Here is a 226,479-nt window from a genome sequence, read left to right as displayed (position 1 = left end):
AACAACAGATGAGTTTTTGAGAGGAGTATTTTAAATTATAAAGGTGAAGTTATTTTTATTTATGTACACTTTTAATAGTACCAGAAAAAGTCCAGGGGCCTGTACTGAGAAACTCAGAAAGGAGACTATTGAGGAAACTGCTTTGTAATTTTTTTTTTTTTTTTCCCAAAAGAGAAGGAGAAACTCTGTGAAGTTTCAGTCTTTCTGGTTGGAGAGTCACTGACTTACAGCAAAGATTGGAAGCAACCCTCACTATGACCGTGTGAAAAGAGTTCACAGATGCCCTTCCGTGAAAGCCAGGAGAATGATAGCAGGTCACAGCCCAGCTTCTACCGGGAGGTCTCACCACGTCAGGCTGAGGTTGTCCGGGAACATCTCTTCCTATTTCAGGGGACAGGCTACCTGCCTGGTGAAGCCTGCAGCAACATTGCAGCTGCGAGGTCTTGGTTGTAAGTGCTACAGCTTTTAGCACTGAAAGTCTCATCCGTGCTGATTTTCTGGCTGTATTCCAGAAGTTCTGAAGCAGTCACACAGCAGCTGTGCTCCTCCCTGATAAACCTGGCTTGCATCTGGCTAGAAAAAAAATGCAGAGGGGAAAATAATGGAAGCAGCTGGAAAAGAACGAAGTAACAGTAAAACAGACCAGATCCAGCTATGATGAAAGTACGTGAGCCTCGCAGGGCACGAGTAGCCCGCTCCAATTTAAAGAAAATACAAGCTGTGACAAAGATGGGGAGATTAGTGTGATGAGTCAGTGGCTGAAGGACCTGTTGTAGGCTGCTTGTGACAATCTTATTCTTCAGCAGACTGTGCTGAGAAAGACAGGAAAACAGAACTTGTTCTTTAACAATGTCAAATGAAGTTATTGTTTTTCAGCAATGGGTATCATCGTTAGGGAAACTTCCCTTTTTTATCTTCTTAATATGTCTATGCAGGAAGATTTTCTACGGGGGAGGGAGTGCTTACAGTGTTAGAATACAACGTTAAGGACTGATAAAATAAGTATGTGTTATCTGTCACAAACAAGGCCTTATAGAAAAGGAGCTGGAACTCACGCGTTTTTCAAAAAGTGTCTACAGTTAAAATGGTCCTTAAAACAGAGGACCTCAACTTAAGGCCTCATAGCCACAGAAAAATAAAAAGATAAAACTAAAGGTGAGTGGCAGCAGAGTAGAATGTGGCCTGCAACAGGCTGGTTACTTACTGCTCATGCTTCAAGAGCAACGAAACTAGTGAAGGGTTTAGAGAACTTGTCCTATGAGGAGCGGCTGAGGGACCTGGGACTGTTTAGTCTGGAGAAGAGGAGACTCAGGGGGGACCTTATCGCTCTCTACAATTGCCTGAAACGAAGTTGTAGGGAGATGGGGGTCGGTCTCTTCTCCCGCGTTATGAATGACAGGACGAGAGGAAATGGCCTCAAGTTGCGCCAGGGGAAATTTAGGTTAAATATCAGGAAGAATTTCTTTACAGAGAGGGTTGTGAAGTATTGGAACAGGCTGCCCAGGGAGGTGGTGGAGTCCCCATCCCTGAAGGTGTTTAACATGTGGATTTGGTGTTGAGGAACATGGTTTAGGGACCCTGACAGTGCAGGGTGAATGGTTGGACTCGATGATCCTGAGGGTCTCTTCCAACCAGATGATTCTATGATTCTATGGTTCAGTGAAAGCTGGGGACAACTGCTTTAAAAGGTTCCTCAAAACTCACGGGCTAAACACGATTTCTGTCTCTAGAGTGTAGAGCAATTCTTCCCAGACGAATGGCTCAGATGGTTTCTTTGTTTGTAAAAACCATCGTATCGCTCTGCTACGTTTATGTAAGATAACATAGTAAAAATTGCCATTTGCTGGAGCATCTCTGGTACAGGAATATTATGGCCTGGCTTTGGCTAAGATTTCCGTACAAACAGGCTGAATGTCCTGAGCTGCGTAAACGGCAGCGCAGACAAGAACTGAGTGTTTCCACGGTGGGAACCATGGATCACCAGCTGACAGGAGAACGGTAGTGCTGGAGGCGGGTAGCACTATCTCATTGAAAGGTTGACCTGGCAACATCCTGGTAGAAGAGCTTTTTGGTTTACTGGAATTTTCTCTGTGTTCTGTAGGTCTCCCTGCAGATTGTTTCAGCAGTCTCTGCCAGTGGGTGAGGAGTTAACATGATTGGCAAGCTAGGAGTGGTAAAAAATCCCAAATAAACATATCACTAAGAGTGGGCTGGCATTTGTATTAGGATTGGCCTTGGTACCAAGGCACCGAAGGAGGATACCTTATGTAGCACGTCAGATGGCTCTTGCACGGACACCCTAATGCTGGTTTTCAAATATGGCTCCAGGACCCCATTTCTAACTCTTGTATCCCAGCACTGGGGGCAAAACCCAAATGTTATTCACCAATTCTCTGCACGTATGAGAGTGCTGGAAGAACTGATCCAATGTCCTGTTGATAGGCTCCTATTCATGGGAAATGCAAATTCAGTCAGTAGTAAGGCGCTTGGGGCTTGCTAGAATGTAGGATTTGGCTGGTGGGAGGTATGTAGTTGTGCCCAGCCTTCATCAGGAGGGAAATAAAGATTTATGGACCCAGGCTGTACGACACCATACTGGGAGTATGGGAAAACCCAGAGGTGTAGAGGTAGAGATAACAGTCTTATGATTAAGAACGTCTTCAACTGGGATGTTGTTGCTCGAATCCTGTTTGCACTGGGGAAAATGGGGACAGAGATGGATGCAGATGCAATGTATCATCTTACGTACATTATGTCTACTACAGCTGCATCTACCCTGTAGCTGGGGTCATCCCGTTGGTGTTACTGCTCCTTGGCAGAGTCCACTGATACAACCTGCCTCTAGGCAAATGCTTTTAAAGAATTGTCGTTCAGGTTCACCAGTCAAGTTTCTGAGTTTTGTTGATAGGAATCTGCATTAGGACGGTGAATTACTGCTTGTGGACTATACCCTGCCCATTATACCGAACTGCCTGAATCTTCAAGTGTTTGGAGATGGTACAGGTCTAAGTGATGTGACAGTGCTGCACGTGGCCACAATGGAGTATGCATTCCCTGCGTGTGCCAGTGTGTTTAATGCCATCTTTCCCTCTTCGCATGGCTGCTCAGATGGAGTGGACGGCACAGGAGAGACCTAGGAACAGGGCTGAGTGGAGTGGAAGGCCTTTCCAGGGCAGCTGATTGAGCAGAAAGGATGAACTGTGCAGGAGAGGATGTACACAAACCCACATCATGCTGTCTCAGGAAAGGACTATTACCGAATTAACAGAAGGGGAGGTGGAGATACCAGCTGCTGAGCGCTAACTTGGGCCGAGGATGCTGAAATCACTGTGTCCATCTCCCTGGCAGGGAACTTCTTTCGTACTAAGGAGTGGTGCTCACTCATGCAAATAGCTACAGCACTAGAAGCCAAGCTACAAGCAAGGACAAGGGGCAATGGCTTTAAACTGAAGAAGGGGAGATTTCGATTAGATATAAGGAATAAATTTTTTACATTGAGGGTGGTGAGGCACTGGAACAGGTTGCCCAGAGAAGTTGTGGATGCCCCATCCCTGGAAGTGTTCAAGGCCAGGTTGGATGAGGCTTTGGGCAACCTGGTGTAGTGGAGGATTTCTCTGCCCATGGTAGGGAGGTTGGAACTAGATGATCTTTAGGGTCCCTTCCAACCCAAACTATTCTATGATTCTAAGTAGCTGCATGGAAGATTCATGCAAAAATGGAGCAGTTTGGTTAAAGAGCATAGCCCTGCTTGACCCGTGGCAGAGCAGTGTGCTTTCCTGTAGCCTCAGGTGGAGCAGTAATGGGCCACAAGGAGAGCTAGGGCTTCAGGGGCTACCTGCACCATTGCCATGCCTGCCAGGCGAGGATCTTGCAGGCTGGTTTGCTCCTCTGCCACGTGTAATGGAGGAAGCCTGCAGGCACAGCCCTGCGTTGGTGACTTCACTGTTGTCAGAATAAACTGTAGCTGTAAAGAACTGACTCATGAATGCTACATTTGTCACTCTGGTACTGTCTACCTTGTAGAGCCTTGTTTATTGTCCAGGTTGACTCATAGATAGCTGGTGTGCTCTGTGCAGAAGAAAAAGTGCAAGTAGTGACCGATGGAAATGGCGCTTTGTGTATACCAGCTGTTACACCAATATCCAGGGAGGATAGCACAAATGGTAATCCCAGTGGGCTGTGGAAAGGAGTGGGAGTGTAGAAGTAATGTCATGGTGGTGACAGCAAATGGCACGGTGCGTACTGCTCAGCAGCTACCCCAAGGCAGTAGTGCCTCAAGTGCCGTTTAAGGTTTCAGCGGCCAAACCCCCTGTTGAGTACAACACGGGAAGAAGCTGTTACATCCAAAGTGACCGAATTTCAACGAGCAGCAGGCAGCCTACATAAAATCTCGTGGCAAGAGCACAGAGCATCATCTCAGGTGCCTCCTCAATCCCAACAGACTGTGGAGGTGGCCATTACCTGAGAAAACTCACCGGTCAGCTGGCAGGGGACATCTCTGGGCGAATATCAATGACTCGTGATGCCTCGTTACACCTGATCACTGTGCTATTGATTGGAATCGGTTGGTTGTTCTGTATTTGGTTGCACCTACGTAGGTGTACCCAGTGAAGATCTCACCACCTGGAATGCTTTGTAGCGCAAGCTGGTCACTGCTAGACCCCAGCAGTGAGAGCAGGGGTGTGACAGCACAGCCTTTCCCGTGTGCCTTGGACTGAGGGACACAGGGCATCTGCAGGACAACTACAGCGCTCTGTCACCTGCAACTCTGGCATGGGTTAAGGAGGAGGCTGCGGCGAAAAACCTACAAAGTTCGAGTTATCTCCTGAATGACTGGGTGGTCCTGAAGCTCTCCCTAGCAAGCTTCTGCTTTGGTGAAACAGTGAACTAGAAAAATGTTTCGTAAGGACCAAGATTATCAGGTCCTGATGGTGACTGGTTAATTGTCTGCACCTTATTAACTTTTACTGTTCCCTTGGTGCTCAGTGGGCGGATACACCCGTGAAAGTTTAAGCTATTTGTAAACGAGTGATGATTGATCCGAGTGGGAGTATCGTGGCCTCGCCTCAGCCGGGAGCTGAGCCCCACGTGAGTTAGCCACGTGCAGTGAGCTGGGGCGAGCAGGGCGGTGCGAACGGGAACGGAGCGCTTCCATTGTGTGGGCCGTGCATCCACGGCTGACGGAACAGAAAGCACGTGAGACGGCTGGAAAGGCGTCCACAGATCTTATTGTGGGCTGATCTGATTAGCGGCTGTGCTGGCATCTGGCTGTGACGAGGGGCAGAGGTCGGTGCGGAGGGAGATGCGGTGACGTGAACGTCTGACGCAGCGTAGGAGCGCGGTGTCCGCGGTGCGGCCGCTGCGCGGGGGAGTTAAGCTCTCCCTGAGACACTGGTGCTCACGCTCAGCTCTGCCGTCTCCCTGGCATGGTAACTGGGGACGGTCGATCCTGTGCGAGAGAAACATTTCCCCTGACATCGCCTGTCCCTCTCGCAGGCCGCTTGACGAACTGAATGTAGCAGTGTCATGTCCTTTCCCCACTGTAACCTCAGTTTCCTAAATTAATTCTCATATCAATCTAAAATGAAAGATGGAAAAATCAGAAAAGAGAATTAATTTGTAACTGCAGTGCTGTACTCAGAATTTTTGCTAAGGAGGATAGTGGGTCAGACAGCTCAGATTTGCCTGCTCTCTGTAACTCTTTTTTCCAGAATTTAAGACCCTCAGGAACCGATGCAAAAAAGACATAAACCACTTCATATTATGTACATTAGTCTTCCACTGTAGTTAATTTGTCTTTCCTCAATATCCTTTTTGGGCAAAAGTTTTCTTTTTGTATTTTCTTTTAATGATTCCTCATCAAGTCACTTTACAATTAGATTTCCTAAACCAAATGCCCTCCGAATTAAGTTTCTATTACAGACACCTAATCCATGACCTCCGAACATGGAAGTGCTGAAATCCTTGGCGTCAATGCAGCTGTACCTTTCATATCCTGGTTGACACCTGTATTCTGAACACTTAAAATAAGGTTCCTCTTTGTGTACCTACACAGAAAAAAAAAAAAAAATCTCCCTTTTGGTAACATAACAGCTTTAAAACACTACACTGGATTCGGCCACTCCAGTTTCTGCTGCGTCTCTCCTTGGCTGTGTGTGCAGCCAGGGAAGAGCAGCAGTGCCCAGCCGCTCCTCTTGCTGCCCTTCCACGTGGCAGCTCTGCTCCTGTGCGCTGGGGTGTGGGAAGAGGCTCCTAAAATGGAGAAACAGTAGCCAGAAGCAATGGAAGGAGGAAAAAGGGCTTGTCTGTGTGGATTAGGACAGAAATCAGCACCTGAGAGTCCTGGTGAAGAGCAGGGGGGCAGTGACATGAGGCTTTGAGTGCAGGTGAGTGAGGAGGGGACTGGGTGGTGAAGGAGAGATGTCTCTGAAGAGTAGATAGGGAGATCCTTAATAAATACACTGGGGCCTGCTTCTGTCCAGCTTCTGTCCTGTGTACACCCTGTTGTACTCTAATCACTGGTTTCATACCGCTGATAGAGTCCAAATTTACTGCAGTACCTCCTAAGTAATCGCTACGCTCATTCTTGTTTCTTGTATAATGAGTAGAAGAGTCCTTAGAACATCATTCTGTGTCTTGTATTCTACATCTGCCACGCTGAAGTGACTCAGGGCGTGTCCAATAGGAGCTCATGGGTTGTGGATATAGGATCGTCAAGTATCGAGTAAGGAACTTACATTTTCAAATAAAGACACTTAAGTCTTTTTACAGTCCATAGTAGGTCTCCAGGAAATATCTGGCAATATTAAAACATGAACTGTCAAACCTCAGGCCACAATGCCTACCATATTTTTTGTGTTACACCCATCAGAAGGTGTTGAGTGCTAGGCCAGTGGAAGGGCCAAAGATCTGTTTACAAAACTCCCTGTTAACTAACATGGAGCCATGAATCTGGAATAACACTTCAAAACTTGACCTTTCACTCTTCATATCTTGACATCTCAAAAAAAACCCCAACCTGCCTTGGTGCTGAAGGTTGTGGTGTGATGGGTCCCAAGCATTGCTTGTACTTCAGACTGCAGAGAAGGTTGTGATGACTTCTTTAAAAATGCGCATTGTAGGCATCTACATCTGAGCTATTCAGGTGGCTTGTGTTTTATACTGAGATGAAATGAACCACATCCCAGAAGTCAGAATCACAGAATAGGTTGGAAGAGACCTTGAAGATCATTGAGTCCAACCATTAACCTAACACTGCCAGGTCCACCGCCACTAAATCATGTCCCTAATCACCACATCTACATGTGTTTTAAATACCTCCAGGGATGATGACTCAATCGCTTCCCTGGGCAGCTTGTTCTAATGCTTGACAACCCTTTTGGTGAAGAAATTTTTCCTAATATCCAATCTAAACCTCCTCTGGCGCAACTTGAGGCAGTTTCGTCTCATCCTGTCACTTGTTACTTGGGAGAAGAGACCAACACTCACCTCGCCACAACCTCCCAACGTCCTTTCAGGTAGTTGTGGAGAGCACAACTCCTCCCTCAGCCTCCTTTTCTCCAGGGTAAACAACCCCAGTTCCTCAGCCACTCCCCATAAGACTTGTGCTCCAGACCCTTCACCAGCTTCATAGCCCTTCTTTGGAGACACTTCGGCACCTCAATGTCTTTCTTGTAGTGAGGAGACCAAAACTGCACACGAGATTCAAGGTGTGGCCTCACCAGTGCCCAGTATAGGGGGGCAATCACTTCCCTAATCCTGCTGGCCACACCGTTTCTGATAGAAGCCAGGGTGCTATTTTTTGTGGAACGAAGCGCCTTATCATTGCAGGTACGGGACCGACCTTTCTCTTGCCTGCTTGTTATTCTTTATGTCCGTTGCAAACTAAATTTTACCTTGTACCTTTCCCCCCTGCTATTCATCTGTAGTACTTTGACTTGTTTTCCTTTTTTTCCCCCCTTTTTAAATAGATAATTCCTAACTTGGCCAAGCTGATTGCTTAATAGGAGTCACATCCTTTGTTTGCACTAGGATAGCTGCAGGCTGTGACATTAGTAGAGTTAGTTGTTCTAAAGAAAACATCAGCTCCCCTTAAGTTTTTTTTTCTTTACGCTTGATTCCCACAGGATCTTACCTAAGACTTCTGAACATAATTTCTTTATCTTGTGTTCTCTCTCCTTTCCTCCCAGAATCATGAACGTTGTCACTTCATGCTTTTCATCTAAACTGCCTTTCACTCAGAATCGCATCTAGTAAAGCTGCCTTTTAGTTGCTTTCTCTACTTCATATACCATATTATTTCAAATATATTCCAAGAACTCACCAAGCAGCCTATCTCCTGATGTATATCTTTCCAGATAGATACTGACTAGTTGAAATTCTTCACTACCACAGACTCAGTTGTTTGGATGACTGTTAGTAGTTAAAAAAAAAAAAAAGACGTGGCATATTTCTTTGCAAGTCTAGCATAAGCCCTACGTTTGACAAACCTTGTCTGTATGCCTGCAACCTCTCGCACTCCCTGGGCATTGCTGAGCACACTACACCCTCTCTCTTAGGTCAGTGAGGGTCACATGAATTCTTTCATTAAATGTCCGTTATACCAATAATATAAACCACATTTAATTGTAGACTTAAGAGTTCCAGCTTCTGTTTACTGATACTTCTTGCCCTGATATTCACACACCTGAGACTGACTCACAATACGCTGCTACGGTGAATAAGTTAAATTGTACTTCAGAGGTGTGTGTTTTTCCCCAGCTGTTCTGAAGTGCAGACACACACATACATTACAAACGTCTGCAGTGTGGTGAGATAGGTCCCATGGTTCCAGTCTGATGAAGGTCTTCTGACATATCTGGATGCCATCTGCCAATATCTTGACTGTGAGAGCAGCTATTCACGTCCACCAGTAAAGCACATTTAATCAACTTCAAGACAGAAATACTAGAAAAGAAGTTATCTGTCATAGTTTGATGTGGAGGGGGGGGTGGTTCTGGTGGCAGGAGAGGGATTTTGCTCCCTGCGACCTCCCCTGGTTTTGGAACCGGGTTAGGCTTAGTTCTGGCCACCAGATCAGACTGCCATCCCCCTCAGGGTTGAGCCAATAGGGCACCTCTGCGAATTGCCCTATTTAAGTCAGGACAAAGGAACCGGAAAAGGTGCTTCGCCCAGGATCGAGCAGAGAAGGGAGGAGGGCACTGCCCCCGCTCCCTGGCTCCCGGCCGGGCAGCTGCCTGCGTCGGGCTGGCGCCGCCCACGGAGAATGGCGGCGGCAGAGCCAGCTGGGGAACTCGGGGGCACCCCACTCCCGGGGTGCCCACTGGGCTGAGTTCACCTGGAGAGGACTGAGATCTGAGAGGAACAGCCGCATCGACAGCAGGTCAGTGAGGATGGAGCGGGAGGAGGTGTGCCAGAGCCGAGTTTGCCCTGCGGCTGATGGTGAGATGGCAGGCGGCCCCCCTGCAACCAGGACGGCCTCGGTGGAGCAGAGACCCACTCGCAGCCCGTGGGGAGAAGATGCCTGAGCCTGAGGACGGTCGTGTTGGGGTGCACGACAAGGCAGAGAGGCATCTGGAGTCTGCGTGACGACCCACGCCGGAGCGAGTGGCTACAGCTCCCTAAGTACCCGAGACTGTGGTAAAGCCCACACCGGAGCAATCTGTGGGGAAGGATTGTTTCCAGTGGGCTGGACTCACGCTGGAGAAGTTTGTGGATTTTTCCTCGTGGGTAGGGGATCCATTGGAGCAGGGGAAAAGGGTGTAAGGACTCCTTCTCCTTTAAGAAAGAAGCAGCAGTAACAGCACGGAATGAACTGACCTGCACTCCCCCAGTCCCTGCCCCTGTGCTGCTGGGGGGAGGAGGTAGAGCCGGGAGGAAAAGGAAAGGGGGGAGGGAAGGTGTCAGTTTTAAGATCTGGTTTTGTTTCTTTCTGTCCTCTCAAGTAATCGGTTTTTGTTTCCCTTTGTCCTTCTAAGTAATCATTAATAAACTGTTTTGCTTTGAGAAAGCCCTGCCTGTTTTGCCCGGGACCATGGTTGGTGGGTGCTCCCTCTGTTCTTGTCTCAACCCTCAGTCCCTTTGTTTTGTTTTTTTTTTTCCCCTCTCCTCTCTACTTTACTGGAGAAGGAGAGACTGTGTGAGTTTTAGTTGCTGGATCAGCCTAAAACCACGACATTATCATAGAATATCTTATTTGGAAGGGACCCAGTAAGGATCACTGAAATCTGAAGAGAGAATCTGATAGGGAAAAAATCCTTACTTGAAGTTCTCTTTTGCTTTCACTATGGAGGAGCAGAGGACTTGGCTCTCTATTAAATGGGATTCATGGCAAAAGACTATTTTTCTTAAAGGTGGGGATGATATATGACTGAAGATTCTTAATAACTGATAAAAATAATTTACCATGAAGTCTTCTGTTGTGTTTTAAAACATTGTCAGAAACTGAAATGGAAATACAATACTTCCCATGAGTGCTAGTACGTTTATCCAGCTTTTCTTTAAAACAAGGTTTGAGCTGTATTTTTCACGTCTTAAGTACTTCCATAACCACCAGTTTGCTCATAAACTCTCCTACTTTTTAAGAGAACTTGCTGAAATAATTACAAGACACCTCCCCCATTTTAAAGAATATTTCTGAAGAAGGAGGCTCACACATTCGATTAGACTTTCACTGTATAAAAATGTACAGTGGCTTTATTGACATGTACATTCCATTATGTTTACAGCTGCAAGATATGAGGCACACTCAGTATTGCACTTCATTAAAATTTCAGGCTCAAACATAACCCAGAAGTTTAAATGAAACTGCTGTTGTAATTTAATATTCTTATACAGGACAAACATTGATACCTTTATATACAGCATGATACTTGTTACATTTATGCCTTCCTAACACTTTTTTTTTTTTTTATAACAGTCTAGGAAATAAACCAGAATATTCCTCTTTCCCATCCCCACTTGTGATGCGTTACAATTGTACAAGATTACAAAAAGTCAGTATACAATAATCAATATTTTTTTCTATCTCCTGAAAGCCAGCATCATTCATAGTCCACAGACACACAGATCCTTTAATAGCAATTATTTATTTGTAAATGTCCAATGTTTCCTAGCCGATGACTGTAATGGCCACATGCAAACACCTCACAAGTTTTGATGTCTCAGTTCAAAAAATGTCAATATCTCACAGCAAGAATTATGTACATGGTATTTGGCATCCTTCTTGCACTGTAAATTGTTCCTTTTACCTGGGTTATGAAATGGTCCCGTCCTCATCCCAGCTGGACTTCATTTTCAGGACACTTAAGGGATGAGGGCACCTGTTTTGCTCTGGTAAAAAAACCCGCTAGTCTAAAAAGTGTGAGCATTTCTGCAAACCCCACAACCCAGAGCAAATTCTTCTCCAGTGGGTGGATGGACAACATGAAGTGGACATTCTGTTCCTTCAAGTTGTTTACCTTTGGGACCTACAGTGAATTTAAAGGTGAGGGGAAAAAAAAAAAAAAAGATTAATGCTTTTAATTTACATTTACTTGATGTAAATAAACATATATTACATTTCCTCAAAAAACATGATAAATGAATGTAATATATATGAATTTATAAGGAATATATGAGCATATAGAATATGAATTTATAAGGAATCAAACCCAAAGTCTTAAGAAACAGCAGACAGAAAGGTGCTCTCACATAAATTCAAGCATGAAGTCTAAAAGCTTAATAGTCCAGAGGAAAAGAGTCAATTAGATCTGACAAAAACATAATCAAAAACTGTTATGTCATTTAAACAGTTATGTCAAACATTGAACTGGTATTTGAAGGAAAAAACCAAATGATCAAACTGCCATGTAATTTAAAATAAATGAAATAAAAAAAGGTAAAAAGCTTATAGGGAGGATCACTAAAATAAGTTTCATTTCGTAATACTATGGAAGAAATTCACACAATCTAAAAGCAAAATCAATAAACATGAACAAGAGTTACACTCTACAGTAAACACTAATTGTAGAGTTATACCAGAAATTGTAATTTTTTTGTTTACTTCTTTTGTGTAAGTATCTTAAACAAAAAGATACCACTTTTTTTGCAACAGCAAGGTAAGTAATTACTGAGATCAAATCAATAGCACATGAAGCCAGAAATTAAGGCATTGGGGCAACAGTTTGCGCATGACAGGTCCCTGAGTACTGATATATTGTTTAATAGCAGGGTGTTAATTCTTTCAATACAATTTTAACACATCATTATACATTCAGAGTCTGAATTGGCACAGGTAAATTGACATGTCTTTCTGTATCCAAGTATCTCATGTTCAAAGGATCAGTGTGATGACATTGCCCGTATTATTGCCAGAAAAGCAAAAAAGTGAAAGTATGCATAAAACAAAGCCATTCTAATATTTTTCCAAGATACTGGATCTAAAATTTAGAGTCATAGAATGGTTAGGGTTGGAAGGGACCTCAAAGATCATCTAGTTCCAACCCCCTGCCATGGGCAGAGAAATCCTCCACTACATCAGGTTGCTCAAAGCCTCATCCAACCTGGCCTTGAACACTTCCAGGGATGGGGCATCTACAGCTTCTCTGGGCAACCTGTCCCACTGCCTCACCACCCTCTGAGTGAAAAATTTTGTCCTTATTTGTATGACTGACCCTGTGGTTTTCCTAAAAATCATCAGCAAGAAAAGAATATCAATTAGAACTGATCACTAATCTCAGAATTCAGTACGGTACATTTGCTTTATAAAAATACTACCTGCAGGACAGTGTGGGAGTTCTTCTTTAGGGATGCTTGTCATTCTTTGGAAATCATCATGGCAAGCGTTGCAAAAATGCGTTGTCCCAAAGCAGAAAAAAACAGCAACTGAACAGCAGTAGCGGCATTTGTACTCCAAGAAATCTGTACCGTGTTTGGGACACATCTAAACAGAAAGAAACCAACGCCGATAAGCAAAAGGAGCCGTGCTGTACCAACCCAAACAACACGTTTCCACATGCTCTACTATATATTAACATTATACAACACATAGAATTACAAATGACTTTGAGTTACTGTACAGCTCAAGAATTTGGAGCTTCAGAATGAAATAAAACCAGGAATACACGTTCTTTGCTTACCTGAGCCCTTGAAACATCAGAGCATGCACCACAAATAAGCTCTCTCGGATCATAGTCATCTCCTTGTCCAGCCTCAGCATCACAACGAGCTTCACCACCAAAATATGCCTGAATTTTATATAGAAACGATTGGACATTAAACCAGAGACAAGTATTATTTTAACAAGATCAATTTTTAAGAGGAAAACGGTGAGTAACAGCCATTACAGTAGTCTCCACTCTGACTCTAGATACAGGTTTTTGAGGCACTAAGACAACATCTCTCAATCTCAGGATAAACAAGACCAAAAATTGTGCAGTATTTGGATGCTCTGTGAACTGTATGTCAGAAAGACAGGACTGAGGCTGAAGGCAGCAGAGAAACATTCTACCAGGAGGAATTTTTACTAGCCAAAAGGAGTTATCAGTTTTTATGCTCAGGTGGGATCCCTTATTACTAGAATTTTGCTGTTTTCTACAAATTCATTCTATTTTCTTATCTTATTCTACCAGGACACACTGGGGACAAAAATGCACCAAGTAAGATGGCCAACTCTGATGAATTTCTTCAGATACTGAAGTGTTTTCACATGGAGTAGAGAGATGAGGCGAAGAGTAACTTCCTCCCTTCCTTTGTTACCATCTTATTAACTACTTGGACAACGCACAAAATTCTTGCTCTCTGCAATTCTCACTGTTTTGCAGTGAATGTAAAAGGGAAAGTGGTCTCAAGGCAACTATGAGGAAGGAAAAATTTAAGCAGCCCACCTTCCCCAAACTCTGCAGACTAAAACAAAAGGGAAAGTCCTAAGGAATGTATGCCAGGGAATTAGGTAGTAGTTTGTGGTGAAAAGGTGCTGGAGGAAGGGAACAAGTTAGAAATTAGATAGCTAGATGTTGCTTTCAGATGTATGGACACAGTACGAAAGGGAATAACGAGATATAATGGAAAGAAAAAGAGGGAAATAAAGACACTGAACTAAATGAGCATTAAGAACTAGTAAGAAAGCACCACGAAAAACAGGGACAGGAATGAAAACTGGAGAAAGATAATAAAAAGCATTTTTGTAAGGGAGGCAAAAAAAGGCACTAGACAAGTTGCTAAAGGATGAGGAATGAAAGTTGATTAATTGTGGGAGACAGGAACAAAAGTGAACTGAGTAACTGTGTAGTAATGAGCTAGAGGGATTAACTACTGTTTTTCTCTAGCATATGGAAGGGAAATCATTCCTTTCTCATCTAATTTCCAATTTGCACACTTAACAAAATATGTGCATTGAACATAAAAATTATTGGAGTTTCCCTTGAAAATTATCATGAAATTGCCTTATTCCATTCACCCCTAAGGGAAAAGGAGAAAGATGTGATCAAGATGGGCTTGAATCTAACTTAGCTTGAGCTAAAACCAGGTTCAGATAAAAGAAGCAATGGGAGGGTGTTCAGGGGTTCAAAATTTCTCTAACCAGAGATAAAGAATGTTTGTCTTTTCTCTGCTGGTGGGAGAATCAGAGGCTATTTGTACATGATTTTTGTCTTCTGGATAAATCTCATATTCTCTACCTGAAGAAAACTGTACATATATGACCACACGTTTCCTCTTTCTTCTTTTTCATTCTTCTAACACATCTCGCCATCATCTCCACAGCTGCTGCACTTCAAAGGCTTTCAAGATGCTAAGATCTGAACTTAGGCATAATTAAGGATGGCAGAGTTTCCTTATCCCATCCTGAACAACTCCACTATTGTGAATCAAAATTAGAGAAGACTCTTCCCACCTTTTGGGACTACCACTGGGGAAAACCACACCAACAGCCTTGCAGTAGTGGTGATTTTTCTGCCCCAAAGACAGTTTATTGCAGTTTCAATCAACTCTAACTTGGGTAAAAGTAATATTTAGGTGGAATCTTAGTGAGGAACTTCCCATTTCCAAGAGTCAGAATGAAACCTATGGTAATACTATTTTAATGTTCACGTAAAGTGTGAGTTGGAAGTGGGACAAAGGGATGGTTGGTGTTCTAACACAGCATCATCTGCACATTCTTCTAAGAAGGCGAGCACCTCAATGTGCTTTTGGTTTCTGACCTGCACTGTATATACTTTTGAGCTTTACAAGATCAGACACTGTACATCTAGTTTGCTCAACACTTGTTTTTTAATTATGATTTACAATTTCTTTTCCTGCTTTCCTACTCCATACAGAATATATTAAATACATGTTCCATTCTTTAAGAAACTACTTTTGAAACAATAGCATACATTTAATTTGAGAAAGTACTAATTGTCATACCTTTTTGCACTTGTAGCAAACATAATAAGCATATCTGTTCATAGCAAAGCCAGCTGGGTCATTATAAAATCTAACACCTGGTGTTGTGATGGCCTCACTCTTGTGCAACCCTTCATACTCCAATCTCATTAGCGCTTTTCTCCTTACATCTTCATAGAGTTCTTTGATTGGATCAAGCAAATCCTTTAATACTGTATGATTGATTTTGTTCTGAAATAAAAAACTGATTAAAATATCTTGTATCTTTATTCCAACAGCTGTGATAATTTGTATTGTGGTCATACACAAATAGCGTAATGGAAGTCATAAAATCCTAAGAGCTCAGATTGAAACATCTTAGGATGTTTCAAAAAATAGCTGATATAGCATATACTTTATTTGCTGCAAAAATAGTAACCAGGGATGCTTTTTATATGGCCTTTTGTTATATGAAATCATCAACCCTTACAACAGACTGTAAACAACCACAGAGGGATGGTAAAGGGTACAAGAAATATTCACCACAGCACAGGAATATTCTGATTGTATCTTTTTCTCTAATTTTGGTCCTTTTTGACTTACTGCTTAGCAATTAAGAATAATGAGTGACAGTCCTCTATGCCAGGTCTTTATCATTTCATAGTCACAAGCTATTGGCACAAATTACCAAAATACAGCATGAAGGAAGAAACACAGCATGCAGAAATGGCTGACCATTCACAAATTTCATATTCCTAAGGTTTTAAGGTGCCCTCCTTCCCAGCAGCCATCATATGCTTTTGTTTACAACAATTCTGATTTTGTAGAGTACAAGAGGAATTATCACTAATTTAAGCTGAACTAAGTGCATCTATTCTTCAGCTCTGTCCTCATACTGAAAAATAAAGTAGCTTTAAAAGGGGTTAGTAAAATAGGGAAGCCAAGTTTCCTGCTTCAGATAATGTGCATTAAGATTACTTCTTCCCTCCCCAAGCTGTCCCCAAATATTGGGAATTTAGAAGCTGATGGTGCTAACAAAAAAACAGCATTAAGGTAATGTCTGCATTATGTTTTCTTTTTATGAGGACCCTTACTTCAGGGAACAGCAGGGGAAGATAAAAAGATGCATCAACGAAATCTTTTCTTTAGTGACACGAGAAATTAAGGGAACAAGTGATGTATACCTAATCTATATTGTAACATATAATTAAAAAAAAGATAAAAAAGAGAAAAACAAAGACAGTATTAGGTAACTTGTTTGACCTAGGCAGTAAACAACATAGCTCATTTACCTTGCAAATAGGACAGGACATAAACCCAAAAGTTATCCTGGGCCCAAGCCATCTGTTTTCTAGTACTCGTTGACAGCATTGCAAATGGAAAACGTGGCTGCAGTCCAGCTTTAGAAAACAACACACGTAAGTGAACACCAAAGTTATATTAACCACTAAAAGAGAAGTAGTTATTTGCTTTTAAGTGACAAGATACATCAATTTGAAAATCAATTTACTTAAAATCCTAGAAGATCCCTGCTTTCTTCTTAAAAAAGAGAAAGAATATAAAACGGTCATTAAAATCATAACCTTTCCACTCCAAAACCACCAGTGGATATATGAAATATATCCATTAATTACCTCAGCTGATTTTCTCCTTTATAAAATACAATATATTTTAAATAAAGTAAACACAGCAAACTAAATTGATACAATCTGCTTTCTTGAAATAGCGGTAATGCCAGACAAAAAGAAAGCATTTTAGGTAACTTATGTACTGTTACGGTGTCCGTTTTGAAATTTTTAAGAGTGTAATTTGAGGGACTTTATATTGTAGCTTCTTCCACACTTAACGTTACAACCATAATACTATTCTCTTCAAAGGGGGTTAAAAAAGATAAACCTGGATAGCTGGTGCTGCTGAAAGTGCTTCAGTAAAGCAGATCATGCACATGTCATCGGCATCTTGTTTAAGACTTGTGGCGTTCTTATCGCAGCCATGCAAGCACGGCAAGCAGTGCTCTTCGTTCTTAACGCCTCCGCATGGATGGCCGCAGGGGTGGGTCTTGCTGCAGGCAATTTTGGCATACTCCTATGAAAAGTGAATCATAGAATCATAGAATGGTTAGGGCTGGAAGGGACCTTCAAAGGTCATCTAGTCCAACCCCCCTGCAAGGAACAGGGATATCTCCAACTAGATCAGGTTGCTCAGGGCCTCGTCCAACCTGGCCTTGAACATCTCCAGGGATGGAGCATCCACCACCTCTCTGGGCAACCTCTCATGGTAAAAATTTTTTTCCTAATATCCAATCTGAATCTACCTCCCTCTATTTTAAAACCATTACCCCTTGTCCTATCACAACTGGCCCTCCTGAATAGCCTCTCCCCATCTTTCCTGTAGGCCCCCTTGAGGTACTGGAAGACCGCTATAAGGTCACCCCGGAGCCTCCTCTTCTCCAGGCTGAACAGCCCCAACTCTTTCAGCCTGTCCTCATAGGAGAGGTGCTCCAGCCCTCTTATCATCTTCGTGGCCCTCCTCTGGACCCTCTCCAACTGGTCCATGTCCTTCTTATGTTGGGGGCTCCAGAACTGGACGCAGTACTCCAGGTGAGGTCTCACGAGGGCAGAGTAGAGGGGGAGAATCACCTCCCTCGACCTGCTGGCCACACTCCTCTTGATGCAGCCCAGGACGCGGTTGGCCTTCTGGGCCGCAAGAGCACATTGCCGGCTCATATTGAGCTTCTCGTCCACCAGTACTCCCAAGTCCTTCTCCTCAGGGCTGCTCTCACTTTTTTTTCCCCCCCTCCACGGAACGGTTTGATACAGTGTCGCTTTTCGAAGGCTGGCTGGTTCGTGCAATAAACTAAGATGAAAGAATCCCGATTCATGTTGTCTACTGCTACAGCAGGTGCTTGGGAAAAACTGCACGAGTGTGCTTGAGGTAAAACTGGTACCTGCGTTGCTTACGTTACTCCTGAGTAGCAATGGCATAACGAAGCCGTAACTTTTAAATTTTAATATTCAATTTTAATATAGAGCCAAATATTCTTTAATCCTCCATGTGTCCTTTGTACGTTAAGTGCCTCCTGCATAAACATTGCTTGCTCTGTATTAACAGCCTTTAAGATATCTGCAGATTTAGGTCCTTCAGGAAAGGTACGAAGTAACTCACTCTTAAGAACACGTGATGAGCTGATCATTAACCAGCATGAAGCACTTCTACGTGGAAATGGTATTTTAACCACCTCTAACTCCTGTCCCTAGTAAGCAGAAAACTTGTAAAAGTTGCCCAGAAGCTAACAATGAATTGAACGGAATTAATATAGCAATAATATAATATATTCAGTAGGCTGAGAGATTATGGGAGAAAAGACCATAAATTTGCCACACAAACAGAAATAGACAGGGCGGGATAAGAAACTGCTTAGGATTTGTCCCTCTGCCAATTATAGTTGTACTATAGGGCACAAAAACACTCAGGACACGGATACAGTTGACAAATCTGGCCAAGTCTTAAATGTTCTGTGCTCACATAGTGAACAGACTGCTAGGCAAACTACTTTTATCAAGCTTTCCAGTACACTAGACTTCATGTTGACAGTGTATGTTTTACCTTGTACTTGGAATGCCATTATCAAAACTTGAGATACTTCTGAAGATAATCATGAAACTACTCAGTATTTTGGTTGACTCTTGGTGTTTGTAGCCTGCAATTAAGCTAAACATTTACAAACTTGGAAGTATTTGAATTACAGTGTAATATTCAATATTCAAACCTTTTCGTGAGATGTCCAATTTAAAACAGACCACAAGGATGAACATGGTTTACTTAAAATAAGGAATCAATTTGACCCTGCAGTCCTTTCTATTTATGTAATTCATGATAATGGACATTTCATTACTACACACCTGGCAATCTGTATCAGAACAAACGCTTCCCACTGCTGATAATTCTGTTCCACTCCTACAGCCACAGAAACGACATGCTTCAGAACTACTGGTGGTCGGTTTGCCTAGGTCCGCAAAAGTAAACAAACCAAAAATTGTTGTAATAAAACATAAGAGATTGATACTCTAACATCACACTTCTAAAAATAATCAAGGAAAATAACCAGAAAAACAGCAATTCTTACACAATCTACTTTAATTAAAAAATTAAAAATATTGCCCTAAAGCAGGTGAAACCCCCTAGGTTGGTGTTGGGTTTTTTTTGTTGTTTTTTGACAAATGCTCATGTAAAAGGTAAAAGTAATCAGGATAAAGAACTATTAATAAACAGCTGTGTTTTACCTGTCTGTTCTCTGAACTCCACCATAGCCTTCATAGTTTTAGAATCTGCTAATGCCATCAGCCAGAAAAGTTTGGTCCTACCACAACCCTCATGCAGATCAACTTTGATAGCTTCCTCCTCTTCTTTGAATACCTGTCAAGTTAACCAAACAGATAATAATAAGCATCTCTACATTATTTTTGCCACTGTCTCTTTGGATTTTCATCAGTTTTTTATAGATTCTTCAGAGTTTATCTACTGCAAGCTATTTTTTTTAACACATTTCATAATTTGTACATATTGAAGATTTTGTGGTTTTAAAAATAAAAACATAGAAGATTAACACTTGAGCTATCATGTCTGGGATGCAATAGTGCAGCAATGCTAAGAAGAGACCTGCAAAACATTTTTTCTTATTTTAAAAATATGGAGCTTGGACTTCATAACTACTATTCCCCCCATCCAGTAGGCCACGGTCAATTAAAAGCACAAGATAACATTGGAAATATCTTCACACAATTACACTAGTAGTTTATCAAAGCAACATTGGTAATTATGGTCTTAAGAATATGTACTACATAATAACAATTATATAAATGTGTAATACTAGTATTTTTGACTTTCAGATAAATAGACATTGGATACTTTTGACTCCAATGAGGAAAATAGAAAATTTTTGCAAAATAAAAAAAAATGCATGGGATCCTTAGTGGACTTTATACAGTCTCTTCTTTTTCTCCTTTCCTAAATTTTGAAGGCAGTTCTGTTTTCATCCATTTCACCTGCAATGCAATAAAAGTTAGAATTTTCCTGGGTATGGATGTATACACTCAATTTAAACTTTTTAATTCTTATTAGAATTGGGGAAAAAACCCTAATTGCTTCACAAAGGATACGCATAAGCAGGTTGTAGTAACTTTCCTTTCTTGGAGGGAGAGAAAATACATTAAAGAGGTATGCAGGACAAAAGTTGGACAAAAAGCAGAAAGCTAACAGAAAACAGGAGACAGGGAACACGACAGAATTTAAAATTTAAATTGAGGGGATTAGCATGACAGATGTAAAGGTGAAGATGCTGAATAAAGAGTAAAAGTTTAAACATGCTTTCAGAAGAAGTAGGAAAATCTGATAGGTAGCTATTTTGGACAGATTAAAGGAGAGATGTGAGGACTTCTATGAGATAAGAACTTACTTTTTATCAACTGTAATCTGAACAGGCTACATAGGAGAAATCAGAGAAATAAATGAGACTAGACTGGGCTGTGACAGAAGAGTAGACACACAAAATTATCATTTTAAGATGACAAAACAGGAAAATTTCAAAGGAGACTGCAAAGATTCTGGCTAAGAAATAGAAGAGAGCAGATCCACGTGGAACGTGCAGGCTGAGTCTTTTCTGCAAATGCTGAGGCATCAAGGAGATCTGCAGAGTGACACTCAGTGCCAGTGATCCAAAGTTCACATCATGTGTGCTGTAGCCCAGCTGATCCCTGGCACTGAATGACCATTAGCAGTGTGTCTCTGCATCTCTTTCTGTTGTTTTCAGTTTCCCTTGAAAGGAATCCAGTTCATGCACCCTAAGGCCACTTTATAACACAAATCAAAGCACGGTAAGGAGACAAGGAGATCTGCTTCAAAAGCTCATTCCTGATCCTAACTAAAAAGTGAATTAGATGCACTCTAGGAGAGGGAGAAGAATGATTTCCTTTGAATTAACCTTATTAATGAAGTATATTATGTTAGCCTTTGTACAAACGTAGGTAGTCAGGGGGAAAATAAAGGACCACAAAAAACCACAAAAGAGAGTGTCAAGAAGAGGAAGTGTTCAGTAGTTTCAGAAGTAAAGGCATCTTCAACATTAATTTCAATAAGAAAAAGAAACATTCCAAGGAGAATGTACTTTCAGGTATAGAGATGAAGATGATAAGAGAAAAACGCAAAAGAACACTAATCAGCAGAGTAAAAAGCAATTTGTAAAAACTCATCTAGGTAAGTCAAAGAAGAAAGATGTTTCAATCCTAAAAACAAACCCAAAAGAAATCAGGAAGTTTTCAAGCTTATGGATATGACAACATATTTCTCTGTGAAAAGACAGTGAGAGCTGGAGGAATACTGAAAAGTAGAAGACCAACATAAGGGAACCAGTAGGAATATTTGCTGTCAAGTGGTCTTCCTGGATATTAAAAAACATATACAGATTAAAAACGGAGGGGTTGACAAGCACTGACTTATATGACAGAAGTAGTAAAGGACGTACAATTTCGCAGGAGTAAAGAACCAATGTACACTTAAAGAAAGTCTATACAGTTCCTAGATTTTCCTAAAAAATGTTCCTAAACAATGTTAGAACAAAAGAGAAGAATGCTGATGTAGCAGAAGAGTTAGAATTACAGACTGCTGCATGATTTTCCAATCTTCTTCAAAAGATAAAGGACAAGAGAATTTAACTAAAAACAACTAAAACCAATTAAATGGAAGCTTATCTATGCCATCTCAAACATAAAAGAAAATACCTTTTCAGATTTGGTTTCTGCTGCTGCCTTTTGCTTACATATTAATTGGGAAATGCACACAACGCATGCAGTGCGTACAACATGATGTCATGTATACTCTACCTGTCTCTGGTGAGTTTTTGTTCGTCGATGGAGGTGAAGGAATCGGTCACAATCCGTACACAAATTCCCACAGACATTACATAAAATGATTGCGGCAGTTTCACCATCATCATGGTTATCACACATTGGCTGAAAAAAATTAAGAAAAAGCATGAAATAATTCTCTCTGTTAAATCCCTCATATCCTTTCAGTTTTTATTCTCTATCATTTATTCTAGTCATCCCCTCCAAATTAATAAGGGGGTATAAAGAGCTTGTTTAGACTATTATTGTATCTTTAGAATAATCAGTATCTAAACAATTACTCACGGGCACAAAAAGCCCCAGTTTACTATATCAGTTCTTCTGATATTCATCTTATATTTTGCGTGATGTAGCGAACAGAATTAACTTAGAAAAGAATCCTTTCAACAGCAGTCCTGGTAGTGGAGGGACGCAGTACACCTCAACATTTGAATATTCTGGTATATAACAGGATTGGGGAACTTCAGGCTGGGTTCAGCAGCTTGTATCCCTGCTAAATTATGTCTTGGCTGTATCTCTGACATTTCCAAAGCTCTATAGAAGTTCCTTGACTTACTTAATCACCTCATAAAACCTTTGTTTCTGCTTCTTTCTCAGCAGAGTTTTAGTCCTCACTGCTGCAGCAGCTCTGTGTCTTCTGTGTTCTCTTTCTACCTACACTAAAGCCTCCTATGCTTTGGAGGCTTCTTTGCTCTAAGCATCCTCAGTTGCTAGCAGGAAGGCACAATATTTCTTGCCTCCTGCAGGGACCCACCTAACCAAGTTATAAAGAGACCAGTTCCATTATTTTTCTCTTTCCAGATTCGTGTTTAAAAAATCATAAGCTTTTTGTGATGATGAAAAATATAGACAGAAACTCAATTAATCCATCATATTTCATACTTAATTTGTAAATCATCTGGGTAAACAGTAGCTTTACTAAATCCAGTTAGAAAGAGTTTCTGTCTCTTTGGGGTAAACACTCTCTACTAAGATGGGGAAGAGAAAGCTAAATTACAGAGAATAAGTTATTGAGGAACACAAAAGAATTGACTTTCTTATGTGACAGAAATCCAGACAGAAAGAAAAAAGCTCTGACAGAGGGTGTCATGTTAACTGAGTCAATCTTCTCTCAAAAATCCATCCTGCAGGAAGGCCTTGCTCCATCCTGAATACCAGTAGAATCGCTACCTTATTGTTTAAGTTGGAATTTTTGTTTGCTGAATAGTGCTTGCCTAGAACACAAATACTTCAAATATGTATGTACAATCTCCACTGGGGACAATAGGGAGGAATAAGGTTAGGCCAAGTCTACCTTTCCATATCATTCTTCTAAATTCATTGACTACCAAATAAATCAAAATAAACACAAAAAGATACACTTTTTAGTCTCACCATCTGTTTCTGTTGTCCGTCCTTTCCCATCCATCTTCCTGAGGACAGTCTATCAACATGATCCTGATCAAGTACACAGAGGGATGCTAAGGCCAGCCATAGCTATTGAAAGGCAAAGTAGAATTAAATGGTTTAGAAATATATATAAAAATAATCCCAAATACTAAAAATATAAACTCTGGCAGACAAGAACGTCACTGTTACCTGCAAACTGTATCATCATTAGCTGAATTCTGCCCAAACAATGCAAGTTTTTTTTATTTTTCAAAAGAAGTCAAGCACACAGTAAAACTTAATGAACTTTTGGGAACTACTTTGTTTATTTCCAGTATGTCACTTTATGGTCATAAATACAGTAGTTAGCACACAAGAGAGAAACAGTGAAGAAAGATCAATCAGAGTATGTTGTAGAAAAATGTGACAAATACAGACTTGCATATCACTCCCAATCATTGCAGGCTTTGGAGGAGAAGAAGAAAGTCAAGGACAAAGACTGATGAAAAAAACCCAAAACAACAAAACTTTAGCTCAGTGAGATTGGTTTCCCTATGTTCTCTCGTCACTGTACAGGGCATTTGAGATCACCTAGAAAAGGGTTCTGAGCTAGCTATTCGTCAAAGAAAACTTTTCTCTCTTCTCCTCTATTGACTACAGTGAAATCCTGAAGAGATAAGCTACAGGAGGATAATTTGTCGGTAGGTCTTCAGCCTAAACTGAAATGCACTTGACAACTGCTGCAATAGTTTTAGTTCAAAAATTTGTTTTGAACAAAATGGCTTTAATTGAAAAACTCTATTGGATTCCTCTCAGAAATGCACACCTCCATGACAGAACTAAGTTCATTCCCAAGGCGAGCTGGGCTGATGTTCAGGGCTCCTCTGAGACGCAATTAAACTAACGCAGTGACAGCAGGAGCTGGTGGTACTCTGAGACCATGTCTTCAAATAGCAGAGAATATAAGAGTAAAGGGATGAAAAGGACAACTGGCACAGCCTTTTTAGATGGAAAGCAACATGTGTGTCAAATGCTTGTAACCATTGCAAACCTCTTCTTTTACGTATAATTATTATACTTGAGAACCCAAAATCTGTATTCTCTAAGATAGTAGAAATGTAATAATTTACAAGTGTGCTTTTCAAGGTATTTTGAGCAACCTGTTAATGTTAAGTTAGCCCCATTTTGTAGAAGAGAGTCAAGGAATAAGTAAAGACAAAGAAAAAAAGCACATCTCAGGTAAATAATAAAGGAATCAGCAAAAGATTTTTCATTTTGAGTCTAAAATGTGGGTGAAGCTTAGTTTAATTGTCCTAGAGAATGTTTGGTACTGAGTATTTTCATAATAACCTTGAGATGTGGCAGCTGATGACCTATCAGTCAAACCACTTACAATAATCATGTAGAGAGCTGGAAAAAAGACAGCTAATACATATTGTGCAATTTTCCACAAAGATGATCTCATAAATTTAGTAAAAGGCAAGTGTCACAAACTTAAAGCAGAATTACCTCAAGGATAAAACCTAAATGTATAAGCATAACACTTATTCTTCATTATTTGGGAGGCACCCAAGATGCATATTTAATCACATTTCAGTTTTTACTGGTCTATTTCTGCCACAAAGAAGAAAACTCAATCTGCTGTGACAGAAAGAGTAAGACTTTTACTGGGACAAACAGTGATTGCCTTAGTTAGGATACTTGTCCTTTATGCACACAGCTAGATTTGGAAAATATAAACTGTATACTGTATGCATTGTTTCCTGCAACAACCTGTATAAGGAAGTTTTTTCTAAAACATAGGAAGGCTTTTGGATGGGCTCCTACTGCACTTGTACAATGAACTAATGTTAAGTTTAGTAAAGTTCTTACTCTGGTTGTTGCAATGCACCTCACTGGTGATCTGTATTCTTCTTCCATTTTGGTCAGAGCTATGATAGTTTCAGCAATAGCATTCTTTGTCACACGGGACCAAGCTTCTGACAGATGACCCTGTTAAAGAGGAAACTCAATTTATTACAGCTTTTATTAAGAACAACTAAAATTGTAATAAAAACTGCTACAAGCAACATCAGTTTAGGATCTCAAGTTAGAGTAGAAAAAAGAGGAAGTAAGGGATGACTGACAAATCAGGTGCTTTCCAGTCAGACAGATCTGGTAAAAATTAGCCCTCAAATACTCAGGTAGTATCTGAGCAACTATTGGAATAACTAACTTGGAATAGGTAGAGAGGATACAATTTGAAGAATGAAAGGGCATATTCCTAAATCTTCTCCTCCAGAGAAAGAAAGATGCAGAGCTGGAGCAAATAAATGATTGTGAATGACACACAGATTACAGTGAGTTCCCAGAGAAATCAGCTTCACTCGCCTAGCTCCGCCTTCCTGAATACTCTCCACAGTTTCTGTATTTGAAAGAAATAAAGAGGAGTACACAGGAGACATCAGAACTATAGCATAGTTCCCACATAGGGATACAAAGGCAAACATAGGGATAGGCAAGCATAGGGCCACAAAGATGATTAAGGGAGTGGAGCATCTCCCTCATGAGGAAAGGCTGAGGGAGCTGGGTCTCTTTAGCTTGGAGAAGAGGAGACTGAGGGGGAGCCTCATGAATGTTTATAAATATGTAAAGGGTGACTGTCATGAGGATGGAGCCAGGCTCTTCTCACTGGCATCCAATAACAGGACAAGGGGCAATGGATATAAGCCGGAACATAGGAGGTTCCGCTTAAACATGAGGAAGAACTTCTTCCCAGTAAGGGTAACAGAACACTGGAACAGGCTGCCCAGAGAGGTTGTGGTTGTGGAACGCCTGGACGCGTTCTTGTGTGATCTAATCTAGGTGGTCCTGCTCCGGCAGGGGGATTGGACTAGATGATCCTTTGAGGTCCCTTCCAATCCCTAACATTCTGTGATTCTGTGATATAGCATACTTTCCAAACCAACTGACTCATACACTGAAGTTCACCATTCAGAGACTACTGAATCCTTAAATTCTTAATGTAATCTCTAAATTTCTAAACCTCATGCTAAAGAAAACAGAAATAGCGGAGACTCATTGGACTCTAAAAAGGAAGCTACAGTGATGAACTGAGATGTAGGTACCTACACACTGCACATGTTGACAAAGTTAAGTGAAAGGAATCATCGGGCAACCTGGTGTAGTGGAGGGTTTCCCTGCCCATGGCAGGAGGGTTGGAACTAGATGATCTTTGAGGTCTCTTCCAACCCAAACCATTCAATGATTCTATGATGTTTGTAACTCTTATAAAGTGGCTAGTAAGACTGATGTCACCCTACTGATAATTAGCAGCTCTAAAAAGCCTCAAAGAAAGGTTTTTGAACTAGGACTCCTCTATTCCTCCGCTTTCTTTTGGGTAACAGGGCTGAACCTCCAAACAAGTTTTGAGCGTGCCTAAGCTACAGAGGTCCCTTACAAAGCCTAATTAAGCAGTGTTACTACTCCCACCCTTGAATGGCCTGTCAAGTCTCCCTCATCTAGAATGAAAAGAAATAAAGTTCAGGTCTCTTTTTCACACAAGAAGAGAGAAGAGTCCTTACTGTTTGGCTACTGAGTACTTTAGAGTAAACTCTGTCCCAAATATTCCTCTAGGAGCTGCTACACTTTAAACAAGCAATTCAGAATCTACTGAAATCACATCTAAGAGGACTACACTTTATCTAACTCACTTGATTGCTTTCTTTTTTGTAATAAGTAGTTACTTATTCATTCCAAATCGAGTGATGAAGGATGAGACGCTTTAATTCTAGCTCCTAACTAAAGATGAATTGTGAGATTCTGAAATCTTGTGGTCAGAATCAGCAGTAGCAATTGCAGTGAATTCCCATCCAGCTTCAGCAACTTTGAGAAAGGATGTCCTTAGTCTAAGAACAGTGAATGTTTATAAAATCGGACTCTTAAGCTGAACATACTGAGACAGCTTTCAAAGGGTAATCACAGAGGAAAATCTAGGTCATTTAGAGCATCTCACTGAAATAGGCACAGAATTAAGGAAAACAAAACCAACCTCCCAAGTAAAGTCCTTTCCATTAAACATATACAAAACCTATTTTTTTTTGCCAATATTGTTTCTGGGAGAAAGCTGAATCACTTTTCATGATTTTTTTCTGCCAAAAAAACTTGCCTGAAGCAGATACAACTATGGAAAATTTCAGATGGTTAAAGTAATAAACAACTATAAACGTAGACGTCAGCAAGACTGAAAGAAGTCAATCTTAACATGCAATCTTAATCAGAAACTCCAAACATAAAATATACATACAGTTCCATGAAAACAACACTATTATCTTACTCCACAGACACTTTTTGCTTTTCAATTGGAGTTTTGAGTTCTCAAGACTTAATCTAGTCTTCTAATAATGTAGAAAATGACACATAATTATTGTTTACTTCTTACATTTCTGGTGAGAGTGACTTATTTAAAAGCTTATTTCAACACTGGATTTCTGTTTAGCAGTTCCTACCGCTCCTAGGCCTAGACTCTACCCAGAATACCGTACGTTTTTCTTCTTGAGACCAACTCACATTTAACAGCTCAACCCAGTATTAACTGCAATAGAAAGTAATGAAAAAATATACTCTTCATTATCAGAAATATTTGAATATTTAAAGGATAGAAACTTACTGCTGCCATGTCTTTAATGAGTTTAATAATGATCTCTGAGATCTGTGTAGGTGTTGAACCCTTCATCCACCAATGGCTTTCACCTCGCCGAATGTAGCTGGAAAGGATGTCATAATACATGAAATTAATCCAAGTAATTAGTTACTATTTGTCAAAATCCACCACAAAGAAATAGTGCACATATTCAGCATATGGTAGCTGGTGGGTTTTTTGGAGTTTTTTGTTTTGTCTTTTTTTTTTTTTTTTTAATCAAACTCACTAATAACATGACTTATACTGTCCAAGTGTTATCCAATTCTTTCTGTTTATAAAATAAAGATTATAAAAGACAACATAATTGACTTCAAAGAAAGTAATTATTTTGTGCCTTTAGCTTGAGAATATATACGTATTTTTAAACAAACCTGGAATTGAAGATCATTGGAAGCGTGACTGTAGTAACTCCTTTGCCTGCAGTAGTGCCAGCTGTCCCTGTTATAGTAGTTCCTTTGGCTTTTAGCTGTACAGTGAGAGCTTTGGCAATGCATCCTAAAAACATGTCTAAGATACCTAGTTTATTCCAATCTCCTTTTTCTGTTGAGTGAATGATATCACTTATATCTGCTGGTGGAAGAGACTTCACTCCTATAATACTTGCCAGGCGACTAGGGGTTACCTCGGGCAATACACGTCTTAGTAACGATGTTACCTGTAGAAAAAATCAGAACACCACAATTCTTACCCAAACAGCTGGAGTTTTCAAGCAAAATCAAAAAAGCCTCTCCTCTTCTTCACAAGTTATTTCAGTAGGAAGTACTGAATTAAGTTTCTGTACTTAAATTACACCTGTAAGAAATTAGGTAAGGTTTCTACCTTGCTTTGAAGTATTTATTAATACATCAGTGAGACAAGGCCTAAGAGTCCAGAACCAATCTCACTCAAACAATACTTGGTCTTCATATAATAATACAAATATGCTTGGTACTGGACTTCGGATACCAGTGATACAGACGTTCACACAACTCTGATTTGCTTTCACATTACAGACGTGTTACCTACTTTGCATATAATCTTTAGATATGCAACTTCAGATATAATATTTAGATGTCAGAAACTTTGTGATAGAACTGTTACAGATACTTTAGACTTCTGAAAGCAAAGTACTTGTCTTAAGGTACTGAGAATCACAATACTCTTTTCCCCCTCCTTTAGTTTTTCTTGTGATACTCTAACTGGCATTTTTTCAAAAGGAAATCTGTGCCAATTGCTCTGCATCTGACAGGAGTTGTCTTGAAATAATATGCTTCAACCTTACCAGCTGGTGGAAATGGGGTTGAAATGGAAATATCATGCAAAACTTGGTCCAAATCAGGACGTATGAAAGCTTAAGGAGTTAAAATTTCGTATACCATTTCTCAAGCCTTCAATGTTCTCATGAAAAATTGTTCACAATTTGAGAATAAACCAGTATTTTGCACAGCTACAATATATCAGAATTACTGAGCAGGGCGTTATCTGCCTCCAGGCAAGTTGAGATGTGACATTGTAAGAGTTCAGAAAATTAAGAAAAGTAGTGAGTAAGACGCAAAAAAACTTCTGAAACAGGAACTAAAAATCCATCTAGAGAAGGCATATCAGCTAGCAACAAGAAGCTAGTGTATTAACTGTACTAAAGCAAGAATTTTATCTGTCTACATATTTATATTATATTATATGCATATAAATACATAGACAACATTCAAGTTCAGAAAGAAACAGATATTAAAGCTCTATCTGAGAATATCACGAGTAGAAAGGAGCTGTCTAGTTCCACACTACTACACTTGTAGCCTGAGTGTAAGACAAAGATCCTAAGGACTCATCCCAGATCAGTAACAGACACTGCTAATTAAAAACCTCTCATCTTACTGATACAGGCTATATGTGCATTTTATACGTATAATATGGGATACTCTGGGAAAACAACACTGCATTTCGGATTTGACAGACATTTCAACCATGCTGTACTTATTCAAAGTCTAATCTCAACCTGTGAAGCCTCTGCTTCCTCTGTTATGATATTTTAGCAAGACAGTCATTAGTTGTCCCATAATTCTAGCTGTCACTGTGCCTCGAGGTCAAACACGATATTAAGAGGGCAAGAATTAACTATGGCCTCCTCAAATCATGCAAATGTTTACCAACATTTGCAGCATATGCTGCACATATAAACGGGGGGTAACTGTGGAGCTCTCTCAGATTCTTTCCCCACAATGAAGTAGTATGAGATCTTACTAGAAAACAAGCAGTCACCTCACTAGTTTCCTTCTACACCTGAAAACGTAACTGTTTTTTAATACAGTATTATTTGCAATAAACAAACAAACCAACCAGTTTTTAAACTTCACACATTGGAGAAATGGGAAATTAACAGCTCTGACATTTAAAAGGAGCATCTCTGGTTCTTGCAAATATACGTAGTAATTCTGGACGATGCTGTCCTTTATAAATAGATAAATGCAATATGTGAACTTTAAGCAGTGTCTTTTTTGGAATGTAATACATAACACTGGTCTAAATTTAAGTACTGCCAGTCACAAGGCAGTGCCAACTTTGGAATCTGAACCTTCATCTTAAAAAAGAGAATTCTTAGTCATTGTGATAGAAAGGAAACACCTGACAAATCGAACATACGTAACAGGACATGGATGACTGTGTTGAAAACATGATCAGTTGGGCTACTGTGGAGTCTGATTCACTGAAGAATCCCTGGCAACATGACTCCAAAATGAAGGCCAGGTGCTTACATAAGACACCCATTAGGACACAGAAAATGACTAATTGCTCTTGTGCATCCTACTTTATTTTGGCAACATCCCCTGCCAAGCAAACTGTACATCCCTTTGATTATGGTTCGAGAAAGCAATTTATCCTGCCCTATTCAAAATCTTCCAGCGGAAGGACAAGAAAGGTGAAGAATGGTATTATTCAAAGGCATTTCAGAATAGCATGCTGATGTAGGTACTTGATGTCATAAGTGTTAATTAAGTAATTTTGAGTTCCTACACCTCAGTTTTACCTCTTGGAGACAAAGTATTACAAAGTTACTCAAAAGGGAGTTTGTCTTAATTTTGTAACTGTAGCCTTCAACACGGTTTGTGCTTCCTACAAGTAGTTTTAAAGATTCAAATTGTCATAGTGCTGGAGTATATATGTATTTATATATCAAACACATAAAATTTTGGAATTTTAACCCCATTTAAGAATTGGGGGAAAAAAAATAATCAAAAACCTGACACTTAAATACCAAAAAGAGATTCTGCAATTTGTTTTTAAATGTTCATTAATTTCTATTTGCCCTCTTCTCACGATTGCAATAAAAAATGAGTTGCTTTATTTACAGTTATTCCCTATGTGGAATATAGGGATGATCTTAGTATGATTGGGAAAACATTTCTGAAGCAAAGCCACAAAATTACATTTCACAAAAAAGTAAGTTCAAATATGTATTATACTATCACACACACAACTATAGGATTCTAATGGCTTTTTTCTAGGAATGTCATGATAGACGAGGAACAGTTGGCACTGACCTGTCTCTGCACCCTGGGAGAAGCAGTGTGTAGTAACGAGAAGAGATCCTGGAGCAGAGTCAGCTGCTGAGCCAGATACTGCCGGCCTACATTGGAACCACTCAGTGCCAGAACCATTGACAGCAGCTCGAAGCAATAAGCGTCAGAAGAAGCATCCTCATCGTTGGGCTGCGAGTTGGCGTTCTCTTTGCTGGAGATGGCATGCTCCCACTCTTCACGCACACGGGTTGCTTCCATTCGTATGGCCTGGACTATATGAGCACATACCTGTCCAAACACAATCCAAATACATAGCAACTCTTAAAAACTTTTAGAAAGTGAAAGAGGTTGTGTTTTATGCACCTTCGCAACAATACTAAAATGGAAAGCCTGTGAAGTTTAGCCTGTGCTTAAATTACCTTTCAACATAAATTCAAATGAAGAATAAAATTTAGATTCAAATTTAAAGTATAGATTAAATTCTTTAAAATTAAGAATTAGATTTAGTACTGAATTTGCTCATATTGATTTTTGAAAATTGAAAAAGTGTAATAAAGATAACATAAAAGAGGCCTTGGTATATTTCAAAAAAATAGGTATTCAAAAGAAAAAACATGCTCTATTGCTTTATGTTAAGAAAAACAAAGATAATTAAGAAACCACAAATGCAAACTTCATTGACTGCAAGAAAGAATAATTTAATAATCTATGTACTGATTACCTTTTGAGGATTAAATTTTATCAAACTTAAATACTTTTTGATGATAGAAATGGTGAGAACATACGTGTAAAACTATGAATCTAAACTCTGTTACTGAACTTCTAGAAATTTCAGAGGGTCTACTGTTATGCTATTATTATCAGCAAGCATGAATACCATTTACAACTCAATTCTAAAGCTTTTCCTTTTAAATTGAGTCTAATAGGATCGAGTTTTTATCCTTTTAAACTTTTTTTTTCAGGGTCAATTTCAGCAGATTTTCCCTATAAAATGCACACACACACTATTTAAAATGTAACCCAAAATTTGATTACAAAGAACAACAGAAGATCTGAAAGTGTAAAGTGAAAGGTATTATGTTCACTGAAAATGAGCATATTTATTACAATACACAAACATTTAATCCTCAAAGCGTTTCAGAATCAACAAACCTGCTTCTGCAAATTCGTCAGTTTGCTCCGGCTGAATATGATCCCTACCATGTGCTCCTTCAGGTCTGCATCTGATGTTGCCTTCATAAAAAACATATTTAATGTTAGACCAAGAGCTTCAAGAACATTTCCTAATTACTGCAGCAATTAACATGGAAGATCAACAAGCTTTGTTCTAAAAGTTTGTAGCTTTTTGTTACAGAAAATAAGATATATAAGCAAGGTCAATTTAACTATGGTCAATACATTTCTCTGAGATGCATTTACTTACCTTCTCTTTATAAGAGGAAATTTGAGCATTAAATAAAATAATCAATAAGCAAAACAAGTGAAGTATAATTATCCGAGATTCAGCTGCTTCACGTAGCTTAATACAATCACTGATTAGGTTTTTGTAAAACAGTGCACAGAATATACTTTTCAGTTTATATATTTCACAATAAAAGAAACAGGGAACACACAATTAAGTTACCACACAGAAGGTGTGAGAAAAATACACTTTTACAAAATGAGTAATTCAAGTCATGGAACTTATTGCCACAAAGTACTGGGTAGAAAAAAAAAACATGCATCATCTGAAAAACAAAATTACTTTAATTGAGGACAGTCTAGTTTTGGCTATTAAACATGACGGTCCAAATCCAGTGACCTTTTCAGGAACACTTCTTAAACTAATCCTCGCTGGAAGACAGGACAGTATACTAGGTAAAAGGATACTAGTGCGGTTTCTTACAATTTTTTCTCTAAACATCAGCAGAGCCCCTCTCAAGGCACAAGATAATAGGCAAGAAGGACTTTCAAGGTTGACCATTACCACAGGTGCTAACTACTTCTGCAATTGTTGAACATAATTTCCACCACCATTGCTATGATGTTTCCATTAAACACCTATGCTCCAACTATAATTTGCTAATTAAAAAACCAATGATAATTTAGAAAAATAAGCAATTGTGACATTTTTCTTCTGTTTTGATCTGAAAATTATGTAGCATAAGACATAGGACAAATACTAGAAATCATCCTCGATTATTTTTTCAGCAAAGTATTATTGACGGAATACAAATAAATACATTGTGTACTTTTTCTTCTCCTTCTGGGGAAGATAACAGTGCTTTTTCTTCTTGTTCTGGGGTTGGCTCAGCATCTCCAGAGATGAGTTTTCCGAATACCTAGAAGACAGACAGAGACAATTAGCTTATCTCAAAGACAAACTTGTGTAGATGTGACATTTTACATTAAAACATAAAACACTGAAAGTCTACAATTTATAGTAACTTTCCCTGTACAACACATCATTAAAAACCCACCTGGGATGTAATAAGTCGGAATACTCGCAGTGTCTCAGATTCACAGTTTCTTTGTTGAGCAACACTTGCAGAAATCTGGCCTGCTATTTTAATGCTTTCACCGTCTTTCCATCCAAGAATTTTCACTTGTCGAACTCTTAGTGTGTTCTCTGGACCCTTCAATTCAATTTTGATGATGTGATTATCACCCCCAGGAAGTTCACTTGTTACCCAGCCAATATGTCTTGAATCCAAGTCTACCTGTTAAACAGGAATATAAAGATGGGAACCGACATTACATCAAACAAAAAGTCACCTAACTCCAAAACAAACCCATCATTTATCACTGGAACCAATACAATATTTTCTATGAAATTTTCATCCTGAGCAGTAAGACTAAGTTTAATTATAGAAGACATTCAAACGCATGAATTCAGATAATAAAAAAAACCTCAAAAAAGAGACATATAGCCATTTATTTTTTGTCTTTAAAGTCTATTAGAAGTAGGAGCCAATCTATTCCTTTTATCCTCTAAGCAACACTTCACATATTCAAAAAACCACTTTGAACTAATATTTGCTCGCTACTTTTAATTAAAAAAAAGGCACCATAATTTAACTAAAAATATAACACACAATTATCAGAAGTTAAGTTATTTCATCCCTATTCACATAAACCCCTGCCAAAGCAATGGTAAGTCTGTGGAAGTCAATGTCTGATATCCTTATCAAGAGATGCAGGACTTAATAATTGTAAAAAATACAGATGAACTGTATTGAATTAAGTTTATTTTAAAATAAATATTAAAAAAAAACCCCAAAACATAAACAATGTTATATGCTTTAAACCAGAAGCCAAAACCCAATGGGGTGCAGTGCCTCACATCATTGCACAGAGCAACCTGAGTGGGTCTAAGTTACGCTTGGCCCAAGCCAAGTGAGCCCTTTCTTACAGACATAGGCTCATTTATAGTCAAGCTAATATTTCTTCTTTCCCATTTCTACATTAATTCTCAGTGTCTGCATTGAACTGTGCTGCAGCAGACAAGATCGACTTTTTTATTTTTTTAAATACCATAAGACGATATGCATGAGTTAGGGTATAGTATGTGGGCGCTTTCGAAGATGAAAAACCTGTTAGAGAAGTGTCAGAGGACCGTTCAGCAAGGAGGAAGCAAAGCCGAATCAAGTCCTGCCTGGCTTCTGGGAGGGAACCATCCCTGGAAAGCTAACAAGCTGTATTAATGATTACGAGTCCAGCGCCTGAGTGCTGCTGTGGCCTTCTTTTATCCAGCGGGACAGCCAGGCATACCAAGTCAGTCTTCTCAAAAAAAAGACTTCTCCAACAGGGCGGTGTGTGGATCCATCTATATTTTGTAACTACATATATAGACTCACAGAGAAACCACACACAAGCTTTATATCTGTCTATGTATGTACACGCACTCACACGTCACTGTTTAGTATGCATCCACTGTACCAAAGTTTTGTTTCTTCAGATTTTTAACATCTTTTGGAGCTGTATCTTTGCCTTAAATGCTCTCTGAGGATAAGAGGTAAAGCAAACCGTCTCTCTGTAATAATAATACAATGCTGCTTCTTGAAGAATTTTACCACTTACTGTCAATAAACCGCATAATAAAGTTCTGAGCCCAATGTGGTAACTGCCTGCTTGAAATCTTAAACATCTTTGATGGGTCACATCAGTGTCAAAACATGAAACATTGTGTAAAAAATGGGCATCTACCATTTGGCTTAGCAACAGAAGTACAAAGACTGAATATGATTCTGGAACTTGAGTCTCTGGAGAGAAGTCTTCAGCTACCTGAAGCTGAGAACTAAAATGGCAGGGTAAAATGTCAGCTATAGAAATGTATTAGACTGTGTAATTAGACAAACTTGTATTGAAGGTAAATGATCTATTTTCTCCTTTCTCATGGCATTCTACTTCTGCTCACTCTTCATCGAAAGAAGAAAAATTTTCTCTAATGAAAAATGATTCCATGAAGCAGACAAAAGGCAATGACAGTGCAACACTAAGATGACAGGCGTCAGGATATCTAACAATATGTAATATTACTTAATGCAATTATTTCAGGTATATTTACATATAAGAATCATAGAATCATAGAATCGTTAGGGCTGGAAGGGACCTTCAAAGGTCATCTAGTCCAACCCCCCTGCAAGGAACAGGGATATCTCCAACTAGATAAGGTTGCTCAGGGCCTCATCCAACCGGGCCTTGAACGTCTCCAGGGATGGAGCATCCACCACCTCTCTGGGCAACCTGTTCCAGTGTTCTACAACTCTCATGGTAAAAAATTTTTTCCTAATATCCAACCTGAATCTACCTCCCTCTATTTTAAAACCATTACCCCTTGTCCTATCACAACTGGCCCTCCTGAACAGCCTCTCCCCATCTTTCTTGTAGGCCCCCTTGAGGTACTGGAAGACCGCTATAAGGTCACCCCGGAGCCTCCTCTTCTCCAGGCTGAACAGCCCCAACTCTTTCAGCCTGTCCTCATAGGAAAGGTGCTCCAGCCCTCTTATCATCTTCGTGGCCCTCCTCTGGACCCTCTCCAACTGGTCCATGTCCTTCTTATGTTGGGGACTCCAGAACTGGACGCAATACTCCAAGTGAGGTCTCACGAGGGCAGAGTAGAGGGGGAGAATCACCTCCCTTGACCTGCTGGCCACGCTCCTCTTGATGCAGCCCAGGACGCGGTTGGCCTTCTGGGCCGCAAGAGCACATTGCCGGCTCATATTGAGCTTCTCGTCCACCAGTACTCCCAAGTCCTTCTCCTCAGGGCTGCTCACGATCCATTCTCCGCCCAGTCTGTATTTGTGCCTGGGATTGCCATGACCCAGATGTAGGACCTTGCACTTGGCCTGGTTAAACTTCATGAGGTTGGTACGGGCCCACCTCTCCAGCCTGTCGAGGTCCCTCTGGATGGCATCCCTCCCTTCCAGCGTGTCAACGGCACCACACAGCTTGGTGTCATCGGCGAACTTGCTGAGGGTGCACTCCATGCCACTGTCCACGTCACCGACAAAGATGTTGAAGAGGGCCGGGCCCAACACGGACCCCTGAGGGACGCCACTCGTGACCGGTCTCCACATGGACATCGAGCCGTTGACCACTACTCTCTGAGTACGGCCATTGAGCCAATTCCTTATCCACCGAGTGGTCCATCCATCAAACCCATGCCTCTCTAGTTTAGAGAGAAGAATGTCGTGCGGGACAGTGTCAAAAGCTTTGCACAAGTCCAGGTAGATGACATCCGTTGGTCGACCCTTGTCCACCGATGTTGTCACCCCATCATAAAAGGCCACCAAGTTGGTCAGGCACGATCTGCCTTTGGTGAAGCCATGTTGGCTGTCATCCACCACCTCCTTGTTCTCCATGTGCCTTAGCATGGTTCCCAGGAGAATCTGCTCCATGACCTTGCCAGGCACAGAGGTGAGGCTGACCGGCCTGTAGTTGCCCGGGTCCTCCTTGTTCCCCTTTTTAAAAATGGGGGTTATGTTCCCTCTCTTCCAGTCATCGGGGACCTCGCCAGACCGCCACGACTTCTCAAATACAATGGCCAGTGGCTTGGCAACTTCATCCGCCAGTTCCTTCAGGACCCGCGGATGGATCTCATCAGGTCCCATGGACTTGTGCACCTTCAAGTTCCTCAGATGTTCCCAAACCTGCTCTTCAAGTACAGTGGGCGGTGGTTCATCCTCACAGTCCCTGCTAGTTCTAAGAACACTAAAGGAAATCAATAAGAACACTAAAGGAAATCAATTGGACCTTATAAAACACAACATAACAGTCTTTTTGGAAACTTTCTACATGATCACTTATCCTTTTAGCTGTGGTAAATAATAAAAAAAACCTAAGCAATATTTTTATATTACCCTGTTCTGTTTCAGTAAAAGACCAATTGATCAATATTCAGTATATATGACTGAATTCTGTCATTAACAATACAGTATTTTCCAAGATGTTCCAAGATGGAGCCAAAAAACATCAACTGTTAAAATGTTTACCTGCTTTATTCTGCAGAGATCTTCTACTGCCTTGCCAGTTAGGAAGGTCATTGAAGTCACTTTGTTCTGCAACAGATAATCAAAATAAGAACAAAAAACTTCAACTGAGGACCATTCTGACTTGTCTGCATTAAGAGAGTACACACATGAATCAGAGACAAGCTGTTTTGTTGCGGAAAAAAAATTAAAAGGTGATCAAAACCAAGGACAAAGAATTCCAAAGCACAGTGTACTCTCAAAAAAAAAAAAAAAGTGTAATTTGCTCCTCATATTAAAAGCTGTAGTTGAAATTAAGATATATTTGTAACATTACTATATTAATGTTTATTGATCTGTATAGTAAGTCTAGAAAATAGTTTGGACTTTATGAAAATTCTTTATTTGAATGCTTCAACAGAAATTGTGAGCAGACAAAGTAACTTAAGAAGTAATTAAATGTTTGAAAATGCATCTGAAATTGAATATGCCACTGAGAATATTGTATATATCCACTGAGAATATGCGGATATTGTAGTGGGAATCTGCTACAGGCCACCCTATCAGGACAGTGAGACTGATGAGCTATTCTTTAAACAACTGGGGGAAGTCTCGCGCTCACTAGCCCTTGTCCTTATGGGTGACTTTAACCTACCTGATGTCTGTTGGAAATATAACATGGCAGTCAGGAAACAGTCTAGGCGGTTCCTGCAGAGTGTGGAGGACAACTTCCTATCACAACTGGTCAGTGAACCGACTAGAGAAGGTGCTCCCCTAGACCTGCTGTTTATGAACAGAGAAGGTCTTGTGGCAGATGTGAAGGTTGGAGGACACCTGGGGCATAGTGACCACGAGATAATAGAATTCTCAATTCTAGGGGAAGTTAGGAGGGAGAACACTAAAATGGCCAAGCTGGACTTTGGGAGAGCTGACTTTGGGCTGTTTAGAAGTCTGGTTAACAAAGTCCAATGGGAGACAGCTCTCAAGGGTAAGGGGGCGCATGAGGGATGGTTACTATTCAAAAAGGAAATTCTGAAGGCACAGGTGCAAGCTGTCCCTGTGTGCCGGAAGTCGAGCTGCCGGGGTAGAAAACCAGCTTGGATGACAAAGGAGATTTGGGAACATCTCAAAAGAAAAAGGGATGTCTACAAGTCTTGGAAGAATGGGCAGGCATCCAGGAATCAATACAGGGAGGAAGTTAGGGCATGTAGGGAGATAATCAGGGGGGCAAAAGCCCAATTGGAACTTAGACTAGCCTGCTCCTTAAGGGACAACAAAAAGTCTTTCTATAAATATATTAATAACAAAAGGAGGGCTAAAGATCACCTCCAGCCCCTACTGGACTCAGGGGATACGTTAGTCACTAGGGATGAGGACAAGGCTGAGGTCCTTAATGCCTTCTTTGCCTCAGTCTTTAATAATAAGGTCAGTAGTTCCCAGGTGAGCTGGCCTTCCGTGTCTGAGTGCAGGGAGGGAGAGCAAATTGAAGCTCCTGTGATCCAAGAGGAACGGGTCAAGGATCTGCTCCTTTGGCTGGATGCCCACAAGTCTATGGGGCCTGATGGTATCCACCCGAGAGTCCTGAGAGAGCTGGCGGATGTCATTGCCAAACCCCTGTCCATTATCTTTGGACAGTCTTGGCTCACTGGGGAAGTTCCGCTGGACTGGAGGCTGGCGGATGTTACCCCCATTTACCAAAAAGGGCGGAAGGAGGATCTGGGGAACTACAGGCCTGTCAGTTTGACCTCAGTGACGGGCAAAGTCATGGAACAGGTTATCTTGAGTGCTATTAATGAGCACATACAGGGTAACCGGGTGATCAGGCCCAGTCAACATGGGTTTATGAAAGGCAGGTCTTGCCAATCAAACCTGATCACCTTCTATGACGGGGTGACCCGCCTGGTTGACAAGGGAAGGGCTGTGGATGTAGTTTTCCTTGACCTCAGTAAAGCCTTTGATACAGTTTCTCATAGTGTTCTGGTTGAGAAACTGGTAACTGCTGGCCTGGATAGGCACACCCTCCTTTGGGTTAAAAACTGGCTGGATGGCCGGGCCCAAAGACTGGTGGTAAATGGGGCTAAATTCGGCTGGAGGCTGGTCACCAGTGGGGTTCCCCAGGGCTCAGTGCTGGGTCCAGTTCTGTATAACATCTTTATCAATGACCTGCATGAGGGGATTGAATGTACCCTCAGTAAATTTGCAGACGACACCAAGCTGGGAGGCTGTGTCGATCTGCTGGAGGGTAGGGAGGCCCTTCAGAGGGATTTGAACAGACGGGATCGTTGGGCTGAGGCCAATGGCATGAGCTTTAATAAGGCCAAGTGCAGAGTCCTTCACTTGGGGTATAAAAACCCCAAGCATCGCTATAGGCTCGGGGAAGAGTGGCTGGAGAGCTGCCTGGCGGAGAAGGACCTGGGGGTCTTGGTTGACTACCGGCTTGATATGAGCCAGCAGTGTGCCCAGGTGGCCAAAAAGGCCAATGGGATACTGGCGTGTATCAAGAATAGTGTGACCAGCAGGAATAGGGAAGTGATCCTGCCCCTGTACTCGGCACTGGTGAGGACGCACCTGGAATATTGTGTCCAGTTTTGGGCCCCTCGCTTTAAGAGAGATATTGAGCTCCTGGAGCGAGTCCAAAGAAGGGCGACTAAACTGGTCAAGGGGCTGGAAAATAAAACTTATGAGGAGCGGCTGAGGGAGTTGGGGCTGTTTAGCCTGGAGAAGAGAAGGCTGAGGGGAGACCTGATTACAGCCTACAAATACTTGAGAAAAGATGGTGGGAAGGTAGGGGAAGGGCTCTTTACATTAGTGTTGGGTGATAGAACAAGAGGAAATGGGTACAAGCTTAGTCAGGGGAGATTCAGGTTGGATGTTAGGAAGTATTTCTTCTCTGAAAGGGTTGTCAGCCACTGGAATAGGCTGCCCAGGGAGGTGGTTGAGTCCCCATCCCTGGATGTGTTTAAGAATAGGGTGGATGATCTACTTGGCGATATGGTTTAATGGGGATTAGGGATGGTTGGACTCGATGATCTCTAAGGTCTTTTCCAACCTAGAAATCTATGAAATGAAATCTATGAGAATTAAGTTTCCCAGCCTTAGGTTCATGCAAACTGGAAATTTAGTTGGATTGGTCTGATCATATCAGGTACTGCTTTCGAAACCACAGTAATTAGAAACTACACTTTGAAATATGAGCTTCTGAATTAGAATTACAAACTGAACTGGATAAAAAAAACAGTGGTCCTTGATTGATAAATATATACAACTTTGACTATGCACCTTCAATGAGAGACATTTAATCATTTTCCTCTTACCCCAAGATCTCTGGAATTGTCTACATGAACACACACATAACGTGCATTGATTCCTTTTACACAGTTAATTGTGATGTTTTTAGTTTTGTTCTTATCTTCGTCTCCTGACTCCCAGAACGTTTCTGTAGACCCATCTGTTAAACTACCGATCATGGCAGGCCGGCTTGATGTTTTAATGTCAACAATGCTGGTTAGGTCTTTTAGACAAACCACTATACACAGTTCCTGTGAAAACAAATGAAAATATTCAAAATATCTGAAAGTAAGCCCAAATACAGGCATTATTGACAATTTTTAAAATCATACAGACATTTCTGTTCTGAGGAATATGTTCTGTGAATTAAAGAAGAAATTTGTCATTTACTGGTTCAAATTATTCAGCCCTTTAAACCAAAGCAAATATTAATCGTTAACAGCTGAATATGTTAGTAAATGTCTAAATGTATTAATAAATGGAAGAAAACACTTCAAAGACATTTATCAGGAGTATTAATTTGTGCTCCTCAGAATAACAGAAGAAAAAGACGATGTTAGCAAGTAAGAACTGGAAGTACACAGCATTAAAGAAATTAACTAACTCAATGAATCAAAGGAATTAACTGCAATAAAAAATGTTTTAATTCAAATAGAAGGATCATAGGAAGCACATGCTGTCCACAATTGATCTCTGCTTCTGAGAGAGAGGTGTAATACTTGCCTGATTCATGACTTCAAAACCAGACTGAATGCTGATACTAAAACTCTCTTCACTATCTCCGTCATCAGATTTAGACAAAATATTGTTGATATGGTGAAAAACATTGCTCTGGTGCAGGAACTGGTGATCAGATTGTTTGAATTTGAGACTCCAGCACCTGAAAATACATTTAGTGGACTTTGAAATTGTGAATATTGTTTAAAAGACATAACCTACTAGTGAAACTAATAATTATATTTTTGCTTCTCAAAATATTTTCTATGAACCTTTAACTTCAATTTTTTTCAGGATCTCGAGTATTTCTTTGCATCATTTCGAGGAAGGCAAGAGTAAACTTTCCTTCGAATTTTAACAGTGAATAGAATCATTATTATTCAATTTGTATCCTTGAGACAGATACACAGGAAAATTTTCAAACAATTTAAGGATACCATTCAGATGACAGATTTCTGAGCAAAAGGTATTATGCTGCCACGCACATACTCACAGATAATATTTTTTTTTTTCAGAGCGGATACAGTACAGAATTTAAGAGCAAACACATACATACATCTTTTACGTATATCTTTCCCATGCATAAGGACAGACATGCTCCTTTTCACACAGACACAGAAAGTTGATTGACGCTTCCCATCAACATTGCAAAATCTTTTCATCTATAATGTTATAATGTTTCCAGCCTTTTAAGAATTTTCTTAATTTGTGCTTACCTTAAGGCCATTTGCTGTAATGCACTACCACTGGGAAGCGACATCATAAGATCAGAGATTGTCTGGAGAAGGCGATGAAAAGTGTGCGGTAACGGGTGAGCTGCTTCGCCAGCAATCACTATATCCGACAGAGGATGCTCACATACTCTTGTGTCTTTTTCCTAAGACGCAAAGCAATTTGTATGTTGTTAACAGACTTTCAGAGGAAAACGGTTAAATAAATAGAAATAGAAACATTTATCATATTTGGTTTAATAATAACTGAAACAATCCTATAATGAACGTGAACTTCAAAGTAGTTCCTGTCAGGGAATTTTTACAATACCAAGTTATACGTGAACACCACACAAGGAATTCGGGAAGTACACTGTATGCTACCACATATTTCTCATGATTCAAAAACGTGAAACATTACATTGCAATAATTTGAAAACAAACAAAACAAACTGCAAAAAATAACATATTCCAGCTGTTAATAACTTTTTTGAGCAGCAAAAATCAACCACAACAAACTTGCTAATTGAGCTAAGGTTATCAGCTGCTTTATTTCATTAGAGCTGTGAAAATAATGATTCTTAGTTAAGATGTGTTCGTATCAGAACGGCTGTGCACTGGGAGCCAAGTTCCACAGGGCAGTGGGTATGAAGGCAGTGGGAGAGGACCAAAGAGGGTGAGAGCCAGCAAGGTATGTTACAGAGAAGAGTAGCAGAGAAAGAATGAGCTTCGGATCATGATATCCTATTTCAGAAGGCAGAGACAGACTTGTCTGTGAAGGATACAAACTGTTTCTTCTACTGCTTTTTTGAAAGAAAATCTGATCCTGCTTGAATCATGAAAACCAGCTGCTTGCCCCCAAGATACTGACACCCAAAGCCAGATGCAAACTTACTCTCTTAAGGCTGTTAAATTGTCTATGTATATTCTTGCGAGTAGATTTCCCATGGATCTCGAGTGCTTGAATGCCCAGAAATGCTATAATATTATTTGAAATGAGTTTTAGGCACATGCTTACCTAGACAAGAATCATCAAACCAGACATTTCTCTGTATTTTCTTGCAGGGCATAATGTGGTAAAGTGCACTCAGTGTATGAAGTAGGAAGCATGAGATTGAACTCTACACTAAATATAATCAATTATTCAGAAAAAGTTCAAAGCCTAGTGTCATGGTTTAAGCTGGCCGGCAACTAAACGCCATGCAGCTGCTTGCTAACCCTCCTCCACCCCCAGGGGATGAGGAAGAGAATTAAAGGAGAAAAGGGAAAGAGACCCATGGGTTGAGATAAGAACAATTTAATACTACTACTACTAATATATGAATTATATACATATGTATAACGATAACAATATACAAACAAATGATGCACAGTACAATTGCTCACCACTCGGTGACCAAGGCTCATCCTGCTCCGGACTAACAATCCCAAAACATATACGTCTCGAGACTGCAATCCCAGATGAGCGAGAGGCCCGAAAAGAGAGTGAGACGGAGAGAGCACTCAGAGTCCGAGAGTGAGAGCTCTGGATGAGCAAAGGCTCTTCTTTCCAGTTGACCCTCATTTTTATGCTGGGCATGACGCTGCATGACATGGAACACTCCACTGGCCAGTTTGGCCCTCAATCCTAAGCCTAAGTACAAATCATAAGGAGAGTCGTAGACCCCCCCCCGTCTCGGCCATGCTCCCCCCTATCCTGTTGTGCTCCTGCACACTGGCAAGAACACGGCGGCTGGAAAGTCCTTGAGACCTTGGTGCCAACTACAAACATCAGCGCGCTGTCAGCGTTCTTCTCGGAGCAAGTCTCAGGCTAAAACCAAAACACGGAGCTCTTCTGGCTGCTGAAAAGAAGAGCTAACTCTTCCCAGATGAAACCAGGACACCTAGGTATTCCTCTTCTCCCCAAGGATCTTTTCTACACAGACAGCATTCTGCTCCCCCTCGTCTCCTCTGCAGCTTAGTAATTCTTGCATTTCATTTTGCTTTAGCAACGACAGTGCTTTAGAACCTACATCTTACATGTTAAACCACTTACAGTTCTAGATTCCCATCCCCTATTTTTACAGAATTCATCACTGGGATTTCTCACCCTCTCCCAGTATATTAAAAGAATATCTAGAAGTATTTCACATACATAAGGAAATGAAACTCAGTTGTGGAAAAGCACCAAACTGCCTTGGATTTGTTACATTGTGTACATATATTTACATGGGTATTTTTATCACATGATCAGACTACTGAAGGAAGATGTTGTGATCTGAATATACATCACCTCAGTGATATTTAACAATTAGCAGAAAACTGTTGCCAATTTCTTGTATGCCATAAAATTATTCATCCTAGCCAAGTGACCAAGGGGAATTTTTTAAGTCCCTCCTTCACTATATCAAAAGAGAAGTAGTATTCCCACCAAAGCAGAAGTGACATATTTAACATTTCTTTCTGATGTCCTTTCTCTGCCAGTCAGTAATTATTGAAATTACTGCTGAGACAATATTTGCTTATTCGTTTATATAGTGAAGGTTCTTATTTTGGAGGCTGACCAGAATAAGGACAAGCAGGAACACATTTCCCTCACTCTAGCAGTGCTTTTGATTTAGCAGTTCAAATTATGACACGGCAGAAAATTGCTGGAGCCAAGCACAGAAACAATATTCAGAATATAATACACACAGCTACTACAAATCAGTTTTAATGTATACATATAAGAATTTAGCACAGTTGAAAATGAGTAGAATTATAAATCTGCATGTTGACACAGTAACATGGAAAAGTTGATATCCCACATAAAATTTAGGACAAGATTAACAGTCACTTTGTAAACAACCGTAGCAATGTACCAGGGCTGCAATGCTGAAGAGACTCATTTCAAAGCTGGATTAGATTTGAAGTGATAAAAAAGTCACCCTGACTACGAAGAGCATTAGCATGATTTCTGTAGCTATTCATCGTGGACATGATAATGTTTTCAATTATAGATTTTTCTTAAATCACTAAATTAATTATGTCTAGTATATATACAATTATATACATAATTGTTTTTTTAGCTATATAGAACTACTTAAATTAACTATAGATTTTCAGAATTAACTACAAACTTTTCTTAAAGCACTGAAAGACACAGCAGACCAAAAAAACAAAGCATGTCTGAAAAAATATTTTCTCTTTTTTCTCTTCTTTTTTTGGGGAAAAGGAAGAATAAAATGCAAACAGTAAATTTTTTTGTTACTGGATTACAACTGTGCTTCTGCCTTTTTTTTTATTTCTTTCCCATGAATATTCAAAAATAATGCATTAAAAGACTGTAATTCATCAGTGCCGCACAAAATTTGGTGATTTTAGAAGAAAAATTAATTTATTTATGACTATCAAAAGAGTTCAACTAAATTTAAGACTAAGAATTATCATTCTCTAATTAAGTTTCTGTTTCACAGATAGAGGATTAAAGGTGTTGGGTTTTGGGTTTTTTTTTTGGTGGTGGGTTGTTTCTGGTTTTGTTTTTTTTTTTTTAAATATTTCTAAATTGACTACAAAATCAACACAGACACTGTATTTACAAAAGGAATGCTGAATTCACTTACTTGTTCTGCATTTTCCTTATTTGATTTATTTTCTTCATCCTCCTCTTCTTCAGGCTCTACAGGTGCAGGAGTCAGGGAAGCCACAAAATGCCATAAAATATCATGAAGAGAAGTTGTTTGAATGACATTACAAAGAAGCCAGTTGAAAGCCTAAAATAAGACACATACAAGGAGTTATCAATTGGTTAAGCAAGCCTGCAGCAAAACCAGTTCTTAAACCGTTTATGTAAGGAGATGCATTGATGCTTTTGGACAGGCAAATAATAATGCAGACGTCTTCAAGTAAGACACATTGCTCTGTAGCTAAACCAGTTTATTAAAATGACAACTATCTTACCGGGGACATAGCAAAGTAATTCACAAACAATACACACAAAAATAAGCTCTTTGAAAAAAGCTTTAAGGATGAAAAAGGAATGTTCTCAGGTATTTTCAGAGAATGAGCTGGCAGCACTTACTGTTCAAATTGGTTAACAATGTAAAGATCCCTTTTACTTTAGAACTCTGTAGACTGAAATTTGGTTTCCTTGTTTGGTCTCTGCTGTTGACCGAATTATTTGAAACAATTCAGCCACTTCCCAAAAAAAATCGACATAATGGGGAAAAAAGTTTCAAAAAACATGTAACCTTCTTACATTCTTCTAAAAGCTGTAATACTTCTGCACATTGATGTTTGGAAATTTGATGGGTGGTGCTTAACAGTAGAGGTGTGTTTTTTACTTTATCTGAGAAAATCCATCTATATTTTCACACATTACAAATACCCATGCTGCATACAAGTTCAGAAGAAACTTCACTAAAGCTTAGCTGAAATAAAAAAATGGCTTTAATGAGGATGCCTCTTACAGCATTTATTGAAGCAATTGATCATTAATGGATCTTTTGGTCACTCACTCACTATCTACGTAACAGGAGTAGCATTCACTCATCTCAGAGGGAAGTTGTGAAATATCTAGAGAGATACATATATAACCAGCATCAAAACAATTCTAAAGATAGAAGAGTCAGTCAAAGATTTGAAAAAGGAATGACAAGTAAGACCAAGAAGATGCTGAGCAAATGAGGAGAAAACAGTATTTGTAAGATTGATTTTTACAGCCTTAATAATGTTATATTATCAGAGATTTTCTGCACAACAGATATACTACTGAAGAATGTTTACAGGCAATACTTCTGTATTTGTAACTTTTAGAGTTAATAATACAAGTAAGTGAACTTTTAGAACAGGCTTACTGCACATCACAAAATAATTTCTTCTTCGTTTTTTTATCTACATAAAAATTCTTTAGAATTTAAAAACGTATTATATTAATCATACAAGATCCATTAGTACATTAATACCTCCATAGCAAAGACTCGGCAAGCAGATTTCCGTAAGGCTTGTTTCATTGCTATTTCAAGTCCTTCCAGATCATGATGCTGGATTACAAATGCCAGTACTGGCCACTGGAAATTTCTCTCTCCTTTGGAAAGAGAGCTGTGGGCGGAGATTAACCGAGAAAGTTCAGGAGATGGATGTCTCAGGAGAGAGGACCCCACTTCTATTCAAAAGCATAAAAATATGCATATATTAGATTCATTGTGCATTTTAATTTTACAGCCAAACTAAAAAACAATAGAACAATTTTAGAATTATTTTTGTTTTTTTTTCTATGAGAAAATTGCGTTAAAAGAAAGCAATATGTAAAAACAATGCTTCAACTGAGAAAGAAAATACCACTAACTTTTAAATCAAGCACAAGAGTTGCACCACAAATTTCAGAACAGCACTAACTCCTGAGCTGTTCTTAGGCTAATCCTGTGCAGATTAAGAAACAGCTAATGTTTATTAATAAATAGGAATAAAAGCCATTACACATATATATAAAACTATATTTGTCTACAGTTTCTGTGAAGAACTAAAAAATCCAATGCCATATCCTCGAATATTTTTTCCCTGCCTCTGATGTTTGTGCTTTTACCTGCATCTCCGCTGTTGACTCGTCTCCTAGGGATTGCCTTCACACGTGCTGGCAAAATTGAGTGCTGTTTGTCATATTCTGATGCAACAACTGAGTATGATCTTTGAAAGACTGTACGCTTCGCAAGATCTGTATCTGTTATTGGACTGGTTTCCAAACTACAAAGAAATCAGTGAAGTTATAGGCTCGTTAAAGAATATATAGCTCATACTGGAATTGTACATTAGTATTAAAGACACATGCATTCCATAATGAAAATGCTACTACTGCATGAAAGGTTTGTCTTATGTACTTAATAACTGTTCAAATACTGGAAAAATAGGAACATGTATTAGAATTTTACATGGTGAAACATCATGCAAGTGCTTTATAAACAAATGTAATGATGTACATGGTAAGTTCCAAGAATTTAAATATTTTTTAGAGAGAATAAAAACATTCACACCATGCCTGAATTGAAGTTTCAGACCAAATTTGCCTTGAGAACAGCATGTGAAAACATCTATGGAGTGAATTTTTAATATGCAAACCAACTCAAATTTAGAATTTTATGTGAAGTAAAAGTTTCTAACATTATTAGCCTTAAAGCCAACTTTCAATTGCCATGGCTACGCCTTTGACATGTTTTACTCCTTACCTTCAGTGGACTTCTTACAGTCTGCAGAAGAACTCCCAGTTTATGCTGTCCCTATAGGCCTCAGGAGACCATGGTGTCCACAGTTTTAATAAAGGAATATACCAATACGATGCACTCTTAAGGAGTTTTGTTAGAAAAGTTCTATTTCTGAAAAGACTACACGGTAGATTGTAGTATTCCAATAAACTGTTTTTGCAGTCAGTATAAAATATAGCAGACTTAAATAAAAACAGATTAAAAGCAAGTTTTCTCTTCATTACACCCTCATTATAATATGAGGAATCACTGTTTGACATCTGAAAACACCGAGCACCTAAGTTGATTCTGGACTATTATTAAGTAAGAGCCTTTTTCCTCCTGGCAAAACAAAAAATTCTGCAATTGCTTGAATTAGATCACACTAAACTTAATGAGGTAAGAAACTGGCTTAACCTGACAGAAAACATCTAGCACTCTTGGCCCTACATAGCATTAAGCTGTCATTTCTTCAGTGACATTGTAATTTCCCACAGAAAGAAGCAGCAACATTTGCTTCGAAAAATGTAAGGTAATGAAATTCCCTCCTGTTCCAATTTCCCTTCAGAATGAATCCTGAAAGGAGGATAACAGCTATTTCCTTTCAAAAAGGCCACCATTAATCTGCACTATAACCAGTTGTGTTAAAGAACAGAAATACAGGGAATAAAAATTGCTATATTTTCAAGGAGTTTGCAACAGCTAGGGTCCTTGGATCATTGCTCTTTAGATCACTTGTTCGGTTCTGCACTTCTGGAGATTCTGGAAAAAAATGTATTTGTCTCTACAGGGAAATAAGCAGGCCTGGAGTAAGGACTATGGATAAATTTCCCTGTGGTATGCTAGGAATCCTTATCAATTTCTGAACAAACTTTTTTTTCATATTTAGGTTATAAACCCAAGATCTTTCTGGAGAGAAGCAATTCGTTTGCATTACAGTTAAAAGTCTCAAATCTGATTTGCAATCTTGCATTGCTAGTGGTTGAAAATATACCTGATATGCTATGATTCACTGAAGATATTTTTCTAACTGCAGCTTCATGTTTTTGGCTTTTTTGCTGCCATTTCAGAGACTGATCTGGGCTGATCTGATACTTTAGCTACTTAATTACAGTAATGTTTTCCTGTTGTTTTTTTTTTTTTCCTTTCTTTTTCTTAAAGCGGTGTTTGGCTAATGCTTTAGTATTTGTATGTAGCATCTGGAATTACAAGGAAGTACCTTGGGGGCATAGATTTCATGTTACTCTCTGGCTCTTCAAAGACATTGGGGCTTGCATCAGGAGTAACTGAGATGTATGGTGCAGGTACTGAAGTTGAGCGCAGGTACCTCATCTCATCCTGGAAGAGGTTGTCATCCTGGTACCCAACAAAATTTTCATGATGATGCCTACATCAAATTAGATTTTTAAATTAGGATTAAGGATTACAAGTTCCTGAAACACACACACAAGTCCTTTACATTTAACAAGTCAACACTATTCATTTACTCCTCATCTAATGCATTTAAGCTGATTGTGACTTACAAGTGTTAGTGGAAAATATAACGGCATTTTCAACCAAAAGGGAGTGGGGATCACCCTTTGCTACCTTTTGGTGTTTTCATTAGGTATTTCCATTATGTATTTTAGGCCCAAATGTCTACCAATCATAAACATGAGGCACTACAGTAAAATCTACTTAGGAATACCCAGTAAGCACCAATCTTCTGGTTTCCTTCCTATTTTTAACTGTGAAGAGAGAAAAGTAGCACGTGTCTGCTACTAACACACTAAGTTAAACTCCTCAGGAAATTCTAAATTCTCTAGACAGAAAGTAAACTGTTGTTAAAAAATATTTAGCATCCAAAAAGCTACTAAGGGTATATTTGACCCTTGGAGCAAATACAACCTAAGAAATCGAAAAGATCATGGAAACAGAAGAGAAAGAAGAACAAAGATCATGAAGAATTAGGAAAAAACGTATTTTTCTATGTAAGTTTTAGTTTAGTTTATACCCATATTTTTATCCAACATTATAAATAGATGAGTATTAAAATCAATATTTATAAGCTTCCTTTAATTACCTTGCTAAAGTCTGTAGATAGAGACATGGCATTTTAATGGGAAAGTCTTCAGAAATGCCTTCTTTGAGACTGGGAAGTTGAGATTGGAATGCTTTTACAGGGTGATAGCAGAGGATACTGGGCTCAGCAGCACTACTCAGTGACAGTAAATACAGTGCATTGGCTTTAATCACTTGATGAGCTTCCATAGTTGGCAAGGCACGAGGAGTCTTAACTTGCATTGGTTTTCTCCTAGATTGTTTAATCTAGAGAAATTTAAAAGAGGTATATTTAAATTATACTTCATCACAGGAAAAGCTGACAATGTCACTTATGCTAAAGTTGCTTGATTCTTGCTGTTATAACACGTTTTCTATTGCAAAATGGCACTTCTGTTATTTCCATAACTTTGTAAAGTTTTAATAAGCAGCTGAAAGTTTTGACGTTTGCCTCAGGATGAATTTTATGTGCAAAAAGTTTCAACAAATTTAGTTTCAAAAATAAAGTTAAGTTAGCATTGTTCTACTTATCTTAAAACCTCAACATATTTGCATACTTTAAGCAAGAATTTGAAATTGGTCATGGAAGACCAATATCAGAACACCACCTTTTGTACTATTCCCATTAAAAATTGCTCTAGTTTGCCAAGTGTTTGGCATCTGTATCCAATAATCTGGATGATTAAGATCATTAAAGAAATTATAAACATATAAAGTAAAACAATACTCATATTTCAGTAAATAAATACAAGAATTCAAAGTTAAATAAACTGTCACATGCTTTTAAAAAATAAGGTACTATATTCAATGCTGCAGTTGTATTTGGATAAAAAATAAAATTACAAATTTGAAAACACTACCTTCTGAAGGGAAAAAATCCGGTCAGAAGTTATCAGCAAAGTTTTTATCTTGTTATTTTACATCTATCAATGACATATGTGGATATTCTAAAACCTTCTAAAATTCCGAATTTCCAAATCTTTTAAAACTGGCCTGACCTTATTTGCAAGTTGTGAGCACAGCACTATTTATCAGTTAGAGAGCTAAACATATGAGAAACAGATGAAAATACCTTCTCTCTTGCTGCTGCTTGCTTCTCACGGAGATATTTTTCTCTGCATCGATCACAAACCAAATACCAAGTGCTTCCTCCAATACCACCATCGCCACAATTACCAGCCCATCCTCCACAAAAGTGCCCAATGCTATTATAACCTTGGCCGCCTGCATAACGGCCACAACCTACATCGCAGAAAAAAAAAAAAGAAAAAAGTTATTTCAGAAGAAAGATTACTATTATATTATTTATTACTGTAAAAGAGGGCTGGAGAGGGGGAAGACTCTGGCCTAATCTCTCCTTTTCTGTACCTCTGAACTGATTAAAAACCAAAGTACACCTACATGTGTTCCATCAGGATCCAAAGAATCCAAACACATTGTAGGTTTCAAGTTTTTATTATGAACTTGTCCAAAGTATCACTAGCTCCCTATTCAGACAGCTAAGTGATGGTAACTATTACATTTATTTTTTTTTTAGATACATTTTAAAATAAAAAAAAAAAGTCACTGATACCCAGTGCTGACACAGCAGATAAAAACAGTTTTCTACTAGTTACAGTAGAATAGTAATAGAAAGCTTTTGGCAATATAGACATTCTAATTAACCAATCTCATTTTTAATTTTATTTCTAGTTTTCTCAGCACAGTAAGTTCTAAAATCTAACAAATGGTCTGTTTCTGAAGAGCTACTGTGAAGTCAGCTCATTATTTTGGCCTTGTTTCAAACAACTTTCTTCAGCATCTTTGAAAGCTTAGATCCATAACTACTTAAAATTACATACACAAAATGTGCAAATAATTTGTAACAGGTGTGTGTAAGTTTTAATTTAGCTTCTATAGTGAACTGTGTTAAAATGTTAGACAAGACAGCCTGACACAATTTCATAACAATAATGAATACCGAAATGTGTGTGGTACAATATGCTTACAAATGGACACGAGAATTAAAAAATATCTAATCTTACCTGGATGAGCTTGTCTCATGTGGTAAGTCACTGGATATGGATGGGATTCTCCACACAACTCGCAGATTGTGTCTTTTTCAGGTCCTCCCACTGCAAGCTGGGCCATCTCACCAAAAAGATTTCCCCTTGGCCTAGTCTCAATCTTTTCTTTTTTCTTTTTCTCTTTTTTAGTTTTCTTATTATCTTTGTCACACTCCTTCTTCTTTAACACTGCACAAGAACCGGGACTTGGAAAAATCATGTTTTGGGAAGCTGCTTTAATAGTTGCTAAAGAAATATCTTCCCAGAAAGCTACCAAATGCTGCAGTGTTAATGGAAGAGGAGATTTGGATTTCATTGTGTGATGACTGGATGTTTCAAAGGAGGTAGTTTCAGTTTTCCCATCCTCACACTTCTCATGCAGAGGTGGTTCTTTTAACATTGAGAGGACTTTATTTTTATTGATGCTACCCATTTTAGATATATCTGGTCCATGAGGTGAGATGTTGAACATGTTAAGAGCAGATGATATTTCCAATGAATGTCTGTTTTTCAACTTGGTTTCTTTTTCCTCTGCAGGCTGTTGAGTAAGACTGCTTCGTATTGGTGCATGCTCTTTGGACAGTTCTGGATTAAACTTCAAAAACGATGAACAAGCCATAGCATCATGAACTATTCCTTCATGCCAAAGAAACGCAGCAAATACAGCTCTAGCACATTCTGCAACGGAAGGTGACATTGCTTGCTTGGCAGGCTCTACAGGCTTGGAGCTATCTCCTTTGAAAAGAAAGCTGGATTTTTCCTTTTTGGGTCTTGTGTGCCTGCCAGCACATTTACGGCTCACTTTTGGAGACGCTCTCATGTCTTGCTCATGTGGTGCTTTTCCTATGCTGAAATGAACTTTATTAGAACCATCGTCCAGACTTCTGAATTCTGTGTTGTCTTCACAGGTGCTATCTGTAATGCTGTCAGTCTTTAAAGTACTTGAAGTACATACTTCAACCACCTCACTGTGGAGATTTTCTTGTACGACATGAGGGGAAGGAGCTCTGTTTTCAGTTTCTGTGACAGGTTTTCCATCTTTCGCAATAATTTTTGGTTTGGGTGAAGTGGACCTCCCCCTCAAGGGTTCTGTTAGTGGTACTTTCTTTTTGCGAAGAGTGTCTGGATCCAATGTGTAAGAATCTGATTTGGAGCGTTCTCGAGGAGGATCAAGCTTGGTTTTCACAGGGGATGAAGCTTTCTGAGGTAGAGTTTTGTCATGGGGTGATGAGGATCGTGGAGAACTAGCACCAGATCTAACAGCTGTAAGTGTCTTTGTCTTTGGAGAAGACGACCGGGTTCCTGGCCCTGGAGATTCAGCTCTCAGACCAGTAGTTGTTCTTCCATCGGTTTTTAGTGTTTGCAAAGTGTTATGATTTGGAGACAAAGACCTGCTGTGAGAGTCTGATCGCAATTTTGCAGCATCTGATTTCAGCATAAGAGACTCACTGGCAGATAAGCCTTCTGTATTCCTAGGTTTCTTCTGCTCAGCAGCAGCTCTGTTCATTCGCACATCAAGCTTGGGTGACCTGCTGTCAGCTCTGTGTTTTGATGACATGTCTGATTTTCCTGCTGGAGAAATTGGTCTAGCAGCTCCTGTGAAATTCATCCGGTCACCTGTTCGGTATATTTTATAAGCAAATTATTATATTTTGACAGTGATACAAAACAAGGATTGAAGACTTGAACACGAGATAAAAATTAAACACACGCTTCTCTTCACATCAAAATGAAAGGAAATATAAAGGGAATTTTTTTCCCCCAGAATATTTTCAATACATTCCTTCTCCCAGAGATACATACAAACCAGTGTTAGGAAATATTTACAGAGAAAACACAACTATGGAGGTATCAAAAGGTACAGTTCACTATTTCCACAAAACACTAGTAAAGGATGCAGAATTTACACCCTTGGGTAAAATGTCAGGAGTTAACTTTAAGTTTACCACAGTTGCAACAGAAACCAGGGATTATTTATTTATTATCTCTATGTGTGTCAGCCTGACTGCAACAAGAGACTTGCAGAAAGATCAAACATATTACCAGATTTATTTTCTTTAATGCTCAAAAGTCAGGAAACGTATGAAGTAAATACAGCTACAAAGCAAATTGGGTGAGAGGTTTACAAACATGCTTGAAATGATTCATATTGATAATGTGAGGTATCCACCTTTAAGACCACCAACTATCAATGTTCTGCTACCAGAACATGGCCTACTAAAAAAAAAAAAACCCCAATATCTTTTTCAACCACTAAGCTAAACCATCAACTCTGATCTAGAACATTGTTATTTTGATCCACTAATTTACTGTTCCTATGCACACTGACTTTGTACATATATTAATCTACATAACAATGAAAACTATGGGTAGCTTAATATAAATACATACAAAACAAGTATATGCAAGTAACTCATTAAAGCAATCTGTTTCTAATAATTCTGTGAAGACACTCAGTCTCTCTTGTAGAACCATTTTGAAAATTAAGACAAGCAATGGTGAAATTACTGGCAAGCAATGCGGCAGTTATGAATTAAATATAACTGTCTCTCCACAAAGCACTACACTGCAAAGTCTTTAACGTATAGTTAAGGCCTTTTGATGTGAACGGTTTTTTATTTGTTAAACATGAAAAAGTTTCTCTAGTAAAGTTTGTATAACTAGGTCACAGTATTTTGGATTATTTCACTTTTCTAGGCACTAAAAGGTTATTTCCACTTGTCTGGGTGTATTTATGAGGAAACAACTATTTGTTAAAAAAGTTAAACTTCAATTAATCAGAGAATATTTGCAAATTTGGACCTTGATTTCTAACGGGAACAGAGAGGACAGGCAGTCATCTTTTGTCCAGTACCTTCAGTACTTTACTTAGAAGGTGGGAAATCTGTATTTCCTTCCTTCTGCATTATGTGATCTGAACCAATTTCTTCCAGTTCTCAATCATGAAACCTTATCCCTCTGCTAGAAAACATATAGAAGCATGGAGTGTTCTCAGGTTTTCTACTGTTACCTCTCACAATACAAAACCAAATGTATTTTTCAGAGCAAAGTCTAGCAACCTAGATGTCTCCACTGGATAAAAAAAACAATTCTTATTATTTTGCTAGCTCCATATTTAAGTAGCTTATAACAAATAGCAACAGGAAAAAGTGAAGGATACCTATGTTGGAATACTTAACAAGCTTGAAGGTTAGGGTACTCTCCTGGCTTCCTAGGACATAGGACATGGTAGGAGTTTGTACTTCTCCAGGCAGAGAAGAAATATTTTGTCTATATTCAGGAACAATATGCCAAAGATAAACAGTAGAATATAATGAGAACATCTCAAACGTCATTCTAATTGATTTTGAGAGTCTAATCTGTCTTTCTTCTTTTTTCTTACAAGTTCTATAATTATTTTTTGGGGGGAGGAGGGAAGGAAGGGGAAGAGAAATAAGAAATACCATGGTACATCATGGTTTTTAAAATGATTGTTCTTGCTAAAAGGAAAAACTAAAAGGTTTCTTAAATATCAGTCCAAGCATTTTGCTCATGCCAGCTCAGTTATTCACTAGTTCTACTGATGAGCTATTTTGAGATGTCTACTTTGTGATATATGAATTCAGAAATGTAAATCATAATTACTTTATACACACTTTTCCCAGAAAGAAATAAATACAAAGATGAATTTAAGGTCTGACAGATCAGAAAATACTCTAGATAGAACCTTTCATGGAATTCCACATAAAGGAAGTGAAAACATGACAATAGTCTTCTCAGAGGACATAAAACACTGCAAGCCATTCAGCAACATATCGAGTTCAAAGTATATGCATGACTGCTGAATATCAAGCACGAAAACCTTCTAGAACAAAACCTTATGAAAGGCACAGCTTCCAGCAGCAAAAAAATATCCTATGTTTTTTTAAAAACAAAGGTTTGGATTTGCACATAGGTAAATAATCCTAATTAGCATTCTAGACTATGAGCAGAAAAAAAAAAATTCCCAAAACGAGAAACTGAGTAATCATGTAGCAAACTGCTTTAGCTGTAAACAAAAAAACCCCACCATCCTCATATATTTTCCCCCCCTTTCTTCTTCCATATTTCATTTACCTATTGTTTGAAAACAGGTTTTACTAGATTAACAGTCACCTTTCTGTTTATAAAGCAGAGAGATAGCTAGATCACATATCATGAAGTTGCTGCAACTCAGGAAGGCAACGCTGAATGGTTATATCAAATGAGCTCCCAACAAATATTGAACTTGAACATTTACTTTCAAAACTTCATTTTATTATGCAAATGAAATGAAAATGAATAGAAGGAGGAAAAAAAAAACATTTTGAATGTAAAAGTCTGAATAACCTTGCTATGTTGGCATGCATACCCACCCTTCAGTTTGTGAGAGAGAGATGAAATAGCAGAGGCAGGCCCAGCTACATCACTAGTTTTGTAAATACGCTCACGAGAAGCAAGGCAGCAGGATGGAGTTTCTACAGTGGAAAACAGTTGCACAGAAGCAGCACAGATTCAATGGAAAAAGCAATAAAGATAGAAACAAGCATTTCAAATGATATGCATCTCCTTTGTTAAGTATTCTGAATTCATTGTTTAGACTCCTACTTTAGTTTTAAATGAGAAACAGTTATTTAAAAATGTTTTCCCTGATCTAAATTTTAAAAGAAAAACATATCTTCTGTGCTTTCAGCATTTTCTTTTGAGAAAATTGGAGAATGTCTAGATGTTTGTGTTGGAAAGCCTCAGTAATCACTGGAAAGAATCAAGAAAAATATATTAAACCCATCAAAACTATCTGTTTTCAAATCTGAATGGACCTCAATCATGTCATGTTTCGAAAACCTTCATGTATGTAATTGTGAACTGTCATTTCTCAATACTATCAAGAGACATAACTAGCAGTGCAAGAGTTTCTATTAAACAGTATAGACATGAAAACAAGTCTGTATCAATCCTTAAAAATAATTTTGCCTTAAGAAAAAAACAAAGTTAAATTCTGATATAATCCAAGATAATTTCAGTAGCAAGTCTACTGACACCAAATCTGTTAGAGATATAGCTCCAAGTGAAACTTGGAGTGAGATAACAGCAGGGACTTTTAGTTTCAAGTCTATCGTTTTACTTTTCTATAACATTGTTTTTAATTCCAATTCTAATTCTTATTCCTATTCCTTCCTTTATTAAAAAAAAAGTAAAATTCTTACTGCATTAATAACTTTAAAGAGAATTTGTATGTTAGAAGACACTCTGCTTTAGAGAGACCCTTTTGTACAAATGGAATACGATAAGTATATTGAAAATAAGTGATTTCAATTCCTGCACTGCTCATGACATCTTTTTGTCTGGTACTACATTTACTAGCTTGTACACATAAATATACTAACCCCCCTATCTTATGCAATGAGCATAGATATATAGAGTTCTGTAGACTCGACTCTAGTTCTATAGACTCTACAATGAGGTGTTTACACATTTGAAATAAGAATTTCATTCTTTAAAACAAGAAAATAATCTCTATTTCTCAACCCAGTATTAGTATAGATTTAAGAACAGTATTACCTACTTTAATGCCTACAAATGATTTGGAGAGATCCAACACTAAGTATATAGCTTCTGGGTAACAGGATGTCACTCCATTTTTTAAAGGCAAAATGCAGAAAAACACATTAGGAGGACAAGGTAGCATTGGAGGCAACCCTAAAAATGTCAATTTGATACACTAGCATTCCACTCTATGAATAATAAAATGAAAATCTTTTCTAAATCCACTGTCATGAATGCATATTTACACTTCATTCTTTCAGTCTATGTCTGAGAACATTTACATTTTATAATGTTGTAATCTAGTTTACGTTGAACAATGTACTACTGCTCAATCATTTCAAGGGGACTGTGGTTCAAAGAGAATGACTTTCCCACATAATCTTCTTGTTGCCTTAGCAAACAACGTATGTCTATCCAGGATAACCGGTCAGCCACAGGGACCAGCTCTTTGGTCAAGATTCCTTCTTTTAGTTTCACCCTCAAAGATCACAAAGTCTTGAAACACAAGGTAGGCAAGGTCTTTTTCACATCACATTCAAATGTGACAGCGTATCCTTAGTCACGCTCTTTCCTTCAACATGGAAATTGCTCCAGCTTGAAAAGCTACACAACACAGAGACATTAGAGGCAATCTAATTCCTATGGCCAGATGCATTCTTCTAACAGTCATGCCTACTTCCTCTGAGGAAACGGTGGTAAATCAATCCAGGAGGCATGGCATACCACCAACTGGTTCATGTTAGTTTTTTTTAAACAAACCCTAAAACAAACTGGTAAAATGCCTCTGGAGAGTGGAGGTAAGTTTCTTCTGAAATTCCATTTCTTTTCCGCACGATGGTGAAGCAAAGCACTGATCTGTTTTTGCTTTTTTGCCTAAGCACTGAATGCCTCTTCTAAAAGAATGCATTCCTCTTTCGCTCACTGTTACTGACATGGAAGCTACAATAAGGCTGTCAGCTGAATTTCCTCAAGCACTGCAATCAATACATCTTTTTTTCATATCCTGAAAATGCCAAATGCCATAGTGACAGTTGGACAAGGACTCTTTTTTTTTTTATGAGTAAAAGACTATAATGAAGCTAACAAATGTTTGAATATTCAAATATTAAACAGGGAGAAAAGTATTAGATACTGTCATAGTAGGGGAACAAGTGAGCGAATGAAAGCAAAAGCTGAAACACAGTATCATTAGAAAAACATTAGCAATGTTCTTTACCCAAAGGTAGAGTTTGGAGCAGCAACACTTGAGACAGTCAAGTTTATTAATTGAAATAAGCATTCCTGTGCTAGAAGGGTAGATACAAATACTTCTATAATTTTATAATTTGTAAGTACAATTTTTGAAGATGTGATAAACTAAACTTATTTTGGTTAAAATAAAACTTGACATAATTTGTCCTCTTCCTCAAAACTTTACCATACCAGTCACTCAGGGATGGTTTTGGATTGACCTGGGCAAATGTATGCTTCGTACAAATCTGTAAAGACTAGAGTGTGAAATCATGTAACTCATTAGCTCAAATTTTCAACAGTGATGTTTCAGCAATATGCAGCATCTGAAAAAACAGTTAAACCAAAACTCTCTGGCTGCTTTGCATGACAATTAAGTCATTTCAGCATGATACATAAGAGATCAGTGTGCTTAGTTGAGAATATCCTCTCCCTTCATCTAACTGAAACACTACCAAGAAGGCTTATGTGCTCCATATGTGTGGTATTTAGTGCCTCCTCTACAGTTTAGGAAATGTGGATAGAAGCACTGCAGGCAAAGCCAGCGGCTCTAAACGTTCTGTAACTAGCGCCTAGAAAAGAAAGGAACAAACCCCAAAAGAAAGTGGTAGCACCATACTGAAGGACTGTATCAAGGAGCTCCTGACACGAATGGTAGGGATTGATCATATATGGTGGGACTAGATGCTGGACTGCAGCTCCGCAGCACGGATTGGCAAGGAAGCAGCCTGACTATAGAATCATAGAATCATAGAATGGTTAGGGCTGGAAGGGACCTTCAAAGGTCATCTAGTCCAAGCCCCCTGCAAGGAACAGGGATATCTCCAACTAGATCAGGTTGCTCAGGGCCTCATCCAACCTGGCCTTGAACGTCTCCAGGGATGGAGCATCCACCACCTCTCTGGGCAACCTGTTCCAGTGTTCTACAACTCTCATGGTAAAAAATTTCTTCCTAATATCCAATCTGAATCTACCTCCCTCTATTTTAAAACCATTACCCCTTGTCCTATCACAACAGGCCCTCCTGAACAGCCTCTCCCCATCTTTCCTGTAGGCCCCCTTTAAGTACTGGAAGGCTGCTATAAGGTCACCCCGGAGCCTCCTCTTCTCCAGGCTGAACAGCCCCAACTCTTTCAGCCTGTCCTCATAGGAAAGGTGCTCCAGCCCTCTTATCATCTTCGTGGCCCTCCTCTGGACCCTCTCCAACTGGTCCATGTCCTTCTTATGTTGGGGACTCCAGAACTGGACGCAATACTCCAAGTGAGGTCTCATGAGGGCAGAGTAGAGGGGGAGAATCACCTCCCTCGACCTGCTGGCCACGCTCCTCTTGATGCAGCCCAGGACGCGGTTGGCCTTCTGGGCTGCAAGAGCACATTGCCGTCTCATTGAACAGCAGCTCAGCACTGCAGCTTCTGCCTGGACTGAGATGGGTCAGGAAGCAATAGCTGTGCTGTGCAGCTGCTCCGTGAGCTGCCTGGGCTGCAGTGGAAGAGAGAGAGAGGATGTGACAGATGAGGCTAATAAGGCAGGTCCCAAAGCCTCTTCAGCCTATAAATCCATTCTTCATTTGCAATAGCAACTCAGATGTGAGGAAACATGGCATAAAGGTCTAATGTTGGTGATTGCAAGGTCTCACACTTTCCTCCCTAAGTTCAGAGTTCCAAAGTCAATTCTGAAATTTTGATAACTGATGCTAGACAACATGGCAAGGTCCTGTCTCCCTGACTTGTCATGTCTAAGGAGTTTTATGACCCAGCACACACTGTTGAAAAGCACGATCTTCCTTGACCCTCTACGATTCCACATTTCACCTATACTCAGAATCCAAGCAGAACTTTCAGACTTCTGTGCTTTTCACAGAATTTAGAGACAAATTAATCAAGCGACCAGTAATAAGCTTGCAACTGTGGGAGGTTGCAGTCCTGAGGAAATCTATTACTGATGATCTTACAGACTTCTCAGAAGGAAGCCTACTCAGGCTGGAGTAATTACAGACTGTTTTGTTGAAATAATCAAGGAAGCAACATACATAAACTCATGCTCTTTCTGGAAAAAAAATCGTTGCTAAGATTCCAAGTCAATACAGCTGTTCCTGAATGCCAGGTAGGTTATGCCATCTCTTCTAGCTTTTCTGGCCTTTTAGCTGCAGACAAGACTGACAAGGAACTAAAATACATGACAAACGCATCTTAATTTTGTCTGTCCCCGTGAAAAAGAAAATCTCTCAGATTTTTCCCTTGTGTCACCATGTGTGAAAATTAGCAAAGGAATTAAGTAGGACAGAACCATCAGCCCTTCACAGAGTTCTAGCAAATAACACAAAACTGAGTAACACAGTTCCCCCTTCTTTTTTGTAACACCCCTTCTGTAACAAATTCTTTGACAAAACACACAGGACTCCTGTTAGTTTACCTATTTATGATGTGAAAAGAATAACAGAGACACTTCTCAATTTTTCAAGCATTATATCTGAGGAAGTGGTTGTCCAAAACTGTAATATTTCCACAAAAAAAATAACCAGACACTGTATTGAAGATAAAAGGTTGTGACAAGCCTCTTCTTAAATGAATTTGGAAACCAAACCAAACTCCCAGCACAGAAACCGTTCCTCAGAGAGAACTGCAAGCTAAAAAATCCTCTTAACAAAAACTACAACCTGTCACTGGCATAGAGTATGTTTTATAATCAGATCAACATTTTTCTTCCTATTATAAAAACCTAGATTAAGGAAATAATTCCAGAGGATGTTCAGCATGATCCTAACTTTTCTCAGAATCATGCTTTCAAATAAAATTTCTCCCGAGGATGACAGATATCTGAGGAAGAACAGAAAATGTTAACTGGCAGACTAAACTATTCAGGAGACTTTCAGTTAAACCCAGTATTTAGTATATAACCTCTCCAGCCATGGAAACCCAGGCTGGTAGAGCTTCTTTCAACTATTAGACTATCATTAGTCCCTTTAATATAACAGTTATATGACTATAAACATTCATTTTAATTTTTAGATCGAACTTTACTGCAGGAAGCACTTGAGGACAGAGCACATCATTTCAAACTAAAACTACGCATGTCTAGGGCAAAAATCCAAGTGACTTGATAGAGTGCCTTCAGATATGTTTAATGGATTTAACTTCTAATTACATGTTGGATAACAAGAGGCTATAAAGTGCTATGGAAATAATGAATGAAAATTGCACACTTAAAAAGAGTTCCTGTTACAGTTCTATTATAGCTTCATCAGCACTGAACACAGATTAAAAACCACACAGCGGAATTTTACCCTAACAGAACTTTTTTCTCCAAGTGGTAGAGGAACCAACAAGGAGAGGTGCTTTGCTGGACCTTGTTCTCACCAACAAAGAGGGGCCGGTGGGGAACGTGACACTCAAGGACAGCCTTGGCTATAGTGATCATGAAATGGTGGAGTTCAAGATTCTTAGGGAAGCAAGGAGGGTGCACAGCAAGCTGACTACCCTGGATTTCAGGAGAGCAGACTTTGGCCTCTTCAGGGATCGCCTTGGTAGAGTACAACGGATGAAGCCCTGGAGGGAAGAAGGGCCCAAGAAAGCTGGATAATATTCAAGGATCAGCTCAGGAGCAGTGCATCCCAACAAAGAGGAAGTCAGGTAGGAACGCCAGGAGGCCTGCATGGATAAACATGGACAAACTTGGACACAAAAAGAAGGTCTACAGACGGTGGAAGCAAGGACAGGTAGCCTGGGAACAATACAAAGAAATTGTCTGAGTAACCAGAGATCACGTTAGGAAAGCTAAAGCCCTCATAGAGTTAAAACTGGCCAGGGACATCAAGGGCAACAAGAAAAGCTTCTAGAGATATGTCAGTGATAAAAAGAGATCTAGGGAAAACGCAGGCCCTCTCCAGAAGGAAACGGGGTATCTGGCTACCCAGGATATGGAGAAGGCTGAGGTTCTCAATGACTTCTTTGCCTCAGTCTTCACTGGCATGAGCTCCAGCTGCACAGCCCAAGTCACAGAAGGCAAAGGCAGGGACTGCGAGAATGAAGAACTGCCCACTGTAGGAGAAGATCAGATTCGAGACCATCTTAAGAACCTGAAGGTGGACAAGTCCATGGGACCTGATGAAGTGCATCCGTGGGTCCTGAAGGAACTGGCTGATGAAGTTGCTAAGCCGCTATCCACCCTGTTTGAGAAGTCGTGGCAGTCTGGTGAAGATCCTGCTGATTGGAAAAGGGGAAACATAGCCCCCATCTTTAAAAAGGGAAAAAAAGAAGACCCAGGGAACTACAGGCCAGTCAGTCTCACCTCTGTGCCCGGCAAGATCATGGAGCAGATCCTCCTGGCGACTATGCTAAGGCACATAGAAAATAAGGAGGTGATTGGTGACAGCCAACATGGCTTCACTAAGGGCAAATCCTGCCTGACTAATTTGGTGGCCTTCTATGATGAGGTTACAGCATTGATGGATAGGGGAAGAGCAATTGACATCATCTACCTGGACTTATCCAAAGCATTTGATACTGTCCCACATGACATCCTGTCTTTAAACTGGAGATACATGGATTTGACAGATGGACTACTCAGTGGATAAGGAATTGGCTGGATAGTTGCACTCAAAGAGCTGTTTGCGGTTCAATGTCCAGGTGGAGGCCAGTGATGAGTGGTGTTCCTCAGGGGTCAGTACTGGGACCAGTGCTATTTAACATCGTTGTTGGAGACACGGACAGTGGGATCGAGTGCACCCTCAGCAAGTTTGCAGATGACACCAAGTTGTGTGATGTTGTGGACACGCTGGAGGGAAGGGATGCCATCCAGAGGGACCTTGACAGGATGGAGAAGTGGGCCTGTGAGAACCTCACGAAGTTCAACAAGGCCAAGTGCAAGGTCCTGCACGTGGGTCGGGGCAATCCCAAGCACAAGTACAGGCTGGGTGGAGAATGGATTAAGAGCTGCACAGAGGAAAAGGGCTTGGGAGTGCTGGTGGATGAGAAGCTCAACATGAGCCGGCAATGTGCACTGGCAGCCCAGAAAGCCAACCGTATCCTGGGCTGCATCAAAAGGAGCGTGGCCAGCAGGTCGAGGGAGGCAATTCCTCTCATGAGACTGCACATGGGAGTAACTGCATTCAGCTCTGGAGTCTCCAACATAAGAAGGACATGGAGCTGCTGGAGCGAGTCCAGAGGAGGGCCACAAAGATGATCAGAGGGCTGGAGCATCTCTCCTATGAAGACAGGCTGAGAGAGTTGGGGCTGTTCAGCCTGGAGAAGAGAAGGCTCGGGGGTGATCTTATAGCAGCCTTCCAGTACTTAAAGGGGGCCTACAGGAAAGCTGGAGAGGGACTTTTTACAAGGGCGTGTAGTGATAGGACAAGGGGCAATGGATTTAAACTGAAAGAGGGCTGATTTAGATTACATATAAGGAAGAAATTTTTCACTCAGAGTGTGGTGAGGCACTGGAACAGGTTGCCCAGAGAAGCTGTAGATGCCCCATCCCTGGAAGTGTTCAAGGCCAGGTTGGATGAGGCTTTGGGCAACCTGATGTAGTGGAGCATTTCCCTGCCCATGGCAGGGCAGTTGGAACTAGATGATCTCTGAGGTCCCTTCCAACCCGAACCATTCTACGATTCTATGATTTTCTATCGAAATATTTTTATTTCATATATGGCTTGCTATTCTAATTAGTCTTATATTGCAAAGTTATAAAGTTTCAAGAAATATAGTAATAACAAAATAATTGCTTAAAATAAAGTGTTTAGAGAGTCTTATTTAAGTTTCAAATATCCCTGATAATTTCCTCGACTATTAAATGAACAAGTATATAGTCTTACAGGCCTCCTAACAATATTCTGAGTTTGGATGAACTTGTAAATGGAGGATTAACAAAAATTTGGAAAAGACTACGGAAGCGTGAAGAGGAAGCTTTCCCCTATTTAATTCTTAAATTTTGATAGTTGAAAAAAAATGTTAATATTTATCTCCTCTATGCATAATTTACATTATTTGCATCAAGCCTTACATGAAATAATGAACTGTTTGGAAGAAAGTCCTTGTATCAAATCACAATTAGTGCAATAGTGTATCTGTTCTGGTTGACAATTTTTGTCCTGCTGGAAGGGCTAGATAACCATATCAGTTGAGATCTTACACTAAGCTAAGATCTCAAATCAGACACAAACTTGAAAATTTTTTCTAGTTTCACTCTTACTTTATTTGGTAGAGTACCAGTGCTTCCCCTATCTGACAAAAAAGAAGGTTTCCTTTTGAATCAAGGATCCTTATTAAAATACAAACCATGGATGTAGCTTACTGAATACAGCTTTTATTTTCATACAATACAGATCTAAATGCTAAAGGACAAACCATCTCAAGTTTGAAATAAGACAATTAGAGTTATTTTTGAGGCAAAGTTGAACAAGGAACTCTGATTTTACTACTCTGAACAAGAGAAGAAAACTGAAAGTGATGGGAAAGAATATACAATTGACAAATTCTCAACGATTGTGCACTGATGCCACTGGCAATCAGATGTTTTATCTGAGTAGGTTTTGGAATATTCTGCTTTCAGGACATTGGTTTAAGTCCAGCGTTAAGTCCAGAAGATCACTGTCAGAGTATTTCTGATAGTCTTTATAAAAGTGAATTAAACATTTTAACCTAGTTCTCACATGAAGCACTTCACTGTCACTTCAATAAGCTGAGATCAATAGATCCAGGACTGCATAGACAGAGACTGAACTGACTGACAGGGTCCCACAAGAAAGAACTGAGGTACTTCTGAAGGACAGTTTATGGACGACAGGAGAAGACTAGTATTCCTGTGACCCCTGCTATACCTCTTTGTATCTAAGGAACAATTTACTACAGTATCTGCTATCATGAACACTGAGCTTTTATATTTTTCAGTAATCAAAAACTAAACAGTTTCCTGTCCTTCCATCAGTAACCAGGTTAACTGCTGTTCACCTCTAGGTGCAAACTTCCATGTCCATGCCCATCCTATGAGCACCTAACAGAACACTACCAAAGCCTTTCTTATGTGTAGTGCCAAATTGTTCCTGCTTTACAGCTACATTCCTAAAGTACGAAGTGATGACAAAAATAGGAATTTAGGAGGCAAGAAAATTTAATAACTATGAATTTACTGCAATCCATTTTTAAGATGTTAAAAGAATTATCAACATTTTGTACCATATAAAGTATTTACCTTAATTATAAACCCAGAGCTGCATACAATATTGGAAATGCACTTTCATAACTTATCTACACTGCAGAACACAGACAAAAGCAGAATATTGTCAATGTTGACATTGAAGTTGAACAAGTATACTTCTTTAGGAACATTACCTCACATGCTTCTGAATCATGAAAAACTTAACAAAACAAAATCAGAAAGGTGCACTGAGGGATGATTAGTAGCTGGTAAGCAACTGAGAACAGCAGTGTCAAAGCTGCAGAAATGGACTGATGAGGCAGGTAAGGCTGACAAACTTACTCTGAAGCTGTGGCTGAGGCTGCTGGAAGGAAAGGGGCTGTCCGAACACAAATGGACTGTGGACTAGGGAAGAGGGAGGTTTTGCAGCTTGATCAAAGATGGAAGGAGCTGGGAGATTTGGCCGTGACTGAATGGAATTCAGTATGGCACTCAGTTGGTCACCTGTAGTGGGCAAAACAGTCAAAACTACAACCTGTTACTTGTCCAGAAAGGCAGAGTAAAATGGTGCTCAATTAAAGTTTAAATGATGATAATAAAGAAAGCTCACAAATCTTATTTAGCCAGATACAACTCTGGTTGTGGCTAAACACAAAAATCTCGCCTCATGCATGGCGATAAAATTACTGAAAGTACAAGCAAGGTTTTTAAGGATCATGGATATTTTACCGCAATTTAAAACATTTCAAAATCGAGATTTATATTTGCCTTGCTAAAAAATGAAGAGCAGCCAAAGAAAAAACAGAAATCCCTAGCATTTACAACAATACACACATGCAACAGAACATGCAGAAAAAGATTAGAAAAACTGATGAGAAGGGAAAGATAACATGTATTTAGGCTTTGGCAAGTGTATTTCTGTGCCAAGGCTTTGGTAAATATTTGCCTGTTTTTGCAAATATCTTTAAAAGTATTCTGTCATGTTGTTTTTCAAGATCAGATTGAGGATAATTTTAAAATTAAAGTAAGTACCACTTCAGAACATACATTTGTTGTGAGGCAAACAAAGGCCTTCAAAAAACTAGCACGTTAAAAATAGTTTTAATTTCTCAATGCCCATTCACAAAAAACCTATGTGAGCACTAGAAATACATGAAGCCTACAGTAAGAAGGCAGTTTATCACACCATGTTATAACTTGAAGTATACTTAGTAATATGAGCTGGGAGACATCAAAAGTTTGAGATCATCTCAGGCTTGAACCATCAGCAAGCAAGTCCTAATGGCATCACTTTATTCTGCAAATTTGTATCATTTTGACAGCATTCTAGAAATCCTAGTAAAAATTTATCAGCTAATACAGAATTTACAAGTCTTTAAATTTACCACATATTTGGGTGATTATCAATTGTCTTTTTACAGAATTAGAGAAAGATCAGTGGGTGTATGGAACCCTGTATTACCTAAGAACTCCAATGTTAAATTTTGCACTTATTTTCTTGATACTTTCATTTCAAAATTGAGAGAACAAAAATACCAGAAAATAGCTGGAATGTCTTTCTAAATCACCTACAGGTATCAACAAATCAATTTTATTCCACTGTTTTGGAAGTAGTATACCTAAAAAAGTATTGGAATCAGTACTTGGGCAGGAATCATTCCTACCTTAATAACCCAGAAGTGATTGACATGTTTGACAAAATACTATTATTCTTAAATATGACAGGCCTATTTCCTAAAATAAGTATTTCTTTTAAAGGGAAGAACATCTGAGAAGAGGTTGAAATTCATCTGCCCACAATAATTAAATACGGAGGTGAGTAGGGCCATTCATGAGGAATATTAAAGACTCATCTGTCATGTAGAAGGTTGGAACAGAGAAGACATAGCTAAAACAAACAGAAAGATTGTGGCAGTTATGTCTTCTGCCTCGCAGGTAATACTGTAAACACAGACCTACTACATAGGATCTTTACATCTGACCAGTAGTTTGAAGCGCTCATAGATGGTGACTGAATTTTCATTGAAAGTATATCCCTATAGAAATTCTTTTAACAAACAAGCACCTCCAAAAGAACTGCTTCACTCAGAAATTCCCCTAACATTGTGCTTGTGACTTCAGGTGTTTGTTTTGTTGTTTTTTGTGGTTTGTTTTTTTTGTGTGTGTGTGGTTGTTTTTTTTTTTTTTTTTCCACAAAACTGAAAGCTTCCTAGACCTGAGAATGCAAAAACATTATATAAAAAGGAAGGATACAGCTGAAGAATTATATTTTGGGGAAAGTAATATCATTATTCTTTCAATATAGTTGCCAAGAACTCTCCACTCTTGGGCAATTCAAATGGAATTACAGTACACAGAATGAATAAAGTCATCTAGCTGAGTTGCTCACTCACACTAAAAATCACAGCTTGAGAGTATGTCGAGAGAATAATGTGTATAAAATTATATGGAATTCAACGCCAGCAGTAGCTTCCAAACTTTCTGTAACTATAATATCCCAAAGAAACACCTTAGAAACTGTTTAAGATAGGATATAGTAAAAAGAATCACAATGTCTTCAGAAACAAAGATGGCAGTTAATACAGCATATTGATCTCCAAGATTTCACTTTTGGACAGCACAGGAAAAAAATTCTTTTCCTAATATGCATCTGCAGAAAAAGAACAGATAATACTTTTGCGCAGTTACACAGTTGACATTGAGAGACAAGTTGTAATACTGCCTCACATGCCGAACATCTTAAACACTTTCACTTTTGGGATTCAAACAACACTTTGAAACGAGTATGGCTGAATGGGGAAAAGCAGTTCTATTCAAAAAGCCCTATAAACCAAATGAAAACACTTCAATTTTTTCAGTCTTTGTCCAAAAAAAGGGTTTCCTATAGCAATGCATGGACAAGTATGAACTGCTTTTTTATGCAGTAAACCATTGTGAAATGATATAACTATTTAATGTTATGAAAATAAAAGACTAGAACATTTAGGAATAATTTTTCCCTCACCTCTTCCCCTTTAAAACAAGTCTTAAATCAAGCTATTTTATTTAGGAGACCATTAAGGATATATGCTGGTGTTAAAAACACATAGCACATCTTAGGCCCATGTTCATAGTGGCATGGACAGAGTACAGCGATGTAAGAGTAGAATAAAAAAGCTCTGCATTTCAAATATTTTGCAAGGACATCTGCCTCAGCAAAAATCCCTTGTATATTATTAAATCTTCTAGATCTAATGAATGAATGAACAGAAGGCATGCAGTTTGAGTTTATTGTGATTGCTTACATATATCCTGACAACAAAATAAGTCATGGTTAAAAGAAAATTATTTTATGTCAGTAAAATTAACAAGGTTTTATTTATTTCCCAGCATTTGTAATTGGTATCTGTGTGACTGAAAGGTAAGTTCAGTTTTAAAACTTAAATCTCAACTGGTATCTTTTATCTCATCATCTCATTTAAGGCACTTAAAAAATGTCAAGACAGGTGAGAAGTGTTTACAAATGTTTCTAATAATTTTAAACCTTATGCTTTCTTCATCAAGTAATTTTCATATCTTGTTTCACAAGTATCTGTTTTCCATTTCTGCATTATAGTTTTGTGCCTACCACTACAGAAATCCTCAACTGTACCTTGAAAATCTTTGATGATCCTTTTTATTTGAAGTACTTAGACTGAGTGAAATGAAAGCAGAGAAAAAAAAAGTTACAATGTTAACTACATGTTTTGTAAGACACCTTGCAATTCATTACACTACAGCTTAGGCCTTTTGGAGAACACTGCATGGTGCCTAAAAGAGTAGGAAATGAGTAATAAAAATATAAGCAAAGTTAAGAAAAATGTCATTTTTTTAGAATGTGAGTATAAAAACATACCTTTATTATTTCCAAGGCCATAATCAAACCCTTGTCCATTACTACAGCTTGTCCCCTTACTGAAAGCTTGTATTGAAAAAGGGCTTGGGGGAGGAGTCTGAACATTTTGATCTAGAAGGACTTGCTCTGTAAAAAAAAACATATCACTTCAGATTTAGACCTTCTTAGTAACTGATTTACACTGGAAACATGAGTCAAAAGGCAAAGGAGAGATATTTCTTTTCCACAGATAACACTCTACTCAAGTCTCTTCAGAAAGAGAAGCATCTCTCTCTTCTTTTAGAGCTCTAAAAGCAAAAAGATGGAAGACTTAATACCACGTAGACATTTTTATGTTTGAGTTGCTGCCAGCTTTGCCATCACATGCCACTTAGGAACAGACTTAACATTTGTTTTTCAGTAACATCACACCATTCAATGTTTATTCTTTGGACAGCAACTGTTAAATTCATTTGACAAAGCAGGGTGGAGAAAAGATAGTTTTCAGAGTGACAAAATCAGAGCCAATAAACTTTAAATCCTGGCTATTCCCTTAATAGTTCACAGGAAATAAAACATTTTTTTCCCCTGACAGATTTATTCACATCTGATACTGAGTACTAAAGTTTTGCTTTCTGTATGGTATTAAAAAAGCCTCCAACCAAAAATCAGCCTACAGTCTTCGTGAATATCCGTAACAACTGAACAGCCAGAACAAATGAAAGACAGAATCCACTTTACTATTTAGATTTAGGGAGACATTACTGACTTAACGTGGTCAGAAACAGCATTTCAAGTTACAACCTAGAAGAAACAATTCACATGAAATGTTCCAAATGCAGGTTAAAAGCTCTGGTTCACACCTTTAATAACTTTTTCTTTGGTAACATACCAAAATTAAAGTAGATTCAATTAAAAAAAAAAATAAAAAAATCACAACTCAGAGCCATTTTTAGAAAATTGCATTTCAGAGTATAAACTTTTACACACCACACATACTCAAATTAAAAAAAAAATTATCAGGGAGAAGGCTGGAAATTTAAAGTCAGTTTAAAAAAGAAAGTATCTAGAATTTTCTCAATTAGAGGCAACTCTAGATCTTGCTGTAGTGTTTCAGCTACAGTATCTGGATACTTGCCTACAGACTTAGGCATTCAGTGAGTATGACTTGCTTTGTCTCTGACAGAAATCCTACTTCTTTCTGAGAATATCATTATCATTTTATTAAATAATGAAAACAAAAAAGCAATCTGAAAGATAGTGTTAGTTATGGATAAAAATATAGACAGTTGCAAATTTAGTCCGAGCTCGTCCAAATCCTAATTATTTCCCTCCAGCAAAAGCATTGAAACTGATGAGAAAGAGTATTCCTATTTCACTTCATGGCAAATAAAAGCAATCAGCTTAAAAGATTTTCAGATGTGGCTTAAGCACATGAGTGTTACTTGGTACTGAGATGAACTAGGAACACAGCATAAGTTGAAATATCTCAGGAATTGCACTGGTAACTACTTAAACTGCTTCATCTAGATCCACAAGAGGTGTTTATCTTCACCTGACTTATAAAAACATAGACTCATCTAGAAAAGAATAAAACCAGGCATGTCGAGGCACAGGACTTGCATCAGAAAGTTTCTAAGACGGTATCCCTATGCACTGGATTGTAAAAATCCTACTGCAGACTTTTGTCCTTAAAGCCTGGAGCGTGCGTTTCTGTTTTTCTGTGAGAAGGATATACTTGAAGATGTCCTTCAGTAACAGTACGTAAGCATAAAGAATCTGAAGACAGACCTTCAAACAAGGGTCTTGTTTAAGTTCTTCCAAATTTGGGAATTCTTTCTTAAAGCACAGATATACCATGAGAAATTATAAAAAAGATAAAAAGATAGATAAATTACTGAAGCTGGAAAAGACTACTTAAAATATGCAAAATACTGTCGAGTGACTTAAACGTAGGTTAGATGTATTCCTCAAAATAAGTACTTTGAATGGAAATTTTCACACACTGCTGAATTTATTAACATCACAGAAATTATTTTCTACTGGAAAAGGAAACAGCTGCATATTAGGCTAGAAAATGATGAAGTTAACAATCCTATTATTGAATATGTGTGCTTTCAACAGTAAGGTATTGTTCCAATTCACAAATATTTCATTTCTAGAATCTACTTTGGCTCTTTGAGCACCTCAGAACTTGACATTGTCAGACAATGAAAAATGGAGAATCTATGAGTTCAAAAAAGATATTGTGCTAAGTATTAAATAAACACTTGATTTTTTTTCACAATTTATACAATTTATGAAAAACTCTTGGTTATTTCCCTTCTTTGCAGAACGTTTTATACCTTAAGGTCAAGCAGCAACAGCCTACAACGAATACATACTTAGAAGGAATTACTTTGCTTTAATATGGTAACATGATGATCATCATGATGATCTGAGGGCTGGAGCACCTCTCCTATGAAGACAGGCTGAGAGAGTTGGGGCTGTTCAGCCTGGAGAAGAGAAGGCTCCGGGGTGATTTTATTGCAGCCTTCCAGTACTTAAAGGGGGCCTACAGGAAAGCTGGAGAGAGACTTTTTACAAGGGCGTGTAGTGATAGGACAAGGGGCAATGGATTTAAACTGAAAGAGGGGAGATTTTGATTAGATATAAGGAAGAAATTTTTCACTCAGAGGGTGGTGAGGCACTGGAACAGGTTGCCCAGAGAAGCTGTAGATGCCCCATCCCTGGAAGCGTTCAAGGCCAGGCTGGATGAGGCTTTGAGCAACGTGGTGTAGTGGAGGGTGTCTCTGCCCATGGCAGGAGGGTTGGGACTAGATGATCTTTAGGGTCCCTTCCAACCCTAACCATTCTATGATTCTATGATAATTATCAGAGTATCTAGACATGAAATAATTTTCAGCATAAAACGTCAAAACCAGAAAAAGGGCAAAGAGTCCGTTACAATGAACAAGTAAGAGGTTGACAATAAGTACGACCTAAAACCACAAATGGAATGACTGCTGAGGTGGATGTTTTTCATGAAGACATCTTTTGGAAAACAGATGCATTAGATCCCATAATGGAGTGGGAAAATTATAAATCTAAAATGTCCCGATTTATTCAGAAAACAAAGAAATATATGTTGAAAGAAAAAAAAGAAAGCTTGAAGAAACTAACTCTTCAAGTGAGTTGAAATAAAACAGCCTCTGGGGAATTCTACCAAAATTTTATTGTCAATGGAGGAACCCTGAATGTTTCTCTCTGGGAATACCTGTAACAAAATCATGCTAATGAAGATCTATAGTAATTTTTACTAGACATTGGAAAGACAAGATGGACACACTGGACAGCTGAGGTGCTGTGTCCAGTTTCAGGCTCCTATCAGAAGACAGACTGAAATGAATTCAGTGGAGGCCACCAAGTGAGAGATTTGGGTTTGTTCAGTCTTAAAAAGAGAAAGCTAAGGTGAAATCTTATTGCTCCCTTCAACTATGTAATTGAAGGGTTCATGGAAGATGAAGCCAGACTCATTTCAGAGGTTCACAGTGACAGGACAAGAGACAATAAACAAAAGTTGCAGCTTGGGAAATTGTGATGAAGTATGAGGAAAATTTTTCACCATGAGGGTGAGTCAAATACTGGAACAGGTTGTCCAGAGAGGCTGGAGATTGTAAGAACCTGACTCAAGGGCCTGAGCAATCTGATCTAGCTGAATCTGCTACTGACAGGGAGGTTCAATAGATATCTTCTCCAGAAGTATAAATGCTGACAGATCACTCCCTGTCTCATCTTTAAGGAAATAAAAATAGCCCATAATCTTGCACAGGAGAAGTCATCCAGATGGGCTGGGACCATCTGTTAAGGAAATAATAGTTTCAGAATACCTCAAGGTATTCATATGAAGCATTCATGGTGAAAGATAGATATGTCAGATCAGTAAGGATAGCCTGTTTCGATGGAGATCAACAAGGAGGGTGATTGGGTGGGGGAAGCAATAAAAATATGCAATCACACTTCGCTAACTAGAATAATTAACTAATTTTATGTTAATTTTAAGTAAAGTGTTAGAAAATGTGTTAACAGGATTTTAACAGGATGCTATGTGACAGAACTAACAAACTTAAAATCAAAAGGAACATAAGTAATTCATTTTGCTCTGTTTTTCTTGAGACACAAAATGGACCGAAGAAAGCTAACAAAAACGCACAATTACTTATTTAAAAATAATCTACATAGCTAAAAGAAGGACAGCTAAAATTATGATCCCTAACTGGTACAGAAGAAAACATGGGGAAATACTTTAACTGTTATTTTAAAAAACATTTAAAGAATGTTTATAAACAACTTTGAAGTCCAATCATGTAAAGTAACTCAAATGAAAATGTGTAATACCCATTTAAAACTCAGTTCCTTCTTTATTTATTTGCCTTGTTTAGATTGTTTAATTTTTTCCAAGTTAATTTAACAAACAAAACAAAACAACTTGCCATCTTCATGTCGGAGGTACTGGTTTCCACCTCTGTCTCTAGCTAACGACCACGCCTCGCCTTCATCACTTTCACAGAACTCTACCATGCTGTTCTTATCCATTTGCACCCATGTACCTTCTGAATTAGTCACCTGATGCACACATAAAAAAGCACAATTTATTGACTTTTCAGATAATTGAGTAGCATGATTCAGCAACTTATTATCGTATCTGAAAAACACACTCATTCCCATCTTTATATTACAATGCAAATGTAAAAAATGTTTCTTAAATTAAGGCCACACGCTGAGGCAGATTGAAGGACCAAAACTATCTATGGCACGTTTACAGGTAGGAGTATTTCCAAAAATCTTACACCTGTTTATGTTCAGAAGAAGCAAAAAACCAACATCACAACTTTGGAACATCCAAACAAACCTAAATAAAAACTTGAAGAACATATTCACCAAAATATGCCTTTTTATTGGTGGCTGCAACAGTAGAACTATAATACCAAGTTACATATGAAAAGTTTGTATGTGTACTAATTTTGTTCCTGACACTATATTTAGGAAATAGCATGACACACTTCATCCTTAAGCCCTTCTTAATCATAAAACACCAAATCTGGACAACTGGGAATGGTAACAACAGTTCAGCAACTGAGCAAACGAATACAATCAATACAGAGAAGCAATAATTGTTAACAGGTTAGCCTATAAAAACATTTTTTTCAATGAAACAAAATTCTTTCAAAGAATACGACAAAAAAGTAGAACAAGAAACATAACTTTGTAAGGAGTACTGTAACAGAAATATATAAACAAGCATACGTAACTGCAGTACAATTTTAACATTATTCCAATCAATGAACACATCTAAAAGGCAAAAGACATAATTGCATTAGTATTTATAATATAAACCAAGTTAAAAGGTGAATATTTATCATGAAGGTTGGAAAAGCAAACCTGTAGAGGGGCAGATTCTTTTGTTGTGTTTACTACTGTTATATACTGGTATCTATGAAGACATGAAGCTACAAGGATCCATACCTCGCCCACTGCCTTGACTTTGTTTCCCAGAACTAACATTCCAATTGGGATACCTCTAAGGTTAGGGCAGCTTCTGATGTTGTGACCTGATGGGCCAGTCTTCACTACCTTGTACACTCCAGGTCCACCTCGAAGGAATGGCATATCTTGTTCTTGCATCACTGCTTCCTGTGGGCAGTGTGAATTTAGGTCTTTGAAAAAATCATCAGTATTAGACCTAGATTCCTAAGAAATTAAAAAAAAAAAAGAGGCAAAACAGAACAGAATAAAACCTATTAATACTACCTTTGAACTCTTTAGATAAGAAATACTTATTTCAAGAGTACAATCACTAAATTTCAAAGCTAAAATAGGTAGTTACATTGTTAATTTTAGCATGCAATGATAAACAACTAACTGCTAGTAAATTGCACATTAATTGAAAAGTCACCATATTACTCTTGAAACAAAGATGATGTAAATGTAGACCATTTACATAAAAGGAATATCTCATATCTACAATTATAGACAAATTATTTACGCTAACCACTTTCACTAAACCTTGTTTCATACCGAGATCTATCAGTATATACACTCATTCCTTCTGCTGTATTTGTGAAACTTTGTGAAAAGGTCTGGGGCTATGTAAAGGGAATTTGAATATTATCTCTTTCCAAATGATATGCTTCTTTTTTGATTTCACATTTAGAATATATTGTTAATTTAGAGTAAAGGTAAAATTACAACAAAGAGTAACAGCAACACCATAGATTCTTAAACGCACATATAAATATTACTGTGCATTTATTTTCACTATGACAATGTCCTAGTACCAATTACAGATGAAATATATACCCAAATCTGAAATGAGAAAACACTTTTTGAGTTTCTTACCAAGAAAAATTGGTAGTTACTAAAGAAAAGAAATATTAGCATAGATTTTTTCAGCCAGTCAAAGCTTAATAAAAAGGCAGTTGTACAGAAATATATGAGGGATGGGAGTAACTTAACACACATTTGTATCAGAAGAAAGCAAGTGAGAAGCAGGAGCGAGCTCTGTTATGCTTATAATGCAAGTCAAGGGTGCTTTTAAAAGAACACTTGAAAGTTAAGAACTAAGTAATGTCCTACAGGATGAAGCCAGTGTTTCACCTAGTCCAGTATATTGTCTTCAGGAACGGCAACCAGAGCTGCTCTTTAGAAGCAGCATACAAATCTTTATTAGTGGTCTGTCCCTTATATACCAACAGCATTTAAAATCTTTTTATTATGGACGTTAGAGGGTATACCCTGTTTTCTTTAGTGTTTATTTATGAATCTGATTTCTATAAATTTGTTTAATTTCTTCTGAACGTGCTGATACTTTCTGCCTCCACAAACTCTTGTAAAACCACCTTCCAGGAGTTCACTTCCTGCTATGTAAAAGAATACTTGCTTTCATCAGTTTTAAACCAAACTTCTGATTATGCTATTTCCTTTTTAATTAATGCCATTTCCTCTAATGCCTTGAATTATTATATTTTCATCTTTTTTAGTAATGAATTCTGTGCACTATGTCCAGAGTACTACAGCAGAAGCCTTTACACAAAAATGAATCTATTTTGTAAATACATAACTTTCAAATGCAAGATGAGGTAAACCGGTTCAAGGAAAAAAAATATGGTTATGTTTTGAAGACAGTTTAAACATTGCCTAGATCTTGATATAACAATAAAGAAGTTTGCTATTTTGGGGGAAAAGATTCAGTAGAAAATCAGGTTTTTCAATTTCTAAATTCATGTGTACAACACTGACCGTCATCAAAGTTCATACGAAAAAACTCAAAGTCATTACAGGGCTGCAAAGAGATTTAGACAAGCACTTCCGTAGATAATTTAAACTGCTTAACTGTACAGAACATAGCTTGTTCCTTTAATTGTATAATTTAAAAAGAGTAAAGACTAGGCTGAATATTTATTAAATATTTGTGGCTTTGCTCATATAAACATCATTTTACTAGATGCTGCAACTTAATGTGTACCCTCCAATAACAGAAAAAAAACTTACTAATGTTACTAGACCATCTCTCTGAATTTCTGATTTGATTTCTTAAAAAAGGAGAGTGCTATTTATGAATTAATGAAAATTCAGTAATCTGCCCTGGTATTTTTTTCTCATCCTAAAGGAAGACACAGATACGGCATTCAATGCAAATCTGCTATTTCCTGTAAAAATAATCCAAAGTAAAACAGACTTCAAAGAGTATTTAGTGTAAAGTCGAGTCATAAGGTACAATCTGAAAACATGAGATACAGTGTGACTGTTCCTGTCATTTAACTCACCTTAGGGGGTAAAGCTTTGGAAGTCCATGAAAAAAAGTCCAAATCCCTTACTCCTTGGCTAGCATTAAAGACATTCTGAGCAACAAAGTTTAAAAAAAAAGACATATATCAACAAAGAAATGGGAACAAAGAAACACTGGAGGAAGAAGCTTGAGGTACTATAACGCAAACTTTCTTCACAAGTAAATTTATTGGTAGAATGTTTTGCAAAAAGGGAAAGTTTTGTTTCCCTAATTAAGTCACCTGAGTCCATTGCTCACCATGGCAAATCATCCATTAAATAAAAACAGTTTAGTGTGTCAAAAGCTCGAAATGGATGTAGTGTGTCATGCCATTTACTGAAATTAAGAGCCAGACATTTCTTATAAAGCTTGAGACTTCACGCACAGAAAAATCCCACACTTCTGTTACAATGAAACAGTAGTTGGTCCCTCCACAAACCACAGTATTATAGCAAGAGTCTGCTGTTCCGAAAGATAATTTCAATTACTGCAGGACAACTGCACACAGACTTTCAGTCACCAGGTCAGAAATTAAAAGACGCAGAAGGGCTGAGCTCACTATTGCTGAAAGCAATTCACTTGCACAGAATGATTTCATCATTTTGCACCATCAAAATGACATTATTTACCAGAGCCAAAAATTTCAGAGTGCTGTAAGGACAACGATCACTAATTTCATTATCTTTACAGAATATACAAGGCATTTACTAGTTTCTTATGAAAACCAAATGGAGCTGCCACAGAGAGCTCACTAATATTATAACCAATTGCCCGTACTACAGAAAGGAACACTGCTTGTTCTTTGCTGCCACAGAACAGCTAGGATACAATTTTTTAACCACTGGAAAACATGAAAACGTAGTAATCTTTTCTCCATATACTGGTTTCTACTCATTTCAAAGAAATTTTTACTGTTCCTGCCAAATGAAAGACTTAATAGAACCTGCATAGTAGTATTAACAATCAATATTTATGACAGAATTCCTAAGGCAGAATTCCATTTTATCTATATGAACAGAGATATCAAAATCTTATTTCCTATCCTCATCTTGATAGGCGAACCAAGTGAAATCTCCGGACAGTAGTCACATGAAAATTTAATAGTAGTTAAAAAAGGGCAACGAATCCCTTTAAGTAGAAACAAGTACAAAACACTCTTGGAATGCCTCCTCTGTATTCCTTGAAAAAACAGTAACACATTAAAAGTAAGTAAATCCAGACTTCTGAATCATGATAGAAGAAAACCATCTAGCTACATACTGTATGTAAAACTTCTGCTTACATCAAGTTTCAGTAATGCAAATGATTTGCAATTTTGACAAAATTTGGGTAATTGTCAACACCAGAATTCCTTTAGAGTTTAATACCTCTATACAAAATTGAAACAGGTACTAATGCACTAGTGAGATATATTTTGAGGCATTGGGGAAGGTGAGGAGGGTGTTAAATGGGAAGGTTGGCAGAGTAAAAGTTTATCAACTTGAAACAGAACTTTGACAGCTATAAAAAGCCTACATTTGCCTCATGAGAGTGTACTTCATAGGCATTCAACGTGGTGTAAGAGACCAATTATATTCCTTTGCAGCATATCGCATCTTTTGTGATGGAATTCAACTGTACAGGGAAACATGGACTATCCATACCTAAAATACTGAAGTATCATTTCAAAGATCTGATGTATCAAACAATAAAGAAACCAAGAGCAGTGAAGTGGGACTATGCTGGCTTAGCAACACTGAGAAGATCAAACTAGGTGGTCTCCTTTGCTCTGGGAACTTGATGTTCCTGGCTATTAGCACACTGTACACCAGTTTAGATGAGTTATCTATTCATCTAAGGCATGTATTTGAGAATTAATTCTTCATTCTGAAGAAACTATTACATACAAGCTTTATATTTAATTCTCATGCTATGATCTGTAGATTCAGTTTGTTTCTTCCTTTCACATTTTTCCTTCCAAAACCTAAAAATAATTTCAGGAATTCTTCGAGAAAGAAATTCCATACTTTTTTTGCCAATATAGTTTAAGTTTCAGAAATAAAAAAATTAAATATAAATTACTTCATTTCACCATGAAAAATTAGCAAATCATTAAGAAGCATTTAAAATCTCAATTGATACTATTTTTCGAAAGTAAGGCTTATCATAAACAACCATCTTGACATTTTACCCAATGTAAATTCAATTGCCTTCCATCATGCCTCAAAAGATGGTAGAAATCTCTTCTGAATGTCCTTAAACACTTCCACAGAACATTCAGCTTTCTGAGGTTCTGTGATTAAACACTGCAGTCTACATACTAATTTTGGTTCTTTCTTCCACTGCAACAATCTGAAAAACTTGGGAGTTTCTCAATCCTGCTTGCCTATGGTGGTTGGGGAATGTAATAACATAACTGGACAGCAGGGTTCAATATTCCTTATAATAAAGTTTGACGTTTAAAATTAAGTAAAAACCCAATATTTAGAATATGATTTTTAAAAAGTCAAGTTGTAGAACTTAAAGATAAAATTCTTTTTCTTCCTACCATGTACTGTTTTATGCTCTCTGTACCCTTCTACTAAGTACCGTGTGTAAGCATGAATACACAACTGTCCGTGTAAGGAGCTTAACGAGTGTTTTTTCAAAAACAGTTAACTGAATATCACTAGACAGAAGGAAAACTAACTACCAGGGAAGGAAGAAGCTTATAAAAAATGGCAATCTATTAAAACTCATACTCTTACCCAAAATCACTATTCAATTCATAGCCTCACAATCACATCACCTACAATGGATTGGATGTTCAATTTTAGATCAATAGCAGTTCCTCACGAAAGGATTTAACTATACAGCTTTTCTTAAGAAGGTAAGTGACCACAGCTCAAATAAAAAGTTTGGCAACTATAATGAATCTCTGCTTTCCTAGGATTATTTCTCTTTAAATATAATAGCTTTGATTAACATACACAGAAATAACGCATTTAGGAGATCTAAGATAATTAATATTTGATTTATCATAAAATATATGGGTAATGTCTACAAAGAAACAAAACATGTAAGTAATTATGTAATACTTACTTTCTCTGACAGTTTAGAGAAAGACAGACATATACTTTGTAATATTCTTAACTCAGTAATCACCTTAAAAGACATTTTATTTTAAAAGTTTCTACCAAGAAAGCAGTATCACTTTATGTGATCAAAATTTAGCAGGGAAAGGAGTTTTAAGCTTAGTTACGAAAATCAGGAGCTTACAAAAAGAGTGTGTTGAATTTCATCAAGTTAAGTGGTGCATAAGTTATAATAGCATGCTTTAAAGACTAAGGCATTCAAAAGTAAGCCACTGAACCTTGACTTTTGTTTTGTGTCCTTTAAGAAAGAAGGAAAATGTCAGAAGACATTTTTTCCTTTTTCTGCTTATTGTTATGAATCAAATCAACAAATTTTAATGCTTAAATATGGTCATAATGAAATTAAATAGCTTCAGGACATGCTAAATTCTTTCAAAAATTTGAAAATATGAGAAAGATGCAAAGAAATCTTCCATCTGAAACTAGCTCAAAACATATTTCTTATTGTACTTAGCTACATTGTTATAATAGTTGCTTTTGTAAGACTTTTGCTATGTTGGTCACTGGCTGCTTACTGATCAGAAGCTAACAAAGCATGCGGCTTTTACCTTGAGCCATTAAGGACATAATATAACCGGTTAGTTAAAAGAAAATGAGTAATATCTACTAACTCCAATTAGTTCAAATGGTATCAAAACTAATTCACACTATTAAAAAAATCTATACCATTTTATCTGAACTTTACAGAAGCATTTAGAGTGAAATGTATGATAATTAAATGCTGGTTTTCACATTTCATTGTACCTGACCTATTTATTCAGATCTGAATTATGAAGATTATATTCTCAAGATTGAATACTCAGCTTACTTATTTATGACAGAGCTTTCTTTTCAAGCTTTTCTCAGAGAGCACAGGGTATATTCTTCTCTAGAAGTAAGAGTGTACTAGAACCATTTGAAACATGCCAACCAGTAAGTTCTTGCTAACCATGTACATGACTACTAAGCTCAAGACTTTTCCCCACAGCAAGTAAAAAAGTATTAGAAATAGAAAGGAAGAAATAAAATCTAACAAAATATAATACTCATCCAGGCTTACAATACTGTAGTATACAAACATTAATGTTTTGTGAAAGTACACTATAGCTATTTTCTAATGAGTATCAATTTCTAAGGCCAAAAGTATGAGCAACATTTTAAGCAACGCTTATATTTTTTCAGTGTTTTCATATATTCTACAACAAATTAGACCAACATATTTTTCCTGTTGTCATAGCATTCAAGTGACTGATGACTGAGTACAGAAATAATTTGCTTCCCAAATGCAATGGAACTTGTACTAAAGTACTTCCCAAAGTAAGGATTTAATAAAAAGAAGTCTCCAAATAGAATTATATCAACAATTATATCAACAATTATAGACAAGAGGGTGAACAGCAAGAAGATCTAGTCACATCGGGTAACAGTGCATGTCAGAACACGGGCTACAGCCACAGAGGATTTACAGATTTCCAGATCTGGCTACTAACAAAGATCCCAGTTTCACTGAAACTGGGCATCTCAGTAGTTCTATGATCGGAAAACATGAACAGGGTGACATTACTGGCTGCAGGAGTTTAATTTGGCCAAATATTTGTTTACGGTCTTCAACTGCAGCAGCAGCTGAATCATGTAAGAGGACAAATAAAATCTAAATAGCTGTATTATCAATTAGATCTGGTTCTTACATTCTGCCTGAAGAAACCAAGGCTTGGCCACTCTGGGGAATGCACAAAACCAGAAAGGCCTGCACTTTCAGAATTTTTTTGAGAAACACTGGTTTAGCTAATAGACTCCACCCCCCGTGTTTTCTAAGTTGTTTTAAACTCTATCTTTTTTACAGAAAAGGTGTAACTTTTGAATTGTACTGATGGTGATCACCATTAAAGTTATCCAGATAAATTAGACTTATTCTTATTATAAATTCAATCTTTTACTCAGTCTTGATGCTCTGGGATTCTCTGATTAGTTAATAAATTGATAACTCAAAGATTCAGGGGTAAAACTCAGAAAAAATAAACAAAAAAAAAAATCGGAGCCTAAAGAACTTTTCAAGTTTTTTTAAAAAGCCTCAATTACATCGATTCACTGCAGACTGCAAGCCTCTTCTGAAATCACAGCATCAGTGGGCCACTTCACAGACAATGGCATCTTACATCAGATACACCTGGTGCAGATGATTATACTTTTGTACACTCTTATAGCAGTCCTTGCACTTTCATTTGTCTTCGAGAAGAGGCTTCAACATAAAAAGCCTTGTACCTTTCTACACTCCACCCTCATTACACAATAGCCCTCAACAATGCAAACACATATAAGGTAGTATTTGGTAATTAAAATGTTGTTTACCTCAGGACTCACTTGCAGCCTTAATTAAAGAAAGTCTTGTAATGAGGATAGAGTGTACTTTTGGATATTTTTCAAAGGCACCTTTTACTTACGTCAACAGGTACCAGAAGGCTCTTGCCAAGATGTTGGTTAAAAGAGAGGCACCAGGCTTCAGTGTAACCATTCATGTTAGGAACATACTTCTTTATTGTCTCATCATTCAGCCTCAGCCAAACACCATCATCATTGTGGATCTATGGGAAACAAGCAACAAAAACGAGCCATGCCCTCCTGTAACAGTTCTGTAGCTAGTAAGGATTAACAGACTTCAGACAAACAGACAATAGTAGCAAGGAAGTAACGATCTTCACTATTCTGAAAGAATGTAAGAAGTAGTAAAGAGGAATATTGACAAAAATCAGAATTTCAAAGCAATAGGAGGCATATTTTTTTTAGAAGGCAAGGTGCGAAGATAAATTTAAATCAGATCATGCAATAGTAAGAGTCGCTTTGAGAGAAAAGAGCAAAGAAAGCCAAGCCTTCACAAGCTTCGTAAGTTCCCCACTTTCTGTTTTTCCACTGCTGATATAACTTAATAAAATGCAAAAATATTCCTCATATATGAAGTTATATTGTAAGAAAAATACATGCATAGTAGTCTAACACACTAGCGATCTTTAAGAAATGTGAGTGAAAGATGTAATGAAAATGACACCTACATCTGAATTTTCAGTAGATTTGAAATAGTAAGTCATGAAAAGCTAAATCCTTAGAGATTCTAAGATGAACTCTAGGAATTTTGTTTCCTGGTATCAGAGTCTCAAAAGTTTGTTACACAGGTTTTCAAGTAAGTAAATTAAAAGGAAATAACAGCTTGAAAAACTAAATTAGTAAATATTTAGATTTTTGCAACTTATACTCTTATATTCTTAAGTTGTATATGTCAACATCTAAACATAAAAAAACATTTGCATGAATTAACTTTACATTTTAGCCCAATTTTCAACGGAAATGTCTTATTAATTACCTCGTCAATGAAAGTGATGGATCCATTGACTTTCACTATGCCTATTTGCTCACTCTGAAGGGAAGGGTGGCTACGGATACGAAGCCCTGCACTGTCCTTGGCCACAAATTTGCGAACCTAAGAGAAGCAAAGGAAGACAGTAAGGAAGAAAAAATTGAAACAGAGCTCTCAAGAGTAAAAAGAAATAGGTTTAACAGATTCTGAAATGCTAGTGACAAGATGGCAGTCTTAAGAGTTACAGTTTGTTGCTAGTTTCCCATGGCTGCTGTGTATAACTTCACTTTTTTTACTATAACTTATAAAATAATAATGTTTGAATAAACCCTAAAAGTAAAAGTGCATTGACTCAGTCTTGGAAAGATCTCTGTTACGCCACACAATATTCAGTGCAAGCTTCCAGTTCTTTTAAGCGTCCCCCTCCTCCTCCATTTTATTAATTCTTGTAAGTTTCAACAGTTTTTCCTTTTCAAATTTAGTATTTCCAGTAACTGATGAACCTGGGATTACTAGTTCTCATTTGTCTACATTCTCCTTAGTCGGCTTTTTGGCCAAAATTTGGAAATTTTCCTTAGCTAAAGAGCTTAAATTGCCAATAAAAAAGAGAAAAGACTAGATCTTTCTACTTCTTTATTTTATTTTTCAAATAGCTATTTCAATAGTTCCTCCCTTTTTCACAGAAAGGTTAGATCAGATGCTCTTTGTCACTAGTTTGATTTACTTCAGCCCCCAAAATCTCTCAGTTGTTATTTCACTATAATTTTTTTCACCATTCAAACACATTATCAGGCCCCTGTCTCATACAGAACAAATACAAGATATCCTTTTGGTCTCTGGTTTTAAGAGGTGCGTGTATTCTATGCATGTGGTATAACACCTCTTTCTTGGAAGGTTATTTTCAAACTTCACACATAAAACTGAAAAAAGTATCAACTGAAGTATGGATTCAATCTTTGACTTAACATAAAGCACGAAACAATATGGACAGAATAAACTCAGGAAAGGGTAGCAAAAGGTAAGAGCTAAGTGCATGATTTCCCCCCGCTAAAGAAATTATTTAAGAAATGGTATTTATTTTAAGGCTATTAAAAAAAAAATAGAAGCATTTAAAGCATTTCAAATGTAATTTACTCCAAAATGCGTAAGGTTTTGCGTACTAAAGATACTCTTACTCCAAGGATTTAGATCTCTCTCAATAGGCACAACTAAGACTTCCAAGGTCCTTGTAAAAACATAAGGCTGAATCACTGCTGAGAGCATTCTCGGCATAGACAAACCTATAAACAAAGCTTTGCAAATTAGAGGTCCCTGCATTATTACCTCTAAACGTTACTTCAGAAAATCATATGACGAGCTGCCTAGAACTTGGATAAAAACATGAATTTAGAGGAAGAACAACTCGCACTCAAGATGTGGATATACACAGACCTGGAAAGAGCATTTTTCCCTTTTGCGGCAGCTAACTAGTTAATAGAAAACTTCAAGCTGTAACTACAGTCTGTTTAGAGATCAGGTCCAGTGACAGACAATACAATAAAAAACAGATGAAAAGCTGTCTGATGCTCGTTTCTGACCATCATGAAAAACTTAATTGCCTGAGTCTCCTCTCTGATATAGCAGCTCTTTGCTTGAAATATTTCTCTACGTAACGGTTCAGTAACTCTGTCCTGTAACACCCTCATAGGCAGTTCTTCCACGGAAGATGAATCCATAAACTGGATTCCAACTAAAAGAAGCAACTAATGCAGAAAAGCATAGAAATTAGCACATACATCTCTGTTACAGAGCACAGCAGTCTTCAAGAGCTTTGTTGCTGTGCCGCTGCCTTTGGTGAATCTGAAAAGGGGTACACCTCACAGCACAGAAAGTTGCGTCGTACAGGATAAAGTAACCTTGACAAGAGCGTTAACCTATGAAGGGATGCAAAAAACCATCCCCTGTCCAGAGCTTTTGGGTTTGGTGGGGTTTTTTGCAATTGATGTTAGCTACTTTTTCAGTTATGTGAGGACAGTAGAAACAGTCAAAACATGTTAGTGACCAATCATTCTGGTTCCAGTCTTACTTATTCCAATTCAGCTAAATTAGGACTGCTTTCTTCTAGTTGGTTCCAACTACCCTGAATTACATTATATAGCTTGAAAGATAATGTTTCCCTCAATAGGATGCAGAATGGAATTTTCTGCAAATTAGTTAATCTAAGTTTCACAGCCAATGAGGCTGAATATAAATCACCATGATAATTTCCTTTACCAACTTGGATGAACAGGAAAACCAGATTTTTATCTGACTTCAGATGACAGAGAATGAAGAAATCAATACTAAGTCATAATACAGTATCCCTTTTCAACTTGTGATTCAAGTAAGACTTGACCAAAAAACTGGAATGTTCCACTGCCTCAATGAAAATATTTTGGTGTTTCCAGTTGAGGACAGATCACCACTGAGAACACACTTTCAGTGTCCTTTGGTTGTAACTATCTGAAATTTAGGGCTAACAAAGAAGAGGAAGAAGCTTCTACAGCTTAACTAACTCCTTCTCAGCAAAACAAGATTTGGTATATTGGACTGTCTCTGACTGACACATTTCTAATTTGCATTCTTGGCTTCAGCAGCACGGAGCACAGTGCAACAATTATCTTTCTGTATTATTTGTAATACTGCTGTTCATAGATGAATTATTCTAACCTGGTTTGTTACATGATTTAATACAATACAGAAGAAAGAAGACTGATATAATGATTTACCATGAAAGGTGTAGTGTATTTTTGCAACAGGCTCCACAGACACTATATACATGACAGTAAGATGGCTCCTTTTCCAAAGAGACTACAATTTGGAACAAGAAACAAGACGTGCAAGCAGAACAACACAAGGAGATGATGAAACACTAGGTGATGCCTCAGAGAACACCAGTGGCCTGACTTTTGTCAAGTAATTTCAACTGTCATGAAGACTCTTACTTGACAAATGTAACTATTGTGTATGAACCAGTCATAGAAAAGAAAGACAGCACTTCCATTGAGCAATTTATGTCAATTTAGACCAGATGTGTGTCTCACTTTGGTGACAGCAAACAAAACATATGATGACCAGCTTGGATGGAGATATTACTAAGTTCTGTGAGATTAATCTCACCCAGTAGGAACTAAGAGTTTCAACTAAGTGAAGTAACCAGGAAGTCTTCCTTCCAAGAGAAGGGAGAAAGCCTAGAACAACTTTTTGGAAAAAAAAAAAACAAAAACAAAACCAAACTGCAATGAGGGATAATAGTGTGGAAACTAAAGGTAAATTTATTATTTTTATTTTGAGGTGTGGGTGTAGGGAAAAATCTTGTTAGTGGCAGAAGCAAACACTGGATGCATTTATAGACTGTGGAACTGTAGAACAAAGTTACTGTCTCAAGATTATTCAGAAAGTTGGAAAACAAATAAATCAGGACGTGCTGTGTAGGTAAGAAGTTGGTAAACACCTGATCCTTTTTGTAACCATGTATTTCTTAGCCACCTTTGCAATTTTAATAAGAAAGGGAAGGATAATCTTGTGGTATTTCAGACTTCCACATCTTTAACGTAGGCTTATTCCATGAAAAAAAGATTCAGCACCTCGTTTAATATCCCTTCCTTCACATCTACGTGGATGTGGAAGATGGTTCCCTGATCTGGGCATTTTCCTTATAGCACTGTCACACCACCTTTCAGCTTTCCTCTGCTATTTGTGTCTACTTTAGTCCTTCAGGGTGGAAAGATAAGGTGAAACAGGAAAGTCGAAAGCTACAGAAAAGATAACTTTTAAAAATAAAATAATGATATTCTAAGAAAAGAAAATATCATTAAAGAAGTTAATTTTGGATTTTATACTGACTGAAGAATGATCCTTATCACCAAACAAACAAAATCTTTATAAAGCCTTTTGTACAGTTAATTTCATAGTACAATATCAAAGAAAAAGACCTAATAATAGTGCAGAATGTAGTCAATGCCTTTAAAAATGGCTGCAAAACGCTTGTGTGACAAGCCAAGACTAAGGCAGTTTCTGTAGAGCTTCTAACAGTTTTATTAATAAACAGAAAGAAAATGGAATGAGTGTATCTCATTTTATCCAGTGTATTCATTTCATTCCATTCAGCACATTACAGTGATTTGCAAATATCCTTAAGTACTGCATCAGTATAACATGATGAAGTATGTAATTAACAACAATAAAATCCCACCCAAATATAACTATATGGGCTTTTTTCAGTTCTCCAAACCTTGTTTGGCTGAGGTTCTGCTTTTGGTTTAATAAGCTGGGTTCCAGGAGGTATCATTCCCTTTGGAGGATCCTTTACTTTCACTTCTAGGCCAGCATCTATAAGCAAACAAAGACCAAGTGTTAAAAAAAAAATAAATATATTATTTAATAAATAAATAGCTACAATTTATCGGTGCAGATAAATGCTTTTTTTTTTTTCTTTTACCTCAGAGCAGGTAAAATAACCACTTGCTTATCTGACTGCCATAAACAACACTTGCAGTTGCTTAATGGTGCAACGTATTACTTTCTTAACGTTTGTATCTTCATATACGTTACAGTTGGACTCCATGGTCTTAAAGGTCTTTTCCAACCTAAATGATTCTATGATTCTATATGTGGAAATTTACAGACATATAATTTCATGTTGCTATTAGATATGTCACGCCTTCGTGTACACAGCACTACTAGGTTATTTTGTATCCTGATAGTGTCTGTAGGGGTATGTTTCAAGAAAAGGTGAACACAGAAGAGTTTAATGTTTGAGGGGTGCAAGTAAAAGCTCCTGGAGAGGAAATAGCTTACACATAGTGTACTGCTGCGGATGCTATTCGCAAAATATACGAAACAGGTAAGAGCCTTAAAAGCCAAGTTACACAATCAGAAAAGGCCTATAATATAAACAGACAGCATCTGTTATTACTAACACTGTCATAAAACCAGAAGGTACTAGAAAACATCTCATTACAGTGACATTTTCAGATTTTGAACTGTTTCTTTACATATCACACTTAAGTGATAGATGGATATAACCTTGAGTAATAGAAATCGTCTCAGCAATCATTGTTAAAGCCAAACTACAAATTCATGGCCTCAGTAGATCTTTTGGCTTTTGTTTTGTTTCATTTTACAGGGTGACCTTTTGAAGAGCAACAACTTGAAAAGAAGCAGTCAGACCTAACAATAAAACTGTTGGTTTCAGTAACGAACTTTTAAACGAGCATGAAAGTAACAGAAGGAATCTAGAAGTATCAAGAACATAAAAGGTTTGGAACAGAGAATAAGCTACTAGTACCTAAGCAGTTAAAAGTTTAGAGAATTATAAGCCAAGCATGGGTACATGAAAGCTTGAGAGTGGATAGTAAGATACTATGTTTGAACTAGAACAGAAGCTACATTGAAGAAAAATGGCATAGATAAGTATTAGAGTACGTATACACACACCTGTTTAATAATCAAGGTTAGCAACTGTATTCTAGCATTTCTAAAAGTTAACCTTACACAATGAATGAGGATGAAATGTGTAAAAACAAAACAGCAGCTGATTTAAACTACAGTGTAAAGTTTGCCTCCAGGGATGGCAGACCGGAAAAAATACAACTGAATGCAATGGAAGCTCACATGAAGGAAAAAGTTCCTGTTTGAGGAATAAAGATAACCACTAATAATGATCTTTTAGAAATCTTACCTTCTGTAGGTAACACACGAAACTGAGCATCCCCTTCCAATCTTATGTGAATTATATGTATTTGTATTTATGAGTGTCATTTTATGTACTTACGAAAGGTGCTGTACAGTATTGGGAAAGAGGAATTGCTGATGATGGTGAACTCACTTCAACTGCCCTATCAAATCTGAGCCTAACTGCAATGCCTTCAATATCTCTACTACCATCTTCACCATACCATCAGTAAGACTAACAAGAGAGTAGTCAAGGTACAGAATTTTCTTTGGAGGAGAAATCCTTCCACTGTATGCACTGTATTATCTCATAGCTTAGTCCCTAGGACCAGTAGGATAACTAAAAGATTTTCAGCAAGGAAAAAACTCAAAGCATTTAAAAATTAGTACAAATAATTGAGTCAGTGTAGAGTCTCAGTTTAAGACCACACTTTCTCAGTTTTCCACAGAACTGACATTATTTAGTCCTGCATGGTCAGGAATGATTTTCCCTTTCCCTAGTTTCTTCAGTGTTGGTTTCCCTCCCCCCAACTTTTAACTATATATCTGTGTCACACTCAGTCAAAACAAGACATTTTTCGAACAACATTGAGAGTAGAGAATAAGATTCATAGCTTCATAGATTTCTAGGTTGGAAAAGACCTTAGAGATCATCGAGTCCAACCATCCCTAATCCCCATTAAACCATATCGCTAAGTAGATCATCCACCCTCTTCTTAAACACATCCAGGGATGGGGACTCAACCACCTCCCTGGGCAGCCTATTCCAGTGGCTGACAACCCTTTCAGAGAAGAAATACTTCCTAACATCCAACCTGAATCTCCCCTGACTAAGCTTATGCCCATTTCCTCTTGTTCTATCACCCAACACTAATGTAAAGAGCCCTTCCCCTACCTCCCCACCATCTTTTCTCAAGTATTTGTAGGCTGTAATCAGGTCTCCCCTCAGCCTCCTCTTCTCCAGGCTAAACAGCCCCAACTCCCTTAGCCGCTCCTCATAAGTTTTATTTTCCAGCCCCTTGACCAGTTTAGTCGCCCTTCTTTGGACTCGCTCCAGGAGCTCAATATCTCTCTTAAAGCGAGGGGCCCAAAACTGGACACAATATTCCAGGTGCGGCCTCACCAGTGCCGAGTACAGGGGCAGGATCACTTCCCTATTCCTGCTGGTTACACTATTCTTGATACACGCCAGTATCCCATTGGCTTTTTTGGCCACCTGGGCACACTTCTGGCTCATATCAAGCCGGTAGTCAACCAAGACCCCCAGGTCCTTCTCCGCCAGGCAGCTCTCCAGCCACTCTTCCCCGAGCCTATAGCGATGCTTGGGGATTTTATACCCCAAGTGAAGGACTCTGCACTTGGCCTTATTAAAGCTCATGCCATTGGCCTCAGCCCAACGATCCCGTCTGTTCAAATCCCTCTGAAGGGCCTCCCTACCCTCGAGCAGATCGACACAGCCTCCCAGCTTGGTGTCGTCCGCAAATTTACTGAGGGTACATTCAATCCCCTCATTCAGGTCATTGATAAAGATGTTAAACAGAACTGGACCCAGCACTGAGCCCTGGGGAACCCCACTGGTGACCGGCCTCCAGCCGGATTTAGCCCCATTTACCACCAGTCTTTGGGCCCGGTCATCCAGCCAGTTTTTAACCCAAAGGAGGGTGTGCCTATCCAGGCCAGCAGTTATCAGCTTCTCAACCAGAACACTATGAGAAACTGTATCAAAGGCTTTACTGAGGTCCAGGAAAACTACATCCACAGCCCTTCCCTCCTCAACCAGGCGGGTCACCTCGTCATAGAAGGTGATCAGGTTTGATTGGCAAGACCTGCCTTTCATAAACCCATGTTGACTGGGCCTGATCACCCGGTTAACCTGTATGTGCTCATTAATAGCACTCAAGATAACCTGTTCCATGACTTTGCCCGTCACCGAGGTCAAACTGACAGGCCTGTAATTCCCCGGATCCTCCTTCCGCCCTTTTTTGTAAATGGGGTAACATCTGCCAGCCTCCAGTCCAGCAGAACTTCCCCAGTGAGCCAAGGCTGCCCAAAGATAATGGACAGGGGTTTGGCAATGACATCCGCCAGCTCTCTCAGGACTCTAAAGAATCTTATTAATTAATCTATTCATCTGGTAGTCTAGTCACGTCATAAATACATGATTTGCCTCACATGTGCGTATTTCCATGAGAGAATAGCTATGGTCTTTTTTTGTTTCTTTTGAGAAAGAAGAGGGAATTAGATAGAAGGCTTCCGAACCAAAACTTGGGTGCTAGGTTTTGCTACAAACTTTAGTAATAAATCTTCTGAGCACCAAGACATACGTTTATCAGTATACAAAGAGAATACAATATAAATTTCTGCTTAAGTATAGTGAAAATTAAGTACCTATTTCAATGCCATCTATAGTAACATGAATGGTATAGAGACCAACAGCTCCAGGAGTCCAGTTTGCACAGTATGTACCATCATTATTGACTCTGATCAACATGTTTTCACTGGGTCTAGGCATAAACAAAACAATCGAAATAATTAAACAATTATTGTCGTCTCGGAAATCATCTGTAATACTTAGCTCGGAAACTATGCTTTTTTTTTTCCTATCAGATCATCTAAATACCATTTTTCCCCATCCAATATATTAAACCCCATATTATTTATTATGAATTTATAACCCTCTATGCCACATTTATTTATAGCAAATGATGAAAGAACACATTCAGAGAGTAGGTAATATAAATAAGGAACCAACATTAGAACAATCAAGAATAAAGTATTTTACAAAATCTCTAAATTTAACAAAAAATACACATAATTTTTGTAGTGTTTCTACCCTTAGACAGATTACTTGGCAGTCAAGGCCTGTGAGTCTGGGTGTAAGCAGAAATGACAAGACATGTTAACTTAAGTCCCTATTAAAAAGTAATGTTTGAATGTTTACCTCTTTGGTGTTGGTGAAGCAAAGCGTAGTTCTTCAAAAGAATAATTTTCATATGCCTATAAACAAATTAAATTGAACAAACATAAAATCAACAGTCATCAGTTATGCTATGGTCATGAATAAATGAAAGTATTTTCTCAAAGAACACACTAATCTAACTTTACACTCACCAGAAGCATTGATCAAGGAACCGGAAACCAATTCCAAAACACAGAAAGAGAAACTCAGACCAGACACATATCTACACATACATGAAAAAAGTATCTTCACTTTCTCTTTAAATCAACATTATTTATAGAATAAAGATAGCTATTGCTAACAAAAGCCTTTGTTCACAGTCTTTGAACCTCTTCTAATCTCACTTGTATAAAAAGCCTTTGAAAGTACGTAGTGCACTGAAGACCATGTGAAGATAAGAAAGCAAATACATTGCAGGCCAAAAACTGCAAACCAGCCCAGTGGATTTATTAACGGAATTTTGGATTCTCTTTCTACTCAAAGTGAAGAATAAATTCCCTCTATACTGAAATGATACTTCCATTGATTCTCACTACACAAAAAAGTTGGTTACTTCAACAGTTTCTTGTGAAGTGACTGCACTGACAAGTCCCATAAGTAAACAATGGTAGACCCAGAACAGCACAAAGTACCTCAGCAAGAATCTCTCTGAGCTGTGATGGTTGCTGAGTTATCAGATTCCCGTGTTAAATAAAAAACAACAGAAGAAGAGGTGAGACAAGAACATTTGAACGCACTTGCAGGTCAGTCGTTTTGGATCTCTATACAAGGATATAGTTCAGGGTATCAGTCCACTCAAACACATCATAATTTATTGTCACGAAGTGAGAAGCTACAGTTTCTCATCAATTTGGATGTTTCTATCACGTACTGATACAACATGGAGGCTGGCATAAAATGAAAAGGTCAGGGGACATCTGCATTTTACACTCAAATGAGTGTCCTCAGTAATGCAGGGAGGGAAGTAGAAAAGAGTGTTTACACTTTCTTGAATCAGTGAAGTCATTAATAAGCTAATCAAGAACAGCAGGTAGCACATTTACAGTTCCCAGAATGTCAGATAGTCCTTAATTAAAGCAGCAAAATATCAGCTCTCTTCTGAATTAAAAAAAAAAAAAAAAAGTTAAAGATTTGGATGGAAAAGACTTAATCTAAAAGGAACCTCTGAAAGATTCCCCAGAAAGGTGTTAAATATACAAGTCAAGCATGTTTCAACAAGAAGAGAGATACACTTTTTGTATTTTACCTTGGTGTGTCTTATCTTTACAAAGATTTGTACTATCTACTAAGATGACGTGAAATGAATACTTGCATTTTTGTTTTAACTTTGCCTTATTCAATTATAAATTATCACACATTAACTAGCTAACATCAAGCATGCCTCACTCAAAGGGCCTATCAAAGCTAGAAATGAATTTCTGGACACCCTACATTTGCTCCACTATCAGCTACTCCAGAGTACCTAATGCATTGCAAGATGTACCACCATAACCGTTGCATCAGCAGATTTGACTCCTGTTACTGGAAAAGACACAGCAGGTACCTGTGGACAGTGGTTATCAGAAATCTCATCTGGGTTCCAACTATTAATAAATAATGTATTTTCCCCCCTTAAGTCACTCCTAAAATTAGAGTGCTATCAAGCCAAGAAGTGACCTTTGCAGTATGCAAATTTAAAAAAAAAAGACGATCACACTTGTTTCGTTGATATACGCTCCCTGGTTGTAAATGTCTTTTCAGACATGTGATTTAATAAGTTTTTAAGACATTTGATGTACACCATATTGATTTCATAGTTCTTTCATTGATCCATTAAGACACTATTCAGTAGCCAGTTCAACTATTTACACATAGCTACCATAGCACTATCCTCTGCAGAAGACAATCCTGTACCCTCTAAAAGATGCTAGTTTGCTGATTGTTCCACCTCCATAGATCCATGCTGATTAGACTAGGTATTACCCTTCTCTAACTCCTGATTAACCAGTCTTACTAAGTCGTCCAACTACTAGTTATACAGATCATGTCACATCTCTTATCTCTTAACCGGGTCAATGTGTTGCATATATGTAAATTTATCACGGGTGCTAAAATACACTCAAATCAATATTAACTGTCCAGTTTGCACCTCTTTAAGAACGATTGCTGGCAAAGGCTCTGAGCCCATCCATTTGACAATGGCTAATTTCAACAGATGCTGTTTAATATTTATGCATTGATACACAAGTCGTTCTATGACCTTTTTACCACGCTGAGCTCTGCGTTCACCAGTTATAGTTTTTAATACAGATTCTCTGCAACACTCCAACCTTATACAGATATATAGGTTTGATTCCCTTCCCTCCTTTAACAGCTGTTTTAATTTCTCCTCTGACTCAGATTAGTTTGTTAATCAGTGTAACCAAAATCAAAGCCAACTTTTCTTCTTAAATTGTAAACCAGTTTATAACTGCTTTAGAGTTCAGGCAATTGGTCCTTTTGATGCATCTAATTTTCTGTTGAACTTGAATATAATCAAAGTAATTTGTAAGTAATGCATTTTCAGCTTGTGACCATACTGAATTATACTTTTTTCCTTCTCCTTCGCATACCTTTGCACACTTTGAATGCTGAATTTTATGGTTATATTGCTGAAAAGACAGAAATTTACCTTCATCATTGTAATAGCAATATATCGAGCTTCTTTTACTATCATTGGCTCATAGGAAGAATCAAGCTTTGGTGAAGGAAGTCCTCCAAAGGTCATATCACTGCTAGGAGAAGCAGCTGTTGCAGGACTCCCTGGTATCCGTTGCACCTTTTTACCTTGTTCTTGTTGCAAAGATGTTTTTTTCTGAGAAACAGGAATAGCTTTGACTTCTACCTGCAATAAGATGTGGAACACAGAAGATGATTTAGGGAGAAAACACATGCACACATTCTTTTAGATTTGATAAGGTACAGTGACAAAGTGCTTAGAGCACACGCTATAAATCCAGCTGTGTCAAAAATATATGTGTCTACACTTAACACTTTGCAAAGCCAAGCACAGCATCTCTGAAAAATGTAAATGTACAGGAGGGAAGCACCTAAGTGACTTGGCACATGATCAGTAAGGGCCAGTGGTGTCAGTTCTGCCAATCCCAGAGCACTGCCTCCAGGAAGCAGCAGTAAACTGGTATGCTTAGCTAAGTTTTCTCACAACAGAAAATGTTATGAAGTAAGGAAGACAGCCCTCCAAATGAGAGCACAGGATTCAGAGTGAGTCACAAGGGCTTGCTAGATCTGGATCAGCAGTGGCCAGATTGGATTTTGGCTAGCTCCGCGACCCTACTGTATCAGCCCTGTACATTTATACTGTGCTTTTTAACACATATTTCATCTGACTTATTTTTCCCCAAGGATACCACAAATCTCTGTTAATGCAGGTAATAGAGTCAGCTGTACTTAGTTTTCCGAGGAAGAACAGACTATCTGGAAAGTAAGCTTACTCACTACTCTTCCTAAATCTGCAATAGAATCATAGAATGGTTTGGGTGGGAAGGGACCTTAAAGACCATCTAGTTCCAACCCCCCTGCCATGGGCAGAGAAATCCTCCACTACACCAGGTTGCCCAAAGCCTCATTTAACCTGGCCTGGAACACTTCCAGGGATGGGGCAGCCACAACTACTCCGGGCAACCTGTTCCAGTGCCTCACCACCCTCAAGGTAAAAAATTTCTTCCTTATATCTAATCAAAATCTCCCCTCTTTCAGTTTAAAGCCATTGCCCCTTGTCCTATCACTACATGCCATTGTAAAAAGTCCCTCTCCAGCTTTCCTGTAGGCCCCCTTTAGGTACTGGAAAGCTGCTATAAGATCACCCCGGAGCCTTCTCTTCTCCAGGCTGAACAGCCCCAACTCTCTCAGCCTGTCTTCATAGCATATACACACGCAATAAAGTGTGTTTAATTGCTGCAGATTTCACATGCTGTTTTAATTTACTGCAAGTTATATCAGCTCATTGCATGCTGAATGAGTACAACAGAATGATTAAACTTAATTAAGACTTCTGTTATTTTAATACATTAATGAAGAAAAATAGTAATTAAACCAAAAATCCAACAACTATCTTGGTGTGTATATTTTGACATACCCTTTTCCTAATTGATAGAGTAAAATCATGACTTAGAAAGTTTTTTTTTACTTTTCTTTCACACATTTAAGTCATTCAAGTTACTTGATTAAGTACTTGAATGACTTGAAAGTTACTTAAAAGTAACTTAAGTTACTTGATTATGTCAATCACATGTTTCAATTTCAATCAAGCTGTGTTTGTGACTGATTCTTGTGTTACTGTTGTAGGCTCATGGTTCATTAATGCATTTACAGCTCACCATAACTGTTGATTATTACATCCTACATGAAAAATAGATTTGAGAGTTATTATCACAGGAATTATGTCCTTGTATAATGTGCTTCATCTGCTTTTGGGCTTGAGCAAAAGCAAGTGTTGAAAATACTCGTACTAGGCCAGAATAAAAGTGGGCTTTAAAACACAGATGTAATCTAATTTATTAAAACAATGTGAAAAACATTTAGTGTTCAATTTGTTTTCTTTGCATGCTTTGCTATTTCAAATCAAGCAGCCAGCTCTTATACGTATTTTGTAGGTTTTACTCCAAAGCCTGCAAGTGTTTTCTAATTCTGAGGCTGTCAAAAAACCCCCACCAAACTACAGAACAACCAAATACCAGAAACAGAAAAGGAGGAAGTGCTGTTCTAGTCTAAAATACAGTGACTATAAAACGGTCCATCAATATGCCTCAGATTTTTTATTCCATCACATTTATTCAGTTTAAAACGTGTAATGCTCTTTCCTGGCTTACAAGTTAGAAATGGATTATTGTCACCTTACACATCACCATCCAACATTGGCTACAACTGATTATTTCCACAACTACACATGTGTAGCTCATTGCAGACAAGCTATAAATAGCATGAAATGTGTTGGTATAACATGGAATTTGATAATCCTGTAGATTTAGAGGTAAGAAGGTCTGACTACATTGAATTCACAAATGCCACTTTCTGCCCTGTGCAGGACTATTCTGTGGAATATCTACAACAAATATGAAAAGAATGAAATACACAATGAAGAACAGCCAAGATGACAACAATTACCTTCATATTAGGAACATGAACAACATCCCCATATTGGTCTTTTGTTTGTACTGTAATAACAGTTGGCCAACCGCATCGGATGTCATCCTTATTCAAAATCAATGATGTTTTTTGAGGATCAGCATATGAATCTGGCTGAAGCCACCTGCAGCAAAGACAAACACTTAATATTAGAATCTCTTACAGGCCTCAAAGGATTAATTCTTAACTCTGAACAAGCATGACTTCCAGCTAAGAAAGGATGCAGAAGTGCTAAACACTTAAATGCTTTCACCTAATATATTATTAGAAAAAACAGAGTCAAGTAGTTTTACTTAACTGGTATTTGATGTAGCTATAAAGTCGTACAACCAGTTCTATGGACAAGCAACAGTGCATAGGTTTTGAAATTTAACACACTACTAAACGTTTTCTATTTTGTTGCAAAACTTAAACATTACAGTTATAAAGTAATGAGTTTATTCATGCAGCATACAAACTTTTTACCTTGCAAGTCGTCCACCACTTGATCCTGGTACACAAGCAATGAAATCCTCCAGAAATGACTGCTCATTGCTTTGTACCTGCAGTGGAAGATTTCCTTCAAGAGCTTCCAAAATGGTTGGTGAGTGAGACAGGGCCAAGCCTTTCCCAAGAATGCCAGAGTGAGATTTGCACACCTTTTTTTTTTCCGCAGGGGTTGGGGTGGGGATGAAAACAAAACAGCTTTTCAGTATCTTACATGTAGACAATTTCCCATAATATGACACAACTGGCACCGACATTTTTGGCACTGAAAACCATTCAAGTATAGCAGGAGAGTGGATAAACTTTGATGAAAGTTAAAAAAAGTCAGTTCACTCTATAAAACAATAATTTATGTCAAATGAGATTAAATGAGCTTGAGTTGACAGAGAATTTCTGAAAGAAAAAATAAGGTAACATGAACTTTCATGTTAAGAGTATCCTGAACTGTTGAATTGTGACCAGAAGAAGAATGAAGAAAATAATTCTGAAAACGTGACTAATTAGAATATTCCAAAAGAAAGACTAGAGATGTAATTTGTATAAAGGCAAATTTCTTAAGATATTTTTGGGTGAGTAAAAGAGTAAAAAAAAAATTTTTGAGTAAAAGAAATCTCTCTCTTGCAAGAAGGGAAGAAAGGTGGAAAGATGCACAAAATATTTAACAGACTGAACTAAAAGCAAAAAATAATTACTTGCATGCACACTCCTAGCTCACGTTTTGAATTAGAACACAGTAGATCTAAGAACAGATTGCTGAAAAAAATATTTCTTTCAAGGAAAATCTGATTCCTCCTAGACAGTTTTTGTTTACTCTTCTGTCATCTAAAGGTTATGCAATGGTGTCATACTGTAGAACTGATACTTTTTTCCAGCAAGTACTGTGACATCTAAATTTCAAAACAGTTGTCCTGAAGATAATTAGGAGAGACAGATAAAATGTGAAAACTCCCTTTTTCACTGTGCATCATTTGCTAGGGGCTGTAGCCAGGGATCTACTGATCAGCATTAGTTCCCATCACAACAAATAAAATATATCACCAATCCAGAAAAACTTCAATTAAATTATTTGAGACTTGATAAATGTTACCATACAACTGAAAAAGTGATTTTATTTCTGCAATTACAAAGAAACAAGCAGATTAATTTTGGTAGCATCTACAATATGTTAAATTGTGCAACCTAAGCCAGACACATATATTTTGAAAAATATTTGGTCATCTTACTTCCTCTATGATATTTTATGCATTCTTTTTCTGAGCAGATTTATTTTAAAAAAGATTTAATGTAAATACTAAACCTCTAAGACTTTCTTAAACTGTTTTATAACAAGTCAGACTCCCTCTTATTAACACCTTACCAGTGATTTTCTTCTGTAGCAGTCAAAAAGTTTAAATGCAATTATGTGCTGAAGTATGTTGCAACGGCAAAAAAAATAAAAGCAGCAGCGTACCTGTAAAGCAGCCTCTTCAAGAATCTCAAGGTCTTCTTCAAATTCATTACCTGCTGTAAAAATAGAACTTATTTTCACAATAAAAAATAAACTTATTTTTCATAAAAATAATATTGACATTTATCTACATATGATGGAATGTAAAATTTGATTATGTTTAGTGAAGCCTTCTATATTACAAAATTTAAGTTTGCAAGATGACGTGTAACATTTTTTAACCAACAGTTGAAAGATTAATATTTTCAAGTAACATAGTAAACATGCAGTACTGTGTAGTTCAGTGCACAAGCAAACAAACGATATATATCAAAACAGAAATTTGGTACTTGTCTTCTTATCTCCAAGACAGTATGTATGGCAAATCTTTGAAATGACTAGATATTTTCAGAAAAAGATTTTTGGGAAGTCAAGATGGTTTCTAGGAAGCAGTACCTACAAGTACACACCAGCTGCTCCCTTTAAAGAACATACCCTAGTAACAGTATTTGAAAACCTGATAAATTCTGCACAGTTTTGTAAATCATGATTCCTACTAAACCATAAAACTCAAATATGTTCTATTATACATATTTCTTTTTCACAAATGCAACTCAAAAGTCTGATGCCAGCGTGATCAGAATTGCCAAACACAGTCTTTTAATGGAAAAGAAAAGTAAACCAGATAAGGTTACCATATTTCTACTCTCTCTCAAAAACATGTCAGGCAATTCTACTAGTAAGAAGAGAGATGGAGAAATGAGGAGAATCAACTCCTAAGGTATTTTTAAAATTCAAAGACAAAGATATAAAAAAACTCTGCTCTCAGAAATAACTTCTACCAAATTTGAAACAATTAAGTAAGTAACAATGTTAATACACTGATCAATTCCATATTGCTGTTTAAGTTGGTCTCAGACTAGATATCTCTCTTGGGAAGAAGTATCTTAAATTTGAATCTTGGAGAACTGGCAAGGAGGAAGCATGACATTTTGAATGTCGCAACTTGATATTTAGGTGTACTTTCAAAGTTAACTAATGCATGAAGGAATCACTGTCTGGTCCATCTTCCTTCAGAACAGAAAAAGCCTTCATGACGTCCTTGCAAAACACTTTTTTTCATAATGGTTCTAGAGGAATACTTATACAAGTATTTGGCTACTTGCGTATAGAACATATCCACTTCAAAAAATATTAAAAAGCAAAGACTTTGTGAAGGACAACCTCCTTAAAGTCAATAGACCAAGATAAATCATGCAAATAAAGCTGAAGATGGAAAGGTCCTATAAGGATGCCAGTAACAACTACTTTGATTTGAAGTCAGTTCAATCATTCTGTTTTCCTTGACTGAAAGTTTCCAGACAAGTCCTCCTTTTTTCTTTTTTTAAACTCTTACGATGCCTTGTGCACAACCTTCCGCAAATGTATCTGGTAAGAATTTTCAGCCATGTGTTTCTTATTTTTTTTCTTAAAATTCTGCCACATTCATAAGGTTTCTTATTACCTTCATTAAAATCACGAGGTTTTAACAGCACTTAGTTGAATCTAAAGGTCTAAAGAGTATCTGGGTAATAGAGCAGGATTTACTCCACCTACTTTTGGGTGAAGCATGAGATAATGAGCTCAAACTTAAGTATTACAAGATCTCTTTATTGCAAATGGACAAACAGGCTCCTCCTTTTGGTGATTAATTTCATTTTTCTTACATCTTCATCTTAGGATGACATGAATCATCCTCTGAAAGTGTCTACAATAACTCTAAAAGAAGGCTAGAGCTACTATCTTAGATCTAGATGTCTAACTTCTAAATGTCAAAGATCAAGCATTGTAATTTAAGTAGGTAATTCTTCCCTGGAGTGAGCTTTTTTCCTTAGGTTACTTTAGCGTGTATACATCTACATATGGAACAAAGGTAAAATTGTAGAAATAATAAAGTATGAAAAGTCTAATACAAAGGGCCTTCTTTTGTGCATGCATTACAAGATAGCCTTTTATATGATTATATAGGTTTTTCTTAAAGGACACTCCATTCCACAAATAAGATGATACTGCTCTGCAGATGAGCAATGGTAGTAATACAGTATTTTTTAAGACGTCATTTCACTTCAATAAAAGGTAGAAGAGACATAATCTAGAATGCAGAAAAAGGAAAACTAGTCTGATAATAATTTAAATGTTGCTCTAGAAAACCACATTTTTACCTCTTTTCCTGCCCCAGTGTTTTTCTGAGACACCAAGCAAAACACTTAAAGTAAAATTATAGACTACTGAAAACCATCTGGAAAAAGGCTACACAGTGGTTTACATCTGCAAACACTACCACTGCTGCCAGTAATTAATCAGTTTTCTTTATTCTAAGGGTCCAGTGGTCTCGTAGAGAAACAACACACACGTATGAAGCCTGTTTGTCATTGGCTTTGTAATATTATCAGCAACACTAACAGACTTGGCTGAAGTCCTTGAGTTGGCGTTAGGTAAACGATCAGATGAATCAACTGTAATTATGTCAGTAATCAAGAAACTCTTTACAGGCAATGTACCTATCCCTCCTCTCCTGTAGATCACACACAGTCACTTTTATGGGTGGCTGAGACTGCACAGGTAACTTAACCGCATGTTTCATTTCAAATTTCTTCTATTTGAAAGCATGTAAGGCCAAATCTATGTACCACCTACTTTCCTTTCTGGTTTTAGACATTCAAAATTAAAACAAAACAAAAAGCCTCTTTAGAGACAAGTATGAAGTATTAGAAAACCTGGAAAACTACGTTAGAAGCATTTCAATTTCAGCTTTTTTTGTATAGGAGAACAGCAGGATAAGTGTGTGCTAGGGAATTCAACAAAAGTAAGGAGTTAATGCGGCTGTTTGGAGGATGACAGAAGAGAGCACTATTTAAACTATAGAATTGCCTGTACATTTGAGAGAGAAATACAGATCTACCAGTGTGATTGAGGTGCCTATGTACAACAAAGTAAAAAATTTGCACATTCAAATACACAAGCAAAATACTGGGTTAAAAAATTCAAATTAGGTTTTGTGGTTATAACTGCACACTGATCAATGCCTTCCTGCTCATTAATACACACTTTCAGTTTCATTAACAGTATTTGAGCTCTTGTTTGTTCTCCTAAATTAAACTGATCAAAAGACCTATTATAGACCATGAGCCTGTTTTTCCCTATACGCTACAGTTAATTAGGATAAAAGCTATTACACAGAATATGGCTGCATTATTAGAAGGTTCTAATTCAATCTCCATATAGATTAATTTTCATGAACTCATACTTTTTCTTACATTTTAAATTGCATTTAGGTTACTGTAAACTTTTATTTGCTGCATCTGCTGCAAAAGTACGTTGTTTTTTGTAATTATAAAAAAAACTACAGCAGAAATATTTTAGGCTATAAGGTCTACAGATGCAATGGTCACTTTTAATTTTAAGTTTTGCAATTCAATGCTGCAGGTATTTTTCGTTCAGAAAGGTGTGGAGTGCAGGGAGAAAAAACAGTGAAAGAGAAATACAAATAAAATACCTGCACATTTGTGAAGTACCACGAGGAAACTGTAGGACATAGCTCGTACATTGATACACTACCTGTGGATGGGGTGAGTTGGTTCAGATTTAAATGACCAGGTTTCCCTCCTCCCCATACACATATGAAGGGAACAGTGTAAGCAGAAAACACCACTACTTTATTATCTTGTTTGATTAATTGGGTTTTCAGAACCAATTTTGTATGATCATCTCTAACTAAAAGCAACATTAAGACTTAAATGTAGCATCCATTCAGAAAGCCCAAAACAATGATGAAATAAAATATGTTCTTTAGGGTGGGACTTACCAATAGGAAGTGCTAGATCTTTCTTCATCAAAGCTGCTGCACATGATCCTCCTAAATTGGCCAATTCTTTCTCCAGCTGAATAATACCCTTCAAATGAAACCAATTTTTTTTTTTTTAAAAAAAAGATAGTGTTTCAGGAAATAGGGCAATAAATGCATTTGCCTAACAATGCTTTACCCTAAGAGATATTGTGTGTTCCAGTTTGACATGGAAACATTAATACATTAGGAGTATTAACAAATGGGTTATCATGCTTCTTGTAGCCTAGTAAGAACATCTGAAGATAATTGTCTTTTATCTGGAACGTTAAACAGAAAGAGAACTTCCTAATACAAAAAACCCTACCAATACATACTCGGATGGGGCAAAGCAATGCCTGTTCTAAGCTGTACATATACACATACCACACAAGCTCACATTCCCATCTTGTTTAGAGGTTTAGATGTAGTACTGTTCATAACTATTTTCCACTCTTCCCTTTCTCTATTTGGAGAGGAAAGGACAGGAGAAAGATTCCATAATTTCCCTTTCTCAGTTATAAATCCTAGGCAATGCCCTTGACAGTTTCTCCCTTCTATTTGCCCTGGAAAGTTATTTCTTTTCATTGACGATGCTGTTCTAGTGAATGAGAAGACTCCTCCTCACCCTGACTTGTCACTGAAAACATATGAGAGTCTCTCCATTAGTATTTTTCATCTCTGTTCACAAGGAAAAAAAAAAAAAAATCACAGAAAAAGAACAGACCATGAAGGAGGCTAGGTGAGAAGAGCAGTATAGCTAGGCTGTAGCTACTTTTTAAACCATAAAGAAATGCATTTGATACTTTCCTTTCAGCTTGACCCAGCTACGTGCAGGCACAATCTCTTTGACTTTCCTCACAAAAAGGTGTTGACTCTAACAGCAACTTTAAATTTTAAAAAAATTTGTGAGCGGTTCAGCACACCCCTGACAGATGTCTCTCATGGAGGAAAAAGCCCAAAACAAAAAACTCACTAAAAAACAGTGAGGGAGATGGGAAACCTCCATCTAATGGATTTTTCTAGGCAGACTTACAGAAATTGGCCATAGATAGACTATGTAAAAAAATATAATAAAAAAATCATCTTTCTTTTGTAAAGAGCCTCCAAAATCAGTAACCCTAGCCTTGTATTCTCAGACTCCCAAGCAGACTGAAAAAATCTTCAAAATGCATTTTAAATTAACCTCCAGACAGATCTCTGCTGTGTGAGCACCCTTTATGCAGAAGTCAGTTTTTGCATGTTTTGACCTCACTCAAAGATTAAATCTACCATTTTTGCGAAAATCCTAGATTTAAACAAAGTTTAATAGCTCAGCTACACCCGGTTCTTTGATGCACTTGCTCACACTCAATGACATCTTTTGGTTTTTGCTGAGACCTCCCTAACAATGAATATCATTCAATACACTATAGCTAGGGAACAGTACCAGCAGCTTGTCTGTTGGAAGGAGGGAGAATCAGATGTGCAAAAATTAATCCCATAGACTTAAATTAAGTCTTACTGATACTTTATTCCTTTAAGCTAGAGAAAACAGCGGTCACCAGAGCTGCTTTTTCTACCAACGGTAACACTTCGGAAAATTGTCATCACAAAGTTCCCAAACAAACAAGAAACTTGCATTATGTGTCCAATTACTTAAGTTAAGTTACTTATGGAGGCTTTTAGTCCTGAGATGCAAGGTAGCTTAAACACTGTAAAACTTGCTTTTCTATTTATAGAACTTTAACTGAGAGCGTTTGGGCTACAAAAAGTATGTTTGAAAACAATTACTTTCAACTTTCTTTAGATGATATAATTAACACATTGGCTAGCATGTTTTAGCACTGAGTGTTAAAAACCTGCCAGTAGCTTTGTTTGTAAATGCTTTAAAAAAGTTCATGACATATATAAACCTGCATCTATGTTTCTGCTTAGGCAAAAATGATTATTATTACTACTCAAATATAGACTAGTTAGATTATCTGTAGGCTTTATAAATCTGATTTGCTGCAAGCCAATGAGACCATCATAGTTAATTTCTAGTATGTTTTCTTATCTGATACGTTATGAAATTCCAAAAAAATCTCACGTTTTGAAAACCTGAAGACATGACTTATCTTGAGCAGAATCCAGGAAAAAGATGACATAAATCTTCTGTGAGGGTTGTAGTGTAAGCAAGATGCAAACCTTGTGAAGGTCACATGAAGCAATAGGCCCAAAGACTCCCAAAATAAGGGAACGGCTATTTTTCAGGAATTGTTATAAGACATATTAAGTATTTTCAGCGATCTCTTAAAATAAGTCAAAGCATTGGTCCAAGGACACAAAGAAATTTTATTTTCCCTTTGCAACAAAGAAACAGTGGTGGAAACGACTCATGTCCTTAAAAAGGCAAGATGAGGTGACCACTGTGCAAAATCTCAGGTAGCATAAATGAGCACAGCATTTCCAGGGAGTCTGAGAATTCTAGTATGAGTGAACTCTGGAAAAATAATGCCAGTTTATCATCCCATAATTGGCAATGACAGTAAAATACTAATCATTGTATCGGAAAGCCTCAATCCTTTAGATTTATAATGAAAGACTAGGTCAGAATTCTAGGAAATTTCATATCCCATTGACATACGAGATAAAATCATGCTATGTATTTGCAGACTTTCAGAGTTGTTAAAAAAACCCAAACTAAACAAAAAGCTATTCTGATAATATTCAGCTTAAAAAATTCCAAGCAAATACTGTCTGTAGCAAAAAAATATTAAACACTTGTAAGAAATTAATTGAATAATATTTTGCTAATTTTATTTACTCACAAGTGGAAATACAAATATTTTTACCAAAAAAACAGCCTTATAGGAGAGAATTAAAAAGTCCAGCAATTGTAGTCATTTCACTTTTTCCTTACCTCATCAGATCCTGGACTAAATTCATATCCAATCGCATAACACTTGAAACCATAAAAACAAGCTTTTTCATCTTTCACATAGTCTGAGGCAGTCTCCAGAGAAAAAAGAGCTTCATTTCCTTACAGGAAGAAAAAAAATTTTTTTTTTTTAAATAAAATTAATATTTCTCCTTTTTTTGTATGTTTCTTTACATAAGCATATACGAAACCTAGTCTTTATATGTAACATGTAAAGTAAACCCATGAATAACACATAGATCAACACTTCAAACAAGAAACCAAATATAATCAACTGATACACAACCAATAGCTCATAATGAGTTCGTGCCAGCTTGGATGAAGACATTTCTTCAACTTTGTTTTCTAAGATAATTTTGCAATAAAAAAAATAATCAAACTTTCTTTCATTATTTTAATAATTCACATTACTAGAAATTGTTGCAGTATGTATTTATTACCTGGCAATACTAATACCATGGTAGGCCATCCTGAAGATCCAGAGAATTTTTTCAGTTCTATCCATGAATTAAGGTTTTCATGAACAGAAGCATGCTTTGGTCCAAATCCCAGACTCTGTGCAATTCTGACAGGAATTAGTAAACGAAGAACATCCTCTGATTGGGCGGTGCCACACTGAGTGTCGAACTCTATTGTTATCCACCTGACACATTCAGGAAAAGTCACCTAAAACAAAACAGTAGTCTAATTATGTGCAGGTTTTGGGGGTGGTTAGTTTTTTTAATGCATTTAATTCTTCATTTCCCTTTGGTTCTAACTTTTTAGGCTATGAAAGTGATTCTATGATGCAATTCTGTACAGTTGTTTTGATATGCTTTAATATTAACCTAATTTATTCTTTGCAATTCAGATACACCTGAAATGCTTTATACCTTACTGAATTGTAATCATGTATTACAATTTATGTTGAGATTAAGGTTAGATATAAGAAAGAAATTCTTTACATTGAGGGTGGTGAGGTACTGGAACAGGTTGCCCAGAGAAGTTGTGGATGCCCCATCCCTGGAGGTGTTCAAGGCCAGGTTGGATGAGGCTTTGGGCAACCTGGTGTAGTGGAGGATTTCCCTGCCCATGGCAGGGGGGGTGGAACTACATGATCTTTGAGGTCCCTTCCAACCCTAACCATTCTATGATTCTATGATTAAGTATTTGCACTTGTGATACCATTTGTGATTGTTTTAAGAACTCTGCACAGGATCATTAAACAAAACAACCACAAACAACTACTGATACAAGCACTTAACTCTCAAATACTTTTAAATGCAAACTGCAATGAACACACTCCATATCTGTTTTGTACAACCCTAGAAAAGTATGCAGCAGCAGAACCACATTTGTGAATACGAATTGCAGTATGACAGCATATAGCTACAGAAATTTAAAAGCAGTAACAACTAAGCACAAGGCTTTAGATAAGCTCCATAACTTTTAGAACAATAATCAGCATCATTGCTTCAGGAAGATCATATGATAACTACATTTTCTGTGGTGGATGTCTTGCTGTCTCACAGGACAAGCAAGTGGAATAGTAATTAATGACCTTCTCCAGCTCTTACTTGATTCCAGGTTTGCTACCTCTGAATTTACAGTTGTGGAATCAATGCGACTGCAGAACTCTCTATTTCAACAATGGAAACACAGGATTTCTCTCTCAGGCATTTATCCGTAGCCCTTCACTCAGCTAGAAGAAACACTCTTTCTCTATTGCCACTGAAGAAAAATCTAGTTTTATCGTAATAGTCATCCATGTAAGGTGGAATGAATCCTACTCAAAGTGACTTAACACAGTTAAGAGGACTTCAGAGACTTCTGCAATGCCAAATCATGGTTCAAGTGAAAGTAATTGATGAAGAATTTAAATTGACAGACCAGCTACAGCCACCATAGGGATCTCTACACTATAATGCATAATAAGTTGACTGGAACTGATGTTAGGTATTTTCACAAAGCATTGTTTTAGCATATAGGTAAAAAGTCTGAGATACGATTACATAATGTACACAAAGAATTCCAACTTCTACAACCTGTACAGTTAGAGCAAAGAAACTGCATGACAATAGGAAAATTTAAGACTGAGCAAACTTAGGGACTTACAGTAGATTTCTGCATTAGGGAGCTAAAACTACACTGATTTCCACTACAGTTTCCATCATACTCACTGGAAAAACAGAGGTTTCTCCAGAAAGAAGTGCGGTAATAATATAGGAAACAGTCTCCCATATTAGACCATATGAATTATCATCCATGGTATGATAATTCAAGCAATTCTTCAGACAGTAAATGTTGATGAATCAAAACTCACACGTCGAAAGCTTTTAGGAAACTGCACGCGCACTTGGAAACGCTGCTTACCTTATAGTGCGTAACGCAGGCAGGTTTATAGGGATGCTCACTTTCTACAACAGCGTAGTGGTTGGAGGTAGTACAAGCTGAAAGGCCTTGCTCCGGCTGGTTTCCCGTGGTGCTGTCTGTAGACTGATTTGGGTTAAAAGCTGGAGGGGCATATTTCTGATTCAGGACTGCCACAGAAGGAAGTAACTGTTGCACGAGGCCAAAGACCTCAACAGCAACCTGTAACGTAACACCACGTGCAATGAGGTATTACTCATGACTGGGAGAAAACAATACTCACAAACTTACATTTCTCTGCCATGGTTGTTTTGGATATTCTCAGAATATCACTATTACAATTCATTCAGTCATTTTCCAGTTCTGCATCTACACAATCCTGACAGAAAAGCCATCACTACATTAATCTCAAATACTCCTCTTAGAGACTTGTCAAAACTGAAACAAAAGTCTGCATGCAACTGTGAGATACCTTCACTGAAACACCTTCTCCAATACTAAAAGGCTGTAACATTAACAAACAAAAAGCTTGAATCGAGAGAAAGCAAATACCGTATTGAAGTCATAGTCCAGTTATAGTCTGGTTTATAACAACATGAATATTTTAAAAAAACAATATTAAATATATTTTAATGCACATAGTGTTAAGCATCGCATTGTTCTCTAATCTTTAGAACATTTTAAAAGAAGAACACTTCCAAAGCAAAACACTTGGTTCTAAACACCAGTTCATCACAGTAACAAGGTAAATCTTTGAAATATGATTTGGAAGTATTTTTAATGAAATGAATCTGCTAGATTAAGGGGCCAGTCCTCCTTCCTCACCCTTCTTCAAACAAAAGTTAGAAGAGAGCTTACAGTTCATGAAAAAGCAATAAAAGGCAATAATGCCTACTAGCTAAGGACTAATGACATTTGTAAATATAATAACAGATTTCAAGTGTTCCAGTCACGGCACATGGAAGACTGCCACTGAAAAATACGGATATTGTTATTTATAGCTGACATCTTCCCATCTCTAAATTTGACAGAAATAATCTTAATGAGCAGGTACCACTGCTTCGGTTATTTATTGTAAAAATAAGACTCACATAATATAAAAAATATTTCATCCCACCAATATTCATCAATGAGTCATAAATGTAGATCCTTCCATCTTTTTGTCTTTTCCTACTGTTGAAAGCCTGTCATCTTTCCCTCTGTTTCCTTAAGGTATTTTTGTTCTTAATGTCTTAAATATAAGTTTAAAAACCCAGTAATTTTCAAATCATGACATGTTTTTAAAATTCTTGACTCTTGGAAAATTCATGAGTCATGTGGTCAAATATAAACCACTAATTCATAGAGTCTTAAGAAATCAAGATGATCAGATTTTTAGATTTTTTCCTTGTATACCATTCTTAAATTTCTTCAGTAGTTTCTAATGAAGAGCATACCTTGGGAATAGCTGCTGCTACTGGTCCTATGTAGGCTATTATGAGGGGAAGCAGCATTGAAAACAGACTGGAAGAGCTGAGTAGTTCTGGAATGTCTTCAGCTAAACAAAAATAATTACAAATACAGGTATTATTAATAAACGTACCACGGTTCAAAACACATCATCTTTTTCTAGTTCGCTTCTTATGAGTTAAACTTCCAGTTTCCACACTAGTTTTTACTTCAAATTATTTTCATTATCTAGACATCGTCAAATTCTAAACCTGCAAGGTTCATTTGAGATAAACATGCCATTATATACAGTTTTCTGTTAAAAAATTCCTTCCTCAGAATATAATTTTATTGCATTCTTTGCCATTTTGTGAAACTGTTTTTATACTTTCTATGGTATAAAAAAAGCTAGCACAAGCAGCTCCTCCCAGCCCTCCAAATCGATTTCTATAGCACTATGCAATATTCTGGACTTTTTGACTGGAATGGCTGAAGACAGTAGCTTAAAACAATTTAGTTTTAAGGCTAATGTCTACATTTCTCAAAAATGGATGTTTTAGTGCTTATAAATACATTACATTCACTAGTCTTCCTGATTACCACAACTGTGCAAAACGCCATAAAATTTGGAACTGACCCATCCCAGCATATCTTTTGGAAATAAAGAATCTTACCAGGTTTAATACGATACTTGCTAAATTAATGAGCACATTTATGCAAGATATCCACCTATGATATCTCAAGTGCAACTCAATGACAAAGTTACTCTCAGTTTGACTCCTACAGTAATGACAGGTTAGAAAAATAGTCTTTGGAAAGCAAAAGAGAAACATCACAATTTTTGTATCACTGATATTCTACTATTATCTCTTGCTATCAAAGAAAGTTTTGAAAAGTAAATTTTGAAAGTCAATTTTCAAAAGTCTTACCATCTACAGCAAGAGCCCTGTGCAACAGGTCTTTGGCTGCTCGTACAACAGCGCTCACAACAGAAAGAGCCCTGCTACAGTTTTTATCTTCTTCATTAGCTTTGTTCAAAAGCTGTGATTGCAGATCTCCATCATACTCACTCCTGGAAGGTGGATTAAGTTAAAGTAAGTTCACAAAATACAAAATTATATTAAAAAAACATGACTGACTGATTTTTGGCACAGAGTAAGTACAACAATTAATTTATAATAAAGCAATAAAGGAAACAATCAAAGAAATCACAGAGGATATTTTGGAGGCAATGCCTCAGTGTTAGCCTTTGCAATCATTTTATTTTTGGTTTGGCAGAAAATATGAAAAGTGTGTTTCTTAAATTTTTGTTTCTTTTGACTAGATGCCTTTTAAACCACAGAAATGTATTAATTGTTATGTTCTTCCAAGCCCAACCATCTACCGTGATAAAAAGAGAAAAATCCTAAACGCGTCACAGAAATGACTAAAACTCTTTCAATGGGTATTTCTGGAGTATCATAACAGGGAAAAATATTTTCCCTCCCTATTCCAAAGACTAATTTTGGTTTTGAAATACAATCTTAGGCTTATCTTGAAGAAATAGGTTTTTTTCTTTGAAATCTACTCTGTATGTCAAATCAAATTCTTCTAAACAACATTTTGCACAAAACTATTTCAATAAGGTATATAAAGATTTGGTTTGATTTACCTTTTCAAGCCAGTCAAATGATAATTATAAACTAATTCAAGCCCTCAATACGATAGTAGTTCAGCCTTGGCATAGACAACTAAAATCACGTAAGTCAACATGTAAAGCAAAATTTCCCTCTTTTGGATTTCTTACGTTTGTCCAGAAAGATTTGATTGTGCAAAACATCATTCCAGAACATTAATATTCCAGGACTGGCACATCAGAATGCTCAAAAACTTTACTTGGAGCAGTTCAGTGGACAAAAAGGACATCCATCCTTCTCTATGACTTAAATTGACCATTCTTAGAAAAAATTTTTTCATTCAGTCATTTTTTTTTTCATTTTCATTCATTTTTTTCAAATTTTTTTTTTTTTCATTTTGGTCCATGTGCCCTGGAATTGTAGTTTTGCTGTCAGCCTCAAGCCTTTTTAACTTGAACTTATTAGTGACTGACAGCAGGTGCAATTCCAACTGGGTACAATTCCAAGAAATCCTTCCAAAGCCTTTCTGCCCTAATCAGAAGTGTGTTAACACACTTCTTTCGGTATGGCCTTTCTTGGCACTTGCATAAGCAAAAGTTCTATTTGTATTTGAGCATCCTTCAAACAAAAGAGAGTGTGAATCTTACAAGCTCTGTTCTATAATAGTTGACTGAACATTTGTTCCTTGGCTGTAGACAAATCAAAACCTCAAGTCAGTATATATCAAACCGGGAATCCTCAAACTGACTAAGTCCATAAGCATAGTCATCCATCAGATAGCATTTAGGCTTCTGTTGTCCAAGCAAACTTCAAAAGACGTGATTACAGGAAGCAGCCTGCAAATTTTCTAAACACCACAAATTATTCTGGAACAGCTCTGAGTTGTGCCATTAAGGTCCTTCAAAAGCTTCTTAGAATTTTAACACAATTTAAACAAATAAAAAGAGACTGTTATAATCTGAATACAGCACTCTGGTGTGTTTTTGCCATATGTCAGCTTATTATCAAATTCAGAATGCCCTGAAGCTTCCATTTACTGAAGTTTTATATTCTTTGCTTTTCTGAAATCAAAGAGATTGTTATTTCTCCTTTATTGCCTCTTTTGCTTATATAAAAGCAGAAATTCTAGGAGTGGGAATAAACATTTTCCTTGTCGTCTTTCATCCTTTCTACATAATATGATACTTCATAATAAAATTCATCCAAATACTGGAAGAATTCCCTAAACACAGATGTCCAAGATTACAGGAGACTAAATCAACAAAAGTATCATGATAGGCACCACTGTAATTTCATTCTTTGACAATTACTTCTAGTATTGCCAAGCTGGATCTTTGAGTACAGCCACCCTCATATTTTATTTAGAGTTTAGAACCATCTTGTATCTTCAGATACACTGTTATAATTTTGGTAGGAACTTAATTTTTTTCATATTTTCCTTCAAAACTTTAAGAGCAACACGTTCCTGTGACTGTTAGTCCAAAATATGTCATTTTTTGTAGCATTACTTTATGCTCTTCAATTTTATTAGATAGGTATACCTCACACATAATTAAATATCAAAGTAAACTACTATTCCTGCTCCTTTTACTCCTTAGATCTAGCGTTGATCAGCCTTTTATCACAAAAATTGAGATTTCAGTAAAAGGTGTGACACATTTTTTTTCCGTACAGATAATGGTAGTAACTCATACATTCAGGTGCTGCCACGTTTTGAAAATCATATCTTCATGCATATCAGGGTAAGCACCTCAAAAATTAAAGCAATGCTTCCTGCAAAAGCATTACCTTAAGCGAATTCTTACTAACATCCTGAAAGGCTAAAATAAAGCCTGCAGGAAAGTCATATGTTTCAGTTGATTTTCTTCAAACAGCTTCAATTTCTCTTTTTATATCTTAGAACTCTACAGTAAGAGAGGAGACAGTTCCTATATGAACAGACCTTGCTTCACTACCTGGTGCAATCCTTTCTGGCAACAAAGGAAGGAACTGAATGAAATCAGAGAAAGAAACATTCCAGTGAGTAGTCTCTCAAAAATCTCTTAGGTTACGGAAAAAATAGAGATCAAAGTAGTGCATCTTACCAGTCTCCCATATTACAGCTTTAAAGTAGTGGACAATGGACCTTGTATGAGGTCAACCATCAAATTATTTGCCAAATATATATATACACACACATATATTTACTTCTCAAAAATAGATGTGGTATAATAACAATACGATGATTTTATTCACTTAGAAATGGATCACAACCACACACGAACCTGTAATAAAGAATCTGTGGAATTTGTCCTCGCGTTTGGTTTGTGCCATTACTGCTCAGACTACATGTACTAAATGTAAATGTTACACCGTCTGGACACTGAACAGTAGTCATTCCTCCATCTCCATTGGCAGTCCGGCTTCCATAATTCCTCAAACGAACTGCGTATTTCACATTTTCCTTAAAAAGGAAAGCCAAAAATAGCACGCAATATAAAACAAGTCTACAAGTTAGGCTTTGGGGTATTATGAAAGCTATTATTTTACATTTATACCAGTGAGTCTAAAAAGTCTTTTAAAGCACTCTACAAATATACTAACTGAAAAAGATCCAGCATTTAATAAAAGCCAAAGCTGTTCTGTATTCCTAAACAATGGACCATAACTTAAGTAAAATATTACTTCTAATTACTTGAAGAGTAACCAGGAACCCAAGAAAATTAGCTACTAATTTGCACACAAAAAAGTTGCACATTCAAGAATATTCTAAATTACAAAGCAATCACAATCTATCTTACCCTATTTTAAAAATTAAGATTTAGTTTCTTTTTGCTGCTGGGATTTGAACTTTTCAGTTACAGGGTGAAACTGTAAATTTATAAAGCAACCATATCAGGATTAATTTGTAAGTGTGTACATAAAAAAACCAATTTACATTGAATAGCCTGATTTTTGTTATCTAAAGAAGTCACATGAAACCTACAGATGTGCACTTCTTTTATTTACCTTCAATGGCACAACCTTGTCAAGTCTGATTTCAGCTATATCACTGGGAGAATCATCTGTGGTGTAAGTTCCTTTAACCAACTCTAGAGATGTCCATCTATGAGAATGAGTTGAATCTCCAGTATGATCACTCTGATTCAAAGAAACAAAGCCTCTTTAATACATTTCTAATGTAACCAAATGACACGTTCACACAATTGTGCAAGTTTTATTTTCTTGCATGAATTGTTACACAGCATTACAAATAGAACAGAGACGAAAAGCCTGTTCTGAGTCAATAGTGAAGTCTTTCTGCTAAAAAGGAAATTACTGAGCAGAGAGGTTAATTTCCCATAGCAATCTATGCTTGCCCTTTGGAAGAGATTAGAACAGTCACCTGAAGTGAACAACTGGGTGCAAAAGAACAGAGGTGTGTCTTTATTGCAAGAACACACAGTACAGTTTTATGCTTCTTTGAAGAGACTACTTCAACTGCACATGAAACTAGCTATAGCCTGACCATGCCGGTAGGCTATCCTTTTCTTCAATCTTTGGTTTAAAATGTTTTAAGTTGGTCTGTTTTATTTCTCATTTTCCTTAGTAGTTTGCAGAGAGATAACTGGTGCTAATGTACATTTAGCTCCAGGAAGTGAAAAGTCCACTAAACTTCAAAAAGTATTTGTAATACAGTAAGGTTTCAAAACCATAAGCAAGTAAGATCCTACTGGATATGGTATGTAGCTGCAATACCACAAAACCCATCACCATAAGGAAACAAAAAACCCACTCCCGCACTGTTGCACTGGTAGCCTAGACTGTATAAGAATATTACAATATTACATTATAAAACACATTCTGAAAAACTGAGGTTACTTTTGTTCAAATTGTTTTTTCTAATTAGTACTTACATCATCAACTAGTACTTCCAGCTCATACTCATGAATTCCCCCACCACCATAAACAGAAAATCCGACTACAACTACACCAGCTTTGTCAACAGAGAAACATATTGCATCGGGGGATCCATTTCCAGTATTCCAGCTTCTTCCCTGACTCGTTTTAGTAAATCGGTTTGGAGTGGATTTGACAGAATGGAGAGAGTTCAGCCCATCAACCTGTAAAAAGTTAAATACCAGGAAAAGAAAACATTAATGGCTAAACACTAGATAACTTTAATAAAGCAAAGTTAAGTGAATTAAATTCCCGGATTTTCAACTGGGAAAATTTTAACAGTCAATTGATGAAATACAACAGATGTCACTACAGGGGCTTCTATTCAATACTGGTTAAAAAGAAAAAAGGAAAAAATTTCTGGTAATTAAGAATGAACCAGGAATAATTAGGAATCTGATTCGTAACTTTTTCAAGTATTTAAATATGTGTTTCATAGGATGACTTAGCATGAAGGATAGTTTAACTGTGCTTCAAGAAGAAGAGTTACATATTTCTGCCTTAGGTAAGTCCATGATCAGAGGAAAGACACAGATCTTACATAACAGTAAAAATCTCTTTAATCAAGATGCTATCAAAAGTTGGGTTCTTTCAGTGGAAAAAACCATCTGCTGATACTATGCAAACTGTGACATGCTTTTAATAAAATCAAATAAGTTTCTATCATTTAACGACATTATAGTGTCATAAATGGGAACTTCTGTGATAATGAATCTCTGTATTTTAAAACGCTGAACTCAGTACCGCTCTCAACTTTGAATACAAAGCAAATAAACCGGAAAAAACTCTAATGAAACCTCAAAAATACATAAAAATGTAATGCATACATTATATAACATTGAATACACAAAGGAAGATATGTGTAAGGAATATCTTCCATATAAAGGAGGAAGGCACAATGTATAAACAAAGTGCACGACAAATTCTAACAGATAATCAAGAGCAGATAGGGTTAGAACTCATGAGGCACCCGTGACACCATCAGAGGCACAGAGATGCTCAGGGATGTGGCATTGCCTCTGGTAAGCACTGAACAAATACATTTTGAATGCTTACGTGCAGAAACATGCATGTAAAAAGAAAGGCACTCCGAACAAAATTGACATTCTTTAAGCAATTCACAAAGTATTCTTCAGCCATAATGAAATAGCTAATTAACAATAGTGTTGCTCTAATACAGTGTACACATGCTTTTAAAACTGTTCAACATCTGAATGCTACTGAGAACTCCAGCATTTATGAAAGATCCGCACACCTATATAATTGCTGTCACAGCCCGTATCATATTCATAATATACCTGTCCTGAAAGACTTCTAGGAAGGATTTTATAGAAGCTTTACCTCAGATCCCAATGCCGATGCTGTAAGCTCACTCACAATACTAGCAAGCAACCCACAGGTATTAGAAACTAGGTGTGAAGAGAAAAGTTCATTTTCTCGTCTAAGGCTGTTCCGGACCGGCAAAACAACAATGACCAACATCTTCTCCAGCACTTCCCGAAAGCTTGTCATCCCTGAAACATTTTCTTCACTCTGCATTATAAAAAGAAAAATTAAAAATGACGTTGTTCTTAAGTAAATAAAAAAAAAGTTTGCTTTTCACATATTATAAGCATTTAGGTAATTGAAAAATCAGTGCCTTCTTAAAAATAAGAAATGTCTAGAAGTTAAAAAAACCAAAACCTAAAAATTCTCAAAGCTATCATAATACGAATTCTTTGTCAAAAAACTGATTTAATATTCTTAATTTCCAGAATGAGGTGGTGTTGACTTTACCTATTGCATTACAAAGACATATAAATGTCCTTTTCAGGAGGGAGCTTTTCTTACAGCCCTCCTTGCCATACTATTTATAAGCGTATGTTAGAATTTAACAGAGATATAGCTATCTATGGAACTATTCGTATCATTGTCTTCCCCATTGTCTAGAAAGAAACACAGATGTTAGCTTTGATGTTAGCAAAGAGAATCTTCTGTGCAAACAGGTAAGATTAAACCAGTGGTAGGATGATTTTCTTTACTGAATGAAGACTATGAAGCAAATCTAAGCTTAGGCACCTACTGTGCTTCCACCTAGCAGTGACATCCACTGTTTTTCAAAGCAGCCATCCACACTGAAGTCATTCCAAAGACGGAAAAATAAAATAAAACAAGCTCTATTGATAGAAATCAAAGGTTTGTCTTTCTCACCATTTTGTCACCCAGAAATATCCTAGTAGTGAACAGATAGCAAAGAAAATCAGATCAAACCAACCTGTACAGATACATGCACAGAACTTTTTCTATCTTTAGCAGTTAAGAGGGAGCTGTATCCGAGAGTGAAATATTAGCTTTACATTTAGTGGCTTTTGGTCAATTTTTTCTTCATCAACTTGTGTGGGTGCTTTTTAAGTCCTTGAAAACTTCTAGCATAACAATGGCCTGCAGGAAAATGTTCCACAGCTTAACTGCGTATTTTATGAAGAGCAGCTACCTTTTGAACTTACCTTTCACTAAGGTCTCTGGTTGCTCAAAAGTTTTGGTATCGAACACTCAACAATTATCTTCCATTTACTTTTCATGCATCATCCACAATTTCATAAGACCTTACCTCTCGTCTTCTAAACTGAAAAATACTACTTCATAGTTCCATATCTTTGATTATCGCCTTTACCCTTTTCATTCCTGTAAATCTATTCTGGAATAATAGAACTGCAAAAATACAGCATGCGAGAGCCCATGGTTGGGAAATTGTTTTATAACCCTTGATAGAACTATATGAACTGGATTACACTTGTCCACCTGCTAGTTGACTCCTTTAAAAACTCCAGTTTGAGATATGACTTTTTCTTACCAAAGCTGTAAAACACTGAATCTATCCACATGTATATTCTTGTGAGCATGTGAAAAAGTTGAAGAACTATTGCAGAAAACACTATGCAATAGAAGACAGCTCTAAACTGTATTTCTGCCAATTTAATATTTCAAAACAAGTAAGATTAATTTTTGCTCAGACATTCTCCAAAAAAGAAATAATTGGAATGTTTCAGAATAAACGATGAAAATTGGATAAAATAGCAAGTTTCTGAAAAAAGCCTTTCAGAAAGAAAACACTCAGGCGAATTCAGCTACATCCTTATAAAGCTAAAACGTAAACTTACATAACTGTTTTCTGTTGCAAAGTAAAAAAAAACTTGTTACATTTTTAGAATATATCCTAACCTGACTGAGTTTTTCCATGTGTGCAACCAAAAGAGGAAAACGATGGGCCAGAGCAGAGTCGTTCTCAGTGCTGACTTGTTTGACCATTGATCGCAGCAACGCCTCTCCATCATAGGCGATCGGAAAGATGGAGGTCAGTTTGACTGAGGTGTGGCAGAGAGCAGACATAACAGCAGCAAGAAGCCGGCTACTGGAGGTTTTGAAGTTTGCTTCCTGGATGTCCTAAAAACATTAAAAGAAATGAATAGAATGGCACTGTTGCATTCAAAGTAAATGTAGGAGAAATTACTTTTGAAAGGAACCTTCTGGTTCTATAGCAATTATAAAAATAAATTCAATAAAGTTCATTTACTGTTTGCTTTCCTGTGAATTTTACGTTATCTTCTCTCATGAGCTTCCATTTAGATCTTTCAAATTGAAGTAATTAAAATTTGTTGGCTGACATGTTATAAAATAATAAAACCATTTAAAATTATTTTTGAAATTATCGCACCCTTTGAAGACAAAGCACTTGTATAATTAATCAAACAATTTAATTAGAATAGTATATTAAAGAACTGATTCTTCCTTAAATTTTTATATGCCAAATGAAATCTCATGCCAAGAAGCAGATTGCTTACATCTCACTGCAATCAATGCAAGCAAGCAACTACACTGTTTAGATGTAGGATTCTCATTCACATTAAGCAAGACACTTAGAAGAAAGTTGTTGATTATAGAATAATATTGCCAGCTTCTCATGTACTTTGCTGGATTAGAGCACTGTTGTAACATTTAATAATGAAAAATTATTCAAGTATCAGTGAGGAATATAAAAAATGCCACGTGTATGCTCCCAAGCAACGTGCAGTAAAAGTAATCATGTAAGGCACAGCCTCAACACTGAAAAAGCAGGTGCTGACAGTTACCAGCACCACAAATTTTCTTCCTTGTCCCAAAAAGAATCTTACTGCTAAGGGAGACAGAAGTTCCTAGCTCTTGTTGAACTTGGACATTTTTATTTTTCTTAAGAAAAAAACAACCACAAAACAAAACAAAAACCAAAACCCAATCATTAAAAAAAACGAAACCACAGCTGAGTTCAAGTCACAAAGCAGGATAAACACAAAAAACGAATAAAGGTTTTAAATACCGCTTGGCTTCTCTTTGAGCAAAAGGGCAAAATGTAATTTGTAATTACAGCTAAGTTGTAATATTCACTTGCACCATTTTAACGTACCTGGTCCAAACAGTTCAGCAAGTCACAAAGACATGCCCACTGGAGAGCTGGTGTTGGATAAAACGAATGAAAGCAAGCTGTGAACGTATTATGGCATTCCTGAAGAACAGCTTCTAAAAGACTGAGAGGCTGACTGAGGTATCCTTGTGGATCGTTGTCCAACTTCACCATGCAATGATCAACTCCTTCAGATAAAATTTTTCTCAGCAAGGTCCTAGTTTTTCCAATGCAATCTGCTAGTTTGCTGGTTTCTTCTACAACTGCCTTAGCTGTAGCTATAAGGTTACACAAAAAGGACCATTGAATGTACAATAAACGAAACATTTTCATATTAAAATACGCATTTTACATGTAAATAAGCCAACAATTTAGCAACATTGATGAATCTACATTTAAAGAAGTTAATTTCAAAAGGAAACAGTGAAGGGTCTTAAACTACATCAAAGAAACCTGAACACCAGAAACTTCCAATTTTCCAGTCTTTCATAATGTATGCTGCATTTTAATATGAGCATTGTTAAACTACAGGCATGAAAACCAGATACTATCTTTCAAATTTAAATTGTACTTACCACTAAAGCAGCTAATAATACAGAAATGAGAAAAAAGAACATACAAATAATCCAAAGGAACTCAACTGTCAAGCCAAACAAGAAATTAACTTTAAAATACACACAAGTTACAGTGTAAACATGTGGTGTTGGATATTTGGTTATGCAGACAACTGCAAATACTCCACTTCTGACAGCAAGCCTCTTAATTGCTTCAGTAAAACTATCTGTATATGCAATTCTATTTTATAGAACACCCTACATGAATACTTAGATCAAATTTTGAATGTCTTGTAGATTATTATTTGCTGATGAATACAACACAAGTGAATTAAGAGGAATACCTGATATTGGATATATTTCACAGGTGTAGACCCTCAGCAACCTCAGGCAGCAAGTGCCCACAAAACGCAATCTTTCTAAATCTAAAAGAGTAGCAGTGTATTGGAATCCTTTGAGTCCACGAAGTTCTTCAACTCCCAGCACCAGTGTTGTCCAGCTCCAGTGAAGAATGCTCAATAAAGATTCAAAGCATTCCTATTTCAGGGTATGAAGGATACAGAAGACATATTTTGTGTTAAAAACAAAAAGCGAACTTTCAGCACCAGAATAAGATGAAAAGCAAATAGCATCTATATTCCTGTTTACTATGAGAAGACATTTACGTCTATACACATCTACTATACCACATGCAAATCCTGTTTGCTTGAGAATGAAAAAAGATCACTAAGAACATAGGGAATGCTTCACTGTAACATCATGTTAAAAGTTATTTATAACATATGTCATAGTATTATGTGTGTGGAAGTGTCTCAGTTATTTAAGAACTAAGAACTGTTTATATTCACCTGTAATACAGACACTTTTCAGTAAATTTTACTTGCTTCGTCCACACATGAATAGTGTAATACCTACTTTTAACAGAATATATTCTTGTCACAACAGTAAAGACTTATCAGGGCTGTCTTTGCTTTGATTTTTAACAGTTATGATCTGCAAGATCATGGGAACTAGATCATATTTACACTACTTGAAAGTTCAACAGAAGCATATGATATCCACAAGAAATTTGAGGATTTAAAAAGGCTTGTCCAAATATATGTCTCCATTATTATTAGATGTGGTTGGTTTGTGGTAATTTCATAAAGTTATATCTCAGAAGGCAAACCCCAAGTATTTTACAATGAATATCTTCAAGCTGCAGGTATGCCTTCAAGCTGCAACAATCAAGCTGATTGTTAAAAGTTAGTTATAAAATATCTAATGCTCTAAAAAGCCCAAACTCTCCTCTTATTCCTCACCATGGATCTGAATTGGGATAAGAGCAGCAAGGTAATGAAGAGGCTGGATACAATGTGAAGTACTAAAAGCCATAGGAACTTATAGCTTAATGCAAATATTTTTAAGCAAATGTATATTAAGAATAGCTATTCATATGTCAACAATATGATTACTAAAAATGTGAATTGTGTAGATAATATTTCTAGAAGAAACCTGAACAGGAGAAGATCATCCCAGTCATTAGAGAATACTGAAGAAATGGAAAATACATAAATGAAAGCAAGCAAGTTGGTTAAGGAAATCAGACTGAGTGTCCATATGGAGGCAGTAACTTCAACGTAACTATCAGTAGAGACTACTGACAGTATTTGTAATACAGTATAAAATATAAACCAGGATGGAACTGAAAATGAAGTAATCATTGCTTGTAACAGATAAGGAAAGGACTGCACTTCAAAAACAAAGACAGAATTGGCCTTATCTTGCATGATAACATCGCATTTCAACTTAATTAAGTATTCCTCAAAATTTGACTAACTTGTATGCGAAGAACTGCAGACTATCTTCTATTAATAGTTGCAGTTCACTGTGCCTATTAATACTCCTTACTCAATTTATCAAAGTTTAATTAAATGCTGTCTGATCCTCAATGTATATTGGAATGCATCCAAGAAGAAGATGAATATCACCAATGACTAATTAATGACAGTAATTTAAAAGCCATGGAAGAGAGTATAATGTAAAGCTCCCTCAAAACTCTAAAAAGCATGCTAATATTAATCTTGGCAGGGAGAAAGGGGGATTGGACTAGATGATCCTTTGAGGTCCCTTCCAATCCCTAACATTCTGTGAAAGGCTTGTACATTGAATACAACCATTCTATGATTCTACGATTAAGTATGAACTCAACCCCACATCTCCCCAAAAATTCTCCAAACTAAGTAGCTTACACATGAAAAATAAGCTAAACCTCAAACAAATTCAGGTCAATATCAAGCTTAGATAAAAATTTAAACCTAAGCTAAAATCTTCAGAAAAAGTAAAAAATTACAATGTTCTATACAACTGTGTACCTAACTTCTGTTTGATAAAGCAGCCAGAAAAAAGTCATTAGTCATTTCCACATGCATGTCTTTCAGTTTTCAAAGCATGAACGAACTTGCAGGAAACACAGAAGTTTCTTGATAGTACTCACCACTGAGACAGTTCTGGCAAAAGATCTCTTTAAAATATGCACAGGTTCACTGGTTTGCTGTTTTCCTTTGGACGCACTGCCATCACTTGTTGGCAGCCTGGAAGAACAATTTAAGAACTGACTTGAAATCTACATCAAGTTTTTACTGTTTGTATTATTCGAGTGGAACAGAAGTGGAAGAAAACCTTGTTAATGATCCAAAAAAACGTTCAATTTCAGTGTAATGTCCTCTAGTTTCTAATCCTTCTAGACCAGCAATCAAATACCTTGAATTCTGTTTAACTGGCAGAATTGTGACAATTGATAATAAAGCTGAGATCTAATTACATATTACGTTATTACAAGCATTTACTGTATTTATTTAGACGACATTTTTAAGACTCAAAATGTTACTCCTCAAAGAACACTAGTTTATTGGTATGTCTAGGGAACATGTTCATTTTCACTTTGAGATACCAAGGCATAACAAGCACTCAGAACCATTTTGTCTATTAGTATTTGTGGAGATAAAATCAATCCATATCTCTTGCAGGCAGATGCAAGTTTAAGCATATCTTTATTGCTTCAATTCCAATCAAACTGCAATCCAAAAGACAAAAAATTTTGGACAATAGGAAAGAGAAAGAAGAGGAACAAAGGATGACAACATCTTGAAGAATTCTGGCTCCTAGTAAAGAAGTATTTTTATCTTTTGGTTACTGAGTCCTTATTATATTTGTAACTCTGACGTATATGGAATATTGTTTAGAATCAAAATATCCAAGAGTGGGTCCTAAAGTCCCTCACAATAAAAGTAAACCCAATACAGGCAGTAACTGTTACTGCGCACCTTTCCTTTTGTGCCACTCATGGCTCTTCGGCCATATCCTTCCTTCAGAGGCCCCAAGGCTTGTTTGTCTTTGGCTACAGCCATCTTTCCATAGAAATTACCCAAATGATTAATAGGTTATGCCAGAACTTTAAGTGCATCAGTGAAAAAGAAAAGTTCTTCTGGAGAGACAGAGGTCTATGGGCACAAAGCTTAACCTGTAAACATGAGCAGTTCTGGTAAGGGACCCTGAAAAGGACATTCTTAGAAAGGATGTAGCAAGAGAACTGGTATGAAAAAATTCCAAGTTTTCAAATCAAAGTGTGAGCAGGGGGAAATATGTATATAGATAAAATATAAAAATTAGGTCTCGTATATATCTGAGGAAATTTGAAAAATATATTGGCAATACAGAGAAAGAGTTCTTGCTTTTTAAAACAGTTACATAATTTACCATGGGAATAATAAATTAAGGGTAAGTTATTGTAAAACACCATTTGTTTTTATTTGTTGTTTTTTTTCCTAATTAAAATAATCTCATGAGGCCTCCTAAATAGAATACTTCCCAACTAGCAAAGAAACTAGCGTGTTAGAGGAAATCATGAGGCTCTACAGAACTAAATGAAGGTCTCAGAACATAACATATGAAGAATGACCTCTTAAAGAAAAACTGCAAAGAAATAAATGTTGGTATAACGAATTTATTACTTTTCTCAAAGACACTAAATTTTCCCTAACTTTTTCAGATAGTGATATCCTTAGCTTAATACAACAATAAGTTCATGAAACACACGCTTACTTTAACAGGGCCTCTTTTTAAAAAACATGTCAATAAATTGTTCTAAATAGAGGTCAAAATATTACCTGTATAGTAACTGCGGGATCTGCCCAGCATTAACATCTGTACCATTATTTGATTTCTTGGAACTTTTAAACTGAAATACAACACTGAAAGAGAAATAGTTCTGTTATTATTCAAGCAATATTAGATCTCTTCTTTTGCGTTAAAAAATATAGAAGAAGGATAAATTACCCATCATCCGTAGTAATAGAGGCCTGTCCATGAGATCCACAATCACTGCTAGGTCCTGACACTCTTGCCCAGGCTACATACCACCAGCCAGCTTGTAGGAGTACTGGTTCATCAAACATCATTGCATACTTCTCTCTGGGAGAATTAAATTTTGAAAAAGATACATGTGAATTAGTTTTTAGACTAATCTTTAACAAATTATACCCTGCATATAAAAGAAAATTGAAAATTAATGGAATTAAGTTATTCATCTCAAGGATCTATTTATATTCAACATTTAAAAGTACTTTATTGAAAAATATTGTCGTAATTAAAAAAAATAATAACTCAGAAGGACCTGCAAATGCCTACATCTAGCTTGATCTTGAATTTTGAAACAATCAGATATCAAATGCCAGATAGAGTAAGGAGAGATTAAGTTAACACACATAAACCCAATTACATTTAATACATAATACTGCAAGTAAAGTATTAAGTTATACTCTTAACTCAATTTCAGAAAATTCTGGGTACATTTTTGTAAATGATGAGTTTATACATAAATTCTTAAGAATTACACATTAATATTAAAGAAAGTAATAGAATACATATACATAGGAATATTAAAGAAAGTAATAGAATATACATACATAGGAATTAAACCTAACAGAATTAGGCATGGATGATTTGAACATTGAATTGTTTCGTAACAGGGAACGAAAAAGCAGCTAAAAACATGGCTAACCCCGTCCACATGCACAAAATCTTTCAAGCAAAAACTGCTTGCATTCTAATGAGCTGAAACACAATAACTCTTATTTTGGTTACGATAATTTAATGATGAGTTGCTTAATGCAAATACCCATTGAAAGCATCCTTTTGATAGAAGCATTCAAAGGAGCTGCTGCCATGTTTTGTTTCACCATAGAAATATAGGATTTGACTTTGATTTATATGAGAGCAAGTGTGAGATTTTTTCTTTCTTTTAATTTAGTACCATAATGGCTTAGTGAAATATTTGATGTTTTACTACTTTAGCCAACACATTTTGTTTGAGTTTAAATTTTACATCACTTGCTACAAACTCTAATGATGTAGATCATCTCCATTGATGATGATCTCAAGTCACTTTAAAATGTGTATAAAGAAAGTAAAAATAAAGATCAAGAAGTAGGTAGAAGTAGGTAAGGAAACTTCTTACCTAGCAGCACAATCATACGCTAAGACATCTGTTTCAGCAAGAAGGTCTCCATCAGTCTCATGGTCTCCCCCATCTGGACCCAATTCAAACAACTGGTCGAGTAAGAAAAAGGTAAAAATATGTTTTAGCTGTTGGAAACTTCACAACACCACTTTTTCCTGTCTGGCGTTCTGGATACTGTCTACTACTATTCTTTCCCACCTTCTCAAAAGTAATTGCTAGTTACTATTGCAACAGTAATTGCTGTTACTATCACTGACAGGGAAATTCTCATCGGAATTCAGGATTTTACAATATCATTAACTGTTAAAACACAGCAATTGACACTGACCTCCCAGCCTTACGCCCAGATATATTCTTAAGTGGAGAAACTCCCTAAATCTTGCAGGTAAGTGAAATGCAGAGCATCTAAAAAGGCAAAGTCAGGTAGAAGGTGCAGGCTTTCCATCACAGATTGAAATGCACTGAAGATACACGCAACTTTTCTGGAAAGGGACAGCTTGACTATTTAGCAGAGCTAGACAATAGTGTCATAAACAGTTGAAAACTAGGAGATGATACTTTTTTCAAAAGAACTTGGGTTTCTCACTCAGTTAAAAATCACTTCTACAGTTTAATCAGTTTGGGAAAGGACCACAAATACATGTCTATGACTTCTCTTGCAAACACCTATTTAATACATAGTTTATCTGTGGTAGGACTGGCAAATCTTACCCTGGATATAAGCTAATCCTAGACAACCAGAAGTAAATTGAAAAAATAATTCTAGAATGCTTTCAGAGGGTTACTACCTTTAGTATTTCAACATTATTCATGCTTTTTCTTTTTCCTGTTAAGTTTCTTGGCTTTCCTTAATCATTTGCAATTCTCAGTCATAGCATTAAAGTAGAATAAAGTACAACTGCTTATTTTGGATCTCCTGTTTTCTTACGCAAATGTTAGTGCTAAGTGCATGCCATCCATTTCTCTAAAACAAACCTTAACACCTATTCATCTGAAAATAGAAAAAACACCTCAATAATCCACTAAATAACAAGTAACAATAACATATTCTGAATATACAAATCTAATCTATATCTCAGACAGATATTAGACCCTTCCTTTACAATGTTTTTCAGGGAGTTTCTGAAATCCTTATTAAATGCAGGAACAGAAGCTACTTATCAGAAACCAGAGCTCTGTTATCACCCTGTGTGTTTATGTGAGCTTTTTATTCAAAACCAAGTTTATTTATTAATTTTAAATCAGCATACATGCTCCAGCCCTAATCATCCTTACATTTGGCACAATGCAGAGTTAAGTATGTTTGGTGTTATTCACTCTCAGTTAAAGAATTCCAGCTGAGAAGCTATCCAGCAAGCAGTCTGAGAAAGAAGGCAGCAGGGACAGTGGGAAGTAATGGCTCAGCTGGTACCAAAGGAATTCCCGCTACTGATAAGCACTCTTTATCTGTTTTTGAGAAGCAGTCCCTCATGTATTCTGACATAGGACGTGATTCTAACAGGAAGCCCACAACATCAATTTTCTGCAGGTGGACCTCTGAGCTTTGTGTCAACAGATCACTGCCATACCCACTGTCGTATCTGCTCCGTAAGATGGCATAGCATTTAGTAAAGGCAAGAACGGGCCAATTCTTGACAAGAACTGTAATTCTCAGATCTCTGCTTCACCCACATTACCTATGTAAGGTTCATTACTTCTCACCAAGAAGCCTTCTTCTAGTTCTATTACTAATGCTTTTAATATATAGTAAAACACTTATTCATCAAGAAATAAAATCAATCACGGTTTTAGGTGGCATTTCTAGAGTTCTGATTTTGAGGCATACCATTGTTTAAAACAAAACCAAAAAACTTACCTTTATTTTAGCCGTGTATTCACCTCTACCTCCAAAAAGACCAAGACCACCTAACAAAATATCCGTATCGGCACAGAAACGGATAGCTTCTACTGAGTGGGCCGAATAACCCCAGCCTCCTCCATGACCTGCAGGAAAAAAAAAAAAAAAAATCAACAAAAATACAGTTTATCTTAGTCTTTTATTCCACAAGCCTGGTCAGCTTATGTTATAAAATTTTACTGTGTACATACTTTCAAATCTGTTAACAACACTATAGTCTTCTTTAGAATAAACTTTCATTACTGCTTGAGTCTCCTCTTCTGTATTTGCTACACCCATTTTTAAGTCCTGCATAGCAGCCAAAGTATCAAGGCAACCTAAAAGAAAGCAAAATCAGGAAGAACTCAAAATTTCTTACTGTTGATTATGATCAGCGAAATGGAAACGAATACAAGTTAAAAAGATCAAAGCAACCTAATTGCTTTGTCCCTAAACCACACATTTTACTGAATATCATTATAGGTTTGATTAAGTCAGGGGCCACTGCTGTGGAATCTCAAGATTAGCTATTGAAGACTGTTTTCATTTAATTTATTAATTTTCCAGAATAACAAAGAAATGCAATTAAATTTACTTTCCAGCTTCTCCAATGAAGGGAGCAGGACAAGGAACTGATCACTCATCACAATCAGTGAGCAACTCAGCTAAAATAATTTCCAAAGCTGTGCTTTAAAACACCGAGTATATTGCATATGATCAGTTTATACACAAATACAGTGGGATTATATTTTGTTTTGGTAGACTTTTTAGACTACAAAAAAAAAAATCATATTACTCTTAGTGCCCCATTATACAAAACTGCAAGGAGTAAATTCTAATTTTAGGTATTGCATTTACTTTAGAATAAAACTAGCTTATTTAAGAATATTTTTTTCCTGTGCTTTGGAGACTCCAGGTTAACTTAACAGTACTTTATTCTGCAGACTGTCCAAAAAGATGATCTAAGAAGGTCTCTTTAGTCTGCTGAACGCTAGTAACAGGTTCCACCAGAACTCTAAAATCCTCTAGCATCACTAAGATGGCTGAAGATAACTATTTTGATTAGAAATAATGCCTATCAGTCAGACCATAAGGGTTAAGAGCAACAGTGAAAGATTATGAAGTAAAATTTTAACTCAAAAAGTAAGAAAGCTGTTAGATTACAATCCATTTATACATTAAGTAAGGTTTCTTTATTTCTTCTAAGCTTCTGACTCGTCAACTATAAGTGTATACCTAGAATGTGCAAAGCTGCATGAGATCTGGTGGTCAGTGCTTTGGAACCTGTTGGCAGAGCAAGTTCTGGACTCAAAATACTACACCGGGATTGCATGTCTGGAGCTGAGGGAAGTCTGGAATCGGCAACTACTGCATTGTAACTCCACAGTTCCCTAGCACTTGGTCGAAACCTAGAGCAAGACAAAACAGAGTAAAAAAAAAAACTTTCACCTACTAAAAAAATTAAAAATCTAATAATTAAATTTTATGAGCTTTTTGATGTAAAATGTAGATCTGCTAGTAAAAACTCTTAAAACTGAATATCATTACATCAGATAATAATGACAGATGTGCTCAAAAATTAAAGATGTTAAGTGAAAGTAAAAAGGTTACTCACCTTCAAATAAGAGTTAAAAAAAAAAATCTTGAGAAATCCAAGATATTTTGTTTGGGCTTTTTTAAACAGATAACATCACCTTATGAGTTTTAAGGGATTATAGAAAAGGGCAGCATAAACGAGGGAATACAAAGACTTTCTATACTATAGATTAACATGGAGAAAACGAAAATAATAAGAGAAAATAGAAGTCTTTGATATCTCTATGTGAAGGGAAGAAATAATTAGAAGACATAGGCCTATGAGAGTGTTCTGAATAAACACAAAAGGAATTTTCCGAACGGGGCTAAGATGGTCTAAGCTAATAGAGAAAGAAATAGTTTTAACTAGAAATATTACAGGACACCATATGTATTCAGGATTTCAACAAGTTATCGATATGCATGTTTATACACATACACATATATGCACATATGAAATTATTTAACAACTTGAATTTCACTACTAATTGAAGAAGTCAAAAAGCTGTAAAGAAAATCTTTAAAATTTACATAATCAAGAATGTTATCTCTATACAGAGAAGCTGACCCCTTCATTTAAATAGTCATAAATAAAAATGCCCAGGAATAATAATTAATATAACAAATATTTCACTAGTAATAGGCATATTCATTAACATGTCTCTTCTTTAGACTGACAAGAATGGAATATAATACATAAGTAAATCTGCACAGTCTCCCAGGAATCCATTGTTCAGTTAAGTATTTAAGCTCTAGATTTAGTTTTACAGTCTCCAAAATTCTATGACAATAAAACACCTCAACTCATGTTTACCCGTAATATCTTTAATGTGACTTTGAACTTCCTCAAATTGAATAATCATTTTCATGTGTTACATTAAGTTGAGTGTCATCGCCTTTTTTCCTTTGAAACTTGCTGTTTTCCCTTGGCCATCGAAATCTGCATTTTTTCATTAACTGAATGTTTCAGTGCATTTTACTCATGCTGATAATATCACGGCTTTAAGAGACGTGGGTCTTACTGTTCCTTATTTCAAATCTCAGCATAATTAACAACTGGTACCTAACTGATGAAATTCAAACAATCCTGGGGTTGTGCATAAAGCAGGACTACAACTACAGCTATCCAAGGAACTTCAGATATCATAAAGGAACATGCCTAACAAATATGCATGCTTCAATGTTAGGTGGCTACTAAGTTCTTGAATCTCAATTTTGGATTGAGACATCCAAAGTAGGATGCAAGTAGCCTATGGACACAATAATGTTTTAAAGATATGATCCTACATGATGCTATCTTTTCCAGATGAATGCAGACTAGCTGGTTCCCTGCTTTATTCTATCTGGAGGTGATTATCCTTGTTTTGCCTAAATCTTCAAACAGTTTAAGCATCATCCACCACCTGCACTCGGATGACAGTTCAAATTTCTCTCCCAAATCCTGGCTAACAGTTTTTAAATCATTATAGAAGAATTAAATGTTATGATTCTGTTTTGGAACAAGAGCTTGTGATCCATGCCTGCTCAAAGACTCCATTGAAAGCCACCATCCCCAAAGACTGTGAAATAAATACAACTGTAATTTGAATGTCTATGCCATCTAAATAAGTATCTTTTTTTTTGACCTCCCAAAACATCAGAACTGAAAAGAATACTATTACTCCAACCCTTCACCTAATCAGATCTTAACCATTAACGCGAGAGAGAAAGATGAACATTTAAGACACAAGGGTGTGGTAGCTGAGTATGGCAAGGAAATTATTCAGCAAAGTGTTAAGTAGATGGAATAAAGTAAGGGAAAAATAAAAAGAGTAATTAAGTGGAATAGATTGAGGTCCCCCAAACATCATGAGACTGGAATGAGAACAATGCAAAAAGAAAAATGCAAAAAAAAAAATCAGGCAAGAGAAGATGCTTGTTTTGGGCTTACTTGAACAAATCATTCAAAAAAATGTAAAAAAAGATACATGGAACACTAAAAATTATTTTTCATTTACCAAGGAAATGAGCATAACCAAGTCTCCAGTCTCCCAAAATATTTTAAAAAAAGACTTTTTATACTATGACTTTAATAGCTATAATCCACACTTGCCTCCAAATAACATCATAGACAGGATCCAGACACACACCAGAACCTTGAAGGTCTTCCTGCTCAGAATCATTGAATGTTTTGCAACTGCCGTCTACTTTGTTTATCAGAAGACATTTAAAAGGAGGAGGTTCTGATATTGAAGCTGGTACCAAACCTACATCAGGGAGCAAAAGAGCAGAAAAACCATGAAGACTTGACTCATTATGTGACATTTTCTATGCATGAGCATTAATGTGCTAGAGAAGAACAGATATACCACTACAGCAAAATAGAAACTGTAGTAAGATTTAAGTGCAAGAAGAGTTTAGACTTTCACATTCTTATTTTTAATAAAATTAATTTCTAAAGGAGCTAGGATCACAATGTGCAGTATAACCAGAAAGTCAAAATATTTTCATTCCCTTCATTCACATTTTTGACTTGTTGCTTCGCTATTGTTCACATGACCAAAGCTATTTTTCTCCAAAACTTCTATAGGCATTTCAAATATTATAGAAGAGTTCTTGCCTATTATATGCCTGCTTGCAAATATCTCTGATGTAGCAAGCACATGAGAATTAATGAGAGCTTCATCAATCCGGAGAAAAGTCTGGTCGCCACTCGCTCCAATCCATGTTGCTTTGCGTCCATATTTAGATCCTATATTAGGCATAGGTGCTGGTTTTGCATTCCAGTAGGGCATATCCAGAATTGGTCTACCAAGCTGACCTTTCTATAGAGAGAATGCAAGAATTAGTAAATAACAGTAAGTCTCAAAGATGAACAAATTACTTTGATAGTTTCAACATACAAAATCAGTAATCTGGAAGAGAGAGTTTACCACAAAATTATCTTCAAAAAGCAACAGCTAAGTGAAGCATTACACATTTAAATACAAGGAACAAGTTATTGACAGTTTGTCCTCCCTATTCAGGTAGGCTTCTGAGTGAACTTTTTTTTCTTAAAGTAACTCAAAACTCTCCATGACAGATAACCTTCCTTTCTATCTTCAGATTCAAATATAAAAGCATTTATTCTCCTTCAATATCTGAATAATTTCAGTGCTAAAGAAGGAATGAATTAATAGGAGGAAAAAAAAAATCTACATTCAGATTCAGACAGTCCAAATTCCACTCAATTCTGAACTGATATGGACTGTAAGCTCTACAGAGCAAATACCTCTTAAAAGTACCTAGAAATTGCCTAGCACACCAAACTTGAGCATAAAGTGCCTAAGGAAGCACTTCTGCATATGCTCATTAACATCCTGACCCGGAGATCTAGGGCCTTATCTCCTATGTACAAATAATTAGTGAGAGGTGGACCAACAGAGAGTTTTTAAAGCATGTAAAAGCAGCTCAATACCTATACTCCAGCTTTTGTCAAAAGGACATTAGTGGGAAAGCTGGAACAACAGATGACTGGAGAGATTGCGGTGAGGGGGTATTTGCAAAGACAAGGCGGCACAAAGGCCTGAAGTCGGGACGAAGGGGAACTAAATGATGTTGAAGTGCTTATTCAGTGAATATAAGAATGGATTCCACACGGACATAGCAGAATATATGCCATAGGGGTATGAAAGAAGAGTACCAGAGTTCTGCTGTGTTATACTGAGCAATAATCTCCCCTCAAGTGTAAGCATAACTTCTGCAACTTATTGCTGTTTCTATGGAGGAAAACAGGACACATTTTTTCTAACGAATGCAGGCAGATATGTAATAGAATAGATACTTATTTGCAACCAAGCTTGCAACGGTAAGAGTTTGAAAATACTAGTGCACCTTATAAAATAACCCAGTTTTAAATCACCATCTTCATTAAAATATAAAAACCACCAAGCATTTCTATCATGTTTTTCTAACCAAAATAATATCAGAGGTCACATTTTTAATTATAACAGACACAAAAGACACGTAGAAGTCATGAGTAGTTCTATAAGAGCAAGTATAAACAAACAGTTTTGAAAGGTCTTTGAACAATACATTAACTACTAGCTTATTCCCACAAGTAAATATTATTATTTCCTTACTGAGAAACTTCCAAATGTGAAAACCTGGCCATCCATTAAGAGAATAGCTGTATGGTTGCTCCCAGCAGTAACCTGTGTACTAGGACCTGGTAACGCTTGCACCAAAGTGGGACATCCTCTGTATCAAAATAAATTCATTTTTTATCAATACATGCTTATGCAACATTTAACATACATTAGTATTACAAGGATTTCAATCACTGTGAAATATACTCACTATGTTCACATACTATATGGATCCACAGTCAGGCAACTTCTTACATATTTAACAAACAGAGGTTTGAAAGACTGTATCAGATATTTACATTTATGCTCTCTTGTTACAGGCAACCAGATCAAGTACCTTCTCTTCAGTTAAACTCAGAAATTAGCATAGAACAAAAACGGTTAATTTAATATATAACTGTACAATTATACCAATGTTACATACTATACAATGTAGTTATGCTACTAAATATGCATATGTATATATGTATATTTATAAAAATATAGTGCAATGAACTGTAGCAGTACAAAAATTCTGTAGTGAGGATGCTGGCTAAGCACCTAACAAAATTGTTTGCATTATGAAGCAAATCAAAGCCTTATGTGGTTGGTACCCTAGTACAATTACCAGAAGCAATACTGATATGGCCCCTCCTGAGATCCCTGTCTAGGAAATAATAAAAGGAAGAGAAGGTCTACCCACCTCCATCAGCTTTCTAATAGAGAAAAGGCATTAAAAAAATGCTCTCCATCAAACTTACAGACTCAAGAAAGAACAAACCTCTCCAAACTGTTTTCCAGAAAGATCTGAAAAAGTCTATTCATATGCCTCCCGAATATGAACAGGTATAAGAAATAAATTTCCCATTCCAGTAAAAATGAAGGGGAAAAAAAACAAACAATAGTATGTTCAAGAGAAGATAAAGAAAATTTGAGGTGATGACTTAGAACAAAAATAGCAGAAAAGAGAAAAAGAAAGTAGTATGAGATACTAAAAGTAAAATTTTCATCTCAATCCCAAAGTGAGCAGGAGTCTACAAGAACTGTACCAGACTTTGAATTCCATAATGAATGTTTACCTAGACTTCAAATTTATTGTTGACTTAGAAAGACTGTGAATTTGAAGAACAAGTTAGTCCCAAAAAACTCTATGTTTGGGAACTCTTACCCCAGAGAACAGCAGCACTATTTAAACTTTTAAACATGCGCTTTCAAAAGTAGGTTGACCTAAAATAAGAACAGGTTGTCTTATGCTGGAATAAAAAAAGTGTCAGCTCACGGTTACCTAGCAATTGTTTAGCAGCTGATGTACAAGAAGATAGGTTATTTGTATGTTCTGGCTTTGGCTGAATTGCAGGTAAAACAGAAGTCATGAAAGTAAGAGGAAGGAGAGGCATCATGTTCAGCAGGGAAAGGGTAGATGGGAAGATGTGAACATATGGAAATGTGAAACGAGGAATGCAGCATGAAGAGAGGTTGATGATCTAAAGGAGAAGGAATACAGGTAAACAGAAAATTATTACTTCATGGTGAATGTAGCTTCCAGCGGATGACTCTAGTGGAGATAGAGAGACTGAAGGGTAGCATAAAATTTATTAAAAGACACAGAACATGACGTTCATTAAGTTAAGAAGCCTTTGTTGGTCTATAAGCACATGGGTTTGGACACCAGTAAGATCATATGCAGACACAGAGCAAAGCCTAGCAGCACCAATGATGAAGCATTTTAAAACAGAAGAAACGTTACATTTGCGTCCCATCAACTCTACGGAAGCTCAAAAAGGCACTGAAGCAGAAATAAAACATAATTAAGAACTAATCCAAAAGCATTCCTGTTAAAGGGAAATATTTTGATTAAAGTTTGTTTTCTCTCTCTCAAAATTATTGTAACTGCAGACAAGGAATTATCAATCCTATGCTTTAAAAAAAGTGAACGTTTCATCTATTTGATGCATACAAGCTAAGCTATTACCCTCAAATCTATTTATCTTTGTTTTGCGAATTGAATCTATCAGCGACGTTATCTGAATGCTGTGTAGCATATTCCCTTGGCAGCAGTAGAGCAAAACCAGACAGGCAACTAATGCAGAGAGATGTAATATGTCATCCTCTCTAATAGCTCTTTTAGTAATATCAGCCAGCTTGTGGAATGGCCAACTATAATGCATCAACTAAAGAAATGGACAAAAAAAAAGCCTAAGACACTTAACTGTCAAAAAATAAAGTAAAATCACAGAAAAATAGTTTTCACTTTATAAAAGGAGGAAGGATTTTGAAAAATACAATAAGCTGGTTTGACTTATGTACATGGAATTTTAAATCTGTGATACTATTGAGTATTTCCCCATCCCTCTTAAACTGAACACAGAAAAGCTCAGCATAGACCCTTAAGAGTCTGAGAGACTCTTCGGACAGTTTTGACAACCAAGGTTTCTCCATTTGAATGGGAGAAAGCAAGAAGTATTCTTCTGGGATGGAGCTGAAGGAGAGATTGGTGTTAAAATCCACAGATTCTTTGGCTTCTGAACATGACACAGGTACTTGACATAGGGCAATCACAAAAGACCAACCCTCAAGTACACAGAAAGTAACCTGAGATCCCTTGAGAAAACGTAAGATTGCTGAATTAAAAGCAGTAGATATACATGCATCAGCTAACTCAGGATCCTGCAAGAGGTCTAAATGCATTTTGGCTGTCCACACTGAAACCCTCTTCCATCCTGAAGGATAAGCTTTTCTGGGAGTAGATGCGGTCTTCGAAAACTCATCCCACAGTAACTGGTCAAATAATCGCTGTCCATGGTGCTTATCCAGGCACCAGAGGGCTCCCAGGTCCAGTAAGATGTCACTGGGGCAGCTGACTGTGCTGCTACAAATTCAGGTTCACCAGGGGCTGTCACTGTGTAGTAGGTAAAAGGAAACCAGTAGTTTGTCTGTCAATTGCAGGCAGTCAGTTAAAAAGCAAACAAAAAAAAGGAGATTTTTACATTTTAGAGGAACTAGAAGTTAGGTGGAAAGATGCAAATAAGATCTGCATTCCAGTGTTGAAGTAAAATAATCAGACAATGCATCTAGAAACATAGTCCTATTAAAGATGATGGAACACTTTTTTTCCTAAAGATAGTAATAGGATATAGCGTTTACGCTTTGACTTCAAATAGAATGTATCTGACTGTCCATGGAAGGTCTGCTCACTTTTCTTCCACGTTATTGTTGAACCTTCAGAAGCAAAACCACATCAGGATTGTTGTACTTCGGTTGTCTCATTTCTGGAGCTTGACCACCAGATCACGTGCTTGCTAACCTAGTGCTGAAGTCAACAGTTTGTACAAGGAATGCAGGCAAATTTTGAACAACAGAAAGATCCTGGAGTTTTAAGTCCCAGATTATTGAGAGAAACATCAGCAACAAACAGGCTTTTGCTTACCCAAATATAAGATATACTATTTTTCATCTGCAAAGCATTTCTTGCTTTCACTGGATTTGTATCACCCAAGAATATAAGCAGACTGACAAATCCTTCATTGTAGTGAACAGCTCATCAACATCTGCGACTGTGGATGTTACAACAGAAAGCCTATGCAGACTAGTTTAATAGCTCCAGCACATTGATATGAAAAAAAAAAAAAAAAAACGGCCTCCCAGGAACCGGATCACTTGCATTTTCAAGTAGTCCATCTGTGAACAGCTGAAGTCTTTGCTGGAGAAAAAAATTAACACCACCTTGTGCATATTGCTTAATCCTCCACACCATTTCACTTCTATGAACGGTTTATTGAGAAGCACATTGTCCTGTTCATCTGCTGTTTTGTCTGCTTGTCTGAGTAAAAAGTAGTCTGAAGTCCTTCTAAGGCATGTAATAGGCCTCATTCCTACTGAAGTGGGAGGAAGAATTCGTGATGTTTATCATACTCTAACAGAGGAGTCCAGAACACCCTTAATTAAGGAGGAAGACATGTCTGGGTAAGTGCACAGAATTCAAAACAGTTAAGCATTTTCGAGACTTTTTAAAAATGTAGTCTCACTACTAAATCTTTATGCTGCAAGACAGAAGTCTCTGAAAGAATAAGTCATCAACCGGTGCCTATGAACTTCCATCATTGCTTCATCTGGCAACGAAGATGGCTCCCTCAGATGAAAATGAGTTGCTGCATTTTCCCAGACAACTCTTGTTTTCAGGGGCTTCCATATTTAGATATACTATCTACACTGCCTAAACATTATTTCCTTTTTTTTTTTTACTCCACTGTGTCTCTCCTGGAAACACAGTAGACTACCAGTTCGTGGATTCAGAAGATGATGGTCTTCCTGGGGTCAATACAGGCAATGTGACACACTGCATGACTGACGTACCACTGACCTGGCTGGAGCTGGCCATCTGAGCACCACTGCGTCCCAACTGAGGTGGAACTCTGCATAAGGATTCCCTGTTTCCTTCTCTGAGTCCCTTACTGTGAGGACAGAGGAGAGATCTCTACTTAAAGCTGGAAAAAGAAGTACATCAATGAGGAAATTATCATTTGAATGATGGTGCTAAACAGCAATATAGTACTATAGCCAGTTCTCATGCAAAGGACATACTCCAAATTTCTCAAGGCTTTTTTCAGACACTGTCTAGGGTCTGCTGTAGAACGATACCAAGGTCAGTGCCAAGTCGTTTGTATCTCCTCAGCTTCTAGGACTGGTCAAGCACTATCCTTTGGCACAGGATGTTTCACCTTCTCTTCTAGGATCTCACTTGGAAATACATTTGATCTCCATCCAGTTTCTGCCTAATAGGCAACAGATGTGGGGTTTACTGTCTCCAACTCTGACAGATACAGCAGATATCCCTGATGCCTTCAGAAAAGCCAAACAATTTCGAAGTTGGAAACAGGAGACAGTGAGTTACCAGTACCACTGCTGTTTGTACCTCTTCAGTCTTTAATGCAGAAACTAGACTTATTCTAGTAGTGACTTGAATTGCCAGCTAAAGCAGTTGTAGCTTGGAACAAGCATCCAAGAATTTCCAGCAATGAAAACCAGAGTATTTGTCTGTGATATGGCTCGACCATAGGCAGAAACACAGACTGCATCCACCAGTCCAACACAAAGTGAGTAGGGGTAACAGTTTTAGAGAATAACATTAGGAACAGCAGTCAATGCAAAGTAATAAGTCCAGTAAACTTTCTTTCTTCCTTCCCTCTCCCTCTTTTATCTAGTGAATTCAGTGAAAGTTTTAAGATCATGAAGAATTCTTCAGACAAACGAAATGATTTGGAAGTCTCCAAAGAGATTAGGAGGATAGATGTTCAGTAATTTTGATCTCACTGCTACAAGAGAAATAGAACTGAAGACAGATCATGGATGCTCCACTCTGTATGCCTTTCACATAAGGGTACTGAGCATTACTGGACATATATAAAGCATCATTGATTCCTACTCCTTCAAATCCCCTGTCTTATGTATATATGAAACATGTGCATGCCCAAAGAACAACATTATTACATCTCCTTTTATGGCAGAACATTGATTGTCTACTTGAGTGACCAAACGAGATACCAAGGTTGAGATTAAGCCTCATATTAAAGACACCTATATTTAATTGTCTGTGCTCTCACAGCAGTCAATGGAGATCAAGACAATAGTTTACAGAGCTACTGAGCATACTTAAAGTAGATAAATAGTGGCTGGCTAGTCAAATAGCAATCCAGACTCTGTTGACTTCTCTATTTTCTTTGACCATCAAGAAAACAAACAGGTCACTCTCATATTGACATAGAATCATAAAATGGTTAGGGTTGGAAGAGACCTTAAAGATCATCTAGTTCCAACGCCCCTGCCATGGGCAGAGAAATCCTCCACTACACCAGGTTGCCCAAAGCCTCATCCAACCTGGCCTTGAACACGTCCAGGGGTGGGGCATCCACAAGTTCTCTGGGCAACCTGTTCCACTGCCTCACCACCCTCAAGGTAAAAAATTGCTTCTTTATATCTAATCTCAATCTCCCCTCCTTCAGTTTGAATCCATTGCCCCTTGTCCTATCACTACACGCCCTTGTAAAAAGTCCCTTTCCAGCTTTCCTGTAGGCCCCTTTTAGGTACTGGAACACTTCTATAAGATCACCCCGGAGCCTTCTCTTCTCCAGGCTGAACAGCCCCAACTCTCTCAGTCTGTCTTCATAGGAGAGATGCTCCAGCCCTCGGATCATCTTCGTGGCCCTCCTCTGGACTCGCTCCAGCAGCACCACGTCCTTCTTGTGTTGGGGATTCCAGAGCTGAATGCAGTACTCTCAATGTGGGGTCTCACGAGAGGAATCGCCTCCCTCGACCTGCTGGCCACACTCCTTTTGATGCAGCCCAGGATACGGTTGGCTTTCTGGGCTGCCAGCGCACATTGCCGGCTCATGTTGAGCTTCTCATCCACCAGCACTCCCAAGTCCTTCTCCTCAGGGCTGCTCTCAATCCATTCTCTGCCCAGTCTGTACTTGTGCTTGGGATTGCCCTGACCCACATGCAGGACCTTGCACTTGGCCTTGTTCAACTTCATGAGGTTCTCACAGGCCCACCTCTCCAGCCTGTCAAGGTCCCTCTGGATGGCATCCCTTCCCTCCAGCGTGTCCACAACACCACACAACTTGGTGTCATCTGCAAACTTGCTGAAGGTGCACTCGATCCCACTGTCCATGTCTCCAACAAAGATGTTAAATAGCACTGGTCCCAGTACCAACCCCTGAGGAACACCACTCGTCACTGGCCTCCACCTGGACATTGAACTATTGACCACAACTCTTTGAGTGCGACCATCCAGCCAGTTCCTTATCCACCGAGTGGTCCATCCATCAAAACCATGTCTTTCCAGTTTAGAGACAAGGATGTGGTGTGGGACAGTACCAAATGCTTTGAATAAGTCCAGGTAGACGATGTCAGTTGCTCTTCCCCTATCCATCAATGCTGTAACCTCATCATAGAAGGCTACCAAATTAGTCAGGCAGGATTTGCCTTTAGCGAAGCCATGTTGGCTGTCACCAATCACCTCCTTATTTTCTATGTGCCTCTGCATAGTCGCCAGGAGGATCTGCTCCATGATCTTGCCGGGCACAGAGGTGAGACTGACTGGCCTGTAGTTCCCTGGGTCATTTTTTTTCCCCTTTTTAAAGATGGGGGCTATATTTCCCCTCTTCCAGTTATTGGGAACTTCACCAGATTGCCACAACTTCTGAAATATGATGGATAGTGGCTTAGCAACTTCATCAGCCAGTTCCCTCAGGACCCGCGGATGCACCTCGTCTGGTCCCATGGACTTGTCTACCTTCAGGTTCTTAAGATGGTCTCGGACCTGATCTTCTCCTACAGTGGGCAGTTCTTCATTGTCCCAGTCCCTGCCTTTGCCTTCTGTGACTTGGGCTGTGCCGCTGGAGCTCTTGCCAGTGAAGACTGAGGCAAAGAAGTCGTTGAGAACCTCAGCCTTCTCCATATCCCGGGTAGCCAGGTCCCCCATTTCCTTATGGAGAGGGCCTACATTTTCCCTAGATCTCTTTTTATCACTGACATATCTATAGAAGCTTTTCTTATTGCCCTTGATGTCCCTGGCCAGATTTAACTCTATGAGGGCTTTAGCTTTCCTAACATGATCTCTGGTTGCTCGGACAATCGCTCTGTATTCTTCCTAGGCTACCTGTCCTTGCTTCCACCCCCTATAGGCCTTCTTTTTGTGTCCAAGTTGGTCCAGGAGCTCCTTGTTCATCCATGCAGGCCTCCTGGTGTTCCTACCTGACTTTCTCTTTGTTGGGATGCACCGCTCCTGAGCTTGGAGGAGGTGATCCTTGAATATTAACCAGCTTTCTTGGGCCCCTCTTCCCTCCAGGGCCTCGTCCCCTTGTACTCTAGAGAGGAGATCCCTGAAGAGGCCAAAGTCTGCTCTCCTGAAATCCAGGGTAGTGAGCCTGCTATGCACCCTCCTTGCTTCTCTAAGTATCTTGAATTCTACCATTTCATGATCGCTGCAGCCAAGGCTGTCCTTGAACGTCAGGTTCACCATCAGCCCTTCATTGTTGGTGAGAACAAGGTTCAGCAAAGCACCTCTCCTCGTTGGTTCCTCTACTGCTTGGAGAAGGAAGTTATCACCCATGCATTCCAGGAACCTCCCGAATTGCCTATGCCTTGCTGTATTGTCCTTCCAACAGATATCAGGGTGGTTGAAGTCCCCCATGAGGACCAGGGCTCGTGAACGTGAGGCAGCTCCTATCTGTCTGTAGAGGGCCTCATCCACCCAGTCCTCCTGGTCAGGTGGTCTGTAGCAGGCCCCTACTACTACGTCCCCTGTCCCTGCTCTCCCTTTAATCCTAACCCATAAGCTTTCAGTCGGGACCCCATTCGTCCCCAGGTGCAGCTCCATGCACTCTAGCTGGTCCTTGATACAGAGGGCAACTCCTCCTCCTCCCCTGCCTATCCTTCCTAAAGAGCCTATATCCTTCTATTCTGGCACTCCGATCATAGGATTCATCCCACCACATCTCCGTGATGCCAATAAGATCATACCCCAACAGGCACGCACACACTTCTAACTCCTCTTGCTTATTCCCCATGCTGCGCGCGTTGACATAAAGGCATTTAAGTCGAGCCCCAGATGAATCTGACTTCCTGGCTGGAGCAGCTGGAATTCCCTTCTTCTGTTCTACAGGTACTTCCAGCATATCTTTATCATTCTTGATATTACCCCCCTCCCCCTTCAAATCTAGTTTAAATCCCTGTCAATGAGCCCTGCTAGCTTTTGCGCTAAGACCCTTGTTCCCCTCTGAGAAAGAGAAGTTCTATCTGGTGCCAGTAGGCCTGGTGCCATGTGACCCATGCCATTGTCAAAAACAACATCTAAAGTATGTTGACATGTTGACAAAATGCAGCTGAGACCCAAGCTTAGTGACTTAATTTTGGAGATTAATAATAAACAAAAAGGGGATTTTATCATAACTGAACTTCTGACAGTAATGTAGTAGAAGCAGGTTAATCTAAGTTTATAATCTCATACTATTCAAATCATTGCTTCTTAATATTTTGTAGAAATAATGAAATCTTAATGAGATTTCAGTGTCATTTTCTCATATATGTAAAGAGAAGTGGAGAGACAGAAACATTTTATACTCGAGTATCAAAGCTATGCTAATAAATATTCACAGAAGCCTTCATGTATTAAACAAATTACCTATAAAGTACAAGAGTATGGTTATATTAACAGTGTATCTACCCAGGTGGTTTATAGGGAATAAGTGCGGAATGAGAACATACCAACTTAATTTGGAAAAGTATTTGAGTTTTTCCACTTGCTAGCTACAGAAAAGCAGAAAACTTTAGCCACTTTTTATACAGCAGTACAGCAATACACAATTATGTCCTTTGATTACAAGCTTACCTGGAATTAACGTCACCATGTCCAAGTTGCCCATGCTGCCCGTATCCAAATGTGTAAACATCACCATTCTCCATCAAAACCACTGAAAAACAAACAAAAAAATAACCATATTTTTCTGACAGGCACACATGTCAACATGGTACTGCACCAGTGCTGGTTAGCCTTTCGGAGCAGCACAGTTAGCAATCCCTACTGAAACACTAAGGGATCTATATCAGATTCCACAATCCATCACAGTTAGCATCTCTGCGCAAGGCTAGAGCTGTGCCACGCAGATATTGCCAAATGGTTAAAAAATTGATTAAAAGCTCTGATGTAATTCAATGTATGATATTTACAGTCCTTTTTGTTGTTGAAGGCCAGCGTAGTAGGCTACAAAATCATAACGCAATCTTTTCAACCTTTAACACTCCCATACTGAAAATTAAACACAAAGCAGTGAAAATACACAAGACAATACGAAAAAAAAAACCCAAAAATTTTACACTATAACTGACACTTATTTATTTGTTTTTACCTGAATGGTGAAATCCACAGCTGACTTGTACAGCTCGCAGTTCACAGTCAAAGCGGACAGCCCCTGGTGGATAGGTTGTGATTTTGCTAGCATCCTTCTCACCTCTTTCTCCACTTCCATCTATAAACAAAACTTGTAATTACACCCCATATCTTTTAAAAGAGTTATATTAGAAGAATGACTAGAACAAAAATAGTAAATAACTCCCCACTCCATCATTTGTAAGGTAGGAGAAAGAAATCACAGAATAGTAAGAGAAAGTTCAAAATGTAGTGTGAAAGACAACAGAAATGCTACTTCTAAGCAGCCTACTACAAAGTTACACACTGGAAAAATATCACATCCTCTAAAGCAGAAACTTCTGAAGAGCAGACAAAAATGACTAGTAAAATAGGAAATTCAAACAACTTCAGAAGTTTTGCTTCCTAACCATCACTTCCATTCTTCAATAAAATAGCATTACGAAGTAGACAGGAAGCACTGTAGTTAAACTCAATAGGCATGGCCTGGTGTGGTTGTTGTTTTGTGTGTTTTGTTGGGTTTTTTTTTTTAACCACTACTTGTTAAAGATTTTACTTGACTCTAACTTGGCCATATAGCCCTTGTTTTACATAAATAACAGTTATGCAGCTCATTTCTAACAGTACTGACACACTTTGTACTAGCGTGTCTGTTTCCTGTCCATTTAAGATGCATTTTTAGACATTGTTTCTGTGACTTCTTTTAGTCTGAAGTGCATTATTAATTCCTAAAGTTACACTTTACGTTTCTCTTGCATCAGATAAAGTCACTGAAGTGACAAATAAGTGTATTATTTATAAACTTCTTGAAAGTCAATATCTTCTCCGGAAATCAGAGTGCTTAAGTCATCTAACAATTAGACTACAATTAAACTATATGGTCACAGGGTCATAAAGGAAATTGGTTTCATAATACTAGCAAGAAACCAATGTGACAGAGAAATAGACATGTTCGTCACCATTACACCACCTACACTTGTGTAGAAAGCTCGCAATGAAAGCTCTAAAGAAAGTGCATTTTCACAATGAAAAAATTCATAATATGACTTCAGCACACTCTCTTCTAGCATAGAAAAATGAGAGAAAATACATGAAGTGAAAAATAACTGCACACAGGAGATTCCACATTCTTTCTTCGAAAATTCTGACCGATTATTGCTTTATTACCAAAAATGACACAGGGAAACAATTCCTGCTCAAAGCATTCAAGGTGTTGTTAATTGAGATCTGTATTTATAATTTCTACATGCCGAATAATCATTAGTGGAAGTCTGAACTCTGAGACTTCATTCATTGTGTGCAGCATAGCACATACAGACTTACACATCTTCTAGACTTAAAATATAATTCTGTATTTATAGCTATTGCTCAAACTTTCTTTCCTTACTATTGCATGGAAACGGCTGACACAGTAAAGTCATTTCAGCACTTTTATTACTAACTGGTTTTAACAAATCTTACTGTTCTGGAAATAAAGCTATATTCTACTGATGAATAAGTACAGAAATTACATGAATCTCCACGTAGTTTACATCTGTAAAGGAACGGTGCATATAGGTATTAAGTAATGCTTTTGAAGAATTAGGTTTAATAGCATAGGTAAAGTATCTCTTTTAAAACACGGGTGTCCTTCATCAAAAAGAATACTACTTGCACTACGTGTTGGACATGTATGAAATGGAGACATAGGAGAGAAATTGTCCGGCTCTCAGAATTGTCATGGCATTTTTGAGGTTTTTCCAACAACATCAGTTGTGTACTACAATACGGAATGCACATCAGAAGAAATGTTTCTGAAGGTCTGTCTGCAGCTTCTTTTGTATGAACAACAAAATTAAATACAAAGAGACAGAATTGTTAACAGCAACAAAAACTCCTTGAAAATATAGTTTCTCCTCCTCATCATGCAATTCTGCCTTAACATGCTCCTGGTATTTTAGTTAACAATTTGACCATTTCTCAAATACAGTACCTTTGAACTTTTTACATCTACTTTTGCATTAAGCTCTACATGCCAAAGAAATTAAGAGATAGTTCTAAGGGCTAATATTGTCACCAGAATTATTTATTCATCAAGTAGCCTACTTACTGCTTCCCTCTTTCACACAAACTTTTCAGACAGGAGCAGAAAAATGCTAATTGTTCTGGAAGTCTACCTGTGGCCCGTGCCTCCCCTCCTCCCTCAATCATTGATGACTGTAATGAAAAATGTAAGCTCTCCCACTGAGCAAAAGCACTTGAACACTCACCAGCAAAGAACTCACATGTCCAGTAAGGACGTGTCATGGCTGCATGCACTCCCTAAGATGAAATGAACTAGACACACAGCAACCATGCCACCTATGCACAGTCATATTAAGAACAAAATTTAGCATAAGTTTTATTCTGGTCATGTAACAGTGGCATATCAAGTGATCTGCAGACTCCTGAACAGGTACATGTGCATTTCCTCTCTCATTGTAAGAAAAACAAACTGCTCTTAAGTGCTTCAACAATTACTAATAAATAGTTGAGGATTGCTGTTTTCTCAAATGATAAATGCGTGATGCCGTCTTTAAATAAAATATGATTCTAGATACATTCCCATTTTTTAAAGTTGCAAGTGAAAGCGTGACACTGTATTACCCTTAAGGAAACATGAGATACTATTGTGCAAGATGCAGAGACAAGTACATTCACATGAAAAAATTTTGCAACTCCTTATCCAAGAAATAAATTTATTCTAAAAAAAAAAAAAGGTTTTACAGAGTTGGAATTTTCCAATTCCAAAGCTAACTTATCAAAGCTTTTAAGAAGGCAGGAATGGAAGCAACTGACTTCCATACGTATCTTACTTGTGAAATTTGCAAACTGAAAATGAAACTTGTCTCAGCCTTCTTTGGATGGTTAGTAACTGTCTCGTGAGTTTTGAATTGGCTGGATCCTCAGAGCTTGATAACCACTCTAAAATAATTTACGTGTGATAAGTACAAAACTGTTGTACCTAAAAAAAAGTAAGATTCAGATGGTCTTGTTTAGGGGAAAAAAAGTCTTTTGACTAAAGTATGCAAAACTAAATAGAATATCACTACTTACTTTTAGAGCAACACTGTCGGGCTACACTGTTTACATGCGTACTCTACTACATGGCCAATGCATATCATATTTTTCTAGCAGCACTGGCCAGGAGAACCAAGTTCTACAAGCTCTTACACTTAGAGATAAGGCTGCAAATCAACTAGGTCATTCCCTTTCCTTTCAGTACCTTCACAAAGTCAAAATTTTTTAGATGTCAGTGAAAGGTGGATGCAGAAAGCTTATTTGCACATGTCTAGAGGAATAATTCTAACTATGGAGATATACACTTTTCTTCAAACAATTGTGCACATATTCATTTCATTAGAAGTAATATCAAAACAACTGTTCCTAAAAGGGAAGCATAAAAAGACAGACTACTGAAGCAGAGACTCGTCTGGTTGAATGAATGGAACCTTGTAAGCAGAGCAAGATAGTACTTCTGGTGTTATCCAACTGGACTATCACTGAACAGAAACTTTGACTCTTTCATCTCTCCAAAAGAGAAGAAAGTACCAAGGAAAAGCTTCAATGTGCTTCCTGCTGTCAACACTGAGGGGTGGGCTCCATGAACAACTTCACAATGATGGGTTTTCATCTTAGTTATCTTATACAGTTGGGGAAGGAAGTGAGATAACTGGAAATACAACCAACCAACACCTCCCCGCTCCCATATTTTCCTTAGAAAATTCTTAACTCCTGAAGACAATTTTTGCCTCTGTGAAACATGCTCAAAAGTCCTCTGGGCTGATATTGCTACCACAAAAAAAAAAAAAAAAACGCTTTCCAGGATCAAAGAAAAAGCTCATTCAGTCCCAACAGCAAGTGAAGTCATAAGCTATAAATGAGAGTTACGCAGAAAAAAACCCCGCCCAACATTGTTACAGAATGGCATCTCAGACCCTTGGTCCAGACTCAAGGAAAAACATTTTGTGTTCCTCAGATGCAGTAAAGGCGATGAAGTTTCATTTCTTACTGACCATCTTTGAAGGAGGGGAAAAAGCACTTCTAAAGATGTTAAAAATGTTTCTTCTCCCCACAAATGGAAAGCTTTAATGTAATATGACTGTACACAAATCACTCTTAGAATAACTGTCTGTTTAGACCACATCATTTGCCAACTAATCTTTGTTCAGTTCAGTAGCAATTACCCAAATAAAGCATATCAGTCAAGTTATTATTAGTATCTGTGATATTCAACTCTCCCAGGATGTTCTGAAAGCCTTAATGTCACCTATAGGTCTTACATACAACGATATTACTTGAACAAATCAGCCTGTGACTGATTTGGCAGCAGCTTCTTGGCTGTCCACCACATGCTTCAGCTGAAATATCTGTAACCAGTATTACAGCTACAGTGCTGGGGGGAAAAGAAACCTGCCTCTGCTTGTGAAAATCATGCATCCTGTGAGGGCAGGAAAAAAAATAAGTCCATTGGATGTTTGAGAGGTTGCTACAGAGCTTAGTTGAGCTTATAGGTGAAATCTGATATGCAAAATCATAAGTGCATAGCATTTAGGATAATGTGATAATAAACTTGCATTCTAATTATAAACTCAGTATTAACTGTGCCCTGAATTTTTGTACCTGAATTTTTGGCTTACCTGTTCAGTTCAGCCAAAAAGTAAACACAAAAAGAAATTTACTGGCCAAATCATTTATTCCATTATCTGACCTGGATGCAAGTAAAGCTGCAATACTGAGCAACAGCAAAGCACATCCATTGTCTCCATGTACTTGTTTTTCTACACTATATGAATACAAACCACAAGAAGTCTATTTGAGTGTGAATTCTTAGGTATTTTCTGTGATCCAGATAGCTTGCCAAATAGAAATGTATGTTTTGGAGGAGTAGAGATCCACCTCTAGCCTCTTCCCAACAGAGGACAGAAACTAGGAAAGCTGCTTTCAGTGTTGCCTTCTTGAACTAGGTACTCAGCTTATACTTACAGGTGGACAAAAAGGTATGCATTTATGAGTTGCTCTATTCTCCACAGATACCAAAAGGAGCTTACAAAATGACAAAAATAACTTTTCAAATCATTTAACAAGTGTAACTTCTGGTGTAAGCAGTTTGTGTGTTTCTTTCACAGACAAGGAAGCACCAACAATTTCTAAACTCTAGAGAATGAATCAAAGCTCACATCAATGCTATACTTTATCCACCAATTCCATTGAGGGAGTTTCTTCAGCAGTTTCCTCCTCTATTGGCCACTGCAGATCCTACTTTATGATTTGCAATGGTTCACATGCATAAGACTCCACTTGCAGTATATGACACAAAGAGTTACTCCTAACCCTCTTCAAAATTCCGGGCAACTTCATATAACAAAATTTAACTCTCCAAAAAGAATTACTGAATGATGGGGAAGAAAGGAGCTGTTATGAAAGATGAAGAAGTCTGGATAGAAAGACAGAACTCATAATAGCAAAAAAGGTATGTTATGAAGAAAGTCAACTTGATTATTAATAATTGTTATTATTGTTATGATAACACATGACAACAGATGATTACGTATGCTTGTGAGGTTTGACATCTCTGTCACATTCTTCAAGCCTCAAATTACAAGAAAGACCCTGTCTATAGTGTTTCCTTAAAGATGGCAGTGTGTAAAAACCTAGTAAAGATAAAGCAGCTCTGAAATGTTTTTGGTGCAACTTTCATCTTCTGAAACAAAGAGCAAAAGACTCAAGCAACACATCTCCAGTTGTGTTTTGAACTTCTTTAGCACATGAAAACAAGACTATCAGAGCATGAAAATGTCAATATGGAACATATAAAGACTCCAGTATCATTCACTTCTATTAAGTCTTAGATGTAGGTTTTCACTGTCAGTTGTCTTTCTCCAATGAGTGCTTCAAATTACCCTTCAGATGGTGTATTTCAGTTAAAAAGTCAATGACAAGTAAACTTTTTTGAACATCTGACAATTTTGTATTAGCATTTGCAAAGTGGATGATACATAGCTTATTCCATCCATGAAGGTTCAGCTTCATCTAACCTTTGTCATAGAACGGATAGGGTTGGAAGGGACCTCAAAGATCATCGAGTTCCATCTTGTCCTTTTCAGGGTATTTGGTTTCATGTTTAGAGCATTTTTATCACTGCCACTACTCCCAAATACAGGAAAAAGATGGAGCTTGCTTGCAGAACCTTAATTGACTCAAGGACCTTACTTTGTTTTTATTTGTTACTCAGTTCATTTCTATAGAAGAGAAAATTCTACAGGCTTTTATTAATCTTTTTTACTCAGATCTCCAGTGATGAAGTCCACAGGGATTAGAGGTGCAGACTGAGAACTCCTTACCTCATTAAAGAATGAGGATGAAGCACAAGCTCAATTTTCTTCTTAGTGTCAAAGCACTCCATGAGTACTAATAAGGTGGTACTTGCTCCTTTCTATCTATACTTGTGATGGAGACACAGACAGAGATCAAAAAATTATGATTACGCTTAAGATGCGTTTTTTGTAATAACAAGGATCTTGATATGCAGACCCCATAAATGTGAAATGAGTAGATGATAATGGCAAGCTTTCCAGAAAACAGGTATTTTGATGAAGTTGAAGGAGTTTTCAACTGGGCAATTCAACTGAAGAATTCCACAAGTGAAAAACATGTAGATTTGATAATATGTACAAGTATATACAAAATACACTTTTTAAATTAGGTCATAATTGTCAGTCTTGAAGAAGCTGTTCACATTCAAGTTTAAATATCATTACTAAGAGAAGTTCTGCAGCTGCAATTAGAGAAGCAAGAACAGGTACCAACACATTTAGTACTGGCCGCATCAGCACTACCCGTCAAAACAAATTTTCCTTGCCCAAAGATCCTGAAGGTCTGGCTGGTGTTAGGAGTTACAAGACTACTTTAGCAGAAACCTCTGAAGTAAAATGCCGGTTTGGAAAGCATCACATTCAAAAATAAAATGAAAGAACATACCAATTTCAGTGTTACAGTGTCCTTTTACTTAAGTCAACAACCCTGCCTCAGATTGCTTGATTATTGCTTTTATATTGTATGTATAGTAAAAGGGGCATGCCTTTTAAGATGAGGTATACTTCTTATCTTTTTAATGTTTCCCACCTCCCCAATTACTTTGATAACAATCCACTTCACCAGTTTTCCTTTTTCCCTTAGAAGCTCTTCCAGAAGTTAAGGGGCATTTCCAGTTTGTAGTGGAATTCATGGTTGTCTTTTGAGAAGCAATCTTCTGAGGCAGAGAAGGGTCTCAAAGTTTACTTGTAAAGATGCCACAATCTTCCTTTTCTGTTTAGCGTCAGATACAAAGAACTAAAAGAAACCAAATGTTTCTTTGCATATAGCCTTCCTCAAGGAAAAATTAATGTTCAGTTCTACAGAGCATATCCGATAATTTTTCAGCACAATACAGACCTTTGCATTGTTCTTGCAACTCAAAGGAGCAATGTAAACCTCAAATTGACACTAATGAATACACCTCTTGTAAGGAGATACTTGAGCTGAAGTGAGCTCCAACTACCAACACATACTGAAAAAGTACAGATGTAGACAGGATGAACATACTCCCTCATGCACTTGCCTATGAGGTCAACGGCTGGCAAGCAGTACAACTAGCAGTAGTATTCAGCTCATAAATACAGGTCACGAGCAAGCTGTCACACAAATGCCAGCATTTAGGTCCTGTATGTTTTGTCTTTCAGCATCCAACCTCTTCCAAGGAGATTATGATAGGTTACTCTATTTAAAGCTCAGATGATATGTTTTCCAAATAGATTGAATATATGTTATGCACATACAGAGGACCAGATGCTGCTTTCATTTCCATAAAATAAACTTAAGATGACTTCATGATCCAGTATGTTCAAAATTAGGTAGGCCTATCACCCACACACACTGAAATCATATCCCAAAAGACTTCCAACTGTCATACAATTTGTTTGCACACATGCCAAGTACTATCACTAACTTCACTTAATTCAGCTGAAATGCCATTCTAACAATTCTTTTCATATTTGGCTATTCTTTAAAAAACAGTTGAAGCATTCTGGGCCCTCATTGTTTTAGGAGTTTTCTACTTACTTTGATCAGGTCTGTAGTCTACATCTCACGTATTTTCCTTTATAAACACATATGTACAGACACATCTACATACAGATAAATATACAAACTACGATCAGATTTGATAGAGCTCAACTTTAATAAATTCAGTTGAAATTTTTAGTAACACATTACCTCTTCCCCCCCCCCCCCAAAAAAAATCACTTCTATCTGAACAAATTACACATTTAGAAATTCAAAGTATAATGAATTGGCCTTGCAGACATACAAAACCACCAGAAATATCCAAGACGCATCCTTACATTCTGCAAAAGAACATGTAATTCTGGAATACTGCAGCGTAAAACCTGTACGTTGATTCATATTCTCCCAATTCAAAGTTAGTAACTGTGATGTTTACAGTTAAAACTGTGTTGTTTACAGTTTTAAATATTTCTTTTCTATAAAAGGCTTGTTAAAAGATAACATACCTATGAAAAACTTTATGCTAGAACACAAACGTTCAAAAAAACCCAATGCAAATGCAACGTAAAAGTGAGTTGCTGGAAGGTGTTAAAATCTCCTGCAGTAAAATTAAAGAACCTTAAGAATGAGACAGCATTAGAAATGAGAAAAGACACACAGAAAGACAATGCATATTTCATAAAAAAAAAAAAAGAAAAACAAAGATGATGCAGACTACCAAACGTTTACATTTTTAAAAAAGGTCAACATTTAAATGCGTTTTCTTTCTCCTCAGGTAACAAGATACTAACAAGAAGAAAGGCAGAACCCCTTTTGTGCAGTTCTTTGAAAAGACAGATTCAGCGTATGGAAGAAGTGACTGGGAGGACAGGCTTATTTCCACCCTAGCCAATAAGGAAGACCAAATACCTTTGTGCTTGTCCCGTTTATGCTTTAGCTGTGCTGGATGGGATCTGATTCTGGCTAGTGCCTGTTCTCGATGGTTCATAAAAATAGGACCAGGAAATACAAGGGGGCCTGAGGAGAAACATTTTGCACATGCATAGGAAAGCTCACAAAATGGAAACAATGTGTTAAACAAAATTAAAATTAAAAACAATGAAAAAAATTAATAATTATATAATAATCTCGTTTTCCTAAATTCAAAGGGTCCTAAATAAAATAAAGTTGTCATTTCTTGGTAAGACCAAAATATTATCCAAAGAAACAATAAATATCCCACAGTGATAGTTTTACCTGAACTTGTAAATATGCAACTGTACTCCAAGGAATGGAAATACAACAGACTCACACTAGAGTAAAATCTGATAGCAAATATCCGTTACTGCCCTTAATAGATAAAAAGATTAATTATCATGCCTTACATCCTACAGTATTACATTCAAAATACTAATTTGGAACAATGTCATCAAACCATTGCTAAATTTAAAAAACATAACCATACAACCGTTTGTAACTACCATATTTAAAATGCAGTGTTACCACTTATAAAGAAAAAAGCTACCAAAAAATACTTATTTAATGAGTAAAATTATTCAAATCATATGCTTTTTACCTTATCTAATTACTAATTTTGAAATCTAAGTTATTTTTAAAATATTTCCCATCTATGTAAAGGTCTTCAAGAAAAGATTTGTATTTGAAGAAAGTAATGATTTAAAATTTAATTATTTAATTTAATTATTTGAAGTTTTCTCCAGACTACTTTGTCTTTCTAAAATCTAAACTCAAGCAGTGCTGTATTAAGTTTAATTGAGGCTGATTAGATGTAGATTATGGATCAGTAATTTGTTCCTTAAAACCATATTTTTCCTCATATTTTTTAAAGGTTTAGCGTGACATCAAGAATTTATTCAGAGGCATCCCCTTCTTCCAGAAGTCTCACGTTGAATGGAAACTATGAATCAGGAGCAGCTAATTCTGCCAAGTGCCAGGACCCAGTCACTACATGGACTTTCAGAACAAAATAATAATAATAATAATAATAATAATAATAATAATAATAATAATAATAATAATAATAATAATAATAATAATAATAATAATAAATACCACCAAAACACCCTAAAATCAGGCTTTGGGTCATGTTATAAACAGCTTATCTGAAACTTTGAAAACAAGTATTCCTCCTCCTTCCACAAAATCATTAATACTCTATTCCCTTAGCTGAACTTTACTGACAAGTTAATGTAGTCTAACTTTTCATAAATGTCCATTGTCTTAGGTTTCCTGCTGTCAGCTTTAGTCCATCAATTTCTTCACTAATAGTAAGCAGTATGGAAAGAAATTTGAGTGGAAGTTAGGCTAAATCTATCTAGCTTTAGAACTTTCAGATGAGGAAACTTGTCTTCACACAAAGAAGTTCCTACATTTTATCATTAACTTAGAAAAAAAAATTAAAATGTTTTCAAAATCCACTGTTGCCCTTCCCCCTAACTCTGAGATTCATACATGGGTCAGCTAACATAAGGGCCCAAACCCTCATTAATCATGTATGTTTGTACACACAGGATAGTTTTTTTGTTGTTATTATTTTGGTTCTACTGTACTTATCTGGACTCTGTTTATCCCAGAATAGGTCCCCATGTTAATTAAGAACTCCTCCTGATGTTCGAGGATCATCATTTGCTTTTGCTTTACTACCATCTTGCAGATTCTTCCTTTAGTTGTCTTACTATTGCTCCCACTTTTCACATTCTCCTCTCAACTGGAGCTTCCATTTAATAGATTTATTTTTGGCAAAGACTACTTTCTGCCAGGCCACTTGCTGTGTTTTATCCTACTTCCCAGTGTTTAGACTTACACAAAAAATTATACTATGCTTTCCCTCTTTCCAAGTGAAGATGTGATCTCTAGATAACTTAGGCAAAAAATTCTGAAGTTCCAGAAAATGCCTGCACAACAAAGAGCAGCCTTTGGTATTTTCATTATAAGAACAGTGATGGCAAAAAAAAAAAAAAGAGAATTTCAAGAGGACAGAAGGAAGCGGAATACTTTAGGGTGAGTAAAAGAACTGCAGGAGATCTGGGAGACAGAGAATGCTTAGGAAGCATAAAAGGTTGTCAGCTGCAGCACGGTGCTAGCACACAGCTGCCTTTAGTTGCCAAGCCGCTCATCTGAGCTACGCTCCCCTAGTCAAGGTGATGACTCTAACAGCATCTGACCTGACCAAAGCAGGATTTATCTTTGCTTCTGGACATTCTTACATACTCTGCATTCCCACCGATTATATAAAGAACCTGAATCCAAAATGAAGTTAAATGCAATATATCTCCATTTCATAACAATTTATATCCAATCCATGTAACAGGATGTGCAAGTCTGTCGTCCTCATTGGCTTTTTATGCATGCTAAATCTGAAACGTAATCATAATATGATCAGAAATATCTACATTTTGATTACATTATGATACCTGCATGTTCAGTTACATGCTGGCAAGATGTAAAGTACCTCCTCTCCCTCTAAAATAACACCACAGGAAACAAAACACTAGAGCAGCTCATACAGACTATATCTGCTCTCTGCTTACATCTGTTGCCTGTACTAAGGGAGTAAGAGTTTGGGTACTACAAAGTATTCTGGTGGAACAATTCAGCCACGTGTTAGACACTTCCTTTATTTTGTTAAAAAGTGCCTGCAGAGTGTTATTTGAAAAACTCTTCTAGAAGCCTCTAACATAGATCTACACAGGGGAAACAACCTATTACTATTCTCAGTTATTTTAGTAGCTCGGAGATCAGCAAAGGAGAGCAGTGCAGCTATTTTAAATCAGTTGCTATATGATGCAAAATGATGTTCACTCTCTCCCTTTATTTTTTATAGAATGTTTTTCCATAGCTAAGCTGCGAGGTTAAATATCCCTAGCCTAGGAAACATCAAGATTAGCTTCTCTTTCCCGGTCCTGCAGGATCCAGGCCTTTCAAGAGGGACTTGGTCTGGCAGTGAATTAAGAGCACAAAGGAAAAGAACATTTATTCACAGAAATAATTTCATTTTCTAGCGAAATAGAATGCATTTATTAAATAACACAGTGGACTACAGAAAAACACACACCATGAATATCACCCTGCATGCACTTACGTGCTTTTGCATTCTTGGCCATTTAAGCACTTAGGCAGAACTATCAGGGAGTTTATTATTTGATTTGAATTTATATTACATATACTTTGATTTCTTCTAGTACCTTTCCCTAAACAAATGCTATTTGGCAAGCTGTGATTACAGAAGACTGAAATCAACAATCTCAAATTGTGACTTCTACACCAGGGCACTGAATGTAGCAGGCTACCTGAAAAAAATAGTATAGACCTCATAATTGAAGATTGTATCACGAGGAACTAAAGTTGCACAGGAAAGCCCTAGGTTGGATGGCATTTTATGTTGTAAACCACTATATGTGGCTTGTAGAATACATGTAAGAGAAAAACCAGACAAGTGTTGATTTGTTTTTTTAAAAAATAATAAAATGAGGAGGCAAACTTCTAATACAGAAAAATAGTTATCTAACAGGTCAACAGGTGGTAAATTTTAAATAAAAATATTTTGGAAAATGAAAGTGGGGACAAATGCTTAGTTTTGATTCCATTAAAACTAGAACACTTTATACTGAGATAATATCCCACTTGTAGAGCCTTAATGGAAACAAAACTTGATATTCATACAAGGCAGGGATAATAGTCAAGGTGTATGTTCTTTCAAATCTTATTTTTCAGACTATGAGTAGCAATTTATTATTATGGCAGAAATATTGACAGAATGTCATTATGTCACGCAGGCAACTCAGGTTAATTGCAGTTTGCTTCTTTTGTTCAAAACACTGAAAATAACAACAGAATACATGCCTCTTCCTGCGTTTTTAAAGCTCTTTTCTACTGACAAATAAATCATACAAATTAGATGTGGAAGAGAAATTATCAGGGTTTCTAACAGGGAAAAAGAGATGCAGGCTAGCAGATACAAGCATGCAGGGCAATTTGGGTGCGATAATGAGATGGAACGAAGTCTTACGATAATCATAATTTTATCACTTTCTCTATCCTGAATACTTGATTTTGTATATATTGTTAAATAAATATGAAAGATGTATTTCTGTATATAAACACATAAGGTAAATCAAAACATGAAATATAAACCAGAACTGTTCTCATTGAGTCTATTGCAAACCTAAGTTGTAAAACTCTAATAGAAACATAAATATTTCTACTTCAAAAATAATTTTGTCAAGAATAATCACCTCTTTTAGAATTATATCTGCTGGTCATTAAGGACAAAAACCTACAGCTTTCTCTTGAAAGCATTCTTAACCAGAAAGTCAAGTATGGAGATTTGATTTTGTTTTAAGCAAAAAGAGGCGTTTTTTGTTTGCTTTTGGTTTGTTTAAAGAAACTGAAACAAATACAACCTCCAGGTCATAAAAGCATAAAAATAAATATTTAACTAAAACTATGCAAAGAAGCTGCACTAATATTTAATGAAAAACACTGGCTTTGAATAGATAGTTCTGCTGTATATTTAGGTATACATTCAGCAACAAACAAATAGCAGTATTACTGACAAACGGACTCCAAGGCAATAGTGGCATGGCTAGATGTTAAACAGATTTATGATACTCAGCCTAGCACAGTAAAACTAAATACTGAATCAGTCACACTTCAGAAAAACAAAAAATTGCCCAAATACAGGCAGTCTCAGATAATATTGTCTCAATACACTGCAGTTTTGACTAAAATTAATCAATTTCCTGTGGGATTTTTTTTTTGTTCCAAGTAGAGTAAGACTGAAGGAAAATTTTTTTCCTTTTCTGTAAGGGCATCCAAAGCTAAATCTTGCTTAATTACAAATCGAATCTGTATCTCAGCAATGACCATCTAAATGATCATTAGCTTTTACATCATAGGCTCAGAAAAAGTATTGGTGAAATACCAGTGAACCATGAGACCAGTTATTATCATCATATTAAGAGTTATTGCCATATTTTTTAGCTTCTTAGTTAAAAATAGTTTGTTTAAAAAGCTGTTTTCACATTCTCACAGCCTTCTGAAAAAAAAAAAAACCAGGATTAAGCAATAAACTGAAATTTTGACTAATTCTAAATTCTATTCAAATATTAATCTGAAAAAGTTGCAGGAACAGCTTTCAAGATTTACTCAGTAAATGGCAATCTTAGGTTCATTACATTAATCGTACAATGTGGCCCTGGGATTTCTGTAATCTATTAAGGCATAATTTAATGCCTCCAAGACTAAAAAAAAAAAGGTGTTTGATAGGAAAGGAAAAAAAACCACTAACATACAAAACTTCCTCATTACCACGGAAAAGAATAAAGTGCAACTACTTTCATGCTCGCTTCCCATCACTCCCATCAAGCTCTAAACTAGCTTGAAAAACAACAAATTTCTTCATATAGTACATCAGCTATTTCACTTCTCACCAGAATTTTAGAGACAGTGAAAAGCTGAGAAACATCCATCAATAATTATGTTGGGAAATTATGATTTAGCATAGAAGCTGTGATGAATACAGCTGGCTTTATTTTTCAAGGTCGTACACCAGACTCAAAATGTTGAATTGATTTTGAGTCCTCTTCACTGCTCCTGCAACAGCCATTAAGCTAGAAGCAGAAAGAAACAGCTGAGTGAAGCAGCTCTACCACTGTTACAGAAAAGCAGCAAAACTCGTCCTCTGAACACACTGTAAGTACTTGTTGCACTGAAAACAATGAAAAAATATAACCAAAATTAATAAACTCTTAGGGTTTTTTCAAAATAATAGATTATCCCAAACTGAAACATTTTTCCATGCTGCTGAACAGCATATGTACAGATCCTTTACAACAGTAGCAGGCCACTTTGACTTGGACTATATTTGAGAGTGGAGTTAACTGTTCTTGATTGAAAAGATAGTAACATTTAATTAGGCCATTGATATCGCAACTATTAATGACATCTACTACTTCCCAGAATATTGAAATTCATACTTTATATTTGCAGAAAAATGCAAATAAAGATGAGCATACTCATCTTCCACACAAGAGACCACAACTGACCTCATGAAGGAGTGAAATGATTGTCATACCTGTAGACATGACCATCTCTTTCTCCTTTAATTCAAGTGGACCACTGGAGCATACATTTAAAATCAGAGGTCACTGTAACAGGACTAAATTTGGAGAGAAGCACAAACAATTAGACCACTTAAAAACGTGCAGCATGGAAATCAGTACACTTCCAGCACTTGTGGTCTCTCAGCTCTGTCCTGAGCTTTACTCCTATTTCAACAGATTCAGTGGGCGATTGGGTGAGAGGTTTCTTTGTGATCTTTTTGTTTGTTTTGTTTGCTTGCTTGTTTTGAGAATGAAGTATTCCTATATTTACTTAAAAAGCTTTCATAATTCTCTTGTTTATAAGACATTCAAGATTTACTGAAAATGTTTGTATTGAATAAAGGTCACCAATAGTAATTAAAGAGTCATCAGCAACATTCCATGATAGACCCTATTCTTGACTATCAAAAACTACCCATGCTTTATTTCTCTCTGATCTGGCACAAAAGAACAAGAGTCACACGTTAATATGCTACAACCTAGAAATCATAGTCCTGATCAACAAAGCACTGTGGGCCTGAAGGAAAGACCCTAACAGGGCTAATCTGGCTTTTAACTGACTAAGCAACATTTTCAGAGAAGTGAAAGGTTGAAACCTTTCATTGGATGTCTAAACAGCTATTTCATTAGCAAGGATTTGTTCAGTTACATATGCACAAATATTAGAACTTTTGGGGAAACTAAGTAGTCTGCCATTTCTTTTTAACATTAGCATACCTAAGTTTTTTCAGGTTGCAAAACCTTTTGCACAGCAAAATGAAAATCTAGTATATTATTTAAGTGTTCTTGGTCTCTTGTGAAAAAAGCAGTATCATAAGAGTTCTCAAGAATGGTGCTATTCTTTCCACCAGCTCATGGAAAACAGTAACATCTGGACAAAGCAGCAACAGAACTCCAACTTTTTCACCTGATTATGTAAATCATCACTGATTATCAAATCAAATTTTCATACCTGATTACGTAAATCAAGATCTCTAAGTATTTGTGCAACACTATTCCCAGCTTTACCATATAAGTCATTCTGAACCGAAACAGGAGACCAGTCTCCAATCCTTTCAACTAGTCATATCCACTACCTCCAGTAGCCACATAGCTTTGGAATTTCAATGTTCTTTTGATACAGAATATAATATCGATGTACGTAACAAGGTGACCAGAAATATCTTTTTAGCTACAGTTTCTATACACCTATCAAGCCAACAATAACAATACATTCCTGATATTGATCATCTGAGACTGTTAGATGCAAAACTTTTTTTTTTTTTTTTTTTTACAAGACAGATGGCATGCAAAAGGGATAAGCTCTTCTAGTTCTACTTCTGACCACAGAAATGGAAGCAAACTGAAATGTTTCTCTGTTGGTTTTGTGTGTGTGGTTTTTTTTGTTTGTTTGGTTGCTTTTTGTGTGTGGGTTTTTTTTTTTTTTCCTTTCTCTCTCTCCTTTCCCTGAACTGAAATTTACCTCCCAGCTCTGTCATCATTACCTTTCTGGGCTGAACAGCAGCAGCTTTCAATAGTATCTGGGCATTCAATGAACATTTAAGAAAAGAATGATTGTTAGCTGTACCTAGTATTTGCCAGCAGTATCTAATGCAGTTCCAACATGACCTAGACAAAGCAAGAAAAAAGGCTTCTCTCCACCTCACAGCTAAAATTAACCACAAATATTCAAACAGAAATAAACATTCCATCCTTTTCTACATATACAGGAAGCTATAAGCTTTCTCTTCCTTGTTGCTCCTTACTTGTGGTAATACCAGTAATTTCTTACATACAAGTGAAATGAAGCCACAATTTCCCCCACAAGGTTCACTGGCACAGAGTCTAGGAACTAAACTTGAGCACAATGCACGTTTTGTATCTGAGTAAAACCAGTATCTAATTCCTAAAAGGAGAATCAAATTGGTATTTACATAACATTCCAATAAAGTTGTTCCTCTTCCGAACACACGATAATCTTACCAACCATATCATCATGCTTCACTAAAATATTATGATATATATCAGTCTAAATCTCTTAACTTTAATTATTTACCAGATTAAGACACTGAGGTATTTTAAAACAGGAAAAGTACTGAAAAGCTGTTAAGGTACACATTGTTTGTGTGGAAAATCAACAATAATTCCTGAGTTAGATAATACATAAGGCAAGAAAATTTAACAATGCGGTGTTTTGTTTTGTTTTTTTAATTCAGTGTCTCAGTTTTTTCATACTATTCAAATATAGAACAGTTCATTTTATAAAAAAAGACATTCTGCTTACTATTGTACAACAAAAATTCAATAATTTATAATAATAATTAAATAATTCATATTAGATATGTGACTAGCACTGGACAGACTTGCAATCATTTCAACTCTTCATATAAAAATGTTTTTTAGCATCTACATTTTTTAAAAGCATAATTCAACTAGGAAACAGAAAAAAATGAAAATTGACTACATGAAAGTGACAGAAAATACTACTCTTCACCATTAAAATTCTGATTCTTATGAACAGACTTCATTATACAGATTTTTCACAATTTTTCAAAAGCATGCTGAATAACATAAGCTAGCTATTTAGGTTCCAATTTTTGTTTGGTTACTGTATTGGCTCACTGGAGCAAAATTAATTGACTTCCATTCTTAGAAAAGAGACTAAGACATTTGCTTAAATTACTCAAGCCTCTCTCTCATCAATAAGGAAGTCACTTACCCCTTCCTTCTTCCAACCTATGTCTCCTATTTACACGTTGCCGCTTCTCTTCTTGTCGTAACTGAAGGTGTTCTTCAATATTAACTCCAGGAACAGGGACAGCTACATAGGTTAAGAAAATAAAATGTGTAAAACTATACTGAAAAGTTTTTTATGATGTTAATAAATCATAGGGGAATTTAACTAAATGAAAACTGAAGCGTACTTACTACCTCCTCTTTACATGGCTCTGACACAATATATAGAAAGGAGTTGAGCAAATTTAGAGAAGAGTTTTAGGCCTTATCTCTGAATTTCTGCATTTTCAAGAATCTGCCACAATTCTAATATCATTGAATAGTATTTAGTATTTTCTTTCTATTAGGCATATACATATTTATACTTAGTTATGTGTTGTCATGTCTCAATTTTTCCCCAAAAAATTTCAAAGGATTATTACGAAAACACATAAAATTGCCTACATTTTTTAAAAAGTTTTAAATAGATATTTTTTAGTTCAAGAGTGCTTTCCTTACCTCTATACGCTCTGCGTGTACTAAGAAGTATGCAATTATTTTAATGCATGTATACATCTGAATGTAAATCTCACTTATTTAACAAACTATCTAATTTAATAGGAATTTGAAAAAAATTGATAAGCACTTTTTAAACCAGAATACATGATTTCAATGAATGCAACAATAAAACTACTATAAGCACTACCTTTTTCCAATGTTTTTTCAGCAAATCGCAACAATCTAAAAATACATATCTTGCTCCTGCTATCAAACAAAAACTCCACCTGGAAGCACTGTCGCTTTCCTCTAGACAAATGTGGTCAACGCCCTCACCTCAAACTATGCCAGGCCCAGCACAGGACCAAGAGCTGTTTTCTATCCTGCTAGGAGAGGAGTTAGCAAAGTGGAGGTTAGCACAAAAAATGTAACTCCTCCTTGGTCATGCATCAGACTAGAGCTGTGAAGCAGAGCTGTCATTGCCACATTCACCATCAGTATAAACCTACTTCTGTGCTAGCCATACACAAGCAAATTACATTTAGAAATATCTGTATGGAAGTATCGGGACTGCACAGTAATGTCATTTGGGATCCTTAGTGCTAACTTACCAGGAGAACCACTTTTTTGTTTCTATTTAACTTTTGCTTGGGGGGGAAAAAAAAAAAAACACACACTCAAAGTATAGCATCTAATTTTCTATTATTACTATTCCCTCCTCCCTTAGATAAATTGGTGATATGTATAAATATTTTAAGTCATGCATCTGATTATTTTATGGTCCTTTTCTATACCAGATAATATATCCATACAACCATGCAGGATTAAGAGCTCTATGTAAATCTAAATATACAAAAAAACTAAGGAAGGAAAGTCAGATCTCCAAAAGCCTGTAATTGCCCAGTTGTTGAGTACGAGAATACAATATTAAAAATGCTGTGATAACAGATCTTACAAGGCAAGAGCCCAAACTGCATTTTCCAATTATCATACCAGTTGGTATTTTTTTCCCTAAGGTGGGTGTTTTCGAGTAGGGAGAGTGGGCTGGGAGGTGTTTGGGTTTTTTTTAAAGGAATTTCCATATTCCTGGCAGCTCTTTCTCTCTGAAAATTACTAAGAGAAAAAAAAAAAGTCTTGAAGAAATAATATTCCCTATCTTTTATGTGACTGCAAAAAAATCCTGATAAAGACATTACAGAAAAATTTTCAGGCTATCAAAAAAGGACAAGAACAACTTTGTAGTATCAGCATTAGTATCATAACTGCACAGGTCAAAATGGCACATACGTTCATAGTAAAATATTTCACTTACCAGAATGATCCCACTTTGCTGTATCACCAAAAAAAAAAATCTGCCTGATAAACAACATTTTATCTATTTTAACAATATTAGACTAAAATTGTCCTGTAAGTCTAAAAGTTCAGTAATTTGATTGGAAAGAAATAATTACATTATTTAAGGTACAAAATTTTTTCATAACACAGAAGAATCAAAATACTAACTGAAATATTAACTGAAAAGAACAAACAAATTTATTTCCAAACTAACTTGTTATTCCAATTCAAGTTTCAAAAGTCAGCAGCGGGATTGAGTTTAAAGAGTGTAAACAGATGCAATGAAGAAAAAAAAAAAGTGCAGTAAGAAAGAAAATTAAAAATCATCTTGCTAAATTCACATTACTTACCCAGCAAGAGATCTAAAGGTATCATCTCTTTTACAGCATCAAGGATTCCTCTTTGCCTTGCTTCCTGGCCATCCAGTTCTCTAGCACACGCCTTGCAGCAGCCACATACAGCGCAGCCCGACTCACCTGAGCCACAGCCACAGATTCTGCAACAAACACAGTTGCTTTATCACTATCTTATTTTCATGCATTACTGATGCCTTGGCAATTAAAACACACATTATTAGTTTGTTTTATCTGTGGACATTTAATTTTTCCTGAGATAAGGAGAAAGTATAGCTAGTTTCAATCCTAGCTGCTGTTCCACTGTGCCAGAGAGCATACACTAACCATACATATCTGATTTAACATCTCAGCATTAACTTTTCTTCATTTAATTAAAACATACACCACATGAAAACATGAACAAGGAAACAATGAGTGCATGCAAAGTTGGAGAAATAGCAAGGATGATATGTAAAGCCATGGTCATTTATGTAGTTCAACCCTGAAGTAACAGATAAAAGCAACTGGAATAAAAAGATAAAATACTTCTGTTGTAGGAAAAAAAAAAGAAGGGTTATCCCAAAGCCAGCAGCTCTGTAAAGAGACAGATTATATTAGTGTGCGTATTCAACAGCTTCTAGTGAAGAACTACATGCTAAAGAAATGTAAAAAAAATGCATTTAAAAGTAAATCACCTGCAACCATCACAGCTCTTTACAAAAATTTTAACTTACTTCTGATTTTAAAAGCACAGACTCTTTTCAGATATAATGTTATCTTAGATTGAAGTTTAAGAACACATCAACTCAGTTTACATTCCACATATACTTTAGTCATTCACGGCACTATAGCAAGTGCATTTCCATATGTTTGCTTACCCTCCAGGTACTCTGTCAGGACGCCCACTACTAACGCAGCTAGCTCCATAGCCTGTGCAATCTCCACACACAGTGCACACCATACACTGCTCCAGCTTCCATTTATGCATGCCTGGAGGACACATCATAGACTTCTCATCTTTTTCATCCAGCTCCTCTTCCAAGTCTTCATCCATTGCTGTTGCCATGTTCTCAACTCCAAAACCTAATGAAGATATTGAAACAAAAAATAGCTGTTTTCTGAGGCCAACAGTGACTACTGAGGAAGGTCCCAAGAATACCCGCAGATCAGATTTTAAAAGCAATGATTAGGCATGCCTGATTTGCATGCTCAGCCAGCACAATGACACCTTTGAAACCTCTCTGAGCATAGGCTGGGATATATATCTAGATTTCACAACTAAAAAGGAAATCAAACATTTATATTCAGTATACAATTAATAGGTCATTTACTTGTCATGCATAAAACATTCCTATCCTGCAAAGGTGAATAGGTCTGATCTTTCATACCTATATTTAGGAGTAACAGAAATACTTAGTTGTGTGGAGAAAGATGTAGACTGGCATTCATGTCCTGTTTAGGCAAACAACAGCCTCAAGACTGAATGCAAACAAGGAAAGGTAGAAAAAATTTTCTTACTAGGACAATGGCACATAGTAAGACAGGAAGTAATGAGGTTTGATTTTATTCATTTGCTTTAAAGAAAAGCTTTTTCTCTGACAAAAAAAAATGTGATTGAGATCATTATTATTTTTTTAACCTAAGTTAATTAGCATGTACAGAACACCAAACACCTGACAGCTGAAGTGAAAACATCCATACCTGGTTTTTTTAAGCACGCTACATGTACTTAAGCTTTAGTATTGGAATTATAATAAAACGTTTAGCTATACGTTTTCACTTCTGATATTTTCCAGCACACAAAACAAAAAGTGTAGATCCCTCACCTTTTCCTCCTTGGCTCATGGAGCCTGTGTCTCGTCCACACTGTCCTTTATTATTTACGCCAAATGTCCAAACTTCTCCATTCTTCATTAACACACAGGTGTGAGCTTTGCCCATAGCTACTTGAGTCACAAAATGGCCTTTCAAATCTGTTACTAAACCTGTAAGACAAAAAAGTTGAGTGGTAAATTGCACTTTCTACCTGAGAAGGAAGCTTCAGCAATGTAACAAAATTGCTAGTGGATACTGACAATTTTTAAATTAACAGCAGGGAGAACAACAGCTAGAATAAGTAGTAAAAGGAGAATTAGGCCTAGGTCATTTGTCCTGCAAAGAAAGGAAAGCCAAAACCAAACCAAACCCTACTACAAATCATCACTTGTTCTGAAAAACAATTCCGAATGAGTCATAATGCTGTTGGAGTTTATTTCTTTAACTTAATTTTATTCAAATCAAGAGGTACTGGTTCACCTGCAAATTCAAAACAGGCTGTCTTATGAGCAGAGAAACTCAGAAGGCTTGGTTTCCTGCAGCCTTCCTCATAACAAAACATGTCTCACTTCTACGACTCTTCCCTGCGTGGCCTTCTAGTGTCACATTAGTACAACAAATTATTTTATTTTTTTCCCATAGTGGAAACATTCATTTGGGTATTTGTTACCGTTGCTAACGTTTATTTTTACAGAACTTAAGGAAATTGTCTTCTCTTCCTATCCCTCAGTCTTATTTGACTGAATCACAAGAAATCAAGGAATCACAAGAAATTCAGAAATCTACTAGGAGTTTAAGAAACACACACATCATTTCCACAGGTCAAAAACCTTCAGACTAAATTTCAATTACTGTAGTTGAGAAATCACTTAAAAGACAAATATTAACTTACTTGTACTATCAGAGTAAATGGCATCTTTTCCAAACATGTAGAGTTCTCCATCTTTTGAAATTACAGAACTGCTTCCGTTATTGCACGCTGTAGATATGACGATCTTTCCTTCCATTTTAATAATTTTTTTAGGCTTATATGGTTTTGACTGCCGTCTGCTTTTAGCTTCAAATAAATAATTAAATAAATAAATACCAAGTGATTCTAACCTTCAAAGGCACAATAACATTTGTTTTATTATTAGGGGTTAGTTTTCAGACTACTTCCGAAAAAAAAAAAAAAAAAAAAAACAATCCATCTGTATGATCTCCAGGTCTAATTTTTATTGGATTACAGTGGTTTCTCTCAAAAAATTCAATGGTAAGTAAAGTCATGATTAGATAGGTATTTTTCAGTAATGATTCTTGAAGTTTTTCATTTATATATATACACTGAACTAACTTAATGAACTTTACAAAACAGTGCATAGTAAAAAAAGTCCCCATTGCCATCTGAGGCAATATAGATGACAATATATGAAAAACAAGTTCAGAGAAATGTTACACAAGTTCATTTTTGTAAAAGAAAAATATTAAATTCTCTATTTATTAAAGCCATGTTTAGAAAACTTCTGAGTCACAACAAATTCCCACAAGCAGAAAAAAGGAAGAAAAAGTACTAAGAAAACCCCCCCTGTACTAAAAAAAAAAAACCCACCCCAAAATCATTGTTTGCAATTTGGCTTCAGACAAAACAGTAACACCATAGCTAAAGACTGGATAAAACAACTAACAGCTACTATTACTGCCTGTGAATTTTCACCCAAGTCAGAAAATTACCAACTTTCTACCAAGAACACATGCACACTCTGCTGACAGAAACACGGTCTCTCTGCTCAGGTTTAAAAGAAATCAGGGAAGAAGAATTCTAACTTGTGCACATTCACTCTGAGCCAAATTAGAGAGTGACAAAGGGAATCAGATGAGTCAGGAGAGAGTCAAACTTTTAAAACAACTCAGAAAGACCTTGAGCAGGTCCTTGAGCAGATTCTTCAGTAAGAAGATCTAGTAAGCACTAAATGTTCTCACCCACATTTTGCTAGTTCAAACAAAAGCAGTGACAGTAATTTACTTCGAAGTGCTACACTTTTGTTTCATCTGAAATTATAGATTAATTAAATATACAACAAAAACAATCAGTTAAATTGTATTTTGTATAACTTCCTGCGAAATTTTGCTTTCAAATGTATTTCCTGAAATATTTTTGTTTGAATCTTTTGAATTTACTCTACATTTACTGGAGAAAGTAGTATGATTTTGTCCCACACAGTGTTCCGCAGATTTGCATTTAAGAAGACTCTACAAAGTTACTATAGCACATACCAAGATTTTTTTATCCAAAGACTTTTACACAGGAGTTTTACTATTAACTTTCTCTTCCCTGAGCACATTGAAGAATCCACTCTAGATGCATTATCAAACCTTAAAATATGTTTTTGCCTATATTTTAGTTATATTACATGGGAAAACCCACATATTCTTGGAGAATACTGTCAGTGTAGTTAATCTTTCACTGGAACAATAAGTTAAACATGCTTTGTTTCTGCATGAGCTATGCCACATCTCACATATGCAGCCCACTGGGTATTTGTTAAAATCTTTCTTGAAAGGTAAAACTCCTACAGACTTGATTGAGACAAAACTAGACTTTACCATTGCTGTTTATCAAGATTTAAAATCTATTTTTAAATTCTATTTTAAATCCATTTTTAAATTCTAACCGTCTACTACTACCTAAAGACTTGAATTTTATAGCAACATTTGAGCATTATTTATCGTATTTCTAACTGAATGCACTAAGACACAGAAACTTCAGTCTTATCGAATCCGGGTTTAAATTCTATGGCTAGCAGACTGAACTTTTCCACAAAATTACTTTGTGAAAAATATACTAATTTTAATGGTAACATCAAGCTACATTATTAAAACAGAATATTATTGAGAGATTAATTTGAGGTAGGCATCAATACTATATGAAAGTGCTATCTATGAAATATACAGTACATTATCCTATTAAAATGTACACATCATGAGGCTGACAACTCAAAAATATCAGCTTTGTTTTAAGATCCTCAAGAGCTAGGTATTTATCAAAACACATTTTTTTACTTCTTTTTTTTTTTTTTTTTTTTCTTCATCAATTTAACACAACAGCCTGTTTCCTAAAGTGTTTAATTTAATATCACAGCTTTAGGGCACCTGAAGCCACCTTTCATTGTCTTATAAAGTATATTTCAACCTAAACAAACCTAGATATGAAAACTAGGAAATTTGTTAATTTTATATTGAAGAGGCATTTGTTAGTCTGAACATCAAATTAATCTGTCTTCTCTAATGTCTAAAGAGTTCTGCTTGATCAAGTACAGAAGACGGTGCTTCTATAATTTCTAAGCAATGTACCTCTCCATTACAGAGAGGCATTAGCTGCCAAAACACCCGTTTCCAAAGTTGTCTAAAACAACATTGAAGAGGAAAAAGTTTGGCTCTTCAGTTTTTCCGACAAAGTCCCAGGCAGATGGCATGGCCTCTTCATCAAACTTACGACTGTCATTTCTGAGGATAACTCTAAAATAACACTGCTACCACACAATCCAAACTCTGTTAAAACTGAGATCAAAATCTACAGATGGAAAGACAGCTGCACTGGTTGTCAGGACCTGTGGCTAGCATAAAATTCAAACCCAATAGCATGCTTACATGTTCTTGGAAAACGTTTAAAATGCTTCCTTTCAAATTATAAAGTAATAGCCTAGTTAACAGGCTTTTATCAACCACTGATCAAGCAAGCTAATACGTACTTGATTCGCCATCCTCTCCTTTACTAGCAGAACCTGTGAAGAATATGCTTCCATCCTCAGCAACAAGTAAGGCATGTGAGCCATCATGTCCAACAGAGAACTGAATAATCTTTGGAGATTTTGTGATCGGGAGTTCAACCCATTTTCCCGCTGAAGGACCACCTTGTTTGATTCCCAGGCTCTGATATTTGCCAGTGTAATAAACCTAGGAGAAAATAGTTTATCGTTTTCAGTTATGCCACAGCACTTTAAACTTGCATAATTTTTGAACTTGCATTGTTTTAAAATCCTGTCATTTCAAACCATACAGAACCTTTCCTGCTACTGTTTACACCATTTTCACTATCTCTGTCCTAAACTCATGAATTTTGACTTAAAAGGGGAAACATTCTGAATAGATTCTCCGTGTTTTGAAGCGTGCTTTCTACTGTGCCACAGAGTCAGTTTTCATATATAATTGTTTGGCTAGATGAGTTGAACACACAGCAAAACTGTTCAGAAGAAACTACTCAGAGGAAACCAAGCATTTAAAACACTTAAGAGAAATGTCTGATCTGTGTAAAAACAAGACAGTGTTATAATAATAAAAAGAGTAAAAAACACCAAATTACTACAACTTTTAATATACTTCAGCACATTTTCAAAACTTTTTTTCAGTAAATGCACAGTGGCCACTGAGTACATAAACAGTAAGAGAGAATAAAATATTTCACATGAACAAACACAAAACTACCAATATGGACTAAAAAGTTTCCTCTAGAACCATGCTACTCAACAGTACTATAAAATGGGTGTGTTAACCTATGTGGGCACCTAAAGCCATTTTTCATTGTCTTATGAAGTGTATTTCATACCTAAACACACAACTTCAGAGATCAAAACTAGGAAATCTGTTAATTTTATACTGAAGAGGCATTTGTTAGTCTGAAGATCAAATAATCTGTCTCCTCTAATGTCTGACCAGTTCTGCTTGATCAGATTCATTTGCAAAATTTATTAGGGAAAAAATAAAAGTTCATACTTATGAACTTTTCACCAGTATCACTGTTTTGATAGAAGCAGAGCAAGACCTTCATTCCCATAAAGAAACACAATTCTGAACATTGGAAAACAAAGAAGTATACTTGTACAAGTAAAATAACATTAGTTTCCCAAACTGAAATAGAAACACAGTAAATAAAGTAAAAAGTCATAGTGACATTAAGCAAAATTATTTCTTAATTTCAATTAATATGCAAATGTCTCTGAAAAACAGTCTCCACTGAGCAGAACCAATGTATCGAACAATTAAGAATACGCTTTAAAAAAATTAATTGAACACTTTGCATAGGGGAAGTCAATAATTCTCTGAAGAATCAGAAAAATCAGGCTGGGATTTAAATAAACTACTATGGCCAAACTGTTAATGGGAAATGAGGTCAAAAATTTTTTAAAAGTGCTAATATATCATTTGTAGACAGAAGAAAATTCCCCTCTCCCCCAAATCTAAAACAAAGCCCCACACTTTCTCTAAGATTGACTGTAGAAACTCCTATAGATTCAACCAAACAGTCAAGCCTCAGGTTTCTCAAAGATTCCAACACCATCTGTTCATGTTTTCGAACAACCATTTGCCTTTTTCCTCTTTAAAGTGGGCTCTGAATATACGTTTAAATACAGTCATATACATTCATTCTAACATACTTAAAAGGCAAAAAGGAATTGTGGAAAATAACCATTAAATTAAAAAACATGTAGAAATACATTGACTCAATTTGCTATTTACTACAGAGTATTTTCAGTACCTTTCCACTAGCAGTTTTCATTAGTGCAAACTCTCTTCCAGCACCAAGGACTGCAGATTCCTCATCGAACCCTGTACCTGGGCGAGTAAGATTGCGTTAGCCGGACAGTTTAACCGGGCAGTTCACAGACCAGTTTATGGACCTAACTCTGCCAGGAAGAGTTTGTCATAACAAAGGTTCTAAAAAAGTCACGAGTGAAACAAAGTTCTATCGCCACAAGAAGGCTTACTGGCTAGACCTGGCAGAGTTGTTCAAAGAGGAAAAAAGCACTAGCCTAAGAGCAACTGCACTTGGTCAGAGTAAAGGTCCACGTAGCCAAACGTGTATTTGTTCCGATAGTGCCAAAAGTGAATACCTAACAGAGCAAAAAAACCCTTAGCAAAGGCAAAGTGATATTTCTCCAAAATACCTTTGTAGACACCAACAATTTTGCATCTCAAATTCTGATGCAAAGGTGGTTTCAATTTATTTAGTATTTTTCAATGCATTTCTTTTCCATTAATCCAGCCACTCGTCCTTTCAACTTTTGTTAACTTTGACCCACAGCAAGAAGATGTACAGCTTAATTATGTCTTATACAAACACTGTTATGAAGTCCAAGCTTCAAACAATTATATATTTATTATACAACTACAGGAAAATACTGGGAAACCATGGGTAGTGCTATAGATAGAAAAGTGGTTCAAAATGAGAGTATCAATTACTACGAGTCAAATAATGCTTAAGTGGTTTCAAAACTCTTGTACTTCACCACATGTTTATAATGAAGCTCTATCTTCTTGCATATAATAAAGGCAAAAAAAGGGAAGGGTAGTGTTTCAGTTTTATTATTTGAATTACTACACTTGTTATTAACCTTCAAAGACTTACTGATAATGTGCAAGTCTTTCTCCAGATCAAACAATGAGATGCCACAAGCATGTAAGCATTTTCTTGCAAGCTTAAGCTGCAGTTCTTGTTGCAGTACTGGCTCAGTACTTGTTGCAAATATTCGCACTACAAAGCCATCCTGCAATAAAAAAAAAAATAAATCTACTTTATACTGTATGATAAATGCATTAATTTACTTTTCATGGCCTAAGTGCATTAGTAAAATACTATTTCAGATTAAATTATCAGAGGACACTTTGATAAAGTAATGTTTATTATAGGAGAAAAGAAGTGCCAAACAGGATGAGCTGATAAGCATCTGACAGACCTTAAACATAAACTGAATTCTATGAAAACACTATGAACACTATGAAAATAGTGAATTGCTACAGAAGCAATTAACTCTGAATCTCACTACAGAAGTATTGCTTTTAGAACTATTTACATCTATCTTTTAAGCCCTCAACTTCTCCAGACTCAGAACCCAAAATTCTGCATACAATTTCAGAGTGATTGCTTTAAAGAGTAGCTAAAACAGGACTCTAAGTGCAGATGAAGTATCAACTGGTCATGTTAAAAGAAAGGTTGTTCCATTAGCAGGGAAATGGATTAATCCTGGTTTTCTTGTAGTTGCACGCCTGACATCTCTTGCCAAGCCTGTCTCACCCCACCCCTGCCCCATCCCTGTTTTACAATTTTCTCACTGTCAAAAAAACAGTGAGTAGTTCAGAACTAAGAATGGAATAACTGTTTGCTGAACAAAACACAGAACAGCTAGAACTGTTTTGCCCTTAGAAAAAGTACTTATTTGTGTTTCCACAGCTTTTGACAATAGGCAATTTTCACATAAAAATCTATTGGAATATAGTATCTTTCGTACCTCTTCTATTAAATCTGGCTGAAATTCTCCAACAAGTATCAAAGCAATTATGGGAAATTAAATGAGAATAAAATTGCAATTAAACTCTAAGAAGCTTATCCCACAAAGGCCCTGTAGAATAACACGTTAAAAAGCCATTATTCCATGTATAAGATCTTTTCCCTCAGAAAGCATAATTTTCTTAAAACTCATCTGAAAAAAAATCAAAAAAATCTGAAAAATCATCACAAATCAAAATTGTGTGGATAAATACCAAAATACTGCTCCTTTATGCACAATTACAGCAGTTTCTCATTACCTCTAGTTACATGGATTTCTTCCTTAGCTGTGTTAGCAAAGAAAAAAGCCAAACATTAAGCAAAAAGGAAGCTTTATGTATTGTAAAATAAAACAATTCAGTTCAGAGAAAAAGAGTTTACCCATCCTATGTAACACTTACATCTCTAGATGCTGCTATTTGATTAATATATTCTCCATCAGTGAAGAGGATATTCTGCCCTTCAGTATGACAATCTGTGAGAGAAAGATGAAGTGCACTGCATCAGTTTCTATCAACACACACACACACTGTTCTCTGCTTCTGTCGAATTCATTCTCACGACAATCAGACTACGAGCGTTCTAGTTTGTCTAAAGAGAGATCATACTGTTCTGATAACACGTTATTTTATGCTTGGATCTCCTCTCTTACCGAAAGCATGTAATACTCTTCTGTCCCTTTGAGAGTTATTAAAGCACTTTCCATTGTATGAAAAATATTGGGCTAATCCCTTACACAACTGCAAAAGCATTTAGTATTCACCTGTGAGGGGTATTCTAAACTACTGTAACATAACTAAATCTGATTTTCTGGGAGTGTTAGTCTTTCTGTTTTTTTCTTTTATAAATAAAGGTCATTGTCTTTAAAGTTTTCTCAGCGTAGCATATAAAACCTACAGAAATAAGTGAAACAATCGAACTTTCATTATTCATCTCCTTTTTCCATTTTTTATTAATTTTTTTTATATATTTGCCAAACTATTAACTGAAAATTTAGCTTTTTCAGAAAACTATGAAGCATATACTTGAATGTATCACACATTTATTGAAAACAGGTCAGCTATTTCCAGGAAAAAATGGCAGGGAAATAATTCTGCCCATATGAGGGAAAACAGAAAAAGATCACTTTCTCTACAACTTTAAAAGTATGTCCCTACACCTTCTCTTCCACCCTTCTTGCTCTGCTGATGGTGTTACTAACAAAGAGGTTGATATTATAGGGCTTGTAAGGCGCTTGTTTCACTGATTACATGCAGGAAAGAGAACTCTTCCAAAAATACTACAGGACAGCTACTTTACACTCTACATAGCTGCTTCATAACCCAACCAAAGACCCAGTTTCAGTCATTTTATCTAACAAATTTCATGCTAAATGAAGCACACATCATATCTTTCTGGCATAACCAGCAAAAGTTTGCTATTTTTTACTAGCTAGCTAGAGTGTTCTATTAAAAATAATACAGCTGGAAAAAGCCCACAGTATTCACAAACTCATTAAAATATTTATTTTTTCCTGCTGCACTGCCCAGTTCAATACAGTATCTTACCAGGAATGGAATATGCATTAGGTGGCCTTCTCTAATTCTCACATCCTGAAGTAACAGATCTACAGGAGACAACCTCCCCCTTAGAGCACACAAAGGTACGAATCACAAAGAGGGTAAGTGGCAAGCAGGATGGAGAATGGCAGATGCACTGAAGTTTGAAATATGGCGCTCTCAAAAATAATCTCATATTTAATGACCAAAGTTCGTTCACATTACTAATTCTCTACGCTGCGAAGTGATATTAATGATAAAACAAAAGAGTTGCCAACAACTTGAAGAGAAGTTCCAAAACTAATCTAAATGACAATTCTGAAAGGTTAGAGGAAGTTGGTAAGTATTAAGATCCCTGGAATGCCTGAAAATCACATGCTCACATAGCACAACAGCCAAGGAAATAAAATATTCTGACCACCAGTGGGTTCATATTACACTGTTTGGCCTATTTCTTGAGTCATTTCATGAGGAGGTGAGACTCCTAGTAAACATTTTTGAGGATTATTTGTGTTTGGTAGGTGTGCTCATAGAGTAAATCTGGAACAGGGATGTTTTGGGGTTTATTTTAACGTATGTCCTTCAGAAGACTTCCTAAAAATTAGCACTTGATTACAAAACATCTGGGCCCAGCATTAAATATCAAATTGATGGGAAGAGTGGAAAATGGAAGGCAAATGGAATATCTGCAAAAAGTAGGATAGTAGTGTGTCATGGCTAGCAAGGAGCTCTTATGATTAACTGTAGTTTTATTCAGACTGACTTTGGAAATTACTCTGGGGACAAAGATATCCAAGGTTTCTGTCTGGAGATTACTACAAAAGAAAGGACTTACATTTTACTTAAAGAATATAACTACAGATATCTGTTAATCACAGTCTCATTACAGGCTGCAAGAGAAGATCAAGCATTACCTTTGGTATTTATGTAGTCCATCCTGTGCCTGTTAATAAGTACTCTTGAGTTGTCTAGGCTACCCTCAGTTAGCAGTACTTTTCAGACTAAGTGAATAGTCCTGAGCTCCAAGATATTCATGTGTAATTTCAATGAACAATGAAACCATATACCATATAACTTCAAACTCTTCAGCTGAACACAGCAACCTTTTTTTAAGGTATGTAGTAAGCGTTAATGTTTAAGAAACAGCCAAGAAAAACTTCTCCGTAAACTCAGGTCAAATCACCTAGAAAGTCTCATAGAACTTGGGGATTCTTTTATGATATTTGGACCGGGAAGACAGATCCACAGCTCAAAGCCAGTGTATAAAGCTTGGCAAAGGCATTAGATACAAGAACGCTGACACACAGTCTGGTAGTTCCAGACACATTTTCAGATTTGCTAGATCATCTATCAGAGTGGAAAGACTGTCCTTGGAAATGGAAGTTTACGGTTTCAAGAAGCTGGTGGATCCTACCATCTGAGAAAGGAAAAGATAATGTCCCATAGTTCATCAAGTTTTCTAAGGTTACGCGACTTCTAGCTAGGATCAACTCCTAATCACATCTCCTAATGAACTCCTAATCTCCTATACATCCCTGTGAGAGTAAATATGAAAACCTCATTTAAATGCATTATCACCAACCCAGGCATTTGAAAGAGATTAACTCCAGATAGAGCCATATCTGAATACCATACCAACTAGGAGGAAATAGTTGGAGCCATATCAGTGTTCAGCTGTTAGCAAGGTTGCTGCCCTCTAGTTCTATCCGGTGTGAATTTTCAGAACTACAACATGCTGCAAGTCATTATTAAGATTATAGTGGGGCAGCTACTCTTTAGAGTTATGTACCTGCTCAGATTTCTTCAGGATAGGTCACATACCCTCCCCCTGCACCTTCATTTCTTTCTTTCTAATGGGAAATAGAAATAAGAAGTGGACCCCTTTGAATCTGTCCTAGCCAAAAGAACAAGGCCGTATCTGCTCACAATATAACACTGAGACAAATGTGTAGAAGTACAGAAAGTGAAACAGCAAAGTTCAAGGTCTGAAATACAAAGGGTAGTAATTATGAAGAACATTCAGTATCCACTTTGACAACATCACAAACCATACAAAATGCAACTGTGTGAAAGAGTGTGAGGGATTTCTGAATGGGTATTCTCACGGTTATAAGATTTGCTTCTGCACTGAAAAAGTTATTACATTTTTGAAGGCATACTGGTCACCCGGATTTGCAAAAGAAAGCTAACAGCTCAGAGGTGCAGACTTTAAATGTGCTCAAGTGTCTCTCAAGACTTGCATGAAGAGCGCTGATTTGTTTACCAATGGTAACATAATTAAGTATCTCAAAGGATCCTACTAGATGAAGAAGCTGCCTTGAGGTGAAGAAAATACATAAACAATTCTACAAGACAATTCCTTGAAACGCCTGCTCAAATTTCTCATACAGCTCTACAAAGACCAAGCAGCTTAAACAGACATCCGCATTTTAAGGACTTGCAGGAAGTTGCATAGACTATATTCCACATTCATAGTTTTTTTCAAAAATCACTGTTAGTGTTTGAAATACAGACAGCCTAGGCAATATTTTGGAGGTTTTAGTCAGCGCCTTCTTATTTAAGTCAGGAAGCAGCAACACAAAATCTTTCTTCTGATCTATAGAATAAGTCTGTCGTTGTTTGATTGAAAGATATTCTTGTGCCCTTCTGCTGTTACAGGAGTGGCTAAGAACAGATGTGTTTCAACAGGAGGCCCTTAAAGCATATTCCAGGAACATCCTCATTTTCTAAACAAAGACTCAAGTTATGATGCTCCTCTGGGGGGGAGAAAACAAGAACAAAAACCGCCTTACAAAAATTTCCCAAAACAAATAAACAAAACCCCACCACCCATTTAAACATCAGAAGCATGGTCAAATTGTTTTGGTCATAGTTCAGAACTACCTACATGTAAGAGATACTGGAAACAAAATCATATCTGAGCCAAACGCTCGAAGTTCAAACAAGGAAGAAATAAGAATCGTTTAAGAAGGAACTTAAGCTCTTGGAGTCTTTAAACTAACATGACCATACATTCTTAAATGTTGCAATATTCTTCCAGTGGTCGGAGTAAGATGCGAGACTTCCAAATGAAGTACTGCAGCTAGTCTAATGCAGCAAACCAAAGTCATAAAAAAGCAGTCTCTTTGTGATCTCAAAATCTTTCTCAATTTCTTTTCTGATTACCTGAAAATACATAGCATGTAAACAGCAAACAATAATCATCATCTCATATTTAGAGGTTCGTACCTGGCAAAGCAACCGTACCGTCTTGTTCCAAAGTTTCAGGGTTTATTCTTATGGCTGTCATACTGTGATTATTCGCATCTCTATATAATAAATAACCCTGGTAAGAGTAAGAATATATATATTGGTATGACAATATTCTTAAATACATCAAACAATATTGTTTTGTTATTATTTTAGGTATTGTTTTGAAAATTGGGAAACCTTTTTTACATCAAATTTGCTTCGTTTTGGTAATCAACTTTTTTCCACTAATCAAATTCTGCAGTAAAAACCAGAAACTTGACCTCCTTCCTCCACGCTTTCTATGTGCTGTAAGTCATTGTGCTGATGCTCATATACAGCTTTTCAAGCTACATGTAGTAATTCTCTTCTTCGTATGTATATACAATTACAGTTAAAAGCCACAGCAAAAACCATGTTCCTGTCCTCACTTTCTAAATCAACAAAAGATTCACAGGAATTTCAGAAAGGAGACACATATCACCTTATATAGAAGACTGATCATTAATGAATATTAATATGTGCACTACAAACTAGGTAATCCTTCGAAAATGTTAATTCACTACTTTGACACCCACACCAACAAGATTCCATGTATTTATTATTTCTGAGCTCTTCAAAGAAATTCCTGCAAGATGCATGGTGATTTTGGTGACAGCAGCCATGACACAAGGTCGCATACAATGAGTTCTCATACTGCTCACCTCCTGGCTACTAACCAGGCCTAGGGGAAGGGAGATATTCAGGACTAATGATTTCCTCTTTCTGTTTATCCACATACAAAACACCTTCATATCCTCAAAATTACCTATTCAGGTCAGCAGCCCACATCAAGAAGTCTCCTTTGGTATATCAAAACAGCATCTTGTCTCTTTTCATACTTATGTATTTTTTAAAGGTTTGATTCAGTCACCAGTTCAGAAGGTTTACTAGTAAAAAGATTCGCCTACCTGAAACTCACACTTGAGGTTTTTTGTTTATATCTATAACTTTGAGTGCACTTTTTAATAAATGCAGTCAAATAAATTTTCCTTTAGCTTAAACTAGATAGGTTGCATAAGCCCACACAGATTCTTGAGAGCCAATATGGCAACTTTACTCTCGTATCTTTTTTGATCCTACAACACCTGTGAATCCTTCAAAGATTTTGAGGAAGCACAGTAGAAACACAGTTGGGGAATTTACACTTAGAAAGTACTTCTACTATAAAAGCAATTACAGGAAGGGAAAAAGACTAAAGGCACTTATCAACATACTCATTCAAGGTGACTGAGGCCAAGCGAAGTAACATTCATCTACAAGAGGGTGGCAGAGGCCAATACGAATAACGACTAATAATGATTCTGACAACAGCAGTGTCATGCAGGAGATATGACAATGGCTTGCACTTACTTGAAGCATGATTGGCCTCAGGTGGGGATTCTACATATCTAAGAATGGATGCATTTCACAGGGAGGTCACTAAGGCTTAACCTCAGAATATATCCATTTGTCAGAGTCAGAGACCCTAATTACAATCATCTAACAACAACAAAAAAAATCCAACCAACCCTTTTCCTTCTATACAAGCTACTCGAATTTTCCTGGATAAATCAATCTCTGAAATGAGGAAAAACAAACCCACATAAACTAGGAAAAGATAAGTAAAGAACATTAAAAGTAGCTTAATTTTAAAATAACTTATATGATGAAGTAAGAAAAATCACTTCAATTTGAGCTAACTTAACGAACACCTGAAGAGAAATGAGACTGAAGGCACATCTTACCTCTTTTACGGACACATACATAGCAATTAGTGCAACCTACAGATCTTCCTATAAATATTGCCCCAGAGCAACATTTTTCCAACTAGCAGTGTCTTTGGGTACTGTCACCGTGTGAGTGCACACATCTGCACAAGCACTCGAAGAACATCATCAAATATATTTATAGCTGTGTTCAGAATATCCAAATGTGTAACTCTATATAATGAAACTGTATGGATGCAATTCCTTTCCAAACTGATAAAACAGGCTCCTGAACAAATTTGTTCCATGCACATTTGTACCACACCAATATACCTTTTGGTGATCTGTCTTAATAACAAACAAATCCAGATTTCATATATATATATATATATATGATAACTGAAATAATAGAATATGTATTTGTAACGAACTATTTCACTTCAAAAGCATGGCAAGGAGTACACTTAATTTCACACTGGGACAAGATGATCACTCAGTTAATAGTAAATATTTAATAAAAATTGCTTAGTAGTTAAAAAAATGAAGTAAATTCACTCTTCTCTGAAATTTAAGTTTTGGTTTCTTATGAGGTTTTTTGAAGTTGGTGGGGTTTTTTGAGAGCAAGCACTCAAAGGTAATAATAGGATTCTAAAAAAAACAAAACAAAATCAAACAACACTATTTTTATAATGAATGGCAAAGAGATAAGAAAAGGTGGCTGATACTCCAGAAGCTAACTCTAAAAAAATAAAACATCCAAATATAGTTTAATCTACAGTGGTAACGTTAACAATTATCTCTACTTATGGTTTACGCACTCTCAATCCTCCCCCAATCAACACAGCAGTTCCCTATTTTACTGCAAATGTTTTAAAATCAATTTATTTTCATAAATAGATATTTCAAGTGTTTTTTACACTATTTTGTTGCCATGGCACATTTTTATATGCACTGACTTCTTTATTTAAGCAGCATACATCAATTGACTGTATAATTCATAAACTTATGTGTTAAACCATCCTATTTTGATAAAGTCTTTACAGTGCCAACACAAATCAATGACACTTTTCATTACTCCTTTCTATATACCAGTACCATCAGATGTTCCTCGTCTTCCACAATTTAAAAATCAGTCCCCAAAAAAATGATTTTTATAACTAAAGCCAAAGGAAAAATACAGTATCTGTATAAGCTTGCTGTAAGCCAAGGTCTACTTAAATTACTCATGAGGGATAGGGGGTGGGGTGCACGTTTTATGTTTTAAATATTTACCTACCTGAGCATAGCCTAACCAAGACTTTTTTTCCTTTCTGTTTTTGATGCGGGATGTGGAATTGTATATATGGCCCTGAAAAGCAAAAAACTCCAAACATTTAACAAATATCAGAGTGACAATTTCACACATAATCATTTATCATCTAAATAGCAATGTCTTCATCTGTATTGAGAAGTAAAAATTGTAAGAATATACTGTAAAATTCTCATAGAAATCACCAGAATAATTTAGACAAACTTTGAAAGAACTGATCATTAGTAAACCACAAAAGATTGTCAATGGAAACAGGGCATCATAGAAGTGAAAATATTAGTTATCATTCATCAGACAAGAAGCAATCACATTACCCTCACTGTCCCGCTATATCCGGAGCCGATTTTGTAAAGCCCATCTTTACACAAGAGATAAAGGAAAAAACCATCACTCTGAAGTAGGCACTGGTCATCTTCATCTACAGATATTTCTTTCAATGGCCATTTGTGCATCAATGCTGCCTTCTTAATCCCGTTACTGAACCAGTCCTGGATTTGGATTTTGCCCACCAGAACGGCCTGTACACTCCGCTGAAGAGAGTTTAAAATGGTTGGCACCTATTCAATAAAAGAAATAGTGAGTGAGTCAAAAACATCATTATTTTTTAAACGTTGTATTTTCTGTTCTATCTTCTACTCAAGAAAAACAAATACCTACTCATCTCAAAAACAGTAAGGGGGGAAAAAGTTAACTGAATGTACACAACAGATCTTGCCAGAACTCACGTACGCATTATTTACACAAATCCCCAGATAAAGAAGAGTTTTAGTGCAAGACCTGAATAGTTTGACAAGCATGGCTGCCGTTATTGGTGAGGATAGCAGAGATTGCTTGCAATGTTCTTCCCGTCTCTCCCCATGCAGCTACCAAACTGAAGAGACAAGCGCAGGAAAGTGCTGTCAAGGACTGTCCTGTACTGTCATTCATTCCCGTGCTACGGACAGTTATCTCCAGAAGAAGCTGGAACAGGGATTCTGCAGATAAAACACAGCAATTACAGACAAGTCACAAAATCATACCAAACAATTTGCCACTCAATGGGAAATTAAACTTATAAAATACACGACATCTTTCCTCAGCCAAGTTTAGCCCTATTTCCAGACAGAAAAGAACGCATTCCATTTAAATAGGCCTACAACATCCTTAACTTTTCATTCTTTTTCAGTCAGAAAACGTTGAATTTTGACAATAACAATGGTCAGAGACCAAGAAAAACTAAGTCCTTCTACAAGAAAGGCCAGAAGGAGTTACTTTACCTGCCTATTCAGTCTACCTCATAACTGAGATGATGTGTAGGTCTTGACCAACCTTGTCTAATCTTTATGACCATTACTCATGTTGAAGCACATTCCATTTCTCAGAAATAAGCATTTCAAATCAAAGCTTGAAAATTATTTTGATCGCATGCCTCTTTTCAAGCACTGTTTAGTGGCTGAACATCTGTAATAATCAAGGTGTGAACAGAAATCCACTTCAATTTTTTGATAGTATATACAAATTATCACTAAGGCAATAATCAACACAAAGCCTTCTTTGTAGCTTTTTAATACTCTGTGCATCAATACAAAATAAAAAGCTTTCTGTAGCAAATTACTATTGTATTTGGAAATAGATTACTGTTGAGGCATAACGTAGGACAATATACATTGAAACTTTTTTGTATATTTTTTATTATTATTTTTTAAACAACAGATGCTACAACTTAGCCTTCCTTGAAGTTCCATAAACCAGTAAAAACTATGAATTAACAAAAGATAACTGGATTTTAACTTAAAGGACATAATCAAGCATACACTCAGAGCCATCAGGTGTTCAACTTTTATTTTCAATATCATTACAAGCAAAATGAATTTTCAGACAAACTTCTGGATGGCCAGAGTCAAAAAAAAAAAGCAAGAATTCTGAGACTTTGTTTAGCACCTTTATATAAATTACGACATTAAATAGCTAAGCAGCGGATCGCAAGAGAAGTTTACTGTGGAACTATCTTCTTTTCAAGAAGATCAAGCGCTTTATAGCTTCAGTAAGATGAATCACAATTTGTAAGGTTTACTACGTTTCAGTGAAACTCTGCATTACACAGCAACAAAATATGACTTTATACACACACACTCCTCTTTTACATGTCAACATTCCTTTTCCACAAAAGATTAATACCGAGAAAGTACTGCTTACATGCACCATAAGGAGTTTATACTCCAGTATAAAGTCCGTCTGTTGAGAACAAACATTTTACTATCTCACAAATACCTGCTAGGACCCATTTTTTTTCTGTTCAATACAATAACAGATGTATATTAATATCAATACAGTAACAGATGAGATATTACCTAGGACTTCAGGAGGCTCTGATTGCAGGCCTTCTGGTTGCTGGCCCTGGAGCACATTAAGTAGGGCTTGTAGGCTCCTGAGACACAAGGATGGATGAGAAAATCTCGTCTCCTTTATCAGTTCAAAGACTTCACATAATCCAACTTCAATGATCTAAAAAAGTACAGATATTTCAGAATATCTGTTAACATAGTATTTTTGGATCTTCATCAATAAAGGTATATCCCACTGTTCAAAAAACAAGACAGTTATTCGAGTAACAAAATGTAATATGGAATACAATGGTAATGCAAAGCAGAATGAAAATCAAGATTCCACCTACACAATTGTACTAGCAAATATTACATAGAAGTAATGTCATTGCATTATATGAAAGAGCATATCTAAGCAGAGTAACAGGTCCCTGAAAAAATAAGGAAACTTAAAATTTTTTGGACAATGTAAGACAAACTGTGCCTCTGAGTCCTTGTAATTTCTATCAAGTTCAACACTTTGACAGACCTCTTTTTCCTTGTTCATTAATGTGAACCGGCAAGCTAGAACTGGCTTCCAACCTGACTTCCCAAGTAGAGTACCAGTACATTTGACAACTGATACTGGCAGCGCTAATACTCTCCCCCCCAAGGCCTCTGAGATTGCTCTTGTAACAATATAAAAAAATAAAAACTGATTACTTGTCATTGAAACTCCATACATATTCATCAGAGACATGCATTATATCAACTAATACAACATCTGTAAGAGCGCTGTTAGAGCCACTCCTAACTTTCCCTTTCAGCATTCCTGCATATTCTGAGATTACGATTATGCTTCTCTCCACTGACTGTTCCTTTCAGTTCCTCTCAAACTCAGTATGTAATAGTGATGAGGATGAAAGAAAAACGAACGGTTTTAACTCATTACAAATAAGTAACTGTATCTTCAAAACTTCACTATGTGTTTCTGTCAGGAGCAGAGCCCCCATGTTTAGAGTGTTTAATATAGATTCACTCCTGAGTAAAATCTAAGGAAAAAGATTGAAATGTGAAAATAAATAAAATTGTTAATGGAACTACCACTCATGCTTAAAACAGATCTGTCAGTCAGCTGTAAGTTCTACGGGATGCCTTGTAACTGTCTTTGCTGTCATTCAATTTATTTCAACGCCTGTCTTTCAGAAGTTATTTTACCACCTGCTCAATTCTTGGAGAAAGAACAGAAACATAATCAAATCAAGTCTTCAAAGTGCAACGGCAATTTTCCTGTGAATTACCCCTTACATTTCATATCTTCAATGGAGTGGTGAAAAATGCATGCATGCAATCTAGAGGGGAAAAAACCTGTCAATAAAATAACAGCACAAATGTTTTTTCCAGGATCCAAAACTCAACACCACCTTGTAGGCTAAAGAATAAAATACATCTTTAGAAAATTCCTTTCTTTTCAGTGATAGTATCTCTGAGAGAAACCAAGAAGTTTATTCCATTCTTCCCAATCTTGAGACACATGTTTTCATCTCACAGCTAACAGAGGCAGCTGGAGAAAGCAGAGAACCTAACACAGTGGAGATAATAATTTGGCAAACTTCACTACAGCAGGAATCAACAATGGATAGTTCTGCTAGGATTTTGCCTGATCTGAACAGGTTTTGGGTTGGTTTTTTTTGAGTAAGCTTCTTAAAACAGGTCTCTTCACCTTAATATATATTTGTATAGCTGTTATACATACATATATATATATATAAAAGTGTGCACGTCTCTCAACTCCTCCAAACTGTGCACTGAAGGACAGAATAAGCAAACGGTTCTTTTCAAGATGTTGGGCTTATTCTTGCTGCTCTCTGAGCCAAAACAAGAGCTCTGCTGCAGTCGCGGTCTGTGTCACAGCCTGCCAGCTCTTACTGATGCTCTCTACAGATATCCTCCCGTTCCCTTTCCAACATCTTTGAGACTTTAGATCAGAAGTCTAAGTCCACCTTACAAAGGGTATGCAAAATTCTAACCAAGATGCAGACATTAAGACCCATAATTAATTCCTTCAAAAAAAATTGATTTCTTCAAGTGTTATCTACACTATTGTTTTATTTCCTTTCTCTTCCCTCTCTCATAATTGCCCAATAACCACAATTCTATGTTTATTTAAGGATACATAATACTCTGTATATTTAATTAACTGCATTAATTTATATGTATGTGATATACACACACAAAAAACACCTTAGGTAACACATTCTCCTAACAAATTTTAAAAGACTTAAAGTCAGTTTCTAAAAAGAGTAATTGTTTTTCTTTCATTTTTTTGTTACAACTGGAAAATTTTCATTTTTGCTTAAGCTCATTAGCTAAACAGTAAAATGTTTGCCACTGCAGGAACAAAGAATATTTAGTCACTTAATTCCGCCTTATTACACCATTTGTTCTTTTAGTACAGGGCTTTTGCGGATCATCCATAACTCAGTATTAAGTTTAGTAGTCTGGGAGGAGCAACTGCAAATCAAATTAGTAGAACTGAATCTGCCCTATTTCAAACAGAAAGAATTTCCCATCATTAGGAAAGTTACTAAATAAGGTATTTAGTAAGTCAAGTAAAGGCAAACATTTAATGTAAATCCAAAAATTTAAAGCTATCAAAACAAGTTACTAAAGAGTCCAAACACAACCAAAATACAAACTTTTTTGTGCTAATATCTGAAGACCAGCAAATTATGTCTTTGGGTCTTTTTTAACAATTGTTAAAAACAATTGTTCTCAATGGTATAGAAATTGCATAGGACAACTTTTCATTCCGAAATGTATTCTAAATAAAAGCTCTAACAAACCTGACTTCCTCAAGATTAAGATTTAAAAAAAAAGACACTTAACAGAACAACTAATCTGCCTAAAAAGTAGAATGCTTTCAACTTATTCTCAAGAAATTAAGAATTTTCACTAACAAAAGGAAAAACAACAAGGGTAAATTCATCAGTTTAACTCTGAAGAATCTGGAAAAGTGCAAATCCTGGTTACACCTTTTTTGAATCTAACTTTCACCTCACTGGCAAACTCAAAAGACATAAGTAATTTGTATTTTTATTTTTTTTTTTAACAATACCTTTCAGAAACTGGTCTAGTACATATTGTAAGCCTTAGAAACTTCTTTAACAAACTAAGCCCAACTCAATATTGGTCATTATACATAAGAACAAGATCATATATACTCAATATACTCAAAGCATGAGACAGACATCTATATTCAGGATGCGAAGATACATAGTTAGCCTCTAAAAGTCCTACTACCTGTGAGACATTTCCAAGTGGATGCCTTTTTCAAATGTATGGATGCAAGTGAAATTACTAATAAATACCATTTTATCTTAGAGAGACCTAAACAACCCAATATTAGCTAGACAGTTATTGAAAATCTGAGGTTGTACCAAGCAGGTAAGTCATCGCTGAATCAGTAAAAATTCTTAAACTTCTTGATATTTTGAAGACACTTTGCTAAAAATGAATCGTTTTAAAGCATACCAATTTTCATCAATTTTATATTTGCTGTATTTGATGTAACAAAATAGCTCACTGGTTTTCTGTTTTGAGAAAGGAAAAGTAAAGTTTCCCACCTAGGGTTTCTATACTATTTTTTCTAGAGTCACTATCTTTTTAAAACTGCAAGACTTTTCCAAATCTCTTTTTGATAAACTCTCCAACACTTTTAATAATACCAATGTTTTAGTTTCCACGTGCAAGCGTTCTGTCCATATCACTAGTAAATCTCATCCTTCTCTGAACCTCTTAATTTCAAAATCTCTTTAAAACTCCATTCCATTCTTCATAAATGCTAATAGCTACATTGCCTTTTACTCAAAATTTCAAATTAAGCACCTAGAAGCACTTGCTGATTCATTTAATATAATCCATAAGGAGTCAGACGTGGTTTGTAAGCAACGCTAACCTTATTTCTACTGACTGCACATTATTTCACAACTATACACCATGAAGTTGCAGTTACCAAGTTGCAGTTACCAGACTTGGTTATGTTCCTCTGCAATTCTCCACCAGTATTTTCCAGAGTGCCAACTTTGCCCTTCAGATAATACTTTTTAAACACAATCATCTATAAAACACTCATTTTCTAAGCAACTATAACATTCTATATAATCACTGTTGCAACCTCTTTAATTCAGTATTTGTATTGTTTTTAAAGTAAATACAAAGAGGGAAAGTTACTCTGAACATCCTTTTTAGACTCAGAAGAGTAACAAGAGGAAAGATTCATAGCATTAACAAGCTAGCAAGGAATAAAACTAAATGCACAGAAGTTATATAGTACAAAACAAGTGAATCAGCAAATTTAAAAGAATTAGGAAAAAAAAATCAGTAATTCCTATATAAATTTCTGACTTCCCATCACTAATCCTACTATAAGCACAGAAGTAGTAAATAGTAGAAAAACTACCTTAACTGTTGAACTATAGCGTCCAATCTCTTAATGTGCATTACTATCTATAATTCTCAGAGCCAAAAGGCACTAAAGCCAAAAAAGGGAAAGATTAAAAACTTAAGGTAGTAAGAATAGTTGACAGTTACTGCAATTACATGTATACTTGGCAAATCATCTTAGAAAACACTCCACCAACTAAATTCCAAAAGCGGAAAGATTTATTCTTTTTTGGGGTAAAGCAAGAGAAAGCACCCTTTATCACTAGCAGCTAGTAGCCTCTCACAGGTGTAAGAGCTGCCTTATTTGCATTTTATGTAGACTTTTGAGGCTGTAGGTTATTTTCAAGTATCAGTACTTATAAAGGAGTGCAAGTTGAATGTCTATCTGACAATTAATTGATTTTTTAAATTAATTATTGGGCAGGTACACAGATCTTTCCAATTCATCAAATCAGATGATTCTGGACTAAATGGACTACAAATAAAACTATAGTTATTTTCTAAGCAGCTGGTTTATAATGCTGTTTTTCATTCCCCACAAAAAACTCAGGAACTTCAGATCACAAACATGGCACATTTTAAACAGTATCCGGTTACTTGCCTTTGGAAGTTTAATAGGTGGCTCTTTGGATTCCTCTTCTTCATCACTGTCCGAATCCCCACTCTGTACACTGTTCTTTGAAGCCAGAGATACAGATGCTTCCTTTTTTTGCCACTCCAACACGCAATGGCGGACATTGCAGTAAACATTAAAAGCTGAAGGGTTGCTATGTAATCTGATATCTGGTATGGTTATCGTACTCTCTAAGTTTTCAGTCTGAAAAACAAGATTAGTTTTAAGTTTATTAGAAGCTTCAAGCTTTGCTAAATCAAAGAAACTCAACGGTCTAAATAATTTTGGCCAACCAAATGATTCTCAAACTGGAGATCGAACTTTCCTGCTAAATTACCAATTATATTTCAAGCAGGGAAGAAAGGAGGAAGAGAAAGAAACTTCGATATATTGTATCTGGCTTTAGTCTCTACCTCTCACAACTCAATGAGGACATTGGGACAGAAAACAAAAGCAGCTCAGGCTACAGAATAGTCTAAACCTGTGCCACAGTCAAAAGACTAGTAGAATCCTGGTTTCATCTTCTTAACAGGGGTCAGTTGTTGGGTCTTTTTTTTTTAATTAGTATTATTTCATTTTAAAATGCATTATTTGTTATTCTAGTTGTTAATTTTAATCTATTGGTAAATAAAAAAATTTAAACTGTTTGCTAAACGTACATCAGAAATTAAAAATATCATTAGTTGTTCTGTTGTTAAATGAAAATAGATGGCAAGGTCAAAAACTCCCCTAGCAGGATGTTGTGGACAATAATGTTGTGTAACTAGAAAAGAAATAAAAACCTAATGGACAAAGTACTGAATGCAAACATCTATCAAGGTCTGTGAAGTAACAGGACACCATCCTGTTTTCAGGAGCCCTGAGCCACAAAGTAAGAGATGGGAAACTGTTCTGAGAAATTACCACTACCCATGCCCTTCCCTACCACCCAACTTTTCCTTATGTTGTGGTTTAGACAGGCCAGCAACTAAATGTCACACAGCCATTTTCTCACCCTCACCCCATACCCAGGGAATGGGGAAGAGAATTAAAGGGGAGAAGGGAAGGAGACTCATGGGTTGAGATAAGAACAATATAATAATAATAATAAATGAATATATATGTATAACATTAATAATATATACATATGATAATAATATATACAAACAAGTGATGCATAGTATAATTGCTCACCACTTGGTGACCAACAGCTGTCTTGTCCCAGTAAATGATCTCAAAACAGGTAAGTCCCGACATCGCAATCTCAGAGGATTGAGAAGCCCGAAAAAAGAATGAGTGAGAGACAGTACACCAAGAGTACATGAGTCGGGGGGAGAGAGAGCACGCACAAGTCCCCTCAAGAGAGCTCCCCAAAAAGCAAAAGCCCTTCTTCCAGGTCAATCCTCATCTGTACAAACACTTGAGAAGGGATGGTGGGAGGTGGGGGAAGGGCTCTTTACATTAGTGATGGGTGATAGGACAAGAGGAAATGGGTATAAGCTTAGTCAGGGGAGATTAAGGTTGGATGTTAGAAAGAATTTCTTCTCTGAAAGGGTTGTCAGCCACTGGAATAGGCTGCCCAGGGAGGTGGTTGAGTCCCCATCCCTGGATGTGTTTAAGAAAAGGGTGGATGAACTACTTAGGGATATGGTTTAATAGGAGATTAGGGAAGGTTGGACTGGATGATCTCTAAGGTCTTTTCCAACCTAGAAATTCTATGAAATCTATGTATACTGGGAATGACATTGCATGATATGGAATACTTCATTGACCAGTTTAGCCCTCAATTCCTAGCCCAAGTTCAAATCATAAGGGGAGTTGTGGGCCCTTTGTCCCGACTGTGCTCTCCCCCAGTCTGTTGTGCTCCTGCATGCTGGCAAGAACATGGGAAGCTGAAAAGTCCTTGAGCCCTCAGTGCCAACTATAAACATCAGCGCACTATCAACGTTCTTCTCCTAACAAGTCCCAGACTAAAACCAAAACACAGAGCTCTTCTAACTGCTAAAAAGAACAACTAATTGTCCCAGTTGAAACCAGAACACCTTGATATCTACTACTGGTATAGTACTGTCAGCCACTGCCGAGACATAGAAGAGCTTTCAAGAGGCTGTCAACAAACCTGCAGAAATATTAAGAAAAAACATTTTTTTGAAAAACATCTTTTAAATTCTGCCCCATACTCTCCCTTTCTTCAACAGCAAGATGAGACAGGAGGACTGATAGACTTAAACAAAACCCCACAAGAACAACAATAAAATCCCCAGGCAGGGTTATACCTTTTCTTTGACTGTGTACTACCAAAGACTAAGCTGGTTTGAGCACAGGTTATGAAAAAACTGGACTTCAGGCATATAGGAGGAACGAATTCCCTATAATATCTCAGTGTAGACAGTGGGCACAGAGACTAAATAAGGAGGGAAGGACTGGGTTAAAAGTGCAGGACAAATTTGTTTGAACACAGAAGGCAAAATTTGGAGGACGATTAGGCTAGACTGAGTCAGGGTCATAAGTAACAGTACAAAGTTATTTTGGTTTGTTTGCTGTATCTTCGGGGGGTGGTGAGGGTGAAGGCTTTTTGTCTTTTTATTTAAGGGGGACAGATACCGTGAATGACCATATCCATTTGGCAGGAGGGCATGCGGTGAATTACATTACAGTGATTTGGAACAGATCAGAGTGGAAACATTCATCTGTGAGAACAGTGATGCGAAAAAGGACCTTAAACTAGCAGAGGGAGAGGGAAAAGAATTTTGAGAACCAATGAACTAGATAATGTTTTAATGGGGTGATTTATTTTTCTCAATATGGTAGCCACAACTTTGTACATTAAAATACAGTGATGGTTCACAAAACATCTGCATCTAATCTTTTAATTATTACCACAAATAACATGGGCTTCTAAATTAGACCATTTAACACCGTATATTACACAACTAAACAGAAAATTCAAAGTAATATCAAAATATTTCATAGTTTACATATTTCCTTTTATTTTTGACTACAATGTTATTCTAACTGTACTGGTACATATTTGCATATCCTTCCTTTCTGTTATTACTACAAAATTATTGCAAGCTAAAACATTAAGAAGTGATGGTTTATTCTGTAGCCTATTTTATCCAACACAGACAGTGTGTTAATTTTTCTTACCTGTGTCAGTGTTAGCAGTAAGCACAAAAACATAATTTTAAAAAAAGCTAGAAAAAGTTCCTTACATACATACTGAAAGTTTCAAGGTTTTTTTTTTTCCTTTTTTTTTAACACAACAGAAGTTCTGCCATTAGAGATTGAAAGACAACATAAGTTTAGTCCCTGTTCAACATGAGTGTCTTCAAAATAATGTCTACTATTAAAACCCCACAATATTAACCAGTCAAAAGACTCAAGATACAATCTTCTATGTTACTCCAGCATCAAAATAGATTTGGACTGAAACAAATGATAATGAACTCCTACATACTTTAAAATTTATTTGGCATCAGAAAACTAAACAGTTATTACATATGACTTTTCTGTATGTCAAATATCCATACACATACCCTCAAGAGATTTGCAGCTACTGTTAAGGCAAACACATAATATGAACTTTCAACTTCAAAGCTAACTCAGTTGAACTGCACAGGTTAAAAAAAATTATTTAATAAGTCTACTATGCATTTCCTGGTTTACTTACGGTTACAGGAAGAGAAAAATATCTAGATTCTATGAAATATCTCTATCTGAATTTCACTTATCCAATTAGTATCATGTACAGTAATTATAACCTTTGTGAAGAATCTCCATTCCAGTTCTTTCTTGTCAGGAGCTCAGCTTAGTCTTTGCTCCAGAATAGCCTAAATTCTGTAGCTCATGTAGTGTCTTTTGAAATAGGCTGGCCAAATTGTTTAAACGACACAGATAATTTTAGACATTACACTGCTAGATAAAATATCAATGTATGTTTTCTTGCCTATTTATAATAAGCTGACTAATTTTCAGAAATAAACTCCTTCCTTATGCTCAATATAACTATTAAAAAGTCTCTTACCTAATGCTTTAGCACTTTAGGCATTCTATCTTTCTGTGTTTCATGTCTCACGCTTCTACAAGAGTGTACAAGCTATAGTTATAGACAATAATCTCTTACCCAGACTTCAGGACAGTACAACATTCTCCAGAAAATCCTGCTCTATCTGAACAGTGTAGCACTAGAATACACAACTCAGAACTAGAGTTTAATTCCTAGTTGTGACGTTAACCCACTGCTTACATTTCTTAGTTCATACCTCCATCTTCCCTTCACAATACCTTATCTTTGAGACCTGTAAAGATACTCCATTCTGTTATACCATTGACAAATATAGTAGCAATCCTAACAAAGTCCCATAACAAAATTTTGAAATTCACTACCTGGTTTTGTCAGTTTAAAAACACTTGCCTTATAACTGTACTAAATAAACATGTTTTTGAACAATAAGTTGGGTTGTAAAAACAGGTTAAAATTTAAGGATAATTATAGCTTTCACTGTTTACTGTCTTTAAATTGAGGGGGAAAAAACCCTCAATTGAATTAACATTAAATGTATAAGCATACAAATACTTAGCATGTCTCAGAGCAAAAGAAAAGTGTGGAATGACAAGACACATTGTTTCTGTTTGGAGAGTAGGAAAGGAACTTCCAACATCCTGTTCTTTCTCTCTCATCCCTCCACAAACTTCACCATAAGGTAAAAACCACTGACTATTTATTTGTGATCAATTTGCTCAAGCCTGAGGAGCTTTAAATATAATATTTATAGTTTCCAGTTCTCCAAAACAAACATCGGTTCAAAAGTGGAGGTATATGTGCAGATTGTACAAACATCACTTTCTTAGATCTCTCTTACAAAAAGCAGAGATGTAGCTGATTAAAAAATAAAAACTTTCTCCTCCCCTAATGTAAATGCTCATTCAGTGAACAGGTTTTTTCTTTCTCTTTTTTCTTTTCTTCAACGTTTTTCCTTTCCAGATTACAACAGATTCCTGACTTCACTGAGGTCAGGTGCACCAATCAAGTTAGGAAACTGCGACTTACGAAAAAAAACGCAGCCCAACAGCTTGGTTTTTTTTTTAGTGTTAAGTGTTTTGAGACCCACAGATGTACAAAATATCTTTTCCTGTATGAAATATCTTTTCCTGACACTGTGGATAAGGTAAAGAGCAACAGTTACTTCTGCACCTCTAAACATCCTTTTCTTAATAGCTACTGGAATATTGCAATCCAAAGCACTCAAGGTGCAAGAATGATTACAAGCCCAGCTTCTAGGATGTCTGAGTAGATGACAAGATAATAGGCTCTATGTCTTTTTTCTCCCAAAGCACTTGATTCCAAAGAATCATGAGCATAAATTTAATATAGGAAGGTAAAACTGTATTTCTTGTGTGTTACTTTTTTTCTACAAGATAAGAGACTATCTTAAGAGAAACAGAATACAGCAGAGGTGCCCATACCCTGACATGTGACTTATCCTGGTAAACATAGTGCCTGCTAAATAGAAGGATGCATTATGCAGGAATTAAACAGCACAGGTTTGGTTCATCAAACAGAGCCATGAGACTGACGTGTTCTTCTCAGTCTTTTGTGATGTTCCAGTACACTCAAGCAAAGAAGTGAGGAAAACAAAACTCTCTGGTCTCCTTCACACTTGTCTCACACCTGCACAAACTGTTTCCCCAAAAGATGAAATCCATACATAACTTATTTTCTGACCAATTTACTTCCTTCCTCTTGAAGGAGATGACTGCAATAATAGTTTATTTCTCAGATGTGATGGAAATAGACTATAATCTAGAGGAGGAAAGGTAATCTGTTGTTAAAGACAGGCTGTAATAACCATCTGATCTATACTGTGCGTAACAGAGCACAACCTCAACAAATTCTTCTTTGAACAGTTCAAACATCTCTTAGAAGGCGATGCCCTCTTGAGGTTGAAACACCAAATAATACAAAAGCCATTGAAAACACTGCCAAATTAGTTGAAAAGCTACCTGATTTCAATGAGACAAATATTTATCCCTGTTGATCCACCTTATATATCTAATTATTAGCTTACAATAAATTTGAAAAGCTACATGAATCGTCCTTTCCCAAGGTTTTCTTGCTTCCATTTGTATAAAGCTAAACAAGTCATAGTTTAAAACTTCTGCACAAACTAAATAGATGGATGTTGATCATTAGAAGAACACTCTTTATCTCTGGCAGACTCTGTTTTTCAGTATTCTCCGAATAATGTTATGAGAACAGAAGACAACAAACTCTGGCTTTCCATCCAGACTCTCAGTTAAGTGTCCTAAGCAGCACTTTTATGAGTTAACAGTGAAGGGGGAAAACTCCAGGTGGTGAAAAAAAGAGGAAGGGGGGCTAGCAGCAATATTCATTAAGTTACACAGTTACACAATTTTCTCCTGATAATTGTTGCCAAAAAAAAAAAATGGAGGGCAGAGAAAGGGGCAGGAATCCACAGTGCTACATTCATGTCTAATAATCACATATTTACTTTCTATGTAAAAGTCACTCTATTCAGCACTGAATTTCTAAAGCCAAAATACACTGCACCCACATGGAAAACTTTTATACCCCCGTTTAAAAAAACATACTAATCCACAAAACCAAAGTTAACAGCAGTTCAGATACAAGTGATCATAACACGACCCCAGCTTAGAAACAGAATAAGGTTCAAATTACTCAGCTGCATTAAACACCAATTAATGTTTTATACTTAAAAATGTTATAACATTTAATGCTTAAATGGAGGAAAAAATTTTATTCCACTTGCTCAACAATGGCTTTTATGTTCTCGTCAATTATTCAATTATCATTTTTAGTAAGTGCATGGTATAAATAACAGATTTTTGGGTTCCTTCAGCTTATTCTTAATTGAAGTCCCTCCTTGTCTCTACCAAGCATATTAAGAGAAAGCTCCCATCTCTGTTCAGACTAAAAAGACCCTGGTTCTTAAAAAAAATAAATGACACACACAAGCTCTCCTGCTCAGACTGTCCAGTAGTCATGAGCTTTTCGGTCTGCCCTATTGTAAGGCTTCAAATGGAAGCTCTCATTTTCCTGACAATACACACACCTATTTTCAGACATTTCAGTGCAAAAATGATCACTGTGCTTATTCTGCACTGGTAAGAATGGGGATGCATTGAAAAGCATACAGGGAAAAAAATCCAAACCAACAACAAAAAAAGCAAGGAAACAACCAAAACCACTCCACTTTGCCAGTAAACAAAATTTGATAACCTAAACATATGAAGCTGAGTTTTATCTTTCCCTTTTCAGGCAATACACAATTTCCTGCTATCATGCAGGAATAAGCTAAAGTGCCTTTCTGTACCTCAGTGACTCGGAACAAACACCAATGCTCTGCTGGTCAACCCTGGCCTGCCTCAAAGACTGTCCAGAATAGAAGCATTAGTAAAAGACATGCAAAAACCCATTATGCCTTTCAAAGGCAGAAAAATCTCACTTAATGCTTCAAGTAGAAGTCGTTTCAAATCCAAGAAAAATCTTGAAAACAACCCTCCATAGGCACAAGGTGCAGAGATGATCAGTTAGTGCCAAGTCTATTAACCATTGACAAGAATCAGCCTTTAATATGCTCATGTCATCTTTGGATGTTCAGAAGGGATCCTGCCAATCCATTTATCCAATGCAACTAAATTTAAGCAGCACATCTGACTGTCAAGCTCGTGAAGAACAGCAGCCCTGGATTTAGCTTCCTACCTGGCAGTTCAACTAGGGCATCACTATCCAGAAAGACAAGGTTCCGTTTGGATAGTAACAATGATCAAAGCTGAAGAGTTATCTTAAAAGCACGAGTTTCTGTCACCAGACAGAGCACACAAAGACTAACTACATTCCGCAAAATTTCTTCAAATTTCTAACACTGTTTTCTGTGTTGAGAGTGGGTCTGAAAAAATCATGAAGGGAATAGGGCTAAAACTTCTAACATCATAGCAACTGAAGAATGGGCTGAAAAATTCAGTTTGGACTAGAAATATTTCACTGTACAGTACTAAGAACAGAAATAAAGATAAGTCTCTTCTATACCATAGTCTGGAGCTGCACTACTTGAGATAAGCAGAACAATCTGGTAGGCATCCAAAAAGGCAATACCAAATGAGGAGATATAGGGCTTGCCTCGCCCTCCCAAAGCCATCTGTCTTGAGATAGAGCAACTACAGGAGGTTTGGCAAACAGGGATAAGATGGCCCCTTTGATCTACAGCGTTTTGTATTATACAGGCATTCAACTGACTAGGAAGTGTTTTCACTGCATATTTCAGTGGTTCTGTCCTTCAGAATCGTTCCAAAAATGAGCTACTTTCTCTTTACTGATTACAATGGGAATCTAGGAAGAAGCCTCCATGTCTGCAAGTGAGCCTTCAGGAAAACCACTCCAAGGCTCTAGCTTCAGAGAAATAATATTTTTAATAACGAATGCAGTAGAGGAGTATTTTAAAATACTGTTGCTTCTGTCTAGATTTCTTCTCCGCAACAAGTAAATGTGCTAACACTTTTATGAAGTTCACTGTACTCCTGTCATGCATTTAAAGTGATGGGGGCAGGGGTTACACTGGGAGAAAGTTTTAACAGACACAGATAAGCATCACCTAATTCCATTATGGAGGAGTTTTCAGAGGTAACTTTGGATTCCTTAGACATTGAATGCTCCCCTTCTCCTTTGGCCAATATGGACAGAACTCTTGGCAGCAGTAGTCTCTAACTGTTGGCTAGACATGCGTCTCAAAATTCAACTATAAGACCAACATGTTTAGCTACATTTACAGTTTAGGAACTGGAGAACTAAAAGTGTTGTTCATATTATTTCATGCAGAACATTAGTAGCAAACATGGTTGAATAATGTTAACATTAGTGTCATAGTCATGTAGAATACAGTAAGCAGACAAACCATAGTGGCTTATTACTATCTTTTCTAAACAAATAAATTGCTAGTTATACTTATTTTTTCTTATATTTCTCTCAACAGAAATTACTTTCATTTTTGAGCCAGAACTTTGTCAAGTGAGTTACAGACTTACCTTGTTGCGTGTTTTTACTTTCAATTTAGTCTTCTGTTTCCTTTTCAATTTTTTCTTGCTAAAAAGTTTCTTACTCCTGAAAAAGAACAGAAAAGCCATGAGAACAAAAGAATTAAACTCCCTTCCATACCTCATGGTAAACAGCAGCACTAGCAGAGGAAAAAAAAATGTCATAAGTCCTCTAAATTTTTTTCTCCTACGCAAAGGGAACCAACACAGGCAGAATTTCAGAGTGTAAATCAGAATATAAAGCACTCAAAATTATGCTTTTTCTAATGCTCCACTGAATTAAGGACCTTTAATCTCACCAATTTAAGCAGAACATGTGCTAGGACAGAAAATAAAAATCCCTATATTTTATACTAGTTTACCCTGCTGTTTCTATTTCAATTCCGTTAGTGCCACATCAATGCTAGAAGCTACAATTATTGATGATTCTCAGTGTTGTGTACCTGTTAGTACACAACGCGTACGTTTTGAGAAGTCTTTACTAGATAAAAATTCAAGTCTTCCAAGACAAAAAGGAAGCTTTAAAAATGTATCATTTGGCAGAAAATTCAGTTGGTAGAAGAAACTGCAACACGGCTTTTGTAATTTTTGTCTGGACTTTTCCCCACCCTTAGCTTACAAACTTTTCATTTCCATCCCTTAATATTACAGCTCTAGCTAACACACGCTCGTCTAATTCCTCTTCTGCCCACACCTCATTCCTATCACATTCTTTTTCTCCTCCACCATACATACACAAATAATTGTTTCGTCACCATCACTGACATTACTGTGTTTGAGATACATGCTTTTAACCTACTCTACACTTCTCTGGTCTGTACAGACTATGAGCCCTCCGCAGAAAAAAAGAATACGGCAGATGTTATTTGTGCAGCATTCAGCTCATCCTATAGAGGACTTTAAGCAACAGCTACTGACATTCCTCTGCACTACTTCAACATTACTCAAATAGTTTACAGTTCAGATGAGTTAGAAAAATAAAACTGGAATCTGAAAATCAGAGGTAGTAAGAAGTGGCACTTTCAGTTAACAAATTGGAAGGAGATTGAGAAGCAGAAGCATCTTCATATTTTATCCAAACAACTTGGTTCTATATAAAAATTTTCAAGTACTAAAAACATTGCTTACTACCTTCTCCCGTACAGCATTAAGATTTCAAGAGTATACAAGTCTCATGGTCCAGCAGCGAAAAGCTGGAAACTGAAGTTTGACCAATGGCCACCAGTCAGAAAACAAACTCAAACAAAGGACCTCTGCAGAGTATCCCAAGAAAGCTGTCTGCTTGACATTTCATCATCTTTTCCATCTTTACCTAATAACAAAGAGGAAGGTATATTCCTCATCAAGACACTTCCTGCAGAAACAAATCAGCTCAACTCCTTTCTTATGAGGAGCCACCACCATCATCCTGGAGTTAAGAGAAGTGATTCACAGTGAGGGGGAACCTTCTATCCTCCCCAGCACGTTAAATCTTATACAGAGAATCTACATGACCTGCTAAGGTTCCTTCAAAAGTACAGGCTCAATGTATAACAGTATACAAGCTATTTGAGAAGTGGGGGAAAGAAATTTCATACAACCTTTAAAGTCCAAATTTCTATAATCAAACTCCATAGTCCATTTCACTATTTAGTTATTTTTGCATTGGACAAGTTTTTCTTCCTTACTAGAAGTTAATTCTTATTCTGCTGTCAAACACAAAGAACAGTGCAGTCCTTCCCATTTTGCAGCCACTCAATCTTGTTCTCTGGACTAAACAACTTTTTATGAAACTTGCACCCTAACTGTAAGTGTGAAAGTCCTGATTTATTTTGGTCGACTTCTGGTCTCCCTCAGTCCCTACCACAAGTAAACCACGTTGACCAAACCTGAAAACACTTATTATTTGCTGTTGAGAAGAGGAAGAGGAATTGTTTCCTATGCGTCCAAGGTCACACTTTTAACTGTATTTGGCAGCTTCACAGCAATATAGCATGACAGACCTATGTAACTCAGAGTAACTTCAAAACATTTTCCTGCAAACCTACAAACTGAGCTTTCAATACTCTTTATCTAGTTGTGCTGTTAATTACGTCTTTTAAACATAGTACGATTTGCACCTACCAGAGACAACTTGCTAAGTATTGCTTTTTTCTTTTCTATTTTTTAAAAAAGGGCACTAACTCAAGTTGCCAAGGCATTTCAAATTTAATCCTGCCTGCCAAAATCCTTGCAAACTCTCCAAATTTGTTATAGTCTGCAAACACTATAAGCACTTTTTCATCTAGTAAATATTTCCCAGGACCAATCCTCGTATTTTTGTATGTATTTCTCTGTGTGTATGTATACGTCTAGAAACCATCAAAATTAAGTCTTCCCCTGCCCCCTAAGATTTGGCTCATTTCCAAAATGACAAAAACACCCACCATTTTGCACACTAACTTCATTTATCAATGATACCTGGACAATGTTTGCTCCAACTAGCAAGCAAGATAGATTAGCAATGGGTTTACTTTCTCTTTCACATTCCATGTGGTGGTGCTATAATCTCCCTCATTTATACATCAACCATTAAAGATGCTGCAAGTATAAACTTTTCCTAATCATTCCAACGTAGCAGTCATTATCTTCAGCAAGGTTTAGACTTGAACATTTTTCTACATGGAAACAATTTGGGTATAGAAATGTCCACATTTGAGAATCCACATTTATCTCCATATTTTGTCTTAAACAAAACCTCAAGGATATTGAAATCCTAATGTTTCTGTTGGGAAGTATACTTTACCCCTATATCCAAACAAAACTTCAGAACTAGTAAATGATTAATTAAAAACAAACAAACAAAACAAAACACCGCATCAACACTAATTTCACAAACAGTTCTGGTAAGTTTATCATTACTATGCATTATACTAATATGTGTATAATGTATTCACATATAACATATCAAGATATACATGATTGTCCACATTTCAACTGTTATAAACCATTATGCCAAAAGGTTTTAATATTCAGATAGAAAAGATAAAATATGTGCAAGTATATTCATGAAAAACACCCGTTAAACAGATTATGAGTAATTTCCTGTTGGAAACCGCATGTGTTAATTATAAGCCTGACTCTTCTACTGCCTGAAGATTAACAAGACCTGATATGGCTCAGTTGGATTTTTTTAGCTAAATTATTAATTATGTTTTTGGTTAACAATTGCAAATTGCTGTAAGCTATCATTTGCAAAACTCTTGAAACTCTATGCTGACAATCTGCTTCCAGCAGCAGAAGGCCTTTAGCCTTTAACTTTTAACTCAGCTGTTGATACCGTTTAGTTCACACAAACCAAACACGGATTATCAGCAAATCTTAGGCAGGTTTTCTGCAAACTGCTTCAAGCCATTCTAACATTTGAGACTAAGTTAGCAGTTTTGAGTCGGACCACAAAGGAAGTGCAAGCCAAATGAGAGCAGAACATGAAGATATCTTCTCAAACCAAAGCGGGGGTGGGGAAAAGGGGGAGAGTAGGCAACAACTAATTGCTGGACAATTTAAAATACGTGAAATAACTGTTAAATGACATGATTGCAACTTCTATTCAGCTTTGTGGCACCTGCAGTAGAAGGAAATAAAACATGCTTAGGGTTTTTTTTTGTTTTCAAACGAGAAATGGCATTACGTAGTCCTTGCAATATTTGCTGCATTAGGGAGATGCTCTTCAGTTCTCTCAACACCATTGCTCTTACTCTGTTCAAAACCACTGAGGAAATGCAAACAAAGCATCTTCCCTCAGAGTCACAATAGTCCTGAATTGTAATTTATGAGCTTAAATTTGAGAAGGAAGCTTTATGCGTTGAGTGTCCTCACCACTTAAGGTTGTTACTGAATTACTCAATACGAGTTAAGGTTACGTTAACCTTATGTTAATAGTGTCACGACTGCATAAGCTCTTCTAGCCTGTATGTTACACTAAAGGTGTCACTGATGAGTGGAAAAAATACTATTGTCTCTGCTGCTGAGGCAGAATAGGAACAACAAAAGTGTTATTCAACTGCTGTCTGACCTTTGCTTCTATCTGAAATGTGTTATCAAAGGTCATGGTAGTTAGTATAGCATTGGACTCAGTCATTCTACTGTTAATTAAATCTTTGACTACACTTTTGAAAAATTAGTGAATTTAGTACACTGCATGCTAACACATGCTAAAAGTTTTAAAACTTCCAACTGACTTTGACTCAGTGTATTTGCCTAAACTTGCTTGCTCTGGTTCAATGAGTAAGCATCTTCAGGAAGAAGCATACTGTTGACAGGAGTGGTCTACCCAAGTCACGCTGTGTCCAGACAAATGACAAATACACTGTATTATTTAGTTCCCACAGGTGCTCAATCTGCGCAGTTAGCTTCAGCATTCAAGGGCCAGTGGAAATGTTCTTATGAGGCAACAACCACCCAGTAACACCGAAACGAAACACTGTCAGATTTGTGATATCAAATAATTCTTTTGTTCCCTCCACTTGGTGAATTATTGCTGCTGGCGCTCAGTTTAACTGGATAAGAAGCAGCAAGCATTTGCTTCTGAACAGCCCAAAGTGAAAGCCCAAGCTGAAATTGTCAAGTAGCCCACAACCGCAACATGTAGTCACCAGCAAGTCTCAAGGTCTTTCATCACAGCATCGAGTTCCTTAAAAAGCTCTAAATCTTCCAACACGCTTTACTCAAGCGCAGTGAAATGCAAGCACTGACATGTGGACATTGGTTGAAACATAATGAACTGATGTTTCCTCCACTGTTTTCCTCAGCTGACCCACACTGGATAACAGTGTAAGATCAGCAATACTTTTTTATGTGCAGAAATCACGTAATAACTAGTGCCATTTGGCAGTTCTCTTTGTACAGGTATTTTACTGCCATAAAGGTTCTACAAATTACAAAACACGTTATTCAGAGGTTGTCACTACATGACGGAATATCGTGTTTGCCATAAAGGCAGCGGGACTACAGGAAGACTAATTGGTCCAAAGCAGTTAGACATCAGCCATAGTGCCCCGTCTTATGTACCTTAAGTTCTGCTCCACAAATTGTCAGAAGGGAGTATCTGACTTGCAAAATTAGTGATTTTCTTTCTAAATAAGCGTATTACGACACCTGACTGCCATAATTTTTCAAAGACTTTTCTTTAGCATCAACCAATAGCACACAATCACCACTACTCCCAAGTCACCACTCGAGAACTGAAGTACTACAGACTTATTTACAAGGGGTAGATGGGGAAGAAAAGACTATTTATCAACATAGAATGCCCAGAAAATGCGATGACTTCATTAATCTCTTCTTCTATAGTCTCAGGGGTATAAATTATACTTTAGCAAACACCATCATTTTCACTTTCTACCATTTAGTTTGATGGTTTCCTTCACCTTCCCACATCCCAACTTCACAAGAACTTTCATCATAGTTGTTGCAGAACACCAACTGGATTGTACTTGTCCTCTTTGCGATTCAAACAGAATATGAAACAGATGATTGCAAACCAATTGAGAGCTTAAGGGTTAGGATTAGAAAGCAGACCAATATCGGTTGTCTGCTACATACAGTCTGATCGAGAATTAGATGAGGCCTGCAAGAAAACTCACATTCACAGGTCCTGGGACTTATGGGAGATGTTAACTAACCCAATTATCTGCTGGAAAGGAACACAGCAGGGCGCAAACAATAGAAGAGGTTTCTGGAGCACATGGATAATTTCATGACACAGGTGACTGAGTCAATGAAAGAAGACACTTTGCTGGAGCTGACACTTAAACAAGGAAGAACCAGTCAGGCGCATGAAGGCTAGGGGCAGTCATGGATGCAGTGACAAAGCAGGTGAAGTTCAGGAACCTGAAAAGAAGGGAGCAACGCAAAAGCAGGATCACAACTCTAGACTTCAGAAGAACAGACTTTGGACTGTTCAGCAACCTACTTTGAAGAGTCTCATGGGATACATTTCCCTGGAGAGAAGGGTGCAGAAGAGCTGGCTGATTTTCAAGGATCACTTCCAAGTTCAAGAATGGTCTGTTGACACACACAGGAAGTCAAACAAAGCAGACAGGAGGCCTGCATGGATGAACAGGAGTTCCTGACAAAGCTCAAGCATAAAAAGAAAGCATACAAGAGGTGGTAGCAGGGTGATGTCACCCAGGAGAAATATAGAGACATTGTCTGAGTGTTCAAGTATGGAGTTATAAAAGCCAAAGCCCACCTGGAGTTCAGTCTGGCAAGGGACATGAAGAACAAAATTGCCTTCTATAGGTGCATCAGTAGCAAAATGAAGACTAGGCAAAAATGTGAGCGCAATGCTGAATGAGTGCGAACTTGGTCACAAGGGACACTGGTCATCTACATATTTACTGCTAAAACTAGCCTTCAGCAACGCCATATGCCTGAGACCAGAGGGTAAGTAATGACGTCTTACCCTCAGTGAAGGAAGTTCAGGTTAGGTAACATTTAAATAAGTTAGCAAGACCTGATAGAATGTACCCACAAGTGCTGAGGTAGGTGGTCGACAATACTGCAAGGCCACTCTCAGTCTTTGAAAGGTCACAGTGATTAGCATAGGTTCCTGAGAACTGGAAGAAAACAAACGACACTCCTATCTTCAAGAAAGACAAGGAGGAAGATTAGAGGATCCAAACCTACAAAGGACAAGTTGAGGATAGCCAATAGTCAGCTTGGATTTATGAAAAGAAATCATGCTTCACCAACATGGTAGCCTTCTACAGTAAGAAGGCTGGCTTAGGTGTGACTGGAGAGCAGTGGATTTTGTTTATTTCAACTTCAGTAAGGCTTTTGACACTGTCAGTTACAACATCCCCATGCACAAATAGATGAAGTACAAGCTATGTAAACATGGACTGAAAACAGGCCAAACTGGGTTGTGAATAATGGGACAGAGAGCACCTTCAAGTTTGTGTGTAGATAGTACAAAACTTGGAGGAGTAGCTGATAAACCAGAAGGTTGTGCTGCCATTCAGAAGGACCTCAAAAGACTGAAGAAATGGGCCACAAGTAATCTCATCAAGTTTAACAAAGGGAAAAGCAAAGTCCTGCATCTGGGAAGGAACAACTCCAGGCACTTGTACACACAGTCAGCCAACTGACTGGAAGGTAGCTTTACTGAAAAAGACCTATGAGTCCTCACAGTGGACATGTTGAACATGAGCCAGTAACACCTTCCCTCAAGCAACGAATGTACACAGGCTCCTGGGCTGAGTTAGAAAAGATGTTGCCAACAGGTTGAGGGAGTTGGCTCTTTTGCTCTACACAGCTTTGGCAAAACCACAGGCAACACCACATTAGGAGTACCGTGACCAGTCTCGGACTTCCCAGTACAAGAGAGATTCACTTAACTGTTGCAAGTGCTGAGAAGGGCCACTAAGATGCTTAAGATCCTTATCTGTCATGAGGAGAAACCGAGCAAGCAGAGATTGTTCAGTGAGGAAAAAGAGAAAACTTGGGGAGTGGGGCCAGAATTTTCTCAATGTGGATATACACCTAATGCAAGAGAGTAAAGATGATGGAGCCAGACTCTTCTGAGCAATACCCAGTGACAGGCCTAGAGACAATGGGGAAAAAAGGGAAATACAAGAAATTCCATTTAAACATAAGAACTGTAAGAGTGGTCAAACACTGGAACGTATTGCCTTAAGAGGCTATGGATTCTCCATCTTTGAAGATATTCAAAATCCAACTGGACAATATCCAGAGCAACCTGCTCTGATTGATCCTACTCTGAGCAGGAAGGTTGGACTAGACAGTCTCTAGAGGTCCCTTCTAATCTCAGCTATTCTGTGATCCTCACTGTTTGTTTACATACTAAAGTAAAATTTGACTGCACAATAAATGTGCATGTACATTGTAGAAAGAGTCCTTTTTTTCTCATTCCGAGTTTAGCGTTTTCCTGGTGTCATGCCATGTTTCTGATTACACTTCCAAATAGAGACATACTGAGCTTTTCATCTGTTCACCATCTGGATCAGCAAACATACGGCAAATTCAGGCATAAGAGCAGACTTCTATGGGAATTAGTCAGCATAATCAAACCTACAATACCACACAAAGCTAACAAGAGAACAAGGGATGACTATCACTCTACCACACTTAAAACATATGTCTGTATTAGGGCAAGCCAGACACTCGAATTGATCCACACTTTCTTGGATATAATCAATGCTCGAGGGTATACTAAAAAGTGCATGACAAAGAACATGATTACATGCAACCAGCAAGAGTTTTTCAGTGCAGATGGATTAAGGTGGGCACTGTGTACAGGATCTTTAACAAGACTTTTCCAAGTTTCAGTGTTACAGAAAACTTGTGCATGTCCTCAGGCAAACTAAAATACAATTTGACAAGTGGAAGCTACTCTAGAATCATTATAAACAGTGTCTGAAAGGACTCCAAAAGGTCAGTCTGTCCATTCCCTGGTCCAGCACAGGACTAGTCAAATTCCATTTCATTCCTGATAAGTGTTTTCCCTGTGGAGATATTAAACACTGCCAATGATCACACGTCCATCACATCCTAAGTAACCGTACCAGAAAGCTCTTTGTGAGGTCTTTTCTAAATCACCCTTATGGCAATTAAATGCTATTATTTTACATCTTTATTATAGAAAAATCAGTTTATTTTCCTCTTTTTCCATGGCTTGCTTGACCTTATTTCAAGTCTGAGGAGAAGTAAGAGTCTTCTGTCAATTAAGCAGTCTCAGTTCCTTCAGCCTAAACCACAAATAATTTACATCACCTACAACTAATTTCACTATTCTCTCATACTCATAACCAGTTGTTCTTGTTGAGAAAACAAAACCAAAATAACAATAAAAAATGCACACCAAAAAAAAAAAAGAGAAAGAGACAAAAGTCCCACAATCCTGAAGTGCAAAGAAAAGGTTAAGAATTACTTCAGGTTTCCTACACAAAACAATCTCTCACGCATTTTGAAGAGAAATCTGAAACACTCCAACACTATGACACCGCTGAATCACATTCACTTTTTAATTCTATACAATGCATAGAACCTGTCATGAGGAACTTCCACCTCACCTTTTATTCATTGTTGTTTCAACATTTCTGCTTACTGGTTTGTTGGGTGGTTGTTTGGGTTTTTTTTTGAAGCTAAACATTTGCTGAGGTTATCGTCTTCAGTATATCTGTAATCTTCCTCAGGTTTGCATCCTCTATGAACTTTTTCTTATCCAATCTGAATTCCAACACTGAAACCATCGATGGCGAGACTGAACAGTTCAGCACCTCGGACAGATCCAGATGCAGAACAAGAGCTCCCACCTCTGCTCACACACTTCCCATCTGTTCCACAGCACCTCTCCAGGGGGGTCTTCTGTGCGGTTTTACATCCAGACCACAGTAGTTCCATCTAGAACAGGGGTAGCCAAATTGACAAGTGGAAGGCAATACACCCAAAAATTCCACTTGAGGGAAGCTACAGTCCAGCCAACGAGATGACAGGGGCAACACCAGCCTTTCTCATATGCTTCCTGGTGCAGGTGCAAGGCTAGAAGTAGAGCTCTGGTATACTCTTAGCTGACCTGCTATAACAAGATAGAATCATAGAATGGTTTGGTTGGAAGGGACCTCAAAGATCATCTAGTTCCAACCCCCCTGCCATGGGCAGGGAAACCCTCCACTACACCAGGTTGCCCAAAGCCTCATCCAGCCTGGCCTTGAACACTTCCAGGGATGGGGCAGCCACAACTACTCTAAGCAACCTGTTCCACTGCCTCACCACCCTCAATGTAAAAAATTGCTTCCTTATATCTAATCTCAATCTCTCCTCCTTCAATTTAAATCCATTGCCCCTTGTCCTATCACTACACGCCCTTGTAAAAAGTCCCTCTCCAGCTTTCCTGTAGGCCCCCTTTAGGTACTGGAAAGCTGCTAGAAGATCACCCCAGAGCCTTCTCTTGTCCAGGCTGAACAGCCCCAACTCTCTCAGCCTGTCTTCATAGCAGAGGTGCTCCAGCCCTCTGATCATCTTCATGGCCCTCCTCTGGACTCGTTCCAGTAGCTCCATGTCCTTCTTATGTTAGGGACTCCAGAGCTGAACACAGTATTCTAGGCGGGGTCTCACAGTCTCACATATTCTACAGTTTGGTTCAGTTAAGATCAAGCTCTGAGTTGAAGTATAGACTATGTGGCACTGGGTCCAAACTCAATAATCACCTGATTTTAGAACAAGGTTTAGCCCTTAAAATTAAGATTTCTTTTGGTCAAATGCTAATTATTTTCCATAATTTTTGAAAAATGAGTTTTAGACAACTGTTAATAGTGGCTAAGTATTAAATTTTCCAGACAGGGCTCATTATAAATCCATTTTGTGTCTAATTTATCGTCTTCATTTATATAACATATAATTTCTCCAGTACTTTTAGAAATGTAGTCAACAGAAACTGTACTAGAGTACCTTGAGTCCTTCTTTATCCATTTTTTTAGTCAAGCACTGTTTACCAATTTGCTTTTTTTCTAGAACCTTATATATTTTCTATGAATTCTCCAAGGTAATTCCTAATAGCTCTGAAATTGCCTCAGCCAGTTTTTCCAACCACTCTTAAGGGGGGGGGATTTCATCTTATTTGTGAAAATAGCTAACTACTTTCTAGCCTGTTCTTTCTCTGTTCTTACCTTCATCACTGATTGCAATTGTTTTAACTTACTATAAGGCAGAGCTACTTTTTCTATCAGAACTGTACCCAAGTTCTCAGCCACGCAGAAAACCAGGAGGTACTCTTCTGATGGACTACAATAATGTGCATTTTGAGTTTGTTTCCTTATCTTCTGTAAGAAGATAATCTAACGCATGATCACACAGATGAAGGGCAAAGCCATTATGAAGAGATATTAAAGCAATCACAGCCTCTGATGGGCTTCCCTATCTCCCATGCCATTTACTTCATCCTCCAAAGTGTTCCAAAACAGCTGTTAATTTGTAATCTAGCTCCAAGGCTTCTTAATATCAAGTACAATAATGGACGACCACAGTTGATAAATGCCAGTGCACTTGTCAGCAAGAAACTTACTATTCGCTGTCTCATTGCTACAGAAGTTCAACTATAAGGGCTTCAAAATACAGGAAGAGGAATACTAAAGAAAAAAAAAGGGTTATCAAGGCTGATCAGAAGATCTGAAGAGAACTCAAAACTGTGGGACCACATTTCCTCCCTTATCGCAAGAAATAAATGGCTTTTTAATCTTATTTTACAGGGCATCCAGACTTGCTGTTAACAACTGAAATGCATCTGGCAGACATAAACCCAAAGCAAAAACAAAGGAAAGAGAAAATTCAACAAAAGTTTAGGACAAATAAGCAATGGCTCACATGAAGGAGCCAACAAAGGTAAGAAACAAAACAAACGAAGTGGGCAGAGCTTTAATGGCCTAATCGATAGATGGAGAAGAGGTTTTATGACCAGAGAACTGAACAGCAAGAAAAATACATGGAGTCTGGATGTTGGCAAGGAGATGAAGAGGTACCAGTGCCAAAATGCAAACACTGAATATTGTTGTAAAACATATCAAAGTTGCTGCTTGTCTTGCATACTCCCTATTTCAGTACCTCTCCGTATTTCCAGAAGCTACAATCTTCAGCAGCCTTACTTCTACGAATTGGAGGAATATTTTTTCTTGAAAGCAACTACTTCTCTTAAGAGCCTCCATGTACAAAACCTCCCATATTTAGCTACGCATTAAGTGTCCTTCCAATTAAAATCCCCTTTGATTTCTTCAACCTCAGTGTGATCTCTGTACTACTGTTATTTCAGCTGCCAAGAATCCTAAGTATCTACAAAGAGAAACTGCCTTTCAACACATGCCATAAAGCAACTCAAAGTAAACAACCCACATAATCAAAGAGCTATATACCTTCTACAAAGCTGGCATACAGAACGTGAAATCTTAAAGCAGCTACCCTTGCGTGACATCTACAACTGTAAGATGAGAGATGTTCAGAAAATGGCTCAAGTACTAGGTCCAATCTATACTGCTATACTCCTAATTCAGTTCTGAGTTCGCTTGTGCGTTACTCCACCTAACTCCCTTCAACACAAGTCTACCAATAAGTGTGAAAGAGGTTCAGGTCAACTGGACCAGCAACTGTTTCATCATGCTTAGAGGTTGCCCTAAAGTACTCTACAACTGAATTTTCCAAAGGCTTTCCTTGCTTTACTTTTTGGTTTTGCAGATACCTCTTTGATGACTAGGTAGCCACAGCTAATCATTCCTTCTACTACTGAAATATCCAACACACTTTCAATCACACAGACAATGTGTAGACTGGAAGTATAAAGAATAAAAATAAATACCATTCAACAAACTCAATTTGTTCTTGTCTTGACAAACAAAAGGTCTACTTACCAACAATAAATCCAAAAGCTTTTTAATGCTTTTTTTTTAATCACCTACAATAATACCTACCAAGTCTCCAAAAGGACTTGCCATAGTACAGTTGACAGAGGAAAAAAATTCACATATACGAACTGAAACCTGGTGCACAAATACGTATCATACAAATACACATAAAATCTCAGTGTAACATAAAACTAAGTATTAGCAAGCTTTATGAAATATACATGCACACACAGAGTACATATTATGCCATATACTTTCATCACAAACTGACTCAAAATTTTACCTTACGAATCACAAAGAAATAGAAAAGCATCCAAGAATGTACATTTCTGAATACATACACTCATCTAAATCCTTTCACTGTAACTTGGCAACAAAATCTACAGAACTCGTCAGAAGAAATGCCTTTTGATAACGTGGGTTAGTACTCCTGGGTTTTAGAATATGTCTGACAAGAGAACACTTGCTCTGTGAAGTACTTCACAAAAAATACCTCCATGAAGCAGTTCCTTGACCTTCCCTTCTTCTTTGCACAGTTGCAGGCAGGGTAGGAAAAACAAGTTACTGGTTCTGCCAAAATCACAGCCAAAGTAGCTCAATTGCACGGCAGTTGGCTCACAGACCATATTTTTGCCTGTTGTGATACATTAGAAGTTTGAAAAAGTGGGAGACAGGTTGACAGATTGCAGGAGAGGAAGGCTGGGATTTGTGAAGTAATATCCCCAAACTGGAGACTAATTGCCACAGACAGTCACCCACCACCTCATCAAGACTGGCTACAGGTGGCCCTGCGTGAACAGGGCAGGTGGACCACATGAACTCGAGAGGACCCTTCCAATCTCAACCATTCTGTGACTGATTCTGTGAAACCTCCTGCTCAAGTAGGGTCAGATAGAGTAGGTTCCCAGTACCAGTCAGATTTTTAGTATTTCCAAGGAGATATTAAACCACCCTGGACAACTCGTGCCAGTGCTTGACCTCTCCAACAGTGGAGAAATGCTTTCTTTGAACACACTGCAATTTCATTATTTTTAATTTGTGCCCATCTATCCCTTGTCCTGTCATTGGGCATTACTGAGAAGAGTCTGGCTCCCTCTTCTTCATTCCCTCCATACATTGATAAGAACCCCCCTGACCTTATCTTCTCCAGGCTGAACAGTACCAGCTCTCTCAGTGTCTCCTTAGAGAAGAAATGCTCCAGACGCTGAATCACCTTTGTGGCCCTGCAATGGACTCTCTCCAGAGTGTCTGCCCCTCCTGTACTGGAGAGTTCAGAACTGGACACTCCAGATGCAACCTCACCAGTGCTGAGCAGAGAGGACCTCCTTCAACCTGCTGGCAACACTCTTCCTAACCAGTCCAGGAGGTTGCCTGCCTTCTTTGCCACAGTGGAACATTACTGACGCATGGTCAGATTGTTGTCCAACAGTAGAAGCAGCCAAGCTACTTCTCTGCACAGTTGTCTTCCAGATGTCTTCTTCAGCTCCCCTGGGGTTATTCCTCCCCTGATGTAGGATTCTGCATTTTCCGTTTTTGCCCTTCACGAGATTCCTCTAAGCCCAATTCTCCAGCCTATCCAGAGTCCTCTGAATGGAAACACAACCATGTAACATATGAGTAACTCCTCCCAGTTTTGTACCATCCGTGAACTGGGGGCGCACTCTGTCCCAGCATCCAGGTCATGAATGAAGATGCTGAACAGTACTGGTCCCAGTATAAGCTCCTAGGGTACGCTACTGATGACTTGCCTCCAGCTGAACTTTGTGTTACTGATCACAAACCTCCAGGCCCAGACATTCAGCCCGCTCTCAATCTGCTTCACTGTCCACTTACCTAATTTATACTTTGTCAGCCTGGGGATGCTATGGGAGACAGTGTCAAAAGCCTTACTCAAGTTGAGGTAAGGAACATCCACTGCTCTCCCTGCCCTGTGGGTATATGTATCTTACCTACTGTTACTGAAAACTACTGAGAGTACTATTACTTTTCTGCAACGGCTACAGATTTTTTTTAAGGAAATCAGCAGTGAGAATCATTGAAGAGGAAAACTGCTCAGCTTGACAGTCAGATCTCAAAACAACACTAGAGAGTACAATCAATTTTTTCCCCAAATAATAAAAGCTTTGTATTTTTTGGTTGTCAACAATGACAATATTATCCTTAGATGGCCTCAAATATTTAAAATTATTGATATCATCTTCATTTAACAAGTCTCAATCAAATGCTTGAGGAACTCCAATTTTTAATAAAGTGGGCAACAGCTCAACTATCATTCTAACAGCCACGTGTATGCCCTCCAAACCATTACCAGTTTATGCACTACCTTCTTTGAATTATTAATCAAGCATTCTGACATGAATTTTCATCCATGCCAATAGAAAAGGAGAGTCAGGGCTTAAGCAGTATATCTACAAATGGAAAAATGATCAAAATCCTGTCACTTAAATCCGTAAATCAGGGTAAGGAACATCAACTGCAATCCAATTAAGACAGGCTTAGAGGAAAAGAGAGGCAGACTAATAGGACAGGCTATGTTGGGCTTCTAAGGCATCTGAAAAGATAAGGTTAAGAAAACTCAAAACAAAAGGAGACTGATGGATTTGAGAGACTGCTTGGGGAGGAATAAAGTGCCACGTATAGTTAAGACATCAAACATCTGGAAGATAGGTAAGAGCAACAGCCACATTACTATGGTCTGTAAATCCTCCCTGCACATTCTGGTCCAGAAGAAAAAGGCCATCTTACCAGCTGTTTGTTCAGTTGAGACTTTAATATGCTACTGTTTGTGAGCTGAAATTGCACACCTTTTCAATCATGATTTTGGTTTCGTGACTCAGAACTATTTTTCAAGCCTATGCCACCAATCTGTATGATCTTTACTATCACATTAACTTTGTAAACAACTAAATACTATTTTTTTTGAAAACGAAAATTTTGGAGGCTTAAGACAGAAAGGGGTTATTCCAGCTGCTTTTTAAGTCCTTTCTAAGGACTCTACAATACAGTTTGAAATGTAAATACTGCAGGTTCTGCAAATGAAATTAAAACCCAACTACACAAGCGAAATGGATCTGATCTCCCACGACAAAAGTGCAAAAGTACAAAACAGTATCTGGATCCTTTTAATAACTGAAAAGGCTTCTCACACAGCGTAAGTCTCTCTCATATAAACAAAAAGACCACACAAGAAAGCACTTCTACAAAATGTTCTCACACAAAGAGAATGGTCTCTCAGTACAAACACTGATAGTTGTAGTTTCTTGTCTGTAATTATCTGATTTCTTTTTTATTCGCTGCAATGCTATCTATGAAATTAGATCTATAAGAATACATGCAAGGAAAATATTCTACCTCAAGTTTTTCATTGTAGAGGAAAGTATTTCTCTATCTCTTACCCTTAAACATTTTAGGACTGCATTTTTTAAATAAAAAAAAAAATTCATTCAACCATAGCAAAGATTATAATACCTGCACCTTTGGCCACTTTCCTATCTAAATGCAGCCACCAAAACCAAAGTGCACATACAAAGCTATCTGACACAGAATCATACCAGCAGAATTTTAACCTAGGGAAGATGCTCCATGAAGCTTAGGAGAACTGTTAAGAAAAAGCACATTACCAGTTAATGACAGTATAACATCCTTAGAGTGATTATTATCACAGGTAAAGCAAATAAATTCTACATTATCCTCACTGAATAGCAGAAGACATAACCATCTAGTGCAAAAGACTGAAAACTTGCCAGTTTACAGCCAACAATGGTCCACCCTGTACAACAGTATATTCTAGAAATAAAATGAGATAGAGAATTGATTGGTTTGAAGATAAATGGAAGAGAGACATAACTACTCTGAAAACACACAAGTGTAATGGAGACATATGAGCACATCTGTTAGAAGGAATAATGCATCGGCTAGTGGGAGAGAAACGAAAGGCAAAACCAGACACGAGGTGAATCCTAAGTAACAATACATGTAACTTATGGTGAAACAATTAAAATAAGAAGAGGTTGAAATAATAAAAAACAGTAGAATAAGGTATTTATTTAAGAACAAGTTCATCTCAATGTAATGTAAATGACTGGGTGCAGATCTGTATAAAAACAGTCACTGGCTTAAAGGCTCAGCAATGGAAAAGATGAGTGATGTTACCAACTGCAACAAGGAGAACACTGAAGAAATAAAATGAAAAGTTCAGGGTTTGACTCTGCTAAGGTTAAAATTCTTAGGTAGATGTTTTTCCAGACTGACAGAGATCACAACCAAAATAATCTAAATACTATGGCACCACAGCACAAGTCAGAGAAGAGGCTTCCAATTATTTCCACTTGCAAACTTTTAGATTTTTTCAGTAGTAGTTTGGATCATTCTAAAGAATTTAAACTACAAACAACAGGCTTATACTTTTTGACTTTATCTTACTTTCTCTTTGTTTTGGCTTTGGCTGGGATAGAGCTCATTTTCTCCAGAGTAGCTTGTATTTTTTGGATTTGCGATGGAAACAATGTTGACAACACACCCATGCTGTAGCTGCTGCTGAACAGTACTTACACAGCATCAAGGCCTTTGCTGTTTCTCACACTGCCCCGACAGCAAGTAGGTCAGGGGTGCACAAGAAATTGGGAGGGGACACAGCCGGGACAGCTGACCCCAACTGATCAAAGGGATATTCCACACCATATGATGTCACGCTCAACAATAAAAGCCAGTGGGAAGAAGGAGAAAGGAGGGAACGTTCACAATTACGGGGCTTGTCTTCCCAAGTAACCATTACGCATGATGGAGCCCTGCTTTCCTGGAGATGGCGAAACATCGGCCTGTCGATGGGAAGCAGGGAATGAATTCCTTATTTTGCTTTACTTGTGCACACAGCTTTTGCTTTACCTGTTAAACTGCCCTTATCTCAACCCACAAGTTTTCACACTTTTATCTCTACAACTGTCTCCCCATCCCACAGCAGGAGGGAGTGACAACCGAGCAGCTGTGTGATGCTTGGCTGTCTACTGGGGTTAAACCACAACACCCTTTCCTAGAACATATGAATTATTTTCCAAGGGTTCAAAAACCTCAGTTCAAAACCCATTACCTTAGACAATTATACTTGGGAGTACAAGTCAAGGAAATTTAAGGAAGAAAAGGAAAATAAGGAACAGCACTAATCTAACCATAGGGCTCCAGCTTTAAGTGGGGACAAGGAAGCTGAATGAATCTTTGTTTCTTTTCTAAGGTGTACGACTGGTACAGATTTAGAATTATTAAACCAGTAACAAAGGAAAAGAAAAAATCCTCACAGTATTCTGAGGCCTAAGTAGTCATAGATATACTAAATGCAAAGAAAGAAGCATCATTCAATTACAACAATAAAAACTAATTAGGTCCATCAACACATTCATCAGTCTGAAGGGAGGCAGTGAGCTGTAACACACAATTTACCATGACATACTTGCTAAGAAGAAAAAAGCATATTAATATGCTTCATAACTTATGAAATGTTAAATCTAAGTGTACAGAAACCATACACCTTAACATGGCCACTTAAGGCACAAAGATTCCATTCTCCCATGCCTATTGCTAGTGTTCATCCTTTGGAGGGGCACGATGGCAGCAATTGGCTGTGAAAGACCACTGGGAAATATTAGCTGCGAAAGAGTATATTTACAACACAAAAACTTTTGTTAATTATAAGACTACTATTCCAACCAGCACCTCAGTGTGAAATCGTGTTTATGGTAAGCAAGGTAAGTAAGAAAAAGACAAAAGTGTAACCGTGTATTTAAGAGGTGCTGCAAGGGATCGAGTTTCTAAAGCAAACCAAGGATGTGGAGAACAGTTTGCATGAAGTACTTCCGTATCAAAGACTGTATTGCTGATATGTCATATGTGCTTCCTATAAAGACATAAATAGTCTTTAAATTATGGGTTTGGTGAAACATATGTAGTCATATGTCAGAAGAATTTACTAAAGAAACATCTTCAAAATATTTTGGCCAAGAGGAAGATTACAATATGGGAGGAAAACCAAAACCAAACTCCCACAACTGATGGTTAACACAGCAGAAACACAAACTGAACATTACATTTTAAGTATGTAGGAAGCACATTTACTACATTTAACACAGCTAGCAGTGAGGAATGGTGACCTCTTAAACTGCTTGAGCTCCAGTCTAAATTTAACTGCTTATATTTGCCACCTAACAGACCATCAGCATGCCAGAGCAGATAACATAATTGAAACCGAAACTTTAACTGGCATTCCCTCTCAGTTTAAAAACAAAAAAAGAATACCCCAAAAAAATCACCACAAACCAACAACATAAAAGGAAAAAAAACCCATGGAACATACATACAGATGGTTTCAAATCAGTAGATGTAAGAATCCCAGGGACACACAGATTAGAAGGTCTGAAGATTACTGAGAACAGGAAATCAGACTTTATATGAAAATTGCCAACAGAACTCATAAGCCTTTAAAAATCAGAAGCAAAATCCAATTTCAGTTAAGCAAAAATAAGTCTTTGATTATTTGTCAAATTGACAGCTGGAGTCATTTTGAAATAAATCGGGGGGGGACAACAAACCAGGCTCTGGTTAAAATATTAAGCAGAATAAACCACAATTGTGGCAAATCTAATAAGTCAATTCCTCTTGTGTCCCACTTGGGAGTTGTATTTACTTAAGTTAGCAAATTAAAATTCCAAATTCTTGTGAACTTCAGTACAACATTCAGGCAATACTTGCTAGTTTAAAGTGGAAGAGATTTCATTATCCACAGGAAAAAAACAAAACAAAACACAAAATTCATGCAATGACATCACATGGATTTAATTAGTAAAAGTATAACACTAAAACTTGAGCTAGACATGTTGCCACTGTTCAGAACTTTGCCATTGTATAGATACCAATGCCTACAATCATATTCCCACAAATACTCTCACCAAAAATCCCCAACCCAACATTCAGAAAGGATAAATTATTTTTAAAGTTTAAAACACATTAAATAGGGTATTTTGGTACACAGTTGAGCAGCCAAGATCCTCAGAGGTGTCAACAATATCAAGAAATCACCAAACATCAAGGATTAATCTGGCAATAAAAGGAAAACGACGTAAAGCCTTATCTGTGCTTGAAAAGCACCTACAAGAACTCCGAAACTCAAAATCAGGTAATGAGAATTGAAAGAGAGGCAATAATCTGCTGTCATTATTATGTACCTTACTAAAAAACACTTCCTGAGACAATTACCACATGAACACTAAAAAGGCTTAACCAATAATGACCGAAATATTACCGCTAAATAGTTAGGTACCCAGTACAAATGATTTAGTAACAAACTGATTATCTGGAGAACGTGTCCATCTTCTCCACAGGTGAACATTAAGAACACCACTATATAACAGAACAAACACCATAGCTGCTGCTACTTGACACATTCTCACACAAATATACTCTCATAGCTAAAAATAAAAGCTTAATTTTTTTTTTCCTGTAACTGCTGTTCAATTTCAGTTTGGCCTATAACTGAACTTTTAACTGAAGACCAAAACATTCCACAGAGTATTTTGTAATCGAAAACAAATCACAGGAAGGTAAATAATAATAACAAAAAATAATCACACAATGTGATTCTATCACATGCACTAATTCCTTTCCAAACTGCCCACTTTCCTACTACATAAAGGATCACAAGGACGCAGGACTACAAGACAAAGGTGTCTTTGAGCATCACTAGACTTCTAAGGTTGTTTCAGCCTCTATTTTTGTTAAAAGGAAATACACTTCTACCAGTTCACAAAACATGAATATTCTCACAGATCCTAGGTTTTTTATTTTTTCAAATCATTTATATAAATTATGATACATTAATTTCATATACATATACACACACACAAATAAACTAAACATCTTAAGCCTCTCAACATAGTATTAGCTTCTTTCCAGCTTCTATTATTAGGTTTTCTACACTAACACTGCACAAATACAAACTATGTTTAGACTAAGTGACTACTACAGATTTTTAAAAGAACTACTATGTAAAACTGTTTTCCTTATCAGAATATAAGGTAAAGAAGAAGAGTAAAAATACAGGGATTTAGTCATTAGCTAGTATCTATTAACCAACAGCACAATATACTATTAAAACATTACTGTACCACAGCTAACATGGTTTCCACAAATTCTTTAATAACTCTGCAGTGCAAAGGTGAAGTGTTTCAGTAGCATTTCTCCAATAAATTTTGAAATATATATACTTAAAACATCCCAGGGTCAAATAAGCGTTGCATAAGAAGGGGCATAAGGGAAGACTTTGTGTCAACCTTGGAAAGCCTAAAGATTAAAGTAATGATCAATTTTCTCCAGAGGATGTATAATTTACAACTATGAGTGTGGATGAGATGGCCTACTTCCAAAAATTTCTTTTATCATCCAGTAGAATCACGTAAAATGAAAGAAAGTTGGCTGCCTCTTCTGCAGCCAAAACAGCTGGAAAATCAGCCAGCTGATTTCTGGTTAACAGCAGAAATCTTACATTCCAGTCATGACTGAAACTTTCCTTTATCTCAATCAAGCCACTTCACAACATTAGATTTGTTTGGGGTTTTTGTCCCCACAACACAAACAGAGGCTTTTCTTCTCTGAAGGATCCAAGTTAAAAGAGGCAACTTTAGCAAAGAAGTAACTGCCAAAAAAACCACACCACCCCCCAAAAGCATTTCTATTTTCAAATGGTTAACGTTTTTAAACTAATTGATAGAATGTTTCTACTGAACTTTATGCAGCAAACAAATTAAGCACCTGACAAGTTCAGTAGGATGTCTCCCTTTAGCAAGGAACATAAGAAATTTTCAATATTGAATATTATTCAATATACACAGCTGCATCTCTGATACCTAATGTTACTCTAGAAATCCAGATGCAGCCCTCTCAACTAACTTAAAGTGCAAATGGAACCAAAGAAGAACCTATTCAGAAATGATTCTTTGATCTGCATGAGGGTACTTTCACAGTTGCTGAGTTGATGTCCTACAGACAAAATAAAAGATATGATGATCTTTTCAGTAAAGACACTTGATAAGCTGTAAAACAGATGAAAAACACTTTGTCACGAGTACAAAATTACTGCCATTTTAAAGTAAATTGTCACTACAATATTAAAATTTCAAGTTAGTCAAAATTTTCATTAGAAAACAGGCCACGCTAAGGCCATTACAAATTTGTATATCTGTCTATATTCAAATATATATTTGAAACATATATTTCAAAGAACACACACTGAGCCTAACTGATACTTCTGGTAGTAAATATATAAGTAAAAGAGGAGTAATGGGACTGACAGTTCAGGGAAAACCCTGAGATGCACAAGACGTAACACCAGCAATTCAGGTGGATGGGGATGTTTGTTAGGATTAAGTTACACAACAGAAAAGCTCTATATTTGAAGACAGCAAAAACGTGAAAATCAGAAGTACCTTACTTTGCAAACACAAAGCTTCCAGGACAGGGAGCAGTTAACAAGCTGCACCACTTTGGTAACAGAGAGCAGAATTCTGGTTTCGTTCACTCAGAACCCAGCCTATGACACAACACTCCAACAACATGAAGTTTTTATCTACCCTCTACAGAGGCTCACACTTCCTAACTGTTACGCCATTACTAGTCATTTTCGCGTATTTCAGTAGCCACAAAGCAGAGGCTACAAAGAGGCACATTCAGAGTAGATTTACCTTCTAGTAACACTGTAACAGATTCTTAACTTTGTTATCTGAGCAAAGAGGGCTGCATGTCAAATTGCAGAATTAGATACTTTTTCCTGTTTCCTTTTATAAAACTACTAGGCTGGCACTAGAGACGAAACCAACAGTTTCTCTGCTCCCGCCTGCCTGTACACAGATCTCTGTGCAACCAACCCCTCAGCTCACGCTGTCACAAGCGCAATCACAAGGTGAGCCAGATCAGGGAATTAGCCTGGATTACAACAAACCAGTTTCGCCAAGTTAATTTTAACCCGGAGCAAGTCTCTAATCTGTTACGGCTAGAGACTATATAAATAATTATGTCAGCGTGGCAGGGGGAACAAGCACAGCAGCGACCAAACCGCCTCCTTGGGAGACCGAAATGTTCATGACACCACAGCCAGTATCACATGAGGAAACGCAAAGCACTGCTAGTTCTGTTTCAGAGCCAATTACTGCATCCTGCTCAACATGTGATGTTCATAACTTTCAGCTGACAGCCAGCACAAACACCTCGCAAACGGGATATTAATCTTACTGGTGACTTTCAGATAATCTCCACAACGTTTAATTTCCTTGTCTATGCACAAGCTTTTTCATACTGCTTTCTGGCTCTTCAGAAACACTAAAGTCAGATTTGAAATAAAAGCACTCACTCAGGCAGGCGTTGGTCACACCACGTGAAGTGCAGAGTACAATTTTGCAGACTTGAAGCAAAAATTATGCATCAATATATTGCAAGCAGGTTGCACTATCATCGTTCTTCAGTCTGCTTGGAGCCCAGGAGGAATTTTATTAGTGTTCATAAGCCAATTTGTTTAGCTTTTCAAGATATTTTTCTAGTCATAAACACTCTTATTGACAGATCTAGAGGCTTCAGATTTTCCACATAAAAAAAATACAGTTAATATTCTTGTTATAAACTATATTAACTTAATCACCAATTAATTTATCTGGCATTTTTATCTACTGCAGCACTTAGACGCAGTCACAAATCGTTTTCAAGCCTCTCTTTAGAAAATGTTTGGGATTTTTACCATTTTTGTCAAAAAGCATTTTTAATCAGTTCTGTTTAAGGCTACCAGGTGGGTGAAGTTCTCAAACCTTAAATTGCAATATTTTGACACTAATATGGAGAAAGGGTGGAGATCACAAGCAGTACGTTGGCTGCCATCAGTCTGATACATGAGATATTGGGGGTGAGTACCAAGAGACAGCAGGCAACTAGCTGATTTTTAAATATTTCTCCTCTCAAAAGTCCTACAATACATATTGGCTGTATTCACCAGTATTAACTAGCTGTCATTTACTTGCCCATGGCTTAATATAACCTGTTTTCTCTAAAGGAAGAGTCTGGCTTTGATTCCCTCTAAGATGACTCAATGTAGCCAAGACATATCACTAAAGGTAGCCTTCAAGAATAAAGATATACAGTAACCGCAAACGTCAGTGTTCTTTTAACCGGCATTCTCATAAGACTCTGCTAATAAGAAATAGAATCCAAAATAATGCAATCTGTGATAGCTTGGAGTTAAAAGTAATTATTTTGTCAGTTAAAAGAAACATTGACATTTACACTTACCTAAAGCTAGTATTTTCTACAATTATAAGTAGAAGAGATAGCAGTTGAATTATCCCGAGACCAAAACCACTATGTAGGACACAACGAATTCAAAACTACAGCTTTAACAAATACAGACACGTTAAGGCAAAACTCAGACAAATATCTGACCAGCATGGAGCAATTAACCAGCTGATTTGCTTACATTTAGTAGTTTCCTTACACTTAGCACTCGCTGTCCCAGGATTAAATGATAACAAAGCTCAAAAGTAGGAAGAGAAGACTTAAGGGAAAAAAGGCATGTGCACTGAACTAAGGTATATGTAGGTTAAGAAAACACTCACAGGTCTACATAGGGGGGGGGCGGAAATAAGCCCTGCTGCTCCAGTCAGACTGAAAAAAAAAATCCAAACCGAAGAAGCCAACCACCTCGTGCTTTACAACCGCTTACAAACTTAAACCAGGGGTGACACAAAGCTCTCCTTACGATCAGGCCACACACATCACAGCTTAAAGCCAGCAGAGACTGAGAACGCAGGAAGGTGCCGCTTTCGTGTCATCCGCATCCTCGGCAACCTCCAGAGGGAAACAATGGGGATCACGGGGTAGGGGGGGGGGACGACACTGCCCCTCGCCCCCCTCGCACAGAGCAGCCGCCGGGCCGGGGCTCCGGCCGGGCACCTCGCCCGAGCTGGGCCGGGCCCCGCGGGGTGACGGCCGCGGCAGCCGCGAGCGATGCCCGCCGCCCCTCCCTCCCTCCCCCCCCTCGGCACCTCGTCGCCTCAGCCCGCAGCCCCCCTCCCCGCCGCCACCCGGCACCTTACGGCGCCCCCCGCCCCGTGGGCACCCCGGGCGAAAAGCGGCAGGAGCAACAGGCACCCTGCGGCGGCCCGGGGACGGAGCCCGAGAACCGGCTGGCAGGAGCGGCAGCTGCCGGCGCGAAAGGAAGCCCCGACGGCGACCATCCGCCGGGAGCGGGGGGGAGGGGGGGTGTCAGGAACCGGGTGGGAGCGGCACAGCCCTCCCAACCCCCCGGCTCCCCCTGGAAAGCGCTGCCTAGGATGCAGCCTCCCTCCAGACACCGAGGCCGCCGACAAGGCGGCAGAGATTACCAAAAGAGAAGGAAAAACAAGGCATGGCAGCTAAAGGCCGCTCCGACACACGGCAAAGCACCGCGATCCCTCGCTCGGGCGACCCCGCTAGCGGGATCCGCGGATGCCCTGCACGGCGGGCAGCGGCGTCTCTCCGCAGGGACTACGGGGTTCGGCCCGTTTCGGCGGCACGACAGGCCCCGGCCAGAGCGAGCTCTGCCCGAGGTCTCAAGATGGACACCGTGAGGAAACGCTCTGTCCCCCCAGGCGGCCGCGGAAGGACGGGCGGAGCGGGACTTCGCACCGCTATCCTCCGCCACGGGGGCGTGACGGAGCCCCCAGCCCCCGCGCTGCAGGAGGGGAGCGGGCACAGGTAACTTCCCCGCCCACCCCCACCCCCCCGGGCACCGGGAAAGGGGGGTGGCAGCGCCATCTGCACGGTAACGCCGGCCAAGCTAACGGCGGGGCCCGGGCGGCGGGCAGGGGGTGGCACCTGGGCAGCCGCCGGGTTACATCACCGCCCCCTCCGCTCCCCGGGGCCCGGTGGGGGCCACACGGCAGAGGCAGCGGGGGCAGCCGCGCTGTCTGACAAGGGGGCGAGGAGGCAAGATGAGGAGGGCGGCGACCGGGGGAGGAGAGGCGTGCCGCTGTCGGGAAGAAGGTGCACGCACGGGGCCGGGGGCCGCCGCCGGGGGAAGGGCCGCTCCCAGCCCACGATGGGAGGGGTGGCGGCAGCCGCCGTGGGTGCCCGTCCCGCCCGGGAGGGAGCTCGGTGCGCCTTACCTGCCCGGGTGGCTCCCCAGCTCCCTGTCGCTCAGCGCCGCCGTGTAAATCTTCCGGTATCTGTCGGCCAGGGCCTTCCCGGAGAGCAGCAGCTGGTAGCGGCTCCGGCAGCCCAGCGACGGCGGCGCCAGGGCGCCGGGCAGGGCGCCCAGCCCGCCGGCTGAGCCCTCTTCGGGCCCCATGGGCCCCGCCGGACCAGAGCCGCTGGAAAAGAAGAAGCCGCCCTCGGCCCCGGTGCAGGCGGCGACGGCGGCTCCCGCAGAGGCGGCGGCGGCTGCGGCGCTCATCCCCCTCCCCGCCCGCCCCCTGGTGGCTGCGCTGCCTCCCGGCGCGACGCGGACACAGGCGGCTCCCGCTGCCTTCACCGCCGGGGCCCAGCCATGGAGAGGCCGCGAAAGCCGCCGCCGCCTCTCTGGAGACCGCTCATCCACCTGTGCCGGGGCCGGGGGTGCGGGAACACCCCTCTCCTCCCTTCAGGCGGCGGCTCGGGGCCCCGGCTGTCCGCCCGCTCGCCCTCCGCCCCGGGCACAGCGCCGGCCGCCGCTCCCTCGCGCCGAGATTTGGGCAGGACCGGGGGGGCAGGGGGGTTGGCCGGCCGCTCGCTTCCCCCTTCCCGCTACGGAGCGGAGGGAGGAGGGGGCGGGGGGAAGGCCAGCGGATGCCGCTTCCCCTCCGGAGTTTCTCCTCGGCGGCGCCGCCGCCCTCTCTCCGCACCGCCGCTCCGGCCCCACCTCCCTCCCGCGGCCAGCCCCGGCCCGGGGGCGCATGCGCATGCGCCGCCCGGCCCCGCCGCTCCTCCCCTCCCCTCCCCTCCGCCGGAGCGGGCCCCGGGAGATCCGGGGCCGAGCGGGTGAGGCGCACCTGCTCCGCGGGGCCGGTGGGCTCCTCCCGGGGCCCGCCGGTACCCGCGAAGTCATACCTGCGCGGGGTCGGGCTTCGCGGGCGCCGTCGGTCTTCGGCACGGAGCTTATCCCTCGCCCTGTTGAGAGCGCGTCTGTCTGTCTGGCTTTGTTTAGGTGTCCCGCTGCGGGCCGACAAGACGCAGAAACTCCCGGTTTTAGCGGGGACAGCCGTTGCAGCCTCGTCGCATGGCCATAAGGCCCCGTACCGAATGCCTGAGTGCAAGAAGTCTGGTGTGGCCGACCGCGGCGGCTGAGCCCGGGTGCAGCCGTGCCCCATGCCCTGTTTCTGTGCTTCCTAACGCTGGCTAGGCAGGATCTTTTCCAGGAAAAATAGCCTCTCTTTCTTACTTAATGCAGAGTTCACTAAATCCAGTTGCCACATTAGGCCAAGATTTCCTTAAGTTCTCTTCAATGGCTCCAGGACACCTTACCTGCTCTTAGAGGTGGCATGGCAGCCCCCACTCTGATGGTCTGCCTTGCTGTGTTACCTCCTTTCACTCAGGTTACTTTTTTGTCTTCACGTCTCTTACATTGCTACTTTTTACATGTTTGAATTGTAGCCCTGCAGTTCTACCACACTTTCTGCTGCTTTACACAACTGAAAACTTCAGGTGTACAGACCAGAGCACATGTTATTAAAAAAAAAAAAACCAACAAAAAGACAACAACTCTGTGTGCCGAATGTGGCTTGGGTCGCAGTCTGCAGAAATCTGTCGTCCAAAGAAGGTGCATACTGTCATATTTTCTTCTTTTTTCTTTTCCCTTCCAAAAAAGGGCCTAAAGAAAGCCTGGAATTCTGCTGATTCTGAATACAGATAAATATTTTTGCGAACGCTTCCTTTCTGCATAACAGCAGATATAAGACAACTACACAACTGTCATCTTTCTTAAGCTTGTGTATCTCCCGTCAATGCTTATGCATTCATGCCAATTTCGAAGTACTTTTTAATAGAGAACTGGCGATGTTCTTAATAGAGAACTGGGGATGTTTTTAATAGAGAACTTTGGGCAACATGGTGTAGTGGAGGATTTCCCTGCCCATGGCAGGGGGGGTGGAACTAGATGATCTTTGAGGTCCCTTCCAACCCTAACCATTCTATGATTCTATGTCAAAACCAATTCATTCATATAGGTTTTCTCAAAGGTAGCTGTCCAGGTAGCAGAAAGACACCCAGATTAGTGCCATCACTGAAGAAAAAGCTGCTTTCTGAATGCAGTTAGAGGAACCGGAGACCATCCAAGAAGTATTTGAAATATTAACTTACATAAAAAGCTTTCAGTTATAATTCTTATATAGTAGTGGATGGGGACAAAAAAGAAAAAAAAAAAAAAAGGAAAAGAAAAGAATAATCCAGCAGTGATAAAAGGAGCCACAAGAAAACAAGCGCCATGTCTTATGGTGCTAACCACCACCAAATTGCATTCCCTCTGATAATCAGAGTAGTAAGGCTTTCTAGCTCCTCTTTCAGAGATTATCCAAGGCAAGAACTAGGAAAAAAAAAAAAAACAATCAGCAAACCCCACACCTTTTAGCTCTTTTTCGTATTTTGTTGTAAGCTGCTACTTTTTATCCAAATAGTAATTTTTCCTTCACCAAACACACAGTGCCTGACAAATGGGCTTTCTGTCACATCTCAAAATTACTCTTATGCACTAATGCTGTCGTAGCCATCTTAATGTGCCTGCCATAAGAGCTTAGTGCTGGCAAACTTTTATAAAAAGTGATGC

General features: G+C 37.6%; 1 protein-coding gene across 1 annotated transcript; it reads right to left on the bottom strand.

Moving 5' to 3' along the window:
• Nucleotides 1-10,661: 10,661 nt before the first annotated feature.
• MYCBP2 (MYC binding protein 2) lies at nt 10,662-224,136 on the bottom strand. Its single transcript, XM_086620176.1, has 86 exons — nt 223,850-224,136; nt 198,304-198,379; nt 189,247-189,462; nt 184,248-184,401; nt 182,695-182,891; nt 182,232-182,474; nt 181,885-181,956; nt 178,882-178,978; nt 174,517-174,590; nt 173,198-173,336; nt 172,328-172,404; nt 170,544-170,748; nt 167,708-167,872; nt 166,827-166,985; nt 165,879-166,083; nt 165,016-165,161; nt 162,837-162,938; nt 153,945-154,052; nt 144,955-145,074; nt 144,438-144,519; nt 135,065-135,182; nt 133,564-133,768; nt 133,057-133,210; nt 130,626-130,798; nt 129,602-129,727; nt 129,369-129,496; nt 127,511-127,602; nt 126,331-126,465; nt 126,162-126,245; nt 124,490-124,586; nt 122,358-122,550; nt 121,463-121,737; nt 120,244-120,465; nt 118,384-118,575; nt 117,000-117,206; nt 116,113-116,244; nt 115,389-115,567; nt 112,438-112,580; nt 111,517-111,617; nt 110,084-110,302; nt 108,172-108,397; nt 107,714-107,832; nt 104,812-104,899; nt 100,992-101,044; nt 99,521-99,693; nt 99,035-99,179; nt 96,543-96,755; nt 93,875-93,930; nt 93,322-93,437; nt 89,492-89,589; nt 85,246-85,362; nt 84,332-84,472; nt 78,797-78,871; nt 76,497-76,721; nt 75,464-75,596; nt 71,013-71,138; nt 67,481-67,642; nt 57,607-57,708; nt 53,213-54,850; nt 52,261-52,430; nt 51,211-51,455; nt 50,368-50,535; nt 48,497-48,654; nt 47,877-48,076; nt 46,536-46,685; nt 42,961-43,121; nt 42,251-42,407; nt 41,554-41,778; nt 38,264-38,329; nt 34,250-34,489; nt 34,013-34,111; nt 32,943-33,023; nt 31,812-32,078; nt 28,665-28,948; nt 28,261-28,357; nt 25,485-25,604; nt 23,619-23,720; nt 22,221-22,349; nt 19,626-19,758; nt 19,245-19,348; nt 17,239-17,427; nt 16,635-16,742; nt 15,385-15,594; nt 13,119-13,226; nt 12,757-12,922; nt 10,662-11,468 (listed from the first exon to the last, which is right to left on the bottom strand). The coding sequence occupies exons 1-86, from the start codon at nt 224,134-224,136 to the stop codon at nt 11,353-11,355; spliced, it is 14,358 nt and encodes a 4,785-aa protein (XP_086476302.1). The 3' UTR covers nt 10,662-11,352.
• Nucleotides 224,137-226,479: the final 2,343 nt, after the last annotated feature.

The sequence above is a fragment of the Tauraco erythrolophus genome, chromosome 1 (genome assembly GCF_009769465.1).
Source record: "Tauraco erythrolophus isolate bTauEry1 chromosome 1, bTauEry1.pri, whole genome shotgun sequence".
Classification (NCBI taxonomy): Eukaryota; Metazoa; Chordata; class Aves; order Musophagiformes; family Musophagidae; genus Tauraco; species Tauraco erythrolophus.
Note: the sequence above shows the minus strand (reverse complement) of the source record. Positions and strands in the feature narration are given on the sequence as shown.

Excerpts from the sequence above, each read along its gene's own strand:
- MYCBP2 (XM_086620176.1), bottom strand. The coding sequence starts at position 224,136 with ATGAGCGCCGCAGCCGCCGCCGCCTCTGCGGGAGCCGCCGTCGCCGCC. Across the intron at positions 144,520-144,954 it reads CTGTGGATTTCACCATTCAG|TGGTTTTGATGGAGAATGGT; the intron begins GTAAAAACAAAT and ends TTTGTTTTTCAG. Across the intron at positions 112,581-115,388 it reads CCACAGATTCTTTATTACAG|GAGTGAGTATGATGGAGATC; the intron begins GTTCGTGTGTGG and ends TCCACCTTCCAG.